General features: G+C 49.7%; 9 protein-coding genes, 1 long non-coding RNA gene and 3 pseudogenes across 22 annotated transcripts; 7 read left to right on the top strand and 6 right to left on the bottom strand.

The window, feature by feature from the left end:
• Positions 1 to 35070: 35070 nt before the first annotated feature.
• On the bottom strand, positions 35071 to 38777 carry LOC123454646 (annotated as a pseudogene).
• A 33043-nt stretch (positions 38778 to 71820) lies between these two features.
• Positions 71821 to 78668, top strand: Emp3 (epithelial membrane protein 3). Of its 5 annotated transcripts, none has more exons than XM_045133495.1 (6): positions 71821 to 71964; positions 73091 to 73148; positions 73522 to 73612; positions 73750 to 73852; positions 76009 to 76149; positions 78450 to 78668. In XM_045133495.1, exons 1-6 carry the CDS (start codon positions 71907 to 71909, stop codon positions 78620 to 78622), a joined length of 624 nt encoding a protein of 207 aa, XP_044989430.1. In that variant the 5' UTR covers positions 71821 to 71906; the 3' UTR covers positions 78623 to 78668. The 5 variants fall into 5 exon arrangements, with proteins under 5 accessions (XP_044989430.1, XP_044989429.1, XP_044989431.1 ...); XM_045133494.1 differs by having other exon boundaries at positions 73471 to 73612; XM_045133496.1 differs by lacking the exon at positions 71821 to 71964 and adding an exon at positions 72072 to 72161.
• A 555-nt stretch (positions 78669 to 79223) lies between these two features.
• Positions 79224 to 101959, bottom strand: Tmem143 (transmembrane protein 143). 2 transcript variants are annotated; one of them, XM_045133491.1, is made up of 8 exons: positions 101728 to 101959; positions 101181 to 101421; positions 99540 to 99644; positions 88043 to 88237; positions 86806 to 86936; positions 85970 to 86249; positions 80389 to 80578; positions 79224 to 80225 (listed from the first exon to the last, which is right to left on the bottom strand). In XM_045133491.1, the coding sequence occupies exons 1-8, from the start codon at positions 101748 to 101750 to the stop codon at positions 79957 to 79959; spliced, it is 1434 nt and encodes a 477-aa protein (XP_044989426.1). In that variant the 5' UTR covers positions 101751 to 101959; the 3' UTR covers positions 79224 to 79956. The 2 variants fall into 2 exon arrangements, with proteins under 2 accessions (XP_044989426.1, XP_044989427.1); XM_045133492.1 differs by having other exon boundaries at positions 79224 to 80177.
• Positions 101203 to 117052, top strand: Syngr4 (synaptogyrin 4). 3 transcript variants are annotated; one of them, XM_004672281.2, is made up of 5 exons: positions 101203 to 101939; positions 103059 to 103258; positions 114393 to 114630; positions 116412 to 116551; positions 116794 to 117052. In XM_004672281.2, exons 2-5 carry the CDS (start codon positions 103166 to 103168, stop codon positions 117022 to 117024), a joined length of 702 nt encoding a protein of 233 aa, XP_004672338.2. In that variant the 5' UTR covers positions 101203 to 101939; positions 103059 to 103165; the 3' UTR covers positions 117025 to 117052. The 3 variants fall into 3 exon arrangements, with proteins under 3 accessions (XP_004672338.2, XP_012807628.1, XP_044989428.1); XM_045133493.1 differs by lacking the exon at positions 101203 to 101939 and adding an exon at positions 102227 to 102320; XM_012952174.2 differs by lacking the exon at positions 116412 to 116551 and having other exon boundaries at positions 116794 to 116980.
• A 5767-nt stretch (positions 117053 to 122819) lies between these two features.
• On the bottom strand, positions 122820 to 135570 carry Kdelr1 (KDEL endoplasmic reticulum protein retention receptor 1). The gene is made up of 5 exons (XM_004672280.3): positions 135361 to 135570; positions 134675 to 134775; positions 134230 to 134388; positions 124454 to 124706; positions 122820 to 123549 (listed from the first exon to the last, which is right to left on the bottom strand). Exons 1-5 carry the CDS (start codon positions 135449 to 135451, stop codon positions 123515 to 123517), a joined length of 639 nt encoding a protein of 212 aa, XP_004672337.1. The 5' UTR covers positions 135452 to 135570; the 3' UTR covers positions 122820 to 123514.
• Positions 135571 to 138231: 2661 nt separating this feature from the next.
• Grin2d (glutamate ionotropic receptor NMDA type subunit 2D) lies at positions 138232 to 206277 on the top strand. Its single transcript, XM_045133245.1, has 14 exons — positions 138232 to 138553; positions 139321 to 139580; positions 142664 to 143145; positions 146930 to 147549; positions 160641 to 160755; positions 160902 to 161113; positions 161307 to 161475; positions 162668 to 162821; positions 165455 to 165580; positions 165721 to 165950; positions 167169 to 167329; positions 204083 to 204270; positions 204454 to 204686; positions 204839 to 206277. Exons 3-14 carry the CDS (start codon positions 142690 to 142692, stop codon positions 206144 to 206146), a joined length of 3972 nt encoding a protein of 1323 aa, XP_044989180.1. The 5' UTR covers positions 138232 to 138553; positions 139321 to 139580; positions 142664 to 142689; the 3' UTR covers positions 206147 to 206277.
• LOC101599929 lies at positions 181390 to 181917 on the bottom strand (annotated as a pseudogene).
• Positions 183297 to 183644, top strand: LOC123454572 (annotated as a pseudogene).
• On the bottom strand, positions 183909 to 205717 carry LOC123454573. Of its 3 annotated transcripts, XR_006633411.1 has the most exons (5): positions 205451 to 205717; positions 204071 to 204493; positions 202514 to 202750; positions 202245 to 202315; positions 183909 to 183962 (listed from the first exon to the last, which is right to left on the bottom strand). It is a non-coding gene; the product is annotated as an uncharacterized LOC123454573 (long non-coding RNA). The 3 variants fall into 3 exon arrangements; XR_006633409.1 differs by lacking the exon at positions 183909 to 183962 and having other exon boundaries at positions 201996 to 202315; XR_006633410.1 differs by lacking the exons at positions 183909 to 183962; positions 205451 to 205717 and adding an exon at positions 205181 to 205257 and having other exon boundaries at positions 201996 to 202315.
• A 1641-nt stretch (positions 206278 to 207918) lies between the features above and the next one.
• Positions 207919 to 216852, top strand: Grwd1 (glutamate rich WD repeat containing 1). The gene is made up of 7 exons (XM_004672279.2): positions 207919 to 208262; positions 208444 to 208561; positions 208656 to 208812; positions 214171 to 214384; positions 214504 to 214646; positions 214832 to 215029; positions 215901 to 216852. Exons 1-7 carry the CDS (start codon positions 208076 to 208078, stop codon positions 216216 to 216218), a joined length of 1335 nt encoding a protein of 444 aa, XP_004672336.1. The 5' UTR covers positions 207919 to 208075; the 3' UTR covers positions 216219 to 216852.
• A 6765-nt stretch (positions 216853 to 223617) lies between these two features.
• Positions 223618 to 226764, top strand: Kcnj14 (potassium inwardly rectifying channel subfamily J member 14). Its single transcript, XM_004672278.2, has 2 exons — positions 223618 to 224322; positions 225976 to 226764. The coding sequence occupies exons 1-2, from the start codon at positions 223618 to 223620 to the stop codon at positions 226570 to 226572; spliced, it is 1302 nt and encodes a 433-aa protein (XP_004672335.1). The 3' UTR covers positions 226573 to 226764.
• A 3371-nt stretch (positions 226765 to 230135) lies between these two features.
• On the top strand, positions 230136 to 242300 carry Cyth2 (cytohesin 2). The gene is made up of 12 exons (XM_004672276.3): positions 230136 to 230279; positions 231255 to 231402; positions 231497 to 231563; positions 234839 to 234957; positions 235607 to 235687; positions 238656 to 238768; positions 238871 to 239019; positions 239418 to 239529; positions 241481 to 241557; positions 241644 to 241715; positions 241797 to 241951; positions 242037 to 242300. Exons 1-12 carry the CDS (start codon positions 230261 to 230263, stop codon positions 242122 to 242124), a joined length of 1200 nt encoding a protein of 399 aa, XP_004672333.1. The 5' UTR covers positions 230136 to 230260; the 3' UTR covers positions 242125 to 242300.
• Positions 242301 to 248234: 5934 nt separating this feature from the next.
• Positions 248235 to 268264, bottom strand: Lmtk3 (lemur tyrosine kinase 3). 4 transcript variants are annotated; one of them, XM_045134309.1, is made up of 16 exons: positions 268028 to 268264; positions 266251 to 266363; positions 265392 to 265525; positions 265050 to 265200; positions 264496 to 264572; positions 263955 to 264073; positions 260550 to 260637; positions 260138 to 260286; positions 258731 to 258815; positions 258538 to 258659; positions 258314 to 258463; positions 255419 to 257913; positions 253382 to 253770; positions 250879 to 251017; positions 250625 to 250762; positions 248235 to 248746 (listed from the first exon to the last, which is right to left on the bottom strand). In XM_045134309.1, the coding sequence occupies exons 1-16, from the start codon at positions 268066 to 268068 to the stop codon at positions 248730 to 248732; spliced, it is 4407 nt and encodes a 1468-aa protein (XP_044990244.1). In that variant the 5' UTR covers positions 268069 to 268264; the 3' UTR covers positions 248235 to 248729. The 4 variants fall into 4 exon arrangements, with proteins under 4 accessions (XP_044990244.1, XP_044990247.1, XP_044990245.1 ...); XM_045134312.1 differs by lacking the exon at positions 268028 to 268264 and adding an exon at positions 266485 to 267947; XM_045134310.1 differs by lacking the exon at positions 268028 to 268264 and adding an exon at positions 266821 to 267947.
• Positions 268265 to 271625: the final 3361 nt, after the last annotated feature.

Genomic DNA, 271625 nt, shown 5'->3' with positions numbered 1-271625 from the left:
ACAATGAAAACTTTAAAACACTCAAGTAAGAAATTGCAGAAGACACTAGGAAATGGAAAGACATCCTTTGTTCTTGGATCAGAAGAATCAATATTTTGAAAATGGCAATCTTACTGAAAGCAATCTACACATTTAATGCAATCCCCATTAAAATTCCAATTGTATTCTTCATGGAAATAGAAAAAACAATCCAAAAGCTGATTCGCAAGCAAAAAATACCTCTAATATCTAAAACAATTTTCAGCAACAAAAATAAGGCTGGTAGTATCACCATACCTGATTTTAACCTATACCACAGAGCCATAGTAACAAAAACAGCATGGCACTGTCACAAAAACAAACATGTAGATCAATGGAACAGAATAGAGGACCCAGATGGGCATAGAGGCACATGCCTTTAATCCCAGCACTTGGGAGGCAGGGGTAGGTGGATTGCCGTGAGTTCAAGGCCACCCTGAGACTACATAGTGAATTCCAGGTCAGCCTGGACTAGAGCAAGACCCTACCTCGAAAAAACATAAAAAGAAAAGAATAGAGGACCCAGATGTAATCTAGGTTGCTATAGCCATCTGAAATTTGACAAAAATACCAAAAATACTCATTGGAAAAAAAACAGCCTCTTCAGCAAATGGTGCTGGAAACACTGAATATGTATCAGTAGAAGGATGAAAACAGATTCTTATCTCTCTTCATTCACAAGAATTAACTCCAATGGACCAAAGACCTAAACATCAGACCTGAAACTGAAACTGCTAGGGAGAAAAGTAGGGGAAACCCTTCAACATATTGGTGTCGACAAGGACTTTCTGAATATAAACCTAATTGCTCAGTAAATAAAATCACAGATCCACTGCTAGGATCTCAGGAAATCACAAAGCTTATAGACAAGTGTCCCAAATAAGGCCATGGCTGGGTGAGAAGAAGAATGATGGGCTCCTTACCTACCTGATGTTTGAGTGGTGTCTTATATTTGTTTGGTTGGTTGGTTGTGTTTTCTTTCTCTCTTTTTCTTTCTTTCTTTCTTTCTTTCTTTCTTTTTCTATGTTTGTTTGTTTCTTTTTTTATTATTATTCATTTATTTGAGAGCAACAGACAGAGAACGAGGCAGAGAGAGAGAGAGAGAGAGAGAGAGAGAGAGAGAGAGAGAAAGAGAAAGAGAGAGAGAGAGAATGGGCGCGCCAGGGCTACCAGCCACTGCAAATGAACTCCAGACGCGTGCGCCCCCTTGTGCATCTGGCTAACGTGGGACCTGGGGAACCGAGCCTCGAACCGGGGTCCTTAGGCTTCACAGACAAGCGCTTAACCGCTAAGCCATCTCTCCAGCCCTGTTTGTTTGTTTGTTTGTTTGTTTGTTTCTTGAGGTATCTTACTCTAGCCCTTGCCGACCTGGAATGCACTCTGTAGTGTCAGGCTGACCTAGAACTCACAGCAATCCTCCTACCTCTGCCATCCCAGTGCTGGGGTCAAAGGCCTGTGCCATCAAACCCAGCTGGAATGGATTTTGGAGACTTCTTCCTCAGCAAACTCTGGTTAATGACTTAATATCAGTACTGACCTCTCCAAAGCATGCAAAGGCAGACAGCACCATGTCTACTAATCACTGCAAATATCACATAGACATGAGGCACATGGGAACAATTATTTTTTACGAGGTCACAGTGCAGTGGGTGTAGACCACGTGTTCACAGTGGTGGGACCTGCAGGACCCATGTCAAAGCTGTACCTGTGTGGAGGGTTCTGCACCTGCCATCCTGGGATGGAGAGATGTGGATGAGAGGATTCAGTAAACACTTCATTTCCTGGGAGGCCCTATCTCACCAAGGCTGATGGAAAACGATGACAGCGAGCCTCCTGCTTGGGCTGGAGATGTGGCTCAGCAGTTAAGGCTTAAGGACCCTGGTTCAATTCCCCGGTACCCACGTAAAGCCAGATAGACAAAATGGTACATTGGTCTGGAGTTCATTTGCAGTGGCTGGAGGACCTGCCATGTCCATTCTCTCTCTCTTCTTTCTATCAATATGCTTGCAAATAAATAAAACATTAAAAGAATATACAAGGTGACATCACACTGCCTGGCATAGTGTTTATAAACACTCTGAGGGGTCAGTGCTCAGCGCTCAGGCTTTGGAAGTGATTTCTTTAATTCCAAGTCTACATGAATAAACCTTCAGGGTGTCCATTCTGGATCTGTGCTGGCCTTTGTGCCACAGTTTCCCATAACAGGAAGATGAAGCCCACATATTCATGGATCTTTCTTCTTCAGTTAATCCCCTCTCAAAACAACCAGGGCTATCCCCAGATTCCTGTCTTCTGGGAGATCCAAAGACACCTCAGACACTTTGGAGAGGTGTGACTCCAAGGAGATTCCAAAGATGCTCAAGTGACTGAGGATGGTAAAGTATAAAGACTTCAGCTCTTGTCAAGTTCGCACTCCATCCCATCACACTTAAAACATTTATTTATTTATTTACTTAGTTAGTTATTTATTTACAAGAAGAGAGAGAGAAGACAGAAAATGGTGCACAAAGGCCTCCAGCCACTGAAATGAACTCCAGATGCATGTGTGACCTGTGCATCTGGCTTTACATGGGTCCTGGGGAATAGAACCTGGTCATTGAATTTTGCAGCCAAATGCCTTAACTGCAGAGCCATCTCTCCAGCTCCAATGCCATCCAACTTAACTCTAATATAGGGGGCTACAGAGATGGCTCTGTGATGAAGGTACTTGCCTGCAAAGGCTAACAACCCGGGTTCGATTTCCCAGTATCCATGTAGAGCCAGATGCACAAAGTGGAACATGCGTCTGGAGTTCTTTTGCAGTGACTGGAGGCCCTGTTGTGCATTCCCCCCCCCTTTCTCTGTTTCTCTCTTGAAACCCACCTTCTTGAAAATAAATTTAAAAACTAATATATACATATATATTATTATATATATATTATAATTAACTCTAATTTAGGGTCAAGGCCATCTAGTACTTCAAAACTCACAGAAACATTAAACATTTCATGTCTCAAACTGGACATGGTAGCGCACACCTTTAATCCCAGGACTTGGGAGGCAGAGGTAGGAGGATTGCCATGAGTTCTAGGCCACCCTGAGACTACATACTCAATTCCAGGTCAGCCTTGGCTAGAGCGAGACCCTACCTTGAAAAAAAAAAAAAACCTTCAAATCTGTTCAAAAGTCCACAGTATCTTCTGAGGCTGTGTCTATGTTTTAACTGTGAAAAAAAAAAATTAAATGAATCAAAACCAATTTTCATATATCTAATACAAACAATGTGGAAAAAAAAAAACATCGGGAAAAGAAAGAATCCAGCATTTGCAGTGACCATCAGCCCTAATCAAGACTGAGGACCAGGTGGACTGTCAGCAAACCCACATGCTCTGTGCTGTACAGCTGAGTTGTGATGGAGTCATCTGGGCGCCCAAAGGCCACTCCCAGCACTGGGGAGGAAGAGGTAGAAGGATTGTCATGAGTTTGAGGCCAGCCTGACACTGCATAGTGAATCCCAGGTCAGCCTGGGGTACAGTGAGACACTAAATTGAAAAACAAAAACAAATATAAAATAAAATCTGCAAATTGTATATCAACAAAAACAGGTGATTTGATTTCCGTGTAAAAACGGTTGTCTGATGCATGTACTTACATCATTATGGGCAATACAAGGGGCTGGGGGAGAAACGCATACACACATTGGCCAGAAAGGACTCTCTTAGTTTCTGAAGTTGCATTTTGTGGTTTTTCTTTTCCTCACACCACTGTATCTACAGAGGGTTTCTTCACATTCTGTTATGATAGAAACAACACACTTTGGCAAATTCTCATACAGTCCAGGGTCAAGAGTATTTGCTTGTAAGGAGTGAGGGGACGCACACATGCTGGTTTTTCGTGCATCCTAGGGAATCGAACCCAAGCCAGCAGGCTTTGCAAGAAAGTGCCTTCAACCACTGCACAATCTCCCAAGCCTAACTATTTATTTATTTTGATTTTTCAAGGTACGGTTTTGCTGTAGCCCAGGCTGACCTGCAATTCATTCTGTCTTCTCAGGCTGGTCTCAAACTCAGGGTAATCCTCCTCCTCTGTTTCCTGAATGTGGAAAGGCTTGAGCCACCATGCCCTGCATGTTGCCCATTTGAATAAAAGAACACCTCTTATTTTAAAACCCTGTTACAAAATAAATAAATAAATTTTTAAAAATCAAAAAAAAAAAAAAACCCTGTTACAATCTCAGTGTCAAAAGCACAATGAGGAAGTTGCCAATTCAAGTGATCAATTGATATTTAATCTTGAGTAATTCTCGTGATTATCAAACAATACCATGAATAATGATTCAGTTGATAACACCATGGTTGAAAATTGATTCTTGATTTGAGAAATCCATGAGCAATACACACAGGGCCTGACAAAATGTATATGATGCAGGTGGGAGAGATGGCTCAGGGGTTAAGGCGCTTACCTATGAAGCCTAAGGACCCAGATTTGATTCCCCAGTACCCATGTAAGCCAGATGTACAAGGTTGCACATGGCCCTGGTGTACCCATTCTCTCTCTCTTTATCTTTCTCAAATAAATAAAAAAATAAAATCTTTAAATTAAAAATAATAAAAAAATGTGCATAACAGGTTTGAATGACAAACTTCCTGGGTTTTTTTTAGCCATGTGAACACATATTCAATTCAGTTTGAACTGTTTTGGTTTTTAACCCCTGAGTGAAGGCTGTTGTTTTGTTGTTGAGATGAGGAACCTGGGATTAGCTGGGCCCCATCCTCCCAGAGGACACTTCAAAACCCATTGATTTGTTTTAAAAATATTTCATTTGAAGGAAGCAAATGCTTATCATAGGTTTTATTTTAGTTTTTTTTTATTGACAGCTTCCGTTATTATATATAATATACCATAATTCCCTCTCCCCCTTTTCCTCCTTCACAAATCCACCCTCAATCACGGCCCTTCCCTCTCTCTTGTGAGGGTTCTTTATTCTCTGGGAGGGACAGTTTTTTTAAAGTATTAATTAATTAATTTGATACAGGGTGGAGGGAGAGAGAGAATTGGCACATTAGGGCCTCCAGCCACTGCCAATGAACTCCAGATGCATGCACCACCCTGTGCATCTGGCTTTATGTGGGTACTGGGGAATCATACCTGGGTCCTTTGGCTTTGCAGGCAAGGGCCTTAACTGCTGAACCATCTCCCCAAACCCAGGATGTACCTTTTATATGAGCACTGAGGAAACTCGAGTGTATCAAACATGAATTTAAGGCCAGCTAGGGTCTGCCTATTAAGGCCCTGTTTCAAAAAACTAAAAGAAAGTAGAACATGAACTTATTCTTTCATATATTGAACATCAGCTGATGCATTAAAGTGAGCACTCTGCCCGTGTCCTCCCTAAAAGATGTCTGGAGTTGCATTTCACTAGAGCCATTATAACACATGGTTTATGTCATATTTAAGATGTAATGATTGGGGGTAAAATTCTTTTTTTGTTTGTTTGTTTGCTTATTTTTATTTATTTATTTGAGAGTGACATACACAGAGAGAAAGAGGCAGAGAGAGAGAGAGAGAATGGGCGCACTAGGGCCTCCAGCCACTACAAGGAACTCCAGATGTGTGTGTCCCTTGTGCATCTGGCTAACGTGGGTCCTGGGGAATCGAGCCTCGAACCAGGGTTCTCAGGCTTCACAGGCAAGCACTTAACCACTAAGCCATCTTTCCAGCCCAGGGGCTAGAATGCTTGTCTCATATCATTCCAAATAGAGAAACATGCTCAAACTTGGGAATTAATCTTTGTATCATCCACATTTAGTTTATTTATTGTCTCCTTAGGCTTACTCATGATTAATGACATTAATAATAGTATTCTTGCATTTCTCTCACCTAAAAAATTATACTCATGGAAAGATTTCATGTCCATGTATGTGCATATATGTATATAGATATATATACATCTATGAGTTATACATACATATAATAATTTATGTTAGTAATAACAGAAGATGTATAGTATACATATATATAATTATAAATGCAGACATGCTAATATGAAATAGAAATTGCACATAATTATTCTTTTGTATTTTTAAATTTTGGCAGTGGTCTATAAATGACATTATTGTATCTCTTTTCTTTTTCTTTTTTTCCTGGTTTTTGGAGGTAGGGTTTCACTGCAGCTCAGGCTGACCTGGAATTCACTGTGTAACCCCAGAGTGACCTCGAACTCTCTGCGATTCTTGTACCTCAGCCTCCTAAATGCTGGGATTAATGTACACCACCATGCCCAGGTCTGTTTTCAGTTTTGGACAGTTGGGTTTGGAATAAATATCAGTCGTTGTATTTTTCTCATGTTAAATTGTTTATAAGGAATACTCAGATTCATATTATTTGATACTTTGGGGCAAAGCTCTGATATAAACATTGTACCAGCTGACTTCTTGTATGGAATGAGGTTTTCCAAATGACCTAGGTTTAAAATGTAATTCGTGTTGTTGAAATAATCCTCTCATATATGAGCTGTGAGTGGTAAATAATTTCCTTGCAATAAATCAGCCCTCTAATGCAAGGTTTCAAACGTATTTGTTTAAAGCTAGATAAATCAGTATCTCTTGTTCATGCAGTTTTCCATCCCAGGAATTTTCTTTTTTTTAATTTTTTTTTTGTTCATTTTTATTTATTTTTTATTTATTTACTTGAGAGCGACAGAGAGAGAAAGAGCCAGACAGAGAGAGAGAGAATGGGCATGCCAGGGCCTCCAGCCACTGCCAACGAACTCCAGACGCGTGCGCTGCCTTGTGCATCTGGCTAACGTGGGTCCTGGGGAATCGAGCCTCGAACACCGTGGGATCCTCAGGCTTCACAGGCAAACGTTTAACCGCTAAGCCATCTCTCCAGCCCTGTCCCAGGAATTTTCCTTCTACCTTTTCATTTTCTATTTGTGTAATTTCCTTGTATGGCTGGTAGGCGGCGCTCCTGCTCACACGGGAGGGAACTTCAGGGCTTTTGTGATCCAAGCTCGCCGTCTAGTGTTCAGGTCGAAAAGTTATTTTAGGAGATGTGGTTTGGTCTGTAAAGGAATCTCCAATCCTAATATATAACATATATTCTTAGAAAATGTGGTTTGGTCTTTAAAGAAATATCTAATCCTAATATATGGTACAATAAATATTCTTGGAAGATAGGCTGTGGTTTATATAGAAGTCTTCAATCCTAATACATATTCTAATATATATTCTTAGAAGATGTGGTTTGGTTTATAAAGAAATCTCCATTTCTAATATGTATATTATAACACATAGAGTATACATATATTATTTGAAACTTTTCCATTTCACTAGAGACCAAGAAAAATACATAGTATCTTGAAGTATTTATTTAATGTACTATATGTAACATATAATATATGGTAGATATAATATGTTGTATATATTATATTTTATACATTTATGTGTATATATTTGAAGGACTTATATATTTACTACTTATTCTGGGTGTGTTGATTACTTTCAATGGAAATCTCTTTAGCATATCTCTGTACCTCCTACCTGACAATTTCTTCCCCAAAATGAGGACATGTAATTTTATGTCTTGCATTTTCATGTGAACCAAAATCACTTTTTAAATTGCCATTTCATTAGAGAACAAGGAAAAACACATAGGATCTTTAATGACGAGTAAAAGTTCTCCATGTGTAAAAGTTTAGCATGTAATGAAGGGTGATTGCTCAACTGGTAATGAATACATTCAAGAACTAAAAGACTGGGGGCTGGAGAGATGCCTCAGTGGTTTAAGGCACTTGCCTGCAAAGCATAAGGACCCAGGTTTGATTCCTCACGATCCATGTAAAGCCAGATTCACAAGGTGGAACATTGATCTGGAATTTGTTTGCAGTGGCTAGAAGCCCTGGCATTGCCGTTCTCTCTCTCTCTCTCTCTCTCTCTCACACACACACACACACACACATATTAATCAAAAAAAAAAAAAAGAAAAGAAAAGAAAGAAAGAAAGAGTGAGCCAGGCATGGTGACACACTCCTTTAATCCCAGCACAAGGTGGAGACAGAGGTAGAAGGATCGCTGTGAGTTCCAGGCAACCCTGAGGCTACATAGTGAATTCCAGGTCAGCCTAGGGTACAGCCAGACCCTACTCTGAAAAAGCAAAAAAAAACAAAAAGGGAAGGAAGGGAGGGAGGGAGGGAAGGGAGGGAGGGAGGGAGGGAGGAAAGAAGGGAGGGAGGAAAGAAGGGAGGGAGGGAGGGAGGGAAGGAAGGGAGGGAGGGAGGGAGGAAAGAGAGGAGGGAGGGAGGAAAGAAAGAAGGAAGGAAGGAAGGAGAAAGGACAAATGCTGGGGATGTGTCATTTATGTTGGTCCATTTGAATGACTGGAACACTGGAGAAAATTCTGTTGTCTTTTGAATAGGCCATATGTGATCACTGCATTCTGTCCATTAAGGTCAATGACGTCTAGTGTCTCTCCACACACAACTAATCATAAAAAGTAATAATAATAACAGAACGGCCACCCGCGCCCCCCCTCCACCCCAGACAGCCCCATGGTCCATGTTGGGACCACCTGAGGTCACCCAGGGAAGGACAATAGGCGCATTCACACGTCCAGCCAAAAGGCCTAGGAAATAAAAATGTACCTCAGGCTGGGCATGGTGACACAAGCCTTTAATCCCAGCTCTCGGGAGGCAAGAGGTAAGAGGATTGGCCTTGAGTTGAAGGCCAGACTGAGACTACATAGTGAATTCCAGGTCATCCGGGGTACATTGAGACCCTACCCCAAGAAACAAAACAAACAAGCAAAAAAAAAAAAAAACCATACTACACCTCCGCTCATATTCTCTTGGATGCCATCCCAGAGGAGCAGAGGCACCACCAGGATGAAGGTTCTATGGTTGCTGCTGCCTCGGGCACTGGGCCTGGTTGTGGGAAATTTGACCAAACACAGTCCTTGATCCTGCAAAGGTTGATGATGTCACTCACCTGACAAGAACGGTGTACAGGTGTGGACTTGAGCCTCTGAGTGTGTGTGCGCATGTCTGTATAAGTGTGCAAATGTGTATGTTTGTACGTGTTTGTGCTCATGTGTGTGTGAGGATGCATCTGTGTATGTGTGCTCTGTGTGTGATTCTAATGTTATATTGCATGGGTGTGTCTGTCATGTTTTGCAACATGTTGGCCCACACGTGTCTACCTTCATGAAAAAATAAAGCTGCAGGTGGCACACACCTTTAATCCTGGAACTCAGGAGGCAGAAGTAGGAGGATCACCATCTCTCAAGACTAATTTTCCGTTTTTTGGGTTTTTTTTCAAGGTAGGGTCTCACTCTAGTTCAGGTTGACCTGGAATTCACTATGTAGTCTCAGGGTGGTCTCAAACTCAGGCGATCCTCCTACCTCTGCCTCCCGAGTGCTGGGGTTAAAGGCATGCACCACACACCTGGCCAAATTTACCCTTTTAAACAAGCACATGCTGAAATACAGAAAGGTTTACATATATTCAAGTATTTGGGGGTTTTATTTTGCATATGCAAATAAAATAGGATGCAATATTAATAACTAAACTTGCATACTTATGTGATATATGCACAGAAATAAATATTTGACATAAATATGTGATATACAACTAACCCAATATAACTTATCATCCATCTTAATAATGAATTGCACACATATCTGTACACACGCATGCATACAACACACACACATCACATCACATACCACGCACATGACATATGCAACAAAATGAGGTGGGGAGCTGCAGAGATGACTTAGCAGTTAAGACACTCGCCTACAAAGCTAAGGACCAAGGTTCAATTCCGCAGCACCCACGCCAGCAAGATGCACATGGTGCTGCATAGATCTTGTGTTCTTTGCTAGAGGACCTGGTATGCCCATTCATGTCCACTCTCTCTCTCTCTTACACACTCACACACACACACACACACACACACACACACACCTGCCTCTTTCACTATCTAAAATAAATAAAATATAAAATGAGATATGAGGTAGAGAGCAATTGAAGACACCCAACATTGACCTCTGGTCCCCCAGACACACATACACACATGCACATGCACACATGTTCCCACAGACATACAAATATGCATACCCACATGCATGCACACCATGAGATACAGGAGGTCACATGGGCTGAGAGGACAATAAAAATGACTCTCGTGTTCCCTGTGGGGTACACAGGCCAGTGGAATCCTTGTCATATGCAGCTGGCCCACACAGAGGGGATCCCAGAAGGAAGCCATGTGGGCTGGATATGTGTACAGATCATTCTAATGTTATTAAGACACAAAGGCTACTTTTTTTAAAAAAAAATATTTTTCAGTATTTTATTCATTTATTTGCAAGCAGAGAAAGAAAAACAAAGAATGTGCACTCCAGGTCCTAGAGCCACTCAAACAAACTCCACACAGATGTGTCACTCTGTGCATCTGGCTTTATGTGGGTGCTGGGGAAGCAAACCCAGCTCATTAGGCTTTGCAGATAGTGCCTTAACCACTGAACCATCTTTCAAGCCAGGTATTTCGGTTTCTGTAATGTTTATTTATTTATTTATTTGAGGGAGGGAGGAAGAGAGACAGAAAGGACGAGAATGGGTTAGCCAGAGTTTCAATCCAATGCAAAGGAAATCCAGACACATGTGCCAAACTGTACATCCCAATTATAAGGCTACGGGGGAATCTAACCTGGATCCTTGGGTTCACAGGCAAGTGCCTTGACCACTAAGCAATATCCCAACCCTTGTTTTGTTTTTATTTTTACTTTTGAGACAGGATCTTATGTAGCCCAGGTTAGTCCTGAACCTGTTATCTAGCAAAGGCTGGCCTTGAACACTTGACCCTCTATCCTTGGCCTCCTGAGTGCTGGGACCACAAGCATGTGGCACTATGCCAGGCTTATATCTTGAATACCACCTTCATCCTGCTGAGAAAGCTCTGAGGTCTAGATTGATCAGAGTTCTAGATGCTTCTATCTCTGACTAGGTTTGTGTGTATTGTATTAGGGATCTCCCTGGATCTCATTTTTCTCCCCTCTGTCTTGGGGCTACTACTTTTTAAAGTCACTGGTTGGCTTTGGACAGGTTCCATGGTCCAGACCTCAGTTCTAGAACATGGTCTTACAGTTGTTACTAGGCGAGGTCCTATCAACAGACCTTACTCTCAGGTCAGTGTGGAAACTTCTTGGTGAGATTGGCCGTGTGCTGCCTCTCAGTGGACACAGCTTCCACATCAACCCCCCGCCAGCCACACTGGATTTCACCTTCTGAGTAAGTGTGGGTTTGAGATACTATGTTTGCTGTCCTACTTGCTCTCTTATAAACATTTTCTTAAGTCTTACCTTCTGAGAGTCTAGATTCTCAAGGGCAGCACATCAAAAGCGAAGGACACAGGCCGCTGGTTGCCTCTTCCCTCAGGCCCCTAAGGGCCTCACCCCCTTTTTCCATTCATGGAAGACCACAGCTACTTCTTTGGTCATAGACCTCATATGGATGGGTTGGGAATTATCCATTCTGAAACCCTTCAGGCTGCTGTCTGTATGGGGAAAGGAAGAAAGAAACAAAACAAAAGTCCCCCTTGGGTTAGGCCTGGACAGCCAGAACTGCCCGACTTGAAGGACACCTGAAGTGGCTCTGATGGCCTCCTTCATGTCTGCCCAGCCCCTTGTAATGCCTTGGAGTTCCCTAAGCTCTGTACCCTCCACTTCCCCCACTCTTAGCTATCACCCCATGAGGGCGGGTCCCAGAAATCCAGGGTTCTCGTGAAGTTGGGGAGAGGAGGTGTGTGCAGGCTGGGATTGCTGGGTCCAGACTCCTGAGCCCTGAGATGGGTCAGCCCTGCTCCCCACACGCTTGTATCTATCTGTCATCTCTCTGTCTCTGTGTCATTTATCTATCTGCCTACTGATTTATGTATTTCTCAGTTTTTTAGAAGTAGATTCTCATGCTACCTCAGGCTGACCTGGGTCTCGCTGTGTGGCCCTAGGCTGGCCTTGAAATCACCTCCATTCTTCTACCTGCATCCAAAGTGCTGGGATTAAAGGCTTGTGACCCCACACCTAGCTGTTTAGGTTTTTGAGACAGTCTTTCATAGTCTAGGCTGGCCTCAAACTCATACACTGTGTAGCTGAGGATGATTTTGAACTCCTGATCTTTCTGTTTCCATCTCTCCAGTGCAGAGCAATCTTTCCAGCCCTATTTTTGTTCTCTTTTTAAAAATGGAGTTGTTTAAGAGAGGGAATGGCCGCGCTAGGGCTTCATGCCCCACAACCACCTGCAGAAGCTTATGCACGTGGCTTTAGGTGCTCACCAGGGAAGGGAGCCTGTAAACAAGGGCTTTGCAAGCAAACATCTTTAACCACTGAGCCAACTCTCCAGCCCTTCTTTGGGTCTCACTGTAGCCCAGGATGACCTTGAGTTCATTCTATATTCTCAGGGTGGCCTTGAACTCAGGCCATCCTCCTACCTGTGCCTCCTGAGTACTGAGATTTAAGGCATGCACCACACCCGGCCCTACTTTGATTTTTGAAGCAGGGTCTCACTCTAGTCCAGGTGGACTTGGTATTTACTCTGTGGCTCAGTCTGGATTCAGACTCACAGAGACGCTCCTACCTCCTACCCTACCTGAGTGCTGGGATCCAAGGTGTGCACCACAATGCCCGGTCTAGAGTTTCAGCCTGTCTGATTAACATGCATAGACCTCAGTTTCCCCTGGCAACATTTGGCAGCTGACACTTAGATTTCCAGGGAGACTGTCCCCCACTGCATGTTTGTGCCTCAATCTCCCCACCATGATCAGAGTGGCTGGCGTTGGTTGCCCCTCTTAAATGACTGGAATGCCTCACCTCGGATTGTCCCCCGCAGGCTGGGTGCCTCCACCACCATGTGCGAGGAGGTGCCCACCATCAGGGGAGATGGCCTGCGTGGCTCGGCGCTGGGCCCAGATGAGGCAGGCTGGGCGCTGGAGCTCCTCAAGATGATGTTCACCGTGATGAAGAGCATGCTGGAGACAATGTGCGAGGCGCAGGAGGGGCTGACCACTGCGCAAGTGCGGGTGTACGAGCTGACACAGCAGAATAAGACCCTGCAGCTGCAGCTCGGCATCCTGGTGCCCCAGGTCTGGAGGGCCCGAGGGGCGGAGCTCGGGGAGAGCGCGGGAAGGGAGGAGTCCGTTGGGTTCAGTTGCTGGGCGGGCCTGAGTGGCAGGATGGGCGGGGCTCAGGGAGGGCGGGGCTGAGCACAAGTCCATCCTGGGCGGAGTCTGAGGGAAAGGGGCGGGGCAGCTCAGGAGGCGGGGACTAACACTTAGGGGGGTGCTTGTCTAGGAGAAGTCTGGGGGAAGTTGCAAGGCTAGTTGCAAGGGCAGAGCCTAGGACTGAAGGTCAAGTCATTAGAGGACAGAGGGCTGACAACTGCCCACTGGGAGGGACCTGTTGGGCAGTCTGGGGGCTTGGTTTGAGCTGCAAGAAAGGTGGGCCATGACTTGGGTGGGTACGGCCTGATTCACAAGAGAGCTGGATTCCTGATACCAGGGACTGATGAGCAAGGTAGGCGTGGTCTATCAATGGGCCTGACTGACATTAGGGACAGAATTGATACTAGCGATGGGTCCTTCCTGGAAGTGGGGGTGGGACAAGAGAAGGCGGAGGATTAAGGTAGAGGGGCGGAGCCCACCGGGGAGGGTCTGGTGTCTGCAAGGCAGGAGGGGCAGAACTTGCTCAGGGGTGGGGCAGAGACGAAAGAGAGACATGAGTGGCAAGAGGGACAAGATTTGCACAGGTAAGGAGCCAGCTGGGCAAGGCAGTGGCCTAGTCATGGGAGGATGGTTGGAGCTGGAGGTTTGCGGGGAGTGGGGAGGGAGGGGTCAAGCCGGCATGATCCACATGATAGGGGTGGGGGGATGTGTCCTTCAATGAGAGGGACCTTATTTGCAAGGTCCAGATGGGAGGGTGGAGCCTGTGTAAGCAGAGGAGGGTGCATAGCAGAAGAAGTAGGTCTGACTGTTCAGAGGGGCGGGGCTTAGCCTTGGGGTGGAACCCCCAAATCTCTCATGAGGGAGATGGGGAAGGGATCGAGCTGAGGTCCTGACCCTGCCCATGTCTGGACAGGAGTTAGAGGCTCTGACCAAGGAGTTGATAACGTGTCAGAAGCATTTGCTGGAGCGGGAAGAAGAGATTGCAGAGCTGAAGGCAGAGCGGAACAATATGAGGGTGAGGGCTTTTGGGGGCGGGGCCTCAGTGCTAGGGCGGAGTCCTGGGGTGATGGGGCGGGGCCTCGTGGAATGGGTGGGGTCAATCGGTGTTACCTCCTCATCCACCTTTTTCCACATGTCATTTTCCTGTCTTCTCTTTCCTGAGCTCACTTCCTTACTGCTCCCTCTGTTCTCATCTCTTTCTCCCTGAGCTTCTTACACCACACCTTTCTTGGCAATCACTACTGCCCTGTTCTTTTTCTTTTACTCTTTTTTTTAAACAAAATTTAATTGTGTAAATGTCTGATTTTAAAAATTTCTTATTTTTATTTATATATGTGAGAAAAAGGCAGACAGAGAGTGAGAGACCAAAGGCCCTCCTGGCACTTTAAATGAGCTCTAGATGCAGCCACCACTTTGTCCGGCTTTACATGGGTACTGGGGAATTGAGCCCAGCCATCAGGCTTTGCAAGCAAGTGCCTATAACCTCTAACCATCTCTCCCTCCAGTCTTGGGGAGTCTTTTGACCTGGTTCCATATCTTCCTCTCTGCCTCTTCCACATTTTTCACCCCCTTCTTGACTCCACACGTTCTCCCTTACATCTTGACTTGGTTTCCCTATGTCTCTAGCTGTTGTTGGAACGCCTGGAGTATATGGTTTCCAGGCATGAAAGATCTCTACGCAGGACCTTTGTCAAACACCAACTCCAGTCCTCTGGCAGTGTCTCCTCCAACATGGAAGTGATTAAAACTCTGAAAGTCCTCTTCCATCATCACAAAGTCCTCCAGGAGAAGGTAGGAGAATTAGAAGAAAGAACAGAAACTTAGGGTGAACTAGAGTTGTACTAACTGTGGCTGTAATAGGCTAGATGTATCCCACTTGCGTTTAAAGTGTTACTATGATTGGTTGAAACAGGAAGGGCAACTCCTTAGGGCAGAACTGACTGGGCAATGAGAGTGGGGTGGTGCCATGTCTAGGCCTCTTGCCACTGCAAATGGACCTCCCAATTCATGCACACTTTGTACATCTAGCTCTACATGAGTACTGGGAAATTGAACCCAGGTCATCTGCCTTTGCAAGTAAGCACTTTTATCCACTGAGCCATCTCTTCAGCACTTCTGTTTACTTTTTTATTTTGAGCCAGGGTCTCATTCTGTAGTCCATGCTGACCTTGAATTCAAATGTCTGGATTTTAAACCTGTGCTATCACATCTACTAATTCACTCATTTTGTGATGGTCCCAATGTGTGTTGGTGTACTTACAGACTCCAGGATTTCTGAATGCCCAAGTCCCTTAGTGGTCACTCAGAAAACTAATTTCCATGGCCCTCAGTGACTCACCCCTACAGATTTGGATCTGAAAGACCCTTGCTGATCTTTGATTTCCCCCATCACCACCTCAGCTCATCAGCCCAGCTCCCCACTCTGGATTCTATGCCTCCTCTCCCTCCAGACCCTTGAAAATGCCCTGGGTCCTGTCAAGGACACCAATGGGCACATAGCCGAGCTGCAGGAGGCCCTGGAGCAGCACCAAGCAGAAGTATGCCAGCTGCGGGAGCAGCTGACATTGCTGCATGGGCAGATGGGCCAGCTGGAGCAGGAGCTGGCCACTGCTCACCACCAGCTGAGTGAGACCAAAGAAGCCAACCACAAGCTGCAGCAGGAGCTCAAGGAAGTGAAGGTGGAGCCCCTGCAGGGCTGCCCTCTGTCCCCTCCCAGCTTTCCCTCTCCTTTGGCCTAGAGGAGGTCAGCTCATGAGCTCCTGAATGATGTGGAACCTCGATGCAGTCCCCAAGCTGTGTGGATTCTCTTCTCTGAACTTCAGTTTCCTCATCTGTAAAATGGGATTGTTTACTTATGAGAGAGAGGGAGGTTGGCCTGCAGAGATGGTTTAGCAGTTAAGTGCTCGATTCCCCAGGACCCACGTTAGCCAGATACACAAGGTGGTGCATGCCTCTGGAGTTCATTTTCAGTGGCTGGAAGCCCTGGTGCACCCATTCTCTGTCTCTCTCTCTGTCTCTTTCTCTCTGTCTCGTTCTCTCTCTGTCACTCTCAAATAAGTACATAAATATAAACAAAAAACCTTAAGAAAAAGAGAGAGGGAGGGAGGAAGAAAGAATAAGAGGCAGGTAGAGCAAGAGATAGAATGGGAGTGGCAAGGCCTTTAGCCTCTGCAAAGGAACTTCAGATGCAAGTGCCACCTTTGACATCTGGCTTTATGTGTGTACTGGGGAATCAAACCTGGGTCCTTGGCACCTTAACTGCTAAGCCATCACTCCAGCACTTAGGTATTTTAAAAACAAACTGAGCCAGGATTGGTGGAGCATGCCTTTAATCCCAGCACTTGGGAGGCAGATGTAGGAAGACCACCACGAGTTTGAGACTACACAGTAAGTTCCAAGTCAGCCTGGGCTACAGTAAGACCCTCCCTCAAACAATAAATAAATTAATTAAATAAATAAAATTAATTGAACCAGGGCAATATAGCTTTGATTTATAACTGGCTACATGGCCTTCCATATCTGATTAATATGTAAACATAGGTACATTCTCCATTTTTTTTTACCCACAGGTATCTTCCCTATGTAAGTTGAACATGTGTAAGTGTGTGTAGGGGGAAGGGATGTAGTTGTTGGCATGAAACCCAGGCCTTTACACACGCTAGGCCCATGCTTTACAATAAACCACACTCCCAGCTCCTCACTGCCACCAATGATGCTCTCCTGCGGAGCCACTGCCCCAGTTCTTAACTGGAGGATGCTGGGCAGGTTGTCTAGCCATGCTCCAGTTCTCTTACCAGTTTGTTTTGTTCTATTTGTTCAGGTAGAGTCTAACTGTAGCCCAGGCTGACCTGGACCTCACTCTGTAGCCCCAGGCTGGTCTTGCACTCACAGCAATCCCCCAAATTCAGCCTTGAGAATGCTAGGACTAAAGGTGTGTGCCACCACACCCAGCCCCTCTTTACTTTTAATTTTAAGACAAGGCCTCACTAAATTGCCCAGTCTGGCCTTGAACTCACTCTGTAGCCAAAGCTAGTGTGTATCTTCAATCCTCCTGCCTCAGGATACTGAGTAGGTGGGATGTCAGGCCTCTACCACCTTGCCTGGCATGTCTGGATTTAACTTTATTTATTTTTTTAATACTTTATTTTTTTATTTGACAGAAAAAGAGGGAGAAAGAGAGAGAGAGAGAGAGAATTGGCACACCAGGGCTTCCAGTCATTGCAAACAAATTCCAGATACATGTGTCCCTTGTGCATTTGGCTAATGTGGGTCCTGAGGAGTCAAACCTGGGTCCTTTGGCTTTGCAGGCAAATGCCTTAGTCGTTAAGCCATCCCTTCAGGCTATTAACTTTATTTATTAATTTGCATGGAGAGAGAGAATGAGAATGGGCTGGCCAGGGCCTTTTGCATATGGCTTGAAGTGGGAATGGGAGAATCAAACCAGGGCCATCAGGATTTAGAAGCAAGCCCTTTGAAGTGCTAAGCCATCTCCCTGCTCATGCCTGAATCCTTGAAGGCAGTGAGTGGAAAAGTGGAATGATCTCTTAGTTTTCTTCTTCCTTGATGACTTTGGGCCTGTTGGCGAGAATCTGTGGCCCTGCTACAAGGCTTCTCACAGAGAGCCATCTCCCATCAGACTGTAGGATTTCCTTCTGGGTTCTAAACTGCTAAACTAGTGTCTTTTGGGGGTGCTGCTGTGCAGATGGGAGGGAGCTTTGTTTCCCAGAAGACACTGGGGCATGAGCTCTGTGATTCTAGACTTGTGTTGTGGCAGATGGGTGGCTGGACTCTTCATATCTTAGGGGTATTTGAACCTTTTTTTTTCTTGATTTATTGGGGCTAGGAACCTCTATGTCAGCAGGGAAAGGAATTTTACTTTCCAGAAAACCCAGAGGGTTCCTTGCCTGGGGTTGTCAGCCTAGGCTACCCTAGGGCCTTCTGGGAATAGTGGTCCACCTAGACCAAGGAGTCCTGGCACTGGCAGGTGAGGTCCTGCCAGGGGAAAAGGGCAGAGGTGAGACTTTGTGGCCCTTACGCCCAAGCCCCTCACTCCCCTGCCTCTGCCTATCCCAGAGTGAAGAGAAAAGGTGTGAGCTGGCAGAATGGCTGGAAGATTCTAAGCTGGAACTGCAGCAGACGCTGCACAAGCCAGCGCCCTTGCCTGAGGTTGAGGCTCAGCTGGCACAGGGAGCAGAGGCTCTGCACAAGGTGAGGGGCGGGGCCTGCGGGTCAGGGGCGGGGCCTCAGGGGAGGCAAGTCAGGAGCCTGAGCTGATCCTGGTGAGGTTAGTTAGAGGTCTATCTTGGGTCCAGTCCACACAGTGAGCAGTGTCAGGGGAACTTTGAGGAGCTGCTTGAGCAGCTGAAGGCACATTTGGAGAAGAACCAAGAGCTGCAGCCATTGAGAAGGTCTAAGGGTGTGGCTTAGCCAAGGAGTTTGGTTGTGAGGGAGTTTACATAAGGGAGGGGGGCATTGGATGAATTGGGAGGCAGGGAGTTTAGATGAAGGGGGTCAGGGAAGGGCTTCAATGAGGGGTGGCGCCTGTGAGGCTTAGATGGAGGGATGGGTGAAGAACAGGGAACTTAGATGAGGTGGGGGTCAGGGAATTGGCTGAAGTGTGAACTGACCAGTGGACTTCACATCGCTTGAGCTTTTGGCCCACCTCTGGGGCCTGGACTGGGAGGTGCATTGGTGGACAAGGTGGGGAATGTAGCCAGGTCCATTTGGCTGGGGAAGGAGGAGGCAGAGGAGTCTGGGAGTCCATATCTCCCAAGTAGCCTGTGTTCTCAACTGCACCTCCATCATCCTCCCCTGCCTGTTTATCTTCTGATTTCCTCCCGTGATTGTTGTGCTGCCTGGTGAGCACCCAAAAAGGGGGATCAAAAGGAGACAGACTCCCAGAGGGGGCAGGGCCAGGCAAAGAAGAGAATTGGGCTGGGTCCAGTGAAACGGGAATCAGGAGTGGACAGCTACATGGGAGCTGGCATGTTTTGAGAAGAGTCGGGGAAGGATTTAAGAGTCCCCATTATAAGCCTGCAAGTGAATTCTGCATCTGTGTGTCTCTCTCCAGAATCCTGTCCCCAAGGAGGAAGCTGGGGTTCCACCAGGACAGGGCCCAGCCGTAACAGGAGACACCCCACCACCCACTCCCTGCTCTGCTCATCTTCATGGAAAGACCCAGGCCTTGGCACTGCAGGAAGAGTCCCTGGAAGATGCGGGACCCTCCTGTGAAAGGTCAGCAGGGATGAAGGTTGAGAACATGGAGGGTGAGATGGGAGGGGATGAGGACATGTAAGGACAGGGGTATCCCAGAATTTGCCTTCTCTGACTTGATCCCTCAGCAAGGGCACCCCAGATGCCCTCCACAAAGGCCCCAAGAAGAAGGACATGAAAACTTACCTCAGCAACCTCTTTGGAAAGAAAAAGGGCAGGATGTGACCTCCAGGCCAGGATAGCTCTTCTTTGGGTGAGAAACCCCTCCTCTCTTCCCTCCCTTTTTTCCATATTAACTCTACATTCATCGCGTTCTTTATTTATTTTGAAATTATGACCTTTTGTCTCATCCTCTCCAATGCTTGGAAACTAGATGTGTGCTACCATGCCTCACTGTTAATCCTTTTTGATTTTCTAATATTTATTTATTTGTGTGCACCTGTGTGTATGTTTATACTTCAGGACACCAAGGCCTCTTGCCTCTGCAAATGAACACCACACACTTGTGCCACATTTTCCCTTTTGTAGTTGTTGTTTGTTTGAGGTAGGGTCTCACTCTGGCCCAGGCTGACCTGGAATAGCCTATGAAACTCTAGGCTGGCCTCAAGTTCATGGTGATCCCATAGAGAACCTAGTCTCCCCAGTGCTGGGATCAAAGACGTGCACAACCATGCTTGGTTTTTGCCTCTGGTTTGTGGAGGCAACTTGGGAATTGAACCTCGCTCAGCAGGCTTTGCAAGCAAGTGCCCAATGGTGAGCCACCTTCTCTGCCCCTCCTGTTCTTTTCTTTTTCCAGTACTGAGGGTTGGATTCAGCATTTTCCACATGTTAGGCAGGTGTTCTGTCTAGCCCCTCTCTGTGGATTTCAGGCCAGCACTGTACCCATGAGTGACATCTCTAGTCTTCTTTACACTTTTGGCTTGAGATAGGCTTTCTAAGTTACCCTGGCTGGACTTGAACTTGCCCTGGTGCCCAGGATGACCTTCAGCTTCGGAAGCTCTTGCCTCTACGTTGTGAGGAGCTGAGAGGGGAGACCTGTCCCTCCTGCTCCCTTATGTTTTGTGTTTGTTGTCAGAGAGGATTTCATTTCTTAGTTGTCTGGCTTTGAACTTCTGGAAATCCTCCTGCCTCACATTATTTATTTTAATTTATATTGTTGTTTATTTATTGGCAAGAAAAGAGAGAAAAAGAAAGAAAATGGGTACACCAGCGCATCTTGCCAGTACAAATAAACGTCAGATGCACTCACCACTTGGGGCATGTGGTTTTACATGGGTGCAGGGCAACTGAGCCCAGGCCATCCGGCTTTGCAGGCCATTGAGCCACATTTGCAGTCCACCCCATCCTGCCACACATTTATCTGTCTTTTTGTTTTGTTTTGTTTTTGAGTCCTATGTCCCAGAGAAAAGAGAGAGAGGTCTAGGTGAGTAGGTCCAGATGGTGATGTAGCAAGGGACTGAAGTCCAAGTCCAGGGAAGGGAGCCTGGGGTTGAGGCCAGGGTGACCAAAACCATGGAGACTCCGACCCTGCGGTGCTCCCTGTCACAGCTACCCACGAGGTGGAGGCTCGTGGAATGCCAGGTTCCATGTCTTCCTGTGCTAAAGAGTGAGTTTAGGGCTGGAGAGATGGATTAGTGGTCAAGCACTTCCCTGTAAAGCCTAAGGACCCCAGTTCAAGGCTAGATTCCCCGGGACCCACGTTCGCCAGATGCACAAGGGGATGCACACGTCTGGAGTTCGTTTGCAGTGGCTGGAGGCCCTGGCATGCCCATATTCTCCCTCTCTCTCTCTCTCTCTCTCTCCCCCGCTCTCTCTCTCTCTTTCTGTCTGTCTCTCTCAAATAAATAAATAAACAAAATTTTAAAGAGTGAGTTTAGGGGAGCCTGGGAAACTTTGTGAGACACTCAAGATAAAAACAAATCTGGGAAGATGGCTCACCTGATAAATTTCAGATCCATACACTAACGTAAAAGCAGGGGCTAGAGAGCCTGTCTAACTGGTAATCTCCAGGTGCAGTGAGATCCTGTCTCAAAAAATAAGGTGAGGTATAAAAGAGTCAGGCAGCATGGCACAGAACTCTAACCCTCTGACCCAAGCACTTGGGAGGCAGAAGTAAAAGATCACTGGGAGATCAAGTTTGCTTGGGAAAAAAAAAAAAAAAAAAAACTCTTTCCACTCTGCAGCAGGGTGATGTGACATGGGGGAGGGTGGACAGCGGGGAGCCTGCGCACCCTGATTCTCAGTTGGCCTCCAGGCCCCAGGCATTACCTAGCTAACACTGGTAAAGGACTGTTTCAAAAAGCTGTGTTGATTGGCTTTTGTGGTCAGGACCACAACCATCCCCCCACTTGTGCCTCAGGCCCACATGGTCAGGTCCAGTCCCCACCCTCATCTTCTGGGCCCTGAAGATGGACCCCACGCCTGACACTGAGGTTTCCTGGAGGGGGCGCGTTTATTCAGAGCAGTAAACATGGCTCGTGGTAAGGGGTCTAAGGGCCAGGGAGGGACATCAACCTGTAGGAGCCACTTGTCACTTCAGGGTTCTGATGTCTCCAGCATGTCGGCCAGGGGTCTGGAGAGAAGGACCCAGAGGTCAGCCAGCCCATGCAGTCGTGACCCTGCCCATTTCACAGGGGCAACTTGGGAGCCCCAGATAGTGGCCCAGCGTTTCTCTAAACCGGTCCCTTAAGCCAGACCCACACACACACTGACACAGGGAGAAGGTGAAATAGTCCACTGTAGCTTCCATGGGAGAGGAGAGAGTCCATGCTTGAAGATTGCTCAGTGAGTGACATTGGGGACATTCAGGAAATAGGGTGAGCTACTCTTTCTCCTAATTCCTGCCCCAAACAACTCTTCAGCCTCTTTGAAGGCCACACCCCCTGTTGCTCAGGTACTGCTTGTCCTTCAGTGGCTCCAACCCTTGATTTTTAAAATTGTTTTTTGATTTTTAAAAATTTTTTTATTTATGACTTCTATACTTACAGACAACAAGCCATGCTATTTCCCTCACCTCCCACATTTTCCCCTTCACAACTCCACTCTCCATCATATCCCCTGCCTCTCTCCGTTAGTCTCTTATTTTGATGTCATCATCTTTTTCTCCTATTATGAGTGTCTTGTGAGGGTATTGCTAGGCACTGCCAGGTCACGGATATTGAGGACAATTTCAATCTGGACAGTTGGCATTGTAAGGAATGGCTCCCTTCCTTTGGCTCTTACATTCTTTCTGCCACCTCTTCCGCAACGGACCCTGAGCCTTGGATAGAGATTTTCAGTGGTGAGCACTCCTCCGCCCCTTCTTTTCAGCACTATTTTGCCTTTTGGGTCATCCAAGTCATGTCTGGTGCTATTACTTAACTTTGCCTCTGGTCGTGATACCTGGTTCCAACCACTTGCTGTTTCACTTGACCACACCTCCCAACATAGCTCCAGCCCTTAGGCTTGGACCTGCCCTATGGGAGCTTCCCTGAGCAGGGGAGGGGCTTGACCCCCTTGGCTCACCCAGAGTGCAGTTTCACAGACCAGAGGGCAGTGGTACCAACACTGATACTGGCAGGAGACCTACAATGCAGAAGGAGCAATAGCCACGCAGGGACCCCGGGTGATAGCTCCCATACTCCTGGACATCATGTGGACCTGTATGTGCAGAACTGATATGACTCCCACTGACTCTGACTGCCCCCTCTCTCTCAGCCAGGCCACTCACCTGTGGCCTCTCTGCTCTCCTCCCTGGAACCTTCTACCAGCACCTCGCTCCCAGCCAGGGGGTTAGGGATGAGGGTGAAGGGAAGCAGATCTTCCTCCAGGCTCTCCTCCTCCTCTTCCTCCTCCTCCCTCTGACATTGGCTTACTGGACTCTGAGTCTCCCCCTCTCTTCACTCATCCTTCTGCTCCCTGCTCCGAGCTGTCATCTTCCTTCCCATCTTCCTCTCCAGAATCAGTCTCCCTCAAATGGTGTTTGTCTGCATCCCGAGTGGACTCTAGTGACCAAAGGCTATTTTCACTTTGGATGGATTCTCAGTGACCGTTGAAGTCAGATTCACATTGCTAGGATGAGCTTTGGAACCAGGCACAGTTTATGGGATGAAGGGATTTATTGAAGCTTACAGACCCAGAAGTTCCATAAAGGCGACAGGGGCGGCCTCCCTATCACAGATCCAAGCAGAGAGAAAAACCACCAGCAGCCTGTCAGCACCACAAAGAAGCACAAACCTCAGCAAAAAGCAGGGACTCAGGCAGTATTCAAGTGCTCTGCGTACATGTAATGGTCACTTTGCATGGATTCTCAGTGACGCTGGCCAGTCCCTGCCTCCTGACAGTCTTGTAGCTTGTGACTGGGAGGCCTGGGGACCAAACCCGGTGGAGTTATTTATTAAAGTACTGGGCAGAATTACATACCAGGAAGAAATATACAATAAAAATGGATGAATATTTAAAACATCAAGGTGATTTGCTATCCATTGGTCACACAATGAGGTTAAGGCATGCTGTAGCATGGGCTTTTTTTCCCCCCAGGCACAGCAGGATACCATCCTGCAGTAGAGAATGTCTCGGTCCACTAGGCATGGTCACCTAATTGAACAGAACATTACACGGATAGCCATGCCTGTGGTGATGGGAATAGGAGGAGAGGGAAGGGGCACAGGACCCTTTCTGGGATCCTAGTCACTTCTGCTTGCTGCCTCCTTAGTTGCAAATGATCTTGGGAGAAGCTGGACTGTATAGCAAATGAAGGCTTACATGGAAAGGGTCCTCAGGCTTCCTATGCCACTGCCCTTACAGCTAAGCAATCTCTCCATCTCTGGCATTGCTTCTCTTCCAGAACCTACACGGACCTATTTGTGTGTATGACATATGCATAAATATCTTTGTATTTAAAAACAAAGTAGTGCCTGTCAGTGACACAGACAGGATTATTCAGTGATGTGACATTTTACACAATTTTTAGAAATTTATTTGAGAGAGCGCACATGTGTGAAAGAGGCAGATATGGAGAGGGAATGGGTGGACCAGCGCCTCCGACCACTGCAAATGCCAGATGTATGTGCCGCCTTGTGCATCTGGCTTAGTTGGGTGCTGGGGAATCAAACCTGTATCCTTTGGCTCTGCAGGTAAGCATCCTAACTGCTAAGCCATCCCTCCAGCCCTGATGCAACATTTTAATTGCCTATCTTTGTCTATGTTTTCTTGTACTCTTGTAGGTCCTGTAAGCATTTGCTGTGTGTCTGTGGTGCACTGAGAAACCCTGTGTAGGGGTCTGAACCACTCCCACCATTGTTACAGTTTTGTGACCACTTGCTAACTGTTGAAATTGTCAGTAACTACTTGTGACAAACTGGAATTGTGGTGTAGACACCAAAGTTCACCAAGTATTTTATACTTTAATTTCCACTTCTACACGCAAAGACAAAATAACATAAAACATGAATGACAGCTGGAGAGATGGCTTAGCGGTTAAGCTGCTTGCCTGTGAAGCCTGAGGACTCATGTTCAGCTTTCCAGTTCCCAAGTATTTCAGATGCACAGTGGCACAAGTGCACAAGGGGGAACACACGTCTGGAGTTCAAATGCAGTGGCTGGAGGCCCTGGCACACCAAGCCTTTCTATTTATTTCTCTCTGTGTGTCACTCTTTCACATTAAAAAAGGTGAATCTGTTGGGCTTGCCTCAAAAAGAAAAGCATGAATTAGTTATATTTAGAATTATTCTTATTTAGCCCAGTGTTGTGAATTTATTAATAAATTTTCCATTCTATATTTTCTACAGATTAATAGTATAGAGGAAAGAAAATGAATTGTTTTACAATGTGCAGTGCTGGGGACTGAACCCTCAAGGACCCTGCACTTGCTGGGTAAGTGTTGTATCACCAAATTACACGCCTCACCCATAAAAATGACCTGGATGACTGATAGCTCCAGAATAAATTCTGACTTAATTAATACTGGTATTATTCATTTACTGAAATTTATTTCATTTCATTTCAGTATTTAAAATATTTTTATTTACTTGCTTGCAAGCAGAGAGAGATAGAAGAGAAAAACAGAATGTGCATGCCAGGGCCTCCAAAGGCTACAAATGAACTCTGGATGCATGCACCACTTTGTGCATCTGCCTGTATGTGGGTACTGGAGAATCAAACGAGATTATTAGGTTTTGCACGCAATCACCTTAACCACTGAACTACCCCTCCAGCCCCAACATATAAGTTTTCAGATAAGGTCTCACTACATAATGCAGAATAGCCTCAACCTCATGGACATCCTCCTGCTCAGCCTCCCAAATATATACCAAAATGGCCTGGCCTGCTGTATGAGTCTGGATTTGTCATTAACTCCCTCACTGAGCCATCTCTCCTGCCCAGCCCTGTTCTTTGGGTCCTCTCACTTCCACTCTGCCTTTACAAACCTCCTCTGCATCGCCTAGAGCTAATGTAGGAACACATGAGTCTCATGGAGAAAACAAAATTGATGAGATGCTGACCCATTATCTGCTGGTGAGCTCCAGAGCGTCTCTTGAAACTGACCTTCGGTAAATTCACTTAAAACATGAAATGTCTGATAACTCACACTGACAGCAGCCTCCCCGCCAGTACCTAGAATGCCTGACGCACAGTAGGTTCTCAGTGTGTCATTTATCAGTGACGATCAAACTTGGTGATATATTGGTCATGTTCATTGGTCCATTCTATCTTTGGGGGGAGGGGAAGGTTACATAATGGATGTAGGTTTGCAGGTTCCTGGTTTAAATAAACATGTGAGGGCCATTTTCCACTGATGACAGAATGTTGAAGGAAGAGATGGGTGTGAAGTGAGCAGAGGAACTAGAGAAACTAAAAGTTCAGCTTCAGACACATCCTGCGGTTTACGCATCTCGTGGTGCACATATAGCATGGGGTGTCTGCTGTGTGCACATGTGTGCAAGCTTGGAGAGAGGAGAGAAAGCTAAAGTTTTGGAGTGTTGAGCATGAAGTGGTCCTTCCATGATGGGGATGGCTAAAGCCACTCACGGGGCGTGTGCAGAGCTGCGAATGGAGTTGCCTGGTGGAACAGCACGGGGAGAGAACCCGGACCCCACAGGATGATCACAAAGAAGAGTCACGGGGCCTATTGAAGGAGCCCAAGGACAGGAGTCTGAGAAGGAATGTCAGAGAGGCCTCCCAGTCCTCGGGAGGAGAACTTTAGGGTACACTGTCAAATGCTACCCCGACACTGAGGGGACTGCAGGCTTCCATGTGCCCATTAACTGTATCAAATGATGGGACTTATATTTTTATTTGACACTTTTGAAGTTTATAAAATATTTAATTATTAGAAAGAGAGAAAAAAGCAGAGACAGAGAGAGGCAGATAGAGAGAGACTGGATGTACCAGGGCCTCCAGCCACACACACACACACACACACATACAAAAAAAAAAAAAGTTATAGGGCTGGAGAGATGGCTTAGCCGTTAAGCGCTTGCCTATGAAGCCTAAGGACCCCAGTTCGAGGCTCGGTTCCCCAGGTCCCACGTTAGCCAGATGCACAAGGGGGCGCACGCATCTGGAGTTCGTTTGCAGAGGCTGGAAGCCCTGGCGTGCCCATTCTGTATCTCTCCCTCTACCTGTCTTTCTCTCTGTGTCTGTCGCTCTCAAATAAATAAATAAATAAAATTTTAAAAATTACTTTTAAAAAAGTTATAGACAATTGCATCACCTTATGTTGCCCTAGGATGCCCATTCTCTCCTCACAACACCCCCCCCGCCTTCTATTTCTCTCTCTCTCAAATGAGCAGACATAGAATATTAAGAAAAGGAAATGAAAATACGGCAGATGAACATGAAGCATAATGACCAGTGCTCGTAGATATCACAAATACAGTGAAGTAGGTTAAGAGATGAAGACACAGGGGTTCCACCTGGATAGTGTGATATGGAAAACCTTCAGGGAATGCAATCACTGGAGCTAAGACCTGTATTAAATGACACCACAAATAATTCAATTATCATGTATGTGTATATACGTACATATATATTCATATATATTAATATATATCATATATTTATGGCTTTACACTTGATGTTCCCCCTTATTGAATTATCCGTGCTTTTCCATATCACAGTAACCAGTGCATCACTAGGTGTCAATCCCAAAGTTTCATTAAGTGCTAGGCAAACACTGACCTACATTCCCATTCTATTTTTAAAAATATTTTATTTATTTATTTACTTACTTAACTTAGAGCGAGAGGGGGAGGGAGGGAATGGGCACATCAGCCACTGCAAAGCAACTCCAGGCACAGGCACCACCTTGTGCATCTGGCTTTTGTGGGTTCTGGGAATCAAACCAGGGTCTTTAGGCTTCACAGGCAAGCACCTTAACTGCTTAGCTGTTTCTCCAGGCCCATCCTTTTTTTTTTTTTTTTTTTTCCATTTAGTTTGTTTCACGTAAGACAGGATCTTGCTAAATTACTCACACTAACATTAAACTCACTCCAGTGCCAGAGAAACAGCTTAGCAATTAAGGCAGTTGCCAGAAAAGCCAAAGGACCAAGGCTCAGTTCCCCATCACCCATGTAAAGCCAGATGCATGAAGTGGCACATGCATCTGGAGTTTGTTTTCAGTGGCTGGAGGCCCTGGTGTGCCCATTCTCACTGTCTCTTTTTCTGTCTGCCTCTTTCTCCCTCAGATAATTAGAAATATAATATGAAAAACCTTAAAACATAAAAATAAAATATAGAGAAATTTAAAATAACACAGGCAAGTGAGTAATAAGCAGCAGCCTGAAAATTAATTTTTTAAGTTTCTTTTAAAAATGTAGTCACTTATTTGTATAAGTGTGTGTCTATGTGTGAGCGCAACAGGGCCTCCAGCTGCTGGACATGAACTCCACATGCATGTGCCAACTTTGTGCATCTGGCTTTATGTGATTCCTGGGGAATCAAACATGGGCCCTTTGGCTTTGCAGGCAAGTGCCTTAACCACTGGGCAATCTTTTTTAAAGCACATAGTATATCAGAAATTACAAATGAAATGTGTAGATAGAGGGAAGCATACAAAAACACACTCAGTTTTGCAGACATCAGGAAAATGAAATAAGTATGAAAATTAAATTCCACTATACATCCATGAGCAATTCTTTTTTAAAAATTAAATGTTTCTGGAGCACCTTGGATGAAATAATAATTTTGTTGTTGTTGTTGTTTTTCCAGGTAGGGTCTCACTCTAGCCAAGACTGACCTGGAATTCACTATGTAGTCTCAGGGTGGCCTTGAACTCAAGGCGATCCTCCTATATCTGCTTCCCGAGAGTAAAGTGGAGAATCTTGGGTCTCTTAAGTACAGAATCGTATCATAGGCAAGTAAGGCTACTTTGACTTCTGTCTTTCTAAATTGTACCCTTTTATTATTCATTGATCCATGTGGTCATGGGTTGGTGGTCTGTCCACCTGAACTGGGTGCACTGGAAGCTGAATGGCCTATTCCAGGTGTGGTCAGTCTCCACAGGGCCTGGGCTGGGTGCCCTGAGGAGTGTGAGCCGGGCATGGGGGGTCTGGTCTGCCCATCATGACTCAGGGTGGGCGCTGGCAGGTGCTTGAGCAGCGAAGACAGCAGCAGACGTCACCCTGACAACCCGCAATCCCCGTGCGCACAGGCTGCGGTGGTGCCCGCGCGGCCCGAGGGCACAGAGGGAGTGCCCACAGGCACCCGGGCGGCTCCTTCAGCGTCTGGGCGCTCTCCCGAAGGCCCGGGCTGGGGACGGCCGGCGGCTCGGGAGGTCCTCTTCTCCCGGTCCCCGCTCCGGGTGCCCGCGGGCTGCGCGGAGGGAGGTCGGCGCGAAGCGGCCCCGTCTTCCTCCGCGCGCGGGCGGGCCTGCTCCGCGGCGGCTGAGGCGCGAGGAAAGCGCGCGGGGCTGCGCGGCCGGTCAGCGCGGCGGCTCCTCGGGCTCCGCGGGCAGCGCCGCCGGGCCGTCCCTGCTCGGGCGCCGCGGCCGCGGGCCGGCGCGACGCTGGGCTTGCGACCAGGGCGGACGGATGAGGACGACGGGACTTTTAAAGTGGGACCAAATGCATTTTGCCTCCTGAGATGGCTGTGGTTTGGAGGTAAATGACCCATAGCCCCGGGTACGTTCTTTCATTTAGAGGGAAGGAGGGAGAGAGAGAACGAGGCACCGGGGCGTCAGGAACGAGGGAGAGAGAACGAGGCACCGGGGCGTCAGGAACGAGGGAGAGAGAGAACGAGGCACCGGGGCGTCAGGAACGAGGGAGAGAGAGAGAACGAGGCACCGGGGCGTCAGCCGCGACCATCGAGCGCCGGAGGCGCGCCCCTGTGCGCATGTGCGACACTGCCTGGACTGCGCGTCTGATTAGGAGGGACCTGGCGATGAGGACGAGTTCTTAGGGTTCGTCTAAATGGCTAAGTTGTCTCTCCAGCCCTGATGACCCACACGTATCTATAAGTGAAACACATAATGCAGCTAACCTGGATATTACTTAAACGTGCCCAACACTTTATATTAAGTATTACAGAATATAATTTCTCAAGACAAGAGGAACACCAAGAAATCTGAGTAAGTTAAACTAGTTTAAATAAAATATGAAATTTACTATGCAAAACTGTCTTTCATAATAAATTTTAATAAAAAGGCTGATGACATTATATTACTCATGTATCTTTCTCTTCCTCCCTCCCTCCCTCTCTCTCCCCTCCCTCCCCCTCCCCCCTCTCTCTCTTTCTTTCTTTCTCCGAGGTAGGGTCATGCTCTAGCCCAGACTGACCATAGTCTCAGGGTGGCCTCAAAATCGGGGCAATCCTCCACCTCTGCCTCCAGAGCGCTGGAATTACAGACATGTGCCACACGCCTGGCACTTGTGTGTGTTTCACATGCAGATGGAAATTTATGCTTGGGGATGAGAGGAAAGAAAAACAACACATTTTCTCCTCTACAAACTGGGCATAATGTTTTTCTTCTTTCTCCCCTCACATCTAATGGCAATGTACAAACAACTTAATTACTTTTCATTGGAAAGGGAGTCTGGCCAGTGGGTTGTGTCCTGATCTCATTAGCTTGAATCTCCTGATCTTCCTTTCCTGGCCACACACAATCTAACATCCCCCCACCACCTGCAAAGTGGTTCGCATTTTACACCCTCCCCCACCTCTCACTCCCCTGTAGAGCTCAGCCCCCAAAGCCTTGAGAGGGAGCTGCTCTGGGGGGCTGCAGATGCCTCTGCCAGCAACCTGCTTGGGGATCAGATGCGAAGTCCCACATGCAATGGAAATTGTAGTCTTTTTCCTGGGTTCTGACAATCAGGACAAATTTGCTCAGGCAGGAAGTTCCCATGTCACCTAATTCGCTTTATTCTTACGCCCTACTTCATTTTCCTCCGAAATGGGGGTCCCGGTTAGTACTTGTAGCACATGTTCAGAGGCGCCACTGTCACCCCACTGTTCTTTTTCCTTTCTCATCCTGAACCTTGTATTCTGAGAGTGTGTTCTTGGGGCTCAGAAACATTCTGGGGGACTGCTCCCTTCCATTTTCACTACTGCAGGAATCTGGAGTTTATTTTCTTTGACTGTGCTGTTAAAAAATAATTTTAGGGGGCTGGAGAGATGGCTTAGCGGTTAAGCGTTTGCCTGTGAAGCCTAAGGACCCCGGTTCGAGGCTTGTTTCCCCAGGACCCACATTAGCCAGATGCACAAGGGGGCGCACGCGTCTGAAGTTCGTTTGCAGTGGCTGGAAGCCCTGGCGCGCCCATTCCCTCTCTATCTGTCTCTTTCTCTCCCTCTCTCTCTGTCACTTTCAAATAAATAAATAAAAATGAACAAAAAAATATAAAAAAATAATTTTAGGGGTGGAGAGATGGCTTAGCAGTTAAAGTGCTTGCCTGCAAAGGTAAATGACCCAGGTTCAATTCACCAGGACCCACGTAAGCCTGATGCACATGGCGGCACATACATCTGGAGTTCATTTGCAGTGGCTGGAAGCACTGGCATGCTCATTCTCTTTCTCTGTGCCCCTTTATCTCAAATAAATAAATTAAATAATTTTTAAAAGGTAGTTTTGCTATAGGGAGAGAGGAAAGTCAAAATGCTCTTGTAAGGAAACTGTAAGAGAAAAGTAAAAGAGAACTCCTGATGTGATCTCCACAGACTGTTTATTTAGAGAAAACAGCAAGGAGCAGCAGCTTTCCCACAGGATGGAGGCTGAAGCACTGAGCCAGGCTAGGGTGCAAGTTTATGAAGGGTTAGTAGCCTTCCCTGAAAACTAAAGGGAGCTAAAGAGTTAATAACTACCCCTAAAGCTTATGGGCAATAAATAAAGAAGTTTGGCACCCTTCCCTGCTTGATGTACTGCCCTTACCCTAGATGGCCTTGAAGGACCAGGGACATCTGAGTATCCTCCCAAAGACACTCCTGCCTGAAGAAGCCTATTCTGAACAAGGACACAAACACCTACAATTTTCTTATCAACTGCTTGCAAGGCCTGTGTGTATGGGTGCTATTCCCCAGAAGCCATGTAAAGCCAGATGCTCTGTGTAATGCATGCATCTGGAAGTTCATTGGAGCAGCAAGAGACTTTAATGCATCCATTCTCTCCCTCCCACTCATTCCTCTCTGTCTTTATCCTTGGAAATACATTTTAAAATCACATTTAAAAATTACTACTGTGGTATGTATCATACTAGGGACCCTACGAAAATAGGAATTGGAGAGATAGCTCAGCAATTAAAAGTGTGTACTTGCGAGCCGAGCGTGGTGGCACACGCCTTTAATCCCAGCACTCGGGAGACAGAGGTAGGAGGATTGCCATGAGTTCAAGGCTACCCTGAGATGACAGAGTTAATTCCAGGTCAGCCTGGACCAGAGTGAGACCCTACCTCGAAAAACCAAAAAAAAAAAAAAAAAAAAAAAAAGTGTGTACTTGCAAGCTGGAGAGATGGCTTAGCGGTTAAGCGCTTGCCTGTGAAGCCTAAGGACCCTGGTTCGAGGCTTGATTCTCCAGGAACCACGTTAGCCAGATGCACAAGGGGGCGCACGCGTCTGGAGTTCGTTTGTAGAGGCTGGAAGTCCTGGCGCGCCCATTCTCTCTCTGTCTGTATCTGTCTCTTTCTCTCTCTGTCACTCTCAAATAAATAAATAAAAATGAACAAAAAAAAAATTTAAGTGTGTGCTTGCAAAGCCTAGCAGTTCTGGTTTGATATCCCAGTACTTAAAGCCAGATGCACAAAGTGCCATAGGTGTGTGGAGTTGGTTGGCAGTGGCATGAGTCCCTCACTCGCACACACTATGAGTTCTGTTCTCATGGTGGTCATGCAACTTATTCACTGGGAGCTTCAGTGAAGGTCTAGGTACCACTAAATCACAATTTCCTACTTTTAAAGGATGACTGTGCTCAAGTCCAAATGCAAACTCAGGGTGAAGGAGCAGGATTGGAGTTGATGGGTGAGATGATAGGAAATGACTCAGGACACAGGAGGGCAGGGAGACTAGAACGGGGGTTGCTATCTGAGGCATCCATCTCATAGTTGGTTATGTGGGAGGTGTGAGGCCATTTAACACACTGCCTCCTTTCCTCCTAGGAGTACACAGCAAACCCAGCCTGTCTGCCCTGTCCTTCCGTGCCCTGCCCTGCCCTGCCCTGCCCAGCCCAGCCCTGAAAGGAGGGAACATAGCCCTCCAGTGTGTCTCCCTAATTGGCTTGGACAGATTTGCTCTGTCTAAGGAAGCACAAGAGAAACTCTCCTGAGCCCTGGACTCACAGTATGGGTAGTTTAAGGGGCACAACCAGCCCCTATTCCCTGTGTGTCCTGTGACTTCTAAGGAGAGGTGGACATTCAGGAGTTATGGCTTTCACATAAGCAACCCCAAGTGTGGTCAGCACCCAGTGACCCCCTGGAGCTCGTGGTCTCAGGTGAGGCAACCCCAGCCTTTGCATCCATCTGCAGTCCATGTGCAATGGCTGAAGGACCTGACATGTGCCCATTCACTCTCTCTATCTATTTCTCTGTCTCTTTCTGTCTCTCTCTCTCACCTTGCAAATAAATAACTAAATAAAATATTTTGCAAAAAATAAATTTTTATTTATTTATTTGGCAGAGAGCAAATGGGTGCTCTCTGCTTATGAAATCCAGACACATGCGCTGGGCCATCTCCCCGCCACAAACAATTTTAAGTCTGTCAACCAAGTGCTGCCTCCTAATGCTGAGATCACATTATACATCAGCTGTGAATAATTCTATATTAATAGCAAATCTTTTACATTTATAACAGACAACTGCTAATTGACACAAAATATTTTGAAAAAATAATATTCTGAATTTTTTTCACAAAGCTAATGTATATTCATGGAACATCCAAGAGACCCTGCTTTGTCATCTTAGCCATGAGCCTCACAACCATCCACACGTGCCCCTCCCCTCTGGCAGCATCTGCCCCCTGAATGCTGCAGTCTCATTACTCCCAGTCCTGTGACTATGGGCCATGTCCTCCTGTCTCCTTTCGTGTTCCTTGGGATGAGTCTTGCTGGGACCATGCTGCTGGGGGCTCGGAAGGACACATGAGTATGTGAGACCCCTGGTACCTGAGACCCCCTACCACATTCACCCAGCTAATCACGGGGAGATGCCTACTGAGCAGGCATCATGAAGGGCCTGGGGAAACAACAGGAGCAGAGCTCTCCCACCCCCTGAGATGGCCCCCAAGTGGGAGAGAGAGTGCCTGCACATGAACGCAGAGTCTGAGCTTGCAGTGTTCAAGGGAAACAAAGCTAAGAAAAATAGTAGAGTGTGTAGTGCAGAGAGGGACCATGCGAATAACCCAGGAGGATTCTGGGAAAGTGTTCTGTGGAAGACTGGATGAGGACGCACATAAAGGACACTCCATTGGAGTGGGGAGAGGGTTTATTGGTTAAGGTGCTTGCCTGCAAAGCCAAAGGACCCAGGTTCAATTCCTTATGTCCCATGTAAGCCAGATGCACAAGGTGGAGCACGTGCCTGAAGTTCGTTTGCAGTGGCTGGAGGCCTGGCACGTCCATTCTGTCTCTAGTCTCTGGATCTCTCTGTCTCTCTTTCTCTGTCTCTCATAAATAAATAACCAAAAAGGCTAGGACAGAACTCAGTAATAGAACATTTGTTTAGCATGGACAAGGCCCCAGAACCAGAGCAAAACAAATGCCTCTCAAAGCGTGAAAGGATACACGCGCCCTCCCAGCGAAGGCTGACTCTCCCACCCCACAGAGGCTCTCTCCCTGAGCAGGTGTGTGTGTAACAGGAAGTTCTCCTCGGTTCAGTGCACCAAGATGGCGTCCCTCCAGCTCAAGGCTCTTTCACTCTGACCTTCTCACCTGTTTGTGTATTGTGCATTGTGCTCAGTTCCATTGCTAATAACAGGAGACAAAATTCAATGTTCTTGGGCTCCAGTTTCCTCTGAGACAGTGTCCCAATGTAGTCCAGGCTAACCACGAACTTGCAATCCTCCTGTTTCAGTCTCCCAGGGCTAGGATTACAAATGTGCCCCACTACACCCAGTGCCCGCTCCCAGACAAGTCCCTCCAATATGTGGGGTCAGTGACCTGTGCTGCCTGCCTCCTCTGAGTCTCCAGAACCCCTACTGACAATGAAGGTGGCACATGTCCATTCACTCACAGTGTTTATTAGGTCACCAGACAGCTCAGGCCTGCATCACCGACTGTGATGTCTCCACCTGCAACTTAACTCCAGAGCCCGCAAAGCCTGTGCCGCCCTTCAGAGGGTGAGGAGAGAAAGTTGGGGGGCCCTGGCTGTAGGTGGAGCTCCCTCCAGCTGACAGTGGAGGGTCCTGAGCTGAGTAGGGAGAAGTGGAGGAAAGGAAACCATGGGGTGAAGGAGCCTGACTGAGAGGACAGGACAGGACGGAGGGGCATGGCTTGTGACCAGGTCGGAGCCCTGGGAGGAAGAAGTGTAGGTCAATGAGGGGGCAGGGCCTCAGCAAGCAGAGCAGAGGAATGGGACTGAAGAGATGGCTCGGTGGTTAAAAGCACTTCTTGACCAACATGAGTGCCCCCAGGAAGTCTGAGAAAAGGGAGGCCGCCAGGCTCCACATAAACAGCTGGCATGAGGCCAAGTGTGGTGGCACACACCTTTAATCCCATAACTTGGGAGGCTGAGGTAGGGGATCACCATGAGTTCCAGGCCAGCCTGAGCAAATTCCAGTGACACCCTACCTCAAACAACAAAACAAAGAAAACACAGCTGAGTGTGGCCACATGCATCTGTAACTCCAGTACCCAAAGCAGCCAAGACCTGACAATCACCTGAGTCATAAAAAGATGGCAAGTGGGTGGCGTGGAGCTTGGGTGGGTGCGGGTGGGGAGCAACAGAGCAGGATGCTCCATGTCCCACTCCAGCCGCTGCAGGCCTCAGGCAAGTGCAGGGCACCTCAAGGGCACCTCCATATACATACACCAAATACAGACACAAGCCAAAAAGACGGCAGGCTTGGAGCCTCACACCTTTAATCCCAGCACTGGGGAGACTGAGGTAGGAGGATGGCTGTGGCAAGCCTGGGTGTAGCAGACAGCTTCAGGTTCACTGAGATGAACTTTCAGACCAGATACAGTTATGGAGGAAGGGATATTTATTGAAGCTTACAGATCCAGGGCAAGTTCCATAATGGCAGAAGAAACTGTCCTGCTTTCACAGGACCAAGCAGAGACAGAGAAGTACAAGCCAAAAAGCCCAAAGCCAAAAGCCACACAGCACACTTCAGGAACTCCTGCTAGGCACACTTTGTATATCTTTATATTGAAATCTGAAACCCACCACCACAACTTAAGATCCACCCAGTGACACTGCCTCCATCCAGGTGCCTGCAGATGCAAACTACAAACAATAAAGAACTGAATATATTGGGGGCCATCTATTCAAACTACCACACTGGGCTAGAGTGAGACCCTGCCTCAAGAAAATGAGGTTGCTAGCAAGATGACTTAGCACTTAAGGTGCTTGCCCGCAAAGCCTAAGGACCCAGGTTCAACTCCCCAGAACCCACATAAGCTAGATACACAATGTGGCACATGCCTGTGCAGTTCCTTTGCAGTGGATAGAGGCCCTGATGCATCCATTCTCTTTCTCTCTAATAATTTATTTTTTATTAGGGGGATTTTTTAATATGTTATTTTATTTTATTTATTTATGTATTTGACAGAGAAAGTGGGAGAGAGAGAAAGACCATGCCAGGGCCTTCAGCCACTGCAAACTAACTCCAGACGCATGTGTCCCCTTATGCATCTGGCTATAGTGGGTCCTGGGGAATAGAACCTGGGTCCTTTGGTGTTGCAGGCAAATGCCTAACAGCTAAGCCATACCTCCAGCCTGAATTTTTTTTTAAATAGGGTCTCACTCTATCCCAGACTGACCTGGAATTCACTATGTAGTCTCAGACTGGTCTCAAACTCACAGTGATCCTCCTACCTAAACCTCCTGAATGTTGGGATTAAAGGGGTGTGCCACCACACCCAGCTTCTCTCTCTAACTATAAATGAATAAAATAAAATAAAGCAGGAATTTGGGGAGATTGCTCCACAGTTAAAGTGTCTGCCAGCCTGGGCTTGATTCCCTGTACCCACATAAAGCCAGATGCACAAAGTGGCACATGTGTCTGGAGATGGTAGCTGCCAGAAACCGTGATGTGCCCATTTTCCCTCCCTCAAATAAAATGAAATAAAAGCAAGCAGGAGTGGTGGGAATCTGTGGGCTCACGGCGTTGGGCGGGGTGGGGGTGCCTGTGGAGCACGGGGCTGTGGGCAGCGCGGGACGGGAGGCTGGGCACCATGCAGCTCACCCTCTGCAACACGATGATGTCGCGCTCCGTCAATTTTTCTCCATTCACCGGGTCCACCATGTCCTTCCGGATCAGCTTCTCCACGCACTCCAGGGTGACCGCGGACCCGCTGCAGAGGAGGCAGGGTCAGAGGTGAACGCCAAGCACGGGTCCTGCCCCACATCCATCCGCCCAGGACTCCCGAGGGCCTCAGCACAGCACACGGGTGGCCTTGCTCAGGCTGTCACGTGTCACGGTGCACACGTAGCGCTCAATGCACTTGATGAGCCCCACGCGGTCCACCAAGTTGTCCAGCGGCTTGACGCGCACGGGCGTCAGGTCGGACATGCGCAGTGACTCCGCAGGCGTGGGGCAGTCACAGTGACTGTGGATGGAGACAGAGGGGCAGTGGACAGCTGCTTCAGGTAAAGCCTGGGACAGCGCACAGGAGCTCACAGGCTTCTCTAGCTTGGTGGCCTTGGCCTCGGGCATCCATGATGGGATCCAGAAACTGGGCCTTGCTTGGGAGTGGGGGGCTTCTTTGCTGGGCCAGAGCTGCCCATCTTCTGTAGGAGAAGCTTGGATGTCTGCCTGAGGAAACTAAGGCACCCCTGACCACTGCAGGTCCACCCCTGACTACCACGGGCCCATGCCTGTCACCTGGGTCAGGCCCTGAGGTGGCCTTGGGTGTGAAGGGCTTTAGGGGTCAGCTCACGATGGCTGCTTCCTTCTCCAGAAGCCTCGCACTTGGTCCTGCGCTGCTGTTCACTTGCCTGGGGGAGGTAAGGCCTATCCTTGGATCACCGGGAGCCGCATGGAATAGGTGCACCCGCCTGTTCCAGCAGTGAGTGAATCGAGGCTGTCTGTGGTCCCGCATGACCGCCCAACAACCTCAGGATGGACCATAGCTCCCGGCCCCTCCCCAGCTACAGGACACTTACGTGGCCTCCTACTCAGCCAGTGTGGGTCTCTGTCCTCTCCTGGGAAGGGCTACCCAAGGTAAGCTTTTGGAGACAGGGTCTTATGTAGTCCAGGCTGGCCACGAACCTGCGATGTAAAGGGTGACCTTAAACTGATCCTCCAGGCTCCACCTCCTGAGTGCAGGGGTCACAGGATTGCACCACTGTGGCTAGCTTCAAGGTGAGGGTTTTGTCTTGTTTTGAGCTAAGGTCTCAATCCAGGCTGACCTGGAATTCACTATGTAGTCTCGGGCTGGCTGGCCTTGAACTCACATCAATCCTCCCACCTCTTTCTGCCAAGTGCTGGGATGAAAGGCATGTACCACCAAGCCCTGCACATAATGTATTCTTTACAGAAGCCAATAAAAGTACAATTGAGTGGCTGGTTTCCCAGTTCATGCATAAAGCCAGACACACTAGGGCTGGAGAGAGAGATCAATGGTTAAAGGTGGTTGCTTGCAAAGCCTGATTGCTTTGGTTAAATTCCTCAATACCCACATTTTTCAAGGTAGGGTCTTGCTGTAGCCAGCCTGACTTGGAATTCACTCTACTTTTGTGAAAATAATTAAGTTTAAGAAAAGAAAAGAAAAGCCAGGCATGGTGGTGCATACCTCGCATCCCAGCACTGGGGACCAAAGGTAGGAGAGTTGACCAAGATTCAAGGCCAGCCAGAGAATACACAGTAACTTCCACAACAGCCTGCGCTAGCGTGAGACCCTACTTCAAAAACCAAAATAAATAAATCAATAAATAAAATGAAAGGAAGGAAGAAGGAAAGAAAGAGTTGGAAGTGAGCTAGGAATTGGAGCTATGAGCCATGGTGGAAGTCCATGTTTTGAATAGACCTAGGTTTGCAGGCCTCCATCTCTCCACCACTTTCTCCCTTTAAATCTTCTTGAATAATTTAACTGTAATTCACCAGTGTGATATCTTAAGTAAAGATAGTCTCACAATCTGTAGAATTTGCAATACCTGTAGAAGAGGCAGATAAATAGTCCATCTGGACTGATGAAATCTCAGTGAAATGGTATATATTTAAGAAACAGAGAGGGTTGGGTGATGGCTTAATGATTAAGGTGCTTGCCTACGTTTTCAAACCTAAGGACCTAGGTTCAGCTTCTCAGAACCCACATAAGACAAAGGCACAAGGCAGTTTGTGTGTCTGGAGTTCATTTGCAGTGGCTTGAGGCCCTGGCACACCCATTCTGTCCCTCTATCTCTCTCTGTCTCTAAAAAATAAAATAAAATAAAATGAGCAGAGACTCTAGAATTTGAAGAAATAAAACAAAATGTCATACTTGGACTGGAGAGAAGGCTTAGCTGTTAAAGTGCTTGCCTGCAAAGCCAGAGGACCCAGCTTCAATTACCCAGGACCCACGTATGACAAGATGCACAAGGTGGCATATATGCCTGGAGTTCGTTTGCAGTGGCTGAAAGTGCTACAATGCCCAGTCTCTCTCTCTCTCCTCTCTGTTTCTTTAAAATAAATAAAATTTTTAATATTTTTAAAATAGGGCTTGATGTGGTAAGCCCTGTATAAATTTCTCCTCAAATTAAGAGATTGAATAAAAATAGGACTTTTGGAGATAATTCAGTGACTAAAGGTGATTGCTTGCAGGGCTGGAGAAATGGCTTAGTGGTTAAGGCACATGCCTGTGAAGCCTAAGGACCCAGGTTCGATTCTCCAGGTCCTACGTAACCCAGATGCACAGGTGGTATGTGTATCTGGAGTTTGCAGTGGCTAGAGGCCCTGGTGTACCCATTCTCCACCCCCCCCCATCTATCAGTCTCTAGTAAAAAATAAATAAATCTTTAAAAGGAGAAAAAACATAGGCCTGGAGAGATGGCTTAGTGGTTAAGCACTTGCCTGTGAAGCCTAAGGACCCCAGGTCCAGGCTCGCTTCCCCAGGACCCATGTTAGCCAGATGCACCATGGGTGCATGCATATGGAGATCCTTTGCAGTGGCTGGAGGCCCTGGCGTGCCCATTCTCCCCCCCGCCATATCGTTCTCAAATAAATAAACAAAAAAGATTAATATTTTTATTTATTTGCAAGCAGAAAGAGATAGAGGCAGAGAGATAGAATGGACACAGCAAGAACTGTAGAGACTGCAAACAAACTCCAAATGCCAAAACACAAAATTTAAATTGGATAGAATCAATGCATTCCAGTCACCATTGCTACATTGATATCAGCTATACATATTTGATTACATGTATTTGAATGATAAGAAAACCTAAATATATTGCATTGCAAAACAACTCACAGTCAGATTTTTCCCCTATGAAGGTAATATTGAATATTCAAATCTATCTGAATGTTTTCAATGTGCTCACGGATAGAATTGTTATGTTTCTCGAGCATTTTGGAGGGGACAGTATATGTATGATTCATAAACAGTAAAGCACTCAGTCAGGAATTGGTGGGAGCCAGAAATTGGGAACTTATTCGAAGGGCTGAAGTTTGGGGTATATACTGGGGACTGTGTCTAACTATAATTGAAGGTGTCATGAGCTGATTGTCAATTTTATACTTCCTCAGTAGTAACTGGGAAAAACTAATGTTGAGGGGCTAGAGAGATGGATCAGTGGTTAGGGGAATTTGCCTAAGGACCCAGGTTTGATTCCCCACTACCTACATAAGCCAGATGTGCAAAGTGGAACATGTGTCTGGAGTTCATTTGCAGTGGTTGGAGGCCATGGCATGCTCATCCCCCCTCCTTACCTGCATCTTCCTCGCTCTCCCAAATAAATAAATAAAAGTAAAATGTTTTAAAAAACTAATACTGGTGAAGGAAAGAGGCAAACTGACCAGAGCCAATAATCTGTACTGAGCTGACAATTTTCCTTATGGGACTGCCTGATCCCTGAACTTCGGGTTCCTAGAAAAATGGGTTCTCCCCCGTCATATCCCCCACTATCACAGATGGGCCCAATTTCTGTTGCAAATAGAGGTGACACAGGTGACATCTTAGGGATGAATGGATGACTTAATGGTTACATGTTAGTGAATTTGTCTTGTGTTTCTGATCTTGGGTATGAATGCGGTCACTGTTGCAGTCAGCTTTGCACTGATGTCAGAAAACTCAGGAGCCACAGATTGCTACTAGAAAATTTTCAGTGCCAGGGATGGGATACCTTCCAGTGAGTTGTTGGCCATGGAGGTCCCTGATGTTCCCAAAACATTACAGGCCATTGCTGAGGCCCTTGGTTTCTCACCAGGAATAGATGGTAAGACCCTATTGCTGAAGACTCCACATACTTGGGCTGCAAGGTCACTGAGAAACCCTGCTGTAGCTGAGCTGAAAACCTCCTCCATATAGACCAGCTGACAGAAAGCTGGAAGAAGCCATTCTGCATGCAGTTCAGTGGGAGAGAGTGAAATCATCAGTGAAGATACTCAACAGTGGGCACCACAAGCCGTATATTTTGTGAGGCAGGCCAAATGAGCCAAGGGCTGCACGCCTGTAATGGTGGAAAACAACTGCCCTCTAATTGGACTGGAGGCCCACTCCATGGGAGGGAATACATCTCCGATTCTGAAAACGTAAAACAGGGGTAGTCATGAGCCCTAGGGGTGTAACGTCTGCTGTTGTCTGGCTAAATGTATATACTATCCTCATCAAACTGCCCAGTAAGCACTATGTTCATACACATATATTAATGCTACTGCCACTTGTGGTAGAGAACCTTCTCTTTTTAGATGGCAGTGACCTTGAGATGACTCAGAAGGCATCATGGTGCTGGGACGAAGTGACAGAGGAGTGCTCAGTACTGCAATATCTCTATCACACCTTCCAAGGCTCAGGGTCTACTGCGGAAGAGGTGGCGGAAAGAATGTAAGAGCCAAAGGAAGGGTAGAACTCTTTACAATGTTCTTCTCCAGACACAAAATGGCCTGGATATCCATGACCTCACTGTTCCTGACACTACCTACACAAGACCATCATAGTAGGAGGAAAAGACCATGACATCAAAATAAAAGAGAGACTGATTGAGAGGGGGAGGGGATATGATGGACAATGGAGTTTCAAAGGGGAAAGAGGGAAAGGGAGGGCATTACCATGGGATATTGTTTATAATCATGGAAGTTGTTAATAAAAAATAAATTAATTTTAAAAAAAGAAATGACTGGACCAAGGGCTGGAGACATGGTTCAGTAGGTAAGGCACTTTCCTGTAAAGACAAAGGATCCAGGTTTGAATCCCCAGGACCCACATAAACCTGATACAGAGGCTCCAGTTTATATCCCACCTGTGCCCCAAGGACAGATGGGGCTGCCCTGGGCCAGCTCTTCAGAGATAAGTGGTATACTTAAGAAACACTGCAAGCTGGATGCTGCACACAGCCCGCATTACAGATTGAATTATGACAGATTTCAGACAAACCAGTAACATTCAAAACAAGTGAAACACAGGAAAAACACCTTGTTTCCCAGTTGTTCTCATACCTGCTCTGTGGCAAGCACTGGGAGGCGGGGAAACACTGCCCTGTGGCGGGTCTGCACTGCTCTCCAGCCCCCTCTCTCTCATGTCCTTGCTGGCTTGAAATTGGCCTGGTAAGAATTCACACCACAGACGTGGCCCATCTACCCGCCTCGTGGTTCTCCCCTGAACACCAGCTGTTGGCCTAGTCTCAGTCCACCACGCATCTTGTTCCATCCCCAACAACCCTAGAAGACAGACAGGACAAATTTTAGTACCTCCAGGGTCCGCATAGGACTTTGCTGCTCTTGTTAGCTCTGCATGTGAACCCAGAGGGAGCTCTGTTGCACTTCTGTCAACTTTGATCACAGCTTTTCAGAAGTCACCTGCAGAGAAGAGTTACTGTGCCCACCATACCCCCACTGCTTCCCCCGTCACCCATCAACAAAGAGGAATGCCAGGCTTGGCCTACGCGCAGGCTGCTGTTCCCATGGGCCTGGGCCCCCCGGTGCTGACCCGAGACCCCGCAGTGAACACGTGGAAGAAGCAGCGCGGGGCCCCACTGGTGTCCATCCCCACCTGCGTGGGCTCCGGCATTCACCAGCACAGGCACAGGGGAGCCTCCCCCACGGGCGCTGTGCTTCTGCTGCGTGAGTGTGGACTTCCCAGGGAGACGTGCAAGTTGCCTTTTCTACAGATGCGACGGCACCAGCTTGCTGAGCAAATGAGTCCTTCCTCCTCCTCTCCCTATAGGAGTAGAATCAGTTGAACTTGATGGATCCTTGAGCCCAAAGTTCAAGGTTACCCTCAGCTATATAGTGAGCTCATTGCCAGCCAGGGCTACCTACCCTCCTTGTTTCTGAAAAACAGCTGACTTGGGGATGTAGCTCAGTTATTAGAGTGCTTGCCTAACATGCTTTCCTCTCCACTACCACGTAAACTGGGCATGGTGACACATGCCTATAATCCTGGCACTCAAGAAGTGAAGTCAGAGGCTGGACAGATGGCTTAGCAGTTAAGCGCTTGCCTGTGAAGCCTAGGGACCCTGGTTTGAGGCCCAATTCCCCAGGACCCAGGTAAACCAGATGCACAAGGTGGCACATGCATCTGGAGTTTGTATGCAGTGGCTGGAGGCCCAGGTGTGCCCATTCTCTCTAGCTGCCTCCTTTCTCTGTCTGTCTGTTGCTCTCAAATAAATAAATAAAACTAAACAAAGCAATAAAATGAAGTCAGGAGTATAAAAAGTTCATGGTCAGGCTGGAAAGATTGCTCAGTGGATAAAGGCTATTGCTTACAATGCCTGACTGCCCAGGTTCGATTCCCCAGTACCCACATGAAGCCAACTGCACAAAGTAGTCCATGAATCTAGAGTTTGTTTGCAGTGGCAGGAGACCCTAGCATGTGCATACCCACTCTCTATCTCTCTCTGTCTGTCTGGTTGCCTCTTTCTGTGAAAATAAATAAATACGTTCACGGTCAAAAATAAGTTAATGAGAGTGGGTTGTGATAAAAATACATTATAAGTGTTGCAGTGATAACAGATTGGTTAAGGTGCTTACCTGCAAAGCCTAAGGACCCAGGTTTGATTCCCCAGTACCAAACTAAGCCAGATGTGCAAGGTGGTACATGCATATAGGGTTCCTTTGCAGTGGCTAAAGTCTCTGGCATACCTATTCTCTCTATATCTGCCTCTGCCTCTGCCTCTGCCTCCCTCCCTCCCTCCCTCCCCCCCCCTCTCTCATAACTAAAATATTCTTTAAAAGTTAAAATTTAATGCTGGGCATGGTGGCCTTTAATCCCAGCACTCAGGAGGCAGAGGTAGGAGGATTGCCATGAGTTCAAGGCCACCCTAAGACTCCATAGTGAATTCCAGGTCAGCCTGGGCTAGAGTGAGACCCTACCTCGAAAAACCAAAAAGAAAAAAAAAAAAAAAAGTTTAAAAATATATTATGTCTCTGAGGCTGTTTCCAGGGAGGTTTGAGTAAAGGAGAAATCCTTCCCCCAGGATGAATGGGTGGCCCCTCTGGGAGTGGGGGAGCTTTATCTAAGGAAGCTGGGGAAGGACAGTGTCCCCTCTTCCCACCTGGCTACTTGCTGCTCCCAGTTTGCTGCTTTCCAGGATGGACTGAAGGCCAGCATGGACTGAAGAGCAGTGGCTCTGCAGGAAGCCTCCAGGCCTTCAGTGCAGGACGGGGACTGCTGAGGCCTTCAGCTTTGTGGACTGAGCAGCTACTGGGTTCCTTGATTTTCAGGCCTGCAAAGTGCTGTTGTTGGAGTGCCGTAACTAATCCAAGAAATTCCCCTCATGTCAGTGCCAAGTATGGTGGCACAAGCCTGGAACCCCAGTGCTGGGGGGCAGAGACAGGAGGATCCCTGGGCTCATGGACCAGCCAGTCCAGCAGAATCTGTGAACACCACCTCCAGTGAGGCGGCGGGCTGGGAAGATCACGTCGCAGTAAAAGTGCTTGTTGGACAGCATGAGGGCCTGAGTGGGCATGGTTCACCCTGAGTCCAATCCCCAGCACCCATGTAAACAGCTGGGCATGGCCACACTCACCTGTAGATCCAGGGCCGTGGAGAGAAGAGGGAGGAGAGTTACTGGGGTTCACTGGTCAGCCAGCCAGGGACTCTAGATATTGAAAAGGGACTCCAGATACATTTACTACAATGTGAATCCTGATTATGTGGGTACTGTGGAATCGATCCTGGGTCCCTAGGCTTTGCAGGCAAGTACCTTAACCACTAAACCATCTATACAATCCTTGCTTTCATTTTATTTTTTACTTTTGAGACAGAGTTTCATGTAGCCCAGGTTAGTCCTGAACTTGTTATTGAGCCAAGGATGGCCTTCAACACTTGATCCTCTAGCCTTAGCCTCCTAGGTGCTGGGAGCACAAGCAGGTGGCACTATGCCAGGCTTATATCTTGTACTATCACCTTCATCCCACTGAGAAAGCTCTGAGGTCTAGATTGATCAGAGTTCTAGATGACTCTATCTCTGGCTAGGCTTGTTGTGGATTGTATTAGGGTTCTTCCTGGTTCTCTCTTTGTTCCCCTGTCTTTGGGGCCACTACCTCTTTAAGTGGTTGGCTTTGGACAGGTTCTATTGTCCAGACCTCAGTTCTAGAACCTGGTCCTACAGTTGTTGCCAGGCGAGGTCCTAGCAACAGACCTTACTCTCAGGTCAGTGTGGAAACTTCTTTCTGCACTTTTGAGTGTCTTGGTGAGATTGGCTGTGTGCTGTCTCTCAGTGGACACTGCGTTCACAGGAAACCCCCATCCCCCAGACACCCTGGATTTTACCTTCTGAGTAAGTTGTGGGTTTGAGATACTGAGTTTGCTGGTCTTCTTGCTCTCTTATAGATATTTTCTTAAGTCGTACCTTCTGAGAGTCTAGATTCTCAAGGGCAGCACATCAAACACAAGAACTAAGGCAGCAGGTTGCCTCCTCCCTCAGCTCCCAGAGGGCCTCACCCCCTTTTTCCATTCACAGAAGACCACAGCTAGTTCTTTGGTCATAGACCTCATATGAGCGGGTTGGGAATTATCCATTCTGAAACACTTCAGGCTGCTGCCTGTATGGGGAAAGGAAGGAAGAAACAAAGCAAAAGTTCCCCTTGGGTTAGGCCTGGCCAGCCGGAACTGCCTGACTTGAAGAACACCTGAAGTGGCTCTGATGGCCTCCTTCATGAGTGCTCAGCCCCATGGAATGCCTTGGAGTTCCCTAAGCTCTGTCCCTTCCACTTCCCCCATTCTTAGATAACACCCCATGAGGGCGGGTCCCAGAAATCCAGGGTTCTGGTAAAGTTGGGGAGAGGAGGTGTGTGCAGGCTGGGATTGCTGGGTCCAGACTCCTGAGCCCTGAAATGAGTCAGCCCTGCTCCCCACATGCTTGTATCTATCCGTCATCTCTCTGTCTCTATGTCATTTTTCTTTCCTCCTACTGATTTTTCTTCTTCTTAGTTTTTTACGGACAGTTTCTCATTCTAGCTCAGGCTGACCTGGATCTACCTCTGTAGCCCCAGTCTGGCCTTTAACTCACATCCACCCTCCTACCTGTCTCCAGAGTGCTGGGATTAAAGGCTTGTGACCTCACACCCAGCTATTTATGTTTGTGACACAGAGTCTTTCATAGCCTAGACTGGTCTCAAACTCACACTATGTACTTGAGGATGATTTTGAACTTCTGATCTTTGTTTCCATCTCTACAGTCCAGAGCAATCTTTCCAACCCTAGTTTTGTTCTATTTTTTGAAATATTTTATTTTATATTTATTTATATATTTATTTATTTATTTGACAGAGAAAAAGAGAGAGAGAATGGGCATGCCAGGGCCTCCAGCCACTGGAGACGAACTCCAGATGCGTGTGCTCCCTTGGGCATCTGGCTAACGTGGGTCCTAGGGAATCAAACCTGGGTCCTTTGGCTTTGCAGGCAACCACCTTAACCACTAAGCTATCCCTCCAGCCCTGCTTTTGTTCTACTTTTAAAAATAGTTTTATTCATGGGGCTGGAGGGATGGCTTAGCAGTTAAGGCATTTGCCTTCAGAGCCAAAGGACCTTGGTTTGATTCCCCAGGGCCCATGTAAGCCAGATGCACAAGGTGGCGCATGCATCTGGAGTTTGTTTGCAGTGGCTGGAGGCCCTTGCATGCCCATTCTCTCTCCCTCTCTCTGCCTCTTTCTCTCTCTCTCTCTCAAATAAATAAATAAAAATAAAATAAAATAAATTTTTAAAAAATAGTTTTATTCAGCCACACGTGGTAGCGCACGCCTTTAATCCCAGCACTTGGGAGGCAGAGGTAGAAGGATCACCGTGAGTTCAAGGCCACCCTGAGACTACAGAGTGAATGCCAAGTCAGCCTGGGCTACAGTGAGACTCTACCACGAAAAACAAAAAAATAAAAAATAAAAAGTTTTATTCGTTTAAGAGAGAGAGAATGTCCGCACTAGGGCTTCATGCTCCACAACAACCTGCAGAAGCTTATGCACGTGGCTTTAGGTGCTCACCAGGAAAAGGGATCTGTAAACGCGGGTTTTGCAAGCAAGCATTTTTAACTACTGAGCCATCTCCCCAGCCCTTCTTCGAGTCTCACTCAAGTCCAAGATGACCTGGAATTCATTCTGTAGTCTCAGGGTGGCCTGGAACTCAGGCCATTCTCCTACCTGTGCCTACCGAGTACTGGGATTGAAAGCGTGCACCACCACACCCGGCGCTTCTTTGATTTTTTTTTTCTAAGATAGGGTCTCACTCTGCCCCAGACTGACCTGGAATTCACTTTGGAGTCTCAGGGTAGCCTCGAACTCATGGCGATCCTCCTACCTCTGCCTCCCGAGTGCTGGGATTAAAGGCATGTGCCACCACACCAGGCCCTTCTTTGATTTTTGAAGCAGGGTCTCATTCTAACCCAGGCAGACTTGGTACTTACTCTGTGGCTCAGTCTGGATTCAGACTCACAGAGACGCTCCTACCTCCTACCCTAGCTGAGTGCTGGGATCCAAGGTGTGCGCCACAGTGCCCGGTCTAGAGTTTCAGCCTGTCTGATTAACATGCATAGACCTCAGTTTCCCCTGGCAACATTTGGCAGCTGACACTTAGATTTCCAGGGAGACTGTCCCCCACCGCATGTTTATGCCTCAATCTCCCCACCATGCAGAGTGGTTGGACTTCGGTTGCCCCTCTTAAGTGACTGGAACGCCTCACTTCGGATTGTCCCCCGGCAAGCTGGGCACCTCCACCACGATGTGTGAGGTGACGCCCACCTTCAGCGGAGAAGCCCAGCATGGCTCGCTGCTGGGCCCAGCTGAGGCAGGCAGGGACCCGGAGCTCCTCCTCAAGATGATGTTCGCAGAGATGAAGAGCATGCTGCAGACAATGCGCGAGGAGCATGACAGGCTGGCCACTGCACAACTATGGCAGCAGGAGCTGAGCCAGAATGACTCCCTGCAGCAGCAGTTCAGCATCCTGATATCCCAGGTCTGGGCGGGGCCGAGGGGCGGGGACTCGGGGAGCGCGGGAAGGGAGGAGTCAGTTGTTCTGTTGCTGGGCGGCCTGAGTGGCGGGATGGGCGGGGCTCAGGGAGGGCGGGGCTGAGCAACAAACAGCCTGGGCGGAGTCTGAGGGAAAGGGGCGGGGCAGCTCAGGAGGCGGGGCCTAACACTCAGGGAGGGGCTTGTCTAGGAGAAGTCTGGGGGCAGGGACTAGGCTTAACGCAGGGGGCGGAGTCTAGGACTAAGGGGCAAGGCCTGAAAGGACAGAGGGGTGACAATTGGGGAACAAGGGGAGGGAACCTGGTTGGCAAAACCTGGGGAGCATGGTTTGAGGTGTAAAAGAGATGGGGCATGACCTGGGTGGATAGCACCTTATTCACAAGAGAGCTAGATGTATAGATACCGGGGATTGAAGGGCAAGGTAGGAGTGGTCTATCAATGGGGCCTGATTGACATAAGGGACAGAATTTATCCTAGTGGTGTGGGGGAGAAGGGGGGGGGTTCTTGGAAGAGAGGTGGGACAAGAAGAGGCAGAAGATTAAGGTAGAGAGGCAGAGCCCAGCCAGGAGGTCCTGGTGCCTGGAGGGTAATTAAGGCAAAACTTGCTCAGGGGCGGGACAGAAAAGAAAGAGAGGCAGAGACTTGAGAGGCAAGATGGACAAAACTTGAGATGGGAGGATGGTCAGAGCTGGGGTTTTGCACAGGGGGCAAGCTAGCATGATCCACGTGGTAAGGGTGTGTTCCAGCAATGAGAGGAGGGGCTTTATTTACAAGGTCCAAATGGGAGGGTGAAGCCTAACTAAGAAGAGGAGGGGAGGGATGAAGAGATGGCTTAGCGGTTATGGCACTTGCCTGCAAAGCCAAAGGACCTCCGTTCGATTCCCCAGTACCCACGTAAGCCAGATGCACAAGGTGGAGCATGCATCTGGCGTTCCTTTGCAGTGGCTGGAAGCCCTGGAGAGCCCATTCTCTCTGTCTCTCTGTCTCTCTGTCTCTCTCTCTCTCTCTCTGTCTCTCTCTCTCTCTCTCTCTCTCTCCCTTCCTCCCTCTTTCACTCTCACAAATAAATTTAAAAAATATGTTTTTAAAAAATGTAAAAAAGGCGGGTGGATAGCAGAAGGAGCGGGTCTGACCATTAAGAGGGGCGGTTCTTAGACATGGGGGAGGAACCTGAAATCTCCTATGAGGGAGATGGGGAAAGGAATGAGCTGGTGTCCTGATCCTGCCCATGTCTGGACAGTTGTTCGAGCCTGTGACCAAGGAGTTGATAACGTGTCAGAAGCATTTGCTGAAAAGGGAAGAAGAGATTGCAGAGCTGAAGGCAGAGCGGGACAACATGAGGGTGAGGGTCTTGGGGGGCGGGGCCTCAGTGCCAGGGCGGAATCCTGGGGTGATGGGGCGGATTCTCTCGGTGTTACCTGTTTATCCAGCTTTTTAAAAATTTGTTTTTTATTTTATGTTTTGTTTTGTGTTTTTGAGGTAGGGTCTCACTCTGGTCCAGGCTGACCTGGAATTAACTATGTAGTGTCAGTGTAGCCTCCAACTCACAGCAATCCTCCTACCTCTGCCTCCCGAGTGCTGGGAGGAAAGGCATAAGCCACCATGCCTGGCTCTCACCCATCCTTTGCCACATCTCATTTCCTGTCTTCTCCTCCCTGTGCTCACTTCCTTACTGCTCCCCTCTCTTCTCGTCCTGGTCTGCCTGAACTGATTGCACCAAGCCTTTCTTGGCAACCACTGCTGCGCTGTTCTCATTTCCATTTACTCATTTTTTAGTGAAATTTGATTATGTAAATGTATCTGATTTTTAAATTTCTTACTTTCATTTGTATATGTGAGAAACAGGCAGACAGAGGGTGAGTATGGCAGCCCCAGGCCCTCCTGCCACTGCAAATGAACTGTGGATGCATGCACCACTTTGTGCATCTGGCTGTACATGGATACTGGGGAATTGAGCCCAGCCACCAGGCTTTGCAAGCAAGTGCCTATAACCTCTAACCACCTCTTCTTTCGGTCTTGGGGTGTCATTTGACCATGTTAAATCTCTCCCTGCCTGCGTCTTCCACACTGTCATCCCCCTTCATGACCCCACATGTTCTCCCTTTTAGCTTGACCTGATTTCCCTATTTCTCTAGCTGTTATTGGACCGCCTGGAATATATGGTGTCTAGGCAGGAAAGATCTCTACACAGGACCTTTGTCAAACGCCAGGCCCAGTCCTCTGGGGCTGTCACCTCTGAGATCGAGATGATTAAGAATCTAAAAGTCCTCTTCCGTCATCACAGAGTCCTAGAGGAGAAGGTAAGGGAATTAGGATAATTCCCATAATAGAATAATAATTCCCAATAATAGAACAGAAACCTAAGGTTGACTGGCATAGCCCAGACTAGACTTACTCTGGCTGTGATTGGCTGGATGTATCCCACATGGGTTTAAAGCATTACTTTGATGGTGGAATTGAAAAGGAAGAGCAACTCCTTAAGACAGAACTGACTGGGCAATGAGAGCGGGGTGGTGCCATGTCTAGGCCTCTTGTCACTTCAAATGTACCTCCTGATTCATGCACACTTTGTACATCTAGCTCTATATGATCACTGGGAAATTGAACCCAGCCATTCTGGCTTTGCAAGTAAGCACTTTTATCCACTGAGCCATCTCTTCAGCCTCTCTTTTTACTTTTTTATTTTGAGCCAGGGTCTCATTCTGTAGACCATGTTGACCTTGAACTCAAGTATCTCAGATTTTAAACCTGTGCTACCATGTCTACTAACTCAATTGTTTTGTGATGGTCCCAATGTATATTAGTGAACTTACGGACTCCAGGATTTCTGAATGCCCGAGTCTTAATGGTCACTCAGAAAACTAATTTCCATGGTCTTCAGTGACTCACCCCTGCAGACGTGGATCTGACTGACTGTTGCTGATGTTGGTTTTGCCCCATGGCCACCCCATCTCATCAACCCAACTCTCCACTCTAGGTGCTGTGCATCCACTCCCTCCAGACCCTTGCCAATGGCATGGGTTCTGTCAAAGACACCAATGGGCGCATAGCCGAGCTGCAGGAGGCCCTGGAGCAGCACCGAGCAGAAGTATGCCAGCTACGGGAGGGCCAGGCATTGCTGCGTGGGCAGGTGGGCCAGCTGGAGCAGGAGCTGGCCACTGCTCACCACCAGCTGAATGAGACCAAAGAAGCCAACCGCAAGCTGCAGCAGGAGCTCAAGGAGGTGAGGCTGGAGCCCCTGCAGGGCTGCCCTGTGTCCCCACCCAGCTTTCCCTGTCCTTTGGCCCAGAGGAGATCAGCTCATGAGCTCCCAAATAATGTGGAACCTCGATTCAGTCTGCAAGCTGTGTGGATTCTCTTCTCTGATCTTCAGTTTCCTCAGCTGTAAAACAAGATTTGTTTGTTTGTTTGTTTATGAAAGAGAGAGGGAGAAAGAACAAGAAGCAGGTAGAGAGAGAGTGCCAAGACCTCTAGCCTCTGCAAAGGAACTCCAGGTGCATGTGCCACCTTGTACATTTGGCTTTATGTGTGTACTAGGGACTCAAACCTGGGTCCTTTGGCCTTGCAGGAAAGCAACTTAACTGCTAAGTCATCTCTCCAACCCTTAATTATTTTAAAAATAAATTGAGCTGGCCTTGGTAGTGCATGCCTTGACTCCCAGCACTTGGGAGGCAGATGTATGAGGACTACCACCAGTTTGAGGCCACCATGAGACCACACAGTGAATTCCATGTCAGCCTGGGCTAGAGTGAGACCCTCCCTCAAAGAAACAAAACTAAACTAAATTAAATTATTTGAACCCAGGCCATATAGCTTTGAAACCAAAAGTGTTTAACTGCCAATCATCTCTGCAGCCAATAAAATTGGATTTATGACCAGCTATGTGGCCGTCAGTACCTGATTAATACTTAACCACAGGAACATTCTCTATCTGAATTGAACTTGTGTGTAAGTGTCAGGCATTGAACCCAGGCCTTCACACACTGTAGGCCCATGCTTTGAAATAAACCACAGCCCCAGCTCCTCACTACCACCAATGATGCTCTACTGCTGAGCCATTTCCCCAGTTCTCAACTGGAGAATGCTAGGCAGGTGTTCTAGCCATGCCCCAGTCCTCTTAACTTATTGTGTGTGTTGTTGTTGTTTTTGTTGTTGTTTTTCTAGATAGGGTTTCACTGTAGCTCAGGCTGACCTGGAATTCACTATGTAGTCTCAGGGTAGCCTCGAACTCTTGGTGATCTTCCTACCTCTGCCTCCTAAGTGCTGGGATTAAAGGTGTGTGCCACCATGCCCAGTAATATTTTGTTTTATTTCATTTGTTGAAGTAGGGTCTAACGCTAGCCCAGGCTGACCTGGAACTCACTCTGTAGCCACAGCAACCCTCCAAACTCAGCCTCCAGAATGCCAGAACTCATAGCAACCCTCCAAACCCAGCCTCTAGAATGCTAGAACTAAATAAAGATGTGTGCCACCACACCCAGATCCTCTTTATGTTTTATTTTGAGAAAAGGCCTCACTAAGTTGCCCAGTCTGGCCTTGAACTCAATGTATAGCCCAAGCTAGTGTGTATCTTCAATCCTCCTGCCTCAGACTCATACTGAGTAGGTGGTATTTCAGGCCTCTGCCACCCTGCCCGGCATGCCTGGATTCTTTTGAAGTCTATTTATTTTTTAATACTTTATTTTTTTAAATTTATTTATTTATTTATTTGAGAATGACAGACACAGAGAGAAAGACAGATAGAGGGAGGGAGAGAGAATGGGCGCACCAGGGCTTCCAGCCTCTGCAAACGAACTCCAGATGCGTGCGCCCCCTTATGCATCTGGCTAACGTGGGACCTGGGGAACCGAGCCTCGAACCGGGGTCTTTAGGCTTCACAGCCAAGCGCTTAACTGCTAAGCCATCTCTCCAGCCCTACTACTTTATTTTTATTTATTTATTTGACAGAGAAAGAGGGAGAACTAGAGAGTGAGAGAGAGAGAGAGAGAGAGAGAGAATGGGTGTGCCAGGCTCTCTAGCCACTGAAAACACACCCCAGATGTGTGTGCCTCCTTGTGCATCTGACTAACGTGGGTCCTGGCGAATTGAACCTGGGTCTTTTGGCTTTGCAGGCAAATGCCTTACCCACTAAGCCATCCCTTCAGCCCATTAAATTTATTTATTAACTTCTATGGAGAGAGAGAATGAGAATGGGCTGGCCAGGGCCTTTTGCATATGTGTGCATATGGCTTTATGTGGAACTGGGGAATCAAGCCAGGGCCATCTGGCTTTGCAAGCAAGCTCCTTTAAGCTGAACTGTCTCCCCAGCTCATGCCTGGATCCTTGAAGGCAGGGAGTGGGAAAGTAGAATGATCTGTTATTTTTCTTCCTTCTTTTTTAAACTTAATTTTTAAAATGTATTATTTATATATTGGAGAGAAAGAGGCAGATAGAGAGAAACAGAGAATTGGTATGCCAGGGCCTCCAGCCACTGCAAACGAACTCCACACACATGCACACCCTTGTGCATCTGGCTTACATGTGTCCTGGGGAATCAACCATGGTCCTGAGGCTTCACAGGCAAACACCTTAACCGCTAAGCCATTTCGCCAGCCCTCTCTTCCTTCCTGATGACTTTGGGCCCATGGGTGGGAATCTATGGCCCCACTACAAGGCTTCTCACAGAGGCACCATGATGTTCCATCTCATATACTGCCCTGGGATTCCCTTCTGGCTTCTAAAACTGTGCTAAATTAATGTCTGTTGGGGGTGCTCTGTGCAGATGGGAGGGAGCTTTGTTTCCCAGAAGACACTGGGGCATGTGCTAGGTGATTCTAGACTTGTGTTGTGGCAGAAGGGTGGCTGGATTCTTCACATAATAGGGGTGTCTGAATCTTTTTTGTTGTTGTTGTTTACTGGGGCTAGGTGCTTGTATGTAGGTTGCCCTTGAACTTGCTATACAGCCTAGGCTGGCCTGGAATAGGAATCCCTCTGCCTTCAGCCTCCTATGTGCTGGGATTACGGGCATGCACCACCACAATGCCTTGTACCTTCATCCAGATCCGTGTTAAAGCCGCAACACTCAGCAAGGCAAGGATTTCATTTTCCAGAAAACCCAGAGGGTTCCTTGCCTGGGGTAGTCAGCCTAGGCTACCCCAGGGCCTTCTGGGAATAGTGGTCCACCTAGACCAAGGAGTCCTGGTACTGGCAGGTGAGGTCCTGCCAGGGGGAAAGGGCAGAGTCTGGGACTTTGTGGCCCTTATGCCCAAGCCCCTCACTCCCATGCCTCTGCCTCTCCCAGAGTGAAGAGAAGAGGCCTAAGCTGGTGGAATGGCTGGAAAATTCTAAGCTGAAACTGCAGCAGATGCTGCAGAAGGCAGCGCCCTTGCCTGAGGCTGAGGCTCAGCTGGCACAGGGAGCAGAGGCTCTGCACAAGGTGAGGGGCGGGGCCTGCGGGTCAGGGGCGGGGCCTCGAGGGAGGCAGGTCGGGAGCCTGAGCTGATCCTGGTGATGTCAATTAGAGATCTTGGAGAGTGAGCAGTGTCAGGGGAACTTTGAGGAGCTGCTTGAGCAGCTGGAGGCACAGCTGGAGAAGAACCAAGAGCTGCAGCCATTGAGAGGGTCTAAGGGTGTGACTTAGCCAAGGAGTTTGGGTGGGTGGGAGTTTACATAATTCATTTTCCACCTGGTCTACTTGACAGGGTTTTTTTCTACTTTAAACAGTTTCTAAATAAAATTCTGTATTTAAAAAAACAAAAACAAAAAGTAAAGAAGAAACGAAGGAAAGGAGGGAGGAATGAAGGCAGATACCTGTCAGGAATGTGACTGGGGAAGTACCTCATTGATAGAGCACTTGCCTAGGACGTGTGTTTTGAGGTAACAAAAAAGAGGAAGGAATAAACAACTTTCAACTCAAAGGACAAAGGAAAGGCCAAAATAGTGGGTTCTAGCACCTGTGTAGACTTTCTCTTTAGCCATATCTGTCTGCTTTCACTTATTTTGTGGGGTTTTTTGTTTTGTTTTGTTTTTTTTGAGGATGGGTATCACTCTAAACCTGCCTAACTTGGGACTCACTCTGTAGTTCCAGCCTGGTCTCCTACCTCTGCCTCCCACATGCGGGGATTAAAGTTTGTATCACCACACACAGCTTCAATTTATTTTCTGTGTTTACTTCTTTAAAATTTTTTTTTGATGTAGGGTCTCACTCTAGCCCAGGCTTCACCATGTCGTCTCAGGGTGGCCTTGAACTCACAACAATCCTCCTGCCTCTGCCTCCCAAGTACAGGGACTAAAGCTGTGCACCACCATGCCTGGCTTGCATTTATTTATTTATTTATTTATTTATTTATTCATGGTTGTTCTATTTAAAATATTATTTTGCCAGGCATGGTGGTGCATGCCTTTAATCCCCGCACTTAGGAGGCAGAGGTAGGAGGATCGCTGTGAGTTCGAGGCCACCCTGAGACTCCATAGTGAATTCCAGGTCAGCCTGGGCTAGAGTGAGACCCTACCTCGAAAAACAAAAAACAAAAAAAATTATTTTAAAAGAGAGAGAGAGAGAATGGGAGCCCCAGGGCCTCAGCCACTGAAATCCAATTCCAGATGCTTGTACCACCTAGTGGGCATGTGCAACCTTGCACTTGCTTCACCTTTGTGCATCTGGCTTATGTGGGCTCTGGAGAATTGAACATGGGTCCTTAGGCTTAGTAGACAAGCACCTTAACCACTAAGCCATCTCTCAACGCCCCCCCCTTTTTTTTTGTTTTTGACATGGGGTCTTGCTGTGTTGCTCAAGATGATGTTGTATTCATGAGAGCAATGGTCCAAAGCCTCAACTTCCAAGCATCTGGTAGCGTGGGCATGCACCACACCCAACCATATAGAGTCACCTCCCTTCCTTCTCTCCCCTTCTCCCATTTCATTGTCTGTTTCAATATTACTGTGTTGAGAATTATAGCTAGAAAAAGAATTGATCCTTGAGGACCTGGATATAGTGGCTCAATGCCTGCAACCCAGAGTTTGTGAGGCAGACAGAAGAATTGATGTGAGTTTGGGGACCAGCCTGAGCTATGTGGAGAAATGATGATTAAAAAAAAAAAAAAAGAAAAAGTGGCAGCAGAGGTAGGACAATGGCTGGGAGTTCACGGCTAGCCTGGAGTGAGTTTCAGGCCAGTCCAGTGTAGACTGAGACCTTACCTCCACAAAAGGGGGATGGATGGAGAGATGTCTCAGAAGTTAAAGGCGCTTGCTTGCACAGCCTGAGGGCCTGGGCCTAATTCTCAATTACCCACATAAAGCCAGAAACAACCCAACCCTTCCTACTAGACACCATTAAGGGGAGTCCCCATTATAAGCCTGCAAGTGAATTCTGCATCTGTGTCTGTCTCCAGAATCCTGTCCCCAAGAAGGAAGCTGGGGTTCCACCAGGACAGGGCCCAACCGTAACAAGAGACACCCCACCACCCAATCCCTGCTCTGCTCATCTTCATGGGAAGACCCAGGCCTTGGCACTGCAGGAAGATGCGGGACCCTCCCGAGAAAGGTCAGCAGGGATGAAGGTTGAGAACATGGAGGGGAGATGGGAGGGGACGAGGACATGTAGGGACAGGGGTATCCCAGATTTTCTCTCTCTGACTTGCTCCCCCAGCAAGGGCACCCCAGATGCCCTCCACAAAGGCCCCAAGAAGAAGGGCATGAAAACTTACCTCAGCAACCTCTTTGGAAAGAAAACGAAGGGCAAGATGGAACCTCCAGGCCAGGACAGCTCTTCCTTGGGTGAGAAATTCCTCTTTCTCCCCAACCTCCTTCTTTCCTCCTTTTTTCCCTCCCCTCCTCCATTTATTTTCTATATTAACTCTACATTCTTCCCGTTCTTCATTCATTTTGAAATTGTTACCCTTTTGTCTCATCCTCTCCAGCGCTTGGAAACCAGATGTGTGCTACAATGCCTAGCTATTGATCCTATTGGTTTTTCCAATATTTATTTATTTGTGTGCACACATGTATGTTTCTGTGTCAGGAAACCAAGGCCTCTTGCCTCTACAAATGAACACCACACACTTGTGCCAATTTTTCCCTTTTGTAGTTGTTTGTTTGAGGTGGGGGTCTCACTCTGGCCCAGGCTGACCTGGAACTGCCTCTGTATCTCTAGGCTGGCCTCAAACTCATGGTGATCCTGTGGAGAACTCTGTCTCCCCAGTGCAGGGATCAAAGGCGTGCACAACCACACTTTAAGTTTTTGCCTTTTTGGCCCTGGTTCATGGAGGCAGCTTGGGAATTGAACCTGGCTCAGCAGGCTTTGCAGTCAAGTGTCTAATGGTGAGCCACCTTCTCTGCCCCTCCTGTTTGTTTGCTTTCTCAATACTGTGGATTGGATTCAGCATTTCCCACATGTTAGGCAGGTGCTCTACCCAGCCCTTCTCTGTGGATTTCCAGCCAGCACTCTACCCATGAGTGACATCTCTAGTCCTCTTTACACTTTTGGCTTGAGATAGGCTTTCTAAGTTACCCTGGCTGGACTTGAACTCGCCCTGGTGCCCATCATGACCTGGATGACCTTGAGCTTCGGAAGCTCCTGCCTCTGTGTCGTGAGGAGCTGAGAGGGCAGACCTGTCCCTCCTGCTCCCTTATGTTTGTGTTTGTGGTCAGAGAGGGTATCACTTCATAGCTGTCTAGCTTTGAACTTCTGGCAATCCTCCTGCCTCACATTTATTTTATTTTATGTTTTTAGTTATTTATTGGCAAGAAAAGAGAGAAAAAGAAAGAGAATGGGTACACCAGGGTATCTTGCCAGTACAAATAAACTTCAGATGTACACACCACTTGGTACATGTGGTTTTACATGGGTACTGGGCAATTGAACCCAGGCCATCTGGCTTGGCAGGTCATTGAGCCACATCTCCAGTCCACCCCATTCCACCACACGTTTATGTGTTTTATTGTTGTTGTTGTTTATTTCTGAATCCCAGGTCACAGAAAAAAGAGAGAGAGAAATCTAGGTGAGAAGGTCCAGGTGGTGATGTAGGGAGGGACTGAAGTCCAAGTCCAGGGCAGGGAACCTGGGGTTGAGGTCAGGGTGACCAAAACCATGGAGACTCCGACCCTGCGGTGCTCCCTGTCACAGCTACCCACGAGGTGGAGGCTCTTGGGTTGCTAGGTTCCAAGTCTTCCTGAGTTAAAGAGTGAATTTAGGGGAGCCTGGGACCTTTAATGAGACACTCCCTCAAGATAAAAAATCAAATTTGGGGCCGGGCATGGAGGCACATGCCTTTAATCCCAGGATTTGGGAGGCAGAGGTAAGAGGGTTGCCATGAATTCGAGGCCACCCTGAGACTACATAGTGAGTTCCAGGTCATCTGGGGTCAGAGCAAGACCCTACCATGGGAAAAAAAAAATCTGGGGAGATGGCTCACCTGGTAAGTTTCAGATCCATAGCACTAAAGTAAAAACAGGGACAAGAGAGCTAGTCTAACCGAATTGCTGAGCTCCAGGTGCAGTAAAATCCTGTCTCTAAAGAAAAGGTGGGGTATGATTGAGGAAGACACCCTACGTTGATCCCTGGTCTCCAGGTCCACACACCTGCACATACATCCCTGCACACACACCAGGGCTGGGCATGTTGATAAGTGGCAGAGCTCCTCCTAGAACCCAGTAAGGGCTGGGGGCATGGCTCAGCAGTAGAATGCTTGCTTGTCAGGATTGATAGTAAAAATAAAATAAAATACAATAATTAAACATCCCTAGCCAGGTGTGTTAATGCACGCCTTTAATCCGAGCACTTGGGAGGCAGCGGTAAAAGGATCGTTGTGAGTTTGAGGCCAGCCTGAGACTACCGAGTAAATTCCAGGTCAGCCTGGTCTAGAGCAAGAAACTACCTTGAAAAACGACAGGGGGTTAAAAAAAAAAAAAAAAAACCTGAACAGTCAGGCAGGGTGGCACAGGCCTCTAATCCTCTAATCCCAGCACTAGGGAGGCCGAGGTAAAAGACTGCTGTGAGGTCACGTCCAGCCTAGAACTAACTACAGGGTGAATTCCACATCAGCCTGAGTCACAGTGAGATAATATCAGCAAATATAAAACGAACTAAAACAAAACAAACCTTCCTAGGCAAGTCATAGGGTGGGTTCCAGGCTGAACATCTGCTGTTCTCCTTCCAGGCCATATTTCAGGTGGTTCCCCGGCTGATGGTGCGTCAGTCCAGACCAGCAGACCTAAGGGACATGGGCTGGTGCACTTGATCACCCCCACTCCATGAACTGCTCAGCCTTGGTGCAGGTGACCTCACAGGATGGAGACCATCCCGGGCTGGGCCAACTCTCCACCCTTCCCCAGCATCATCTGCAGGAACCAGAGTCCAGAGCTCCCATGAGGACTGAACCATCTGCCAAACAGCAGCGAGGGCGTGTCCCCGCCTCCCACACGGACTGGGCCTGGACCAGCCACCAGAGCTGGACTCCAGGGGATGCATTGAAAGAAAACACGAAGAAATCCCGTCCAAACTTCTACCTCCCCCCTTTTTTTCTCTTTTGTCCTTTTTTTTATTAATTAGTTTAGTAGTTAGTAAATATATATTCAAGTTGGTACCATTGTTAGCCTCCTCCATGCCCACCCCATCCCCTGGCCCCTCCTTGCTTGAGGCATACGGGTCATGCATTGTGGAGTTAGGCCTCAGTTATGGGTAGGAGGAAATGTCTCTGCGAATCATGACCCAACCTGTGGCTCTGACATTCTTTCCGTCCCCTCTTCCACAAAATTTCCCTGAGCCATGTTGAGTTCATTTCAGGTCTGCTTCAGTGATGAGGTTTTGGGAGCCTCTGTGTCTCTGGATATCTCATTGGTAGTAGGAGTTGATCTCTGTGTTGATCTCTTTCACCCTTGTGCTGGTACCAGGTTCACCAAAAAAACAGCATCCTTACTTGTTTCACCAATTATTCTGAGTTTCAGCTGGGGCCCTTTTGAGGTATGATGGGGTGGTCCTCTCCTTAGGATCCGCATCTACTGAAAAAGAGATGTAGATTCTCCAACAGAGAGTAATGTTAGCAGCAGATTAATGGAATAACTCTTAGTTTTTTGTTCCCTTAGTTTTTTTAGAGAGAATTTAATAGGTGTAGACCCTCTTGTAGCCTACGATTGGTGGCAGTTTGATAATGGAGAGCGGGCTCATGTTTGGATGTGGTTCTGACTTGTTTCCCAGCTCCAGCTATGTGTCCCGTTCCAGTGAGTGGATCAGTTAGGCAAATCAAGAGTAGTTAGTTTCCCACCATGGCTGTGCACCACTATTACACTTGTGTGAGAATCACAACAGGGTATTTCTGTTAAGTAGGTTAGACCATGAACTGCTTGGACAGATATTGGTCATTTTCCCCCAGTCGCCCATGTAGCACCTTCTGACACTAGACGTGCTGACTGTCTAAGCACTGACCCTCTTCCAGCTTCCAGCCATATCACTCCATGTTATGTGCTAACAGCATATGGTGTCTTCAGCAGTAGGGTCTTACCACTAACCTTTGTTGGGTCATCAAGTACTCTGACAGAAATCTGTCATTCTTTTAGGAAACCTTGTCTCTCTGATCAAAAGCTCATTGTGAATGATAGCCACCTACTGATACTGGGAGTTACAGGTCAGTGCCCACTAAGAAAAGGAAAAAAAAAAAAGTTATATAAAAGAGTTAGAAGAGGAAGGGAGGGAGAGAGAGAGAAGCTGGAGAACATTAAGGTCAGTCTTCATTGTACCCTGTCCAGGGCCTTGTGACTCAGGTGTTCCCTCTAAGGGCCTGGTGAAGGGTCAACCATTTGGTCTGCCTTTTAGGATGTATAATTTTACGGTACTAGATACATAGAGTGAGACCCTACCACGCATACATACATAAAGATGCCAGACACCAGACCCTGAGGAGACAGAAACAAAGGCCTGGGGGTACCAGCCCTGCTGCTGTCTTGACCACAGACCTGTGGCCTCCATTTCATGTGTGTAACTTGTCCAGCAGCTTCTACAGATTCACACATGCACTAAAGTGGCAACTTCAGGCATCCCTGAGAACTATGAAAAGTTTGGGGGAGGGGAAGTTGGAGAGATGGCTTAGCTGTTAAGAAACTTGCCTGTGAAGCCTAAGGACCCAGGTTTGAGTCCCCAGTACCCACATAAGCCAGATGCACAAGGTGGCGCATGCATCTGAAGGTTGTTTGCGGTGGCTTGAGGCCCTGGCACACCCATTCTCTCCTTCTCTGTCTGCCTCCCTGCCCTCTCTCTCAAATAATTTTTTATTTTAATTTTTTATTTCTTGGATTTTCAAGGTGGGGGTCTCACTCTAACCCACGCTGACCTGGAATTCACTATGTAGTCTCAGGGTGGCCCCAAACTCACAGTGATTCTCCTACCTCTGCCTCTGCCTCCCAAGTGCTGGGATTAAAGGCATGCCCCACCACACCACAGTAATTAAAAAAAAAAAGTTTGAGGGGGGCTGGAGAGATGGCTTAGTGGTTAAGGCACTTGCCTGTGAAGCCTAAGGACCCAGGTTCAATTCTCCAGGTCCCACGTAAACCAGATGCACTATAGTGGCACATGCAACTGGAGTTCCTTTGCAGTGGCTAGAGGCCCTGGCATGCCCATTCTCTCTCCCTCTCTAATAAATAAGTAAAAATAAAAATCTTTTTTAAAGGGGGACATGGACATGGATTAGACACCACATCAAGCACCAGGAGCTCCAGTGGAGTGGTGGTTTGATTCAAGTGTCCCCCATAAACTCATGTGTTTTGAATGCTTCGGTCCGCTGGTGGCAGTTTAGGAATTGGAACATCCTGGAGGTAACCTATTGTTGGGGGTGGGCTTATGGGTATTATAGCCAGCTTCTCTTGCCAGTGTTTGGCACAGTCTTCTGTTGATGTTGTCCACCACCAGGAGGTGATGTCTACCATCATGGAGCTTTCCCTAGCATCTGTAAGCCTTTCCTCCCACAAGCTGCTCTTGGGTGGGTGCTTTCTGCCAACAACGTGAAGAAGCTGAATGCAACAAGTGGCTTCTGAGTCTACCACTGGACACCATCTCTGAGTTGGTTTCAAGAGTGATTAAAATAAATAAATAATGGCTAGAGAGATTGGTTAATGGTTAAGGCATTTGCCTGTGAAGCCAAAGGACCCAGGTTTGATTCTCCAGGACTCATGTAAGCCAGATGCACAAGGTGCAGCATATGTCTGGAGTTCGTTTGCAGTGGCTGAAAGCCCTGGTGCGCCCATTCTCTCCCTCCCCGCCCTCTCTGTCTCTTTCTCTGTCTCAAATAAAAAATAAAAATGAAAAAGACTGAAATATGAGCCGGGCATGGTAGCATATGCCTTCAATCCCAGCATTTGGGAGGCAGAGGCAGGAGGATTTGTTTGAGGCCAGCCTGAGACAACATAGTGAATTCCAGGTCAGCCTGGGCTAGAGTGAGGCTCTACCTCAAAAAAAAAAAAAAAAAAAAAAGGTTTCCCATGAGGCCTCACCTCAGCCCATGGTCCTTGTGGGGGAGAGGCCCTTTGCACCTTCAAACCATAGTGGTATTGCATTACCAAACATTTCTCTCAGTGTCTGTGGGTTGGCCTGCGCTTGGGATTCTGCCTGGTGAGGTCTCCTACACTCATCAAGTGGTTGTTAGCAGAGTGTAGCCCTCAAAGCTGCAACATTGGGCTCTCTGCTTAGCTGCCCCTCAGCCTGCCCTCCTATGGCAGCTTGGTTTTCAATGCCAACAGGACAGTGTCTCTTCAGTCTACAGTCTACAAAGAGAGGCTCTTGACACAACTCAGAGGAATGATAGCTGTCACTCTGCTACATTCCGCAAGCTAGCAAGAAATCATGGTTCTACCCACGCCTGAGGTGTGACTCAGCGGGATCCAAGGCCGGGCTATTGACACTATGAAAATCAGCAGAGCGGAAAAATCAAAGTGCTTTCAAAAGTCAAGCCGGGCGTGGTGGCGCACGCCTTTAATCCCAGCACTCGGGAGGCAGAGGTAGGAGGATCGCCGTGAGTTCTAGGCCACCCTGAGACTACATAGTGAATTCCAGGTCAGCCTGAGCCAGAGACCCTGCCTCAAAAAAAAACCAAAAAAAAAAAAACCAAAAAAAAAAAAAAAAAGTCCTCAGAGCTGGGTTGGAGGGATAGCTTAGTGGTTAAGGCATTTGCCTGCAAAGCCAAAGGACCCAGGTTCGATTCCCCAGGACCCCTGTTAGCCAGATGCACAAGGGGCACACACATCTGGAGTTTGTTTGCAGTGGTTAGAGGCCCTGGTGTGCCAATTCTCTCTCTCTCCCTCTTTCTCTGACAATTAAGTAAATAAGAAAATTAAAAAGTCTCATGGAAAATGCTAATAAAAATTTAAAGAAGGAAAAAAAGAGTCCTCAGAGATGTTTCTCAGTACACATGTTACTTCTAGAAGTTTCTCTAGGGATTTTTAAAAAATTGCTGGGTGTGGTAGTGCACGCCTTTAATCCCAGCCTTGGGAGGCAGAGGTAGGAAGATCTCCACAAGTTTGAAGCCACTCTGAAACTAATGGCATAATGAATAAAGACATAATGAATTCCAGGTCAGCCTGGACTAGAGTGAAACCCTAACTTAAAAAAAAAAAATTACTCAGAAATTAAGGGTTCCAGGAACCAACACTAAATTCCCAAAGTTAGAAACACTCCCTTCCAGGGCTGGAAAGATGGATCAGTGGTTAAGGCATTTGCCTGCAAAGCCCAATGACCCAGTTTGATTTCCCAGTAACCACGTAAAACTAGATGCACGAAGTGGTACATGCATATGAAATTTGTTTGCAGTGGCTACAGGCCCTGGTACACCTATTCTCTTTTTCACTCTCACTTTACTTACAGATAAATAAATTAAAATATTTTTAGCCAGGCATGGTAGCACACACCTTTAATCCTAGCACTCAAGAGGCAGAAGTAGGAGGATCATCGTGAGTTTAAGGCCACCCTAAGACTACATAGTAAATTTCAGGTCAGCCTGGGCTAGAGCAATACCCTTCCTCAAAAAAAAAAAAGAAACAAACAAACACACTCTTCCAATGGTTAAAAGTATTCAAACTTGCTTTAAGCATTTAGTCCCTAATCCAACTAGAATTGAGTGTGTGTGTGTGTGTGCGTGTGTGTTTTAGTTTGCCACCATGTGGTAGTTTGAATAGATGGCCCCCAATAGACTCAGGAGTTTTAAAAAAATATATTTTATTTATTTGAGAGACAGAAAGAGAGAGAGAGAGAGAGAGAGGGTGCACCGTAGGCCTCCAACCACTGCAAAGGAACTCCAGACACATGCTCCCCTTGTGCATCTGGGTCCTGGAGAATCCAACTGGGATCCTTTGGCTTTGTAAGTACACGCCTTAAATGCTAAGCCATCTCTCCAGCCCAGTTTCAGGAGTTTATTAAAACGTCTTGGATTTCCTGCCACGTGGCTGGAGGAGGTGTCAACTGGGCACGTCTCAGGGTTCAGCCCTAAGGTGTAGTGGTAGATTCGGAATTCTAATCTAAAGATATACAAAGTGCCTGAGTTCAGCCTGGAGTTCCTAAGTGTGCTGTGTGGTGTGGGTTTTGGGTTTTTTGGATTGGGGTTTCTCTCTCTGTTTGGACCTGTGAAAACAGGCCAGCTCCTGCCCCTTCCCTCACCCACCTCTGCCCTGCCCTCCTCCTACCCAGGGCCCAGGAGTTCCTCCCCGCTCATAGCGGCTTGTTAGTACGCCGGTGAACCTCCTCCCTGGAGGCCCACAGTTTCCTCTCCATCACCTCGCATTGTCACTGCAGTCGGTTGAGTTCGCAGTCTACTGAGGGTGGGCCACACAAGGGACTTAACAACAATCCAGAATGGCAGTCCCTTCTTCCTCGGGACCTAGGAATTCTCTTTAGGGCTCCAAAGTGCAAGTGTATTGCAAACCTAACCCCAGCACCCTCTGGGACTGCATCTCAGTCCCTACGTTCCCCACCGCCGCCGCCCCGAGCTTCCTACTTGCTCCATAAACCTGGTAACTACGTTCACAGTTCAATCTTGCCCACCAGCTCCCCACCACCCAGCCCCTAAACAGATCAGACCAGCCCAGTGTCCACAGTTCTAATACTTAGAGACCCTACCCTCGCCACAGTGTTCTCCCTCCTTCCTTCTGTCCTGGACACAGACCTCCCTCTCCTCTGCCAGAGTTCTTCCTGGCACCCCAGTTCTTCCTGGCATCCCTCCATTCGCACGCGGGTCTGTGCCCAGGAGAGGGCGCTCTTGGGAAAGCTAAAGACAGGGAAGGACCTAAATGAGAGAAGAATGGTGAGTTACCCATTCTCTCCTGGAAGACATCGCTATCCTCGGGGAGAGCGCTCCGGCTGGACACGCCCCAAAACAACCGGGCGCGAAGTCGGTGCTGCCGCAGGATCCCGATGAGCCTCAAGGGCAGCACAGGGCCAGCGCTGGGCCCGCACAGTCAGAGACAACGCACCTCCGGGACCTGGCAGGCTGAGTTCTCCACCAGCTCGGATGCCCGCCTCTCCTGGCTGCCCCAAGCTCACTGCTCGGGTCCAGTTACAAGAGGGACAAGGGGCCAATGAGGCCTGAGGATCGCGGCGGGGAGCGGCCCGAGCCCGCAGGTGAACAGAGGAGGAGAGCCGGGTGAGCGAAGGCCACGGGACCCTCTGGGAAGGGGAGCTGCGCGAGGTGACACCGAGCACAGAAGAGCCAGAGAGGCCGGTAAGATGAGAAAGAGGAGGGGCTATGCACTCTGGGGCGGGGCCATGGGAGGGGCCTGTCGTGAGAGGGGTGGGCTCGGTGCTGCAAGGGGCGTGGATGGGGAGGATCGGCAGTCCCGGAGGGGAGGAGCCAGGGTCCTGGAGGGCGGGGCTCCGGGCTGGGGGCGGGACCCTGGCGTTTGAAGGGCGGGGCTGCGAGGGCAAGGTTTGAAGAGCTGATAAGCCGCCCGATGCCAGGCTGGCTCATAGGGGCAGCCTGGAATGATGCGGCTTAAGGACGTTGGGGGGATCTGCATAAAAGATCTCAGGAGTGTCACGTATCTGCAGAAACTGAAAAAGAGTCTGGAAGGAAACGTCTAGAAGAAGGGCCAGGTGGGCTGGAGAGATGGCTTAGTGGTTAAGGCGCTTGCCTACAAAACCAAAGAACCAAGGTTCCATTCCTCAGGATCCACGTAAGCCAGATGCACGAGGTGGTACATGCGTCTGGAGTTCGTTTGCAGTGGCTGGAGGCCCTGGCGCGGCCATTCTCTCTCCTTCTCTCTGCCTCTTTCTCTCAAACAAATAAATATTAAAAAATTAAAATAACAGAAACGAGCTGGAGAGATGGCTTAGCGGTTAAGCACTTGTCTGTGAAGCCTAAGGACCCTGGTTCGAGGCTCGATTCCCCAGGACCCACGTTAGCCAGATGCACAAGGGGGAGCACGCATCTGGAGTTCCTTTGCAGTGGCTGGAGGCCCTGGCGCGCCCATTCTCTCTCCCTCTCTCTCTCTGCCTCTTTCTCTCTGTCTCGCTCTCAAATAAATAAGTAAAAATAAAAAAAAATTATGTGCATGTATGTGTGTTTTTATGGGTCTACATATGTATTTGGCCCTCCATAGCTATGAGTTTTATATCTGTATATTCAATGAATGTATTGAAAATCTTAAATAATATCTATTTGGAACATAAAAAAATTTAAAAAAAATAACAGGCTGGGTGGTGGTCCTTTAGGACTGATCAGAGAATGCGTGCCTTGGGCAGATCGTTTTGGGGGGATCATTAGGAGACCGCGCAGAAGGAGGCTCAGCTCGCTGGCGCGCCCAACGGCTTCCAGAGGGGCTCTGCGGCCACGCCCCCGGCCCGCAGGACCCGCCCCTGCAGCCAGCTGCTGCCCACGTGGGCTGGGGCCGGGCGGAGGGCGCCGCTCCCTGAAGGCTGGGTGTGTCCCGCCTGCGGTTTCCTGTGGGAGGAAGCGCCCGGCGCAGCTCGTCACCCCGGGGGCCTGCGAGGGGGAGATCCCGCCACTTCCCTCACGCCGGGGACTCTCCCCTTACCGCGCGGCCCGGCTGCTGGGTACGCACTGAGACCCCCCCACACTCGGGGCGCCCTAGTCCGGAGCGGTTAGCTCAGAGACCTGCGCGGCCCGCGGCTCGCCGCCTCCCTGCTCGGGGGTGCAGGCCCCGCCCGCACCGGAGTCCGGGACTCCACCTGGAGCCTCCAGCTTACACTTAGACTTTCCAGCTTCAGCGAGGACTCCCTTCCCCAGAGAGCCTCATGTTGGGTTCCGAACTTCAGCCCAAAGGGCCCAAGATTCAAAAGATTTAAAAAAAAAAGAAGAAGAAGAAGAAGAGAGGGGTGGGGCTGGAGAGATGGCTTAGCGATTAAGGCGCTTGCCTGCAAAGCCAAAGGACCCAGAATCGATTCCGCAGGACCGACGTTAGCCAGATGCGCAAGGGAGCGCATGCGTCTAGAGTTTGTTTGCAGTGGCTGCAGGGCCTGGCCTACCCACTCATTCTCTTTCTCCTTCTCTGTCAAATTAAAAATATATATACTTTTATCTGAGGTAGGGTTTCACTGTAGCTCAGGCTGATCTGGAATTCACTATGTAGTCTCGGTGGCATCGAATTCACGGCGATCCTCCTACCTCTGCTTCCCGAGGGCTGGGATTAAAGGCGTGCACCACCACGCCCAGCTAAAATAAAATATTTTGAGAGAGAGAGAAAGAGAGAGATAAGGGGCTGGAGAGATGGCTTAGCAGTTAAGGCACTTACCTGCAAAGCCAAAGGACCCAGATTCAATTTTAGACCCACATAGTCAGATGCTTATGGTGGTGTGTGAGTCTGGAGTTCGTTTGCAGTGGCTAGAGGCCCTGGGGCGCCCATTTTCTCTATCTGCCCCCCAAAAAAATAAATAAAAATATGTTTTAAAAAGACATGAAATAGAAGAGAGATTCATTGGCAAGAGGTTCAATGAAAGGGGAGCAAGGGATGATGACCAAAATACATTATACACTTGTGATCAAAATGTGTTATGGGGCTGGGAAGATGGCTAAGTGGTTAAGGACCTTGCCTACAAAGCCTAATAACCTAGGTTCGATTCCCCAGTATCCACATAAAGTCAGATGCACAAAGTGGCACATGTATCTAGAGTTTGCTTTCAGTGGCTGGAGGCACTGGTGCACCTATTCTCATTCTCTCTCATCCCCCCCCCCACGCTCTGCTTGAAAATTAAAAAATAAATATATAAAATATATTTGTAAAAGAAACTAACAAAAAGAAAAAAAGGTTGGGCATGGTGGCATATGCCTTTAATCCCAGCACTCAGGAGGCAGAGGTAGGAGGATTGCCATGACTTCGAGGACAACCTGAGAGTACATAGTGAATTCCAGGTCAGTGCAGGCTAGACCAAGACCCTACCTCAAAAAAAAAAAAAAAAAGAAGTAGAAGAAGAAAGAAAGAAAGAAAAATATTTTAAAGAGAGAAATCTTTTTTAAAGGCATTTATTTATTTATTTATTTATTTACAAGAAGTGGAGAGAGAGAAAGAGGCAGATAGAGTATGGACACTCCAAGGCCTCCAGCTACTGCAACGCATGCACCACCTCATGCATTTGGCTTACGTAGGTACTAGGCTAGGGAGTCAAATCTGGGTTCTTAGGCTTCCCAGGCAAGCTCCTTAACCACTGAGCCATTTCTTCAACCCTCCCCCCCAAAAAAAAGCAATATTATTTTTTAAAATGTGTTATGTACATGTGTGAACATTGCCAACAAAAATGTAAAACAGGGCCCTGCATGGTGGCCCACATGGGAGGCAGAGGTAAGAGTTTGGTTGTGAGCTCAAAACCAGCCTGGAAGTACAGAGTGAGTTACAAGTAAGCCTCAGTGATAGTGAGAACCTTCCTAGAAAACTAAACAAAAAACAAAAACAGCCAGGCGTGGTGGTGCACACCTTTATCCCAGCACTTGGGAGGCAGAGGTAGGAGGCACCCTAAGACTCCATAGTGAATTCCAGGTCAGCCTGGGCCAGAATGAGACCCTACCTCGAAAAACTAATAAATAAATAAATAAAGAGGGCTTCGGGGTGTGGTGGCACATGCCTTTAGTCCCAACACTTGGTAGGCAGAGGTAAGAGGATCGCCGTGAGTTCGAGGCCACCCTGAGACTAGGTAGTTAATTCCAGGTCAGCCTGGGCCAGAGTGAGACCCGACCTTGGGAGAAAAAAAAAAAAAAAAAGCTAAAAAGGGGCCCAGGCTGGAGAGATGACTTAGCGGTTAAGCGCTTGCCTGTCAGGCCTAAGGACCCACGTTAGCCAGATGCACAAGGGGCTCTGTTCCTTTGCAGTGGCTAGAGGCCCTGGCGTGCCCATTCTCTATCTGCCTCTTTCTCTCTTTGTCTGTCGCTCTCAAATAAATAAATAAATAACAAAATTTTTAAAAAGGAGGGGTGCTGGACATAGCAGAGTGTGATGGCAAACGCTTTTAATCCCAGCACTTGGGAGGCTGAAATAGGAACATCACTGTGAGTTCAAGACCAGCCTGAGAATGCATAATGAACTCCAGGTCAGCCTGAGCTATAGCAAGACCCTACCTCAAAAAATAAATAAAAAAGAGGAGGAACCTGAAGAGATGGCTCAATGGTAAAAAGCACTTGCTTGCAAACACTAACAATTCCCACTAAACCCAGACAAAAGTGGCGCATACATCTCGAGTTCATTTACAGAAATAAAAGGCATGCACGGTCTGCATTTTACTCTCTATATATCAGATAAATAAATAGGCAAATAAATACGTAAGAATTTTTGCTGGGCGCGGTGGCGCACGCCCTTAATCCCAGCACTTGGGAGGCAGAGGTAGGAGGATCGCTGAGTTTGAGGCCACCCTGAGACTACATAGTGAATTCTAGGTCAGCCAGGACTAGAGTGAGACCCTACCTTGAAGCCCCCCACCAAAAGAAAAAAAAGAATTTTCCCTTGAACTGATTTCTAGGAACCTCAAAAGAGGATTCTCGTGAATCTGCTCAGGAAGCCAGGGGCTGATGTAAGTAGCAACAGCAGTGCCAGGGCTATGCGCTGTGATGCGCCTTCCCCTCTTGTGCAGATACCGACACAGAAGCAGCCAGCGAGAGACTCAACAGTCCTGCTATGCGTACCCAGCTCCTGCTCTCCCATGTACCCACCTCCCCCACCCCCAGGGCGTCCAGATCACCACATACCACCGTGGCCCCATCCAGACATAGCCCATCATCCAAGACTACAGCCCTCAGTTCTTCCCGACCAGGATCTGGTCCCCTTCCCAGGGATGCAGATGTAGTCAGGACACCCTACCTCCGTACTCTGAGCATACATGCATGGTAGGGACAGTTCAAAGCCCCTGGGACCACAGTGTTATGAAAACTCTAATAGCCTCCTGCTGCGATTTACAGTAAAATCCAAACTGCTCCCTGCCTCTTCCAGGGCACCCTCCAGTCCCTTGCCACCACACCCTCAGCTCCCAGGGCTCTAGCCACACTGGGCCTTTTGTCTGTTTCCCAGACAACAGGAGCCTGTTCTCAGAGCCAGTCCAATTTCTTTCTCTCCCCAATGTCCAAATGCCTTCTGTCCTCAGGTCTCAGCTAAAATACCACCTCCTCTAACAGGCCTTCCCTGATTTCTCTCTCTTTCTCTTTCTCTTCTTTCAAGGTAGGGTCTTGCTCTAGCCCAGGCTGACCTGGAATTCAATCTCAGGCTGGCCTCAAACTCACAGAGATCCTCCTACTTCTGTCTCCCCAGTGCTAGGATTAAAGCCACCATGCCCAGCCTTGTTTTTTGTTTTTTTTGTTTTTTTGTTTGTTTTCCTGAGGCAGGGTCTCACTCTAGCCCAGGCTGACCAGGAACTCATTCTGGTTTTTTTTTTGTCAGGCTGGCATTGAACCCACAGCAATCCTACCTCTGCCTCCCAACTACTGGGATTAAAGGTGTGACACTACACCTGGCACTGATTACTCAATGTTAAGTAGACTCCTGCCACCCACCACAGTTGTCTCCATCACTCTTTTACTGACAGTGCATTATACCCACTATACGGATTAGCAAACTGAGGGCCAGAGAGGTGACGATTGACCCAAAATCACAAAGCCAGCACATGATGGCACTGGTTTCCTTAACTTTCACCTCTTGTCCCTTCCAGAGACTCAGATTTTCCAGATCATAACACAGCCAAGTTCTCCAGCTGAGAGTCTTATCCACGTCACAGAGTCTGGCCTTCTCCAGACTCCTGAATCCCACCACAACCCTGCTCCAAGCCCCATCAAGGAGAGCAGATATCCCATCTCTGGAGGAGACCTGCCCCTCCTCAGGCCCGGGAAAACTCGTCTCAGATGAGAGACCCCAGAAGACGTCCGCAGGGGGACTGGGTGGGGGCCTAGAGAATGAGGAACAGTTCCTGGGCCCTCCCCCAGCTGCAGACCTCAGCTGGGTGCGGCAAGGGTGGGTATAAAAGGGTCGGTATATATTAGGAGGAACAGAGGAGGGAGGGAGGGAGGGAGAGAGTGTCTAGGACGGAGCGAGGGGGGGAGGAAGGCGGCGAGGGAGGCGGGGGCCGAAGGGTGGAAGGAGAGAGAAGGGCGGGGCGCGAGGCCCGAGCAGGGACTAGACTTCAACCCTAGACTTTTACGCGGCTCTCGGTAAGTTTCCAGTCCGTTATTCGGACAGGGGTTTCTTTATTTACTGGGCACTGGGCGCTTTGGGAGGTATCCCCCTGCCCAGGCAAGGGTCTCCCCGCTCGTAGCCCCGTTTTAAACTCTGTAATTAGAAAAGCGATCTCAGCCCTTGCGGTGGGATATGCAGGAAGAGGTGGGGCCAGCGAGGATTTGGGGGGTCACAGCATTGACCTCCAAGGAGAACGTCCCACAGCTTCTCCCCAGGGCTGTCCACTATCCGCGGTCCAAGATCAGGGGTGCATGAGTACACCCCGAGCTGGGAGCCTCCAGGCCCTGTCTGTGGACAGTGAAGGGTGATGGGAGGTGGTCACTCCGTTCAGACCTCAACACTCCCACTCATCAAATCCATCTCCCCAGATGACCAGAAGTCCCCATTTATATCAGGGAGGGATGGGGACCTCGTGGACATCGCCCTGGGCTGGGGTTTCCCTGTGCTGCGGGGCAGGGGGGGGGATGCAGAGGGTGAGTCACGGATGACTCACCCAGGAGGGGAGGGGTGTGAGTCAAGGATGCCTGCCCCAGGGGCAGCTCCCGCTCCGATAAATGAATGGGAAGGGAGTATGCAAATGTGAGGGTATTTTTGGGGGGTGGGTTCGAGGTAGAGTCTCACTCTAACATAGAGTGACCTGGAATTCACTAGGTAGTTTCTCGGTGGCCACGAACTCACAATGATCCTCCTACCTCTGCCTCCCAAGTACTGGGACTAAAATTTGAATTTTCATATGGTGGCCAGTTGGCTCAGGACCAGGCACTGAGGAGACAAGCACATTGCCAGCCCTGCTCATCCTCCCCCAAGAGTCCAGGGAGGCATTCTCCAGCCCCTAAGGAGCACAGGAGCCCTGGGTTCACAGTTCTCCTCCCCAAGGAGGCACTAACCTCTCCTCCTTTCTCAGACTCAAGAGTCCTCCTCAAACACAGGAGTCCAGGCCACAGCCCTCTTCCATCAGACCAGTGAGTCTTCCCCAGCACTCCTCCCTCAAACCAGAGACTTCCCCAACCCTCCTCTGTCAGACCTGAGAGTTCTCCCAAACTTTCCTCCCTCAGACAAGAGCTCTCCCCAGCCCGGCTCCATCAGAGACTTGGTGGTTCCACCACAGCCCTTTGTGCCTCAAACCTGAGTCTTCCCCAGCCCTCCCCCGTCAGACCTGAGTCCTCCCAAACCCTCCTCTGTCAGACCTGTGAGTCCTCCACAGCCTTCCTCTCTTAGACCTGTGAGTCCTCCCAAACCCTCCTCTGTCAGACCTGTGAGTCCTCCACAGCCCTCTTCCCTCAGGTTTGAGTGTCCCTGCTCCTTGAGCCGCCTGACTGCATCCTCCCACCCTAGGCTCACTGCAGCCATGTCGCTCCTCCTGCTGATGGTCTCTGCCCTTCACATCCTCATTCTCATCCTGCTGTTCGTGGCCACCTTGGACAAGGTAAGCCTTCTGGCCTGCAGCCTTTACCTCCAAGCTTGTGCTTTCCCCGGGTCCACACCTCTGGGCACCTCCTTCCCTCCCTAGGAGCCCTCCCCCGCTCCTTCCCTCCTCACACTCCCTGTCTCTGTCCCTCCCAGTCCTGGTGGACTCTGTCAGGGAAGGAGTCCCTTAACCTGTGGTACGACTGCACGTGGAACACCACCACCAAAACATGGGACTGCAGTAATGTCAGTGAGAATGGTGAGTGCGGGGAAGCCCCAAGTCACACCAGGGAGCCACGGGGTTAGAACCCCCGCCAGGGTGCTGAGTGTATGAGGCTGCTGCCAGCCAGGCCTATGCGGATGGAGCCCTTGTTCCTGTTCTAAAGTAGAAGGGTAAAAGCCCCCTACCTCTTATGACCAAGAAGGGTGGAGGCCACATGCTACAGGCTTAAAGAATAGGGACAAAGACCCCCCCCAAATTCGGAAAAGTCTTTCCAAAGTTGTAAGGAGTTGGAGCCTGGGTTCTGAAGGGGACCAAGTTGAGATGAGTAGGGTGGGGCCAGCGTTTTAAAGGTGGAGCAGAATCTTTACTGTGGAAGTGACAGAAGGAATGGCTGGGACAGAGCAGAGCACTTGCCCAGCATAAGATACCTTAACCTCAAAAAAGGTGAAGAGAAAACCGGGCATGGTGGCGCGCGCCTTTAATCCCAGCACTCGGGAAGCAGAAGTAGGAGGATCACTGAGAGTTCAAGGCCACCCTGAGACTACATAGTGAATTCCAGGTCAGCCTGAGCTAGAGTGAAACCCTAACTCAAAAAATAAATAAAATAAAAAAAGGGAAGAGAAGAAGTGTTCCTCCTCAAGACCACAGCACAAGGGCTTGTGGCTTGGTCTCATTTCTATTCACCTTGTGCTGGAGCAAGCCCAGGCAAGAAAGAAAAGGCAAAAAGGGGAATTAATAAACAAACAACAAAAAAGTTGTTTATATTCTTTTTAAACTTAAATTTATTTATTTGAGAGAGAGAGAATGCGTGCACCAGGGCCTCTAAGCACTGCAATAGAACTCCGAACTCCAGATGCATGCGCCGCCACCACCTTGTGCTTCTGGCTTACGTGGGTACTAGGGAATCGAACTGGGTTCCTCTGACTTTGCAAGCAAACATCTTAAGTGTAAGCCATCTCTCCAGCCCTATACTTTATTTTTGTGCATGTGTATATGTGTGCGGCATGTGTGTATGGGTGTTCATGGTGTGTGAAGGTGCTAGCGGAGAGCATAGGTTGTCTTCCTTGATCCACTTTTTTGTTTTTTGAGGTAGGGTTTCACTCTAGGCCACGCTGACCTAGAATTCACTATGTAGTCTCAGGCTGGCTTTGAATTCACAGTGATTCTCCTACCTCAGCCTCCCAAGTGCTGGGATTAAAGGCGTGCACCACCATGCCTGGCTCCTTGCTTTTTTTTTTTTTTTTTTTTTTAACTGAGACATGGTCTCTCATCTGAACACAGAGCTCACCCATTGGCTAGTCTAGCTTGCCTCTGGGATCCTGTCTCTGCAGGGGTTACAGGTGGCCCACCGACATTTATGTGGGTTCTGGCAATAACTCAGGTCTTGGGCTGGAGAGATGGCTCAGTGGTTAAGGAACTTGCTTGCAAAGTGTAATAGCCTTGGTTCGATTCTCCAGTATTTATGTGAAGCTAGATGAACAAAGTGACCCATGCATCTGGAGTTCATTTGAAGTGGCAAGAGGCCCTGGTGTGCCCATTCTCTCTCATTTTCTCTTTCACTCCCTCCTTGCAAATACATAGGTTTTTGTTTTTATTTTAATTTTACTTATTTATTTGAGAAAGGGAGAATGGGCGCGCCAGGGACTCTAGCTACTGCAAACGAACTACAGACGCCTGCGCCACCGTGTGCATCTGGCTTACATTGGTTCTGGGAGTCGAACTTGGGTCTTTAGGCTTCGCAGACAAGCACCTTAACCACTAAGTCATTTTTCCAGCCCAGCTTTTATTTTTTTATTTGGTTTTTCAAGGGAGGATCTCACTATAGCTCAGGCTGACCTCAGGCTGGTCTTGAACTCACAATGATCCCTTACCTTTTCTTCCCCAGTGCTGGTATTAAATCTACATAAATAATAATAATACAAAGGAACTCGGGTCTTCACTCTTGTACAGCAAGAGTGCTTTATCCACTGTGCCATCTCCCCAGTCCCAAGGATTCCTATTCTTAGCAGAAATATTTGTTTATGTAGAAAATACTCTACGTTCTGCAAAGCAACCACTAAATTAATACTGGAATTCAGAAAGGTCACAGGGTTCAAGGCCATCCAAGTACACAAGCGTCTCTATGTGGGAGGGGATACAGGCCAAGAATAAATGGAGGTGGCACGCGGTAACGCCATCTGTCTCCCCTGAAGGCTGGCTGAAGGCGGTGCAGGTGCTCATGGTGCTGTCCCTCATCCTCTGCTGCTTATCCTTCATCCTCTTCATGTTCCAACTCTACACCATGCGGCGAGGAGGACTCTTCTACGCCACTGGCCTCTGCCAGCTTTGCACCAGTAAGCACCGCCCCCAGCGGGGAGAGGGCGGGGTGGGGGGAGGGCGGGAGAAGTGATCGGCGGGCCGAGCTACTGGCGGAAAGGAAACATTTTTCAGCTTCCCAAGGGTCCCTAGACGACCTCCTGCTCCAGGGGCTCATGGAGGCTGTAGTTCTCAGGGACTCTGGTGGTCTCTCAGGCATGCAGTGAGCGGGCACTTGAGAAGTCTGCATACGTAAATTAGTTGGGACCAGTGATGGGGGTAGCCAAGCAATACTTCAGAAGGAATTTGTTATCACAGTAGCACTGGCTTGTCAGCCAATTGTTTCTTAAGCATGTACTCTGGGAGTTGTTTTTTTTTTAATTATTTATTTGAGAGCGACAGACACAGAGAGAAAGACAGATAGAGGAAGAAAGAGAGCATGGGCGCGCCAGGGCTTCCAGCCTCTGTAAAGGAACTCCAGACGCGTGCGCCCCCTTGTGCATCTGGCTAACGTGGGACCTGGAGAACCGAGCCTCGAACCGGGGTCCTTAGGCTTCACAGGCAAGCGCTTAACCTCTAAGCCATCTCTCCAGCCCTACTCTGGGAGTTTTGTTTACTTTTTCCTTTTTTCAGTACAAGGGATTGAAACCAGAGCCTAGAAAGCGTGCACGGCAAAGCGTTCTGCTGCGGGACCGTGCCACCTGTGCTCTCTTTTTATTTATTTATTTTTTTCAAGGTAGGGTCTCACGCTAGCCCAGGCTGACCTGGAATTCACTATGTTTTTTCAGAGTGGCCTTGAACTCACGGCGATCCTCCTACCTCTGCCTCCCAGGTGCTGGGATTAAAGGCGTGCGACACCACACCCAGCTCCTCTTTTTACTTTTGTTGTTTACTTTTTTGGTCCTTCCTTCCATCCTAGCTTCCTTTCTTCCTAACTTCCTTCCTCCACCTCTTCTTTCCTCCCTTTTCTTCCTTATTTTCCTTCCCTCCTTCCTGAAGTAGGGTCTCATTCTAGCCCAGGCTGACCTGGAACTTATTCTGTAGCCCCAGGCTGGCCTAGAACTCAGTGATCCTCCTACTGGGTTGCACACCATGCCTAACTACTTTTTACTTTTTTTTTTTTACAAAATTATTTATTACCACTTAGTGAATTCCAGGTCAGCCTGGGCTGGAGTGAGACCCTACCTCAAAAAAAACAAGCAAACAAAAGTATTTATTTATTACGGGTGTGTGTATGTGTGTGGTTGCCAGGGTCTCTTGCCACTGCAAACAAATGCCCATCCAGCTGTTTATGGGTGGTTGGAATATTGAGCCCAGACCACAGACTTTGCAAGGGAGTGCCTTTACCCACTGGACCATCTCCCCAGCACCTACTTTTTACTTTTTTTTGTTTGTTTGTTTTGTTTTTCGAGGTAGAGTCTCACTCTAGCCCAGGCTGACCTGAAATTCACTATGGAGTCTCAGGATGGCCTCGAACTCATGGCAATCCTTCTACCTCTGCCTCCCGAGTGCTGGGATTAAAGGCGTGCGCCACCATGCCCGGCTACTTTTTACTTTTTTAAGGAATAATTTAGGGGCTAGAGGATGGCTTAGCGGTTAAGGCACTTGCCTGCAAACCCATGTTGGACTCAGTAGATCCCACGCTGGCCAGAGGCACAAAGGTGAGGCAAGTGCAAGGTCACACATGCCCACTAGGTGGCGCAAGTGTCTGAAGTTTGATTTTAGTAGCTGAGGCCCTGGAGCACCAATTCTCTCTCAAAAAGAAAAAGGAATATTTTATTTATTTAAGAGAACATGAGAGAGAGAGAGGACAGGCACACCAGGGCCTCTAGCCACTGCAAGTACACTCTACACATATGCCCACATTGTACATCTGTCTTTATGTGGGTACTGGGGAACTGAACTCCGGTACTTGGGATTTACAGGCAAGTGCCTTAACCTCTGAACCATTGCTCCAACTCCTCCTACCTTTTACTTTTTTGTTGTTGTTGTTTTGTTTTTCAAGGTAGGGTCTCTCTCTAGCCCAGGCTGACCTGGAATTCACTGTGTAGTTTCAGGGTGGCCTGGGACTTACGGAGATCCTCCTACCTCTGTCTCCCAAGCACCGGGATTAATGGGCATTCACCACCTGGGTAGGATCTAAATTTTAAGCCAGCCCTGGTAATTTAGTGAGACCTTGTCTCAAAAAGTGAAAGGAAGCCTGTGTGGATCTGTGCGCTGTGGTCGCATCTCACAGAGGAGTGTTTGGGGAGCCGAGGTGCTCGGGTGCAGGCGGGTGGGGCCCGCAGAGGCCCCGGGCCTGGCGGCCTCCCCACGCCCCGCGGTGCGGTTTCCGCAGGTGCAGCCGTGTTCTCAGGGGCGCTCATCTACGCCATCCGCGCTGAGGAGATCCTGGCGGCCAAGCACCCGCCTGGCGGCAGCTTCGGCTACTGCTTCGCCCTGGCCTGGGTGGCCTTCCCCCTTGCCCTGGTCAGCGGCATCGTCTACATCCACCTCCGGAAGCGGGAGTGACCGCCGCATTTACCTACTTTTCTAATAAACCCGTTTAACCGCGAAACAGACTCGCCTCTTCCTTCCTCCTGGACCGGCGCTCAGCTCGGAGACCCTTCTCCCCGGGACAACCTGCCTGAGTGCAGAGCCTCCGACTTCCTGGGGAGAGCAGGCGTCACCCCCGCTGGGGCTGGGTCCATCTGACCACCCCCACCCCCTCGTCAGTGTCGCACGCGCTCTCGGGACCCAAGCCTGCTGGGAGTTCATCTCTTGCCTTCTCCCTGACTCCACCCCTGGGGAAGAGGTGTTCTTGTAAACCGCTCTCCACTTTCCTTCTAGAACCCACCTTCTCTATGTTGCCATCCCCAAAGGCCACCCATTTGGCATCTCAGTAAAAATGAGAAGACACACCCCTTCTACCAGCGGACCTTGTCAATCGCACACGAAGACACAGTGGAAACTGGCTGGATTTCGGGCTGCACAGCCGCACTTGGCCACCCAGTCTTCCCAGTTCATGACACCCTGACTCCTGGAACGAAGGCCCTTTCTCGGTCTGGGGCGCATCCACATGGGGTCTTGCCCTTCCAAGACCTCTCACCGGCAGCCACCCCACTCATCCAGCTGTATTTAAATATGATTTATTCCCTTAGGAGAAAGTGACAGACCGATAAATATTGTACTGGGCACTGGTGGGGAGAGCCAAGTGGAGGTAGTTTCTGCAGCCAGGGCTTGAGACCAGGACTCAGAGCACAGAAGCCCCGACTGTTCTTGGGGTGACAATGATCTGACAAGGTTCCCAGTATCCCCTCCTGAAACAGCTGAGCAAATGCTCCATCTCTCGACATCCCTGCAGATTCCTCTGCAAATGTCCACTAGATGCCCGACGAGGATGGTGCCCAGCAGCTGGCACTGGCTGGGTCAGGGCCAAGTGGCTCTGAGGCTGGTGTACTCCCGGGCTACTGCCAGTCCGACCAGGTGCATGAGGTGGGCAGTTCGCAGGCTAAACAGACGGTGATGGTGATGTGTATACAGCCTTCGGAACGCAGCTTGGCACCTGTGATGGTACAGCTGGGTACTGTTTCCCCAGGCTTCACCCCCTCTACAGGCCGAGGTTCACGCCGTGGGCGGGGCCTAGGGATAAAAAAAAAAACGAGCCGAACCAAACACCTTTGATTGGCTTCAGAAGGGTTACTTAGCAACTGCTAGCGGTCATGATTGGCTGCTTCGAAGTTAACGGCGTAGCAGAAAAGACGGCCTGTTGAGACCTGGAAGCGGGAGCTGCAGCCAGGACTGACAGCTTGCCGGGGCGCAGGCGGAGCTTGATGTGCGCAGCTCGTGGTAGGACGAGGAGGCAGTCAGGCTGCCGGGGGCCTACCGCCCGATGCTACCTGCGAGGCCTCGGCGGGGCCTGGAGCCAACGGGTCCAGTCGGGGCAACTTCGAGGGAGGGAATAGCCCAAGGCTGGGGGTCAGAGCTTGCAGGTGGGCCAAGGCCCGGGATCCGTTGAAGGTCACCTCACAACCTGACTGGGTCAGGAGCCAGCTCTCCACCTCCGATTGCAGCCAACTGGAGATCTCTGCGGGCAGAAACCGTGTCCAACCTGGGTCTGTGGAGAGGCGCAGGTCTGGGGACAACGGGGGCGGGGAGGGGGAGGGAGGCTGGGGCAGAGGAAGGAGTTCAGGAGTTAAAAGAGGTCTGGGGACAGCGGGAAGTCAGGGGAGGCTGGGGGAAAGCAGGCAGGCTCTCAGGACAGTAGGAGGGGACTGGTAACCACAGGGCAGGCCTACCTTCAGGCGGACCTTGCACGCCCCCAGGCCGCCGGGCCAGGAAGCTGCGAGCCAGCAGCACCTCCTTGGTGTGCTCGTTCTGCGCGCGCAGCGCCAGTGCACTGAGCAGCTCCGAATTGTTGGACGTGCTGCGGTAGTACAGCATGTGCGCCAGCTCTAGCGCCTGCGCACTGCGCCACTGACCGAACACCTGCGCAGATGAGGGGTCAGCGTCGAGTGCCGGGGTGCTCAGGAGTCCGGTGCAGGTCCCCGATGCAGGTCCCCGGCCACAGGCTGAAGGACCCTTCCTCTCCCAGTGGCCTACTGCTTTGCTCATCAGGCTACGTGCAAATATTTCAAACAACTTTGGGTTTAGGCCTGGAAGTTTCCCCCAAGTTTGTTTTGTTTTGTTTTCGAGGTAGGGTCTCACTGTAGCCCAGGCGGACCTCAAATTCACTATGTAGTCTCAGGGTGGCCTTGAACTCATGGCGATCCTCCTACCTCTGCCTTCCGAGTGCTGGGATTAAAGGCGTGCACCGCCACGCCCAGCAGTTTTGTCATTTACAGACCTGCTTCTGTGTTCACAGAAGCCACGTCTAGATTCTGCTTCAAATGCGCTGGTGCTGGGAAAGTGGGGTCTTTGGATGGGATCTATGGATGCTGGGTGCTGTCTACATAGGAGCTTATCGGGATATTTATTTATGCATCATAAAAGGTTTAAGATACTTGGATTGGAGAGATGGCTTAGCAGTTAAGGCACTTGCCTGCAAAGCAAAACAAACCCAGGTTTGATTCTCTAGGACCTATGCAAAGCCAGATACACTAAGTGACACGTGTCCGGAGTTCATTTGCAGCAGCTGGAGGCCTTGACGTGCCCACTCTCCTCTCTTTTCTCAATCTCTCTCTTTGTCTCTGCTTGCAAATAAATAAATAAAATAGGGCTGCAGAGATGGCTTAGAAGTTAAGGCACTTGCCTGTGAAGCCTAAGGATCCAGGTTCAATTACCCCCAGGACCCACGTAAGCCAGATACACAAGGTGGCACATGTGTCTGGAATTTGTTTGTAGTGGCTAGAGGCCCCTGTGTGCCCATTCTCTCTGTCTCTTCTTCCCTCTCTCTTAAATAAATAAAGTAAAAAAAAAAATTTTTTTTTTCATTTTTCGAGGTAGGGTCTCACTCTGGAATTCACTATGGAGTCTCAGGGTGGCCTCGAACTCATAGCAATCCTCCTACTTCTGCCTCCTGCATGCTGGGATTAAAGGTGTGTATCACCACGCCCGGCTAATTAAGTATTTTTTAAAAGGTTTAAGATACTAAATTGTAAAGAGAAGTCAGGGTCCAGACTGTCCCCCACCCTGTCCCATGCTAATGCTTGACACCAGCCCACATTCCTCCACTCATCATGAATGAGCTTGAGGTGCTGTGTGACCCTTGGTTATCCTCTACCAACTGTAAACCCTTGGCTGAGACTGGCCTGGAGTCTGTATAGTGAGGTCCCTGAAGAGCCCAGGATGTCAGTTCACACAAAGCAGAGTAGGGAGAGACCTGGACACCAGCTGCCAGGGGGCCACTGTCCCCACCCTGTGCTGCTGGAAGTGTGGTGTTCTCCAGTGAGGCCTGAGCTGAAATGGCCACCGGGAACCTATGACACGGAACTCAGCTGGACCTTCTTACAAACTCTCAACATCAGTTCCATCCCTGCCCTGGAGCCAGTGGCCATGAACACAAGACTGCACCAGGGCCTGTCCAGTATGGAACATGTCAAGGCTGGCGTGTGTGTGCCGAGACTGCAGAGCAGAGTTCTCAGGTTAAAGGAGCAGTCACACTGCTTCATGGTGTGCTGAGGCCCCTCCCCAGCTAGCCATCCCCCCTTCCCTGGAATCCCTACCCAGGCAGTCCCACCTTTACTCAGCCACACTTTGTCACTGTTCCCAGTGTATTCTGCTGCCCACCCTGGCCTCATCTCTCCCTTCAGTCTTCCCTGACTGTCCATGCTCAGTCTCCCCGACTCTGCAAAGCTCCCAGCCCCTTCCCTAGTGCAGCCTATAGAGCACCCCACTGTTCCCTCAGGCCCCGAAACAACTGAAGTCCTCCAATCTGTTCTTGGAAAACACTGTTCTCAAAGCTTCTCACAGGAGGAGGCACATCCTCAGGCTTCCAAAGGGGGCATTTGTCTCCCTCCATACTCCAGCTCCACAGTCCCCCCCACCCACCCATCCTGGCTGCCTGGGCCTGCTCTGCAAAGGGAGATAGGGGTACAGCCAAGCACACCCAGCCTGACTGATCCAGGAAGACCTCCCAAAGCCCGGAGCCTCTGGGCTGGGGGTGAGGTTTGCACAGGGCCAACCGGCCAGCCCAGTGAGGGAGAGGACATTCAGTCACACAGGGGGACAACAGGTACACAGCAGAGTTCCAGGGAGCAGGAGGAGCCTCGAGTGCAGAGGAGCTGCAGTTGGGGATAGGGTAAGTGGGGTAGGTCCAGCTCTGGGCAGAGCAGGGGATGGGCTCCAGAGGCTGGGAGTAGGGCGAGGACAAGGCATGGCATGGGAGCCATCCACCCAGATGCCAGGGGGCCAGGTGTGGAGATGCTACAGCAGCCGGTGACAGTCCAGGCTCTGCGACAGGCCCAGCAGGCATTGGCCAAAGCAGCCCCTCCAGTGCAGAAAGGCCCTGCATCCTGCGGCAGGTTTGCCCTGAGCTGGGGGCTATGACAATTGTTGAAAAGACAGCCCCAGGCTCAGTGCATGTACAGCCAGGCAGGGACCAGGAGAGGGCAGCACAGGCAGACTCAGGAGGGACTGACAACCTGGAGAAGCAAGCACATGGGGACACAGATGGCTGGAAGGGAGCCTGGGGGTGGGGGAGCATAAATCAGGGCTGGGTCGCAGCTGGAGTGTGGGAGAATGGGTCATCAGTGCACTAAGTTCACCAGAGCTTTAACCTTCTGAACCCACAGGGCCAGACATGAGAAATAAAGTCCAGTGGTCCACTGTGAAGATAAGAACATCTAAATCAGCACAAGCCTGGTTACAGATGAAAGACGCCAGGGTCCCTGGCTCACATCTAGCTTGCCAGAGCCAGAAACACAGAAATAATCATTAATTACCAGGCTTGCACAGACACGTGATAAGGCTCTTGCACCTGGGGGTCTTGAAGCAAATAAGACAGGGGATGTTGGCAAGGGGAATGAACTCATGGACAGTCTTTCTGTTGCCATATAAGGAAATAATAAGACCCAGGTGTCAGTCAAGAAAGAATGTGCCTCCTCCAGTACCCAGCCAATGAGAAAAGAGGGGAAGGTGTCTTTGCATTTAGGGTTATAAAAAATGACCAAGCTATGCCTAACAGGAGCACTGCCAAAATGGGCTGCAACCCATTTTGCAAGATCGAAAATAAACTGCCTCATGTTTTCATTTCTGGAAGTCTCTCAGCCTCTTTATTAAGAGAAGTTGGTATTTCTAGCACAGAGGAGTAGGATGGAGGCCCGCCTGGGCTGGACTTGCCACCCTCTCCCTAAAACACTAGATAGCCATCCCTTGATGGCCTCCCTGCCTTTGGTCTCATCCCACCACTCTGGCAGTGGTCACCACAGCCTCTCCCTGCTTACACCCTGCTGTGGCTCCTTGCTGCCCTGAGAAAGGCCAGCACCCGGTGTGTGAGCATATGTGATCTTCACCACTCTGAGCCTCACCTCCACCACTGGGCCCTGGATCCATAGAGAATGCCCTGCTCTCCCCAGCCCTCTCCTTGGCCTAGGAGTCCTGGCCCCCACATAGCCAGCACAAAACAGCTTAAGAACCAATGAACCAGCAAGCAAATGGTTGATCAGGTATGATAGACACCTCACACCAGGCTGTGAAACTGGGGCAGTGGCCCCAGGAGAGGGTAAGGCCATCCTTCCCAGCCACCTCAGGCAAAAGACAGGACACATAGCTCAGCAGGTAGAGCACAAGTTGGGTGTCAGCCCTCAGTCCTTAGCTGATAAGCAACTTGAACAACTGCATGAGGTGGTCCTGGACTCACATGTACAGAGTAGAAGGGGAGCCTGTTGAATATATGATTTCCTGGGCTCTGGTTCTTTCTTGCCTGGAGCTGGCTGCATTGAAAATATGATCATGGGGAGCTGGAGCAGTAGCTCAGCAGTTAAGGTGCTTGCCTGCGAAGTCTAACGACCTGGGTTCAACTCCCCAGTATTCATGTAAAGCCAGATGCAGAAAGTGATGCACACATCTGGAGTTCATTTGCAGCAGCTGGAGGGCCTTGGTGCATCCATTCTCTCTCTTTTTTTTTTTTTCTCTCTCTCTCTGCTTGCAAATAAAAATATTTCTTTAAAATGTGATCATGGGGCTGGAGAGATGGCTCAGTGGTTAAAGATACTTGCTCACACCCCACCCAGATGGAAACTTGGAGAACAAACAATCTCATGAATGGTAACCACATCACCTCATATACGGTAGCCCCTGTGCTGCAGCCAGCTGATAATCCACTAAGCTGCTCACCCCTGTGAGTCAGGTCCTGTCATCAACCCTACTTTTGTGATACAGGAGCTGGGGCACTGAGAGGTTATGCAACTTCCTTAAAGACCACACAGCTGGGGCTGAAGAGATGGCTCAGCAGTTAAGGCACTTGCTTGCAAGCCTGAGAGCTGGGTGCAGTTCCCCAGTACCCATGTAAAACCAGATGCACAAAGTGGAGCATGCATCTATAGTTTGTAGTGGTGGAGGCCCTGGTGCACCCATATTCAATCTCTTGGTGCCCCTCTCTCTCAAGTAAATACATAAATAAATAAAATGCCACCTTGAGTTTGAGGCCAGCCTGGACTACGTAGTGAGTTCCAGGTTAGCCTAAGTTAGAGTGAAACCTTGCTACAAAAAATTAAAACCCATGGGCTGGAGAGAGGGCTTAGCTGTTAAGGTGCTTGCCTGCAAAGCCTAAGGACTCAGGTTTGATTCCCCAATACTCACTTAAACCAGATGTACAAGGTGGTGGATGCATTTGTAGATCATTTGCTGTGGCTAGGGTCCTGGAACACCCATTCTCTCTCTCTCCAACTACCTCTTTCCCTCTCAAATAAATAAAATATTAAAAAAATAAAGCCCAGCTGGGCATGGTGGTATATGCCTTTAATCCCAGCACTTGGGAGGCAGAAGGTAGGAGGATTACCATGAATTCAGGGCCAACCTGAGACTGCATAGTAAATTCAAGGTCAGCCTGGGCTGGAGGGAAACCCCACCCTGCGGGGGGTGGGGGGGGGAACCATGCATCTAAAAAACAGGCAGTCAGATTCAATCCAGGCAGTGTGGCTCCAAAGCACACACTCTCTGCCATATACTTAAAGTGCCAATCAAGCTGGCACTCCAGAGTGGGCATGAATACTCATGCAGCACTGGGCCCTGGGCCTTTCACAGAGTCCCGTGTGTAGTCCTCAAAACCACCCACCCTACACAGCTACACAGCAAGGCTCAGTAGGATCCCATTCTCCAGATGAGGAAACGGACGCTGGTGAAAGAAGTAAGGAGGTGGGGGGAAGGAGCACCAAGTACCACGCATGCAAGATGCAAAAGTGGCCTGGCCAGGCTACAGGAACCCGGGGGTGTGCTCACCTTGGAGGCCCGGACGCCCATGAAGGCAGCAAAAAGCAGCAGCAGCAAGGAGGTGGCCATCTTGAGGTCAGACAGCACCACCATGCCCACGTTGACAAAGAACATGAGCCCGGAGACCAGCAGCATGAGGTTGAGCATGGCGCGCTGCATTGCGGGAGTGCGCACCTTCAGCTCGGGCAGGAGCTGCTCCAGGCCCTCCAGAGGCGTGTCCTTAAAGCTCTTCAGAACCAGACGCCCCTGCCGAGTCCTGGCCGCCAGCACTACCCGTTTGAAATACCTCCTGAGGGCCAGAGAGGAGGGCCAGGTTCAGGAAGGCAGAGCCCCTGTCGCTACTCAGGGAGGGTGTTGGGCTTAAGCCATGTGTGCAACAATAAGGGATGGATTCGTCACATGATCCCTAATTTTTAACATTATCCCAGGTTGACCTGGAACTCACTATGTAGTATCAGGGTGGCTTCGAACTCACAGCAATCCTCCTACCTCTGCCTTTTGAGTGCTGAAATTAAAGCGTGCACCATCACACCCAGCTGATTTCTATTTTTGGACATATCAGTTCTTCCTCAGAATCCTGGCTGGGCAACCTCCCCTCTCTGTACCTCAATTTTCCTAATTTGGAAAGTGGGGACAACAATCTCTACCTCTTCCCTTCCTCTGGACACAGCAGTACTCACTTTCCTTGGGAAGAAAAGGCAGCTTTTTGAACAGTTCATACGTCACACTTCTCAACTGCCCACCCAGAGCTCCAGACACCCAAAGCCAGTCACTGACCTGTCCATCCCCTCTCGACTCTAACCTTGCTCCCTCTTGCTGCAGCCGAGGAACAAGGGCCCCCTCACCTCTCTGCAGGAGGCGGCTTGGTGAAGAAGCCACGCTTAGAGCCTACACTGGACATATGAGGCATCTGTCCGACTCGCTGGCCAAGGGCCCAGAACTGCATGTAGATATACTGATCCAAATTTACTGTCACCTGTCAAGGGGGAGGAAAGAAACAGAGGCAACTGAACCTGGCTGGGTGCTCAGGGATGGTGCCACAGCTGCCTCCCTTTTCAACAGTGTCCCTCCTTTGTCACTTCTCAAGGAGTGTCCCAGCAGGAAGGCCATACACTGTATGCTGTAATCTGAGACACACAGCCCTCTATGCTACCATATTGTTTAGAATCTAACAGTCGGTGGGCACAGTGGTACATGCTTTTAATCCCAGCACTTGGGAGGCACAGGTAGGATGACTGCTGTGAGCTTGAGGCCAGCCTGAGACTAATTCCAGGTCAGCCTGGGCTGCAGCAAGACCCTCCTTGAAAACCAAAACCAAAAAATTCTGAGTCCCCCATGGCATTGCCACCCTAACTACGACTCATCCCAATTCTAGAGCTGACAAAATGCAAGCTGAAATAATACATTTTAAAATGTACTAAAAGAAAAAAATGTACGAAAAGGTGGGATTTTGGAAGACTTAGTACTTCTGTTGACTTTAAGGATGACTGTTGTATACTGTTTATTAGGTTTTTTTTTTCCCCAATATTTATTTATTTATTTATTTGAGAAAGGAAGGGCACGCCAGGGCCTCCAGCCACTAGAAATGAACTCCAGATGAATGCATCACCTTGTGCATCTGGCTTATATGGATAATAAGGAATTGAACCTGGGTCCTTAGGCTTTGCAGGCAAGTGCCTTAACCACTAAGCCATCTCTACAGCCCCCCTCCCTTTTAAAATATATTTTACTTATTTATTTGCAAGGAGAGAGAAAGAGACACTGAGAAAGTGGAAATGGGCATGCCAGGGCCTCTTGCCACCATTAATGAAATGCAGATGTGTGCACCTTACTTTGTGCATCTTGGCCTTACATGGGTATTGGGGAATTGAACCCAGAACTTCATGCTTTGCTAGCAAGTGCCTTTAACCACTGAGCTGTCTCTCCAGCCCTGTTGATTAGATGAATAAGTTATTAGAGCAGGTAGAGAAAATGTGTTTGTCCCTAAGACCCTAAACTGATAACATTTTTCCAACAGAGGGCACCTGAGAGGGAGGGGCATTTTTCTAGGCCACCAAGAGAGGCCCCTCTGGGGACAGGTACCTGGACCTCATCCTGAGGGTGGTGGACAACCAGTGCATAAGCCAGGGTATCCTCAGACAGTGCAGAGAAGTTGGCCTGGGCCAGCAGGGGCTCCAGAGCGCGGAGCACATCCTGTTCGTTGGACAGACGCTGGGGATCCGTGAGGGATGGCTGGTCTAGGGTCTCTCTGTCGGGGTTGATAGGGTCATACAAGGCCTGAGGAGAGACAGAGGCAGAAACAGCAGGGGTGTCACAGCAGGAGGGACTATGAAGCCCTGAAGGATGTTCCAGACTCCATTTTATAGGTGATGGAGAAGCCCAGGGCCCAAGTCACTCCTGTGCTCAGTGGAGACTACATTTCCCAGCATTCCAGTGCCAGAGCATTAAGAGACAAGGTCCAAGGCTGAACGATACTCAACCCCCTGAACGTCCACTCCTGCTCCTTCTGCCATCTTACAGCACTGCCTGCGCCACTGGATTAGGAGTGCTCATAAAACCTGTAAATTAGGGTAGTGAGCCTCCTGTCCATGGGCCAGGGTATCCTGGGAGAGCAGAGAGATGTTTTGAGACCAGGCGTGGAGTGCACACTCATCCCAGTCTACTGAAGCAGGACAGTGGGTTCAAGGCCAGCCTGGGATACACAGCAAGAACAGGTCTCAACAAAAATGCAACAAAGCCTTTCAGACTGTTGAGACCTAAAACATCCGCCCATCCAGGTTTTCTGTTTGTTTTTAAACACTTTATTTATTTATATGAGAGAGAGAGAGAGAAAGCAGGCATGCCATGGCCTTTAGCCACTGCAAATGAACTCCACACCCATGCACCACCTTGTGCATCTGGCCTATGTGAGTCCTGGAGAATAGAACCTGGGTACTTTGGCTTTTCAGGCAAGCATCATAACTGCTAAGCCATCTCTCTAGTCTCCAGCCAGGTATTTAAAAAAAACTTTTTCATTTTTTAAAAAGTTTTAAGGGCTGGAGAAATGGCTTAGCAATTAAGGCATTTGCCTGCAAAGCTTAAGGATCTAGGTTCGATTCTCCAGGACCCACGTAAGCCAGATGCACAAGGGGCGCACACATCTGGAGTTCATTTGCAGTGGCTGGAGGCGCTGGCGTGCCCATTCCCTCCCTCTTTCTCTCTGCCCCTTTCTCTTAAATAAATAAATAAAATATATTTTAAAAAAAATTTTAGGGCTGGAGAGATGGCTTAGCGGTTAAGCGCTTGCCTGTGAAGCCTAAGGACCCCGGTTCGAGGCTCGGTTCCCCAGGTCCCACGTTAGCCAGATGCACAAGGGGGCGCACGTGTCTGGAGTTCGTTTGCAGAGGCTGGAAGCCCTGGAGCGCCCATTCTCTCTCTCTCCCTCTATCTGTCTTTCTCTCTGTGTCTGTCGCTTTCAAATAAATAAAAAAAAGTTAAAAAAAAAAATTTTAGAACCTAGGTGTGGTGGTACACGCCTTTAATCCCAGCACCTGCGAGGCGGAGGTAGGAGGATTGCCAATGAGTTTGAGGCTACTCTGAGACTATAGAGGGAATTTCAGGTCAGCCTGGGATAGAGTAAGAATCTACCTCAAAAAAAAAAAAGAAGAAGAAGAAGAAGAAGAAAGAAGGCTGGAGAGATGGCTTAGCGGTTAAGCACTTGCCTGTGAAGCCTAAGGACCCTGGTTCGAGGCTCGGTTCCCCAGGTCCCACGTTAGCCAGATGCACAAGGGGGCGCACACGTCTGGAGTTCGTTTGCAGAGGCTGGAAACCCTGGCGCGCCCATTCTCTCTCTCTCCCTCTATCTGTCCTTCTCTCTGTCTGTCACTCTCAAATAAATAAATAAAAAATGAACAAAAATTATTAAAAAAAAAAGAAAGAAAAATTTATTTGCACGCAGAGAGAAAGAGAATAAAAAAGTACAGAGAGGGAATGGGTATGCCAGGGCCTCCAGTCACAAATGAATTCCAGATGCATGTGCCACTTTGTGCATCTGGCTTTATGAGGGTACTGGGGAACTGAACATGGATTGTTAGGCTTTGCAGGCAAGCATCTCTCCAGCCCCCAGCCAGCTTTTCTCAACAGTAAAGGCCCAGCCGGGAGCATGTTTTGGCTGTGTAGTGACTCCCCAACTCCTCCCTAATGCAGCCTCATGCCAGACCTAGGTGTTGGTCCACCAGGACCTTCCCATATACAGCACTCAGCCCCAAGCCCAAAGATCTCAAACCAGCCAATCATGAGCTTTCCTGCCTGTACTGCCTGTCCTACAGAGATGCCCAGAGGGTCTCCCCACCCTATGTGGCCTTGCACAACAACATGTGGTGCCTTCCTCTTGGAATATGAATGGCAAAGATTTTTTTTTCCCCCCAGGTTTCTCTTGTGTCTTCTCTTGTGGCCACACCTGACTGGCTGTCCCATATGGGAAGGTAAAACACTTTGGACTTGGTATCACAAACCTGTCATTGCAGTCACTGAGAAGACTGGGGCAGTGGTTTGATTCAGGTGTCCCCCATAAACTTATGTGTTTTGACTGCTAGGTTTTCAGCTGGTGGCAATTTGGGAATTGGATCCTCCTGGATGCGATATATTGTTGGAGGCGGGCTTGTGGGAGTTATAGCCAGCTTCCTCCTGTCAGTGTTTGGCACATTCTCCTGCTGCTGCTGTCCATCTGTCGCTGGCCAGGAGGTGATGTCCATCCTCTGCTCATGCCACATTTTCCCCTGCCATCATGGAGCTTCCCCTTGAGTCTGTAAGCCAAAATAACCCCCTCCCCCGCCCCCAAGCTGCTCTTGGTCTGGTGTTTTCTGACAGAAATGTAAGGCTGACTGCAACAGGCAGGATTGTTAATTCAAAGCCAGTCAGGGCAACTTAGCAATAACCTATTGGAAAAAAACAACAACAAAAAAAAAAAAAACACCTCATGATGCAGAGGTAGGAGGGTCACTGTGAGTTTGAGGCCAGCCTGGGACTAGAGAGTGAGTTCCAGATCAGTCTGGGTTAGAGAGTGAGACCCTACCTCGAAAAAACAAAAGTAAAAAGAGGACTGAGACGGAGGCTGAGTCGGGCATGGTGGCACATGCCTTTAATCCTAGCACTCAGGAGGCAGAGGTAAGAGGATCGCCATGAGTTCGAGGCCACCCTGAGACTACATAGTGAATTCCAGGTAAGCCTGGGCTAGAGGGAAACCCTACCTTGAAAAAACAAAACAAAACAAAGCAAAAAAAAAAAAAAAAAAAAAAAAAAAAAACAAAGAGGACTGAGGCTGTAGTTCAGAGGTAGAGCACCTGTCTAGATCCACAGTGAGGGGGCTGGAAGCATGGCTCGGCAATAGAATGCTTGTATGTGCAAGACCCTGGGTTCCAACCCAGGATGGAAAGAAAATGTTAAGAAGAGAGGATGAACTGGCCTGGCATGGTGGCACACGCCTTTAATTACCTGGGAGGCAGTAGGAGGAGGATCGCTGTTAGTTTAAGGTGAGCCTGGGACTATAAAGTGAATTCAAGGTCAGCCTGGGTTAGAGTAAGACCCTATCTCAAAAAAAAAAAAAAAATATTGACAGCTAAACATGGTGGCGCACACCTTTAATCCCAGCACCTGGGAGGCAGAGGTAGGAGGAGGACTGCTGTGACTTCGAGGCCAGCCTGGGGACACAGAGTGAGTGCCAGGTCAGTCTAAGCTAGAGTGAGACCCTTCCTAGAGGAAAAAAGAAAGAAAAAAAAATTCACTGACATCAGGTTTTTTTTTTTTTTTTAATTTTTTTGTTCATTATTTATTTATTTATTTGAGAGCGACAGACATAGAGAGAAAGACAGATGGAGGGGGGGAGAGAGAGAATGGGCGCGCCAGGGCTTCCAGCCTCCGCAAACGAACTCCAGACGCGTGCGCCCCCTTGTGCATCTGGCTAACGTGGGACCTGGGGAACCGAGCCTCGAACCGGGGTCCTTAGGCTTCACAGGCAAGCGCTTAACCGCTAAGCCATCTCTCCAGCCCCATCAGGTTTGTTTTGATCATCTGATTGTGTACAGTAGTGCTGAGACCAAAACCAAAGCAATACCCACTGACCTTTTTATACAGGACACGAGTTTGAAGCTGAAGAGTATATTTATGGAGTTTTTAAGGGCTGGAGAGATGGCTTAACAGTTAAGGTGCTTGCCTGTGTAAGCCTAAGGACCCAGGTTTAATTCACTAAGGCCCATGTAAGTCAGATGCACAAGGTGGCACATGTGTCTGAGTTTGTTTGCAATGGCTAGAGGCCCTGGGGCACCTATTCTCTCTCTCTACCTCTTACCCCAATCTCAAGTAAATAAATAAAATAAAATATAAAAAATTTTAAAGAACTGGGCATGGTAGCACACACCTTTAATCCCAGCACTTGGGAGGCAGAGGAGGAGGATCGCCATGAAGTTCCAGGCCAGCCTGGGCTAGAGTGAGACCCTTTCTCAAAACAAAAACAAAAAAAATTAAAGATAAACTATCATAGCTTATCTCAAGTCAAATTTAACTGTCTATAGTAGGTTGAAGAGAACCCCCTAAAAATATATGTTCCCTCACAAAGAAAGAAATTTTTTGAGACAGTGTCTCATTTGTAGATCAGGATGGCCTGAAACTTGTAACAATCCTCCTGATTCTACTTCCTAAAAGCTGAGATTAAGGAAGTACATCACCTTGCCCTGTTGGAAAACTTAATGTTTCAGGAATGGAGAGATGGCTCAGCAGTTAAAGGCACTTGCTTGCTGTCGTGGTTTGATTCAGGTGTCCCCGTAAACTTAGGTGTTCTAAATGCTAGGTTCCCAGCTGATGGAGATTTGGGAATTAACACCTCCATGAGGCAATGTATTTTGGGGGCCAGGCTTATAAGTGTTAAAGCCAGCTCCCCCTTGCTAGTGTTTGGCACACTCTCTTGTTCCTGTTGTTCACCTGATGTTGGCCAGGAGGTGATGTTCACCCTCTTGCTCATGCCATTTTCCCCTGCTATCATGGAGTTTCCCCCTCGAGCCTATAAACCAAAATAAAAACCTCTTTTTTTTTTTTTTTTTCCCCACAAGCTGCTCTTGGTTGGGTGATTTCTACCAGCAATGCAAACCTGACACATTTGCAAATCCCAACAGCCCAGGGTTGATTCCCCAATACCTATGTAAAGCCAGTTGCTCAAAGTAGCACATACATCTGGAGTTCATTTGCAGTGGCAGGAGGCCCTGGTGTGCCCATACATCATATTCTCTCTCTCTCTCTTTCTCTGTGTGTGTTTCTGTCTCTCAAACAAACAAACAAATATTAAACAAAAATTTAAAAAAGACCTGGTATGGTGGCACACGTCTTTAATCTAGCACTTGGGAGGCAGAGGTAGGAGGACTGCCGTGACTTCAAGGCCAGCCTGAGACTACATAGCAAATTTGAGGTCAGCCCTGGCTAGAGCTAAACCCTACCTCAAAAAAACAAAAAAAAAAAAAAAAAAAAAAAAAATAGGACTGGAAAGATGGCTTAGCATTGAAGGCACTTGCCTACAAAGTACCCAGGTTTGACTCCTTTGGACCCACATAAGCCAGATGCACAAGGGGGCACATGCATCTGGAGTTTGTTTGCAGTGGCTAGAGGCCCTGGCATGCCTATTCTTTCACTTTCAAATTTTATATATATATGCACACACAATAAAATTTTTAAAAAAGAAAACTTACTGCTTTAATTTCATACCCTTTCAGAATATGATCTCATTTGGACATAGGGTCTTGAGGTGAGATCACAGCAGCTTAGAGCAGATGCTAAATCCCACGAGAGTGCCCGCAGGACAAAGGGACTCACACACAGCTGGGAAGGGCCTGAGAAGAATGAATGGCTAAAAGGGGGCATCTGCAAACCAAGGATGTCAGCCACAAGCTAGGAGCAGCAGCAGGACCTGGGCCTGACCTCCCCACTCCAGCCTCCTGACCAAAAGAAAATGCCTAGTGTTTCAAGCTACTTCGTGTCCAGAAATTTGTTATGGCCACTCTTGAAAATGAGTTAACTGAGCCGGGCATGGTAGCGCACGCCTTTAATCCCAGCACTTGGGAGGCAGAGGTAGGAGGATCACCATGAATTTCAAGCTACCCTGAGACTACATAGTGAATTCCAGGTCAGCCTGAATTAGAGTGAGACCCTACCTCGAAAAAAAAAAAAAGAAAAAGAAAAAGAGTAAACTGGATGCCATGGTCTCTGCCTGGCAACTGGATCTTGAATTTTCATTACCTGTTAACATTGTTTTTCCTCTCCTGCAGAATGAGCCATGAGGTAGTACACATCTGCCCTGTGCACCTCGGGAGACACAGTGGGCAGTCAGGAAATACAAAGGGAAAGAGAGATGGGAAGGCTGCCTCCAAGGTCACCCACATAGCTAGTGAATTATGGGCTTTGAGCCAGGGCTACTCTGGGTGTCCCCGAGATAGGGCATCAGCAAGGACCACTCTCTGCTACCTCTCCCTGCCCTAGCACCAACTCCTGCATCACAGATATGGGCATAATCACTTATATTCATTCTCTAGCTCTACGTTTTTGTAAGGGTTTTTTTTTTTTTTTTTTTTTTTTTTTTTTTTTTTGAGAGAGAGACAGAGACAGAAAAAGAAGCAGATAGAGAATGGGCATGCTAGGACCTCTAGCTACTTCAAATAAACTCCAGATGCATATACCACCTTGTGCATCTGGCTTTACATGGTTACTGGGGAACTGAACCTGGGTCCTTTGGCTTTGCCGGCAAGTGCCTTAACTGCTAAGCCAAGCCATCTCTTCAGCCCCTCTATGGGCTTTTTTTTTTTTTAAAATGAGAGAAAGAGAGCGAGCAAGCGAGCGAGAGAATTGGTGAGCCAGGACCTCCAGCCACTGTAATAGAACTCCAGACATGTATACCACCTTGTGTGCATGTCCAACCTTGCATGCTTGAGTCTGGTTTATGTGGGACCTGGAGAGTCAAACATGGGTCCTTAGACTTTGCAGGTAAGTGCCTTAACCACTAGGTCATCTCTCCAGCATCTATGGGCTTTAAAAAATATTTTTTTAAATTTATTTGCAAGCAGAGCAAGATAGAGAGGAGAGAGACAAAGAAAGAGAATTGGCATGACAGGGCCTCCAGCCACTGAAAACCAACTCCAGATGCATGTGCCACTGTGCATCTGGCTTGAGGTAAGTACTGGGGAACTGAACTTGGGTCATTAGGCTTTACAGGCAAGTGCCTTAACCACTCCAGACCTGTGTTTTTTGTTTTTTTTTTTTTTTTTGAGAGAGAGGGAGAGAATGGGTGCACCAGGGCCTCCAGCCACTGCAAACAGACTCCAAATACATGGGGCCCCTTGTGCATCTGGCTTAGGTGGGTCCTGGAGAATCGAACCAGGATCCTTTGGCTTTGCAGGTAAAATGCCTTAACCACTAAGTCACCTCTCCAGCCCTAGGCCTGGGTTTCTTTAATTTACAGAATAAAATATTTCATGAAAAAACAAAAAAAAAAGGCCCTGTCTCTGCAAGCTACAGGTGCCCCACATTGAAGCAGAGGCAGATGAGGGGACTAGAATTGTGCCTTTACTTGTGACCCTTGTGAACTTGGGCACTTCACAGGCCCTCCAAAAGTCATGCCTTCTGTCTGGGCAAGTGCAGCTGAAGCATCAGACACAGTGCACCGAGGAGCCGTGGCAGCCGCAGGACAGATGCAGATGAGCTCAGCAGGCCTGCAGGGTCCCATCTTGTACAATTCTAGGACTGGCTAGTGACCAGCTGGTAGGAGGGAGTCCTTAGTACTAGGGACGTCAGCATGGCGACTGTCTGGTTTACCTGCAGCCTTGGCTGCTCTGGGTGGCCTTTGCCAACACTGTGATCTACAGTTGGGTTCAGGGTCATTCAGTTTCAGTCCAACCTCTGAAGGGATGGAGATGAAGGTTGGCCTCCATGCCCTTGACTGACCCAATATTAGTAAGAGGCACTTAGGTCATGAGGATGGAGCCTTCATAAAGGAGATCAACACACTTACAAAAGAGACTTCAGAGCTCTCACTCACCCCTCCCACATGTGAGGACATGGCCAAGGACTCCGGCAGCAGCCCTCATGAGACTTTTTTTTTTTTTTTTTTTTTTTGGTTTTTTGAGGTAGGATCTCACTCTACTCCAGGCTGACCTGGAATTCACTCTGTATTCTCAGAATGGCCTGAAACTCATGGCAATCCTCCTACCTCTGACTTCTGATGACTGTGACTTAAAGGCGTGTGCCACAACACCAGGCTTTCAAGGGCATTTTGATCCTATACTTGCAGCCTGACATCCAAGAAAATAAATATTGGTAGTGTAGGCAGCCCAGTCTAGTAGTTGTTTTTATTTATTTTTTTAATTTTTAAAACTATGTTTTTATTTTAATTTTTATTTATTCGATACAGAGAGAGGGAGAGAGAGAAAGAGAGTGAGAATGGGCGCACCAGGGCCTCTGGCCACTGCAAACAAACTCCAGACGCACGTGCCACCATTTGCATACGGCTTATGTGGGACCTGGAGAATCAAAACTGGGTCCTTAGGCTTCCTACGTAAGCACCTTAACTGTTAAGCCATCTCTCCAGCCCTAGCAGGCATTTTTTTTTTGTTTTGTTTTTTAATTTTATTTATTTGTGACAGAGACAGGAACACAGACAAAGTGAGTATGTATACGCCAGGGCCTCCTGCCACTGCAAACGAACTCCAGATGCATGCGCTACTTTGTATATCTGGCTTTACATGCATACTGAGGATCAAACTTTGGGCCCCTAGGCTTTGCAAACAAGTGCCTTTCACCGCTGAGCCATCTCTTCAGCCCCAGTCTTGTGTTTTAATTACAACATTTCACTCCAAGACAGCACTAATGTCCTGGTGGTCTCAGTACCATGGGGATCCTTCCAGAGCGTCCTCAGCCTAGAGCTCTCTCTGCACTGCAGACCCACACCTTCCAGTGTCCCTCTGCCTGGCTATCCAACAGGTACCTTAAATTAAGTCCTTTCATCTGGTAAATGATGCCACCACGCATGCACACAGGTGACAACAGGCTAGGCCAGAGCCAGCCCCAGGCAGCAAAGACTGTCCCTCCCTCCTGCACCCCTGCCCCACAGCAATGCTGATACCTTCTAACCACTGTTTGACTACTTTTCACATGCCCACTGCCATTATTCTTCCTTTATCTCTTACCGGGCAGACATAATTGACCATGTAACCATCTCCCGCCCTCCACCAATCCAATCTGGCACAGCAGCCAGAGAGATGCCAACTCCTGAAACACTTCACTCGCTCCCTCTTCTGCTCAAAGACCTCCTGCAGGTTCTGGCTCACTGAGTCACAGCAAAGCTCTCTGGTCTCATCTCCCTCTCAACCTCCCTTCCTCCAGCGGCCCTGGTGCCCTCCCTCCCCTCTCAGGGCTATTGCACCCACTCTTCCCCTCTGTCTGGACCAGTCTCCCTAGACAGCCACCTGGCCCCAGCTCTCTCCTTACTGTGGTCACTCCAGAACACCTCATGGTACCCCTCCCCAACTATCCTGTCTAAATGAGCGCCCACTACCTCCTTCTCTTTTTTAAATATTTATTGTTTTTTAATTTTTATTAACATTTTCCATGATTATAAAATATATCCCATGGTAATTCCCTCCCTCCCCACCCCCACACTTTCCCCTTTGAAATTCCATTCTCCATCATATTACCTCCCCATTACAATCATTGTACTTACATATATACAATATCAACCTATTAAGTATCCTCCTCCCTTCCTTTCTCTTCCCTTTATGTCTCCTTTTTAACTTACTGGCCTCTGCTACCAAGTATTTTCCTTCTCACGCAGAAGCCCAGTCATCTGTAGCTAGGATCCACATATGAGAGAGAACATGTGGCGCTTGGCTTTCTGGGCCTGGGTTACCTCACTTAATATAATCCTTTCCAGGTCCATCCATTTTTCTGCAAATTTTATAACATCATTTTCTTTACCGCTGAGTAGAACTCCATTGTATAAATGTGCCACATCTTCATTATCCACTCATCAGTTGAGGGACATCTAGGCTGGTTCCATTTCCCAGCTATTACAAATTGAGCAGCAATAAACATGGTTGAGCACGTACTTCTAAGGAAATGAGATGAGTCCTTTGGATATATGCCTAGGAGTGCTATAGCTGGGTCATATGACTACCTCCTTCTTTATCCTGCAACGCCGCACCACCATTCTTCACAATACTTACCCTACAGGGTATCACATTTTAGATTTATTTCCTTTCTCACCTCCCAGTCTGGAATGCCAGCTCCCAGAGGACATGGCCACATCTGCCTGGTCACAACAGAATGCCCAGTGCTTAAAAGAGAGTCAGGGGCTAGAGAGATGGCTCAGCAGTTAAGGTGCTTGTTTGCAAGCCTAATGAACTGAGCTTGATTCTCTAGTACCCACCTAAAGCCAGATGCACAAAGTGGTGCATACATCTGGAGTTTCTTTGCAGCTCCTAAACTCTGGCACACCGATTTTCTCTCTCCCTCCCTCCCCTTGCACATAAATGAATAAAAATAATTCTTTAAAAGACAGCCAGGGTAGAAGAGATGGTTCAGCAGTTAAGCTGCGCCTAACAACCTGGGTTCAATTCCCCAGTAACCATGTGTGGTGGTTTGAATAGAATAGATGGCCCCCAATATATTCAGTTGTTTATAGTTTGCATCTGCAGCCACCTGGCTGGAGGCAGTGTCACTGGGTGGATATTTAGGTGTGGTAGTGGGTTTCAGGCTTCAATCTAAGGATATGCACAGTGTGCCTAGCTAGAGTTCCTGAAGTGTGCTGTGGCTTTTGGCTTGTGCTTCTCTCTCTCTCTCTGCTTGGTCCTGTGATGGCAGGCCAGCTTCCTCTGCCATTTATGGAACTTCCCCTGGATCTGTAAGCTTCAATAAATATCCTTTCCTCCTTAATTGTGCCTGGTCTGGAAGTTCATCTCAGCGAACCTGAAGCTGTCTGCTACACCATGTAAAACCAGATGCACAAAGTGGCACATGCCTCTTGAGTTCCTCTGTGGCAGCTAGAGGCATGGGCACACCCTTTCTTCCTTTCCCTCTCCCTCTCTCTCTCTGCTTGCAAGTAAAAAGAAAAAAAAAAAAAAGGCTGGAGAGATGGCTTAGCAGTTAAGGCACTTGCCTACAAAGCCTAAGGACCCATGTTTGACTCCCCAGATGCCACGTAAGCCAGATGCACAAGGTGATACGTGTGCAATGTCGCACATGCACACAAGGTGGCACACACATTTGGAGTTCAATTGCAGTGGCTGGAGACCCTGGCATACCAATTCTCATTCTCTCTCATGAAAAAAAAGTCAAAAAAAGAAAAGAGAGACAGGTGTGGCAGCTCATGCCTTTAATCCCAGCACTTGGGAGGCTGAGGTAGGAGTATCACTGTGAGTTCAAGGCCAGCCTCAGAGTACATGGTGAGTTCCAGGTATTCCTGGTCTAGAGAGAGACCCTACCTTGAACCCCCTGCCCCTAAAAGACAGAGAAGCAGACTTTCAGGCAGGTGTGACTGAGAGGACTGACAGGGTCACAAGTACTTGCTCACCTGCAGCCGGGCCAGGAGGTGGTGGTAGTGGAGCACAGTGCAGAAGTCCGCATGAGCCGAGAACTGCTCCAAAGCTGTCTTCTCTGCCGGGCTGGAGTGGAACTCCTGTCACCTCAGGGAGAAAAGCTGGTCAGTCCTCCTCCCTATGCCCCCCAAAGGGGACTCTTTACCTAGCAACCCACACATAGGGTCAGAACTCTGGCTTTTTAAATTTTATTTGGTGCTGAGGAGGAAATGTGGCCAATTTTACTGCCCCAGCACAGTAAGGGAAAGCAGAAGGCCTTAAGAGTAGGAGGCTGTGTGGCCACCAATGCAGGCTCTGTGCCAGGTGCTCTCCGCATAACATCACCCCTCATGTGGTTTCAGTTGATGTACTTAGAGCACTGGTGTCTCAAGAGAAACTGACCCTCAGAAAAGCCCTTGAGGGTCATGATGGGAAGGGCCCACCTGACTCCACAGGAGCACACTGAGGCTGTTCATTAGCTCAGTGCAAGGGCAAATGGCTATGGGGAAACTTGAGAATGTGTGGTATGTGACGTGTGTATAAAATCTAGTACAGGACTTGGTACACACAATCGGTATTCAAAAAGCGTTGACTGGGACTGAAAAGATGGCTTAGCAGTTAAGGCACTTGCTTGCAAAACCTAAGGACCTAGGTTTGACTTCCCAGTACCCACATAAATTTGCAATGGCTGGAGGCCCTGATGCGCCCATTCTTTCTATCTGCCTCTCCCCCTACCAAATAATTTTTTTAAAATGTTCACCGTGCAGGGTGGTGCACGCCTTTAATCCCAGCACTCTCAGAAGGCAAAGGCAGGAGGACCGCTGTGAGTTTGAGACCAGGCTGAAACTACATAGAGACCCTACTTAAAAAAAAAAAAAAGTGCTGGGCATGGTGGCGCATGCCTTTAATCCCACCACTTGGGAGGGAAGCAGAAGTAGGAGGATCACCAAGAGTTTGAGGCCACCCTGAGACTACATAGCAAATCCAGGTCAGCCTTGACTAGAGTGAAACCCTACCTCGAAAAACCAAAAAGAAAAAAAAAAGTGTTTATCATCTTCCATGACAGTGAGGGCGTGCTGAAAGCTCAAGCTCCGAAATGAACCAGAATTGGGGTGAAGTAAAACGCTCAATGGAAGAGGGGCTGCAAGGGTTGGGCAGGCCTGGGCCATTACATAATGCCCTGAAGGTGTCTCTTTCCTTTTATCTCATCTGTAAGTGGGATGATGGTGGTGTCTCTCTGACTGAGTTGTTCTGATGTAATTACTTGGCACAGCGCCACAAAGAGAATAATGTGTGATACTTAAAACTACTGGCTTGTGACCTTGTAAGTGTAAGTTTCATTAGATAGTAGAAATAGTAATGAGGATGATAATTGTACCTGTTTTACAGAGTGGGGGAAAAATCCATGCCATAGAGAAAGTAAGCCCATCCAGGGTCCATAAGGCATCAAGTCTCAGCGCTCTTGGTGCTTGCATTCCAACACATCCGTCTCACACCCCCCTGGGTCCCCACAGGAACCTAAAACTACATGTCCCAGAAGGCACCAGGGCAGTCCACGTAGCAACGAGGGTCTTACTGCTGCAATGTCTGCCGGAAATTGTAGTCCCCAGGCTCTAGAACCATTAACAGGGAGGTACCTGTATCAGGAGGCGGAGCAGCTGCTCTTTGGAGAAGGGAATAAAGCGCTCGCGGTACTGCTGGGCCCAATCACGGGGCTCTGTGGGGTTCCACATCTTGCGGTACACCCCCATCTTCTCCGCCAGGGACGACAGGGCGCGGGGAGTTCCAAGAAGAGTAGGTACCAGAGACCATGCTCGTTCCCTTGACCCCAAGGCTCCACGGGTCATGTGCAACATGGCCAACCCCTTTCCCGGGAGCCTGAACAGAAGGACATGGGCGGGGCCAGAGGTCACCTGGAGGAAACACCTTCGCGCGTGCCACTCTTCTGGAGACGTTCCCACCCCGGCAGCTGCACCCTTATGGTTGGTCCTGTCCCACCTACTGTGGTCAGAGGTCGTAGGGTTTGGGTGTTCTGCAAACCCAGGGACACTGTAGTGATACAACTGGTCACTGCGGAGTTTGGACAGCGAGGTGGACCTCAGGAGTATAGGAAAAGCTCAGAAAGGCTACACAAGGGGAGCAGAACCGCCCTCCCCCGGCCATGCAAATGCCCTCTTCCCTCACCTTAGCCAACGCGCGACTGTCATTGAGCCCTCTGCGCATGTGCAGAAGACAACCGGGGCCTGTAGGATCGGCTTCAGCCAGCAATTAAATGCATGCTCAAAGCTAGGGCCAAACCTATTTTCTCAACTATTGCACGTGCAAGAATAAGTCCCGGGACCCAAAATCGGCTTCAGCAAGCAGCAAGACTCATGCGCAAGGCCTGGGTCAGTGAGGTGAGCATTGAGCTCCCATCCCAATTGCGCATGCTCCAATATTAGTCTCATTTGGATGACGCGCATGCGCCACAGGAGTGCCTCGTCGACTCGGGGCGAGAAGAGGCGGGGCGGGCTGGCGCGCGGCCGGCCAACGGCGACAAGTCCAACGTCTGCGAAGGCCCCGCCCCGCCCTGGAATCAGCGTGAGTAGGCGGGGAAGCGGGCGTGGCCTTGTCTCAGCCAATCATCTGTGGAGGATTGAAAAGGCGGGAAAAAGTGGAACCCAAGGAAAGCTGAGGTGACTCCCGGAGCTCAAAGGAAGGGCAGCGGGAGTAAGAGCCAGCACCCTTTCTGCCCTCCACCCCACACCCCTTGGAAGGGAGGCCTCGGTGCCGAGAAGGTAGCCATAGCGCTCGACCCCCAGTGCGCCCTCGTGAGGCCGCTGGGGCGGAAGTGCGGGCTCTTTTGGGAAACGACCCTGAACGCGCTGGGCTCGCCTCCGCGCCGCCATGCCCAGCCCTCCCTCTCCACCTCCCTACACCGATAGGGGCCCGGGTTCACTGTCACGTCACCCCCACCCTTCATTTCCAACTTCCAGCAGACTTTTCAACTGTGTCTCCATTCCTAAACCTTACACCCCTTATCTTCCAGGAGCCCTTCACCCCATATTCCTGACTACTGGGAACCGAAGCAGTCCTTTCATCCCGAGCCCACTGTTCCTAGGACTGCAAAGCAGCCCCTCAGTCCATGCAAACCTACCTAGAGTCCAGTTCATGGGCCCCTCAGCAGAGGTCTTACCCTGACCATTTCGACTCCCAGCCTAACCTTCACTGACTTTTTAAATTATTTATTTATTTGAGAGAGAGAGAAAGAGAGGCAGAGAGAATGGGCCCACCAGGGACTCCAACCACTGCAAACGAACTCCAAACACATGTGCCACCTTGTGCATCTGGCCTTACGTGTGTACTGGGGAATGGAACCTGGGTCCTTTGGCTTAGCAGGCTAGTGCTAAGCCATCTTTCCAGCCCTCAGAAACTGACTCCTAAGAGCTCTGGTAGTCCTGCACTCCACCCACACCTAGGACACTGACCCACTTCCCCTGCACCCTGACCTGATGTCTCCATCTGTTATCTTGCAGCAGCCGAACCCTCTGTGGAATTGGGAGCAGTCAGTCAGTGGCACCCACCAGGCAGCGCCCAACATCCTTGCCCCTACTTCTGGAGCTCACGAAGGAGAGCAGTCGCCATGCGCCTCCCTGATAGCCTCCAGGACCTGGCTGACAGTGAAGCAGTGCGCTTTTTGAGGAGACCAAAGAGCATTTTGCGGATCTTCGCAGGGGTGAGGTCCGGGGGACAGAACGCAGGTCAACTCTCAGACCCAGAATCCTAGGGAGGGGCAGACAGGGTCATATAGTGAAAACTGAAGCCACCTTTTGCTGAGCACCTGATTGTGCTGCTAGTGGCTCCCAGCACTGATTAATTCAGCAAAAGAAAAGAAGCCAGGCGTGGTGGCGCACACCTTTAATCCCAGCATTGGGGAGGCAGAAGTAGGAGGATTGCCATGAGTTCAAGCCCAGCCTGGGACTACAGAGAGAGTTCCAGGTCAGCCTGAACTAGAGTGAGTCTCTATCTCCAAAAAACAAACAAAATAAAAAGAAAGAAAAAAGAGAAAAAGCCGGATGTGGAGGTGCATGCCTTTAATCACAGCACTTGGGAGACAGAGGTAGGAGAATCACTCTGCGTTCAAGCCCCGCCTGGCCTACAGAGGGAGTTCTAGGTCAGCCTGCACTAGAGTGAGACTCTACCTCTAAGAGAAAAACAAAACAAAACTGTAAAGCTAGCCAGGCATGGTGGCACACCCCTTTAATCCCAGCACTCAGGAGGCAGAGGTAGGAGGAACATTGTGAGTTCAAGGCCATCCTGAGATTACATAGTGAATTTCAAGTCAGCCTGGGCTACAGTGAGACCCTACCTCGAAAAAAAAATGTAAAGCTGGCTGTAATGGTTCATGCCTGTGCTCCCAACCCTTAAGATGCTGAGACAGAAGGATTGTCACAAGTTCCAGGCCATCCCTGGCTACAGTGTAAGACCCTATCTCTTAAAAAAGAAAACAAAGAAAAAGAATCCATCAAAGGAGATGTCTCCAACGCCCCCCAAAAGGCCCCTAATTTTGATTAAAAAAAAAAAAACAACAACACAAGGGTTAGGGCTGGAGAGATGGCTTAGCGATTAAGGAACTTGCCTGCCACGACTAAGGACCCAGGTTTGATTCCCCAGTACCCATGTGAGTCAGATGCACAAACAAGGTAGCACATGCGTCTGGAGTTCAGTTGCAGTGGCTAGAGGTCCTGGCACACCCATTCTCTTTCTCCCCATCTGCCTCTTCCTCTCTCGCTTTCTCAAATAAATAAGCTTTGGAAGACCGCTTGTCCTGCCAAGTAGACACAAGCCCCGTTCCAACAAATTGGATTTAAATGAGCTGTTCCCCATCAAAGGTGCTGAAACAGCTCACAGGTGGCTGGTGGCTCTCAAATGGAACAGCATAGGTGTCATAGATCCTGCTGCAGGTGGGTGTAGACAAGGTATGGTACATTTTCATTGTGCCAAAAAGTGGATACTGAGAAATTGAACCTGTGTCTTTAGTCTTGGCAAGCAAGTGCCTTAATCTCTAAGCCATCTCACCAGCCCTAACCCTGGTTGTTAGGCTTTGCAGACAAGCATCTTAACATGCTGAGCTTTCTGTCCAGTTCCCCCACCCACCCACCCACCCTTTTTGAGACACAATCATAACTGTAGCTAATCTGACCTGAAGTTCACTGTGTAGCCTAGGCTGGCATTGAATTCATGTGTGCTAAGGTCACAGGCATGAGCCAGCATACTCAAGCAACCTGCACTGCCTTTCTTGGTTGCCTTTGACAGAATTGGACACTGAGGCCCAAGAAAATTAACTAAGGTTCCCTGGATCAAACCCAGGGTCTTCCCTGAGGTTCCCAATCCAGATATCTCTTCTCTGCTCTTCCAGAAAAGACCAAACGGGCATGACTTCAGTCCTTGGCCTGGTGATATGCTGCCCACTAGAGGGCCATACCCCCGTCTGCTCGCTGGCAGGGCATACCTGTTAGCAGCACTACCTTTGATTGGAAGCAGTGCCCCTTCTGGCTCAATACATGGTCAGCATCCCAATCCCCTGCTCATGGGCAGGGCTGCTGTGAAGATGAGACAAGCTAATGCCTATACATGCTGATTAGCAAGGGCCTGGCAATTGCTGCACTGTCCTTAAATAGCAAGTATTTCACTAAAACAAACCATGACTCGTGAGTGTGAGAGATGGGTTTGGAGCACCTGGGGTGATGAGAATTGGTGTCACATCGTCCTTTGCCAGGGAAAGAGTGCCACATCCCTCACTGGTGGAGCCTCCCAACTTCTCACCACAGCCCTATGACAAGGACATTATTGATGCTATATAATTCAAGGGGAAACTGAGGTTGCCAAAGGTTGAGTGACTTGCCAAGAATGTCACCCAGCTGGTGGGCTGTCTCCCGTGCCTGGGAATGAGGGAGACAGGGCCCAGCTGGTGCAGCTGTGCGTAGGCAGGAGGAGGGGCTGCTGCTATGGTCATGGACTTTGCCCACGCCTTACCCTCCCTCCCTGCCACCACCTCCTTTCGCCTGGCCTGCCTCCTAGGTGGGAGTCTCTAGGCAGCTGGTACTCTTGTCCTTCTCCATGCTGCCTGCCAGCTGGTGCTTTGACTGGTGAATCTTTGCTTCTGCCCTGGGGACAGGCCAAAAAGGACTAAGAAGGTGGTTGTATACAGGCTTCAGAGGAATAGAGTCCCTGGCCAGCTGAGCCCCCTCAGCACATCTCCATTCCCTGAGCCCCATTGTGGGAAAATCTCAAAAGCCTGGAAGTCACGGGGGTGGACTCAAACCGGCTGACCTTGAGGGGCTGCCTCCTGGGGTAAATCCTGAGCAACACCATTGAGCACCAAAGAGAGTGGGAATCAGGCTTCCAGGCCACACATCTTGGCAGTCAGACATGTCTGGCTTGTTCCTCCCCACTGTAATGGTCTCAATTTATCACCTGTGAAAACAGAAGTGAATTAATAACATCTCCCACATGGGCTGGTGCAACGTTCCAGGGAAGCAGCGGAAGCAAATTTAATATGGGCTCAAAAATGATGGATATGCCATCCTATCCTCTTTTGGGTTCCACCTGATAGTGTCAGTGTAAGGCACTCCTTCCATAGACTGATTCTGTGCATTGAGGTGAGGGTCAAATAAGAACTTGGCAAGAGATGGGACTACTGTGCTTATAGAGTAATTAAGGCAGAGGAGAGAGTGGGAAGACAAGACAAAGCTGGGTCAATGAAGTCAGACCTCTGCCTCCTTCCCCCACTCAAGGACTCACCAGAGTCACTTACTCTTCCACATTTGTCAAGGCACAGCCTGCACCTGTGTGGTGATACATGCCTCAAAAAGTGCAGATTCTATGAGTGTCCCCTTTCCCTTCTGTGCAAGCCATTAATCACTTTTTTTTTTTTACAGCGGGGGGGTTTCAAGGTAGGGTCTTACTCTAGCTTAGGCTAACCTGGAATTCACTATGTAATCCCAGGGTGGTCTCAAACTCATGGCGATCATCCTACCTCTGCCTACTGAGTGCTGGGATTAAAGGCGTGTGCCACCGTGCCTAGATAGTTCGTTTTACACTACATATATTCCTGGATTTCCCAAATGTTCTGGCCTCTAGCAACCTGCATTCAGATCTGTGAGACTCTGTCTTGCTCCTCTCATCCAGTGATCCTGTGTGACCCCAGAGGGTTTCTCTAACCCCAGGTCTAGCCCTGGTCATCCTCTGTGTAGAGCCCATCCATACCTGAAGAAATTCTGATGAAAAGAAACAAAAGTCAGGTGTGGTGGTGTATGCCTTTAATCTCATTTAATCCCCACCCTCTGAAGGCAGAGGTAGGAGGATTGCTGTAAATTAGAGGCCAGCCTGTGACTACAAAGTGAGTTTCAAGTCAGCCTGAATTAAAGTGAGACCCCTACCTTGAAAAAAAAAGAAGGGCTGGAGAGATGGCTTAGCAGTTAAGCACTTCCCTGTGAAGCCTAAGGACCCGGGTTCAAGGCTCAATTCCCCAGGACCCACGTTAGCCAGATGCACAAGGGGGCGCACACGTCTGGAGTTTGTTTGCAGTGGCTGGAGGCCCTGGCGCGCCCATCCTCTCTTTATCTGCCTCTTTCTCTGTCTGTCACTCTCAAATAAGTAAAAAGTAACAAAAAATTTAAAAAAAATAGAAATTCTGATCAGAATATTAACTTCCATGACTCTGCAGCCTGCTGTTCAGGGCTCTAAGGTTGACTCCTGCCCACTTCCTAGTCCCATCTCACTAGATCCTTTAACACGCTCATTCTTTTTTTTTTTTTCTTTAAAAATTTTTTGTTTATTTTTACTTATTTATTTGAGAGCGACAGAGAGAGAAAGAGGCAGATATATAGAGAGAGAATGTGCATGCCAGGGCCTCCAGCCACTGCAAACGAACTCCAGACACGTGCGCCCCCTTGTGCATCTGGCTAATGTGGGTCCTGGCGAACTGAGCCTCGAACTGGGGTCCTTAAGCTTCACAGGCAAGCGCTTAACCGCTAAGCCATCTCTCCAGCCCAACACTCTCATTCTTGAAGCCCAGATGTGGAGCATCTGGCTTTTGGATATGCTTTCTGGAATGCTCCTTCTCATCTGCCTGAAAAACACATTTTTTTTAAAAAAAAAACTGTTTATTAACAACTTCCATGATTATAAAAAATATCCCATGGTAATGCCCTCCCTTCCCCCACTTTCCCCTTTGAAACTCCATTCTCCATCATATACCCTCCTCCTCTAAATCAGTCTCTTTTATTTTGATGTCATCATTTTTTCCTCCTATTATGATGGTCTTGTGTAGGCACTGGGAGGTCATGGATATCCAGGCCATTTTGTATCTGGGGAGAGCACATTGTAAGGAGTCCTACCCTCCCTTTGGCTCTTACATTCTTTCTGCCACTTCTTCCGCATAAGACCCTGAGCCTTGGAAGTTGTGATAGAGATATTACAGTACTGAGTACTCTAGTCACTTCTTTCTAGCACCATGATACCTTCTGAGTCATCCCAAGGTCACTGCCATCTGAAAAAAGAAGATTCTCTATCAAAAGTGAGAGTAGAATTAATATAAGGGTGTGAACATTAAGAGAAGTGCTTACTGGGCAGTTTGATAAGCACAGTATATACATTTAGCCAGACAATAGCAGATGTTACAACCCTAGGGCTCATGACTACCCCTGTTTTAAGTTTTCAGTGTCAGGGATATATTCCCTCCCATGGAGTGGGTCTCCAGTCCAATTAGAGGGCAGTTGGTTTCCACCATGATAGATGTGCCACTATTGCACCCATTGGCTCATTTGGCCTGGCTGGCCAAATATAAGGCTTGCAGTGTCCACTGTTGAGTATCTTCACTGGTGATTTCAATTTCTCCCATTGAACTGCATGCAGAATGGCTTCTTCCAGCTTTCTGTCAGGGTCTATGCGGAGGAGGTTCTCAGCTTAGTTCCAGCAGGATTTCTCAGTGATCTTGCAGGCCAAGTATGTGGAGTCTTCAGCAATAGGGTCTTACCATCTCTTCCTGGTGGGAAACCAAGGGCCTTGGCAATGGCCTATAATGTTTTGGGGGCATCAGGGACCTCCCTGACCAACAACTCATTGGAAGGTATCCCATCCCTGGCACTGAAAATTTTCCAACAACAATCTATGGCTCCTGAGTGTTCCACTGTCCAAAAAAGTAGGATTCTATATGATTTATTTATATCCTCTTAGATTTTGATTAGCCCTCTCTCCACCTCTCCTTTACTCTCTCTCTTTCCCTGACCTCACTTTGGGCCTTTTCACCCCCATTAATCTATTCTTCTACTTACATATATACAATACCATCCTCTTAAGTACCCCCTCCCTTCCTTTCTCTTCCCTTTATATCTCTTTTTAGCTTACTGGCCTTTGCTACTGAGTTTTCTTCCTACTCACACAGAAGTCTAATCATCTGTAGCTAGGATCCACATATGAGAGAGAACATGTGACACTTGGCTTCTGGCCCTGGGTTATTTTAGAGAGGGAGAGAGAGAGGCAGATAGAGAATAGGTATGCCAGGGCCTTAAGCCTCTGCAAATGAATCCCAGATGCATTCACCACCTTGTGCATCTGATTTATGTAGGTCCTGGGTTGAACCTGTGTTCTTTGGCTTTGCAGGCAAGCACCTTAACTGCTGTGGCATCTCTCCTACTATACCCTGAATTCTTTTTTTTTTTTTTTTTTTTTTTTTTAGTTTTTCAAGGTAGGGTCTCATTCTGGCCCAGGCTGACCTGGAATTCACTATGGAGTCTTAAGGAGGCCTCAAACTCATGACGATCCTCCTACCTCTGCCTCCCAAGTGCTGGGATTAAAGGCATGTGCCACCACGGCCGGCTATATTTGATCTTTTTATAGTGTCCCAAATATCTTGAAATTCCCATTCATTATTTCCTATTAGTTTGTATTTCTCTTTGTTGGACTATATTAGATCTGCCACCTGGTCTTCTAGCTTAGATATTCTGTCCTCTCCTTCATCCATTCTACTGGTGAGATTTTCTATAGAGTTTTTATTTTGTTAACTGTGTTCTTCATTGCTAGTAATCCTGACTGGTTTTTCTTTATTATTTCTATTTCCTTATTTATGTCTAGTATTGACCTCTTTATTTCATTAAATTGTCTTCTTTGATTTCCTCTTTGACTTCTTTGAGCATATCATTCTTTTGAAATCTTTCTTAGGCATTTCCTCTAACTCATTCTCACTGGAGGTCATTTCTGATGCATTAATACTTTTTGGTGGATTTATATTGTCTTGATTTTTGGTGTTTCTTGTGTTGTAATGTATATATTTTTGCATCTTGGATTAATTTAATGCTTTGATTTTCTAACCAACTGCTGTATTATTAGATTTATCAATCAATCTGATGTTATATATCTTCAGGGTAGGAGCTTCAGGTGCTAGGTTTGGCTCTCAAGACTCCTAGAATATCTACAAAAGTGATGCTGGGTGTTGGGTTTGCTTGCTATGAGAGTATTCAAGCAGGCTAAGTGGAACAACACATAGGATAGGCAGATTCTAAAATTTAACTAAACAATGTATACTTTCAGTGAAAAACAGTACAGAGTATTTATGCAAGAGTAGGCATTATGACAACCAGATCCTCTAACAAAATCACTGTCCCTTAGGGTGTGTGGTGCCCCACACCCCTAATCCTGTCAACTAGGAGGTTAAGATTTCTGGTCTGTATTGCTGAAGACTCCACATACTTGGGCTGCAAGGCCACTGAGAAATCCTGCTGGAACTGAGCTGATAACTTCCTCCATGTAGACCAGCTGACAGAAAGCTGGAAGAAGCCATTCTACATGTAGTTCAATGGAAGAAAGAGATACCACCAGTGAAGATACTCAACAGTGGACACTGCAAGCCTTATATTTGGCCAGCCAGGCCAAATGAGCCAACGGGTGCAATAATGGCACATCTATCATGGTGGAAAACAACTGCCCTACAACTGGACTGGAGGCCTGCTCCATGGTGGGGGGGGGGAGGAAATACATCCCTGATACTGCAAACTTAAAACAGGGGTAGTCATGAGCCCTAGGTGTGTAACATCTCCTGATGTCTGGAAAAATGTATATACTATGCTTATCAAACTGTCCAGTAAGCACTTCTCTTAATTTTTATACACTTATATTAATTCTACTCTCACTTTTGGTAGAGAATCTTTTCTTTTCAGATGGCAGTGACCTTGGGATGACTCAGAAGGTATCACAGTGCTGGAAAGAAGTGACTGGAGTACTGAGTAACATCTCGATCACACCTTCCAAGGCTCAGGGTCTAATGCGGAAGAGGTGGCGGAAAGAATGTAAGAGCCAAAGAAAGGGTAGGACTCCTTACAACGTGCTCCCTCCAGACATAAAATGGCCTGGATATCCATCACCTCATAGTGCCTGACACTACCTACACAAGACCATCATAAGAGGAGGAAAAGATTATGACATCAAAATAAAAGAGAGATTGATTGAGATGAGGAGGGGATATGATGGAGAATGGAATTTCAAAGGGGAAAGTGGGGGGAGGGAGGGTATTACCATGGGATATTTTTTATAATCCTGGAAAATGTTAATAAAAATTAAGAAAAAGATTTCTTATCTGTTGAGGGGTACAAGTCAGCTTATGACCAAGTGAGACCCTTCCCTAATGTACAACAGAAGAGGAAACTAAGCCACTCTAAATCAAGAAGCAACAAATAACAAGCCCAAATATAGCTCATTTAAGAATGGCAAATCTGGGCTGGAGAGATGGCTTAGCGGTTAAGCGCTTGCCTGTGAAGCCTAAGGACCCCAGTTCAAGGCTCAGTTCCCCAGGATCCACATTAGCCAGACGCACAAGGGGGCACACACATCTGGAGTTCGTTTGCAGTGGCTGGAAGCCCTGGCATGTCCATTCTCTCTTTCTTTCTGCCTGTTTCTCTCTCTGTCTGTCGCTCTCAAATAAATAAGAATAAACAAAAATAAATAAATAAAATAAAAATAAAAAAAAAAGAATGGCAAATCTGACCATCCATCAGATTTAACATATAATTTATCCTGATATGGAAGGTGCAATTAGTGCTTCTGGTTTATGCCTATATACCAGGTTTATTTGGCGGGTTCTGACCTGGCATAATTCCAGTTACCTTTTGGGAATTTTGGTCTCAGTTATGCTGCACGCCTGCCTGGGTCCCTCTTTGGTGCACTGTGGGTTAAGTAGGCTGGCTGGGTCGCTGAATTGCTGCTCTGGTCACTGGTGCTGGGTGCTGTGATCTCCCTTCCCCTGGTCTCTGGAACTTGTTGGCACTTGCACTGGCAGTGGGGAAGGGGAGGCTGTGGATGGTGGTTCTAGGTCTTCCACTGGTCCATGTGATCCTCTACCTAGTAATCTGCTCCTCAGTTGTTTGCTGCCATTCTCCATTCATGTTTCTTGAGTTTGGGAAGAGCTCCAGTGTGAGTGAAAAATCTCCTCACCTGGCTTTTCCTGTGGCTCAAGCTGAGCCTTGCAGCTGTGGCCCCACGGACCTGGTGCTCCTGCTGCTAGAGCTGCTTCTGCCTGCCTCCGGTGTCTCTAAATGCTCTGGATCTCTCCTACTTCTCTGCTGCCATTGGTAATTTCTTATACACCTCACTTTTTAGAAGAAGAGTGTATTTTGCTGTTTTGTTTTTTTTTTCTTTTTCTTTCCTAGGCTGCTTTGGTGGGGTTCCTACGCCACCATCTTAACTGGAAGTCTGAAAAACTTTTAAGCTTTTTTTTTTTTTTTTTTTTTTTTGAGATAGGGTCTTTTGTAGCTCAGGCTGGTGTCATGTTCATTTTGTGGCTGAGACTGGCCTTGAACCCCTGACCTTCATGGCTTTACTTTCCAAATACTGGAATTCCAGGTATGTGCCACCACACATAGCAAAGCTCCTCTTTTAGGGTTTTTGTTTGTTTGTTGTTTTGTTTTGTTTTGTTTTGTTTTGTTTTGTTTTGTTTTGTGGTAGAGTTTCGCTGTAGCCCAGGCTAACCTGGAATCACCTGTAAACTCAGGGTAAACTCACGGCAATCCTCCTACCTGCTCCCAAGTGCTGGGATCAAAGGTGTGTACCACCACACCCAGCTTGAGTCAGGGTTTTGTGTAGGTCTTGAACTTGCTACTAACTAAAGATGACCTTGAACTTCTGATCTTCCTGTACCTCCTAAATGCTGGGATTACAGATGTGTGTCACCACCTTGGCTTCTCTTTAAGGTCAATCTTAGATCTCAACCACCTCCTAAATTTCGCCCCACAAATTTGGCTCCCAGTCAAACCTTGGTTCTCACCCACCCCACACTACCCTGACCTCCTAGTCTCAGACTTACCCTTTCCAGCTATCTCTACATAGGTGGTAAAACCTTGCCCTCTGTTCACTGCCCTGCCATGGTCCCTGTTGCCTTCCAAACCAGTCCCATTCCTCAATCTCACTTTGCAACACTCTACCTAGACAGCTGTCCTGAACCAACTCCACTCCCTACCCATTAGACAGGTTCCTCCTGTGACTGGAGTAATTTCTGCATACTGCAGTGTGACTCTGGGGCCTCAACTTTCACCAATGTGCACTGATAGGAACCTTTGCTTGCAAGGATGGATCCAGCAAGAGGCAGAACCGCGAGGGTGACTGAGGAGCTAGGATCCAAGCCCAAGTCCCACTGCTCACCAGCTGCTGTGAGCCTAGTGTTCCTCACCCCTCTATACCCTGTGGTTTATTGGAAAAGCAGCGTCATGGAAAGTGCCATGCCAATGTGGTTGTAAAAGTAATGTCACAGAAGGCAAGTTTAGACAGACTGATGTGGTGGGGAGCAGCCACATCAGCACTGTTTCTTTTTTGGGGGGCGGGGGGGGTTTCAAGGTACAGTCCCATTCTAGCCCAGGCTGACCTGGAATTCACTATGTAGTCTCAGGGTGGCCTCAAACCCACAGCAGTACTCCTATCTCTACCTCCCAAGTACTGGGATTAAAGACATGTGCAACCACACCCAACTCAGCACTGTTTATTTATTATCATTATTATTATTATTTAATTTATTTGTGTGTGAGAGAGAGAAAGAGGCCAATAGAGACAGAATGGGCATGCCAGGGCCTTCAGTCACTGTAAATGAACTCTAGACACATGTGCTACTTTGTGCATCTGGCTTATGTGGGTCCTAGGGAATCGAACCTGGGTCCTTTGGCTTCACAGGTAAACACCTTAACCACTAAGCCATCTTTCCAGCCCAAATGTATAGAAAAAAAAAATTTTTTTTTTGAGGTAGAGTCTCGCACTAGCCCAGGCTGACCTAGAATTTACTATGTAGTCTCATGATAGCCTCAAACTCATGACAATACTCCTACATCTGACTCCCAAGTACTAGGATTAAAGGCATTCGCCACCAAGCTTGGGTGTGTTTGTTTTTTCAAGTTCTGAAGCAAAATCGGGACATGGCTCTTGGGAGGCTGAGGCAGGAGGATTGCCTTGAGCCCAGTAAAAAGAACAAAAGTCCTGAAGCAAAAAATATCAGTATTTATTGGTTCTAGATAGTCAGTACTGGGTGTTAGCTACATCTCCACTTTTTTTTTTTCTGTGTATTGTGACAATATAACACATTTATTTTTAAAAATAAATTGAGGCCACACATGGGGCACTGGGGAGTCATGGGGGACTCTGAGGCAGGGAAGAGGATGAGGCCTGAACCTAGATGGAGAAGAGGAAATGAAGGGTAGAGGCTCAGGGCTCTGAGACTGTGACTGGGAGGGAGGGAGGGAGTAGGCAGGATGCACAGTGCCCAGTGTATCCACCCAAGGGGAAGAATAGCTTTGAGGGAGACACTGACCCCACCCTGTCTCTGAGGTTCACAGGTTTTCTCCCTGGTCATCTTCTCTTCCCTGCTGACTGATGGCTACCAGAACAAGCCGGAGTCTCCCCAGCTCCATTGCATCCTCAACAGCAACAACATGGCCTGTAGCTTGGCAGTGGGAGCGGGCTTCCTGGCCTTCCTCAGCTCCCTGGCCTTCCTCGCCTTGGACGCCCATGAGAGCCACATCACTAGGACCCGCTTCAAGACGGCCTTCCAGCTCTTAGACTTCATCGTGGCCAGTGAGTGAGTCCCGGGGGACCCCCACCTCGTCACCCTCCTTGGCTCCCCATGGCCTACAGGCCACAGCCCTGGGCCATGCTGTCAACCCTGTTCCTTGATCTGTCTTGATTTTGCTATCACTAGAAGCTGCTTGGCTTTTCTCATCTCTCTAGCCCACTAAGCACTTCCAGGTTCAAATCACTGAGCCAGGGGATGGACCTAGCACCTTTGCTCTGTGGGCGTCTTTGACCTTCAGTGAAAGCTGAGATGAAGACAGCACTTTGTGGGGTTTTCCAAGGGTTAAATGAGATAAATGGGGCTGTAGGTATGTGGACGCAGGCTGAGCACTTTCTGGCACGCCACCATGACCCATGCCTCCTCCCTTCCATTCCTGCTCGTATTCCCCTATAAAGGACAAAACTAAGTCTAAAGTGGTCATGTGACCTGGTGGCTACCAAGGGGCGATGGAAGGTTATGCACTGCAAACCAAAGCTTGGGGCAGGGGTGCTGGGGAAGATGGTACAGCGGTTAAAGGCACTAGCAGCTGTTACTCATTTGCTGTGACAAGAGGCCCTAGTATGCCCCACCACACACACTTACACACATGCAGTAAAAAGTAAGATTTAAAAAATAAAGCAAAGGGCTAGAGAGATGGCTCCATGGTTAAGGCACTTGCCTGCAAAGCCAAAGAGTTTGATTCCCCAGTACCCATTTAAAGCCAGATGCACAAGGTGGTGTAAGTATCTGGAGTTCGTTTGCAGTGGCTGGAGGCCCTTGTGTACCGTTTCTCTCCCTCCCTCCCTCTCTTTCTCTCTGCCTCTTTCTATCAAATAAACAAATAAGCTGGACATGGTGGCACATGCCTTTAATCCCAGCACTCAGAAGGCAGAGGTAGGTGGATCACTGTGAGTTTGAAGCCACCCAGAGACGACATAGTGAATTCCAGGTCAGCCTGCCTAGAGAGTGAGACCCTACCTCAATAAACCAAAATAATAATAATAATAAATGAATAAAATCTTGAAGAGAAGTAAATAAAGCAAAGCCACTCTCCATAGAACCGGACACACAGAAGGTGCTAAGTAAATGCCCATTCTTTACCCTCAGATCCCAGCTGCCTCCTCAAAGACCCCTCTTCCAGCCCTCCTAACACCCAAGGCCAAGAATCCTTGAGTCAAGAAACACTGCCATCTGAAATAACCTCTGTGGGTGGAGAGGTGCTGTCCTTGGGTCCCCAACATGGAAGTCCCAGCACATGTAGCTACCAAGCACATGACGTACAGCCAGTGTTAATTTTTTTTTTTTTCAAGGTAGGGTCTCACTCTAGCCCAGGCTGACCTGGAATTCACTATGTACTGTCAGGGTGGCCTTGAACTCACTGCAATCCACCTACCTCTGCCTCCCAAGTGCTGGGATTAAAGGTGTGTGCCACCATATCCAGCCAAGTTTTAATTTATTTATATTCACAAGCAGAGAGTGAATGGACATGTCAGGACCTCTAGCCGCTATAAACTTCAGATGCATCATTTGTCACTTTGTGCATCTGGCTTTACATGGGTACTGGGGAATGGAACCAGGGTTGTTAGGCTTTGCAGGCAAGTGCCTTAACCTCTGAGCCATCTCTCCAGCCCCCTCAAATTCTTTTCTAATGAACTAAAGTTGAAGCAATCTTGTGTAGCCAGCTCCACTTTGGGGAGTACTCAAGGGATTTGGGGTAGCACTAAGGGGATGTCACACAAGTCATAACTTGGCAGCCCCTTCCCTCTGAGCACACTACCCCAGCCTTCTCTTCTGTCCCCCACAGTCCTCTGGGCAGGCGTTTGGTTCGTAGCCTTTTGCTTCCTGGCCAGCCAGTGGCATCGTTCCCGAGCCAAGCACTTCCTCCTGGGGAGCAACAGTGCCAAGGCTTCCATCACCTTTGCTTTCTTCTCTGTCCCTGTCTGGGTGAGAACCAGCCCTAGCCCCCATGCAGGGCAGGGTGGGAGGGCTGTATTTCTGGCAGTCAGGGCTGGGGCTCTCCCTGGGGCTCTGCTGGCCTCTTCCAGGGCCAAAACCCAACATAGGCATTGCCCTCATGGACGCCTTCAGTTGTTGAGCATCCCCCCCAGGCCAGACCTTGCTCTTCCCTGTCCTTCACCCCCACACCCACCTCAGCCAGTCTCCAACCTGCCCTTTCCTGCCCACAGATATTCCAGGCTTACCTGGCCTTCCAGGACCTACGAGAGGAGTCTCCAGTCCCCTACAAGCGCTCCCTGGATGAGGGTGGTGTAGTCCTGAACACCCTTTCCCCTCCGACTGCTAGCTCTGTCAACATACCCACCACAGGCCCCAACAACCTGAGCTATACCAGCTCAGCTCTGTCTCCCTACCTTAGCACTCCGAAGGTCCCTCGCCTTGCTATGATGCTGGACAGCTGAACAGCCTTATCCATATCAGTAAAGATATCCTCCCTCCCAAAGGGTTTCTGAACAGTGCTATATTCCTGTCTGTTCCTTTCTCATTCCTTAAGTGGTCAGGGACAGGACCAGAAGAACCCCCTGGTCATCTCAAGGGTCTCTGTGCTATCCCTGGCACCACCTTGCCAGCCACAGGTTGGAAGTAGTGACAGGCAGGAAGCTCAGCCAAGTCAGCTTTGCCTGGAGCCCACACTAGCCCAGGGAGGGAGGCAAGAGCCCCAGGCTACAGCTGAGGATCAAAGAGAAAAGGCCACCACCTGCAGAGTACCAGTGAGAATGGGGGCAGTGACAAAACCTGACCCATCAGGATGCAGAGCCCACGCCTTTCCACTTCCCACAGAGACAAAGGCTTAACACAGAAGCATGTGTGTAAGAAGTTGGTGAAAGGATGGGGTGCCAAGTCCATGAGTGAGATTCAGTTAAGTCAAAGTCCACCCTGGGAAAGAGGGAAGGGTTTCTACTGTTGACCCATGGATCTCCTGTTGGGAGGGGCCAGGCAGGTCACCCAAGGATAAAGTGTCTAAGACAGTGTGGGGACAGGGCCTTGACCGGAGAGGCCTCTGCCTGCCTTGTAGCGATGCATGGGGTCTGGGATGTGGGCACGGCAGGAAGCCATATTGAGAAGAGAATGTCAGGAGGTTGATTTTATTTTTTATCTTTATTTTTAGTTTTTTTATCAATTTTTATTAACATTTTCCATGACAGGTTGATTTTAATACATTTTATTAACCCAATATATCCAAGAAGAAATTTTTTTGGTTTTGTTTGTGTTTATTTTTGTTTTGTTTGTTTTGTTCTGTTTTTCAAGGTAGGGTCTCACTGTAGCCCAGGATGACCTGGAATTCACTATGTAGTTTCAGGGCCGCCTTGAGCTCATGGTAATTCTCCTACCTCTGCCTCCTGAGTGCTGGGATTAAAGGCGTGCGCAATCACACCCCAACCCAAATATGTCCAAAATGTTACCATTTCAACATGTAATCAATTGAAAATTTTCATTTTACAATCTTTTAAAAAATATTTTTGTTTATTTTTATTTATTTATTTGAGAGCAACAGAAAAAGAAAGGCAGATAGAGAGAATGGGCACGCCAGGGTCTCCAGCCACTACAAACTCCAGACATGTGTGCCCCCTGTGCATCTGGCTAACATGGGTCCTGGGGAATTGAGCCTCAAACTGGGGTCCTTAGGCTTCACAGGCAAGTGCTTAACTGCTAAGCCATCTCTCCAGCCCTATAATCTTATTTTTTTTGGCAGGGGGAAGGGAAAACAGGATCTCCTGTAGCCCCAGGTTGGCCTGCAACTCCTACCAAGGATGATCTTTTTTGTTTGTTTATTTTTCCAAGTAGGATCTTTCTCTAGCCCAGGCTGACCTGGAATTCACTATGTAGTCTCAGGGTGGCCTTGAACTCACAGCGATTCTCCTACCTCTGCCTACCAAGTGAGTTCTGGGATTAAAGGTATGTGCCACCATGCCCTTTTTTTTTTTTTTTTTTTTTTGGTTTTTCGAGGTAGGGTCTCACTCTAGCTCAGGGTGACCTGGAATTCACTATGGAGTCTCAGGGTGGCCTCGAACTCATGGCAATCCTCCTACCTCTGCCTCCCGAGTGCTGGGATTAAAGGCATGCGCCACCACTCCCAGCTTCACCATACCTTTTTTAAAAAAAATTATTTGCATGTATGTCTGTGGGAAGGGGAGGTGCACCGGGATTTCTTGCTACTACTAATAGAAATCAGATGCATGCTTTGCTTTTTTGTGTCTGGCTTGACATAGGTACTGGGGAATTGAACCCAGGCTAGCAGATTTTGCAAGCAAGTGCCTTTAATCACTGGGCTTCTACCCAGCCACTGCATTCATTCTTACTGTTGAAGTCTGCTGTGTATCTCACCGAGACCACACCTCACTTTGGGATTGCCCTATGTCACATGCTCTGTTGGCAGGAATGGCATCCCTAGTGGCTGCCCCATGGGTAGTGCTGCTCTAGAGCCTCTTGGTTGCTCTAGAACAACTGGCAATACTTTTTTTTTTTTTTTTTTTTTTGGTATTTTCGAGGTAGGTAGGGTCTCACACTGGCTCAGGCTGTCCTGGAATTCACTATGTAGTCTCAGGGTGGCCTCGAACTCACAGCGATCCTCCTACCTCTGCCTCCCGAGTTCTGGGATTAAAGGCGTGTACCACCATGCCCAGGTTGAACTTTTTTTTTTTCTTTTGGTTGGTTGTTTTTTTTCAAGGTAGGGTTTCACTGTAGCCCAGGCTGACCTAGAATTCACCATGTAGTGTCAAGGTGGCCTTGAATTCATAGTGATCTTCTACCTCTGCTTCCCAAGTGCTGGGATTAAAGGCATGTGTCACCATGCCTGGCTGTTTTTGTTTTACTTTTTAATTTGAGAGAAAGGCAGATAGAGAGAGAATGGGTATGCCATGGCCTCCAGCCACTGCAAACAAATTCCAGATGCATGTACCACCTTGTTCATCTGGCTTACGTGGGTCCTGGGATCTCAAACCTGATTATTTTGGTTTTGCAGGCAAGTGCCTTAACTGCTAAGCCATCTTTCCAACGCTGTTTTTTGTCTTTTAAATATTGATTCATTTACACAGAGAGAGAATGAGCATGCCAAGGCCTCCAGCCGCTGCAAATAAACTCCAGATACATGTGCCTTTTTGTGCATCTGTCTTTATAATGGGTACAGGGGAATAGAACCCGGGTCCTTAGGCTTTGCAGGTAAGTGCCTTAACCACTGAGCAACCTCTCCAGCCCTGTTTGTTTGTTTGTTTGTTTGTTTTTCCCCCTGAGGTAGGGTCTCACTCTAGTCCAGGCTGACCTGGAATTTACTATGTAGTCTCAGAATGGCCTCGAACTCATGGCAATCCTCCCACCTCTGCCTCCTGCGTGCTGGGACTAAAGGCGTGCACCACCACGCCCAGCCTGGTTTTTTTTTTTTTTTTTTAATGTGAAATTCATAGAAACCAGATTTTTTTTTTTTTAAGTAAAGGAAGCCAGGCATGGTGGCACACACCTTTACTCCCAGCACTCAGTACTTCAGAGGCAGAGGTAGGAGGATCACCATGAGTTCAAGGCTACCCTGAAACTATATAATGAATTTCAGGTCAGCCTGGCCTAGAATAAGACCCTCCCTCGATAAACTAAAAAAAAAAATAAAATAAAATAATTAAAGGTTCAGGGATATTGCACAGTAGGTAGTGTTTGCTTAATATGCAGGAAGCCCTGGGTTCCAACTCCAGCACTGCATAAACAGGCATGGTGGTTCATGCCTATAACCCTAGCACTAGGGAAGTAGAAGCAAGAGGATCAGGAGTTCAAAATCATCCTCAGCCACATATAAAGTTCAAGGGTATCCTGGGCTACATGAGAGACCTTGTTGTCAAAAACAGAAAAACAAACATGTAAGCCAAAAGCATACCTATACAGGTGCCACCACAGCTTGCACAGTATTAATTTACAAACTGGACAGAGACATGAGTTGTGAGGTGAAATTTGGGGACCAATAGTCCCTTTTGGGAGCTTTCCATACCAGGCCCTGTGCTTAGTTCTAGAGGTACAAAAATAACATGAAATGTTCTCTGTGGAGAGCCAGAGATGGCAGAGGGATGGGACAATGGGATATGGAAGCCTCGGCCCTGCTTCTTACTGTCACTAATTGGATGGTCTTGGAATGTGTGGCCGCCCTAGGATGGTAATACACACCTTTAATCTCAGCACTTGGGAGGCAGAAGTAGGAGGATTGCTATGAGCTCAAGGCCAGGCTGAGCTACAGTGAGACCCTACCTCAAAAAGCCAAAAATAAGAAGCCGGGCATGGTGGCACACACCTTTAATCCCAGCACTCAGGAGGCAGAGGTAGGAGGATCGCCGTGAGTTCAAGGCCACCCTGAAACTACATGGTGAATTCCAGGTCAGCCTGGGCTAGAGTGAGACCCTACCTCGAAAAACCAAAATAATAATAATAAAAAAATAAAATAGAGTGGCCCAGATTTAGATGGAGTTTTCTCAAATCAGACTATTCAAGGAAGCACCTGAGGGCTAGAGGTGGCTCAGCAGTTAAAGACATTTGCTGGCAAAGCCTGATGGCCTGGGTTTGATTCCCTAGTACCCACATAAAGTCAGACGCACAAAGTGGTGCATGTGCCTGGAGTTCATTTACAGTGGCAGGAGGCTCTGATGTTCTCATTCTTTCTATCTGCCTCACTCACTCACTCTCTGTCATAATAAAATATTATTTTTTATAATTTTCATTTATTTATTTATTTGCAAGCAGAGATGGAGAGAGAGACAGACAGAGAATGGACACACCAGGGCCTCCAGCCACTACAAATGAATTCCAGACGTATGTGCCCCTTGTGCATCTGGTTTACGTGGGCCCTGGGAATTGAACCTGGGTCCTTTGGCTTCGCAGACAAACACCTTAACCATTAAGCCCCATAAAATATCTTTTAAAAGGTACCTGATAGCTAACCAGCCAGCAATCCTACCCAGAACCCTGCATCTGTATTCTCCCTGTCAAGGTTCTGGGTAAAATTCTGAACAGAGAATCCCACAAAAAGTGCCTGGAAAGCCACACAGAAGTGGTTAAACACACAGACTGTATGGTGAGGGAGTCTAGGAGCAAGCCCCATCTCTCCCACTTAACCCCTTCACCTCATCTGCAGTGTCCCCTCCTTGCAGGGCCTGGCACCAACAAGTGCTCCAGGAAAGCCAGCCCTTGCCTCCTGAAGCTTCCAGAGCCATCCTAGGAGAGAACTGGACACTGGAATTGGAAGTTCTCAGAGGATATAAAGGAAGTCTGACTAAACCAAGCATCAGAAGTCCAGATGCAGACTAGGGTGCAGATCAGTGACAGTGATAGCATGCTTGCCCAGCATGCACAAGGGGCCTTGGGTTCAATCCCCCCAGCACCAGAAAAAAAAAAATGTCCAGACAAAATGGGCCAAGTGTGAAGCCCATCTGGAGAGAGTCTAGGAAGAATTTTCATCTGACTTTTAACTCCACAGACCACATGGTGTCATCCAATAATGGATGATAGTAGCCCAGGAGCAACATCCTGGGGGTTGTGGAGAAACATGCACATCCCATCCATTCAGTAGCCATCTGCTGGCACCCAGGATGATGACCTGCATTGTCATGTTGACAGATTTCCTTTCAAGAAAGGCCAGAAACCCAAACTGTAATGTGAAAACCTGGTTTCAAAAGGCTGGCAATCTTCTTCCTCTTCTTTATAAAAGTGTCAAAATAGGGCTGGAGAGATGGCTTAGCAGTTAAATGCTTGCCTGTGAAGCCTAAGGACCCCGGTTCGAGGCTCATTTCCCCAAGTACCCACATAAGCCAGATGCACAAGGGGGCACATGCATCTGGAGTTTGTTTGCAGTGGCTGAAGGCCTTGGCGTGCCCACTCTCTATCTATCTGCCTCTTTCTCTGTCTTTTGCTCTCAAATAAATAAACAGAATGTCCTTTATAAAAGTGTCAAAATGTCACTTGAGGGAGGGCTGGAGGTTGCCCCTGGCCTATGATATGCATGTTCTTCAAGGTCCTCTGTGGCATCATCAATTGCTATACCAAGTGAAGAATCTTTGTGATTCTCCAAGCCTCTTCCCCAGCACAGCTGTGAGGCATCAAGGTGGAGCTTCGTCTGAGAAATCCCACTTCTTATCTTCCCGCTCCTTCAGGCCTCAGGTCATCACCATATGGTCCATGAGGCAGGAGCAGAAGCACAGACAGGGGGCGAGGACCCACAAAAGAGAAGGACATTTTCCTCTGTTTATTTCAAGAGAACAAAGAATCAACCATCAAATTCTGTACAAAAACTTGGTATCAGAGCATGGTGACCCTCAGACCAGCCCCCGTTCCACACCCTAGCCCAGAGCTCCCCCTATATTGTCAAAACCTAGGATAAGACAAAAAAAAAAAAAAAAACAAACAAATTTTGGAACTTTTTTGAAAAATCACAAAGCCTTTCTTAGCCTTCCTTTTCACCCCTAATTGGGAACTGTGGGTAGAGACCCATGATCACAGCCTTGGTGGGAGGTTGGCAGGCCCAGACAGTGTTTGGCAACCAGGGGGCTGCAATGGGATCTGGGAGGGAGCCAGGGAGGCTTGGGGAAGGGAGAAGACCAGCTGGCCCCAACCCAGAGCACACTCAAAAAGCAGTTTATAAAAATCAGAGCCAGAGTAGAAGAGAGGAGTCATCAGGAATCAAAAACTAAATAGTGGAAAGATTTTTGTGTTTTCTTTTTTCTCTAAAAGGCATAAAACTACAAACAGCTCAGGTCCTGAGCTCCCCAAGACACGAGTCCACCGCCCCCGAAACCCAGCAGGAGAGGGTGGGGAGCGGGGAGAGGTGGGCTCTTTAAAAAGTCATCCCTGGACTGGAAGGCTCTTGGTCTTCGGCAGCCTTCACCTGTTTCCTGCCCTGCCGCAGAGAGGGCTGTGAGGCCAGGACTATGCTGGCAAACTCAGCTTCTTCCCCTTCAGGACTGTGGAGGAAGAAAGACAAGGTGGGGTTTACCCTCAGACCCTGCACAAGGCCAGCTGCCCACCCCAGCAAAGCCTGTGTGTGATCTGGGCAGATAGGGGGGACTACTCCCAGGATTCAATGTCCTGAACTGGAGAGATGAACCTGGACCACCTTGGGGTGGGTCTGAGACCTTAGCCTCATAGGGCTGAGCCAGTGAAGACCAAAGTAGGCTCCTTTACTGAGTGTCAGCTACAGACCTTAGTATTTGCAGGGGTGAGAGCACTTAGCAGGGCTTGCTGGGAAAGACCACCCCCTTCCACCCTCCAAGCCTTAATTCTAGGGACTGGAAGTGACCTCCAACCTTTACCCTGACTGTCTCTTTGGTGTTTATTTTTGTCACAGGGTCTCACTATTAGCCCAGGCTGGTTTCAAACTTGCCACAATCCTCCTGTTTCAGCCTCTTGAGTGCTGGGATTACCAGCCTGAGCCACCAGACCCAACTTAATTACATCTCTGGTCTTCCAGGTAAAGCAGTCCCTATCATTCTACTTCAGTGCCTCAGGAATATCATGTCCTTGGCTTCATCCACTTGTAGCTTTCCCCATCTTACCACTGATTATTCTGTTTACTGGGTTATTAAACTATCTTCCCCACTTATGGAATAAGGAGTGAGAGCACCTCAACAACCTCTCCTATAGCTGAGCCCAGGACACAGCAGGAGCTCAGTAAATTTGTTCAGTGAATGAACAAATGAATCCTAGTGGATTTGTGTCCTTGCCTGGCCCAATACCTGCATGCAGCAGTAGGGCCCTGGTGAGGCAGGGTCTAGAGGTCTAACTCCTGGGACCCCAGAAGCTAGAAAAGGAAACCCTCCTCCCCTCTCATGACGCAGGGCCCAGAGAGGCAGGGCAGCAGGCTCCCACCTTTGGTAATGTAGAGGTAGAAGAAGTCGCAGTAGAGGACCGTCTGGACTAGGCCTGCTACGATGGCAATGAGGTCGAAGAAGCCCTCAAAGTGGTAGCGCCAGATCCAGTTGAAGAGATAGAGTGTGCGGTAGACTCCCAGCGCAAACAGGTAATGGCTGGTGATGGTCTCTGCCTCGCCTGTCTTGCTCACCATGAAGAGCTGTGGCAGGATGGCCACCGACTCCAGGTAGATGGAGAAGGTCCAGAGGATCTGCAGGGGGGGGGGGGGGGCAGGGGCAGGATGAGGCAACAGGCCAGTGTGTCTGCACATGCCCATGTCAGCAGTACACCCTTCACTCCTCAGCCCCATGGGCAAGCTGCAGCTCATAACATCCCCCTTCTCCACATGATACTAAGAGCCACAAGCATCAGAGCCAGGGATTCTGCTGGTGTGGAGCACACGAGCATGCTCAACTGCACCTCTCTAGAGCAAGTTAAGGTGGAACCCCTCTATGATAACTAGCCCAAGGAACCCAGCTTCTCCAGCCCCTTGTTCAGAGCAATCTTTAAAGACCTGGTCAGAATGGTTCCCTGGACTCAAGCCTGCAAAGGTTGCTCACTACAATCACAATCACATCCAGATTCTGGGGATGGAGAGATGCCTCAGCAGTTAAAGGCACTTGCTTGCAAAGCCTGACACCCGAGTTGGATTCCCCACTGCCCACATAAAGCCAGATGTTCAAAGTGGCGCATGCATCTGAAGTTCATCTGCAGTGCTCTGCCTCTTTCTCCTTCTTTCTCTCAAATAAATAATTAAAATCCAGATTCTGGACCTCAGCTTTCCAGGCCCTCTCACCCCACCTTCCCTCTTTTTCCTTCCCCTTCTTGTCTTTGGACAGCACAGAGATCTTCTAACAGATCGTGCTTCCTTTTTTTTTTTAAAGCTTTTTTTTTTTTTTTTTTTTTTTTTTTATTTGAGAGCGACAGACACAGAGAGAAAGACAGATAGAGGGAGAGAGAGAATGGGCGTGCCAGGGCTTCCAGCCTCTGCAAACGAACTCCAGATGCGTGCGCCCCCTTGTGCATCTGGCTAACATGGGACCTGGGGAACCAAGCCTCGAACCGGGGTCCTTAGGCTTCACAGGCAAGTGCTTAACGGCTAAACCATCTCTCCAGCCCTCGTGCTTCCTTTTGCCTCAGGGCTTTTGTATTTGCTCTTCCCCCATCCTCCCATACCTGCCTCCTTAATGGCCTGACCTTAGCAGTCTATTCCTGAAAAAGGTCTTCCCTGACCACTTTTCTTCTGCAGTTGTCAGAGCATCTTGCCTTTTGGTGGTATTTTTTTGTTTTTTTGTCCTTTGAGACAAAATTTTGTTATAAGCTTAGGCTTGCCTTGAACTCGTTTTTGTTTTTTTCAAGATAGGGTCTCACTGTAGTCCCAGGCTGGCCTCAACTCACAGTGATCCTCCGACCTCTGCCTCTTGAGTGCTGAGAGTAAAGGTGTGCACCACCATGCCCAGTGGCCTTGAATGCTTGATTCTCCTGCCTCGGCCTCCCAAGTGCTGAGATAGCAGGCTGCTGCCATCAAACCTGGTACATCACCCTGGTTTAGCTCCTTCCTGTGAACTCTGGAAGACCTGGGATGCAATGCCTTGCTCACCCAGGGCCTCAGCACTGGGGCCAGCTCCTGAAGAGGGAGCCAGTGAGTCAACAGGAGCAAGCCACTATAAAGGGGTGCCCAAGGGTGGCACAGGCTACCTTCAAGGGATTAGGGCAAAGTGTGACAGGATAGAAGGGACTACAGCTATCTGTTAACACTGGCTCTCTGAAAGCCCCACCTGGGGAGATTTGTGACCTGCAGGATACACCGAAACCTTCCCTCTGAGAGGAAAGCCAGGTGGCAGGTGCAGCTGCTTCTCTGTGGTTTTCATTTGCCAAAAGGAAGTGAGAAACAGCAAGACAGAGGCCACGGCACACATGCCCAGAGCATTAGCTGGCTTCAGCCTGACAGCTATGCTAGTATTCCCATTATACATATGAGTAAACTGAGGCCCAAGGAATAAGTATCCCACCCCCAGGCAAATGGATGCTAGGACTGTTCCCCTGACCATCCAAACTCTTCCAGGAGGACCTTGATAAGGTGGACTAAATAAGATGTGATCCATAATTCATGCATTTTGAATGTCTGGTCTCCAGCTAGTGGCAGTTTGGTGGTGGAGCCTTGCTAGAGGAGGTGTTTGGCTGGGGATGGGATTTGGGGTGTTACATCCCAGCTTCCCCCTTGCCAGAGCTCAGCTCGCTTCTTACTGCTTTATGCCATCTGCTATGGCAAGGAGTGATGCCCTACCTCTACTCGACATCCTTCCGCTGCCACCACGAAGCTTCCCCTTGAGAACGTAAGGCAACATAAATTCTTCCTTCTCATCAGCTGCTTGTGGTTGTCCCAGCAACATGAAGGTGACTTTGACACTTGGCACCCAGGTGAACTGAGAAATATACCCACTGAGTGGATGAAACCCAAATTCTGCCCCTGGGGTGACTCTGGGGAGTTATGATACAGGAGGCAAAGGTCTGTTGTACTTTTTATCTATGAGATCTGATTTTGGGGGCATGTAGTATGTGTGCAGTATATGGATGTGCATGTGCAGGTAAGCACACCCTCTGTGCCTCTGTGGGGAGACTAGAGGAAGATGCCTGGTGCCATCCTCTATCACTGCCACTTTATTTCCCTGAAAAACTCACTGAATGTGCAAGTGCCTGTTTCTCGGTTAGACTGGCTGCCCAATGAGCCCTAGCAATCGTCCTGTCTCTGCCCTTCTCAGCTCTTGACTAGCAGCACACACAGCCAGGCCCAGCTATTTATGTTGGTGCTGGGGACTCAATTCAGATCCTCATTCTTATGAGCCCTCCTACCTGCTGAGCCATCTTCCCACATCTGAGAGATGAGTGGGTTTTTTTGTTTGTTTTTTATTTTTCAAGGTAGGGTCTCACTCTGCTCCGGGCTGGCCTGGATTTAATTCTGTAGTCTCAGGGTGGCCTTGAACTCATGGCGAGCCTCCTACCTCTGCCTCCCAAGTGCTGGGATTAAAGGCACGTGTCACCATACCTGACAGACATGAGATATTTTTGTTGTTGTCTTTTTGAGGAAGGGTCTTACCCTACCCCAGGCTGACCTGGAATTCACTATGCAGTCTTAGGCTGGCCCTGGACTCACAGTGGTTCTCCTACCTCAGCATCCCAAGTGCTGAGATTAAAGGCATGCATCACCATGCCCAGCTTCAGAATTTTTTTTTCCTTTTCACCACTCCCAAAATTTTAAAAGAATATTTTGGTGGGCTGGAGAGATGGCTTAGCGGCTAAGCGCTTGCCTGTGAAGCCTAAGGACCCCGGTTTGAGGCTCGGTTCCCCAGGTCCCATGTTAGCCAGATACACAAGGGGGTGCACGCGTCTGGAATTCGTTTGCAGAGGCTGGAGGCCCTGGCGTGCCCATTCTCTCTCTCTCCCTCTATCTGTCTTTCTCTCTTTGTCTGTCGCTCTCAAATAAATAAAAAAATGAACAAAAAATATTTAAAAAAAAAAGAATATTTTGGGCCAGACATGCTGACACCCCCATGTATCCCCAACACTGGGAGGCTAAAACAGGAAGATTATTATAAGTTTGAGGCCAGCCTAGACTGCACAGTAAAATGTCTCAAAACAAAACAGGGCTAGAGAGATGGCTTAGCAGTTAAGGCATTTGCCTGCAAAGCATAAGAACTCATGTTTGGGGCTGGAGAGATGGCTTAGTGGTTAAGTGCTTGCCTGTGAAGCCTAAGGACCCTGGTTCGAGGCTCGGTTCCCCAGGTCCCACGTTAGCCAGATGCACAAGGGGGCGCACGTGTCTGGAGTTCGTTTGCAGTGGCTGGAAGCCCTGGTGCGCCCATTCTCTCTCTCTCCCTCTATCTGTCTTTCTCCTTGTGTCTGTCGCTCTCAAATAAATAAATAAATAATAGACCAAAAAAATTAAAAAAAAAAAAAAGAACTCATGTTTGAATCTCCAGGTCCCACATAGCCAGACACACAGTGACACAAGTGCGCAATGTCACACATATGCACAAGGAGGCACATGCATCTGGAGTTCATTCACAGCAGCTAAGGCCCTGGTATAACCATTCTCTCTCTCTCAAAACAAAAAACAGCTGAGCTGGGCATGGTGGCACATGCAGGCCTTTAATCCCAGCACTCAGGAGGCAGAGGTAGGAAGATCACTATGAGTTCAAGGCCATCCTGAGACTACGTGCTGAATTCCAGGTCAGCCTGGGCTAGGATGAGACCCTACCTCAAAACAAAACAATTATATATATGTAAGTGTGATATATGTATGTATGTATGTATATGTGTGTGTGTGTGTGTGTGTACATATATATATATGAGAGGGGGGAGGAGGGAGAACACGAGCACCTGGGGAGATAGCTCAGCACTTAGGAGCTTGCCTGCAAAACCGGCTAGCCCAAGTTCAATTCGCTAATACCCACATAAAGCCAGGAGCAAAAAGTAGCGCAAACATCTGGCATCTGTTGCAGTGGTTAGAGACTCTGATGAAGCCATATGCAAACACACACAAATATCTTTTAAAACTTAGAAGGACAACAAGGGTAGTCATGAGCCCTAGGGGTGTACCGTCTGATGTCTGGCTAAATGTATATACTATGCTCATCAAACTGCCCAGTAAGCACTTCTATTAATGTTCATACCCGTATATTAATGTTACTCTCACTTTTGGTAGAGAACCTTCTCATTTCAGATGGCAGTGACCTTGGGATGACTCAGAAGGCACCATAGTGCTGAGAAGAAATGATAGATGAGTGCTTAGCACTGCAATATCTCGATCACATCTTCCAAGGCTTAGGGTCCATTGTGGAAGAGGTGGCAAAAAGAGTGTAAGGGCCAAAGGAAGGGTAGGACTCCTTACAATGTGCTCCTCCAGACACAAAATGGCCTGGATATCCATCACCTCACAGTACCTGACACTACCTACACAAGACCATTATAATAGGAGGAAAAGATGACATCAAAATAAAAGAGAGATTGATTGAGATGGGGAGGGGATATGATGGAGAATGGCGTTTCAAAGGGGAACATGTGGGGGGGGGGAAACAGTACCATGGGATATTGTTTACAATCATGGAAGCTGCATATACACACACACACATATACACATAAATACATACTTAGAAGGGACAAAAAAGAAAAGAAAAAAATTTTGGGGCTAGAGATATGACTTAGTGGTTAGGAGTTTGCCTGCAAAGCCAAAGGACCCAGATTCAATCCCCCAGGACCCATGTAAAGCCAGATGCACAAGGTGGCACGTGCTTCTGGAATTTGTAGCAGCTAGAGACAATCATTCTCTCTCTTATTTTCCCTCTGTGATTAAAAAATAATTTTGGGAGTCGGGCGTGGTGGCGCACACCTTTAATCCCAGCACTCGGGAGGCAAGAGGTAGGAGGATCACCATGAGTTCGAGGCCACCCTGAGAATACAGAGTGAATTCCAGTGAAACCCTACCTTGAAAAAAATAATAATTGTAATAATAATTTTGGGGGTGGGGAAATGACTTAATGGTTAAGGCATTTGCCTTTGAAGCCTAAGAACCCTGGTTCAATTCCCCAGGACCCACATAAACCAGATGCACAGGGGGCACATGCATCTGGAGTTCGTTTGTGGTGGCTGGAGATCCTGATGCACCCATTCTCTCTGCCTCTTCCCCTCTCCCTCTCTCTCAAATAAATAAATATTTTTATTTTTATTTATTTTTTTTAATTTTTAAATTTTTATTAACATTTTCCATGATTATAATAAAATATCCCATGGTAATTCCCTCTAAATAATTTTTTTTTATTTTTTATTTTTTTAATTTTTATTAACATTTTCCATGATTATAAAATATATCCCATGGTAATTCCCTCTAAATAAATATTTTAAAAAGATAATAATTTGGGGGGCTGGAGAGATGGCTTAGTGGTTATGGCACTTGCCTGCAAAGCCTAAGGACCCAGGCTTGATTCCCCAGTATTCGTGTAAGCCATATGCACATGGTGGCGCATGCATCTGGAGCTCATTTGCAGTGGCTAGAGGCCCTGGCATGCCCATTCTTTCTCTCTTTCTCTCTGTGTCTATAACAAATAAATATACAATTAAAAATAAAGCCAGGCATGGTGGCGCACACCTTTAATCCCAGCACTTGGGAGGCAGAGGTAGGAGGATCACCATAAATTAGAGGCCATGCTGAGACTACATAGTGAAATCCATATCAGCCTTGGCTAGTTGAGGACCTACTCCAAAAAACCAAAATAATAATAATTTTTAAGCTGAGCATGGTGGTGCACACCTTTAATCCCAGCATACAGGAGGCAGAGGGATGCTATGAGTTTGAGGCCAACCTGGAAATATATAGTGAATTCCAGGTCAGCCTGGGCTAGAACAAGACCCTACTTCAAAAAAACCAAAAATAATCATTTTCTTTATTTTTTTATTGATGACTTCCATAACTGTAAACAGTGTCCCATGGTAATTCCCTCCCTCCCTCCACTTTCCCCTTTGAAACTCAGCTCTCTATCATATCCCCTCCCCGTCTCAATTGGTCTCTTTTACTTTGATGTTACGATCGTTTTCCTCCTTTTATGACAGTCTTGTGTAGGTAGTGTCAGGCACTATGAGGTCATGGATATCCAGGCCATTTTGTGTCTGGAGAAGCACACTGTAAGGAGTCCTACCCTTCCTTTGGCTCTTACATTCTTTCCGCCACTCTTCCACAATGGACCCTGAGCCTTGGAAGGTAAATAATAATATATTTCAAGTACATTATTTACTAGTATGGGCTCTGGGAACAGGCACATCTGCTCTAATCCTGAGCTGCTCCCTCTGAGTGCAGGAGTCCTCAGAGAACAAGATGAGGATGTCTCTGACAGGGTGGCAATATACTTCCACGGGGGCCAGGCACACACTTGAGGAGAATACTTTGTGTCAGTGGCCAGTCTTCATGAGGCTCTCCCTGCACAAGGGTACCACAAAGACTGAAGTCAAGTGACCTGGTCCAGGGCCAGTTTAAGGTCAGCAGGAGCTACACAGCAAGATCCTAGCTCAAAAAAAGAAAGAAACAAAGGAAGGAAGGAAGGAAGGAAGGAAGGAAGAAAGAAAGGAAGGGAGGGAGAGAGGGAGGGAGGAAGGAAGGAGAAAAGAAAAAAAAGAAAACTTTACTAGGCTGAAGAGATGGCTCAGCAGTTAAGGAGCTTACCTGCGAAGCCTAAGGACCTGGGTTCAATTCCTCAGTACCCATGTGCCAAATGCAAAAATTGTCACATGCATCTGGAATTTGTTTACAGTGGCAAGAGGTCCTGGGGTGCCCATTGTTTCTCTCTCTCTCAAATAAATAATTTAAAGAGACACAGAGAAAGAAGAAGGGAGGGAAGAAGAAAGAAAGGAAGGAAGGCAGACAGACAGCAGGGTGTGGTGGTACACACCTTTCATCCCAGTACTTGGGAGGCAGAGGTAGGAGGATCGCCATGAGTTCGAGGCCAGCCTGAGACTAGAAAGTGAATTTCAGGTCAGCTTAAGCTAGAATGAGACCCTGCCTCAAAAAAAAAAATAAATAAATAAAATAAATAAAAAGAAACGCCAGGCATGGTGGCACATGCCTTTAATCCCAGCACTAGGGAGGCAGAGGTAGGGGGATCACTGTGAGTTCGAGGCCACCCTGAGACTACATAGTGAATTCCAGCTTAGTCTGAGCTAGAGTGAGACCCTACCTCGAAAAACCAAAAAAAGAAAAGAAAAAAACATGCCAGGTGTGGTGGCATGCACCTTTAATCCCAGCACTTGGGAGGCAGAGGCCTCCTGTGAGTTCGAGGCTACCATGAGGCTACACAGTAAATTCTAGGTCAGCTTGGCCTAGAGTGAAACCCTACCTTGAATAAATAAATAAACAAACAAATAAATAAAAAGATAAGCACAGGGATAGGGATGTAGCTGTTGGTAGAGTGCTTGCCTAGTAAACATGGAACCTTGGTTCAATCTCTAGCACTACCTGAACCAGGTGTGGTGGTGCACATCTGTAATCCCTCACTCAGGAGATTTGAGGCAGGAAAATAAGTAGTTCAAGGTCATCCTCAGCTATATAGCAAGCTTCAGACCCAGAAAAGAACAGAAAGGCCAGGCTAGAGCAAGACATTACCTCAAAAAGAAAAACTAAACTAAACAAAATACTAATAACACAGAAGGGCCACAGTCTGGTCTAGCTCCCTCCAGATTAACCAACCCTCTGTCCCCCACCTCAGTCAGTCTTCACACCTGCAGAATGGGTCCAGTAACTCTGACACAGCTGTGAAGGTGAAGGAGTCAGAGGCTGGGGTAGGCTTGCTGTGCAAGGTGGGAATGATGGTGTATCTGCAAAGTCAGGATATACAGCCCAGCCCAGGGCTTTCCCATAAGCTCTTTTTTGTACTTCTTGGGTCCCACAGGCCAAAGCTATACCCCATGGGACTTGCCTAGCCAGCACACTGCTTTTAGAATTATATTCTGGAACTGTGGGCAAAATTTTAAAGTAAGATGTTGTCTGAAAACTGAGTTATAGCTTCTGTTAAAATTTTGGCACTTCTGGCCACCAAGGGCTAGCCTGCTACAGGGCGGGAGCCAGAAGACTAAGCACTGGGGCCCCAGAAATTCCTCCCGGAGTGCATACAGCACACCAGGGCCAAAATCACAACAGCCAACACCCCAAGGTGGAAGTATCTATTACACATGGCACAAAACACACTAGTCACTCAACAAACACTAACATGGCATTTCTCACCTCATGCCAGACAATGCATTATGGACATCGGCCCCACAAGGGCTGGGGTGCAGTTCTGAGTGCACAGCACCCTAGGTTCCCTCCCTAGTACCACAAAAAAGAAGCATAAGAGATAGAAACTGATTTTCCCATTTCACAGATGAGAAAACTTTCCAAAAGTCCCACTGCTGCTCACTAGAAGAGAAAGGCTTCCTCCAATCCCTGCACCCTGGCTCCAGAATGTCGGTGTGGAACCACTAAGCAACACCATAAATCTCTGTAGCCCAGGAGTGACCTGTTTCTCAAGATATGACTGAGGTATGGGAAGATCAAGACACAGACCTAAATTCACACTAGTAGAAAATGGAAGATCCCATGTACTGGTGCACACCTTTAATCCTAACATTTGGGAGGCAGAAGTAGGAGGATCACCATGAGTTCAAGGCCAGCCTGAGACTACACAGTGAATTCCAGGTCAGCCTGGGCTAGAGTGAAACCCTACCTCAAAAAAAACACCAAAAAAAAAAAAAAAACAAAAATCAAATATTCAAAACACGGGCTGGTGGTCTAACTAGGCATAGGATACTAGCTTAAAATGCATGAGGTCCTGGGCTCCATTTTTCAGCACCTCAGTAAATATCTATGATCTGGGATTCAAAGTCAAGTAGCCTAACTAAAGTGCTGCTCCCAACCTCCTGACCATCAGCCTGGTCTTACTGGGCTGGAGCCCATGGCTCAGTTTCCTCATCTGTGAGTGAGTTCCCTGTGAGAGCTCATCAATCACCCTTCCTGAACTTTACATAGGTGAAGAACTGCACAGAGCAGCGTGCACCTAAGAGCTGCCCACTCACATCCTCCCTCCCCAGACCTGGACAGACCTTGCAGCTCCCGAAAAAGGAAGCCTCGTCAAGTCCAGCAGAAGGAAGCATCTGGGAGTGTCTGCCATCAGCAGCCATCCCATCACCACACAGCCTCACCAGTGGCCTACCTCCAGAGGGGTGAAGTCATGGTTGACCAGGAACGCCAGGATGGCTGTGGGAACAACGAGGAATTCCACCCGGAACGTGTCATGGTTCCCATCGTAAGTGGCTTTGAACTTGCTGTAGATCATCCAGACCGTCGTGAAGGAACAAGCTATGTAGACCACCTGATGAGGGATGATGATACTTCAGCTCCCTCAGGCTTTGACCCAACAATTCAAGTTCCTATGCTCCTCCCTCAGATTCAGGGGTTCAGATCTCAGCCCTTCACCCTCAGATCCAAGGATACAGGATACAGCCAGATGTAAGGGTACAGGCTCTGACCTTCACCCTCAGAGCCAGGGGTTCCCACCCCGCCCTCCTCCCTCAGACACAGTGCCACGCCTCCTGGCCAGCTCCTCCCAGGCAGACCCCAGCCTGGCTCCCTGCGACAGGGGGCTGGCTGCAGTTTACCTTCATGCAGGTGTTGTACAGGGAGATGTAGTTGGTGAACAGGTCCAGGTAGCGGGCGGTGAACACCACAGCAAACAGGACCTGGCTCTTCCCCGAAATCCCTGTGGTCGAGTCGGGGAGGAAATGGGAGGGCTGCTGCGTGGGCAAAGACTAAGCGCAGCCTGGGCCAGCTCTCTGGAGCTCGGGAAAGGCAGCAGTCCCCAGGCCCCGAAGCCTATGCCTGAGCTGGGCTCTTCCCACCGCCCACAGCCAGGGGGCAGCCGGCCACAAAGCTACTCCAGCCCGAGGCTCCGTCTCAGGTTAGGCCTCGCCGGCATCCCTGTCCCTTTCAGGGTCCCTCCAGGGTCTGGACCCACGGTGGGATCCAGGGGAGACCCTGCCTGACCTCAGCCCCCGAGTCAATCGCTGTCCTCTCGCTCCTTTCCTGGCTTCCATGGTCCACGTCACCAACTCCCAGCCACCTCCCCGCCCGCCGGGGCTCACGGTTCACAGGCCGGAACCCCCAGGGCTGTCCCACAGGCGCTGCACGAAGATGGACTGCGGGCCCCCGAGTCACCCCCACCAAACTGTGTGCACCTCCACCCCCAGTCTGGGAAAGGACCTGGAGCAGGGATCCCCAGGCACAGGGGAGCACTCCGGATCCCGGGCGTCCCGCTCCCGCCCCTTATCCGCCGACGGCCTCTCACCCGCACACGATCTGGACTTCCAGATTTTGAGCAATAGCAAGATGATGGCTAGGAGGTGGGAGAGGTCTCCCAGGAATCGGAAGAGGTTCATGGCTGGGGGGGCTCGGGGAGGGCTGAGCTGGGGGAGGCAGGCCGGCCGGCGCGGCTGCGGTGTTGCTGGGCTGAGGGCGGGAGAGGGCCCGCGGGTACTCGGCTCCGGGGAGGGGGGCTCAGGGAGGGAGCCGAGGCCCGGGCTGGAGCGGAGCTGGCGCGGCGGGCAGGGAGGAGGGCGGGAAGGGTGGGCTGGAGCTCCACCTCCAGGCGGGTCTGCTTCTGGGCGCCCCCTGCCGCCCATGGCTTGCCTTGCAGAGCCGCGCCGAATGCACTGCAGACTTGCCTTCTACGAACCCTAGGGTCTGCAGAATCCCACGCTCCCCACCGAGGCTGTCTCTGCAACTTTTTTTTTTTTATTACAGACAGAGGGAGGGAGGGAGGGAGTCCAGACGCATGCGCCGCCTTGTGCACTGGCTTACATGGGATCTGGAGTATCGAACCTAGGTCCTTAAGCTTCTCAGGCAAGCACCTTAACCGCTAAGCCATCCCTCCAGTCCCCTCCCCCACCCCAGGTTATCTCTGAAAGAAGGTCCGAGAGAGGCCGCCCAGCCTCTGTCCTCAGCCCAGATTCTGAAGGCTGCTTCTGAACTCTAAGGATTATGGAGATTGCCAGCGCGGTGATGCAGCCTGTAATCTTGGCATTGGGAGGATGAGGCAGGAGAATCGCCAGTTCCAGGCCCAGGGCTGCACAGTGAGACGCTGTTCCTCACCCACCCCCTCACAAAAACATCCTGCACAGGTAGTAGATAGGCTTCTGGCCTCTACCATTCTCAGTGCTTGCTAGCTTCAATACACCAAAAAGCCCCAACTTTCCTCCCACTTAGGGGTTCAGACCCCAGCCCTCCTCCCTCAGACCCAGGAGTCATCCTCATCCCTCCTTCCTCAGACTCAGGAGTACACACCCTGGCCCTCCCCTGACCCACTGCCGGCCATCCTCTTTCAGACCCAGGAGTCCTGACTCCAGCCCACCTCTCTCAGACCCAAGGATACAGATATTAGTCCTTCACCATCAGACCCAGGAATCCAGACCTCCACCCTCTTTCCTCAGACAGGGTGAAGGCCCTGGCCCTCCTTCAGATCCAAGAAATCCTACCCAGTCCTCCCTCAGGTTCAGTCAAGAGTACAAACCCCCACTTTTCCCTCAGACCCAGGTGTCTAGTCCCCAAACCTCCTCCTCCAGACCCAGTTTTCCCTAGATGTCCCCTTTAGGACCAGGGGTCCAGACCCCCACCCTCCTTCCTCAAACCCAGGGATCAAGGCCCTTGCTCTTCTCTCTCCAACTCAGAGGTCCAGACCCCAGCCCTGCTACCACAGACTCAGGAGTTCTGACCCCAACCTTCCTCCCTCAGATCTAGAGGTCTGGACTCTGTCCCTTGTGCCTCAGACTTAGATATCCAGACCCCAGCCCTCTTCCCTCACATCCAGGGGCCCAGACCCCAACCTTTCTCCCTTAGACCCAAGAATCCAGACCTTGACTTTCCTCTATAAGATCCAGGACACACACTACACTCCAGCTTCTGAGCAAGTACGCTACTCATGGAATTGTGTCACCAAGGACCAGTCTCTCACAGCCATGGGTGCTCACTCTCTGTAAAGAAGTGTCTGCTCTGACGAAGACCCCACAGTCATGACCACCTACTCATCTTGTACTTGGTAGATGTACCAAGAATCTCTACAGACATAGAAGTGTGTTGCAGGACACATGGGACCATGAAGATGGAGGTTGAATGTGTGAGGTGTGAGGTGGGGGGACTTCTGGAGCAGGGGCTGAAGCCAGACCCTATAGCAGTCTAATCAGTTCTGCCCTGAAGTGCACTGACAGTCCTGCTGCCTCACTCCTAAGGCCTGGGAGGACAGGGGTGAAGCTACGCATTCCTGAAAATGAAGAAGGTGGGGGGCTTGGGGCCTTGGAAGGAGGAAAAAATTGTGGATCTTTATTGTGGGATTAGAATGTTTTAGTCATAAAATAGTTGGGGTAGAACCCTAACTTCCAAGGAAAAAGAGTCATGGAGGGAATAGAACCCAGGCAGGTCCCTTGGGTCTGAATGAGGAGGGCTAAGGAGAATTTCTGAATCTGAGGGAGCAGGGTTGGGGAAGAACTCCTGAGTCTGAAGAGGTAAGCCAGGACAAGACCCTTGGATCTGAGAGGACTAGGGAGGGCCCCTGGGTCTGAGGGAAATGTACTGGGGCCTAGATTCCACTTCTGAGGAAGGAGGGTCAGGGCCTGGACTCATGGGCCTGAGGGATGAGGGCTGGGATCTGAATGCCTGGGTCTGAAGGAGGCGTCGTAGGGCTTGTGTGCTAGCTCTGAGTTGGAGGGAGGAGAGTTGGCATCTGGACCCCTGGGTCTGAGGGAGGAGGGCCAGGGCCTGGGCCTCTGGGGCTGAAGGAGCAGCTTTCTGGATTTCTGGGCCTTAGGGATGAGGACCGCGTTCTGAACCACTGGGTCTGAGGAAGGAAGGCTGGGCTCTGGACCTTTAGGTCTCAGGGAAGAATGTTGGTCTCAGGGTTTGGACTCCTGCGTCTGAGGGAGGAGGGACTCAGGGTCTGGACTCCTGACTTCATGATAGACACCTAGTTTGATGTGGCCTTCTGGGGGCCACAGAAGCCACCACTGAAGTCAGGCAAAGGGACAGAGGGCAGATGACCAAGAACCCCCTTCCATCTAGGTCTGAAGGTAATGTCTCCAAACCGGTTCAATGTTTTGCCTTCCCACCCCCTTCCCTTAATTCTGCCTTTTCTTTTGCAGCCCCTCACTCCCTTGTCCCATGAAGAAGGCAGAGGCTGGGAGATGGGGTACGAAGTGCCCCCCTTCCCCAGCCCGGGCAGGAGGAGGGGGTCCCTAGGGAGGCCAGGAGGGGGGGCTGTGGGTCTCCTGGCAGGGACGGACGGGGACTGAATGTTAATCGCATCCTGAGTGAGTGTGTGCGAGAGCAGAGCGAGTGTGCGAGTCCCTCCCGCTCCAGCTCCTGCAAGCCGCGGCCGCCACGGCTACCACCCTCTGCCCGCAGCCTCTGGCCACCAGCACTCAGCTGGGGGTGTCAGCCTGGGTGGATACATCCAGCCCTCAGGGGTCTCTCCTGCTCCGGCCATCTGCCAGGTGAGGATGTGCGTCTGGGTGTCTCGCTGCCTGGTGGGGGGGGTGTGTCTGTAAGGGCTGCGGCGGCGATAGCGAAGGGAGGAGGGGTCTGTCTGTGTACCAACCCTGAGCCGCCTGCCTGAATGTCGCGGCCCCCAGCCCCTTCCCTGAGCCCCCAAACCTGGATGGATGGTGTGCATCTGGATTCTTTACCTCCTGCCTGTGTCCAGCCGTGCGTCTGGGTGTCCCCGGCTGCCTGTGTCCTCTTGTCTGTCCAAGCAGCCCCCGAGAGCAGTGGCAATGCGGCCCCCGTTGGGCCCCTGCACGCCTGTGCTTGTGTGTGTGTGTCTCCTCGAGCTCCGGGGGTGTTGAGGGGGAATCCCAGGGAAGTGAGGTTGTGCGTGTGTGAATGTGTGCATGTGTGTGTTTCTGCCTGTGCTTGAGAGTGGGGGCGCTAAGGGGGGGTATGGAGGTGGCCAAGCGAGGAAGGGGCAAGCAGTTCCCCTGTCAGGCAGCCTCCCTCCTCACACAAACACACACCAGCCACCGGCTTCAGAGGTGACCCAGACAGACCGACAGACAGACACAGACGCGGGGGGGGGGGTTGCTGAGGGCACAGAAAGGGTGCCAACAAGCCGGGGAGAGGCGATGAGACACTCGGGCTGGGGGAGGAGCCGGGGCTAAAACAGCAGAGGGGGCACCCCAGGTGGGTGGAGGGGGATCCCCACGGGGTCAGGCCGCAAGAGGACACCCCGACAGCCTCCGCAATGTCCGGGCCCAACTTCCAGCGCAACATGTGTAGCCTCGTCCTCGCCTAGTCGGGTGGCCGCAACCTTGGGGGACAGACAGGGCAGGTCAGGATCAAGGAAGAGGAGGGAGACGGCACCAGGAAGGCAAGAATCTCTGCTGCTGCCGCCACCACTACTGCTGCCCCAGGCCTGGTCCCCCACCGGCTCCTGAGTCCTCCGCGGAATCGTCGGGTCTCTGGACGCAGGGTTCCTGTCCTGGCCCCCCAGCAATTCCCCCCTCAGAACAGGGTCATGAAAAGGTAAGGCGGGGCAGGGGAGCAGAGGTGGGATGTAGCCCCCCTCCCGAAATCTAGGACAGGGAAAGTTGGCCAGGGGCTCCAAGGAAGAAAAGGGCTTGAATGCAGGCAGGGGTCTCTGCCCCACAGCTCCCTTGCCCCCCAGAGACTGTCTTTTACCGCTTTTCTGTCTCCCTCTCTGAGCCTCTTTCCTAGGTCTTTTCACCTCAGAACCACCCCAGATCCCCCATTTCCCTGGCACTTTTTCCCCTGTCCCCAGCTACACATAGCTGGCATCCCATCTCTATCCCTCCATCTCTCCACCCCTCCCCGCATTGGTCTCCCCATCACTGGCCATCCCTCTCCCTCTCTCCTCTGGCTCACCCCTCCCACCTCAGAGCTATGAGTCTGCTATTAATACCCCTGCCAAGGACCTTGAGGGCGTCCAGGGCCCGGAACCCCGTCCCCAAGCCACCACCCCTTCCTCAAGGTTCTGGAATGCCCTTCCAGGATTGGGGTGGGGAGACATGGGGTTGTGTGTGTACAGTGGGGGACAAGATGTTGTCTGCATCATGATGGGGGGTAGCTGTTGATCAAAGTGGCCTCTCCCCCCTCTTGTGATGAATAAGGGTCAATGGCAATGGGGACCTCCCTCGGTCTGGGGACAGGCTGTGTGGTGTGCACAGGATCTGAAGAGGGCGACTGGAGAGGTGGAAGCTGGGGGGGGGGGCGGGCGTCCAGGATGTTAGGTCCGTTGGGGTTTGAGACCAAAAAAAGGGGTCCTTCAGGGAGGACATAGCTGGAAACCAGGACTCCTAGGTGCTGAGGCGAGAATAGGCCAGACAGCTGGGTCCTGGAGACAGAACAAAGTGGACTCTTAAGTGTGGGAGAGGTGGGGGCGCCTGTCATACCAGAGTCTCCAGGGGAGACGTTGGAAGGCTACTGTGAGAGGAAGGAGGGTCAGCTCTGAGTACTGACAGGGCAAACTGGGGGCCAGGCCCCTTAGGCCCTGTGAAGATATAAGTGGGAGCCCAGACTCACAAGGTGGGGCGAATGGGGGGTGGCTGGACCCAACTACCACTTGAGGCATAAGCTCTGAGGACCAGGCCTCCAGAGGACTGACACCACTTCTCAGCCTTGGGGGGGGGGGGCTGCCCTCCAAACCCCTTGTAGGAAGGGACTGGGGTCCAGTCTCCTGGCAAGGGTGGGGCTGGAGCTTCTGTCCTAGGCCTCAACATGAACAAGGACTCTGAGGCCTCCAAAAGCCCGTGCCAGGAGCACAGAGCTAAACAGCCACCAGGAAGGGAGGGAGAACCAGTGTTAACCCCGCGGGGGCCAGGCCACAGCTGTGCGTTATTTTGGGGAGGAGGGGGGGCTATTCTGAGTGAGCACGGACTGGGACTGAGCCAGCTGCTAGGGAAAGGGGTGGCAATGGAGAGGAGGGGCTAGAAAAGGCTTGGCTTCTGGGGGACCCCACCCCCACATCCTTTCCTTGGGAAGACAGTGGCTCAGGACCTCCAGAAAGGTGAGGTTGGAGCCTCCAGGAAGGGCGGGTGGGGGGGCCTCTCCCCCACCCTGGCTGCCTGGGATGGACAGGACTGTGCTGCTATGGCAACCAGACAGAAGACTGACAGCCTAGAGAACCCTTGTGTGTGTGGACCCTGACCCCTCCAGGAAGCCCCCAGTGCAGGCCTCACTGCTTTCTGGAAGCACATGCTAGGTTCCCCAGGCCGCCTCCTCAAAGCCAAGACCTGGGAATGTGGGCTCCCAGCCCACCCACCCCAGACGGCTGGTATTCAACAGGGGGCACCGGAGGCAATACTGTTCTTCCTCTAATTTACTAAATTGTTCCGGGCGGGGAGCCAGGACCCCCTCCCAACTCTCCACAGCTGTGCCCCCAACGTGAGTCCAAGCCTGGCAGGTGACTCTCATTTTCATTGAGAATGAGGGATAGGGACAGGGGGGCAGAATGGCCTGGGGAGGGCGAATGAGGGAGGGAAAAGGTCACAGGGCATTTTCTCTCCTTGGGACACCCCACTAATTTCTCCTTTCTCTCTCCCTCCACATACCTGACCCCTTTTCCCTCTCATTTTTCCTCTTACTTTTTCTTCCTTTTATTTCTGCTCCCTCCTGCCACCTGGCTCCTGCCTTCCTTTCATGTCTATGCTGGGCACCTCCCGGGTGGGGGTCTGGGTCTGTGCCTTGCCTCGCTATTTCTGTCTTCTGTGTATTCGCGCTGTTCTGCTCTGTCTTCTTCCATTTCCCCACCGCTTGTGGGTGCCTGACTCTGGGGGGCTGTGGGGTCTCTGCCTCTGGCTCCTTGGCTTCTCTATTTTCCTCCCCCCACCAACTTTTTCCTTGCCCCTGCCTTCCTGCATCTATCTCTGCATCTCCCCCTGGGTCTGTCTCCCTCCCTATTTCTGTCCCTCTGAGCCTCTCCTTGTATCTCTCCTCTCTCCTGCCTCTCTCCCTGACCACCTCTCGCCCTGGATCTCTGTGCTCTGGTTCCATCTCTGGGTCTCTTTTCCATCTGTTTCACTGTCCCCTCCATCCCTGCCTTGTGCTTTCCTTACCTCTGTACCTTGACCCCATTAATCACCCCCACTCTCCCTGGCTGGGTCTCCCCTGTTCCCACACTCCTCCCCACCTGTCTCCTTGTTTCACCCATCCTCACCTCTCCCTCTGTATTTGGGTTCTCTTCTCCATCTCTCCCTTCAACTCCTTCTACTGCCTTTCCCGCCACCTTTGTGTCTCCTTTCCCGTCTGTCCCTCCATCTCTCCGTCTATCTCTTCCTTGCATCTTCTGTCTTCCGTCTGTGTCTCTCCTCTGGTCTCCGTGACTCCCTGTCTGTCCCTCCATTTATCTTGGTCTCTTTCCCCACTCCGTCTCTCTCTACCCCATTCTGCCCTTCTCCACCTGCCCCTCCCTTCCATCTCCTTATTTCTGTCTCTTTACCACATCTTTATCTCTCTATCTCTGTCTCCCTATCTCTTTCTCTCTCCTTGCCGCTCTCTCTCTGTCTTTCTCTTGTCTCTCTCCTATCTCTTTCTCCCGGTCTCTCTCCTGTCTCTGTCTCTCCCCTCCCTCCCCCCTCCCCGGTCTGCAGAGGCTGCCCGGCGGGGCCCGCAGGCAATGCGCGGCGTCGGTGGCCCCCGCGGCCCTCGGGGCCCCGCTAGGATGCTGCTGCTCCTGGCGCTCGCCTGCGCCAGCCCGTTCCCCGAGGAGGCGCCGGGGCCGGGCCCGGCCGGCGGGGGCGCGGGCGGGGCGCGGCCGCTCAACGTGGCGCTGGTCTTCTCGGGGCCGGCGTACGCGGCCGAGGCGGCGCGCCTGGGGCCCGCGGTGGCGGCCTCCGTGCGCAGCCCCGGGCTAGACGTGCGGCCCGTGGCGCTGGTGCTCAACGGCTCGGACCCGCGCAGCCTCGTGCTGCAGCTCTGCGACCTGCTGTCGGGGCTGCGCGTGCACGGCGTGGTCTTCGAGGACGACTCGCGCGCGCCCGCCGTCGCGCCCATCCTCGACTTCCTGTCGGCGCAGACCTCGCTGCCCATCGTGGCCGTGCACGGCGGCGCCGCGCTCGTGCTCACGCCCAAGGTGCGCGCGCCCGCGGGGCGGGGCGGGGCGGGGCGGGGCCCTTTGTGGGCGGGCCTAGTGGGTTGAAGCTAGGGCACTGAGGAGGCATTTTGGATGGGGTCGGGGTCTGCTCTGGGTGGAGATATTTGTGAAGGACGGAGTTGGGCGGCGTGGGGGGCGGGGCCTCGGGTGGCCATGCCTCTGGGGGCGGAGCCTGATCTTTTTGAGGCGGGGCTCTGGGTGACCGGAAGCACCCCGGAGGTCAGTCTTTGAGATGGTGTTAGGAGTCCGGCCGAGATAGAAGGCGAGGCTGACTTGGAGGAATGTGTAGGAGCGTGCGTAGGGCCTTCCTGGAGTCACCTAGATAAAGGGGTCAGATCAGTCAGGGGTGGTAACTCCCACCTTCAATCCCAGCACAGGGGATTAAAGGTAGGAGGCTCACCATGAGTTCAAGGCCATTGAGCTACAGACTGAGTTTCTGATCATCTTGGGCTACAGTAAGATCCTGTCTCAAATAAAGCAAAATAATAATAATTATTATCATTAGGGAGGACATAGACCAGCCAGCCAGTAGGATCTAGGATGAAAGGAGAGGAGTGGCTCAGGAACCAGCAAGAGGAGTGAGTCTGTTGGAAAGAAGTAGGGTTCTAGTGAGGAAGATGATTCCAGGAAGGCAGGGACCAAGAGGGAATATCAGGAACTTAAGGACATCATCTGCGGAGGGACTCAGCTGGAGGGCGGAGTGTAGTCTAAAGCAGAACCAAGCCTTCGCAGTTCTGAGAAGAGGAGGAAGTCATCAGCAAGAGGTAGACCAGGACTCTAGGACAGGGCCAGTAGTCAGGAAGGAGGAAGCCATCTAAGTAATGTAATGAAAGTGGGTGGTCTACAGAGGAATTAGGTCCTGGGGGTGAGTCTGGATCAGGAAATGGCCTTGTGAAGTTGCAGCTAGGTAGGCCAAGAGCTCCCAGGGGGTGGGGAAGCTGGCCCTGGCTGAGGCTTGGAGCGAGGCCTGTCTCCAGAAGCCTGGGTGGGGACAAGAAGTTATGGTGAGATTATGGTAGCAAAGAAGAGAAATGCACTAGCCTGACTGAAAAGAGGTAGGCCAAAAGTCGGTCCTGAAAGGAGCTCCCCTGTTGGAGGTGGAGCCAGTGGAAAAGAGAGATAGGATTGGCTGGAGGATGGAGCACCTGAGTAGGTGGGACCTGAATTGGCCAGTTGCCTGCTGGAAGGCTTGTGGTTTGTGACTGGATCACTGTTGTATGCTGAGACTCATCCAAAAGCATTCTGGGAAAGACCCCTGGCCAACTTTCTTGCTCTCCTTGACTTTTTTTTTTTTTTTTAATATAAGTTATGAAAGATTTAAAAGAGAGTAGAAGTAAAACGGACATGCTCCCAAGTGGAGCAGGTAGTCCTGTCCTGAGATTAGTAGCCAGATTTGTAGGCCTGGCTCCTACTTCTGCGGAGCACTAGAAGAAATGGTCTTTCGAGCCTCTGTGGATACTGTTATACACCGAACACTGTGTGCAGCCCAGCACCTTCAGGATCATGTAGTTCCCACATTGTCACTGGGTAGGAGAAAGTGTGGTTCTCACAGCTCCATCTGTACAGCAATAAATGAAGGAATATGATCCCCTTACCACACCTCTCCCTCTACCGAGAACAAGGTCCTCTGTGTTGCCCTTTGCATATTGGGAAATGTGGTCTCCTCACGACAGCTTCCCTGTCCTCAGACCTCAATCACATGCGGAGGTAGAAAGTCTGCCTGCTGTTTGCATGGTGTTGCAGGAAGCTTTCTCAAGGGTTGGTTCTGTGACGGGGCATTTTAGGTTCTGGAAAATAAAACAGAGGAGGGGTCCCTGCCTGACTGAGGCTGTGCTCTAATAAGGGCAACAAACAGCAAGCCACAGATCATGATATTTACCCTGGAGAGAACCTGTAATGATGGCGCCCCAGGCTCCAATAGCTGGCAGTCAGGAGGAGCCTTCTGAGGAAGGGCTGAGCCTGAGGCATGTCTGAGGGCCAGCCAAGCATGAAGGAGCTGGGGCGTGTGTCCTCAGGAGAGGCAAATGTTAAGGGCAAAAAATTGACTAGTGTGAGATGGGTGGTGGTGGGTGGGGCAGTGGCTGGAGCTGTTAGGGCTGGGAAATAGCAGGAGAGGACCTAGAGAGGCAGTGGGTAGTTCAGGCAAGGCCTCGTGCATGGACCGTGGTGAAGACTTTGGCTTCAATTCTAAAGTAGACTTGTTGGAAGGTTTTCATTGGAGGACAAAAAGAAAAAAAAAAGATACCCTTAATGTTCTGAGATGATGATTCTGGCACTGTTTGTCGAGTGGCCTGAAAGATGTGGGAATGGAAGCAAAGATGGGCTAGAGAGCTAGCGATGTCCAGGCAAGAGAGAACACCTCAGCAGAGAGGGTCATGACCATGTCAACTGTGAGAGGACGGCTGAGGTTTGGTCTGAACACAGCCAGGAAGGTTTAGATGTGAACAGGAGGAAGAGAAAGGAAGGACGGCTCAAGTTTGGGAGTGAAGAGGGAAGGAAGTGGGAAGCAGCTAAGAGAAGGGTGGGGTCACAAACTCTTCTTTTGACATACTGGTTCTGAGATATTCGTGGGAATCCAGGGGAGATGCTGGCTGGAAAGCGGGATTGGTTTGTGTGAAGCTTACAAGAGAAACTGTAACTGAAGATAAGCGCCTTGGGCAGATTCCACAGAACTAATGGCAGTGATGAAGCCGGAGTGTCTTTCAGCAGGCCCGCCATAAGCCACAGGTGGCCATGAAATACCTGACATGGTCTCACTGTAGCAGGAGAACCACATTTTCATTTAATTAAAAAAAAAAATTTTTTTTTTTTTTTGAGGTAGGGTCCCACTCTAGTCCAGGCTGACCTGGAATTCACTATGTAGTCTTAGACTGGCCTCAAAGTCACTGTGATCCTCCCACCTCTTCCTCCCAGGTGCTGGGATTGAAGGCGTGTGCCACCGCACCTGTCTTCTCATTTAATTTAAATCTTAATAGCTAGATGTGGCTAGTGGCTACCATATTGGATAGTGCAATTATTAATGTTTAAACCCTGGTCTGTATGACATAGCCAGGAAGAGAGGAGAGAGAAAATGTCATGAGGTCATTCCTACATTTATTTATGGTTCGAGGTGAGGACCAGGGTCCATTGACACATGAAGGATAAAAAAGGAGGAGACAAGAGTGCAAGAGGCAGGTCAACCTGCGCTACAGCGAGACCCTACGTCAAAAAACCAAACCAAACAAACAAAAGGAATGCAGGAGGAAAATCAAACGGAAAGTCCACTCCAAATGGGAGAGCGCCTTCAGTACCCTCGTTGCATGCTGGGAGTTGTAGTCTTCCTCTGTATACTGGGGCCACAGTCCCTCAGTGGATGCTGGGAGTTGTAGTTCCCCCAGCGGATGCTGGATGAGTTTATGGTGTTTTCACCTGCTGCAACAAATAACCCTCCAACCTGACCAGACCACCCAAATAAGCTGCTTCTCATTTGCACAAAATCCAAACAGAGGGTCCTTGTTGGAGATGGCTCTCCACATGTTAACTGGCTCGGCCTGCCTCTCTCCCTTCTGTGGCACTGTGATCCCCTGGGACTTAAGAGATCTCTACTGGGGCCTCCACCACTTCCCTCAGACAGGAGACTAAAGTTCTAGGGATGGGGGAGAATAGGTTTAGGGTGGCCCTGGAAGAGCTCAGTGAGAGCCACTGGAGGAAAAGGATCCCAGCCTGGTGACACCACTGGCGACCGGAACTGTAGTCCGCTCACGGGCCGTCCCTGTCCCCGCAGGAGAAGGGCTCCACCTTCCTGCAGCTCGGCTCCTCCACGGAGCAGCAGCTGCAGGTCATCTTTGAGGTGCTGGAGGAGTACGACTGGACGTCCTTCGTGGCGGTGACCACACGTGCCCCTGGACACCGGGCCTTCCTGTCCTACATCGAGGTGCTGACTGACGGTAGCCTGGTGGGCTGGGAGCACCGGGGGGCGCTCACGTTGGACCCCGGGGCAGGCGAGGCAGTCCTGGGCGCGCAGCTCCGCAGCGTCAGCGCGCAGATCCGCCTGCTCTTCTGCGCCCGCGAGGAGGCAGAGCCCGTGTTCCGAGCAGCCGAAGAGGCCGGCCTCACTGGGCCTGGCTACGTCTGGTTCATGGTGGGACCCCAGCTGGCTGGAGGAGGGGGCTCAGGCGTCCCTGGAGAGGCCCCTCTTCTACCAGGAGGTGCCCCACTGCCCGCGGGGCTGTTTGCAGTGCGCTCAGCTGGCTGGCGCGACGACTTGGCAAGGCGAGTGGCCGCTGGTGTAGCGGTGGTGGCCAGAGGTGCCCAGGCCCTGCTGCGCGACTACGGCTTCCTCCCAGAGCTGGGCCATGACTGCCGCGCCCAGAACCGCACTCACCGTGGGGAGAGTCTGCACAGGTGAGTCGGAGAGACTACCCGAGTCTTTGCCGCTGAGTGGGTCTCATCCCCTCCCGAGCCTTGGGTGTCCTTTTCTGCAAAAGTAACATAGCTGGGTCTCGTGTCTGGGGTTAAATCAGGTAGTTTAGAAAGCACCTGACACGCTGTGAATGCCACTATTTCATGACTTTAAGATGTATACATTTATTTATACAAACTCTCACTTCAGCCCAGGCAGACCTGGAACTCACACCGTAGTCCAAGCTGGCCTTGAACTGAAGCCATACCTCAGCCCCCAGAGTGCTGGGATTAAAGATCTGTGCCACCATGCCCAGTATCACGCCGTTCTGTTCCATCCAGCAAGGGTGGACATCCCCAGCCTTGGCAGCTAACCCAGGCCGTGTGCAAATATCTGACAGCACAGCCCATTATAATAGGATTCTAGCCAATAACACAAGACATCTACCGAAGTGTATGTGCCATAAATAGTGTGCCCGTCCAGACCATGTGACATTCTCACCAATAGGTTCACCAATAGGGTGTGAGATCACAAAAAGGAACAGCTGGGCTGGAGAGATGGCTTAGCGGTTAAGCGCTTGCCTGTGCAGCCTCAGGACCCCGGTTCGAGGCTCGATTTCCCCGGACCCACGCATGCCAGATGCACAAGGTGGTGCATGCATCTGGAGTTAGTTTGCAGTGGCTGGAGGCCCTGGCGCGCCCATTCTCTCTCTTCCTCTTTTTCTGTCTGTCACTCTCAAATAAATAAATTGGTGGCGTGGGGGGGGGGGGAGGAACAGCTTCCTCTTTCCTCTTTCTCTAGCTTAGACTGGTTCTGCCATGCCCACAACCTGGTGCCAAATGGCCAGTTTCCTGTGGCCTGGGTGGCTCAACTCTGGGATGTTATGTGATAGACTAATAAATCTGGGTCATTGTTTTTGTTTTGTTTTGTTTTAAAATCAATGACAGCTCCTCACTGACAGCTCCTATTAGGGTGCTTTATCCAATGTAAGGTGCTATCAATTGTCCCTATATTTACTTCAGACAAAATCCCAGCACTGGGGAGGCAGAGGTAGGAGGATCACCATGAGTTGGAGACCAGACTGAGACTGCATAGTAAAATCCAGGTTAGCCTGTGCTAGAACGAGAGACTCTACCTCAACCCCCCCCCAAAAAAAAAATTAAAATGTGTGGAAAATAATGGTTATTTTTGTTTGGAGATGAGTCTTACTATATAACTTCAGGCTGGCTTAGCGTTCCCAATTCTCCTACCTTAATCTTAGCCTCCTTCCTGAGTGCTAAGATTGGGGCATCACACCAGGTTAAAATTCCACATCTTTTTGTTGCTTGTGTTTGTTGGGACAGGTTCTGTATATGTAACCTTGCTGGCAGTGGGGACACCTATGTTTAGTGATAGAGCAGCAGAAGGAGAGGCCATTCATTCCAAACAGAGTTGGGCTGGGGAGGAGATGGTGGGTGGGAAAGAAGACCTAAGGGAGGAAAATTGTGAGCTGAGTTGGGAATTTGGACCCTGGAACAAGAGAATGAGAAAAGTGTCCTGTGGTCATACATACTGAGTGCCCTGCTGGGAACTAGGGCTCACACTGGGCATCAGAAATAAAACCAGTCTTGTTCAAAGAGTGCAGGAGTCTGATGAGGTGACAGACAGAGATTGGATAATAGACACACCACATGAGGCCCACAGTGTAGGAGATGACAGCAGCCTTGGGCAGAGCTGGGAAGGCACATGCCCAAGCCAGGACATTTTTGGTTGCAAGAAACAGTCTTGTTGAAGTTTTCCCAGGGGAAGGAGTTTATTGAAAAGGTAAACATGCACAAAACAGATGTCAGGAATTGAGGCCAAGCCTGGGAACTGGCTACTCTTTCATCTTCTGATTCTGTTTTTGCTACTCTGTTTGTCTCCCTTGGGCTGGCCTCTCCCAGAGGCTGTTCTGGTCTTTATTCAGAGTCTCTGCTCCCCTGACTTCATCCCTTCCTGGCCACCATGCAACCTCAGATCTCAGAGTAAAGCATCACCCGGCGCTGGTTGGTCCCTATCAGCTTTCTGAGCAAGGCTGCATAAGGTGGGCGTCAGCTCTGGAGTCAAGGAGGTTTCCCAGAAGAGATCCTAAGCTAAGATCTGAGGATGACCTGCTTGCTATCCATCCATTCATCCACCTAACTACCCACCCACCCATCCATCTATCCACTGAAAAGCTTTTTACTGAGAATCTATGTGTCAAGTACCACTTTAGGCACAAAGGAATAGTGTCAGATAAACTCTGTGCTTTGACTGAGCTTACAATCTAACAGGAAGGACAAAGCAAAGAGGTTGGGGACATGGCTCCGTGGGTAAAGTCCTGAAGGACCTGAGTTCTGACCCCAGGACCCATGTAAAGCTAGACATAGTGAAACATGTCTGTAATCCAAGCACACCTACCGTTGGTAAGATGGTATGCTGATAACAAACAGCCAGCTAGCCTGGCTTACACAGCATTGAACAAGAGATCCTGCCTTAAACAAGCTGGAAGGCAAAGACTGACACCTGAGGTTGTCCTCTGTATATGCACTCTGGCATGTGCATGCCTGACATAGACACACACAAAGTTTTTTTTTTTTTTTTTTTTTTTTTGAGGTAAGGTTTCACTCTAGTCTAGGCTGACATGGAATTCACTATGTAGTCTTAGGCTGGCCTTGAACTCATGGCGATCCTCCTACCTCTGCCTCCCTAGTGCTGGGATTAAAGGTGTGCACCACCACGCCCAGCAGACAAACATTTTATTTGTTTGTTGGTTTTTTGAGGTAGGATCTTGTTCTAATCTAGGCTGACCTGGAATTCACTATGTAGTCTCAGGCTGGCATCGAACTCACAGCAATCCTCCTACCTATACCATCCAAATGCTGGGATTAAAGGCATGAGTCACCAAGCCTGGGAGAAGAGAGAGAGAGAGAGAGAGAGAGAGAGAGAGAGAGAGAGGGAGAGAGGGAGAGAGAGGGAGAGAGAGAGAGAGGGAGAGGGAGAGAGGGAGAGAGGGAGGGAGAGAAAGAGGGAGAGAAGGAGAGAGAGAAGGTGCACCAGGGCTTCTAGCCCTGCAACAAACTCCAGATACATGTGCCACTTTGTGCATCTGGCTCTACATGGGTAACTGGGGAATTGAACTCAGTCACTAGACTTTGCAGGCAAGCACCTTAACCATGGAATCATCTCTACAATCCAAGATTTTTTCTTTAAAGAAAGGTCTACCAGTGGCAACTTCTTTCATTATTATTATTATTTTCATTATTATTATTAACAACATATTTTGTATGGATATGTCATGTGTTGGTACCCTCTTTTCCCTCATCCTTGCCCCCATTCCACTGGAGACCCTCCTCAGTTGGGTTGCACGTATTCCCTATGTTGTGGGTTATGCTTTGTGGGAGCAGTAGTCAATTATTTTTTGTGTGGGAGGCATGATGTCTCAACCTGTGGTTCTTACAGTCTTTCTGAAAGCTCTTCTGCCAAATTCCCTGAGCTGTGGTGAGTGAGTTTTAAGTCTACTGCAGTGATGAGCTCTTAGGAGCCTGTGGGTTTCTGCTTTGGTGGGTGTTGAGTATCCTCAGGGTCTGTCTCCTTCACCCTGACACGGGAACAGCGTGGAAGCAGCACTCTTGCTCATCTTCCCATTCCTCGGTGGTTTCAGCTGTGGCTCGGCCGAAGTGCGAGGGTAGTTTATCTCCTCTGGTCTCTCTACCTTCTGAAAAAGACAGATTCTCCAATGGAGAGTGAAGTTAGCGTAGTTTAAATGGGATAAGTATTATTAATTTAGGGAGTATTTGATGTATGTAACCCCTCTTGTGGCCAAAGACTAGTGAGAACTTGACACTGGAGAGCATAATCCTTGTCTCCATAGGATTCTGACCTGGTTCCCAATTCCAGATATGGGTTCCTTTACACTGAGCCAATCTCTTAGCCAATTAGAAAGCTATTGGTTACTCACCAAGGCTGTGTGCCACTACTGCACTGGTGTGTACGTCCTGTCAGGGCATTTGCTTCTGAGTAGCTTAGACCTCTGGTTGCTTAGACAATTGTTGGCCACTTTCCCCCAGTAGCTCAGGTAGCACTTTCCAGCACTAGATAGGCTGTCTGGGGACTGGCTATGTTCTGAATTCTAGCCAGGTCTCTCCATGCTCTTTGTCAGTAGCATATGGTGTCTTCAGCAATAGGGTCTTACCTTTTGCCTCAGGCAGTTAATCAAGTGCTTTGACAGAAACCGGTTTTGTTTTGGGGACCTCGTAGGTCTCGCCAATCAACAGCTCATTGTGGGTAGCAACCTATTTCTGGTACTGGGAGTTACAGGTTAGAGACAATTTTTTTTTTAAACTTTAGGCTTCATCCCACCCTCTCCAGGGCCCTTCTTTTCAGTGTTCCCCACTTATTCCTATTGAGGGTTGTATCCTTTATATCTATCTCCAAGGATAAAAGTTTCTATGGTATCAGCTCATTTTGGATTTAGTTTTGTCTTTGTTTTTCTACACCCTCCCCTTTCCCTTCTCCTAACCCTTCCGTCTCTATTGCCTGGGCCTTGAGTTGGTCTATCAGGTATGTCAGCAACTCCAGCAGGTCCAGATTAGGAACAGCACATAAGTGACACCATACAGCATTTGTCTTTCTGTGATTGTGTGAGTTCACCAAGTATGATCTGTTCCAAGTCTGTCCATTTGTCTACAAATTTCATTGTATCATTTTTTTTTCTTACTGCTGAGTAGAATTCCATTGTGTAAATGCACCACAACTTCATTAGTCATTCATCCAACAGTGGGCAACTGGGTTGATTTCAGTTTTTAGCTATAATGAATTGAGTAGCTATAAACATGGTTGAGCAAATATCTCTGTAGTGAAGCATGGAGCAGTTAGGATAAATGTCCAGTAATGGGATAGCTGGGTCTGTTGGTAGCTCTGCGTTCATTCATCCTTTTCAGGAATTTCCAAACTGATTTCCATACTGGTTGTTCAAGTCTACGTTACCACCAACAGTGGATGAGGCTTCCTCTTTCCCCACAGCCTCACCAACATTTGTCGTTGTTAAATTTTTTTAATGATGGCCATCCTTACTAGAGTAAGGTGGAATCTCATAGTTGTTTTAACTTGCATTTCCCTAATTGTTAGGGATGTTGAACACTTTCTTTTCTAAAATTATTTTTAAATTTACTTTTATTTGAGAGAGAGAGAGAGAGAGAGAGAATGAATGGGCGTGCAGGGCCTTCAGCCACTACAAATGAACTCCAGAAGCATGCACCACCTTGTGCATCTGGCTTGCATGGGTCCTAGGGAATTGATCCTGTATTCTTTGACTTTATAGGCAAGCACCTTAACCTTAACTGCTAAGCCATCCTTCCAGCCCTGAACATTTTCTTAAGTGTGTGTTAGCCATTTGTAGTTCTTCCTCTGAGAACTCCCTATTCAGTTCTCTGCTCTATTCTTGGAGTGGGTTGTTTGATTTTTTTTTTTTTTTTGAGGTAGGGTCTCTCTCTAGCTCAGGTAGTCTCAGGGTAGCCTTGAACTCATGGCAATCCTCCTACCTCTGCCTCCCAAGTGCTGGTATTAAAGGTGTGTGCTACCACACCAAGCTTTTTGATTTTTTATTGTTTTGTTTTTTGAGATCTTTGTAGATTCTAGATATTAGCTTCTCCCATTCAGTGGGTAATCTATTAGCTCTGCTTATGATATGTTTGTCTATGCAAAAGCTTTTTAGCTCCATGAGATCCCATCAGTTGAGTAATTGTTCAATTTCCTGGGCTACTGGGGTTTTGTTCAGGAAGTCTTTCCCACTCCTATATTGAGGTGAGTGCCTCCTATTTTTTCTAGTAGGAGAAGAGTTTCAGGTCTTATATTGAGGTCTTTAATCCATTTGGACTTGATTTTTGTATATGGTGAGATGAGCGGGTCTAGTTTCATTTTTTTTTTTACATATAGTTATCTAATTTGTCCAACACCATTTGTTAAGGATGCTGTCTTTTCTCTAATCTATTTTATTGGCACCTTTGTCAAAAATCAAGTATCTGTAGTTACTTGACCTAGGGTCTGGGTCTTCAATTCTATTCCGTTAGTCTATATTTATGTTTTTATGCCAGTACCATGCTGTTTTTGTTTCTATGGCTTTGTAATATAGCTTAAGATTGGGAATGGTGATACTTCCAGAGGTGTTTCTTTTACTGAGGATATGTTTGGATATCCGAGGCCTAATCCCATTCCATATGAATTTTTGAGATAATTTTTCCTATCTCTGTGATGAATGATCCTGGATTTTTTTATTGCTATTACATTAAATCTGTATATTGCTTTTGGTAGAATTGCCATTTTTCTGATATTAATTATATCAATACAGGAGCAGGTCTTTCCATCTTCTCAAGTCTTCCTCAATTTCATTCTTGAGGATTTTTTTTTTTTCATTATATAGGTCTTTCACATCCTTGGTTGGTGTTATTCCAAGGTATTTTTTAAAACATATTTTTATTTATTTATTTATTTATTTATTTATTTATTTATTTATTTATTTAAGAGAGGGAAAGAAAGAGGGGAGAAAGAGAGAATGGGTGTGTCAGGACTTCCATCCACTGCAAAAGAACTCCAGATGCATGAGCCATCTTGTGTATTTGGCTTATGTAGGTCCTGGGGAATTGAACTGAGGTCCTTTAGCTTTGCAGGCAAGTGCCTTAACAGCTAAGCCATCTCTCCAGCCTCCAAGGTATTTTTGTTGTTGTTGTTGCTATTGAAAATAAGACCACCTCACTGGTTTGTTTCTCTGTATATTTGTCCTTTGTATATAGAAAAGATACTGATTTTTTGGTTTTTCGAGGTAGGGTCTCACTCTAGCTCAGGCTGACCTGAATTCACTATGTTGTCTCAGGGTGGCCTTGAACTCATGGAGATCCTCCTACCTGTGCCTCCTGAGTGCTGGGATTAAAGGTGTGCACCACCATGCCTGGTTTGTGATTAAGTTTATTTATGTGGAGTATTATGTTGACTGATTTCTGTATGTTGAACCATCCCTGCATCCCTGGGATGAAGCCTACTTGATCAAGGTGTATAATGCTTTTGATATGTTGTTGAATTTGGTGTATGAAGATTTTGTTCAGGATCTTTGTATCCAAATTCATCAGGGATATAGGCCTATAGTTTTCTTTTCTTGTATCTCTGTCAGATTTTAGCTTTAGGGTGATGTTTGCTTCATGAAAGGAGTTGGGGAGGATTCTCTGCTCTCCGATTATGTGAAACAGTTTGAGAAAAATTAGTTTCAGTTCTTCCATAATGGTTTGATAGAATTCAGCTGCAAAGCCATCGGGTCTTGGACTTTTCTTTTTGGGGAGGTTTTTGAATTACCTTTTCAATCTTGATGGATGCGATATGTTTGTTTAGAAGAATATCTGGTCTGAGTTTAGCTTTGGTAGGTGCTATGTGTCTAGGAATGCATCCATTTCTCCCAGATTATCCAATTTTGTGAAGTAGTGGTTTTGGAAGTATGTCTGATTCTGTTAATTTGAGATCTCTCTCTCTCTCTCTCTCTCTCTCTCTCTTGATCAAATTGGCCAGGAGTTTATCAACCTTGTTTATTTTTTCAAAGAACCAGCTTTTCGTATCATCAATTTAAAAAAATTGTTTTCTTAGTTTCCAGTTCATTAATTTCTGCTTTGATCTTGATTATTTCTTTCCATCTGGAGCTCTTAGGGTTGGATTCTTCTTGTTTTTCCAGTGCCTTTAGGTGGAAAGTTAAGTTATTAATTTGGAATCTCTGTCTTTGTCATTAAGTCATTTAGTGCTATGAATTTTCCCCTTAGGACTGCCTTCCTTGTGTCCCATAAGTTTTGCTAAGTTGTGTTTTCATTATTGTTCAAGGATTTTTACAATTTTTTTAAATTTCTTCTACAACTCATTCACTGTTTAAAAGTATGAGCTGGGTGTGGTGGTGCACGCCTTTAATCCCAGCACTCGGGAGGCAGAGGTAGAAAGATCGTTGTGAGTTTGAGGCCACTCTGAGACTACTTAGTTAATTCCAGGTCAGCCTGAGTCAGAGTGAGACCCTACCTTGAAAAACCAAAAAACAACAACAGCAAAAAAAAAAAAAAAAAAAAAAAACCAAAAAACTGTATTGTTCAGTCTCCAGGAGCTGATGAAGTTCCTGATGTGTCTCTTGTTGTTAATTTCTAGCTTTAAAACATTGTGGTCTGATATGACACAGGAAGTTACATCAGTTTTCCTAAATTTATGGAGGAAATGCTTTATGGCCTAATATATGATCTATTTTGGAGAAGCATCCATGGGCTGCTAAGAACATGTGTATCCTGTAGAACTGGGGTGGAAAGTTCTGTAGATGTTCGTTAGGTCTGGTTGATCTATAATGTTGTTCAGCTCTATTATATCCCTGTTGAGTTTCTGCTTGGATGATCTATCTATTGATGATAGTGGAGTATTGAATTGCCCATCTGTGATGGTGTTGGTGTTTATTTCCATTTTGTTGTCAAGTAGGTTCTTTTGTTTTGTTTCTTAACCCTCATAACCCAGGCTGACCTGGAATTCACTATGCAGTCTCAAGGTGGCCTTGAACTCACAGTGATCCTACTACCTCTGCCTCCTGAGTGCTGGGATTAAAGGCGTGCACCATCACGCCCCGCTAGGTTTTGTTTTATGAACGATGGTGCACCTATGTTTGGCACATGTAGATTTATGATTGTAATGGCCTCATGTTGGATTATTCCCTTGAGTAAGAAGTGGCCTTATTTGTACTTTTTGATTACTTTTGGTTTGAAGTTTATTTTACCAGATATTAATATAGCAACACCTGCTTGTTTCTTATGTCCCTTTGCTTGGAATATAATTTTCCATCCTTTCACCTTGAGGAGGTATGCTGAGGTGGGTTTCTTGAAGACAGAAAATAAAAGGGTCCATTTTTTTTGATCCACCCTGTTATCTTCTGTCTTTTGATGGGTGAGTTAAGACCATTAATGTGTAAGGTTATAACTATGAGACTCGATTTAATCCCTGCCATGATGGGGTGCTTTTTATGGGGTTTGGTACTTTCTGGAGTTTTGTACGTTTTTGTTTATTTATTTGAGAAAGAAAGATGTAGGGAGGGAGAGAGGGGGATAAAGAGATAGAGAATGGAGCCAGGCGTGGTGGCGCATGCCTTTAATCCCAGCACTCGAGGGCAGAGGTAGGAGGATTGCCATGAGTTCAAGGCCACCCTGAGACTACAGAGTTAATTCCAGGTCAGCCTGGACCAGAGTGAGACCCTACCTCGAAAAACAACAACAACAACAACAACAAAAAAAAAGAGATAGAGAATGGGTATGCCAGGGCCTTTAGCCATTGCAAACAAACTCCAGATGCATGCACCACCTTGTGCATCTGGCTTATGTGGGTTCTGGGGAATTGAACCTGGGTCCTTTGGCTTTGTAGGCAAGCGCCTTGACCATTAAGCTATTCCTCCACCTCCTGTTTTGTACTTTTTTTGCCTGGTCTGGTTTTAGTTATTGTGATCTTCTTATAGGCTTCTGAGAATGGTTGATTAACTTTTCTGTGTGGAGTATTCCATGAAGTATTCTCTGTAGGTTTGGCTTTGTGTTCATATAATCATAACGTTTACTTTTTTGATGGAAAGTTTTCATTTCACCATCTATTATGAGGAATACTTTCGCTGGGTACAGTAGCTTGGATTAGAAGCCATAATTTTTCTTTGTTTGTTTGTATTTGTTTGCTTTAGTTTTTTGAGGCAGGGTCTCATTGTAGCCCAGGGTGATCTGGAATTCATTCTGTAGTCTCAGAGTGGCCTTAAATTCACAGCGATCTTCCTACTCCTGCCTCCAGAGTGCTGGGATTAAAGGCATGAGCCACCATGCCCAGCAGAAGGCATGGTTTTTTAGATTTTGAAGTGTCATTTTCACTGAGATATCTTAGGAAATTCTAATGGGATTGCCTTTGTATGTAGTGAATTGTTTCTCTCTTGCTGCTTTTAGCACTCTCTCTTTGTTTTCATTGTTTGCTTGTTTCTTTTTTTATTTGCCAGCAGAGAGAGAGAGAAATAGAAGAGATACAGACAGAGAGATAATGGGCATGCCAGGGCTTCCAGCCACTGTAAATGAACTCCAGATGCATGTGCCCCTTGTGCATCTGGCTTACATGGGTCTTGGGGAATTGAACCTGGGTTCTTTGGCTTCACAGGCAAACCTTAACCACTAAACCATTTCTCCAGCCTTTTGTTTTCATTGTTAAGGTTTTAACTATGATGTGCCTTGGAGAGTTTCTTCTTTGGTCCTGTCTGTTTGGTGTTCTGTGAGTTTCTTATATCTGGATGGCCCTCTCTTTTGAGAGATTGGGAACAATTTCTTCAATAATTTTGTTGAATATGTTCTCTATACTTTTGGCTTGGATTTCCTCTCCTTGTAGTATACCCATGATCCAGATGTTTGGCCATTTTAGGGTATCCCATAGTTCCTTCATATTCTGTTTGCATGATTTTTTTGAACTTAGCAAAGCTTTTGGCTTCCCATCAATTTCTTCTGTCTTGTGTTCCAGGTCAGAGGTTCTGTCTTCCACATGAGTAACTGTTAGTGAGGGGTTCTAGAGAGGTTTTTATTATTTTGTACTGTGTCCATCTTTTTTTTTTTTTTTTGAGGTACAATTTCAGTTCGAGGTCTGATTTTCTTGATGCTTCCTGAATTTATTCTTGTATTTGATCAAGTCTTCATTAAGCTTATCAACTGGTTATTGAGATCTTCCATTTGTTGACTCACCTTCAATTCATTTATATCTCTTTTGAGGCTTCTAAGCTTTTCTTCAATTAAGTTAAGCCTACTGTCAAAAGCTGAGAGCTTTAAGAGATGATTCTACTCAATTTCATTTATGTGATTGTTGGGTTTTTGATAGCTTGTTTCCAGTTCAGCAATTCTTCTGATTAGGGTCACATTGCTTGTTGTGTTTTCATTTTGGGATTCAATTTGTTGTTTTCTCTATGATTTCATTAGAGGCTTCCATTGTGGGACTAGGCATCCTTGGTGGAAATCTCTCAGTTTCCTGACTTTTTTTTTTTTTTTTTTTTTTTTTTGCATTGTGGTCTACTCATCTTGGGGAAATGTTTTATTCTATTGAGGGGAAGCAAATATTTGTATTTGTAGCATCGCTAGTTGGTGTTCTGTTTTAGATGTGAACTGGATTGTGTAAAATGGGGTTATAACCACAGATGTGCAGCTTGTGGAGATTGCAAGTACATCAAAGGTACCTGAGGAGCTGGGAGCTCAGGCCTACTCATTCCACTTGCATGTACTTTTCAGCACATGGGGATCAGGGGTTGGGGAACCAGGAGCCTGGAAGCTGGAGAGCCAGGGGCAAGAGGCCAGCTCCCACAGTGGTCTGTGGTCTCTGGCTCAGGGGAATAGGGATTTGGGTACCCAGAGGCCAGTCAATCAGGAAACCAAAGCAAAAGGCCTGCTTCTACAGCCCACACCCAAGGACCAAGCCACCCCAAAGCAGAAGCAGGGGTGCCCAGACCAGAGAACTGGGAGGTGGGGAAGGAACTGGGAGCTCTGGCCTACTCACTCTGCACCTTCTGGGGCAGAGGATCCAGGAGTCAGGGGCCATTTGATCAGAAAGGCAGAGCAAGCTAGCAGGGTCCAGGCAGCCCCAAGCCAGCGGCAGGGGAACTGGAACCAGGGAACTGGCGGGAGTTGGGGGGGGGCTACTCACTCTGTGTGCGCACCCTCCAGAGCAGGGCATCTGTGAGTTGGGGACCACAACTTCTGTAATAATAGTAAAATGTGGGAATTTTCAACAAAGGCCAGGGGACTTTCTATGTTGAGTAGGTAAAATTTATTTTTCTGTGTTTTTTGTTATTGTTGATGTTTGTTTTGAAGCAATATCCTACTCTAGTCCAGGCTAGGGGTAAGTAAAAGTTAAAGGTTCAACTAATAGGAGGAGAAGAGCAGTGGAAGATCTGAGTGAAGAGAGAGAATAGGTGTCCAGGTCCTGGGGTTGGAGCAGTCTGAATGGCTGGAGCATGGTGGCCAGAGGGAGAAAGGGGTGTGGGAGAGAGACACAGGCAGAGCATCCAAGCAAGGAGAGGAGCAGAGGCTTCAGTCTGAGAGTAGTCAGCAAATCCACAAGAAATCTAAGAATTAGTGCCAGGCAGGGGCACAGCATGAGCAAAGGCCCAGGAGCACATGCAGACCTAGTGATGGGGCCTGATAGTGCACAACAGATTAGGGGTTGAGGGGCTGGAGAGCAGGTGGGACCAAGTCCTTGCCTTACTTGACTGAGCTGTTTGGACCTGGGAGTGAAGGGCAAGGCAGGGGAGGTATGAAATCAACATTATGTATTGAAAACCCTCTGAAGTGGAGTACAGACAGGAGGCCAGGCAGCAGGAGGTGGGGGTGAGGGTTCATAAGGGTTATAGGAGATGGAAAGGGGATGGGGCAGGAAGGATGGGGCTTAGGGGCTGGTCGTTTGGATGGAGAGACAGAGTGAGCCCATTGAGATATATGGAATTTCAAGACCCCCTAGGGGCCTCTCACTAGCAGACAGGTCAACTGACCTGAGCCTGCAACATGTGAGAGCTGATCAGGATGAGAGGATGGTAAAAAAGTGGTTTTCACAGGCTGAGAACAACTCCTACATAGGCCTGGAGACAGGACATCCCATGTTCTGAGGTTCATGGCATTCAGTGCTTATAGAGTCAGAAGGTTTCTGCCGGGCGTGGTGGCACACACCTTTAATCCTAGCACTGGGGAGGCAGAAGTAGGAGGATCACCATGAGTTTGAGGCCATCCTGAGACTACATACTGAATTCCAGGCCAGCCTGAGCTAGAGTGACACCCTATCTCAAAAAGCCAAAAAAAAAAAACCAAAGATTATTTCCCATGAAATAATCTGAGACGAGACCTCACAGGCAGTTGTGACCACAGCACACTCTGGGGTCTCAATGCCAAGCCAAATGGTACAGACCTAGTCCTTGGACTCTAGTTCTGACAGCCAAGGGGAGATCTTCAAGGTGAAGGAGAAGAGATTCTATCTAACTATGACAGGGACAGGTCAGACCAAGGACCCATGCAAGGTCCTTATGTAGCATCCCCTTTCTCCTGGGCAGGTACTTCATGAATATCACCTGGGATAACCGGGACTACTCCTTCAACGAGGATGGCTTCCTGGTGAACCCCTCTCTGGTGGTCATCTCCCTCACCCGAGACAGGACATGGGAGGTGGTGAGCTGCCACCCCAATCCCAGGCACCTGTGGGAGAGTGATCTGAGTTTGAGGGAGGATGCTGGGGTTTTGGCCCCTGGGTCTGAGGGAGAAAGAGCACCTGGGAATGCCTCTCAGGAACCTTACTTTCTTTTCCTTTGACCAAGGTGGGCAGCTGGGAGCAGCAGACCCTTCGCCTCAAGTACCCACTATGGTCTCGTTACGGCCGCTTCCTGCAGCCAGTTGATGACACACAGCACCTCACAGTGGCCACACTGGAGGAGAGACCCTTTGTTATTGTGGAGCCTGCAGACCCCATCAGCGGCACTTGCATCAGAGACTCGGTTCCTTGCCGGAGCCAGCTCAACCGAACCCACAGGTGATGGCCTGACCCCAGCCCCCCAGAGCTCCAGCTTGGTGACCTTGGGAAATGCCAAGAAACCCTTAGGCCTCAGTGCCCCTATAAGTATTAACCATAGTTGTAGCTGCTGCCTGGCTCTTCCTGTACACTTTTACCCCCTGGGAAAGCCCAAGGGTATCCCAACCTCTCCAAGCCTGGTCGCTCCCCGCAGCCCTCCACCAGATGCCCCCCGCCCTGAGAAGCGGTGCTGCAAGGGCTTCTGCATCGACATTCTGAAGAGGCTGGCACACACCATTGGCTTCAGCTATGACCTCTACCTGGTCACCAATGGCAAGCATGGCAAGAAGATCGATGGTGTCTGGAATGGCATGATCGGCGAGGTAAGGTGGCCCTGACACATGGGGGAAAGAACCCTGGGGGAATGCACAGGAGGAGCCAAGAGAAGGGGATTCTAGAGCCACGGCTTAGCCTAAGGAGAGGAAGGCCAGGCTGTGGGAGTGAGGTCAGAAGGGATCTTTGGGGCTGACTGAAGGAGGGTGGAATCCCAGATAGGAGGTGGGGTGACATAGTAATTACCTTCTGGCTGCTGGGACAAAACACCTGACCAGAAGCAGCTTATGGGAGGCTTCATCATGGCAGGGAAAGCATGGCAGGAGCAGAGGCTGGGCATCAGACCTTGTCACAGCAGCTGAGAGGTTGGCAGCAAGAGTGGCTAGTTCTAGGCCCAGTGTGGTGGTGCACTTAGGAGACAGAAGTAGGAGAATCGCTGTGAGTTCAAGGTCAGTCTGAGACTACAAAGTGAATTCCAGGTCAGCCTGAGCTACAGTAAGACCCTACATCCAAAGGCTAAAACAAAAACAAAAACAAAAACAAAAAAAAAAAAAAAGAAAAAAGAGAGCCAGGCATGGTGGCACATGCCTTTAATCCCAGCACTTGGAAGACAGAAGTAGGAAGATTGCTGTGTGTTCGAGGCCACCCTGAGACTACATGGTGAATTCTAGGTCAGCCTGGACCATAGTGAGACCCTACCCCGAAAAACAAAAAACAAAAAAAAAGAAAAGAAAAAGAAAAAAGATTGGTCAACACCCAGTGGGCTGGACTAGTAACCCTCAAGATTCCCCCCCCCCCCCCGCCTCCTCCGCCAATGGCACACTTCCTTTAGCAAGGCCCTACCAGCTGGGGATTGAGTATAAGGCTTAATCAAAAGCTCATGAGGCTATGGGGGACATTTCACATTTAAACCACCACAGGCTGCAAGGATGGAATTATTGCTCAGGGAGGGGCTTAAGGTGGAACTCCTGAGGAGGAGCAGGGCTAGCAATGAGGGGTGGGCTATGTCAGACTGGGGGAGAAGCGGGTCTAGGAGGGTAGATTGAGAGACCAGGTTGCTCCTGCCACTGTCCTCCCTCTGATACTTTTCCTGCCATGCTGCTCCCCCTCTACAATCCCCCCCCCACCAGCCTCCTAAGCATCTCTCCCATCCTGTCACTGTTTCCTGGGGGCCCAGGTTCTGCCTACCACAATCTCTATCCCCTCAGGTGGTTCCCTTACCAACTCCTCCACCCATCCCAGGTATTCTACCAGCGTGCGGACATGGCCATTGGCTCTCTCACCATCAATGAGGAACGGTCTGAGATAGTGGACTTCTCTGTACCCTTCGTAGAGACGGGCATCAGCGTCATGGTGGCACGCAGCAACGGCACTGTGTCCCCCTCAGCCTTTCTAGGTGAGCCTGGCTTGGTATAGAGAGCCACACCTACTTAAGGCTGAGCAACTGTTACCACCTGAGTCGGCCCTGGGTCCCATCTTTGGGTCACCAGAAGTGTTTAACTCATGTGAACTGACATCACTTCTGAGCTTCAGGTTCCTAGTCCATAAAGTGGGAGACATGATTTTCCTAGCAGGAGGAATTTGAACAGGAAGCTAAGTCTGGACTCAGGAGTCTTCTCTTGCAGCAGCCTTCAAGGCCCTGCTCTTGGGTTTGTATTCAGTTATGGTGTGTTTTTTGGTCTTTTGTTTTTTGTTTTTGTGGTTTTTTGTTTGTTTGTTTGTTTTGTTTTGTTTTGTTTTTAGTTTTTCAAGGTAGGGTCTCCCTCTAGCCCAGACTGACCTGGAATTCACAATGTAGTCTCAGGCTGGCCTCCAATTCACAAGTGCTGGGATTAAAGGTGAGCACCATCACATCTGGCTGTTTTTTTTTTTTTGGTTTTGTTTTTTAAAGATTTATTTATTTATCTACTAGAGACAGACAGGGAGGGAGAGAGAGAAAGAGAATGGGCACACTCTCCAGCCTTCTTTTTTTTTAATTTTTTTTTTTTATTTATTTGAGATAGAGAGAGACAGAGGAAGAGAATGGGCATTCCAGGACCTCCAGCCACTGCAAACGAACTCCAGAAACATGCACCACCTTGTGCATCTGGCTTACGTGGGTTCTGGGGAATTGAATGGAGATCCTTTGGCTTTGTAGGCCTTAACCACTAGGCAATTTCCCCAGCATCCCTTTTTTAAATATAGATTTTTATTGCTTTTATTATTTTTATGCATTTGTTTGAGAGAGAGAGAGGAAATGGGTACACCAGGACCTCCTGCAACTGTAAATGAACTCCAGCTCTTTTTTAATTTTTGTTTTCTCAAGATAAGAGTCTCCTAGCCCAGGCTGTCCTGGAACTCACTCTGTAGTCCCAAACTGGCTTTAAACTCACCATAATCCTCCTACCTCTGCTTCCTAAGGTGTGTGTCACCATGCCCAGCTGATTTTATTTATTTATTTTGTTTTTTGAGGTAGAGTCTTGCTCAAGCCCAGGCTGATCTGGAATTCACTATATATTCTCAGGGAGGCCTCAAACTCAGCCTCCTAAGTGGTGGGATTAGAGGTGTGTGCCACCATTCTTGGCTAATTTTTTTTTCCAGTGCTGGGGATTGAACCTGGGGCCTAGAGCATACTAGGCAACTGCCTCACCTCTGATTTATACCCAAGCCCCATGCTGGTGGATTGTAGGAAGACATTCTACCTGGACTGTAGGCAGGCACTCTATGGCTGAACCATGCTCCCAGCCCTTCACTGTGGATTCTAAGCATGCGCTCCACGGCTGAGCCCCAGATTTGTTACTGAGCACCCACTATGTGGCCAGGCTCTGGGCTGCTTGCGGAGCACAATGGTGGTGAATGGGACAAATTCTGTCCTCTAAGAGCCCCTGGCCTCCTGGAGAGACAGAAAAATCTTAGAGGGACACAGAGGAGATCACTTCCAATGCTGGATACCAGGAGAAATTATGCTGGGAATCGATGGAGAGGATCAGGTGGGTGCTGGTGTGGACTGCAGAAGTCCCTTTGAGGAGGTGACAGCCCTGAATGGGAGCTGGCAGAACAGGAATGTGGGCAGGTCCTGAGATGGGAACTAGCCTGGAGTTTTTGTGAACCTACCAAGGCATGTGCATATGGTAGGGGAATGTTTAGAGATGGAGGCAGAGGGCTGAAAGGGAGGGGCATAACTAACCAGGCTCTGGAAGTTCCGGTTTGCCTCTCACTGCAGTGCAGACTTCACTCCAGAAGGTAATGTGGATATATGTTCATATGCAAGCAACTGTCTGTGCCAGAGAAAAGATGGGAGCACCCAGGAGACATGGGGTGCAGTCAGGAAGCTGCTGCCTAAATGGGTTGGTGGATTTGTGGTGTATTGAGAAAAAAAAAAAAAAAAAAAACTTAGCCAGGCATGGTGGGGCACACCTTAATCCCACCACTCAGGGAGGCCGAGGTTGGAGGATTGTTGTGAATTTGAGGCCAACCTGAGAATACATAGTGAATTTCAGGTCAGCCTAGACTACAGCGAGACCCTACCTCAAAACAAACAAACAAAAATAAAATAAAATAAAACAGCATCTTCTGAGCTAAGGACCACAAAAGCATGCAAAGGGCCTCTATGGATAGTTCACTTGAGTTCCTTGCTTTCTCTTCAGAGGGAGCAGCCAGGAGATATATCCTTCCTCCCCCCCCCACCATGCCAAGGACTGGGAGGGAGGCTGGGGAGATGGTCTCAGGCAGACTAGATCTGAGCCTCGCAGCATGGGGAGAACAGGCCCAAGCAGCCTGAGGGGCAGGAGCATGGAGCAGGGGATAAAGGCAGTGGTGGGTGAGGAGGGGATGGAAACACAAAGGGTGGTGGCCTAGTGCTGGATGGGTGAGGTTCCCAAGATGCAGAGCCTGGGTGCTGGTCTGGGCACTGAGTGGGATGAATGGAAGGCCCAGGGGGAATGTCAGCCACCTGAAGTAGATAGCTAAACTAGGTGGTGGAACCCACAGAACTAATGGAAGTGGTTCTCCGTGAGAAAGCCTGCCTGACCACTCCTTCCTTGTTGCCAGAGCCCTACAGCCCAGCTGTGTGGGTAATGATGTTCGTTATGTGCCTCACCGTGGTGGCTGTCACCGTCTTCATCTTCGAGTACCTCAGTCCCGTGGGCTACAACCGCAGCCTGGCCACGGGCAAGCGTGAGTCTGTCTGTCTTTCTCCTGCTGCACGTGACCCACATAGAACTCCATTTCCTAGCTGCCTCAAGCAGTAGAGCCAGGTCCTGGTGCCTGAGCACCCTGGCCCAGTGGGAATGGCAGTTCTTTCTGCCCCTCCACAGGCCCTGGTGGCTCTACCTTCACCATTGGGAAATCCATCTGGCTTCTGTGGGCCCTGGTGTTCAACAACTCAGTGCCAGTGGAGAACCCGCGGGGCACCACCAGCAAGATCATGGTGCTGGTCTGGGCCTTCTTTGCTGTCATCTTCCTTGCCAGCTACACGGCCAACCTGGCTGCCTTCATGATCCAGGAGGAGTATGTGGACACAGTGTCTGGCCTCAGCGACCGCAAGGTATGTGGAGGGGAGAGGAGGTAGGGCTGGAGGGCACAGAATTGGCATGTCACATGGCATAGGTCAGAAGAGCTCCTAGGAGATTTCCCAAGAGAAATTCTAAAACCACAGTAATTGAAGGTTCCGGAAGGAAATGAACAAGTTAAATGTTCGTAAGAGCATAAGGTATCCTCCAGTGTTCCAGGAGCAGCAGTGCCAAAGAATATTCCAAACCAGTGTGCCTCTGACACAGCATGACGAACAAGTTTGTATCACATCCAATCCATTGTAAATACATCAGCTAGAATTGTTGGAAATGCAGAAATAACACTTAAGCAATGATGAAACAGAAACTGCAGGCATGGTGGTGCATGCCTGTAATTCCAGCCCTCTAGAGGCTGACATAGGAGAATCCCAGGGTCAGAGCTAGCCTGCCTGCATAATGAGACCCTGTCTCAACAACAAGAAAGGCAGCACCAGATTGTTTATTACTACAGTCAACAGACATAAAACTATTGCACCAAAGCACTCCAAATGCCTACATTCTCAGTTCCCACACTTACCTCATTGCCACAGTCTGCAGTATATGTAGGAATGGCAGCCCCCATGTACTCTGAGACTATGCTGGCTAACCTCCTGTCGCCACCTGCTTAAGAGGGTTGAGCTCTGCGTGGTGGCGCTCGCCTTTAATCCCAGCACTTGGGAGGCAGAGGTAGGAGGATCACTGTGAGCTCAAGGCCTGCCTGAAACTACATAGTGAATTCCAGGTTAGCTAGAGTGAGATCTGCCTCAAAAAAAGGGGGTGGGTGGGTGTGGAAGGATGGCTTAGGCTTTTGCCTATGAAGCCAAAGGCCCTAGGTTCAATTCCCCGGGACCCATGTCAGCCAGATGCACTGGGTGGCACATGCATCTGGAGTTTGTTTACAGTGGCTGAAGGCTGTGGTGCGCCCATTCATATATTTTCTCCCCCCGGCTTCTCTATCTCTCTGTCAAATAAAAAAAAAAAAAAAAAAAGAGGGTTGAGCAGCGGCACTGAGGGAAGCTGTAAGGCAGTTAAGTCTGGTGGCAATAGAATGGGGTAGAATGGTGGGACAACAGAACACACGGCTTGTGGTCTGTGTTTAAGAGCTATTTCTGAATAGAGTGGTTAATATTCCCCAGAGTGCCCCACACATCCAGCAGGTTAAGGGTAGGGGTCCCCAGGATGGGGCACCATAATAACACCCCGTTCTGTCCCAGTTCCAGCGGCCCCAGGAGCAGTACCCGCCCCTGAAGTTCGGAACTGTGCCCAATGGGTCGACAGAGAAGAACATTCGCAGCAACTACCCGGACATGCACAGCTACATGGTGCGCTACAACCAGCCGCGAGTGGAGGAGGCCCTCACGCAGCTCAAGGCAGGGTCAGCGCAGATTCAGCAGCGGGCTCGCGCGCATGCTCAGAGGTGGGGGGGATCACTCCCTGATTCTGAGGTCAGCCTGGGGTGGGCAGCAATCACTGGGGGCTCTAGAAGTGGCAGTTTCCTTGTTTTCGGAGTTCTAGTAGTTACAGATTACAGTCCGGACCTGCCAGGTCTCAGATCCTGACTGGGTGCTTTGTGATCTTAGGCATGTGATTCAACCTCTCTGAACTTGTTTGCTGCTCTGTAAAAGGAGGCTAACAAGAACATCCCTGTTATAATGTTTATAAGGTCGTCACAAGAAGTAGGGGAGAAGGCTCAGCGGGAAAAGTGCTTGCTACACAAGCATGAGGACCTGAGTTTGGATCCTCAGCATTCATGTAAAATGCTGGGCATGGCTGGGCATGGTGGGGCACGCCTTTAATCCTAGCACTCGGGAGGCAGAGGTAGGAGGATCACCATGAGTTCAAGGCCACCCTAAGATTATGTAGTGAATTCCAGGTCAGTCTCAGCTAGAGTGAGACCCTACCTCGAAAAACAAAAAACAAACAAAAAAATTCTGGGCATGGTGGCAAGTAGCTATAATCCCAGCACTGGGGAGGTGGATACAGAGAATTTCTAGGGTTTGTGGGCTGAGCTCCAGATTTAGTGAGGGACCCAGACTCAAAAATAGGATGGAGGGCTAGAGAGATGATGCTTGTTTGCAGAGCCTAACAATCTAAGTTCAGTTCCTCATTACCCATGTGAAGCTGGATGCACAAAATGGCCCATGCATCTGAAGTTGTTTGCAGCAGCTAGAGCCCTGGCAGCCCACTCTCCCTTTAACCTGTGTGGCGGTGCACACTTTTAATCCCAGTACACAGGAGGCAGAGGTAGGGGAATCACTGAGCTTGAGGCTATCCTGAGACTACATAGTGAGTTCAAGATTAGCCTGGGCTAGAGTGAGACCTTACCTTGAAAAAAGCAAACCCAGGCTCCTTGTGCATGCATATGAATGTGCACACACATGCACAGGCACCCATATACGTGCACCCACACACATATAAATGCATGCAAGGCAACACAAGCACACACATGCAAAACCAAAACGAGTAAGTTAATGCACATAAAACAGTATTCAGCATGCTGTAGTGTTTGCTGGCATGATTATTTTGTTACCATTGGGTCAAACCTCATTGCAATGACTACGTGGATGTTTTTGTTTGTTTGTTTTTGTTTTGTTTTTTTCCAAATCAGTTCTCCAAGACATAGAAAGTTAAATTCAGTCTCCAAAGTACAGCCCATGATCACAGCGAAGATGGTCACAAGACTGGGACTGTGGGTAGGTGGTAGAGCACTTGGCATGCCAAAGCTCTGGGTTCCATCTTCAGCACGACACATAAACACACATGTGCAAACACACATCTCTTTCCCAAAATTAAGTGCAGTGATTCTGCATGTCCCTCACTGCCTTAGTCTTTCAGAATGTGTTTCTTCCTAAATCCCTACCCGTCACCCCCGCCAAAGCTGGACAATGAAGAGACAGACCATATTTCCTGCCTTCAGGAGCTGAGGGTCTCAGCTGGCGAGAAAGAGCACTAATGTGCAAACTGCGGCTGCCCAGGAACACCATCACCTTGGGGCTTGGGGCGCGATTCTCAGAGGAGGCAACATTCTAGTAGAGGCCTGGAGCGGGGGAGGCTCCCTGGTCAACTCTGAGCGCTGCAGGCAGTGAAGCTTGTGTAGGGAGTAGAACAAGGTAGGTGTGGAGGGACAGTGCAAAGGCCAGGTGGCTGGAGGGCGGACAGCTAGAAAGGGTAGGTGAGGGACACATGGTGACCCTGAGGATAAGCCAGGGCTAGATATTGTGCCAGTATTGTTGGACATCTCAGAGAAAGACTAAGTGGAGAAGCACAGTCTTGTTGCTAAGTGTCCCGCCTGCTGCAGTGTGAAGAATGGCAGCGGGACCGTAAGGGCGTGGGGCCAGCGTGGGGCCAGCCTGAGGACACAGGTGGGCTTCAGAACAGTCACAGAAGCAAAGCCAGGCTAAGTGAAAAAAAAGCATTAATTCTGTAAATGGGTTTATTATTTTTTATTAATTATGCACTTTACTGTATGAGCATATTATGTGTTGGTCATGTTTTCAGTGGGTTACACTCTTACTTATATCCAAGCTCCCCTGTCCCCATTCCACTGAGGGCCCTCCTGAATGGGATTATTGGTATTCACTGTGGGGTCATGAATGCATCAGTTAGTCTCTGTAGGTGGGACAATGCCTCAAAATACTGTTTTTAAAAAAAAATTGTATTATGAGCTGGGCGTGGTGGTGCACGCCTTTAATCCCAGCACTGGGGAGGCAGAGGTAGGAGGATCACCGTGAGTTTGAGGCCACCCTGAGACTACATAGAGAATTCCAGGTCAGCCTGGGCCAGAGTGAGGCCCTACCTTGAAAAACAAAAACAAAAACAAACAAACAAAAAAAGTATTATATTTATTTGAAAGTAAGAGTACATGGGTGTGCCGGGGCCTCTGGCTGCTGCAAAGGTACTCTAGATGTATGTGTGCCTGGCTTTACATGGGTGTTGGGGAACTGAACCCGAGCCAACAGGTTTGGCAAGCAAGCGCCTTTAACACTGAGCCACCTCCCCAGTCTCTGCAAACAGTTTTTTTTTCTAATTAATTTATTTACTTATGAGAGAAAGAGACAGAGAGAAAGAGAGAATGGGCACACCAGGGCCTCTAGACACTACATATGAACTCCAGACACATGTGTCCCCTTGTGCATCTGGCTTACATGGGTCCTGGGGGGTGGAGCCCAGGTCCTTAGGCTTCACAGGCCAAAGCCGAAACCGCCAAGTCATTTCCCCAATCTCTCTGTAAACGGTTTTAAAGAGTAGTTTTGTGCCAGGTATGTGCTTGTACTCGATAACGATGATCTTTAGCAAAGCAGGTACACTTCCAGGATTGTTTAGGAAGCTTCAAAACAAAATGAGAAGTCCAGAGATCTTGTCATCCAGGCATGTAGCACAGTGAGGTCAGCCTAAGCTATAGGGTCTCAAAAAAGGGGGTGGTGGTGAGGTGATGGCTCAGTTAGTAAAGTGCTTGCATTGTAAGTGTGAGGAACCTAAGTTTGAACCTCAGAACCCAGGCTTAAAAAAATGGTCACTGTAGTATATACTTACAATCCCAGAGGATTGTGGAGAGGTAGAGACAAGCCGATCCCTGGGGCTCACTGACCAGCCAGTCTAGCACACTTGGTAAGTTCCAGGCCAGTGAGAGACCCTTCTCAAAAAAGTAGACTGAGGGCTGGAGAGATGGCTTAGTGGTTAAAGCACTTCTCTGCAAAGCCTAAGGACCCAGGTTCAATTTTCCAGGTCCCATGTAAGCCAGATGCACATGGGTATGGAGTTTGTTTGAGGTGGCTAGAAGCCTTGGCACACCATTCTCTCTTTCCTCTCTCTCTCTAATAAATAAAGATAAAAATTAAAAAAAAAAAAGGTAGACTAGCTAGGAATGAAGAGTGGTGACACATACCTTTAATCCCAGCACTCTGTAGGCAGAGGTAGGATCATTGTGAGTTTGAGACCAGCTTGGGTCTACAGAGTGAGTTCGAGGTCAGTCTGGGTAATAATAATAATCAAACTAACAGGGCTGGAGAGGTGACTCAGCAGTTAAGGTGCTTGCCTGCAAAACCTAACAACACAGATTCGATTTCCCAGTATACATGTAAAGCCAGATGCAAAAAGTGGCACATGCATCTGGAATTCATTTGCAGTGGCTGGAGGCCCTAGCACACCCATTCTCTCCCTCTCTCTTACAAATAAATAAATAAATAAAATTTTGCTTTTAATTTTGCCATGGGCTGGTGAGATGGCTTAGTAGTTAAGGCACTTGCCTGCAAAGCCTAAGGACCCAGGTTCATTTCCCCAATACTAACATAAGCCCAATGCACAAGGTGGCACATGCATCTGAGGTTCTTTTTGCAGTGGCTAGCAGCTCTGGTGCATCCATTCTCTCTCTCTCTCTCTCTCCCTCGTAAAATACATAAATAATAATAAATAAAATATTTTAAAGTTTTTCATATAGACCTTCTCACTCCTTTTGTTTGCCTCATGGTCAAAGGAAGGTTACTACCCCTCCATGGAGCACACCATAGTTCCAAGCAATGGAGGAGAAAGTGGAGGATTTTCTCCTGGCAAGCCTCTGCTGTTTCACTGGGAAAGTTTGGCTTTCTCAGAGACCTCTGGCTGTCTGTCAGAACCTATCAGATAACCACTCAGAGCTGTACAAAAGCTGTGCAGGAGGAGGAAGTTCTGAAGGAAGATATTGTCACCATGGGTTTTGCTACCCTACCAGCTCTTGCTCTCTGCTTCTCTGTCTCCTCTCCCTTTCTGAGGGTCACATGGGCTCTTGTCTCCTAACAGCCTTCCCTTTCTGAGACCTCTGCCTTATCTCCTGCAGTGCTGTGTTCTGCCCTCTTCAGCCTAGACTCCTCCTTCGCCCTCCCCCACCCCGCAGCCCCGCAACTTACTCCACTGGTGTTGCTGAGGCACTAGGCAGGCACCCCAAAAAACTATTCAGGATTACCATGGGATATAGTTTATAATCATGGAAAATGTTAATAAAAATTTTTAATTAAAAAAAAAAACTATTCAGGGCTCCATGCCACAGCAAACTATGTGCTTCATAAATCAGGCAACTAGAATGCTGGGCCATACTTTCTTGACAAATATACCTAGATAACTAGAAAGAAACCAAAGTTGAAGTTAAGAGCTTAACTGTAAATGGGGCATGGTGGTACATACCTATAATCACAGGCTGAGGCTGCAGAGGGAGTTCCAGATTAGCCTGGGGATCCTGCTGAAAGAAAAAATAAGGCCAGGGATGGTGGCATACACCTTTAATCTCAGTATTTAGAAGGCAGAGGTAGGGTAGGAGCATCCCTGTGAGTTCAAGGCCAGTCTGAGACTACATAGTGAATTTCAGGTCAGCCTGGTCTACAGTGAGACCCTACCTTGAAATACAAACAAGAAAAAAAGAGGGTTGGCTGGGCGTGGTGGTGCACACCTTTAATCCCAGCACTCAGGAGGTGGAGGTAGGAGGATCTCTGTGAGTTCAAGGTCACCCTGAGACTACATAGTGAATTCCAGGTCGGCCTGGGCTACAGCAAGACCCTACCTTGAAAGAAAAAAAAAAAGGGCTGGAGAGATGGGTTAGCCGTTAAGGCACTTGCCTGCACAGCCAAAGGACCCAGGTTCAATTCCCCAGTACCCGTGTAAAGCCAGATGTATAAGGTGGTGCATGCGTCTGGAGTGCATTTGCAGTGGGTAGAGGCTCTGGGAGGCAGAGGTAGAAAGATCACCGTGAATTCAAGGCCAGGCTGAGACTACCCAGTGAATTCCAGATCAGCCTGGACTAGAGTGAAACCCTACCTCAAAAAAGGAGAGAGAGAGAGAGGGAGAGAATGGGCACACCAGGGCCTCTAGCCACTGCAAACTCCAGATGCATGCATCACCTTGTGGATCTGGTTTTATGTGTGTATTGGGGAACGGACTCTGAGTACTTAGGCTCTGCAGGCAAGTGCTTTAACTGCTAAGCCATCTCTCCATTCGCCCTTCTTTTTTAACTTAATTTTTATTTTATTTTATTCATATTCATAACAGGTTATATACTCATTTATCCCCTTGCCTCTGCACCGGTTACCTGGGAGGTCATCTTTAGTGGGGTTAAGGTATTCACTGTGAGGTTACTAAGGCCTCAGGCAGTCCCAGTGGGGTAGGAGGGTGGGGACCATGCCTCTGGGTATTCTTACCCACTCTGGTTCTTACAGTATTTCTGCCTCCTCTTCCGAAATGTTCCCTGGGCAATAGCAGGCCTGTTATGGCAGTCTGATTTAGTGTTAAGTTCTCTGTAGCCTCTGGATTTCTGCTTTGAAAGGCTTGTTTGTTTGTTTGTTTGAATTTTTTTGTTTTTTCGAGGTAGGGGCTTGCTCTAGCCCAGGCTGACCTGGAATTCACTGTGTAGTCTCAGGGTGGCCTGGAACTCAGGGTGATACCCTGCCTCCTGAGTGCTGGGATTAAAGGTGTGGGCCACCATGCCCAGCTAGGCAGGTTTTTATTGATCACTGTTGTCATCATCGCCCTGGAACTGGTTGTCAGGCTAGCAGCTAAGAGTAGTATCATTGTCACCACTTCTTGTGTAATTTCTCCTGGGTCCCAGACTCCCCCCCCCCACTTTTTTTAAGAAAGAGATAGGGAAAGGCAGAAAGAGAGAGAGAAAGAATGGGTGCACCAGGGCCACTAGCCACTGCAATTGAACCCCAGATGCATGCACCACTTCGTGCATCTTGCTTTATGTGAGTTCTGAGAAACTGAACCAGGGTTGTTAGGTTTTGCAGGCAGATGACTTAACCGCTAAGCCATCTCTCCAGGCTCCAGGTGTATTTTGTGCATGGATGTTAGCTCAGTTGGTAGAGTGCTTGCCTTGCATGCATGAAGGCATGGCTTCAATCCCCAGCATTAGAAAACATAAAAGGACCTCTGAGCTATATTTCAAAGACTTAATAGCCCCATCTGTGAAGTCCATCTGGAATGCCTTCTTTATCTCTCCCCTTATTTTCCTTCCACCTTATCTTCTGTCTTCTTTTCCTCCTCTCCCTCCTTTCTTCACCTCTTCTCCCTTCTCCCCTGCCTCTTCCTCTTCTTCTTCCCCTCTTCCTTCCCACCCCCACCTCCTCTCCTTTCTCTTAAACGGCTCTCCGTCATCTGCTCCTTTGCCTACCCACCTCCGCCCACACTGATGTCAGCCTGGCTCTCTCCCGTTGAGGTCTGCATGGTCTTGGCTCTGACTTGCTTCCTGGGAGTCAGGAACATGGGTTTCTCCCCTCAGCCTGGCTCGGAGCTCCTTTTGCTGATTCAGTTCTCTTTATGGACCATCTCACCAGCCCAAACGTGTCTGCCCAGCTCCAGAGCCTAGAACTAGAATTGGAACCCACACAAGCTCTGTGTTGGGGAACTGGAGGCTGTGCCAGCACTGTCCAGCAGGAATGCAGTCACATTCAGTAGCTATATTGAAAGACAAAAAGAAGCAGGGAATTAGAAGTAGATGCAGTCACTCTAAGAGGCCTGGCTGTCCAAGCTGGGGCAACCTTGCATTATAATTTCACTCTCTCATCTAGTATCTTCCTGCACCCCTGGCCAGGAGGAGAACAGTCCTCCCCCCTCCTCCTTTTTTATGTTTTTGTTTTTTGAGGTAGGGTCTCAGTTTAGCCCAGGCTAACCTGGAACTCACTATGTAGTCTCAGGGTGGCTTTGAACTCACAGAGATCCTCCTACCTCTGCTCCTGAGTGCTGGGATTAAAGACGTGCGCCACAATGTTCAGCTCAGTCCTTCCCTTTTATCCCCCTAGAGACCTTCTTTATCTCCCACTCTCTCCTACATTGTCTCCAGAACTTCTCTCACACATGAATGTCCATTTCCCCCAGAAATTCATAAAAAGGACCACCTTGCTTTGTTCTAGGGATTTCCATGGCCTGCCTGCCTTCCCCTCTCTGGGTTCAGGAACCCACCAAGCCATGTTGGCATAGTGCTACAACTCCCCTAATAAAGCTTTAACTCTAAAAAGGCATTTTGTCTCACTGCCTCTCATCAACCAACCTGTCTCTCTATTTAAATTGCCCATCACCTGGAAGTTCATTTTCCTATGTTTTACTCAACTCATTATGTCTACAATATTACTTGGACTTAGCCCAGGTTGGCCTAGAGCTCAGATGCTTCTGTTTTGGCATCCCAAGTTCAAGGATGATAGGCCTGGGCTACCACACCAGTGGTTGATACCTTTTTGTTTACATTTCTCCCACATTCCAGTGTGCCTTTCGGGCCCACAGCACACTTAGCTACAGGCTGCCCCTTCTGGGAGGCATGGAGCTCCCCACGGCAGCTAAATTTCTCACTGACCCTCATGCTCAGAAGCCGTCACAGGGTCCAGATCTCATACTCCAGGATTCTTTACTCCATACCCCCAGTCCTTTCCCTAGCCAGCTGACACTCATTCTGCTTTTCTCTCTCCATTCCCTTCCTCTAGGAAGGCTCTAGGGATTCCTAGATCCTTCCCAGGGGAGAGCAGCCCTACCCCCACCGTGACTTCACTGGCACCAAAGTCAAGAGTGTTCTCTAAGCCTGGCTCTTCTTTCTCCTCTCTGTTCAGCACTCAAGGTTAGAGAAGGAGCCCTCGGGCAGGAGAGGTGGCACTGGCCTATGATCCAGCACTCAGGAGACCATGGTAGTAGGATGGAAAGTTCAAGGCCAGCCCAGCTACATAGTAAGACCCTGTCAAAAAAGAAAGAGAAAAGCCAGGTATGGTGGTGTATACTTTTAATCCCAGCACAGGGGAGGGGTGGGGGGCAAGGTAAGTAGATTCAAGGCTACCCTGAGACTACATAGTAAATCAAGGTCAGTATGCGCTAGAACAAGACCCTACCTCAAAAAAAGAGAAAGATAGCTGGAGAGATGGCTTAGCGGTTAAGCACTTGCCTGTGAAGCCTAAGTACCTCAGTTCGAGGCTCAATTCCCCAGGTCCCACGTTAGTCAGATGCACAAGGGGGCGCACGTGTCTGGAGTTTGTTTGCAGTGGCTGGAGGCCCTGGCGCGCCCATTCTTGCTCTCTATCTCTATCTGCCTATTTCTCTCTCTGTTGCTCTCAAATAAATAAATAAATAAAATAAACAAAAAAAAATTTTTTTTAAAGAGAGTGCTGGAGAGATGGTTCAGCAGTTAAATGCACTTCCTTGCAAAGCCTGACAGCCTGGGTTCAATTCCCCAGTACCCAAGTGGTGCATGTGTCTGGAGTTCATTTGCAGTAACAGGAGGGCCTGGAATGCCCAGACTCTTTCTTTATCTGTCTCACTGTCTCTTTTTCCTCTCAAATAAATAAATAAAAATATTTTTAAGCTGGGTATAATCCCAGCCCTCGGGAGGCAGAGGTAGGAGGATCACTGTGAGTTTGAAGCCAGCCTAGGACAACAGAGTGAGTTCCAGGTTAGCCTAGGCTAGAGTAAGACCCTACCTCAAAAAAAGAAAAAGAAAATGAAAAAAGAAAGAGAGAGAAGAGGACAGGGAGGAGACAGGAAGGAGGAAAAATTGGGTGGCAAGAGTAGAATGTGATTAGTCAGAGAGAACTGTTCTGTCTCACACAATGAATCCAAATCCTGCCTCTTTTCTGACTTCAGAGAACCAAGAACACCTGTACTTTTTTCCATACAAAAATGTCAGCCACATACCCAGACTTTATTGAGTAAAAATAGCGTGAGGCTATATCTCATGTCTTTTTATAGATTTTTTTTTTCATTTAAAAAAATTGAGGTATATGTTGGTTCTGGTGGTGCCTGCTTATAATCACAGCTCTGAAGAGGCTATGGCAAAAGGATCACAGCAAGTCTGAAGCCAGCTGGGGCTACATGATGAGTGAGACCACATCTCAAAAAGCTAAATAATAGGGCTGAAGAGATGGCTCAACAGTTAAGGCACTTGCCTGTAAAGCCTAATGACCCAGGTTCAATTCCCCAGTACTCACATAAAGCCAGATGCACAAAGTGGTACATGTATCTGGAGTTCATCTGAGTGGCTAGAGGCCCTGGCACACTCATTCATATTCTCATTCTCTCTCTCCCTCCTGCTTGCAAATCAAGAAATTTAAAATAAAATGTTTTTTCGAGGTAGGGTCTTACTTTAGCTCAGGCTGACCTGGAATTCTCTATGTAGTCTCAGGGTGGCCTCGAACTCATGGTGATCCTCCTACCTCTGCCTCCCAAGTGCTGGGATTAAAGGTGTGTGCCACCATGCCCAGCAAATAAAATATTTTTAAAAAACTAAATAATAGGACTGGAGAAATGGTTTAGTGGCTAAGGTGCTTGCCTGCAAAGCCAAAGGACTCAGGTTCAATTCCCCAGGACCCATGTAAGCCAGATGCACAAAGGGGCTCATGCATCTGGAGTTTATTTGCAGCAACTGGAGGCCCTGGCACACCCATTCTCTCCCCCTCTCTCTGCCTGTTTCTCTCTCTTTCTAAAATAAATAAAGAAAAATAAAATATTTTTAAAAAACTAAATAATAGAGTCAGGCATGGTGGCTCACACCTATAAGCCCAACACTGGGGAGGCTGAAGTAGGAGGATTGCTGTGAGTTTGATGCCAGCCTGGGCGACAGAGTGAATTCCAGGTCAGCCTGGGCTAGAGTGAGACCCTGCCTCAAAAAAAAAAAAAAAAAAGTAATACTGACTTAACTAAAATTTTAATATAAAATTAGGTGTATGCACAGTGAGAGACAGTAAGGGACACATACAGTCCACTGCATCACACACATCTGGGTCATGGATCCACACACTCAGATTAAGGTTTGGAAAACTCCCAGCTCCCCAGATGGCTCAACCTGCCTTGGTCACCTCAGCATTAGCAGCAGGAGCTAGTGTGCCAGACTTGAACATCATCTCAACAGCAAGGGACAGGCACCTTAAGTTTGTGTCTGACTAGGTTTACTCAACCTCAGGGCCAGGACATTGGCTGGTTGCTGGACATGCCATTGAGTATACTGTCACACAACCATATCACACTACTTCCCTTCCAGAGCTGGTGACATTGACTGATCCCAGCTTGTCATCGTGAATGTGTGGCTGTGGACTGTCTCAGATAGGGCTTTGGGCATCTGACATGGATAGATCCCACTGGGCATAGTCAACAGTGCAGGTGCAAACCAGATGTGGTGGTGCATGCCTTTAAATCCCAGCACTTGGAAGGCAGAGACAGGAGGATCATGAGCTCTAAGACAGCCTGGGCTATACAGTGAGCCCATGCCTCAAATTTCCCCCAAAATCTAAAAAAAAAAAAAAAAAAAGCCAAGCATGGTGATGTATGTATGCCTTTATCCCCAGCACTCTGGAGGCAGAGGTAGGAGGATCACTTTGAGTTCCAGGCTAGCCTGAAACTACATAGTGAATGCCAGGTCATCCTGAGCTAGAGTGAGACCCAACCTCGAAAACAAACCAAAGGTGCAGGTGGAATGGGTTCTCAGCAATACGGCAGGAGAGTTCCACTTCTCCTGAGTCTTGATACAGCATGGTGTCATCCCCATTTTCCTCTTAGCTTATGGGGTGTTTGTTACACATCAAGTTATACTGGGTTTTTCTTGTTTTGTTTTTCAAGTTAGGATCTCATTTTAGCCCAGACTGACCTGGAATTCACTCTGTGGCCCCAGGCTGGCTTCAAACTCAGTGATCACCCTACCTCTGCCTCCTGAGTGCTGGGATTAAAGGTGTGTGATGCAGAGAGCTGGAGAAATGGCTTAGCGGTTAAGGTGTTTGCCTGCAAAGCCTAAGGACCCAGGTTCAACTCCCATAACTCATATAAGCCAGATGCACAAGGTAATGCATGAGCACAAGGTGGCATGCCCATCTGGAGTTTGATTGCAGTGGCTAGAGGCCCTGGTGTGCCAATTCTCTCTCTCTGTCTCATAAAATAAAATAGTGTTTTTTGGTTTTTTGTTTTTTTTCTTTTAAGATATGTGACACCATGCCTGGCTAGTTATATTGTTTTTTTTCTGGGGAGGGGGTGGTTTGTTGAGGTAGGGTCTCACTCTGGTCCAGGCTGACCTGGAATTAACTATGTAGTCTCAGGGTAGCCTCAAACTCTTGGCAGTCCTCCTACCTCTACCTCCCCAGTTCTGGGATAAATGCATGCACCACCACACTTGGCTTTTTGTCATTGTTTTGAGACAGAGTCTCACATAGCCTACCTAAACTGGTCTCAAATTCACTATGTAGCCAAAATGACCTTGAACTTCTGATCTTCCTGCCTCACTCTCCCAACTGCTGTGGATACAGGTCGGGCCCACACCTGGCTTCAAGTTCTGTTGTAACTCCTCTGTGTCACTAGTGAGTTTGCAGGGCTGGATCTAAGTTTCCCTGGAGGCTGGAAGGACACTGGCTCCTGGGAAGGTCCCAGCCTCTCAGCTCTGGTCACAGGTGGCTGTCTCCTCTCTTGTGTCCCGCCAGATCATCTTCCCTCCATGTCTCAGTCCTAAACTTCTTATATTTAAGGACATCAGTCATGTTGGAAGAACTCTGTGGCCTCTCCTCTCTTGGCTTTTCTTACAAACACATTCACATCCTCAGGTCCTGGAGGCTTGGCCTCCAACAATAAATTTGTAGAGGGGACTCAGTCCAACCCATGATGTTTCATGACCAGCTATAACAGTCAGCCTCTGGTCACTGGGATGAACCTCCAGACCAGAAACAGTTTATGGGAGGAAGAAGGGATTTAATTGAAGCTTACAGATTCAAGAGAAGTCCCATAATGGCAGAAGAAATTGGCCCCCCTTACCACAGATCCAAGCAGAGACAGAAAAAAGCCAAAAGCCACATAAGTGTATATCAGGAACTCCAGGCAAAGCTCAGGCACTCTGCATATACTTAGACTGGAATTCCAAATCCACCCCTACACCTTAGCACTGGATCCTAGGATTTGACCAGTGACACCTCCTCCAGCCAGTTGTCTAGAGCTCTAAAGGTGAATCTTTTGGGGAAGATCTACTCAAACTACCACACCAGCTTAGGTGACTGTTAGTTACTAGGCTCTGATGCACAGCAAGATTCTGCCACCCCAATGTTATCTTGGTGCAGGCTGGAGCCTGGCCTCTGCTTGCTGTGCCTCAGGGGACACAGGGAGAGACTGGGGCCTTCCCCATCACCGTCTTCCCAAGAAGCTTCAGAGGTTTGTAAAGGAGGTCTGTTTCTTACTGTCACCTCTTGTTTTCTGTTGATGTCCTTTCCCCCCACTATCCCTTAGATTTTTTCCAATTTTTAGGTTTTTGTTTTTTGTTTTTTTTTACTTTTTAAAGATTTGTTTAATGAATAATTTCCTTGTAGAGGACATAAGATTTCTACCAATTACATAAGAACACATATATTTGCATATACATTACCTTGTTGAACAAAGATCCTCTTCTGTATACTCAAACTCATAAACACGTCTAAAATTGGCAGTACCTATTATTTATTTTTATGGGTAGATTGCCCATTTTATCAACTTCTCATTCATGGAAAGAGGTTCTTGGTTTCAGAGTGCCTTCAGGATATATATATATAATATATATGTATGTATGTGGATGTATACACACACATACATACATACACACACACATATACATACATACATACATACATACATACATACATACATATATATATATACACACATATATATATATATATATATCCCGATTCCAGAAGGACAGAACTGCCCTGCTATCCATCACACGGCATCTACTTACAGCTGCCAGACATTTTACAGTACTCTTCTCCTGACGTCAACACACAGAACACACAATGCAAAAGGATGGTCCCAATCTTGTCAAACTATATTTTGTTCACTCTTCTTCAAATAAAAATTTCTACTTCTTGTCTTTTGCCATGCCCTTTCCCTTTCTTCAGTTGCTCTCATCTGGATTCCTGCATAACATTTCAAGGGTTGAAGGCCCATATTCCCACCAAAGGAAATCATCTTCCCAACAATTTTCCCCAGTCACCTGTGATCTGACATTCTTTTTTTTAATATTTTATTTATTTGAGAGAGAGAGGAAGAGGCAGATAGAGAGAAAGAGAATGGGCATGCAAGGTCCTCCAGCCACTGCAAACAAACTCCAGATGCACGTGCCTTCTTGTGCATCTGGCTTATGTAGGTCCTGGGGAATCGAACCAGGGTCCTTTGGCTTTGCAGGCAAGTGCCTTAACTGCTAAGCCATTTCCCCAGCCCTGATCTGACATTCTTTAGCCTTTATCAAGCATGTGGCACTGCTTAATACTGTTCATTTATCTTTTCACAAGTTTTTGAGTTATCTTTGATTAGATTGCAAGCATCTCACAGATTCCTATATTGTTTTCCCTATATTACTCATAGGCCTACATACTAGATGTAAAATATTGGTTTTATGACCCAACATATATAAATTTAGTAAACAATAATTTTTCTCCAACCAATCTATATTATTTGTGGAAACGTGGATATTCCGCTAGGCAATAATTTAAGTGTTAGGCATCAGAACTCATCAGATGATTCCGTGTCCCAGCCACAGGACTGAAGCTGTGCATCCTGTGGGACCTCAACCTCCACGTCACAAACAAAATTTGGATCATCTCTCTTCTGATTTTTCTCAAAAAGTTCATCCATGATGCTCTTCCTTTTGGCGAGCACTTTGTCATCTAGTGTGTTCAGGTCCTCCTCAGGATCAATGGTGGTTTCCCCACACATTTGTTCCATCGTTTCTGCCAAGCTCTGTCCTTGTAAGTAACCTCGTGAAACACTGCCAAGCTCTGTCCTCATAAGTAACCTTGTGAAACACTGAACAGCTTCTCGAGCTGCTTCAGGGACCCCTGCTCCAGTACCGCATGTATCGTGGTTACTCTAGTTGTTCAGTGGCTCTGGTCCAATCTGAAAATGTGGAAAAGCTCCGTGCTGGCGTGACCCACTGGCAACTCTTCCCCTTGGCTTTATTCTCATAAATCACGATGAAGCTGGAGGCTGGAATCTAACTCCACATTTCTTGGTAGTGTATGTCATTTTCATATATACTTCATGGTAAATCATAGGAAATACTGATTTTTCAGCAGACATACTCTTCCCACTTGGAGATATTTCACCTGGAGCCTTCTGTTGTACCCCAACGTCCACCAGTACCCACTCTGTACCCTCTAGACCTGCTCACGGATGCCAATCACCAGGACCAGGGGCGCGTCCATCCACTTGTTTCTGGACCAGTGACTGTAAAGACACTGACCTGTGTTCCCCACGGGCATCTAAGTGGGTACAGATTTCCTGACACAGACCCCATTCTTCCCCCCTAGTTTTCACCCCATGAGAGGATGAGAGAGAACTGGCACTCCAGGGCCTCCAGCCACTGCAAACAAACTCCAGACACTTGCATCATCTTGTGCATCTGGCTTACGTAGGTTGAGGGAGTCTAACCTGGATCCTTGGGCTTTGTAGGAAAGTGTCTTAACTCTGAGCCGTCTCTCCAGCCCTCAGCTTAGATGTTTTTTGTTTTTGCTTTTTTTTTTTTTTCCCCCGAGGCAGGGTTTCACACTAGCCCAGGCTGATCCAGAACTCACTATGTAGTCTCAGGATGGCCTGAAACTCATGGCGATCCTCCTACCTCTGTGCTGGGATTAAACTAGCTCAATTTTTTTAAAAAAATGTTTTATTCTTCTGAGAGGGAGTGGGAGGGAGGAAAGGAAGGAAGGGGTATACCAAGGCTTCCTGCCACTGCAGACAAACTCCAGATGCACATGCCACATTGTGCATCTTGCTTTACATGGGTCCTGGGGAATCAAATTACAAGCAACCACCTTTAATGGCTAAGCCGTCTTTCCAGCACCCCCATCTTTTTGTTTTGTTTTTAAAAAATATATTTATTAACTGGGCGTTGTGGTACATGCCTTTAATCCCAGCACTTGGGAGGCAGAGGTAGGTGAATCACCTGGAGTTTGAGGACACCCTGAGACTACATAGTGAATTCCAGGTCAGCCTAGGCTAGAGTGAGACCCTACCTTGAAAAACGATTTTAAAAAATTATATATATAATTGCTGAGCATAGTGGGACATGCCTTTTTCCCCAGCACTTGGGAGGCAGGGATAAGAGGATTGCCATGAGTCCAAGGCCATCCTGAGACTACATAGTGAATTCCAGGTCAGCCTGAGCTAGAGCCAGACTCTACCTCAAAAAAACAAAAATAGAAGCCGAGCGTGGTGGCACATAACTTTAATCCCAGTACTCGGGAAGCAGAGGTAGGTGGATGGCTGTGAGTTTGAGGCTACCCTGAGACTACATAGTGAAGTCCAGGTCAGCGTGGACCAGAGTGAGACCCTACCTCTAAAAAAAAAAAAAAAAAAAAAAAACCACACCCAAAAAATAGCTTTTCGGGGGTCAGTGTTTAGAGGCACTCAGAATGGTCCAGCGTTTGACATGCCATGGTAGGCTTTCCTACAACACAGTGTCTAACAAAACTAGACTGTTCCGAACCCCTGGTAATAGAATTGTTTACCTATATTACCAAGAAGGTCGGGAAAGCACCAAAGTCAGCATGTGCCCAGGCCGACTTCGAGGGGTTCATGCTGTGAGACTTAAAGTCCTTATGAGGTTGTCCAAAACCAAAAAACATGTCAGCCGGGCCTATGGTGGTTCCGTGTGTGCTAAATGTGTCTGTGACAGGATTGAGCGAGCTGTCCTTACTGAGGAGCAGAAAATCGTCGTGAAGGTGTTGAAGGCACAAGCACAGAGTCAGAAAGCTAAATAAATATGAAGCTTCTTTAAATAATAAAAACCAAGGCTTATTCTGTGGCTTTATGCTAAAATATTTTTAAAAAGAATAAATATATTTTTTTAAATTTTTTTAAAAATTTATTTATTTGAGAGCAACAGACACAGAGAGAAAGACAGATAGAGGGAGAGAGAGAGAATGGGCGCGCCAGGGCTTCCAGCCTCTGCAAACGAACTCCAGATGCGTGCGCCCCCTTGTGCATCTGGCTAATGTGGGTCCTGGGGAACCGAGCCTCGAACCGGGGTCCTTAGGCTTCACAGGCAAGCACTTAACCGCTAAGCCATCTCTCCAGTCCTAAAAAAGAATAAATATTTTATTTATTTGCAATAAGTAAATATTTTTACTTATTAATTTGCAAGCAGAGAAGAGAGAATGGGCATGCCAGGGCCTCCAGCCTCTTCAAACAAAACTCCAGACACAAGCGTGCTTCCTTGTGCATCTGGTTCTAATGTGGATACTGGAGAATCAAACCCAGGTTGTTAGGCTTTGCAGGCAAGCACCTTAACTGCTAAGTCATCTCTCCAGCTAGTTTTTGTTTTTGGTTTTTCGAGGTAGGGTCTTGCTGTAGTCCAGGCTGACTTGGAATTCACTATGTAGCCTCAGGCTGTCCTGGAACTCACAGTGATCCTTCAATTTCTGCCTCCTGAGTGCTAGGATTAAAGGTGTGTGCCAACACACCTGGCCTCCTTGTTTTTTCAAATATTCTATGTATTTGAGAGAAAGAGGCAGAGAGAAGCAGAGAGAATGGGTGGGCCAGGGCTTCCAGACACATGTGCCACCTATGCATCTGGCTTACATGGGTACTGGGGAATCACATCTGAGTTGTTAGGCTTCACAGGCAAGTGCCTTAACTGCTAAGCCATCTCTCCAGCCCTGGCCTCCTTGTTTTGTTTTGCTTGGTTTGGTTTGGTTTTTCAAGGTAGGGTCTCACTCTAGCCCAGGCTGACCTAGAATTCACTATGTAGTTTCAGGGTGGCCTCAAACTCATAGCAATCCTCCTACTTCTGCCTCCTGAGTGTTGGAATTTTTTGTTTGTTTGTTTGTTTGGTTTTGTTTTTTTGAGGAAGGGTCTCACTTTAGTCCAGGCTGACCTGGAATTTACTAAGTAGTCTCAGGATGGCCTTGAACGCATGGCAATCCTCCTACTTCTGCCTCCAAACTGCTGGGATTAAAGGCATGCGCCATCATGCCCAGCTTATTTTTGTTTTGTTTTGTTTTGTTTTAGAGAGAGAGAGAATGGGGCACCAGGGCCTTCAGCTGCTGCAAACGAACTCCAGGCACATGTGCCCCCTTATGGAACATGTGTAACATGGCATGCTGTGTCACTGCATCTGGGTTTGTGAGACCTGGAGATTCAAATTTGAGTTCTTAGGCTTTGCAGGCAAGTGCCTTAACTGCTAAGCCATCTCCAGCTCTTGTTTTATTTTTTGGTTTGTCAAGGTAGGGTGTCTCTCTCTTTCTCTAGCCCAGGTTGATCTGGAATTTACTATGTAGTTTCAGGGTGGCCTCAAACTCACAGCAATCCACCTACCTGTGCCTTCCCAGTGCTGGGATTAAAGTCATGCACCACCACACCCAGCCCTTGTTTTATTTTATCTATCTATTTATTTATTTTTGAGAGAGAAGGAGGCAGAGGGAGAGACAGAGAATTGCTGCACCCAGGCCTCACCACTGCTATCAAACTCGACACTTAGACCACCTAGTAGTTCTGTGCGACCTTGCACTTGACTTAACTTTGTGTGTCTGATTTATATGGGATCTGGAGAGTAGAACATGGGTCCTTCAGTTTTGCAGACAAGCGCCTTAACCACTATCTCTCCAGTCCCTTTAAAAAAAAACAAAAAAACATTTTATTTATTTGAGAGAGAGAAAGAGGCAGAGAGAGAATAGAATGGGAATTCCAGGGCCTCCAGCCACTGCAATTGAACTCCAGATGCATGTGCTCCCTTGTGCATCTGGCTTACGTGGGTCTGGGAGAGTTGAACCAGGATTCTTTGGCAGGCAAATGACTTAACTGCTAAGCCATCTTTCCAGCCCTTGTTTTGCTTTTTTTGTCTTTTTAAATGAGACAGGATCTCACTAAGTTTCCTAAGCAGTCCTTAAACTTACAGTCCTTTGCCTCAGCCTCCTCAACAGCTGGGATTTCAGATGTACACCACCACATCTGGCAGATTTTATTTTTCCTAATAAAAAACAATGTTCCCCATCTGCCAACCTCCCATTCCTGCCACCCCAGAAGAATTGGCTTCATTTTTATTTTCTGCTGTTTCCCTCATGATCTCTAAATGCCATGTATATATGGCTACCTCTTGATTGTTCAGTGTTAGGCATTTTACATGCCTGCCTCACAGCAGAAGGTGTACGCTCATTCTCGTCACGCACCGTGACTCTGGCTAGACAGTTCTCCAGAGTTTATGTATGGCTATGGAAACACAGTCCTTTGTTGTTCCTAATTGATAATTGTCTTTCTCTCCCTGTCCCCATTACTTAGAGGTTGAGTAGTTTTTATGCTTAGCCATGTCAAACATAAGTAATTCTCTGTTAATAATCTGAATTTCTTCTTAATGCTCAGAACCAAAGAACGACTTCATCTTATAGTAGTTCCTCTTGGCTTATGGCCTGCTCCCAGCTGGTGCACAGCTACCATCTTGAGAGCCCTGTTCACAAACTCTTACTCTTGAGGTTTTGTTCCGTTGTTCTTTTGGACTTCCAGAGAAAGGGAATAGAGGAAATATGTTGTTGTTGTTGTTTGTTTGTTTGTTTGTTTTTCGGTTTTTCGAGGTAGGGTCTCACTGTAGCTCAGGCTGACCTGGAAGTCACTGTAGTCTCAGGCTGGCCTCAAATTCATAGCGATCCTCCTGAGTGCATGAGCCACCAGCTGACTCCTAAGATTTTGTAGATAGTCTGTTCCTTCTTTGTGCTCAAAATACTGATAGGCGCCTCATAAGACATTAGGCTTGAGGTCATTGCAGAACAAACCTAACCTCCTGTGTCCGTGGTAACATTGGACAGAGAAACATCACAATTGGTGCTCCATAGGATTTAAAGTACTGTATGAGAGGAGGAGGATGGAAACATAGTGGCTTTTGTTGAGGGAAAGCTAATTTGAGGTTTACTTCTGGGCCTGGGTGGGGACGTGGCATTCTAAGACCCAAAACATAAGATTTTGGTCCCCTCCTTAAGAGCTAATGAAACTGAGCCTATCACCTGGTCAAGAGACCACCTACCACTATGCACATGCTAAGGAGGTGGCAGGAATATGCATCCCCTTAAAACTAGACACTTAAACCAGCAAAAGCCCCTCGCTTAGTGCAGTAGCTCACAGACCCTCATGGGGTCTGCCTTTTTGAGATCTAATTCAAAAAAGTATAACTGCCCAGTATGGTGGCACACACCTTTAATCCCAGCACTTGGGAGGCAGAGGTAGGAGGATCACCATGAGTTCAAGACCACCCTGAGACTACAAAGTGAATTCCAGGTCAGCCTGGACTAGTGAGAACCTACCTCGAAAAAACAAAACAAACAAAAAAGTATAACTTTAGCTGGGCATGATGGCATCCACCATTAATCCCAGCACTCAGAAGGCAGAGGTGGGAGGATCGTTGTGAGTTTGAGGCCAGCCTGAGACTACAGAGTGAATTCCAGGCCAGCCTGGGCTACAGCGAGACCCTAGCTCAAAAAAACAAAAATAAAGTACAACTTTATTTTTCCTTTCTTTCTCTTCTTTGGATGCCAGCCAAAACTCTAAGCATACATACCTGCAGTGGAACTCCAGATGCATGTGTGACCTGTGTGCTTCTATCACTTTGTGTATTTGGCTAATGTGGGACCTGGAAAGTCAAACATGGTCCTTAGGCTTTGCAGGCAAGGAAGGAAGGAAGGGAGAGAGGAAAGGAGGGAAGGAGGGAGGGAGGGAGGAGAAGAGGAAGGAAAGGAAGGAAGGGGGGAGGGAGGGAAGGGAGAGAGGGAAAAGAAGGAAGGAAGGAAGGGAAGAGAAGGAAAGGAAAGAAGGAAGGGAGGGAAGGAAGGGAGGGAGAGAGGAAGGAAGGAAGGGGAAGGGAAAGGGGGGGAAGAAAGGAAGGGAAGGAAAGGAAGAAAGGAAGGGAAGGGAAGGAGGGAGGAAAAGGAAGGGAAAGAAAGGAAAGAAGGGAGGGAAGGAAGGGGGAAAGGAAGGGAGGGAGGAAGGAAGGAAGAAAGAGAAAGGGAAGGGAAGGAAGGAAGAGGGAGGAAGAGAAGAAGGGAGAGAAGGGAGGGAGGGAGGGAAGGAAAGCCACCTATAACCTCCCTATTTTTGCTCAGCACTTAAAAGCAAGCCTAGCAGCCTGAGCAATTTTCCAGCACCCATGTAAAGGCAGACCCAAAGTGGCATATGTATCTGTTATCCCTACACAATACAACCATGGGAAGCAGAACTGGGAGACTCTGGAAGCTCTCAAGCAGCAGTGGCAAAAACAAAAATGGAAATCGTGTCTGTCAAAAGGAGAGAGGGTGTAGAGATGGCTCAGATATTAAGGCGCTTGCCTGCATAAGCCTAAAGACCCAGGTTTGATTTCCCAGTGCCCACATAAATCCAGATGCACAACATGGTGCATGCATCTGGAGTTGGTTTGCAGTGGCTACAGGCCCTGGTGTGCCCATTCTCTCTATTTCATAAAATAAATAAAAAATTTTTAAAAAGGAGAGAACCCTCCAAGATTATCTCGTGATGTAGAGGCACATCATATCCATACACACACACATAAATAATAAAATAGCGCTTAATAAAAAAGAGAGGGCTGGAGAGATGGCTTCGTGGTTAAGGCACTTGCCTGCAAAGCCAAAGGACCCAGGTTTGATTTCCCAGGACCCACGTAAGCCAGCTACACAAGGTAGTGCATACATCTGGAGTTTGCAGCGGCCGGAAGTCCTGGCATGCCCATTCTCTGTATCTGCCTCTTTCTCTCTCAAAATAAAAGCAAATGTTTAAAAAGAAAGAAAGAGGGCAGGCTGGAGAGATGGCTCAGCATTTAAAGGGCACTTGCTTGCAAAGACTGGAAACCTGCTCTGTGCTGCCTGATTTTGCCTGAGCTTCAGCTGCTGGTGAGCTTCTCCTAGGCCCGCCCAGCTGCGCTGAGCACTGGAGAGCTCCCTAGCCCTCACTTTCCATGTGGACCCCTCCTCTACATGACAGGAGCTCTTTGTACTTTCTTTTCTGTCCTCTTTATGGTTTTTCCAGGCCCATCACCATCACTCTCAAGCCATGTGGGTGTCTCTCCTTAGTTCTGTACTTCCCTAAATAAAAATAATAATTTAATAATTTTTAAAAACTCCTTAGGGCCGGACATGTGGCACATGCCTTTAATCCCAGGGAGGCAGAGGTAGGAGGGTCACTGTGAGTTCAAGGGCAGCCTGAGACTACATAGTAAATTCCAGGTTAGCCTGGGCTACAGTAAAATCCTCCCTCGAAAAAAAAAGCTTGAGGGGCCTGGAGAAATGGCTTAGCAGTTACTACATTTGCCTGTGAAGCGTAAGAACCTGGGTTTGATTTCCCATTACCCACGTAAGCCAGATGCACAAGGGGGCACATGTGTCTGGAATTCGTATGCCCTGGCGTGCTCATTTTCTCTTTCTCTCTGCCTCTTTCCATCTCATAAATAAATAAAATATATTTTTTAAAAGCCTGAAAGCCTGATAGCCCAGGTTTGATTCCCTAGTACCCATGCAAACCAGATAGATGCACAAAGTGACATATGCATCTATCATGTTCATAGTTACTCTCTCAAATAAATAAATGAATGAATGAATGAGTATATGTTTAAAAAGAAAGAGAACGGGGTGTGGTGGCACATGCCTTTAATCCTAGCAGAGGTAGGAGGATCACTCAGGCCAGCCTGAGACTACATAGTGAATTCCCAGTCAGCCTGGGCTAGCACAAGACCCTACCTTGAAAAACCAAAATAAATAAAAATAGAAAAGTAAACTAAAGTAAGAGAGCTGGTGTGGTGGTGCACGCCTTTAATCCCAGCACTTGGGAGGCAGAGATAGGAGGATCACTGTGAATTCGGGGCCACCCTGAATTCCAGGTCAACCGGGGCTAGAGTGAAACCCTACCTCGAAAAACAAAAAAATAAAATAAGAGAGAGAGAGACAGGGTCTTATGTAGCCTAGGCTGGCCTCAAAAACTCACTATGTAGCTAAGGGTGACTGAACTCTTGATCTTCCTACCTCCACCTCCCAAATGCTGGGATTATCAGCATGGTTTTACGGAGTGCTGGGGATGGAATTTCGGGCCTTGAGCATGTTAGGCAAGTGCTCTGCCATTGCTAATTTACCAATCCTATTTTGGCATTTATCAGCAATATTCCTTGTCTGTTTTCATTGTTGGGTTTTTTACTAATGTCCTTTATTCTGAGAAATTTTCTTCAATTCTTTCCCTCTCCTCTATTTCTCGGTTGTTTGTGTAATTTTTTTAATTATTATTTTTTTGAGGTATGGTCTCACTCTAAGCCCAGGCTGACCTGGAACTCATAGCAATCCTCCTACTTCTGCCTCCCAAGTACTGGGATTAAAGACATGTGTCATCATGCCCAGTTCTTTCTGGAATTTATATTAGCTTGATATTAAACTTCCTGGATGGTGTATTTCTCTCATCCTCCTATCTCCCTCACTAGTGCCCAGGGCTGAGGAATGAGCCCAGGGCCTTGCAAGTGCTTCACCACAGACTATGTCCCCAGCCAGCGATTGCTCTTGCTTTCTTATCTCTCTATCACGGTGCTCTCCTTCCCAATAGTCTCCTTCTCCTTCTGCCCCTTGTTAAGCTTATTTCTCCTGGTATATTCTACTACTTTATTTTATTTTTTAAAGAGAAAGAGAAAGAACACACCAGGGCCTTTGCCACCACAAACAAATTCCAGATGCATGTGCCACTTTGTGCATCTGGCTTTATGTGGGTATTAGGAAATTGAGCCCAAGCCACCAGCCTTTGCAAGCAAATGTCTTTACAACCGAGCCATCTTCCCAGCTCTGTCCTGTGTTTATTATTTCAGGGGTTGCAGATGGAACCCGGGCCTTTTTGTTGTTGTTGTTGAGACAGGGCCTCACTGTGTAGCTCTAGCTCACCTTGAACCCAAAGTAATTCTCCTACTTCAGCTACCTCAGTGTTGGGATTATAGATATGAACCAACATACCTGATTTATAGTATACTATTTTATAGAATCCTACTCATGGTTTAAAGTTGCAAAATCTTTTCTTATTTTTCCAATGATATTAGTGACAGTTCAGTTTATAGAAACCCTTCTGTCATAGTAGGTTTGCATTGCTGGCAGAAAACACCCAACCAAGAACAGCTTCTGGGGAAAACAAAAAGGGTTTATTTTAGCTTACAGACTCGAAGGAAAGCTCCATGATGGCAGAGGAAATAGCATAACATCAGATGAACAAGAGGAAGCTGGCTGTAACACCCATAAGCCTGCCCCCAACAATACACTGCCTCCAGGAGGCTTTAATTCCCAAATTGCCATCAGCTGGGGACCTAGCATTCAGAACACCTGTTTATGGAGGATACCTGCATCAAACCACCACACTTTCCCTCTCCCATTTGTTCTTTTGTAAAATTTGTTTTTATTTATTTATTTATTTGACAGGGAACGAAAGGGGTAGAGAGAGGGAGGAAGAGGGAGAGAATGGGCACACCAGAGCCTTCAGCTGCTGCACATGAACTCCAGACACTTGTGCCTTATGCATCTGGCTTTACTGGGTCTTTTGGCTTCACAGGCAAGCACCTTAACTAACTGCAAAACCATCTCCCCAACCCATTTGTCCTTTTTTGTTTTTGTTTTTATGAGGCAGGGTCTCATTCTACCCCACACTGACCTGGAACTCACTTTGTAGTCCCAGGCTGGCCTTGAGTTCACAAAAATCCTCCTACCTCTGCCTCCCAAAAGCTGAGATTAAAGGCATGCGTCATCATGCCCAGCTCCCATTTGTTTTTTTCTGTCTGTCTCTCCCACCAAAGGCTTTCTCTGATGTCCAGCTACCCTGGGAGTCACTCCAGTTATGGGGTGGAGAACTCCTTAACATGGGAGTGGGTACACAGAGCTCTGTGGGCACACAGTGCTTTTCAGGGAATTGCCAATAGCAGTATTTTGGGATGTCTATTCTTCGTGTATATGTATGTGACATTTATACCTTTATTTTTTAAATTTTTTACTGTTTTATTTATTAGATACAGAGGGGGGTAGAGAGAGAGAGAGAATGGGCATGCCAGGGCCTCTAGCCACTGCAAATGAACTCCAGATGCTTGTGCTACAATGTGCATCTGGCTAACGTGGAACCTGGAGAATTGAACCTGGGTCCTTAGGCTTCACAGGCATGTACCTTAACTGCTAAGCCATCTCTCCAGCCCAGCTTTATTATTAAAAAAAAAAAAAAACTAGCCCTTTTATTTATTTAGTCACTCATTCTTTTTCTATAACTTTTTGTTTATTTTTATTTATTTATTTGAGAGCAACAGAAAGAGGCAGGGAAAGAATGGGCACGCCAGGGCCTCCTACCATTGCAAACAAACTCCAGATGTGTGCGCCCCTTTGTGCATCTGGCTAACATGGGTCCTGAAGAATCAAGCCTTGAACCAGGGTCCTTAGGCTTCACAGGCAAGCGCTTAACTGCTAAGTCATCTCTCTAGCCCCAGCTTTATTTTTTAATATTAATTTATTTGTACATGTGTGAATGGATATGCCACTCTTTGCATCTGATTTATGTGGTTGGCTTGAGAATTAAACCTGGACTATAAGTAAGTGCCTTTAACACTTGAGCCATCTCAGCCCCCAGCTTTATTTCCCTTAAAAAAAAAAGTTAGCCGGGCGTGGTGGCGCACGCCTTTAATCCCAGCACTCGGGAGGCAGAGGTAGGAGGATTGCCATAAGTTCAAGGCCACCCTGAGATGACAGAGTTAATTCCAGGTCAGCCTGGACCAGAGTGAGACCCTACCTTGAAAAACCAAAAAAAAAAAAAAAAAAAAAAAAAATGTTTTAAGACACTTGGAAGGCAGCGGTAGGAGGATCGCTGTGAGTTTGAGGCCACCCTGAGATTACATAGTGAATTCCAGGTCAGCATGAGCTAGAGTAAGACCCTACCTCGAAAAACAAAACAAAACAAAATTTAGGGCTGGAGGGATGGCTTAACGGTTAAGATGCTTGCTTGCAAAGCCAAAGGACCCAGGTTCAATTCCCCAGGACCCACATAAGCCAGATGCACAAGGTGGCACATGCATCTGGAGTTAATGTGCAGTAGCTGGAGACCCTGGCACGCCCATTCTCTCTCTGTGTGTCTGCCTTTCTTCCTCTCTGTCTTAAATAAATAAAAATAAAAATAAGTTAAAAAATCTTTACATTTTAATAAATTTACTTATTTTCAAGGAAAGAGAGCAAGTGAGACAGAGGGAGAGGGAAATGAGTGTACCAGGACCTATAACACCTGCAAGTGAGCCCCAGATGCATGTGCCATTTTGTGCATCTAGCTTTACATGGGTACTGGGAAATAAAATTCAGGTCATTAGGCTTTGCAGCAAGTACCTTAACTGCTGAACCATCTCCCCAGCTCCCCCCCCCCCTTTTTTAATGCAGAAAAGAGCAAAGAAACAAACAATTGGTTAGGGCTTATCAGGAATGTCTGAGGTTGCCTAAGGCCCTAGGTTCTTCCCAGCACTAAGCAGCACACACATTGATGGAGCATGATTTCCCCTGATAAGATGACCCCTTTGAAAGTGAAATGGAGTTCCTTCATCCACACCATAAGTATGTCCTGAGTTCTTGCAGTAGGCTCTGGCCAAGCCCTATCCTTACCAGGTTGCAGAGCAGAGTCCCAGAGCCTTGCATCAGGCCCTGGCTGAGCCCTAGCCAGAGCATAGCACAGCAGAATAAGGTCCTGGGAGTTTCCAGGGCAATACTGTTAGAAGACAGAGCATCTGCAGTAGACAAGGGATTCCTGCAGTAAAGGGAAAGTTCTAGACTCACACTGATCCTTTAAAAGGTGGTTGGTGTAATTCAGAAGCCAAATATTTAATTTTCAATTAAAATGCAAATGTAGGGCTGGAGAGATGGCTTAGCAGTTCAAGCGCTTGCCTGTGTAGCCTAAGGACCCCGGTTCGAGGCTCAGTTCCCCAGGTCCCACGTTAGCCAGATGCACAAGGGGGTGCACGCATCTAGAGTTCGTTTGCAGAGGCTGGAAGCCCTGGCATGCCCATTCTCTCTCTCTCCCTCTATCTGTCTTTCTCTCTGTGTCTGTTGCTCTCAAATAAATAAATAAATAATTTTTAAAAATGCAAATGTAAGCCAGGCGTGCTGGTGCATGCCTTTAATCCCAGCACTGGGGAGGCAGAGGTAGGAGGATCGCAAGTTCGAGGCCACCTTGAGACTGACTACGTAGTGAATTCCAGGTCAGCCTGGACTAGAGTGAGACCCTGCCTTGAAAAACCAAAAATAAAATAAAATACAAATGTACATAGCCACCCATCACTAGTGGTTACCACAGTAACTGCACTAGAAAATTCCATCCTTACCTGGAAAGAACTATATTAAGTGAGGTAACCCAGGCCCAGAAAGCCAAGCACCACATGTTCTCTCTTATATGTGGATACTAGCTACAGATGATTGGGCTCCTGCGTGAGAATGAAAATACTTAGTAGCAGAGGCCAGTAAGTTGAAAAGGAGACATAAAAGGGAGGAGGATACTTAATAGGTTGATATTGTATATATGTAAGTACAATGATTGTGATGGGGAGGTAATATGATGGAGAATGGAATTTCAAAGGGGAAAGTGTGGAGGGTGGGGAGGGAATTACCATGGGATTTTTTTTTATAATCATGGAAAATGCTAATAAAAATTTAAAAAATTTAAAAAAAAAAAGAAAATTCCATCCTTAAAGAATGGCACAGGCAGGCTGGAGAAATGGCTTAGTGGTTAAGCACTTGCCTGTGAAGCCTAGGGACCTGGGTTTGAGGCTTGATTCCCCAGGACCCACGTAAGCTAGATGCACAAGGGGACACACACGTCTGGAGTTCATTTGCAGTGGCTGGAGGCCCTGGCGCACCCATTCTCTCTCTCTCTCTCTCTCCCTCTTTCTCTGTCTGTCACCCTCAAATAAATAAATGGAAGGAATGAAGGAAAGGAAAGGAAAGGAAAGGAAAGGAAAGGAAAGGAAAGGAAAGGAAAGGAAAGGGAGGAAAGGGAAGGGAGGAAAGGGAAGGGAGGAAAGGGAAGGGAGGAAAGGAAAGGGAGGAAAGGAAGAGGGAAATGGCAACCTCCCTGGCTTTGGCCTGCGGAAGGGTAAACAAACTCTCAGGACAAGGGAAATGCTAAAGAGTCATGGCTTCACCTTCCAGGTGGCCCACACTATGAGTGATATTCAATTTCAAATGCACACAAAGGGCTGGAGAGATGGCTTAGCAGTTAAGGCACATGCCTGTGAAGCCTAAAGACCTAGGTTCTTTTTTTTTTTATTATTATTTTTTGTTTTTTTGAGGTAGGGTTTCACTGTAGCTCAAGCTGGCTTGGAAATTCACTATGTAGTCTCAGGGTGGCCTCGAACTCACGGTGATCCTCCTACCTCTGCCTCCCGAGTGCTGGGATTAAAGACGTGTGCCACCATACTATAGGTTCAATTCCACTGGGCCCACATAAGCCAGATGCACAAGGTGGTGCATGTGTTTGTAGTTCATTTGCAGTGGCTAAAGGCCCTGGCATGCCCAGTCTCTTTATCTGCCTCTTCCTCTCTCTTTCTGTCTCTCTCAAATAAATAAATAGCCGAGCATGGTGGCTCATGTTTGTTTGTTTGTTTTTGTTTTTGAGGTAGGGTTTTACTCTAGCCCAGGCTGCCCTGGAATTCACTCTGTATTCTCAAGGTGGACTCGAACTAATCCCAGCACTTGGGTGGCAGAGGTAGGAGGATTGCCATGAGTTCGAGGCCACCCTGAGACTACGCAGCTAATTCCAGGTCATCCTGAGCAAGAGGGAGACCCCGCCCCGCAAAACCAGGAAAACCAAATGCATACAGAAGCAGCAGGAAAGCAGACCAGCCCCTCTCCCTGATGCATTAGGTTCTATTTCAGAACAATTGAAACACAATGTGTGAACACACAGACCTTTATAAATTCCCTCCTAGAAGTACCCAATGATTTCTTCTTGCTTTTCTCTTTTTTTAGTTTTATTTGCAAGCAGAGAGAGAAAGAAAATGGGTGTGCCAGGGCCTCCAGCCACTGCAAACAAACCCTAGATACATGCGCTCTTCAGCCCCGTCTTGCATTTTTCTATGGACAACACTTCTTGACATCTTCCCCATGGGAGGCAGCCCACCAAAGTACTGTCTTGACCAGCATCAGCTTATCCACTCAGCCACTCCAGACACTGTTTAGATCCTATGGATCTGATTTTGAACCAGACAGGCAAGGTCTCCACTCTGACAGGACTTAAAAGTCCAGTGGAGGGGGATTAGAGAGAGGGCTTAGTGGCTAAGGTGCTTGCCTACAAAACCTAAAGACCAGAGTTTGATTCCCCAGTACCCACTTAAAGCCAGATGTACAATTCAGAGCAATCCTCCTGCCTCAGCCTCCCAAATTCTGGGATTAAAGGCATGCACCACCACATCCGACACATATATTTTGCTTGTAAACCAGGTGAGGTGGCTCATGCCTTTAATCCCAGCACTCAGGAGGCAGAGGTAGGGGGAACGCCCTGAGTCCAAGGCCACCATGAGACTACATAGTGGAATCTAGGTCAGCCTGAGCTAGAGTGAGGCCCTACCTAAAAAAAAAAAAAAAAAAAAAAAAAGTATATTTTGCTGTGTGTGTGGTGGATGCACATGTATGTGCCCTTGCAGTGCCCCACATGCTCATCTGTGTGGGTGGGTGGGGGACAGGGCATCTGGAGACCCATTCCATTGCTTTTCTGCCTGGGAGCCAGAGCCTCCCACTAATACCAGAGCTTGCTGTCCTTCATAAGCTCAGGTGATTCCTTGGGTCTCTGCTCTGCTTTGTGGAACAGTTACAGACACATGTTGCCATGTCAGTTGTTTGCGTGGGTCTGGAGATTCAAACTCAGGCTATTTGAGGCCCACTTATTTATTGAGAAGGAGAATGGGCACATCAGGGCCTTTAGCCACTGCAAACGAACTCCAGACATGTGCACCACTTTGTGCATCTGGCTTACATGAGTACTGGAGAATCAAACCTAGGTCCATCGGCTTCTCAGGCAAGTGCCTTAGCCGCTAAGCCCATAAAGGGTTTTTTGTTGTTTTTCCGAGGTAGGGTCTCACTCTAGCCCAGGCCAACCTGGAATTCACTATGTAGTCTCAGGGTGGCCTCGAACTCACAGCTATTCTCCTACCTCTGCCTCCTGAGTACTGGGATTAAAGACATGTGCCACCATATTTGGCCCCAGCTCAATTTCTTTCTTTCTTTTTTTTAATGTTTTTTGTTTATTTTATTTATTTATTTGAGAGCGTCAGAGAAAGAGGCAGAGAGAGAGAGAAAGAATGGGCATACCAGGGTTTCCAGCCACTGCAAACAAACTCCAGATGCGTGCACCCTCTTGTGCATCTGGCTAACGTGGGTCTTGGGGAATTGAGCCTTGAACCGGGTTCCTTAGGCTTCACAGGCAAGCGCTTAACTGCTAAGCCATCTCTCCAGCCCTCAATTTCTTTTTTAATATTTATTTTTATTTCTTTATCAGAGACAGAGGTAAAGTGAGAGAGTGAGAATGGGCATACCCTCTAGCTACTGCAAAGAAATTCCAGACGCATGCACTATCATGTGCATCAGGCTTATGTGGGACCTGGAGAACTGAACCAGGGTCCTTAGGCTTCACAAACAAGCACCTTAACCGCTAAACCATCTCTCCGATATTTGGCTCAATTAAATTTTTTTAAAATATATTTTTAGACATTTTGTAAAATTTATTTATTTGAGAGAAACAGGGGGGGACAGAGGCAGAGAGAATGGGCACATCAGGGCCTCCAGCCACTGTAAACAGCTCCAGACACATGTGCCAACTTGTGCATCTGGCTTATGTGGGTACTGGGGAATCAAGCCTTGAACCTGGATCCTTATGCTTCACAGGCAAGTGCTTAATCACTAAGCCATCTCTCCAGCCCAATTTTTTTAAAATTTATTTGCAGGGAGAGAGAGAAAGAGAATGGGTGCCCCTTAGAAATGTACTCCAGACACATGCACCACTTTGTACATCTGGCTTTACATGGATACTGGAGAATCAATCAGGCTTTTCAAGCATCTTAACCAAAGTCATCTCTCAAATCCCTCAATTTAAAAAAATTTATTTATTTATTTGAAAGAGAAAGGAAGCGGCAGAGAGAGAATGGGCATGATGCAAACCAACTCCAGATGCATGTGCCACCTTGTACATCTGGCTTATGTGGGTCCTGGAGAATTGAACCTTGTTCCTTTGGCTTTGCAGGCAAGCACCTTAACTGCCTTAATACTATCTCTCCAGTCCCCCTCAATTTTCTTTCTTTCTTTCTTTCTTTCTTGTTTTTTTTTTTTTTTTAGGTTGGGTCTTACTAGATCAGACTGACCTGGAATTCACTATGTAGTCTCAGGGTGGCCTTGAACTCTTGGCGATCCTCCTAACTCTGCCTCCCAAGTCCTGGGATTAAAGGCATGTGCCACCACGCCCAGCAAATGTGTGTGTATGAATGTATGCATGTATGTGTGTGTGTATATATATTTATTTTACTTTTATTTATTTATTTATTTATTTTTGCTTTTTTGAGGTAGGGTCTCACTCTAGTTCAGGCTGACCTGGAATTCACTATGTACTTTCTGGGTGGCCTCAAACTCATGGCAATCCTCCTACCCTGCCTCCCGAGTGCTGGTATTAAAGGTGTGCACCATCATGCCCAGCTTTTTTTTTTTTTTTTTTTGACAGAGACAGAGAGCAAGAGAATGGGTGTGCTAGAGCCTCCAGCCACTGCAAATGAACTCCAGATGCACACACTACCTTGTCCATCTGGCTTATGTGGGTCCTGGGGAATCGAACCTGGGTCCTTTGGCTTTGCAAGCAGATAACCTAACAGCTAAGCTATCCCTCCAGCCTCCAAATATTTCTTTTTTTTTTTCAAATATTTATTTTTTGAGAGAGACAAAGCAAATAAAGAATGCAAATGGGAGTCCCAGGGCCCCTAGCCACTACGAATGAACTCAGATGTAGGCACCACTTTGTATATCTGGCTTTATGTGGGTACTGGGGAATTGAACCCAGGCCACCAGACTCTACAAGCAAATGCCTTTAGCTGCTAAGCTATCTCTCCAGCCCAATTTTTCTTTTGTTTTTTTTTCTTTAAATATATACATATATAATATATATATAAATAATATACATATATATATAATTTGAGAGAAAGAGGGAGAGCATAGGCCCACCAGTGCCTCCAGCCACTGCAAACAAACTCCAGATGCGTGCACCCCCTTGTGCATCTGACTTAAGTGGGTCTTGGGGAATCGAACCTGGGTCCTTTGGCTTTGCAGGAAAATGCCTTAACTGCTAAACAACCTCTCCAGCCCCTTCTTTTGTTTTTTCAAGGTAGGGTCTCAGGCTGATCTGGTATTCACTCTGTAGTACCAGGTTGGTTTCAAACTCACAGTGATCCTCTTACCTCTGTCTCCTGAGTACTGGGACTAAAGGCATGTGCCACCATGCCCAGCTCCATTTTTTAAGTTAATTTTTATTTTATTTATTTGAGAGAGAGAGAGAGAGAGACAGAGAGAGGGAGAGAGTGAGTGTGCCAGGGCATTAAGCCTCTGAAAACGAACTCCAGAAGCATGTGCCACCTTGTGCATCTGGCTTATGTGGATCCTGGAGAATTCAACCTAAGTCCCTTGGCTTTGCAGGCAAATGCCCTATCCACTAAGCCATCCCTCCAGCCCCTCCACTTTTGTTTATATTGGGTTTTGCAATGCTGTGAATTTAACCTAGAGCTTCTCATATTGCTACTCTATCTACTGCTGATTCACACCCCTAGGCACTCAGTGGTAGATTCTAGGTAAGCTCCACCACTCAGCTATAGCCTTAGCCCCGTGACTGCCAGGTTTAGAGAAGAGGGGTTATAAAGAAGGCTATAGGAAAGGAGGCAGGTATCTTATCCCAGAACTAAGCAAACCATTAAAGGTGGGTGCTGGGCTTGGGAGTGCAGCTCAGTGGTAGAGTCCAAATTAAATATATGAGCTGGGCATGGTGGTGCATGCCTTTAATCCCAGCACGCAGGAGGCAAAAGTAGAAGGATCACTGAGTTCGAGGCCACTCTGAGACTGCGTAGTGAATTCCAGGTCAGCTTGAGCTACAGTGAGACCCTACCTCAAAAACAAAACAAAACCAAAAAAAAAAAAAAAAAAAAAATTAAACATGTGCCAGGATCTGGGCTGTCAGCTCTAAAAAGTCAAAAAGTGAATGCTGTTACATTCCTTCTTCCCTTTTAGAAGCCTTGCCTTGTAGCTTTCTCTAAAATGTTCATTGGGGGCTGGAGAGATGGCTTAACGGTTAAGCGCTTGCCTGTGAAGCCGAAGGACCCCAGCTGGAGGCTCAACTCCCCAGGACCCAAGTTAGCCAGATGCACAAGGGGGCGCACACGACTGGAGTTTGTTTGCAGTGGCTGGAGGCCCTGGTGCACCCATTCTCTCTCCCTCTATCTGCCTCTTTCTCTCTCTCTCTGTTGCTCTCAAATAAATAAATAAAAATAATAAAAAAAAATGTTTAAAATGTTCATTGGTCCCTCCCACACATGTCCTCCAAGGATTCAGAAGGCCTTTTTTCCATCTGAAGCCTCCCAGCCCCTCCATGCTTCTCTCAGCCTGACAGTGGAAATTCCCAAGTTTTTGCCACTTAAAAGTGGACAGCAATTCACCTTTTGCTCCCAAGGGCATTTTCCTAAACAAAGAGAAACCTAGAGAAAAATTACAGTGTGCCTGTAAGGCAGCAATGCCTGCTGGCAGTGCTTGACTTGCTTGTCTATGTATATATACATTCCCAGGCGGCAGCTGGGACTTCCTGTCCCTGCCTGGTTAGGATCTACAGGAAACTAACTTAATTCTTCTCCAATGTGAGACCCTCAGCACCTTCCTCAAGATTTTGATCATTCTCAGAGGTTCCTGGGATCTAGCCCACCCTGAGCTCTTTGTTTTGGCCACATGTCCTCAGTTTCTGGAACCTGCTTCCTGAGGGCTCCCAAGCTGACCTGCTCCTTGTGGAGGAATTCAGTCCTTTCTTTCACTGCCATGCACAGAAGGTATCTGCCTGAGCACTCTCTGAAGGTTTGGAATACAGAAGGATTTGCACTAACTAACAGGTTAGGGGCTACAGTGTATAGCTCAGTGGCTGGATAGCCCCTCTCCCCCAACAACAGAGAAGTCATGTAAGAACAAAACAAACAACTCTTCAACGAGGGCTGGAGGGATGACACAGTGTTTAAGGCATTAAGCCAAAGGACCCACATTCAATTCCCCAGGACCCACGTTAGCCAGATAGATGTACAGGGAGGCGCATGTGTCTGGAGTTTGTATGCAGTGGCTGGAGGCCCTGGTGCACCCATTGTCTCTCTCTCTCTCCCTCCCTCTTTCTCTGTCAAATAAATAAAAAAATATTAAAACAAAAATCTTCAAGGTCAGGGTCCAGGTTCAGTGAGAAACCCCATCTTAAGCAAACATCATGCATGCGCGCGCACACACACACACACACACACACACACACACACACACACAGAGTCAAAGTTAAGCAATCTTAGCGGGGTGTGGTGGCACAAGCCTTTAATCCCAGCACTCAGGAGGCAGAAGGATCACTGTGAGTTTGAGGCCACCCGTAGTCAGACTGGAGTTGTCTTCTAGTCTCCCCAGGGCAGGTCCACATCTGTTATTTTATTGCAGGTTTTGAGAGTGAAGAGCCTTTCTCAGCTCTGGTTGGGCTTAAAGGTTAGAGTGCCAGACACTCAATGGTCACTAGAACTCTCTAGGCCAGTCAGTAGCTCTCTGGAGTCTTACAACCCACAAAGAATTAACACATATAGAGAAAGTAGAAGGGCAAGTTAAGCCAAGCTTTAATCTTAGAAGGTAAAGCAGAAAGCTCCCAAGCTGGAAAGGGGCCCTGAGCTGGTAACCCATTTGGTGTAAGTTAGTCATCTGGTCGGGGTGGATTCATTGGTTACTTTGAATGTACATGAGTGTTCCACCCTTCTGGATGAAAATTCTCAAGTCAGGATGGAATTGATTAGCTTTTTTTTTTTTTTAAGTGGGTGTTTCAAGTTTTTTTTTTATTTTTTTTTTAATTTTTATTAACATTTTTCATGATTATAAAATATATCCCATGGTAATGATTAGCTATTTTGAATGTATATGGAGGCTCTTGATAAAAAAGAAAACAAAGGCACAAGGTTCTGGTGGTCAGCCAACATCTTGGTAAGTCAGGGCTTTTTGGAATTCAGCTTCTGGACTTGTAATCGGTAATATTCTTTTTTGGCCTGTAACTCTGACTACCCGCCTACAAAACGGGGATTAATTCCTCATTTCTATCACTTGGAGCCTGTGTCCCTGTCTATTTACATAAGAAGGCTGTGCTCTTCATCTCTATCAGACTGATATCTGCCAAAAGATGACCAAAAAGCTCTCGAACCCTGGGGAAAGGTAAGAGTTTTAAGGATTATGAGAAGCCTAGTGTGATGTGACCGAGTGGGGCTGGGGGAAAGTGGCATGCCCGTCTCTCAGCCCAGGTGTGCCCAATCACCACAGTGGTAGGGAATCCCAGATCAGTCTAAGTTTGTCCAGGTGAGAGGAGGAGGAGTAGATAGTGCTCTAGAACTCTTATCACTTACCCCACAGAATGAGCCAGCTGGGAATGAGAACAGCTGGGTTTCTGCTCCCTGGGCTAGGGGACTTGGAGAGGTGGAGATTAGCCGAACGGTCCGTCACTGGGAATTGTGAAGGACAGTGATGCTCCCAGTCCATGGGAATGACTACATCCATCTTACTCTTCCCACCAAGTCTTAGCAGTTAGGCCCGGAGGGGCGACACAAGCAAGACATGGTGTGGTTCTGGGCCTGTTTCTCCATCTGAAAAAAAAAAACAACATATATATATATACACACACACACACACACACACACATATATACACATACACACACACACATATATATGTATGTATGTATATGTATATATGTTTATTTGCAAGGACAGGGAGAGAGAACGAGAGCAAGGAAATGGACATGGATGCACCAGGGCCTCATGACAATGCAAATGAACTCCAGATGCATGCACCACTTTGTGCATTTGGCTTTGCATGGGTACTAGGGAACTGAACCCAGGCTGTCAGGATTTGCAAGCATCTTTAATCACTAAACCATCTCCCCAGCCCCTAAGATTTTTTTTTTACTAGTTGAATAAAATGTTTATTACTAACAACCTATTTTGTATGGATCATAATGTGTTGGTACCTTCTTTTCCCTCGTCCCTGCCTCCATTCCACTGGGGATCCTCCTCATTGTGGTTGAAGGTATTCCCTATGGGGTTGTGGGTTATGTGCCACAGTTTGTTTGTTTTTTGAGAGAGAGAGGAGGAAGAGGAGAGAAAGAGAGGAGAAAATGGGTATGCCAGGGCTTCCTACTGCAGCAAATAAACTCCAGACTCATGTACCACTTGTGCATCTGATTTAACATGAGTACTGGGGAATCAAGCCTGGACTGTCAGGCTTTGCAAGCAAATGCCTTTAACCACTAAGCTACCTGTGCAGACCTATCTATAAGAATTTTAAATAAGTCACTGCACAGTACTTTGGAGAGCTCCGATGAGAATTAACTGATTTATCTTTTCCTTGACAACCTTGACAACCATGGCTATTGTTTCTCTAGTATCTCCCTTGCATCAGTCACTATCTATTATCTAACTTTTTTCTAGCCATTGCAAACACACTGAAGACCCATGTGCCACTTTGAGCATCTGGCTTTATGTGGGTACTGGGGAATTGAACCTGGATCCTTTGGCTTTGCAGGCAAGCACCCTAACTGCTAAGCCATCTCTCCAGCCCACTAGCTAACCTTCACTAAAACTTGGGAATGACGCCGGGCGGTGGTGGTGCACTCCTTTAATCCCAGCATTTGGGAGACAGAGGTAGGAGTTAGAGTGCCACCCTGAGACTACATTGTGAATTCCAGGTCAACCTGCACTAGAGCGGGACCTTACCTTGGGGCGGGGGGGGGGGGGGGACTTGGGCATGGCAATATTGCAATTATGCCTATTTTACAGATGTTGAAACAAGGCAAAAAGAGGTACAGTAACATGCCTAAGAAGTCCGAACAGTTACAGGTTACGGGTTGTAAGGGGTTCCCGTCAGCAGCGAGAGTATGGAAGTGGGACTGACTCTGCCCTTCGTACCCCTGTCCTCAGGAAACTGGATGCCTTCATCTATGATGCTGCAGTGCTCAACTACATGGCGCGCAAGGATGAGGGCTGCAAGCTGGTCACCATTGGCTCGGGCAAGGTCTTCGCCACCACAGGCTATGGCATCGCCCTGCACAAGGGCTCCCGCTGGAAGCGGCCCATCGACCTGGCGCTGCTGCAGTTCCTGGGGGATGGTGCGGCCGCGCTGGGCAGGAAACCTTACCCTGGAGAGGGGAGGGCAGAACCCCTGGGTCCTGGGGAGGAGGGGGTGAAGGCCTTAACAGCAGGGTCCACTTTGAGAGAGGAAGGGGGCTGGCCTGGAATCCATATCCGAGGGGAGAGTGCTCATAGCAGGTGACCTCTGACCCTGTCCCCAGATGAGATCGAGATGCTGGAGCGGCTGTGGCTCTCGGGGATCTGCCACAATGACAAAATCGAGGTCATGAGCAGCAAGCTGGACATCGACAACATGGCAGGTGTCTTCTATATGCTCCTGGTGGCCATGGGCCTCTCTCTGCTGGTCTTCGCTTGGGAACACCTGGTGTATTGGCGCCTGCGACACTGCTTGGGGCCCAGCCACCGCATGGACTTCCTGCTGGCCTTCTCCAGGGTAGGGAGAAGACACCGGGAAAGGGGCATAAGGGACAGAGTTGTGGAGTGGGAGGTGTGGCAGGGGCCAGTGGAAGGGGAAGGGACGGGGGCTGAGGCCAAGGGGAGGCACAGGGTGGACTGGCTAATGTGCCGCCACTCCCCATCCCGCAGGGCATGTACAGCTGCTGCAGCGCCGAGGCCGCCCCGCCGCCCGCCAAGCCCCCGCCGCCGCCGCAGCCGCTGCCCAGCCCCGCGTACCCCGCCGCGCGCCCGCCGCCTGGCCCCGCGCCCTTCGTGCCCCGCGAGCGCGCCGCCGCCGACCGCTGGCGCCGGGCCAAGGGCGCGGGGCCGCCGGGGGGCGCTGCGCTGGCGGACGGCTTCCACCGCTACTACGGCCCCATCGAGCCGCAGGGCCTGGGCCTGGGCGAGGCGCGCGCAGCGCCCCGGGGCGCTGGTGGGCGCCCACTCTCCCCGCCCGCCGCGCAGCCCCCGCAGAAGCCGCCACCCTCTTACTTCGCGATCGTGCGCGACCAGGAGCCGGCAGAGCCCCCCGCCGGCGCCTTCCCGGGCTTCCCGTCCCCGCCAGCGCCCCCTGCCGCCGCCGCCGCGACCGTCGGGCCGCCGCTGTGCCGCCTGGCCTTCGAGGACGAGAGCCCACCCGCGCCCACGCGCTGGCCGCGGTCAGACCCCGAGAGCCAGCCGCTGCTGGGCGCGGGGGGCGCGGGAGCCGGGGCCCCTTCCGCGCCGCCCCCGCGCCGCGCCGCGCCGCCCCCCTGCGCCTACCTGGACCTGGAGCCGTCGCCGTCGGACTCGGAGGACTCGGAGAGCCTGGGTGGCGCTTCGCTGGGCGGTCTGGAATCCTGGTGGTTCGCCGATTTCCCCTACCCGTATGCCGAGCGCCTCGGGCCTCCGCCCGGCCGCTACTGGTCGGTCGACAAGCTCGGGGGCTGGCGCGCCGGCAGCTGGGACTACCTGCCCCCGCGCGGAGGTCCGGCCGCCTGGCACTGCCGTCACTGTGCCAGCCTGGAGTTGCTACCGCCGCCGCGACATCTCAGCTGCTCGCACGACGGCCTGGACGGCGGCTGGTGGGCACCGCCGCCCCCGCCGTGGGCTGCCGGGCCGCCTCCCCGGCGCCGGGCGCGCTGTGGGTGTCCGCGGCCGCATCCGCACCGCCCACGGGCCTCGCACCGCGCGCCCGCCGCCGCCGCGCCGCACCACCACCGGCACCGGCGCGCCGCGGGCGGCTGGGACTTCCCGCCGCCCGCGCCCACCTCGCGCTCGCTCGAGGACCTGAGCTCGTGCCCGCGGGCCGCCCCCGCGCGTAGGCTCACGGGGCCCTCGCGCCACGCGCGCCGCTGCCCGCACGCCGCGCACTGGGGGCCGCCGCTGCCCGCCGCGCCGCACCGGAGACACCGGGGCGGGGACCTGGGCACCCGCAGGGGCTCTGCGCACTTCTCCAGCCTCGAGTCCGAGGTATGACGTGGCCCCAGAGGCCTCGACGCCCCCTCGGTCAGCGCAGGCCACAGCCCGAGGGGGCGCGCGCAGCGGACAACGACCTGCGTGGGTTGGGAAGGAGACAAACGGACTTGGCCGGACCCCGCCTGGAGCAGAGTCCTGCTCCCCTCATGTTGGGGAACCTGGAGCCAGAAGGGACTTGGTCGCCCAAATCTCACCCATACTGAGAGCAAGGGGCGAGGGTCTTGGAACCCACCGACTTTTTTTTAAAAAACCCGAAAAGGGCTTTTTAATGTCACCAGATGGGGCGGGAGGTGGGGGAGGTCACGCCGCGCCCCGCCCCCACGCGGCCCCCACATCACTGTGCAGCTCCCCGGCCCCAGCCACACCTCCTGGGGAGCCTGTTTTTAACCTTTCATCCATTGGGACTCAAAACTGTGAGACGCGTTCGCCAAACTGTGACCCCAGACCTTGGCCCCGCCACACAGAAACCCCTGACCCCAGACTGTGACTTCCAACACCTAAAATGGTCATCCGACTCCAGACTGTGACCCGAACCCCCAGACTGTGACCCTTCATGTCAACCCGTGACACCTCTCCCACTTTTTCACCCTCGTTGGCTCTTCCCTCTGACTTAGGACCTGGACCTCACGGAAGCCCCATCTTCTCCGCCCTCCCCAACTACCGACCACCCCCAGGTGCCACCAACATCTTCAAGACCAGCCCTTATTTGTGACCCCTAAGTGATGACCCAGAGGACTCCGCCAAGTCTCCCATCCCAGATCTCAGCAGGGTCTGGGGCTGGGTTGAGGAGGGGCGGGTCTGGGAGCCACTCCCCGTCCCACACTGCAGTGTTTGGAATAAACCATGTTTTTATGCCTCCTCAGTCCAAGCCTGAGCTCTGTGTCTGTCTCGTAGGCCCTTTCAAGTGGAGCAGATAAAAGCCCCAGGGGGAAGAGGAGGCAAAGTTAAGAGAACAGAGTGAGGGGGAAAAGCAAGACCAAAGTGGAAAATATTTAGGGTACCATTTCTTCCTCTTTTTTTGTTTTGTTTTTCGAGGTAGGCTCTCACTTTAGCTCAGGCTAACCCGGAATTCACTATGTAATCTCAGGGTGGCCTCGAATTCACGGCGATCCTTCTACCTCTGCCTCCAGAGTGCTGGAATTAAAAGCCTGTGCCACCACGCCCAGTTTAGGGTACCATTTCTGAGGTTATGGCAACCAGGCTGGTTTGAGTGGCGGTCCTGCTTATCAAACTAGGAGGCTAACCAACTCACAGAGCCAATTTCACGTCTTGAAAGTTCTTAAGCTCACCATTGAGGATCTATTTCTGACATCTCATTATGCCAATTAGCCAAACAGCCGGTGGGGCGATAAAGCTGATGCATTCAAGTAGCCACCTTTCTGATTAAGTGACCCCTGACTAGAACTGCCATGGGAATGCCTGGTTAGGCTATCGACTGCCCCTAGAGGATAGATTCGACGGCTAACTTACACATTAATATCCAGCTGTCTACACTAAAGCATTTTGAAGTAATTTAAAGCCATCATAACAGGGAGAGGAGAAGAAACCGGCCCTCAAGGAGCAGAAGCCCAGTCTCCCAGACTGTCAGTTAGTGCTCGTTTGCATATATGAATAATTAACTAAATTGTAAGTGGAAAGGCAACCCTGTGAATGAAAGGTGGAAGACAGGAGCTCCGAACGCTGGGCCTCCTGAAGAACTACAAATCCCAGAAGGCCAAGCGCTACCGCGCGGAAGAGCTCCCAAGGTCATGCGGGAGACACATCCCTGTAGCTTCAAGCTTTCCTGGCTGTACCCCGACACCGTTACCTTGGGTTTCTGGTGGGTGGGGGTTTCCAAGGTAACCGTAGAGCGGGGTGGGTCCCAGGTTGTAGAAAGCGAAGCCCGGAAGTGACGTATTTACCATGCGCCCACGGTAAGAGGCTTCGAAGATGGCGGCGCGCAAAGGCCGGAGGCGCACGTGTGAATCCAGGGAGCCCATGGAGACCGAGTCCTGTGACCCAGGTTCCGAGGGCCCGCCTCAGGTCTACCTTCCCGGCCGGGGCCCGCCGCTGCGTGAAGGAGAAGAACTGGTCATGGACGAGGAGGCCTACGTGCTGTACCACCGTGCGCAGACCGGTAGGACGAGGTCCTGAGGAAGGAAGGGCCGGGCTCTGAGCTTCACCTGCAGAGATGAGGCTGGGGTCTGAGGCAGGAACGTCACATGGCAGATGGCTAGCCTCTGAGGGAGATGAAGGCCAGGATGTCGCTTTCCCGTCCTAGCTTTGCAACCCCCTCTTCCCCACCCTCCCTTTTGCAGGCGCCCCGTGTCTCAGTTTTGACATAGTCCGAGATCACTTGGGCGACAACCGGACAGAGCTCCCTCTTACGCTCTACCTGTGTGCGGGAACACAGGCCGAGAGCGCCCAGAGCAACAGGTGAGACCCAAGTTCTTCCAAGGACTTCATCAGAGAGTCGCCCTTCCCCAAGCATCGTGGCATCCAGTGTCTTAACTCGCCCTGTGTTTCCCAGACTCATGATGCTTCGCATGCACAATCTGCATGGGACCAAGCCCCCACCCTCAGAGGGCAGTGATGAGGACGATGACGATGAAGAGGATGAAGAAGAGCAGAAGCCTCAGCTGGAGCTGGCCATGGTTCCCCACTATGGTGGCATCAATCGAGTTCGGGTACAGATCCTTTCAGGGTCATGCTCTGCAGTCTCTGCAACACCCTACCTTCCTTCCTCCCTCCCTCCTTCCTTCCTTCTGTTTGTGAAAGAGTTTCAGGCAGGCTGCTATCAAATTCGAGCATTTCTGACCTGCTTCAGCCTCCTGACAGTTGGAATAACAGGCTTGAACCACCACACTCAGCTCCCTTCTGCTTCTAGAAAAGTACTTAGTACATTAGTGCTGTATGTCTTAGGCATGATAATAATTGTGTTACATGCTATGTACCTTTTTTGTGTTTTGTTTTTCAAAGTAGGGTTTCACTTTAGCCCAGGCTGACCTGGAATTCACTATGTAGTCTCAGGGTGGCCTTAAACTCACGGTGATCCTCCCACCTCTGTCTCCTGAATGCTGGGATTAAAGGTGTGCACCACCAAGTCCAGCTCCGTTTTTGTTTTTGTTTTTAATTTATTTCGGTGCGACAGACAGAGAGAGAATGAGGCAGATAGAGAGAGAATGGGCACGCCAGGACCTCCAGCCACTGCAAATGAACTCCAGACGCCCCCTGTGCATCTGACTAACATGAATCCTGGGGAATTGAGCCTCCAATGGGGGTCCTTAGTCTCCCGCCCCCCCCCTTTTTTTTTTTTTTTTTTTTTTTTTTTCCTGAGGCATAGTTTCACCCTAACCCAGGCTGGCCTCAAGCACATGGACATCCTACCTCAACCTCCCAAGTGCTGTGGTGTGCCCCACCACACCAACTTTAAACATTTAGAAAAACATTTTATTTATTATTATTATTACTTTGTTTTTTTCAAGGTAGGGTCTCACTCTAGCTCAAGCTGACCTGAACTTTACTACGGAGTCTCAGGGTGGACTCGAACACATTGCGATCCTCCTACCTCTACCTCACAAGTGCTGGGATTAAAGGCATGCGCCACCACGCCCAGCTTTATTTATTTATTTATTTGAGAGAGAATGGGTGTATCAGGGTCTCTAGCTACTACAGATGAACTCCAGATGCAATCACCACCATGTGCATCTGGCTTACATTGGTAATGGGGAATGGAACCTAGTCCCAGGCAAGTGCCTTAACCACTAAGCCATTTCTCCAGCCCCTTTTTTTCTTTTTTCTTTTTAAATTTTATTTATTTATTTAAGAGTGACAGACACACAGAGAGAGAGAGAAAATGGGCACACCAGGGCCTCCGGCCACTGCAAATGAACTCCAGATGTGTGTGCCCCCTTGTGCATCTGGGTAACGTGGGTCCTGGGGAATCAAGCCTCGAACTGGGGTCCTTAGGTTTTACAGGCAAGCGCTTAACTGCTAAGCCATCTCTCCAGCTCTCTTTTTTTTTCTTTTAAACTTACCCAATGGGCCAGGCATGGTGGCGCACGCCTTTAATCCCAGCACTTGGGAGGAAGAGGTAGGAGGATCTCCATGGGTTTGAGGCCACCCTAAGACTACATAGTGAATTCCAGGTCAGGCTGAGCTGGAGCCAGGCCCTACCAGGGGGGCGAGGGGAAAAACTTACCCAGTGGGACTAACTGTATAGTGGCTGAACTAGTGTCAGTTTTTGTTTGTTTGTTTGTTTTTTTCAAAAAGTCTCACTCTAGCCCAGGCTGACCTGGAATTCAGTATGTAGTCTCAGGCTGGCTTTGAATTCATGGCCATCCTCCTACCTTGTCTTCCCCATTGCTGGAATTAAAGGCATGTGCCACCACTTCAGGCCTAGCATCTTCTTTTAGAAATAATTATTGATCCATTTGTGTGTGTGTGGTTGTGCCAGTGCCTTTTGCAACTGCAAGTGATTGTCAGGCACATGGGCCACTTTTTAACTTTTCATTGACAGCTTCCATAAGTATAAATAATAAAGCCTTAATTACTTCCCTCTACTCTCAAATCCACCCTATATTGAATCCCCTCCCTCTTCCAATTAGTCTCTCCTTTATTTTGATGTCATCATCTTTTGTTACTATTATGAAGGTCTTATGTAGGTAGTTTCAGACACAGGGAGGTCATGAATATTAAGGCAATTTTGAGTTTGGAAGATTGCATTATAAGCAATCCTACCCTTTGGTTCTTAGAATCTCTCTGCTACCTCTTCCACAATGGACCCTGAACCTTGGAGGGTGTGATAGTGATATCTCAGTGCTGAACTCTCCACTGTCACTTCTCAGCACTGTAGTGAGTTTGAGTCACCCAGTGGTCACTGACATGGGCTGCTTTTTTCATTCAGCTTACATGAGTGGCTTGGAAATTGAACCTGGGTCAGCATGCTTTGCAAGCAAGTACTCTTTCTTTCTTTCTTTTTTTGGTTTTTCGAGGTAGGGTTTCACTGTGGTCCAGGCTGACCTGGAATTAACTCTGTCATCTCAGGGTGGCCTTGAACTCATAACAATCCTCCTACCTCTGCCTCCCAAGTCCTGGGATTAAAGGCGTGCACCACCACGCCCAGCAAGCAAGTACTTCTCCACTGAGCCATCTTCTCAGTCTCTAGTGTCTTCTGATGGCACAAGTCTATATAATCCCAGCTACTGGGGCCCTGATGTATCTTAGTGGTAAAGTGCTTGCTTGCTTCTGCTGCTCTGAGACCCATTACTGCAAGAATAAAAAGTAGGGGGCTGGAGAGATGGCGTAGCAGTTAAGCGCTTGCCTGTGAAGCCTAAGGACCCCGGTTCGAGGCTCGGTTCCCCACGTCCCACGTTAGCCAGATGCACAAGGGGGCGCACGCATCTGGAGTTCGTTTGCAGAGGCTGGAAGCCCTGGCGCACCCATTCTCTCTCTCTCCCTCTACCTGTCTTTCTCTCTGTGTCTGTCGCTAAATTAAAAAAAAAAAAAAAAAAGAATAAAAAGTAAATCAATCATCTTCCTCTCAGGTAGTCATGGTGATAAACTGGGGATACAAACAGCATGAGGAGCAGTGTTTTAACTACAGCTGGTTTTGTATGTTTCCAGCAAATTATTACCATGCCCTAGGTACCAGTGTAAAGCCTGAGAATTTAGCAGCAGGTGGAAAGTCTCAGGATCTATGAACTTAACATGCTAGTACAGGGAAGAACAAGAAGAAACTTGCAGGGCTGGAGAGATGGCTTAGTGGTTAAGCGCTTGCCTGTGAAGCCCAAGGACCCTGGTTCGGGGCTCGATTCCCCAGGACCCACGTTAGCCAGATGCACAAGGGGGCGCACGCATCTGGAATTCATCTGCAGTGGCTGGAAGCCCTGGCATGCCCATTCTCTCTCTCTCTCTGCCTCTTTCTCTATTTCTGTCAAATAAATAAATAAAAATAAACCAAAAAAAAGAAGAAGAAGAAACTTGCAGGTGTGTGACATGTTACAGGTGCTCAGTGTGGAGAAAAACTAAAATGAAGCAGGGCCAGGGTGTTCATGGGTAAAGCTCCCCTGCCATTGGAAATGGTGTGTTAAAGGAGACTTCAGTGAGCAGATGCTCCTGAAACACAGGAGGAAGTGAGGCAAAGATACCTGTGAGAATAGAGGCAAGCAAGAGAAATACAGGGACAAAGGCCTGGGGGTTGGGCTTAGAACTTAACATGTTTGGGGAGTTTTGAGGGAAGTTGGGGAGACCAGTGTGTGGAGCAGAATGGGCGAGGGGAGCAGTGACAAGATTTGGGGGATAAGCAAAAAGGAGACTGGAGCTGGGTGTGGTGGGACATACCTTTAATTCCAGCACTGGGGAGGCTGAGGTAGGAGGATCACTGGGAGTTTGAGGCCATTGTGGATCTGCAGAGTGAATTCCAAGTCAGCTTGGGCTAGAGTTAGACCCTGTCTTTAAAAAAAAAAGAGAGAGAGAGAGAGAAGTGGTAGGGTCTCACTGTAGCCCAGGCTGACCTGGAATTCACTATGTAGTCTCAGTCTGGCCTCAAACTCACAGCGATGCTCCAACCTCTGCCTCTTGAGTGCTGGGATTAAAGACGTGCACCACCACGCCCAGCCAAAATAATTTTTTTTTTTTTTTTTTTTTTTAGGTAGGGTCTCACACTAGTCCAGGCTGACCTGGAACTCACTATATAGTCTCAGGGTGGCCTTGAACTCACTGTGATCCACCTACCTCTGCCTCCCAAGTGCTGGGATTACAGGTGTACACCACCACGTCCAGCTCAAAATAAAATTTAAAAAAATTTTTTTGTTTTCTTTATTCATTGAGAGTGACAGAGTGAAAGAGGCAAAAAGAGAGAGAGAGAGAGAATGGGTGTGCCAGGGCCTCCAGCCCCTGCAAACAAACTCCAGATATGTGCGCCCCCTTGCGCATCTGGCTAACATGGGTCCTGGGGAGTCTATCCTCGAACAGGGTCCTTAGGGTTCACAGGCAAGTGCTTAACCGCTAAGCCATCTCTCCAGCCCAAAATAAAAATTTTTTAAATGCTGGATGGCTCAGCTGTTGAGGTGCTTGCCTGCAAGACCTAACTACGCAGTACCCATGTGGAGCCAGGTGCACAGAGTGGCACATGTATCTGGAGTCCATTTGCAATGACTGGAGGCCCTGGAGTGCCCATTCTATGTGTATATATCTGTCTGCCCCTCTCTCTTTTTTTTCTTCTTTCTCTCCTTGCAAATGAATAGCTATTTTTTTAAAAAGTACTAAAAAAGAGAGAGATTGGTTTAGTCCTTGTGAGCCGTTGTAAAAATTTAAGAACGGAGGCTGGAAAGATGGTTTAGCCATTAATCGCTTGCCTGTGAAGTCTAAGGACCCCAGTTCGAGGCTCAATTCCACGTAAGCCAGATGCAGAAGGTGGCACATACATCTGGAATTCGTTTGCAGTGGCTGGAGGCCCTGGCATGCCCATTCTCTATGTATCTGCCTCTTTGTCGCTCTCAACTAAAAGTTAAATGAAAATATAAAATTTAAGAATGGGTGTGCATTTGTTTTAAAAACATCTCTCTGGCTGCCATGCAGCAAAAGGTTGTGAGCCTATGGAGAGGAGGACTGCATCAGTAGTAGCATGTGTTTTGTTTGCTTCGGCAGCATATATACTAATATAGTAGCATGTGTTTGGGGCCCAAGACAGTGAACATAGAGGAGTAGGCAAGTGCCAAAATGGAAAATCAAGCTAAAGAATGTAACAGCAAACACAGCAAAAGCATGAGAGGACTGTTACCTGGGGCCCTCCAGCATGCAGATGGTTCCAGAGACAGAGTCTGAATATGCTCCTAAGGGCTGGTGGGAGTCAGAGTTTTATTCCCAGGTATCTTGGAGTTTGGTCCTGAACCCACTACCTACCTCCACTCCAGCTTGAGAAGGTTGTGGTTTCTTTCCCACAAATGTTTCTGGGAACTGTAGACTGCCTCTGAGCATGCAGTTTTGGGACTGGGCCTGCCCTAAGCCTCTGCTCCGTGTTTTGTGTGCCCCTTTTCCTACAGGTGTCATGGCTAGGTGAGGAGCCTGTGGCTGGGGTGTGGTCAGAGAAGGGGCAGGTGGAGGTGTTCGCACTACGGCGTCTCCTGCAGGTGGTGGATGACCCCCACGCCCTGGCAGTCTTCCTTCGGGATGAGCAGGCCAGAGTGAAACCAATCTTCTCCTTTGCTGGCCACATGGGTGAGGGCTTTGCTCTGGACTGGTCCCCCCGTGTGCCTGGTGAGTCCTTGTATTTTGCTTATGGTTTAAGGAGACAGGGTGCATGGATTGATTGGAGTTCAGGGAAAGCGGGAGGGTGCCCAGGTGGAGTGAGATGGCTTTCTGACATTTTTTCCCAGGTCGTTTGCTAACTGGTGACTGTCAGAAGAATATTCATCTTTGGACACCAACAGATGGAGGCTCCTGGCATGTGGACCAGAGGCCTTTTGTGGGACACACACGTTCTGTGGAGGATCTGCAGTGGTCACCAACGGAGGACACGGTGAGGGAAGGCTGCGGCCCTGGGCACCTGGGTCTGAGGAGGCTGGCTAGGAACTTCAAATGCTGTGCATGAGGAAAGGGGTTCGGAGCCAAGGGCCTGATTCAGTCTGCAAGCTAAAATCTAGGCCTTGTGTCTATAGGGTGGGGGTCCACACCTGTGCACTCAGGCTCCCTCCACCTACCCAGGTGTTCGCCTCTTGCTCAGCTGATGCCTCTATTCGCATCTGGGACATCCGGGCAGCCCCAGGCAAGGCCTGCATGCTCACCACAGCCACTGCCCATGATGGGGATGTCAATGTCATCAGTTGGAGCCGCCGGGAACCCTTCTTGCTTAGTGGCGGGGATGATGGGGCCCTCAAGGTCTGGGACCTGCGGCAGTTCAAGGTATGTTACCAGCTGGGGCTATTGCAGACAGATCTTATCTAGTCAGAAGTAGGAAATCAAGTTCAGATGAAGAAGCAGGTTGAGCAGGGTGGGGTTACTCATTCCACTGCGAGACTAGTTGTCAAGCCATGGCATAGCTAGACAGCAGAGTCTACAGTTCCCACCTGCCCATGGGCTCAGGGTCCACCGGGGATTGTAGTGTGTTCTAGGGGATTTTTAAACCTTCAACTGACAAAAGAAGCCCAGCTTACTCCTTGCAAGAGCGGAAACACATGCAGAAAGGATAGGTGCACAGGTGACATCACAACTAAGCTGAGTTGTCTGTAGAGCAGAGCACTACCATCGGTGGGTGAGACGGCACTTCTGGTGTCCCTCTGGAGAAACCCAGAGCCTTTATCCCTCACTGCTGTGCTGTCATCCTCTATAGAATTAGCCCTGGGGAAGCTTCCAGAGGTGGGTACAGCCCTCCATGCCAGCTGGCCCTGGGAACCTTGACTAACAGTTCCCAGCACTGCCTGTGCCCAGATCGAGTGCTGTTGTCCTTTGGAGGCTATCTGGAGCTTCAGGGAGTCGTTTCTGCCCCTTTAAGGGCTTAATAGGGTGTGTGCTGGGAAGACCCCCCTCCTCTATAGGAAGAAAAAACAAAGTACACCAGAGACACACAGGGTTGGGGCTTCCTGTGACCTGGAGTTGGAAAGGGAAGGGCTTTATAGGTAAAACCACAGATCCCAGGAGCCTCCTTACCCATTGTCTTTTGCCTACTTTCTTTGATGGGATTGTGCCTTGTGGGGACTTCTGGGGAGGCCTAGTTGATACCTGAGGTTGGTCTCCAGTACTTGTGCTGAGGCCTGATTCCCATCTTCTTCCATAGTCTGGCTCCCCAGTGGCCACCTTCAAGCAGCATGTAGCCCCTGTGACCTCCGTGGAGTGGCACCCTCAGGACGGTGGGGTCTTTGCAGCCTCAGGTGCCGACAACCAAATCACACAGTGGGACCTGGCAGTCGAGCGAGACTCAGAAGCAGGTGAGGCAGAGGCCGACCCAGAGCTGGCAGCACTCCCCCAGCAGCTACTCTTTGTGCACCAGGGTGAGACGGACCTGAAGGAGCTGCACTGGCACCCACAGTGCCCCGGGGTCCTGATCAGCACTGCGCTGTCTGGCTTCACTGTCTTCCGCACCATCAGTGTCTGAGGTTCGGCCTCACCTTGGCTGTGCTGAACTGGAGTGTGTCCCCAGGTGGGATATGTCACACAAATGGATATGGACAGCCCCCAAGCAAGATCTTGTTTGGCTCACTGGAACCTTACAAGATGGAGTCTCCTGAGCTCATGGACCTTAGAAGACTCAGTTTGATCCTCTGTTTTGTATGCCACGAATACCAGAAACCTGGCTTGGGTAAAGACTCCACCTGTCACAAGGCTTGGGGGTCCAGCTGTGGTCTCCATGTGGGATTTTCTTCAGCTTTAACACCTTGCTTGACTTTGACTTCTGGCTCCGATCCAGTTCTGGCTGTTGGTTGCACCAGGGACTTCAAGGGCTTTGCTGTGGCTGGGCCAAGTTTGACATCTTAGTTCTTCCATTTTGCCCCTTGCCATCTGGTGGGCTTGGCTGAGACCTGTGGAGGGGCAGCGCAGGCTCCCCTCCTCTCTGTCCTGCTACCTAGCCCTGTGCCGGTGGAGGAATAAGACTAGTGAGGGAGCCAGGCACACGCCTGTAATCCCAGCATTTGGGAGGCAGAGGTAGGAGGATCACTGTGAGTTCAAAGCCACCCTGAGACTACACAGTGAATTCCAGGTCAGCCTGGCTAGACTGAGGCCCTACCTCGGGAGAAAAAAATAGACTAGTGACGGGCTGGAGAGCTGGTGCTTGCTTGCAAAGCCTCATGGCCTGGATTTGACTCCCCAGTGCTCACATAAAGTCAGATGCATAAAGTGGTACGTGTCTGTAGTTTATTTGCAGCGGCAAGAGACCCTGGTGTGCCCATATTCATTTTCTCCCTCCTTCTCTTGTCTCCTCTCGCAAATAAATAATAAAAATATTTACAAAAAAAAAAAGTGAGATCCCAAGTGCATAGACTCCAGTTCTTCCAGCTGCATGGAGACAGGATTTGCGTCAAGCTGTTCTCAGGCCACCAGACTAGGAACAGCCTCTGCCCATCCCCACTCAGTGCCCGGGCCTCTGCCCACAGGGCCTCTTTTTGTCTGGCTCTCCTGTCTAGGTCAGTCTCTTCTCAGTCTTAACTCCATTTGGAGCTTACTGTCAGAGATTGGGAATTTTCCCAGGCCCCTGACTCATTAAGGCTCCATTTCAGGGACCCTTGTTATTAATGATATCACCATGTCCAGAGTTCCTACACCCACCACCTTTCATGTGACTCCATCATCCATGTCTGCTGTCCTCACTGTCTCTCCCTGCCCCACACCCATTCTCTGTACAGTCCTCTCCAGCCTGCCTGGGCTGCAGCCCAGCGTCCTGCCTGGCCAGTCTCCCTGGCTCCCCCTCTGCGGCGCTGAGCTGGCCCCACCCCCGCCCCCCCTCTGTCCAGGCCTTGATCCGCTGTGGACTCAGGTCGGGTGCCCGGCTCAAGGCCCAAAGGGGCCAAGAACAGACCACAGCCCCGCAGCACCCACAGAGGCCTCCCTCCAGCCTGAACAGAAGAGCCCCCAGCACAGGGCATGGGGGTGGGCGGCCCCCCCAGGTATGTGCAGCCATGTGAGCCAACCCAACCTCCCCTTCCCTCCGGCCCCCAGCATCCTCCATGACACTCCTGCCTCAGCACCTTCGTTTTCCGGCTTCCAGCTCTGACCCAGCTTATATTTCTCACTGCTCCCATCCTCCCTTGCAGAGAACCCCTTCCTCCCCATCTGCCTCCACTACCTAAGTGGGCTCCATTTTTCTTTTTCCAATACTGCTACTTTGACTACTACCCTCTCTGGGTCTCTGCCCTCCGGCACTCTTTCTCTGGATCCTTCTCCGATTCTCTACGCACACACCCTATTCCCCTCTGCCTGGGTATGTCCATTGGTCTAAGTGATTTCCATGTGTCTAGGCTGTTGGTGCCATGGACACCAGGAGAGTGGGGCAAGTGTCTCGCTTCCCCTACTAGGTCGGTGTCTTCCCTCTTCTGTAGTTGAGCCATCCTGTGTCACCCCCCTCCTGTGGTCTGCTGTGCAGACCCCTCTGGTTGGTGGGGGGTGGAGGAGAAGCCTTGCATGAATTGGGGGCGGAGCTTCTCGGCCCAGATTACGCAGTGACTTTGACATGAAGTCGAAGCACCTTAAGCCCCATGTCTCCTTTATATGGAAACATTAAGCTGCTCTTGCAGGTCAGGTGGGGGGGATGGGATCAGCATCCTTTGCCCTCCCTGCTGCCTTTGTGAGGGGGTGGGGAGAGGGAGGAACCCAGCCAGCCTGGAACTGGGCCTTGTGGGACACCGACATCCCCCTGCTGGTTAGGGTCCTGCTACCCTGAAGTGGAACAGGCTGCCCAAGGCAAGTGACAGAGGTCGAAGAGGCTTGGAATTCAAGTCAGCCTTCTAGCTCAGGGCCTCCAGACTGAGATGGGGTGAAGCCTTTGGCCCCTGGCACCCTGAGCAGTCAAGGTGAGCCCTGGGGGCTGGTGGGTTCCGTGGGTGGCAGTAGGTCTGCTATGCCGGAAACTGGTCCGACTCAGAAGCAGGTGATCATGGGGCTGTGGAAAGCCTCAGTTGGGTTCAGGCTTGCTGCCCCTCCGCAGCTGAGGGGCCTGAGCCAGGGCACCTCCTTCCTCCACTCCGGGCTGGCTCTTAGGGACTAGTCCAAGTGAGAACGGGTCTGCAAGGGCAGCATGCAACTGTTGCTTTCTGGGTTCTTGACTATAAACCTGCTCTTGGGGTGCTGGCCTGCTTCTCCTTCCCAGAGAACCATCTCCAGCATCCAGGGCTTGTACTGATGCAGGCCAGTTCCATCCACTTGGATGGGCGCCTCTGGTTCACAATTGGGTGGGTCTAGTGACTGCCTCAGGACACAGCTGGGCTGTCTGTACTTGTGGAGACCATAGAAGAGGTATGAGAGCCTTTGGTGCTAAACATCATACTAAGAGTCCTGGGATGGAGTGACTAGGCCCTGCCATCAAGCTCTGAGTTTCCCCAGAGTCTGGCCACTTAGAGTCCAGCCCAGTGAGGTGCTTTCAGCCAAGCTGTAGCTAGAGGTGAGCTCAAAGATCCAGGCGGTCCTCACCTAGGTCAGGAAAGGTTGTTACTGGATATTGTCGCAGTTGGTGAGTGGCTAGGCCAGGATTCAGCCTCGAGCTGCCTAATGTCTTTCATCCGGATCCCTTCCTTTCAGATTAGGAGATTTGATCCTTATTCTTTTTTTAAAATAAATATTTTATTTTATGAGAGGGAGAATGGGCACACCAGGGCGTCCAGCCACTGCAAACGAACTCCAGATGCATGTGCTGCCTTGTGCATCTGGCTTATGTGGGTCCTGGAGAGTCAAACGGGGATCCTTTGGCTTTGCCAGCAAATGCCTTAACCGCTAAGCCACCTCTCCAGCCCTTGATCCTTACTCTTCACTTGAGTAAACTGAGGATGTGGGAGAGGGCAGGACCAGGCCTTGGGTCTTGCTGACCAGAGAGCACTACCTTTCTGTGACTCTGTTGTGGTTGAGGAAACTGAGACCCCAGTACAGAGGATCCTCTAGTGCAGAAGGTCAAGGCTGAACCCATGTTAACACCTTCATGCGAACATAATTCGTGTGTCATCGTCAAAGTGAACAATGTTTTGTTGAGATACTGGCAGTCAAATCAGAGCCCAAGGCCATCCCCTACTGAGCCACCATCCCCTCTGTTGTTTGTAACATGCTCTGTGGTTACACCAACTAAGGTTGGGACTTTCTCATCACCCAAGAAATAAAACCCAAGCCATCTTCCCATTTCCCCAGATGGACACGACTTCCCAGGTTTTATCTGTTCTGGACGTTTCAATTGTCCCTCAGGATCCACCAAAGACCTCCCCCCAAAAAGAAAAAAGTGCAATGTAGACCATGTTCTTCAGTATAATGACACTTTTGTTTGTTTGTTTTGGTTTTTTTGAAGTAGGGTCTCACTCTAGTCCAGGCTGACCTAGAATTCACTATATATTCTCAAGGTGGCTTCGAACTCACAGCAATCCTCCTACCTCTGCCTCCCAAGTTCTGGGATTAAAGGTGTGCACCATCACACCTGTCTTCAGAGGACACTTTTTAATGTATTCGTCCCAAATTTGGTGAATTCATGGATGTGGAAACTGTGAAGACAGGGCTGACTACAATGGCTTTTGGGTTTACTTGGCTTCTCTCACTTAGAGTCGTGTTCTCAAGTGCATGCGTGCCTAAGGTAGTTGCTCATGATCACAGCTATTTGGGGTCCAAGGTACAAGGATCATTTGGGCCCATAAACTACAAGCTCGCCTCAGCAACATAGGGACCCCTGTCCCAAGATGAAGAAAGTTCATAATGTTCAATATGTACTTCATTTCTTTTTCCTGCCAAGTAGTATTCTCCTTTTCATGATTTTTAAAAATATTTTAATTTACTTATTTGAGAGAGAGAGAAAGAGAAAGAAAGAAGCAGAAAGAGAGAGAGAGGCAGATAGAGAATGGGTGCAACAGGGCCTCTAGCAGCTGCAAACAAACTCCAGACACATGCATCACCTTGTGCATCTGGATTAACATGGGTCCTGGGGAATTGAACCTAGGATCTTTGGCTTTGCAAGCAAGCACCTTAACTGCTAAGCCATCTCTCAAGCCCTGGGTTGTTTTTTTTTTTTTAATATGTTTTATTTATTTGAGAGGAAAAGAGAAAGAGGTAGAGAGAGTGTGTGTGTGTGAGAGAGAGAATGAGCACACCAGAGCCTCCAGCCACTGCAAACAAACTCCAGATGCATGCACCTCCTTGTGCATCTGGCTTATGTGGGTCCTGGGGAATCAAACCTGGGTCCTTTGGCTTTGCAGGCCAGCACCTTAACTGCTAGGCCATCTTCTCCAGCCCTATTTTTTAAATATTTATTTGTCTATTTGCAAACATAGAGATAGAGAGGGAAATAAAGAGAATGGGTGCACCAGGGTCTCCAGCTACTGCAAACAAATGCCAGATGCATACATATGTCACTTTGTGCATCTGGCTTTATGTGGGTACTGGGGAATCGAACCCAGGCCTTCAGGTATTGCAAGCAAGCACCTTAACCACTGAGCCACCTCTCCAGCCCCAGCGTAGGGTCTCACTCCAACCCAGACTGACCTGGAATTCACTATGTAGTTCAGGCTGGCCTTGAACTCACATGATACTTGGCCTTCATAATGCTGGGATTAAAGGTGTTGGCCACCACACTTGTCAGAGGGAGAATGGCCACACCAAGGCCGCCACCTGCTGTAAATGAACTCCAGGTTCAGGTACCACTTTGTGCATCTGGCTTTACATGGGTACTGGAGAATCAAAACCGGGTACTTAGGCTTTGCAGGCAAGTGCTGAGCCATCTCTCTAGTCCATAGTATTCTGTTTGTTTGTTTGTTTGTTTGTTTCATTTTTCGAGGTAGGGTCTCACTCTGGTCCAGCTGACCTGGAATTCACTATGTAGGCTCAGGGTGGCCTCGAACTCACGGCGATCCTCCTACCTCTGCCTCCCAAGTGCTGGGATTAAAGGCGTGCGCCACCACACCTGTCAGTATTCTGGTTTTTATTTTGATTTTTCGAGGTAGGGTCTCACTTTAGCCCAGTCTGACCTGAAATTCACTATATATTCTCAGGGTGGCCTCAAACTCAGGGGGATCCTCCTACCTGTACCTCCCAAGTGCTGGGATAAAAGGTGTGCACCACCACACCCAACATATCTCTCTCTCTCTCTCTCTCTCTCTCTCTCTCTCTCTCGTAAATTTATTTGAGAGGGCAAAAGAATGATGGCATGCCAACATCTCTTGCTACTACAAACTCCAGATGCATGTATGTACCACTTTGTGCATCTGGCTTTACATGGGTACTAGGATCCAACCTAGGCTAGCAGTCTTTGCAAGCAAGCTCCTTTAACCCCTCAGCCATCTCCCTAGCCCTAAGTATAGTATTCTTTTTTTTTCTTCCAAAGTAGGGTCTCACTCTAGCCTAGGCTGATCTGGAACTCACTTTGTAGCCCCAGGGTAGCTTTGAACTCACAGGGATCCTCCTACCTCTACTCCAGAGTGCTGGGGTTAAAGGTGTGTGCCACCACACCTGGCCCAAGTAGTATTTATTTTTCTCTGTTTGGTTTTTCAAGGTAGGGTTTCACTCTATCCCAAGCTGACCTGGAATTCATTATATAGTCTCAGGGTGGCCTCCAACTCATGCTGATCATCCTACGCCTCCCAAGTGCTGGGATTGAAGATGTGTACCACCATGCCCTGCCCAGGTGTTTGAGACACAGTCTTGTGTAGCCCATGCTGGCTTCAAACTCTTTATCCTCAAGCCTGTTGAGTGCAAGGATTACAGATATGTGTCAACATGCCAGGCTCTGTGTTTCTCCCTCAACCAGGGCATTGAACTAGGGCCCTGTGCTAGGCAAGAACAGCTCTACCACCTAGCACATCCCCTTAGCCTGCTTTTTCTAGCCAAAGTCTTTCAGGATGGGAGGTTTCTAACTGATGTCAGAGACCAGCTCATCCTTCCTTTCAGAAGTGTTATTTCGTGGTTGCCAGAGAGCTGGATATCTTGAGCCAGTTACTTAAATTTCCAGTGCTTCAGTTTCTCTATCTGTAAGATGAGGATGTGTATCTCAAAAGCCTATTCATTAAAAAAAAAAAAAAAAAGAGGGGGAGGCTGGAGAGATGGCTTAGTGGTTAAGTTGCTTGCCTGTGAAGCCTAAGGCCCCAGGTTCAACTCTTCAGAACCAAAATAGGCCAGATATGCATGGTGGTGTATATGTGTCTGGAGTCCGCTTGCAGTGGCTAGAGGCCTGCGCACACCCATTCTCTCTCTCTCTCTCTCTCTCTCTCTCTCTCTCTCTCTCTCTCTCATAAAAATTAAACATAAAATAAAATAAAATTTAAAAGCCTGTTCTAGCCAGCACTCGGGATAGTGAATTCCAGGCCAGTCTAGGCTACAGCAAGACCCTACCTCGAAAAACCAGAAAAATAAAGCTTGTTCTTGGGGCTTGGTGTGGCTAAGCAGTTAAGGGCTTGCCTAACATGCATTAAGCAGAGGGCGTGGGTTTCTCCGTCATTCTTTCATTCTCTCTCTCACACACACACATACAGCTTATTCTTGAGCTCAAATATGTAAATTCACACACAGTGCATGGTCAAAGCGACATAATTTAGCATTATTCATGTGTTACCAGGCCTGGGAGTTTGGTATGTATTTAGCGCTCACCGTTAGTTACAAGTACCCAAGCACTTCCTGCACCACCATATTCTTAGACCTTGCTGGATAACGGCTGGAAAGTTCCACCCCTTTGCAAGATGGGTCCTCTGGGCCAAACAGAGCACAGTGTCCTGGCCAGTGTGCCCTCAGTTCCTGGCACCCCCCTGACGTCCCTGCTCTTTTTCTTCTGCAGGTCTGGGGCGCCCGCCCCCCGCTAGGCCAAGAGGAGGGGGTGCCCCCACCTAATGGGCCTGGCCAGGGCCCTGCGCCGCCTGAGCGGCGCGCTGGAGTCGGGGGACAGCCGAGCGGGCGATGAGGAGGCCGGGACGGGACTGTGCCGCAATGGCTGGGCACCTGGGCCGGTGGCCGGGACCCGTCGCCGGGGACGCTTCGTCAAGAAGGATGGCCACTGCAACGTGCGCTTCGTGAACCTGGGCGGCCAGGGCGCGCGCTACCTGAGCGACCTGTTCACCACGTGTGTGGACGTGCGCTGGCGCTGGATGTGCCTGCTCTTCTCCTGCTCCTTCCTCGCCTCCTGGCTGCTCTTCGGCCTGGCCTTCTGGCTCATCGCCTCGCTGCACGGCGACCTGGCCGCCCCGCCGCCGCCCGCGCCCTGCTTCTCGCAGGTGGCCAGCTTCCTGGCCGCCTTCCTCTTCGCGCTGGAGACGCAGACGTCCATCGGCTACGGGGTGCGCAGCGTCACCGAGGAGTGCCCGGCCGCCGTGGCCGCCGTGGTGCTGCAGTGCATCGCCGGCTGCGTGCTCGACGCCTTCGTGGTGGGCGCAGTCATGGCCAAGATGGCCAAGCCCAAGAAACGCAACGAGACCTTGGTCTTCAGCGAGAACGCCGTCGTGGCACTGCGTGACCGGCGCCTCTGCCTCATGTGGCGGGTGGGCAACCTGCGCCGCAGCCACCTGGTGGAGGCTCACGTGCGGGCCCAGCTGCTGCAGGTGCGGGGAGGGTGCAGGTGGGAGACTGGAAGTGAGGCCTGGGCCTAGTCTGTGGGGTCAGGAGAAGGCTGGGTACAGTACCTAGCATCTTGTGCAGGGGGACCCCCTCCCCGCGCACACACACACACACACACACAGTAGACCCAGGTGACCTAGGCTAAAGAGCTCTCTATGGCCTGAGAACTGCATGGTAGGGATCACAGGCAAGTTAGACCTCAGCGACCATATCTGGCCTCAAACCTACCCTCCCCTCAACACAGAGTTCCCGGAAGTCTTGGAGCAGAAGTTTCCAGCAAAGGACAGGATGGTTTAGGACTTGAGGAAGGCCACAGAACACAAGCACAGGGCTTCTGGGCAGGAGCCAGCAGCGTTCTGGGAGACCTGCTGCGTGATGAGGGCAAAGCATGTGCTGGGAAGCCGACCTCCCAGCTGAGCTACTCTCACCAGCCACTGGGGGCAGCAGTCTCCTCCCAGCCAGGCTGGAGGAGACCACACGTTCCTAGACTTGGGGGTTCACATTGCTTAAGCATCCCAGTTCTTAACAAACCTTGGAGCTGCCGCTGACCTTGCCAACGAGGAGGCTGACTGGCAGTGGCAAGTGTAGCTCCTAAAAACTTCTGGGGCTTAGCTATTTCAAGAGAACAGCCCCCACCCCCACCCCCTTCCCCCTGCTGCCAGAAGCACACCACCTTGCCTCTGTCTGGCCCTTGGAGACATCCAGATTCATGAAAGGGAGGAAAGCTTCTTCCACAAGTTTGTGGGGCAGGGACATGACCTAGGAGTCTGTAGGGAGTGCAAGCCAATATTGGCCAGTCCCTTGCATGGTCACTCCCACATCCACAGAGATGGAGGTCATAGCTGGGCTGATGTGAGGACAGCCCCAGGCCAGCCTGAGGCAGTAGGGAGTGGCTTGTGTTGAAGCTAGATCGTCCTCGCTCCTCCTCCTTCTCATCTTGGTTTCTGTTTCTTTGGCATACATTAAGTCCTTTTCCTACTCTAATTCCCAGTTGGACATCACACTTATCTCCTGTTGGCTCTGTCTTGCTGATTTCTATGACTTAGAGCAAATGTCACTGTATCATACCACCCTCTCCCTTTTACCTCTCTCCTTTCCTTAACCTCGACTTTCCTCATTTTGGGGTGTTTGGTGTTTGTCTCTTCTTTCATCCTGTATCTCTCTGGGTTTGTGATCCTTTATCTCTGAGTCTCTGTCTTTCTCTTTTCTGTCTTTCTTTCTTCCTTTCTTCTTCTTCTCCTCCTTCTTCTTCTTTTTTTTTGGTTTCACTCTAGCCCAGGCTGACCTGGAATTCACTATGCCTACATCCCAAGTGCTGGGATTAAAAAGGCGTGTGCTGTCCTGGCTGTTCCTGGCTGGCTGTCCCACAGTTTTTTTTTTGTTTGTTTTTGTTTTTTGAAGTAGGGTTTTACTCTAGCCCTGGCTGACTTGGAATCCATTAGTAGTTTCAGAAAGGCCTTGAACTCATAGCAATCCTCCTACCACATGCGCCACCATGCCTGCCTGGCTCAGTTCTTTCACTTGGAGCCCTGCATCCCTTCCTCCCCCACCCCACACTACTCTTTGGACTCTTGTCTTTCTTCCTTTCTCACAGTCATCTGTATTCACCTTTCTGACTTGTCCTTTCACCTCTGCAGCCTCGTGTGACCCCTGAGGGCGAGTACATCCCACTGGACCACCAGGATGTAGACGTGGGCTTCGACGGAGGCACTGACCGCATCTTCCTTGTGTCCCCCATCACAATTGTGCACGAGATCGACTCTTCCAGTCCCTTGTATGAGCTGGGGCGGGCTGAGCTGGCCCGGGCTGACTTTGAGCTGGTAGTCATTCTCGAGGGCATGGTTGAGGCCACAGCTATGACCACACAGTGCCGCTCATCCTACCTCCCAGGTGAGTTACTGTGGGGCCATCGTTTTGAGCCAGTCCTCTTCCAGCGTGGCTCCCAGTATGAGGTAGACTATCGCCACTTTCATCGCACATATGAGGTCCCCGGGACGCCCGTCTGCAGCGCCAAGGAGCTGGACGAACGGGCAGAGCAGGCCTCCCACAGCCCCAAATCGAGCTTCCCTGGCTCCCTGGCTGCATTTTGTTATGAGAATGAACTTGCTCTGAGCTGCTGTCAGGAGGACGAGGAGGAAGAAGACACCAAGGAGGGGACCTCAGCAGAGACCACAGAGGGAGCTGCTAGCCCCCGAGTTCTGACACCAACCCTGGAGCTGACCCTGCCCCCATGATGCAGCTGATGTCCCTTCCCCATGTGGGTCCCCTTCCCAGAGGTGATGGATGACTAGAGGGATCTGGCCTCTGCTGGGAGGGGTCAGGCATTTACCAGGACCAATGGCCTGCTGGGCAAACACTAGCTGGTGATGATGTCATGCCTACTGAACCTTCATTTCTCTGCTTCCTGCTCCCTCCTGAGACCCCTTTATGAGCCCAATGTGTGAGTCTTCCCAAAGCTGAGAGATCCAGAATTCTGGACCACCCAAGAGGAAGGCCTGGGAGTTCCATTCCTCCCCATGGCTGGGCCTGGGTTGTTGAGCAGGGTCAGAAATCAGTGGGTAGACAAAACAGCCTGTGAGGAGGAAGACATGTGTCTACACAGATTAAGAAATTTAAATCAACCAGGTATGGTACATGCCTTTAATCCCAGCTCTCGGGAGGCAAAAGTAGGAGGATCATAGCGAGTTTGAGGCCAGCCTGAGACTACAGAGTGAATTCTGGGTCAGCCTGGGCTAGAGGAAAACCCTACCTCGAAAACCAAAAAACAGAAAGAAGCTTAATTCAAGGGATTGTTGCTCCTGGACTCAGCCACTCTCAGAAGAGAAGGTTGTTGAATACTCTGAGGGCTGAGGTTCATCTCGATGGAGCAAAGACTGCATGGGAAAAGACCTACACAGTTGTGACTCTGAGTCTAAGCTGACCACAGAGGCCAATGCAGGTGATTCTAAGAACAGGCTGACCGAAGAGTTGAGCTGCTTCAGAAACTACAGCTATGTTCCTAGAATTCACAAGACAATGGTGGATCTGTGGGTTTGGAAGGGTTAATGTGACAAATGGGAGTTTTTGGTACCAGAAAACCAGAGTACCAGCTCTCAAGTATCCAGCTGAGGGACTGTCTCACTTCTCCACGATGCACACACAGGTGGGTTTTGTTGAAGTGCCATTCTAGAATGTCCAGAGGCGTCAGGATAATGTGGCTGGAGGTTGACCACAGAGTCCAGGCGGGATTCTAGACATCTGTGGTTTGCTGGCTGTCCAGTCTGTCCAGCCAGCTGACCATTTCATTGACCAGTGACTTCCTGTGGTTCTTTAATGCCAAAAGGAATCAGGCTCTAGGGATCAGAGTTGTTGCTTCCCGAAGCCTGGAAGGTTCCAGTCATCAACATGTAGGCTGCCTAACAGTTCTGGAATGTGAATGCCACTCTGGGATGCCCTCGTAGTGAAGATTCAGGCAAGACCCTGGGGGTCACAGGGTTAATTAATGGGCAAGAGAATGGGGAGGCCTGAGGCTGGTGAGCCTAGAATACTCTGAAATACTATACCTAGTGATGTGTAACTATTTCTTAAAGATATTATATACATGTGTATTATATATATATATACATAATATAAATACAGATGTCTATTTGCTCTGCTGATTCTTGTAGCCAGGTGAGAGGGATCAAGCTAGTTGGAGCCCTCTTTAGGGATCCAGGAAGTCTCACACTGAGTCCTAACTGCATCAACTGACCCTGTGACTGTGGGCAGATCCTTCCCCTCACATTGCCTCATCTGTGACAATAGCCATTGAAGCTTGAAGTTCTCAAGGAGGATGGTCTCTCAACATCATGGAGGCTTGGATGGGTTTCAGATCCTGGGATTTCCTGTCCCTTGTCCTGTCCTGGAACACCAGTCCTTCCAAGGACAGCTGGAGAGAATAAAGCCTTGCTGGCCAGCTCTGAACTTCCTGGGCCTTAGGGCCAGCAAGGGGGTAATGCGTTTGTGACCAAGGGCCAGTGTCCCTACATTTCTGCTCCAGCTCAGGGTCTGGGGATGGAAGTGATATATGTGATCTTCAAGTATCTTCCCACTGTGAGATTTTAGGAAAGCCCTGACCCCAGATTAAAGGCCTGCAAGCTCTGGTGGATGTGTTTGTGTTTCTGGGACACAGGTACTGGGGCTTGGACTTTGTCCATGCTGCAGCCACCTAAGTGCCCAGCAGGATGGCAGCCAGCCTCAGGGGAACTACCAGGAAGAGCCAATATTCCCACCTATGTCCCCAATTAATGGCCAGTGCTGCCACCGGCATCAGCTGCCCAAGTGTGCATCCATCAGGCCCTCTTCTAGTTCCAGTTTCTTTATCCTTCAGAATCCCCAGGTAATAACCGGATGGAATTAATTAGCTGGCCACACTCTGAGCTCTGGGTCTGGGGCAGGCTGTGGGGGGCAACAGGGTGGGGAAAGATGTTGAGGTGAAGGGGCCCAGGCCTAGTACAGTTGGGAATGATAAAGTGGGGGCTGAAGTGACACAGTTCAGTCTCCACTAGGGAAGGGCAAGACCCAGGCATCTCATAGAGGTCAGAGAGGGGATCAGGAGGCTCCATGTCTAATCCAAAGGCTTAACCAGGTCCTGGCCCTGAATCTGTCTCCACCTTTGAAGCCCAGGAATGGCAAATAAGGACAAGCTCCGGAAGCCACTTTAGCCCCATCATGAGGCTGTGCTTTTACAGGATGCTAGGGTCCCAGCCAGAAAGCAGAGGACTCTCGGTGGAGGAAGTTAAAGAGTGGCAAGAGTGACAGAGTACAGGGTTGGGTGGGGGAGGACCTGAAGTGCAGGGAGCGGGAGAGACACTGAGGGAGCGGGAGAGACACTGAGGGAGCGGGAGAGACACTGAGGGAGCGGTGAGCACAGGGGGGGAGGCTGAGGGGAGAGGGGTCTAAGGAGAGTGCTTGGGGAAGGTAGGAGTTTTAGGAGAAGCCCGTGCTTTCTACTGTTTCATTCTCCATGACAGTACCAAACACCACATTTGGAAGAATCCTCTATTGAACTCTGGGGGGATTGAAGAAGAGGGGAGGTCATAGAATGTAAAGAAAAGGGTCTCAGCCGGGAGTGGTGGTGCACGCTTTTAATCCTAGCACTCGGGAGGCAGAGGTAGGAGGATCGTCGTCAGTTCGAGGCCATCCTGAGACTACATAGTGAATTCCAGGTTCGCCTTGCCTACAGCAAGACCCTACCTCGAAAACCAAAAAAGAAAGAAAGAAAGAAATCAAAAAAAAAAAAAAAAGAAGAAGAAAGAAAAAGGGTCTGGAGATAGCACGCGGCTCCCGGTTGCTCGGCAACCACTGCGGTCAAAAGCCGGCATGTGGGGCTACGATCAGCCACAACCGAGGCGGAGAGCCCGCCCTTGGCAACAAGACTAACAAAGTGCTGTCCCCTAGCAACGCATTCCTAGAGGCGGGGCTCTTCTGACCTAGTCCAGAGAGCTGAGACCTTGCGCAGGCGCAGTGTTCTGTGGTCCGCTTAGCCCCACCTCCTGGTCACTGCCTCTCATTGGAGGGCAAGGATGCCAAGGGTTTTTCCTTTGTTTGGGAGGCGGGACCTGATACCCTTCTCTCATTTCTATTGGTGAGAAAAGCTGTCTATTTTCAGCTGCAGCAGCTTCTTGTGTGTCTATTGGTCTTGGAAACAAGGCGGTGACGCTAGAGGCGGGGCTAGCAAGGGTTCCCGCCGTGAATTGGACAGTGTCGCGGCGAGGGGCGGACCCTACGGCCGGGCGGTTGGGCCGTGCAGGGAGAGTCTTTTCGGCGCTGCGGACGGGCGCTGAGGAGGCGGCGGTGGCTCCCGGGGCGTTTGAGCGGGCTCACTCGAGCCCGCGGGCCGACGCGGACTCAGGCCCGGCCGGCGGGACCGCCCCGGACTCCCCGCGGGCTTTCTTAGCCGCCATGGAGGACGGTGTCTACGGTAGGCCGGGATGGACGGACAGACGGGCAACCGGATGGACGGACCGAGCACAGGTCCCTTGGGTGGGCGATAGCGCCTTTGTGCGCGTGGGACAGGCTTCTGGAGCGGCCGAGACCTGGCGTCCCGGGCCATTGTTTGGGCTGAGCCCGCTTCCGGCGGCGGCGGCGGGCGGGGCGGGAAGGGGAGGGCTCAGCGCGTCTGCACTGAACACCCCGATCCAGGCTCTGGGGCCTCCTTCCAGTACACCCGGATCCAGACACAAATGTCCCCTTCCAAGTGATGCACCTTGGTCCAGGCTCCCAGGTTGCTTTCCAAATGATGCACCCTGATCCAGGCTCAGGGGTCCCCTTCCAAATAATGCACCCTAGTCTAGGCCGTGATAGAGGCAGGAACCCAGGACTGGTCCTCTTCCAAGTTATGTACCCATGATCCAGACTCCCAGCTCCTCCCCACGGTGAAGACAGGAACCCAGGGCACTTGTCCCCTTCAATTAATGCACCCTTGATCTAGGCTCCCAGCTCCCCACCATGATGGAGAAAGGAGCCTAAGTGCATCCTGATCTAGGCTCCCAGGTACACCCACCGTGGTGGAGTCCGCAGCCCAGAGCTCATCTTCCTTTCCAAGTAATGGGCTCAGTTCATCCCGAGTCTGGGTCCAGCCCCATGCCCTCTGCCCCATGACATCTGGACACAGCTTTTCCCCCTCTAGACCCACAAAACTGATTTCTAAACCCTAACTCCAAAACTGGAGAGATGGCTTAGTGGTTAAGGGTACTTGCTTGCAAAGCCTAACAGGCCTGGGTTCAAATCTCCAGTACACACATAAAGCTGTATGTCCAAAGTGACAGGTGCATCTGGAGTTCATTTACAATGGCAGGAGGCCCTGACACACCCATTCTGTGTATCCCTCTCTCTCTCTCTCTGTGTGTATCCAAATAAGTAATACAATATTTTAAATCCTGATTCTGGCCCTCAGAGCCCCCGGACCTGACTCCGGAGGAGCGTATGGAGCTGGAGAATATCCGGCGGCGCAAGCAGGAGCTGCTGGTAGAGATTCAGCGCCTGCGGGAGGAGCTCAGTGAAGCCATGAGCGAGGTGGAGGGTCTGGAGGCAAATGAGGGCAGGTGAGGGCTATAGAAAGCATAGGGCAGGGGCAGGGCGGTGCATGTCTAGATATTGACCCTCAGCCCCCACCTACCCTGCTCTCTGCCCTTACAGTAAGACCTTACAGCGGAACCGGAAGATGGCCATGGGCAGGAAGAAATTCAATATGGACCCCAAGAAGGTGAGCAAGGCTGATGTCCAGGTGGGGCTCTGGACCACGTTTCTTCTAGGTGACAGGCTGCTGATCCCTGCCTATCTGTTCTGAGTACATCAGCCAAGTAGATGCCTTGAGCCCTTATGGATAGTCCAACCTGGTGTTGGACAGTGTCAGAGGTCAAGAAAAGTTAGACTCCACCTTGTCCTCAGGGAGCCCTACATACAGATGCCACAATCCAGAGCAAGATGAGGCAGTCACAGATGGGTCTTCATGGCAAAGCAAGACCCAATGAGGGAGCTCATATTCATAGCCCTTGACAGACAGCTGTTGGCTGTTTCTTATTTTCTTCTTACCTAAAGCAGAGGTGCTGTGTTCAGTCATTCATTAAACCTGTTCCTCGAGACTTGTCAACCCTTTTAGCAGTGTCTAGCTGTCATACACTACCTTAGCAGGTAAATGTTGCTTGGAGTTTATATATTACCCCTACCATATTCTGCTATAAACAGTGCTGCAGGGCCGGAGGGCTTGATGGTTAAGGCACTTGCCTGCAAAGCCAAGTTTGATTCCCCATGACCCATGTAAGCCAGATGCACAAGATGGCACATGCATCTAGAATTTGTTTGCAGTGGCTTGAGCCCCTGGCATGCCTATTCTGTCTGTCTCAAAATTAAAAAAAAAAAAAAAAGGTGGAGCAGAGTGGTGTGTGTGTGGGGGGGGGAATTTTCAAAAACATTTCCATGAACCAGTAGGATTCCCTTATTGGCCAAGTTAAAATTACAGCCCCTGGCCAGGTATTGTGGTGCCCTTAATCTCAGCACTCGAGAGACAGAGGTAGGAAGATCACTGTGAGTTTGAGGGCACCCTGAGACTACACAGTGAATTCCAGGTCAGCCTGGGGTAGAGTGAAACCCTATGTTGGGAGGGGGAAAAAATTACAGCCTCTTGGAAGGCTTTTAATTTTGATGCCTCTGATACGGATAATGCAAGACCCAGGATCTGATGGTGGCAGTAAGGACCAGTACATCTAATCAGCAGCACTTTGATTTCTGTATCATAACACATTGTCACTCTACTGCACTGTTGCACATTAGATTGTCACAAATAAAATACTAATTCAAGCAAGGGTTGTGATTTTTCAAGTGAACAAATAGATTCAAAGACACAGATTTGGGAGGAGATGTAGCTCTGACACACTGAGACTTCTTTTTTAAAATCGTTTAAAAATATATTTTTAAAATTTATTTTATTATTTATTTATTTGAAAGTGACAGAGAAAGAGGTAGAGAGAGAGAATGGGCATGCCAGGGCCTCCAGCCACTGCAAACGAACTCCAGATGCATGCACCCCCTTGTGCATCTGGCTAACATGGGTCCTGGGGAATTGAGTCTTGAACCTGGGTCCTTAGGCTTCATAGTCAAGTGTTTAACCACTAAGCCATCTCTCCTTAAAGTATATTTTTAAAACTATTTTTTAATGGAGACAGGGAGAAATAGGCACATAGAGAATGGGCATGCCAAGGCCTCCAGCCACTGGAGACTTAACTCCAAATGCATGTGCCTTGTACATCTGACTTACATGGGTACTGGGGAATCAGACCTGGGTCCTTAGGTTTTGCAGGCAAGTGTCTTAATTACTAAACCATCTCTACAGTCCCTAATTTTTTTTTTTTTTTTGGTTTTTTGAGGTAGGGTCTCACTCTGGCTCAGGCTGACCTGGAATTCACTATGTAGTCTCAGGGTGGCCTTGAACTCTCGGCGATCCTCCTACCTCTGCCTCCCGAGTGCTGGGATTAAAGGCATGCGCCACCACGCCCGGCCCTAATTTTTTTTTAAATTTTTTTATGAGAGAGAATTGGCACATCAGGGCCTCCAGCCACAGCAATCAAACTCCAGACACGTCCGCCACCTTGTGCACATGTGTGACCTTGTGTGCTTGTGTCATCTTGTGTGTCTGGCTTACTTGGGACCCAGAGAGTCGAACATGGGTACTTAGGTTTGCAGGCAAGCACCTTAACTGCTAAGCCAGCTCTCCAGCCCTTAATTTTTTAAAGTATTTTATTTATTTATTTATTTTTGTGCTTTCTGAGGTAGGGTCTCACTCTAGCCCAGACTAACCCAGAATTCGGTATATAGTCTCAGGGTGGCCTCGAACTCTCGGCGGTCCTCCTACCTCTGCCTCCCAAGTGCTGGGATTAAAGGTGTGCACCACCACACCCAGCTTAATATTTTATTTATTCATTTGACAGAAAGAGGGAGAGAGAGAATGGCACTCCAGGGCCTCCATCCACTGCAAACAAACTCCAGACACGTGCGCCTCCTTGTGCATCTGGCTAAAGTGGTCCTTGGGGAATCAAACCTGCAGCCCTTAATTTTTTAAAGAATTTTTTTTTAATGTATTTGAGAGAGAGAATGGGTGCACAAGAGCCTCTAGCCATTGCAAACGAACTCCTGATGTATGTGCTGCCTTATGCATCTGGCTTTACATGGATACTGGTAAATTGAGTCCTTAGGCTTTGCAGGCAAGGACCTTAACCACTGAACCATCTCACCAGCCCATGCTGAGGCTTCTTCATGAGAGAAAGCATAGCAAGTATCTCCAAAACTAGGCTTGACAATCCATGTGGTAATGGGAAATAAATTTGGTTTCTAGGCTTTGCCTTTTTCCAACCCGTATCTCACCTCATCCTGTAAAATTAGTCTGCTAGTCCTATCCATGTAGGCAGCCACCATGCTGATTTCTGCCCTGGTTTCCTTTGCTGTTATGGTATAACGTGCATTAAAAATAAAATAAAATAAAATAAAATAGGGTTGGAGAAATTGGCTTAGTGGTTAAAGCACTTGCCTGTGAGGCCTAAGGACTCGTGTTTGAATTTCTAGGTCCCACATAAGCCAGACTCACAGTGATGGAAGCACACAGTGTCGCCCATGTGCACAAGGGGGCTCATATGTCTGGAGTTCGTTTGCAGCAGCTGAAGGCCCTGACACGCCCATTCTCTCTGTTTTTCTCTCCCTCTCCCTCCCTCCCTCCCTCCTTCCCTCCCTCCCTCTCTCCCTCTCTCTCTCTCTCTCTCTCTCTTCCCCTCTCTCCCTCCCCCCCCCCCTTTTTCTCTCTCTCTCTCAAAAATAAACCTGTCCCTTGACAAACCCTGTTCTGGAGCTGAACAGGCCATATTACAGGGGCTATGAGGCAAGAGGATCCTGTTTAGTCAAGTGGGGTAGCTTGCATGCTCAGGTCTGTGGGGAGGCAGGTGAGCAGTGGCCTCTGCCCTGGGCACAGAGATCTGACCCCTTCCCCTCCAGGGAATCCAGTTCTTGGTGGAGCATGAACTTCTACAGAATACACCAGAGGAGATTGCCCGTTTCCTGTACAAGGGCGAGGGACTGAACAAGACAGCCATTGGGGACTACCTTGGGGAGAGGTGAGCTGCCCACCTGCCCAGGGCCTGCTGGGTCCAACCTCTGCTTCACACACCCAGGTGCCATCCTCACTAGCTGCTCCCAAGGTGGAGCCTTCTCGCCTTTCCCCTAGCCCAAGCTGGGCCATGAGCAGATGGACTGGCTTGCTCCTGGCGATCCTAAGAGCTTGTGGCTGGATGGGGACCTCAGGATAGGAGGTGAGGTCCTCATCCACTTTGTCCCCTATCGCTGGCCTTGTGTCCACAGCTGGTTATTGTGGGAAGTATGGGGACCGTGGGCTCCTGTGGCTGTTGGAGTTGTGGGACTACCGGGAGGTCTAGGGCCATAAGCCTGAGCTGCAGGTGTTTGGGGACTGAGGACGTGTGGGTGCATGGGAACCACTTGTCCTGTGGATTCTGGGTCACGTCTGAACATCTGAGCGTGGAGAACAGCTGAGAGAGGCGACAACAAGTGTCTGTGGAGTTGCTGTGCTGTGCCTCTTCATAGCATCCTTCTCCAGGGCCAGGCTAGTGACAGGCCAGGTGGAAGGCTCACCCACCTTGGGAGCAGCCCTGTGTGTGAGAGATGGTACAGCTGCCCTGCCTCCTGTCAGTCCTCCCTGTATTACTCCAGCCCATGTCACTACTCCCCTTGTGACTGTCCTTTCCCCAGGGAGGAGTTGAACCTGGCTGTGCTCCATGCTTTTGTGGATCTGCATGAGTTCACCGACCTTAATCTGGTACAGGCCCTCAGGTGAGCATGGGACTAAACATACCTGTCAAGTCTTAGCTGTGAGGAACCCAATCAGAAACATGCAAAAACCAAGCAGTGACCAGGCATGGTAGCACACACCTTTAATCCCAGCACTCGGGAGGCAGAGTAGGATTACTGAGTTCAAGGCCAGCCTGAGATGACAAAGTGAATTCCGGGGTCAGTCTAGGCTAGAACAAGCCCTTACCTTAAAAAAAAAGGGGGGGGGGCTGGAGAGATGGCTTAGCAGTTAAGCACTTGCCTGTCAAGCCTAAGGACCCCAGTTTGAGGCTTGATTCCCCAGGACCCACTTAAGCCAGATGCACAAGGTGGCACATGCATCTGGAGTTCGTTTGCTGTGGCTGGAGGATCTAATGTGCCCATTCTTTCTCGGCCTGGCCTCTTTCTCTCTGTCCCTCTCAAAAAACAAAACAAATAAACATGTATATATGTAATTACAATGATTGTAATGGGGAGGTAATATGATGGAGAATGGAATTTCAAATGGGAAAGTTTGGGGGTGGGGAGGGAGGGAATTACCATGGGATATATTTTATAATCATGGAAAATGTTAATAAAAATTTAAAGTAGGGCTGGAGAGATGGCTTAGCAGTTAAGCGCTTGCCTGTGAAGCCTAAGGACCCCGGTTCGAGGCTCGGTTCCCCAGGTCCCACGTTAGCCAGATGCACAAGGGGGCGCACGCGTCTGGAGTTCGTTTGCAGAGGCTGGAAGCCCTGGCGCGCCCATTCTCTCTCTCTCCCTCTATCTGTCTTTCTCTCTGTGTCTGTCTCTCTCAAATAAATAAATAAATAAAAATTTAAAAAAATTAAAATAAATAAATTAAATAAATAAAATATAAATAAATAAGTTACTCCCCCCCAAAAAAACAAATAAACAAGCGCCCCCCCCCCCCCCAAAATAAGCAGTGCTTAGGAGCTGACTGCCTCCTGTAAGGCAAGTCCAGGGTAGGGTCTTACTCAGGTATGACTGACTGGATCCAGGTGCACATGGAGTCAGAAACTTAAAACCAAAAAAAAAAAAAGAAAGAAAGAAAGAAAGGAAACCTAGCTGGACGTGGTGGTGCACGCCTTTAATCCCAGCACTCTGTAGGCAGGGGTAGGAGGATTGCCATGAGTTCAAGGCTACCCTGCGATTACATAGTGAATTCCAGGTCAGCCTGGGCCACCTTGAAAAACCAAAAAAAGAAAGAAACTCAACTTTTAGCTTTCTTGGTTTCTTAGGCCAGACGTGGTAGCAACATGCCTTCTTATCCCAACACTTGAGAGGCAGAGGTAGAAGGATTGCTATGAGTTTGAGGCCACCCTGAGACTACATAGTGAATGCCAGGTCAGCCTGGGCTAGAGTAAAACTCTACCTCAAAAAACAAACAAAAGGGCTGGAGAGATGGCTTAGTGGTTAAGCGCTTGCCTGTGAAGCCTAAGGACCCGGGGTTCAAGGCTCGATTCTCCAGGACCCACATTAGCCAGATGCCCAAGGGGGCGCACGCGTCTGGAGTTCCGTTTGCAGTGGCTGGAGGCCCTGGCACGCCCATTCTCTCTCACTCTCTCTCTCTCTCTCTCCTCCTCTTCTCTGTCACTCTCAAATAAATAAATATAAATAAACAAAAAAAAATTTTAAAAACAAACAAACAAATACAAAAAACAAAACCAGTTTCCTCAGTTTCTTCTTGCTGTCTGTAGACCATGCCCACAAAAGCCCTGGCAACCACTGGTCCTATTTAACAAACTTAGGAGAGCCTATTTCTAGGTAGACCCACCACAAGTCCATAACCAAAGCTCCTTGGTCATACCAGCTCACATGGCCACACTTGAACTAGTGTGTATTTTAAAGACAGACAGAATGGGTACACCAGGACCTCTAGCTGCTGCAAACTCCAGATGCATGTGCCACCTTGTGCATCTATCTTATGTGGGTACTGGGTTCTTTGGCTTTACAGGCAAGCACCTTAACTGCTAAGCCATCTCTCCAGCCTTCTGTTATTTAAAAAATATATATATTTATTTGCAAAAAGCCAGGCGTGGTGGTATATGCCTTTAATCTCAGCACTTGGGAGGCAAAGGTAGGAGGATCGCTGTGAGTTTGAGACCACCCTGGGAATATATAGTGGATTCCAGGTCAGCCTGAGCTAAAGTGAGACCCGGCCTTGGAAAAAAAATTTAAAAATCACTATATAGTCTCAGGGTGGCCTTGAATACATAGTGATCCTCCTACCTCTGCTTCCTGAGTGCTGGGATTAAAGCATGCACCACCATGCCCGGCTCCCCATGGCCAGGTTTTTTGTGGGTTTTTTTTTTTTTTTTTTTTTTTTTTTTTAAGATAGGTTCTCTAGCCCAGGCTGACCTGGAGTCCACTATGTATTCTCAGGGTGGCCTTGAACTCGTGGTGCTCCTCCTACCTCTGCTTCCCAAGTGCTGGGATTAAAGCCACATGCCACCATGCCCACTGCTCAGTTTTATTTACCTATTTATTTATTTTTATTTATTTGAGAGAGAGAAAGAGAATGCACCAGGGCCTCCAGCCATTGCAAATGAACTCCAGGCTCATGTACCCTCTTGTGCATCTTTGCAGGCAAATGCCTTAACTGCTAAACCCATCTCTCCAGCCCAGCCAGTTCTTTTATTTATTTTCAAGGTCGGGTCTCTCTGTAGCTTAGGCTGACCTGGAACTCACTATGTAGTCTCAGGCTGGCCTTGAACTCTTGGTGACGCTCTTACCTCTGCCTCCTAAGTGCTGGGATTAAAGGTGTGCGTCACCACGCCTGGCTCCAGCAAGTTCTTAAAAGACTGAAAAGCAGGGACTGGAGAGATGGCTTAGCAGTTAAAGGTGCTTACTTGCAAAGCCTGCTGGCTTGGGTTCAATTCCCAGTATCCACATAAAGATGGTGCATGCATCTGGCGTAAGATTGAAGAGGGGATTCTACCCTGACACCCACACCTGCTCCCCAAACCAGGCAGTTTCTATGGAGCTTTCGCCTGCCTGGAGAGGCCCAGAAAATTGACCGGATGATGGAGGCCTTTGCCCAGCGATACTGCCTGTGTAACCCTGGGGTCTTCCAGTCTACAGGTGGGCTGGGCTGGGGCCTAAGGGAGCAGGGGTGAGGAGCCTGGGGAGGTGGGCTTGGACCACATGCCTGTTGACCAGCGTCTGTGCTACTCTTCCCTGCAGACACCTGCTATGTCCTGTCCTTTGCTGTGATCATGCTGAATACCAGCCTTCACAACCCCAATGTCAGGGACAAACCAGGCCTGGAGCGCTTTGTGGCCATGAACCGGGGCATCAACGAAGGCGGGGACCTGCCTGAGGATTTGTTGAGGGTTGGCCACTGTTCCCAGCTCTACCCACCTTCCTCCCTCACCACCTTGTCCCCCCAGGTCTCCCAGTGCCTGAGCTGCCATGGCTAACTGTGGCAGTGTTGCTGTGGCACCTGGCTTGTGTCTTTTCCCAGCTCTGGCCCTCAGTTCTCAGCCTGCGCCGTTATTCAGGCTCAGCCATGTCTTGCCCCTCCTTCGTTTCTGAGAACTTAGCAGGCTTTCCCACCACCCTCCCTGCATCTCTTCCTATGACCCCTTCCACTTTGTCCTCTGCTGCTGTTCCCCCCGGCTTATGCCACCCCTCTTCCATGGTGGGTGACCTGTCTGTGGTCTCCTTGCCCTGAGAAACCCAGGGAGGGTCCTGGGGCCCTAGAGTTGCTGACCAGTCCTTCGTCCCTCAGAACCTCTACGACAGCATTCGAAATGAGCCCTTCAAGATTCCTGAGGACGATGGGAATGATCTCACCCATACCTTCTTCAACCCGGACCGCGAGGGCTGGCTTCTGAAGCTGGGTACGTCCCCTCCTGAGCCTACTGGCCGGCTACCTCTCTGTAGGTGCCATTAGTGGTCTGGGTTAGGACTCAGCTTGTTTACGGACCTGCTGCTGTATGACTGGCAAGGGACTGGCATTTCCCTGAACCTCAGTTTCCACATCTGAAAAAGGACTGAAAACAAAAGCAGAAATTGTGTGTGAGGGGCCCATAGAAAGCACTTCCTATCCCATCCCCCACGTGTGCCTGGAACCCTTTTCCCGGCTACAATGGACAAGAGAAGCAAACAGCTCAGCCTGCATGGCTGAGAAAGTTCCCTCAGATGCCTGCACATTAAATAGGAAACAGCAGGCGTGGTAGCGCCTTTAATCCCAGCACTCAGGAGGCAGAGGCAGGAGGATCTCAGTTTGAGGGCAGCTTGAGACTGCATAGCCCAGGTCAGTCTGGGCTGGAGTGAGACCCTACCTCAACCAACCAAAAAAAAAAGAAAAAACAGCCGAGGGGCCTTCAGCACTGCTTCTAGGGCCCAAGACAGACAGGGTCAGTGTTGAGCAGGCTTCCCCCCCCCCAGACTTGGCCTCATTAGTCAGCTGTGCTGGGGTGTCCCCATAGCCTCCTCTCCCCAGAGTACTAGGCCAAGTAGAGCCAACACAAATGTGGACATCTGTCCCAGAGGCCGGTGGAGAGCTTCAGGTCTGGCTGGAGAGGTGACAACCAGACAGTTTAGCTCCCACCTAATGGGGACAGTCCTTGTTGAAATATAACTGGCCAGCTCCAGACAGCAGGCCCAGAGAGAGGGTGCTCTTGTGACCAGCAGAATCCTCAGCCATGGCTGGGTGGGTCACTGGGCAGGCACTAACTATGCCATCAGTCAGTTACAGCTACCAGGGTCTTGTTTAAGTGAGGACGAGGTGGCTGCCTGCTTTGACCTGCGGGAATAGTGGAGAAGTGGCCTAGCTCTTGGGACAGGAATGAGAGAGGGCACAGGTCAGGGAGTTAGTGTCCTTGGCGTCCCTCCACATATGAGGCCCTGCCATCCATAGCCTCCTCAGAATGCAGTGCCCTGCTCATGTGAACATGCATCTCACACCCTGGTCCTGGCCTGCTGAAGTTCAGGTTCCCCAGCTAGTGAGCCTCAGAGAGGACCACAAAGGCCCAAAGCTGCTTGGGGGACATAACCAGGGAGGGTGTTCCCCTTTTGTGCACAGAGGTAGGGGAAGGGACTGCATATGTTCAGTATCACTAGCATGGCAGGTGGAAGCCATCACTACTGTCAGTGGCTCGTCCTGAGCCCTCAAAGCCGGAGCCAGTCATCTTGTTGGAGGACAGAATGCCCTGAGGTCACACCACCCCTCTGTGCGGGAGCTGACACGAGCCCACAGCCCCCCTGAGCAGGGTGGAGAGTCCCGGGGGAGGCTTGTTCACCAGGGAGGGCAGGAGCTGAGCCGAAGCCTGGGGGCTGCTGGCCGCACAGTGGGCTGGGAGAACTCCTCCCATGTGGATGTAACTGGTTTTCTTCCTCTCTCTCCCTCCCCTCCGCTTGTTCTCTTGCTGTGTTTGTGGCCCGCCCCTGCTCTTTCCTCCCCTGCCTCCCTAATTCTGTTGTTGCGGCTTTCTGGGGCACCCCATCCTTCCGCCTTCCCTTCTGCACCTGGTCCCGCCTGCTTTCTCGCTGTCTGCCCCAGGAGGTAGGTACCTGGTGTCCTTGCCCCCCACACCAGACAGGGGAGGGGCTGCCCTGGCCTTGGCCCATGGGGGTGGGACTCGGGCCATGGCTGGTAGAACAGTCCAGAACCTGGGGCCCGAGTTGGGGGGACACACTCCTGGGGCCCCAGCAGCCTATCCCTGCCTGCCTGTCTTCCCTCACTGCCTCTGTCCTAGGCCTGACAGCCCCGCCTTTCCTGCTCTGCTCCGCCCCCCCAGCGGCCCCACCCCCCGCTGAGCCCGGCCCCTCCCGCCCCTTCCCTTGCAGGGGGCCGGGTGAAGACCTGGAAGCGGCGCTGGTTCATCCTGACCGACAACTGCCTCTACTACTTTGAATATACCACGGTGAGGGCACAGGGAGCCTGGGGGGCTGGGCCCAGGCTCCAGGGGAGGTGTGGAGCGGAGCCTGAGCTCTGCCTACCCCCATCCAGGACAAGGAACCCCGAGGGATCATCCCCCTGGAAAACCTGAGCATCCGCGAGGTGGATGACCCCCGAAAGCCGGTGAGAGCGCTTGCGGAGCCCATCGGACTTCAGCTGCCTCTTGTGGCCCAACTTCCCTGACCATCCCTCTCTGTGTCCCAGAACTGCTTTGAGCTTTACATCCCCAACAACAAGGGACAGCTCATCAAAGCCTGCAAAACCGAGGCTGATGGTCGAGTAGTGGAGGGGAACCACATGGTGTACCGCATCTCAGCGCCCACACAGGAGGAGAAGGACGAGTGGATCAAGTCCATCCAGTGAGCCTCCGTGGGGCCGGGGCTTAGGGAGGAGGGCTGGGCCTAGGCTGGGGTTCCGTGGCCCTCACAGGACCCCCTTCCACAGGGCTGCCGTGAGTGTGGACCCTTTTTATGAGATGCTGGCTGCAAGGAAGAAGCGGATCTCTGTGAAGAAGAAGCAGGAACAACCCTGACCCCCATCCCCAATGCCATTATTTATTTTGGGAGCTGCCCCGCCTGGGTGGCCGGACCCCTGGGCCCTGGGGCTATGGATCCTGGTTCCCCATTTGGAAAGTCACCACCTCCAGCTCCTGTCTCCTTATTTGTAATTGACATGCTGTTGTAATCTTACTAATTATTTCACCCCTGGCGCCTGCACACCCTCATTTTTTGGGTAGGAGGGCTGAGATACTGGGTCCCATCCACTGGACATTGGGGCCCCTGAGCAGCACAGTGTGGGTCACCTCAGCCCCAGGGCAGTTAAGTGGAGGGTGAGGTTTGAGGTGTGAGTTAGTGTTGGGTTAGGCTTGGCTGGTCTCTGGACCCAGTTCAGGCGATCTTTCTGGGTGCGCTCCGACCTCATCAGCCTGGCCCAGCCTGGCTCTTGTGTAGACTAGAGCTGGAGAGCACCTCACTCAGGAAGGTGGGATATGGGGGAGGCCAACCATGTCCGGGGTGCTGCATCAGAAGCTTTAGAGAAGGCCTGAGCCTGCACAGGTGGCACTGTGGGTGGCTGAGTTGCATGGGATGAACTTGGAGGTGACCAGGTGGTGCTGTCATCTGGCGCCATGGAACCAGACTTCAACACCTGGTTCAGCCCCCTTCCTGTGTGTGTGACGCCTCTCCTGGGGATGAGACAACCCGAGAGCAAAGGCTTTGGGTGCTTTGTAGGAAGGTGCAGTGCAGCTCCCAAGCCCACCTTTGGAACTGAAGTTTTGGGGATTTTTGGGCCCCCCCCCCCCAGACCTTATCCCTAGCCCAGGCTGCTTTCAAATTTCCAATCCTAGCCGGGTGTGGGTTGCACACCTTTAATCCCGGCAGTTGGGAGGCAGAAGTAGGATCACCATGAGTTAAAGGCCAGCCTGAGACTACATAGTGAATTCCAGGTCAGCCTGGGCTAGAGTGAGACCCTACCTTGAAAAAACGAGAATAACAACAAAAAAATTCCAATCCTGCTTCAACCCCATCATGCTGGCATTATGTGTGTATCCAGGCCCCAGGGGGATGCGGGGGTTTGCTGGGGGCTGAAGGTTTTCCCAGCTGAGCTGTGCTGGAGGTGTGAATTGCTCAGGCATCCCAACTCTGCTCTTAGCCACGTGCACCCGGGAGGACAGAGCACCCTCTGCTGCTCTGGTGGAAGCAACACTCGTGCCTGCAAGTGGACAACTACAGTTCCTAGTAGGCTGTGGCACCTGTGGCAGTACCAGGCTAGTTGGTTCCTAGAATTGTAGCGGGTTTTTTGTTTGTTTTGTGTGTGTGTATGGTTTTTCGAGGTGGGGTCTCACTCTAGCTCAGGCTGACCTGGAATTCACTATGTAGTCTCAGGGTGGCCTCAGACTCATGGCGATCCTCCTACCTCTGCTGGGATTACAGGCATGTGCCTACCACACCCGGCTTATTTGTATTTTTTTCGAGGTAGGGCCTCACTGTATCCCAGGCTGCCATTGAATTTACTGTGATCCTCCCACCTCTGCGTCCCTAGTGCTGGGATTAAAGATGTGTGCTTCCATGCCTAATGACTTAAGAGTTTTTTGGTGTAAATTGGGGAAAAGGCCCAGCAATTTGTGTGAAATACCAAATAAGAACGGCATTTCCAACATCACCCAAACATCCACTGGTGACCAGACGCTCCTGGAAAATGACTCAGTACCAGAGACTGCCACCGCCATGCTGTTTGCCTGCCCAAACTGAACCTAGGGTTTGCCACGAGGGAACTGCGGCAGTAGGTGTGGTAGCACCCGTGTGGGAAGTGGCTGGCAGTACCAGTTGTTCTTGGACCTTGGCGACTTTGCGGTGTAGCCGGATGAGTGTGTGAAGTTGTCAGGACGATCTGAGCGGGAGAGGAGCGCACTCTGGCTGTAGGGTAGTTGCAACATGACTGGAGGAGCTACCAGGAGTGTCAGCTACAGGAAGCCTGTTCCCAAAATTCCTAAGTCCAAGTCCATCTCAGAATGGGACCTTACTTGGAAAAATGGTTATTGCAAATACTGCTTTAGACGAATTAGTGTGGGCCCCAATCCAACTCGACAGCTGTCCTTACAAAAAGGAATTATCCCCCTGAACTTCCCTCCTCTCCCCCAGGCAGGTCCTCACTGTAGCCCAGGCTGTCCTGGAATTCACTATGTAGTCTCAGGGTGGCCCTGAACTCAGTGATCCTCCTATCTCTGCCTCCTGAGTGCTGGGATTAAAGACATGCGTCATCATGCACTACGGAAATTTTGCCAGGTGTGGTAGCTCACACCTTGTAATAGCACTTGAAAGATTGACACAGGGGGACTTCTGTGAGCTCCATGCTAGCTACAGCTACAGAGTAGAACTCTGCAAAAGAAAAAGAAAAACAAAGGCTGGAGACATGGCTTAATGGCTAAGGCACTTACCTGAGAAGCCTAAGGACCCAGGTTTGATTTCCCAGTACCCACACCAGATGCACAGGGTGGCACATGCGCCTGCAGTTCATTTGTACTGGCTGGAGGCCCTGGTGTGCCCATTCTCTAATATAAAAATAAGTTATTTAAAAAAACAAGCTATCAGATGCACAAGGGCACACATGCATCTAGATTTCATTTGCGGTGGCTGGAGGCCCTGGCACACCCATTTCTCCCCTCCCTCTCTCCCCCTGCCTATTTCTGTATCTCTCAAATAAAAGTATTTTTTTAATTATTTATTTATTTATTTGAGAGTGACAGACACAGAGAGAAAGACATAGAGGGAGAGAGAGAGAATGGGCGCGCCAGGGCTTCCAGCCTCTGCAAACGAACTCCAGACACGTGCGCCCCCTTGTGCATCTGGCTAACGTGGGACCTGGGGAACCGAGCCTCGAACTGGGGTCCTTAGGCATCACAGGCAAGCGCTTAACCACTACGCCATCTCTCCAGCCCAATAAAAGTATTTTTTAAATGTGAAAAAAAAAAAAAAAACAAGCTGGGCGTGGGAGCACATGCCTTTAATCCCAGCACTCGGGAGGCAGAGGTAGGAGGATTGCTGTGAGTTTGAGGCCACCCTGAGACTCCATAGTGCGTTCCAGGTCAGTCTGAGCTAGAGTGAGACCCTACCTCGAAAAAAAAAAAAAAAAAAGCACGCTGGGCTGGGGGAGGGTTAGGGGAGATAGCTCAGCTGGGAAAGGCACCTAGCAGTCTGACTTTGACTCCCCAGGACCCACGTACAAGCTGTATGTGTAGTGCCTGAGTTGTCGTCCCAGTGCGCCTGAGGCGATGGGAGGCAGAGCCAAGTGAAGCTGGAGGCTCAAGGGCCTGCTAGACTGGGGCACACAAAGCAACGTGGCAAAGCCAAAATAATGACCAGGGAGACTCTCAAGCAAGACATAGGGAATGGATGAATACCCCAAGTTTGCCCAATAAATCATCATCCACTCATGGGGATAATCCCAGCACACAGGTGGCAGAGGTAGGCGGTTCGCTGTCAGTTTGAGGCCACCCTGAGACAGTGAATTCCAGGTCAACCTGGACTAGAGTGAGACTGTACCTCAGGAGGGGGGGGGGGGAAGAGAGGGCTGAGGAGATGGCACAGTGGTTAAAGTATTTACTTGCAAAACCTTATGTCCTGGGTTCAATTCTCTAGCACCCATGTAAAAAGCCAGATGCATAGATTAGCACATGCATCTGAAGTACATATGCAATAACAGACTCTGGTGTGTCCATTCATTGTCTCATGATATTGATATATATGTACTTTTTTTTTTTTTTTTTCGAGGTAGGGTTTCACTCTAGTCCAGGCTGACCTGGAATTCACTATGTAGTCTCAGGGTGGCTCTGAACTCACAGCAGTCCTACGTCTGCCTCCCAAGTGCTGGGATTAAAGTTGTGTGCCATCACATCCAGTTTAAAATGCTCTTAAGGACTGGAGAGATGGCCTAGCAGTTAAGGCATTTGCCTGCAAAGCCAAAGGATCCTGGTTAGACTCTCCAAGACCCACATTTAGCCAGATGCACAAGGGGGTGCATGTGTCTGGAGTTTGCAGTGGCTGAAGGTCCTGGTTCGCCCATTTTCCATCTCTGTTCCTCTTTCTCTCAAAATAAATAAGTAAAATATATTTTAAGAAAATAAAATGCTCTTAAAACAAAGGGCTTAGTTGTTAGGGCACTTGCTCATGAAGCCTAAGGACTCTCCAGGTCCCACATAAGCCACACTCACGTTGACACAGGTCGCACATGCGCACAAGGTGGTACGTGGTTTAAAGTTCCACTACAGTGGACGGAGGCCTTGGTATGCCAGTTCTCTCTGGCTCTGGCTGTCACTTGCTTTAAAAAAAAAAAAAAAAAAAAAGCCAGCCTGTTGGACTTGCCTCAAAACAACAAAAATAGAGAGAGGCTGGAAAGATGGCTCAGAAATTAAGTGTGCTTCCTATGAAAGCTTGAGACTGCCTTGAGTTCTTGAGTTAAAAATCTCCAGATCCCATATAAACAGCTGGAAGTGGCCATGCATGCCTGTGTGGCATAGACCTGTAATCCCAGCATTTGGGAGGCTTAAGGCAGGAGGAACAGAAGTTCAAGGCCAACCCTGGACCACATGAAATCCTGTCTCCCTACCCTCAAAAAATCCCAAGTGGGGTACGCGTAATAGTTTACACCTTTAATCCCAGCACTTGGGGGTGGCAGAGGTAGGCTAGGGTGTGGTGTGACCCTACCTTGAAAAACCCAAGTTAGGAAATTTGAATAAGAGGGTGCTATGTGGAGATGAAGGCAGAGCATGTACAAGCCAAGGAATACTATGGGTCACCAGAAGCCAGGCTGGCAAAGCCATGGGAGGAATTCTCCCTCAGCCCTCCCTGGCATTGTTCTTAAGACTTCTAGCCTCCAGACCTGTGATGTTGTAAGTTTCTGTGATTGAAGACACTGAATATAGGATGCTTTGTTATGGAAGCCCTGGTAGATAACAAACCGCTACGTCCTCAGACTCAGGGATCAGACCCCAACTCTCCTTCCTCAGACCTAGGGGTCCTGAGTGCAGCCCTCCTCCCTCAGGCAGGACATCAGGGTTCTGGCCTTCCCTTGGGTACACCCTCTTCCCCCCACCCCCAAGGCCCTGCCTGGGGCATGCCTGTTGTAGATCAAGAAGCATTTCCCAGACAATGATCACATGGTGGAGGCAAGACTATCACCCTAGGATTTTCCCATGATCCTTATGCCTTTATCACGTTAATTCATGAGTCAGAGTAGTCATCCCGCTGTAATCCACCCCTTCTGCCTTCCAAACTCCCTCCCTCCGTGTGCCAATGAGTCTGGTCCCGAGGTCAGAGGGCACAGGAGGACTAGAGACTCAGCCCACCCGCAGACAAGCTGCTGAGAAGGCGGGAACAGGAAAAGGGGAGTGAAGGTAGACACAAATCAGGCAGAAGGCATAATGGAGGCTCGCTGAGGGACAGGATGACACACAGGGAAGAAGGAAGTGGAGACAAGAGAGTCCAGACAAAGCACCCAGAGTCACACAGCCGGGCGTGGTGGCGCACGCCTTTAATCCCAGCACTCGGGAGGCTGAGGTAGGATCACCTTGAGTTCAAGGCCAGTCTGAGTTACAGAATAAGTTCCAGATCAGCCTGGGCGAGAGTAAGACCCTGCCTTGCTTCAAAAGAAAGAGAGGGCGTGTACGTCATTGAGATACAGAGGGATCACTGCCAGGAAGAAAGGAGGTAAAGACCAATGGAGGAGAGGGACAGGGTCAGAGTAGGGCATGTGCACAGAGATAGCATTTGCATGAATGTTGGGGAGGTGGTCAGCGACTTGGAGAAACAGGTAAACTGAGGTAGGCCACCATGGGCAGGAAGGCTAAGCCTGACCTTGAAGGCCAGTCTGTGGCAATTCAATGCCGTACTGGCCCAGCCAGGTTCAGCACATTAGTTCTAAGCCTCCCACCTAGCCTGGACCTATAACAGTTGCTTCTTGCCCCACTCCAGGCCATTTGAGGGACATCACCGGTTCCTTGAAGGCCACGGAAGGATAAGTTGAGGGCCACAAGGAGCAAGGAAGGGAGACACAGAGGGGCCAGTCTAAACCTTGTGTGGGTGCCTTGCGTTGGGCTGTGAGGTCAGGATGGTCCTCCCACCTCCCCAAACACACACAAGGCCCCACTTTCCTCCAAAAAGTTGTTTTTGTCTTTTTTAAATAATGTGAAAATGCCACGCGAAGGTTTGAACTAGAGGCCCCTCCAGGGGCTGGGCTGAGAAGGGACGGGGAGACGCGAGATGGGGGTCCAGGTCCCCAAAGCCAATAGCCCACATGGGGCCAGGAGTGGATGAGGAGGGGCCTCCGCTGTGCCAAGGGGCTCCAGGCCCCAAAGTTCAGTTCAGTTCCAAGAAGGGGGCTGTCCATGGAAGGCAAGGGCCATCCCATCTCATGAGGCTCCAAGGGGGTCGGGGGGGTCAGGGGACCCATCTGGTGGGGTGGGGGGTGGGGGTCCAGGGCCTCCCATTTGGCACATGGTGGGGGAAGGGGAGGGAGAAGGCCCAGGTTCAGGGGCCTCCCCGGAGGCGGCGTCGGCGTCGGTGGCAGTGGCTCCATCGTCCACACAGGATTCTGCTCGTAACCCCTCTTCTGGGGGCGCAGGGGGGACAGGTCTTTGGGGATTCAGTTCTCCACGGGGCCTGATGATAGAAACAGAGAAAGCATGGGAATCATGGCATCTAAGAGCAAAGCCTTACCTGTAGCCCATGAGGTCACCTGTCCCATGGGTCTCGTTGGTCCTTACCAACCCAATTCCTGCTCCACACAGGGGCCTACCCCCCAGGCCTTTGTACTTGCTTCTCCCAGTACCTGCAAAGCCCTTCCCCAGGTTGCGCAGGCCCCCTTCTCAGATGCCTTCCCCAACCACACTGAGTCACTCTGTCTCCCTGCTTGGGTACCTGAGGTTTCTCACTCTGGGGTAACCCAGCCATTGTGAAAGAGCTTTTTGTCTGCTGAAGGTGGAGACTGGGCTCTGTTGGGACTGGCACCCAGCCTGACATTCAGTACCTTTCTCCCCCCTGAACTGCCACCAAGGGTTCCTATGTCCCATCCTCCAGAAAGTCTCACCCATGCCCCATATCTAGAAAATGAAGGTCAGTGGGACAAAGGACCTGGCCCCTCTTTCATATTCTTGGGCTGCCAGGCAGGGACTGGGCCAAGTGGAGGACCCAAGTCCCATTTATGTCCTTGAATGGGAAGCATGTCTCTCAGTGCTTTTGTTTGTTGGTTTTTGTTTTTCTGAGGTAGGGTCTCACTCTAGCCCAGGCTAGACCTGAACTTCACTCTGTAGTCTCAAGTTGGCCACGAAGTCACAATGATCATACCACCTAAACCTCCCTACTGCTGGGATTAAAGGCCTGTGCCACTAGCCTGGCTCCCACTGCTTTTTAATGTATTGAGGTATAAGGGGTGCACACGTTACTAAGCACCCAGTGCACAATATGCTGCATGGATGGAGCATGGGCACAGAGGGGGCACTGTCAGGAGGCCCACTGTGGTCTGGGAAGATAGATGGGCTCAGCAGCTTCCTTATCCATGCACTAAGGCAGTATCTGTGATGGAGGGCCGGGATTTGGGCTCTGCACGACTGGGCCCACACCTGGTGACTATAGGTGACATCATCCAGCGAGCCTCAGACCTGACTCACCATCCAGCTGGTGTCCCCACACCCTGGACCTACCCTACCAGTGCTCATGGGGGTCCTGGAGATGAGAGTATCAGGAAATGACATTTGGATAGAGGCCTGGAAATGCAGCCAAGTGAAGACTCAGCCCCAGCCCTGTCCCCCTGCCCTTGACTCTGTCTTCCCTTCCTCTGTCCCCAAGACAGCTCACTAGCCTCTCCTCCATGGTTCTCAGCACTCTTGGGCAAAGCCTCCTAAGTCTCCATGGTCTACCCACCCTTCTGCCTTCTCCCACTCTGCTAAGGAGCCCCAGACCCAGCAGCCTCTCTTTGCCTTGAACCCGCCAAGTTATTGCGCCTGCCTCTGGCCTTTGTGCAAGCTGTTAAGCTGTTCTCTTCCCCTTCACCAGCCTTTCAAGTCTGCGACACTGAAACAGAGAGGGACACTGACTTGCCCGGATCACACGATCCCGATCTCTGGGAGGTTTGGGTAGTAACTCCTGACAGGGTCCCGGGGACTGCAGCGCCTAAGGTGGCCAGCCCTGCATCCTTGTGTTCACATAGTGGACACCAGGTGGCAGCAGAGAGCCGGCCAGCTCCACCAGGACAAGAACGATGCTGATTATCAAGCCTGCCAATTGCCTCTTTAGTAAATGAGGAAGAGACTAGTCCATCCCCCGGGACTGCAGTAAGGACCGAGCGGGTTGCAGTGTGGCTGGGCGCCCTGCCATGTCCTCTGCCGGCTCAGGGAGCATGGAGAGGGATCCTTACTGAGGCTCAGGGACGTACTGCCTGGTGTGAGCAAGGAAGAGTATCAGGGTGACTCGGAGGAGGAGGCAACTGTGTGATGGGCCAAGCGAGGGAGGCACGCTGGGGACCGATGTGCAGCTACATACCTGCGGACCGGGCGTCTGGGACCCGGGAGGGAGGCCCCGGGGTCTCCAGCGCAGGCGAGACGGAGAAGCGGGAGAAGCACAGGGGGGGCCCGGGCGGGGGGAGGAGGGGGAAATCCTCCGCCCACTCGAAACTGCCTCCTGCGGGGAGACCCACGCCAGACTTAGTCGATGACCAGAAGTGCAGACTGGCCTTCAGCTCCGCCCCAGGTCAAGCCTAAGCCCCGCCCTGCCCCGGTCCCGCCTCCGCTCCTCACCAAAGCCGCTGTCGTTGCTGGGAAACCCATCTCCGGGGGGGATGGCGGGGTGGGGAGGCGTCGGGGGCGCTGGGGGCGTTGACGGGTCCGTGTCCCCCTCGGAGGGGCCCTGGACGCTCAGCTCGTTGGTTGGCGTCTCCTATGCAGGAAAAGGAGTGTGGGGGGGGGGGTGCGAGTCGTCACGTGCCACACCTCCAGCCAGCTACAAAACCCATTGACATTTCTGGGGCCTCCAGGAGCCCACTGGCGCGCATTCTCCTTGGAGGTGGCCGGAGTCCTCTGCTTCCCGCTAACTCAACTTCGGCGGCGGGGTGGGCAGGGGAGGCTCTTCACCTACCCGTGGAGCCCCTCCAGCTTCCCCGCGCTGCCTGCATGGGAGCCCCGAAACTGGGATGACCTCTCTAAGCGTCACCCCGCCTCCGCCTCTTAGATGTGGGCTGCTGCAGGATCCAAACATGTCTCAGAACTGCCTGTTCTTGTGGGCCTCCAAACCTTTTACGCCGCCCAGGAGGCCATGCATGACCCACACCCCAGACCTAGTTTCAGCCCTGCAAGTGCCACTTTGGCAACCCTTGGTCATAGTGGCCCTGAACCCAGTTCCTGGTCCTATCCTCAGCATCTCACTATCTGGCCTGGGAATCCTCACTCCAGGTGCATTTAGAGAGTCCTCCAGCCCATAAGCACGACACATGGCTCCCATTTTCTCCTCAGCGCTGTGGAAACTTGTAGTTCTAGTTACTTTTTGTTTGTTTAAGGCAGGGTATCACTCTAGCCCAGGATGGCCCCAAACTCACCACTTCATCCCTCTGCTTTTGTGTCTTTTTAAAGTTAATTCATTTAATGAGAGGGAGAGAGAATTGGCGCACCAATTGCAATCAAACTCTAGATGCCTGCACCACCTTGTTTGCATGTGAGACCTTGTGCGCTTGCCTCACCTTGCGCTTCTGGCCTAAATGGGACCTGGAAAGACGAACAGGTATCTTTAGGCTTTGCAGGCAAGCGCCTTAACCACTAAGCCATCTCTTCAGTCCAGTTCTTTAAAAAAATATCTAACATTTATTTGCAAGCAGAGAGAAAGAGAGGAGAGAATGGGTGCACCAGGGCCACCAGTCACTGCAAACGGACTCGATACATGCATCACTTTGTGCATCTGGCTTTACGTGGGTACTGGAGAATCAAACTCAGGTCATTAGACTCTGCAGGCAAGTGCCTTAACCTCTAAGCCATTTCTCCAGCTCTACTTTTGTGTTTTTAGGATCTGATTTCGTGGGGGCTGGATCCCCCAGTACTCACATAAAACCAGATGAACAAAGTGGCAGATAAATCTGGAGTTCTGCAGTACAGGAGGCCCTAATGGCCCTAACTCACTCTCTGTCTCTCTCTCTCTCTAATTTTTTTTTTAAAGACCCAGTATTGCAGTGCTAGTTTGCCTAGAACTTGCTAAGTAGAACATGGTGGCCTCTGACATGTGGCACTCCTACCTCTTCCTCTTCTTCCAGAGCTGTAACTGCTGGCTTAGGCCCCTATATCACATAACTTAAGCTCCATGTGATAAGACACGTCCCATTCAGAGCCAACTTCACAGCCTCCACAGCCTCTAGAGCTCTTGTATGCAAGCCCCGCCCCAAAGTGCGTAGGCTCCTCCCCCAGAAAAGGCACCCCCTCTCCATTCTCGTCTCAGCATCTTTTCTTTCTCTCTCTCTTTTATGAGAAAGACAGGGGGAGAGAAAGAGGCGGAAAGAGAATAGGTGCGCCAGGGCCTTCAGCCACTGTGAACGAACTGCGGACGCGTGCGCCCCCTTCTTCTGGACACGTGAGACTTTACATGCTTGCGTCACTTTTGCGTCTGGCTATACCCGGGACCTGGAGATTCCAAAGCGCCTTAACCGCTAAAGCCTCTCTCCAGCTCTTTTTCCTTGTTTTGGTTTTTCGAGGTAGGGTTTCACTCTCGCCTCAGCATCTTCCACCTGGCTCCTCCAAGCTCTGCTACCCTATTTCCTTCCAGACTCTCCACACTCCTCAGATCTCTCCTCCCTCCAGAATCCTTCCCACCGTGGGCCCACCCTCTCACTAGTGTTCAAGGTTTCGCCTATACTTCTGGCCCTGCCCCATTCCTAGGTCTCATCCAGTCTTTCTAGTCCTGCTGCACACCCCGCCAGGCTCCACCCACCTTCCAGGCCAGCCGCAGGGCCTGCGCTGCCCAATGGTTACTCCACCTCTGCCCACCTCACGCCGGCCCCACCCACCCGAAGCTCCACCTCCTACTAAGCCACACCCACTGCTGCCCTGCCTCGCCCACTCGGGCCCCCACCCCGGATACCCACAGATTTGCCCCTGCGCACTGTACACCCCCCAACTCCCTCCAGCCCGCCTATTCACAAATTCTCCCCGCCCAGACTGCTCTTTCCACCTGGCCCCGCCCACCACCAGAGGCCCCACCTGCGCGCGGGCTCCACCCCCACCTGCGGACCTGCGTGCTGTCCGCCGGCTCCCTGGGACCTACCTGGTCGAAGAGGTAGACGGTCACGTCCCCGTGGAAGGAGACCATCTTGCGCTTCCTCTCCAGCTCGCTGTCCTCGGGCTCGTCGGCCACGCGTGGAGACTTGAGCAGCCCCCGCAGCGGGCGGGCCGCGTCCGCGTCTGCGCTCACCACCACGGGCACCGGGGCTGCCCGCGTCCTCCCGGGGCCCCGCGGGCCCGCCTCCTCGTCCTCCTCCTCGTCCTCCTCGTCCTCCCCGTCCTCCTCCGCCGGCCCCGGTGCCCCCGCCCCGCCGGCCTCCCCGCCAGCCGCCCCGGCGTCCGCGCCCTCCCACGGAGGCCGCCGCGGGCCCGGACCCGGGAACGGCGTGAGCGTGAGCGGCGGGAGTGCCAGCGAGAGCCGCGAGAGCTTGGCTGCGAGGGGAGAGACCGGTGAGCTCCTGCCCGGGGAAACCGAGGCAGGCCCAGACCCGGCTGGTCCCTCGAGTCCGCCCCCTCCGCATTCTGGCCTGATCTTCTTCCTCCGGCCACTAGGGCACCTTCCACTTCGCGCCCCCCCCCTGAGCCTTTGCGTACGAGGTAGTCTGGCCCTGCTCCAGCTCGGGCGCCCCCCAGACCTGGCTTGGCTTCTAAAGGGGGCCCTCTCTGCTGTGGCCCCGCACCGAGTGCTCTCCTTCCCAGCACAGTAGCTCAGCTTTAACTGGTGGCAGCCTGGTCAGCGCGTCTGGCCACAGCTAGCCTCCTCAGGCTGGGAGCTCCTAAGTACTCACTCACCACCTGTGGGATTTACCAATCTGCCCTGCTGTGAAGTTCTTTCCTGGTCTGATCCTCTGCTGCCACCTCCCATCCCCTTTTCTGCCCCAAGGATTCCCAGGCCCTTCCTCCACGAGTGCCAGGCCCTATGGGAGTGGGGTGGAGACTTCGGCAGGGACAGAGGGGGGACAGGGCAGGAAGGACCGATGTGAGTTTTGTGGCTCTCCTGCCCTTGTTCCCTCCACTCATTTCATTTCTCTTTCCGTAGACATCCACCTGGCAGACAGGCACCCTTCCTTCCTTCACTCTGCTCAAGAGGCACCTTCTCAGAGTAATTGGGTTAGCAGGTTGCTGCCATCAAGGACTGTCAGTGTCCAGAGAAAGGACAAGGTAAACAGCCTTTACCAGTCAGAAAAGAGGAAATTTGCATGGTTTTAAAAGATTAATAGGAGTTCACTGGGTGCAGAAGAAAAAAAAAAAAAAAGCCAACCTGCATTCTCATCCTCCGAGGCATGTTAGCTATTTGTCAGCCGACAGCGAAAAGACACATGTGGTCTAAGGGGTGGCCAGTACAACACAGGCCCAACACGTTTCCTGTGTTGTGGGTGGAGACAGTGCTCTACAGTGTGGCTCATCGTCACTTAGCCCCTGTGGCTACTGTGTCCTGTGCCCTTCCAACACTCACTGACCAGCTGGGCTGGGTGGACCAGGGCAGGACCTGAGTGAGGTCTAATAGGACAGAGCTGTGGCAGTCCCTTGCCTGGCATAATAGACCCCTTAGCTGATGTTTTCTTTTCTTTTTCTCTCATTCTTTCTTTTTAAGAATGTTTCACTATGTAGCTCTGGGTGGCCATTACGTAGCTAAGTCAAGGCTGGTCTCGAACAAATAGCATTCCTCCTGCCTCAGCACAGGCCTCCTTTAAACTAGTTACCACCATTGAAAACACTCAGAGCCCTGGTGTCACAGGGAAAAGTAGTAGCAGGTTTGGCAACAGCGTGGCTTTCTATCTGGCCCTTGGGGGTAGACTCTGTCTATTCAGGCTGCAATACAAAGGCAGGCCCAGGCTGAGAGCTTTGGGAGTCCTACTCCACCTGCCCCTCACAGCCCGCCTGCAAGGTAGGGACTGTCCCTGGCAGATGGGAAAATGGAAGCCCAGAGTACTAGGGACAGGTTGCGTGCCCAAGGCTTCAGAGTGAAGGTGGGACAGGGTTTGGGGTGGGACACAGGGGCTGTGGCTCTAGGGTCAGCACTTACTGCCAGACTGATCTATTGTCCCACCCAAGGGACAGTACCCCAGGGCCTCCTCACCTTTGATCTGCTCGCTGTTCCCCTGAGGGGGTCCCAAGTCCAAGAACAGCCGTGGCATCTCGGGGCCCTTCTTCTCGGGCTTGGGGGGGTCCCCGTCTCCGCTGGGGGCCATGTCTCCGCCGGGTCTGCTGTCTGGGACCCCGGGCTCTCCCTCGCGGGGTACCTCCGGCCTGGCTCTCAGGGGCGCTGGCTCCAGCCTGCTCGGCTGGGACTCCAGTGGTGGTGGTGGCGGTGGCAGTGGCGGCGGTGGCCTCGTGCTGTCTACCCATCCGACCTTTTCGTCCACGCCGCTTCCGGGGCCGCCGCCAGGGGCCGTCCCCACGACCCCCAGGACTCGGCCCCCATTCCCGAGGTCCAGCTTCCCAGCCCCGGGGGCTTTCAGTGCCCCCCCAGTCTCGTGGGCTCTCCTCTCCATCTCGGTTTCCGGAGTCCCGCTCCTGGGGACTGGGCCATGCTGGCCAGGGGCCATCTCCAAGCCGTTCTGGGGCAGGGCCACCTCGCCGAATTCGGGGGCTCTCTCCGGTGGGGTCTCGGGGGCTGGACCCCCAGTCTCGCGAATCTTCTCCCAGGGCCCTTGGGCTCTCCAAGGCCCAGTCTCTGGTGGCCTCTCCATGTTCCTGGGGAGTCTCAGGCCCCCATTCTCTACTGCTGTCACCGCACTGTTTGGGGCCATCAGTCCATTGGCCAGCTCCTTCTCCCCGGCCTCTGGGGACATCGGCACCCCATTCTCTAGGGCTTTCTCGATCCTCCTTGGGGGTGTCACCTCCCCATTCTCCAGAGCTCTCTCTCCTCTCTCGGGGGATTCCAGGCCCCCATTCTCCATTGCGGTCTCCTTCATGTCTGGGGCTGTCTGTCCCCCGTTCTCCAACACTGTCACCCCGTTCTCGGGGAGGTTCCGGCTGGGGGCTTTCTTCCCGCAGCCCAGTGCTGTCAGGTCCCTGTTCAGGCCTGGGGCCTTCTCTCGGCTCCCGGGGGCTCTCCCCACCTTCCTGGATCCTGTCTCCCGGGAGGCCACCCCCTTGTCCCCTAGGAGGTTCCTTGTCACATCCTCCCGTAGAGACATCAGCAGCTGCTCGGTGCTCACTTGAACTACGAAGGTCGGCTTCTCCCGGGTCCCTGAGTGTGTGAGGGGACCCGGGTCTGGGGGTGGCCGGGGCGCTCCTGGGTCGGGTGGCTCGGGGGGAGCCCGTGGCCGAGGGACCCCTTCCTCTTCGGCTGCCCCCCCACCTGGGAAGGCTCCCTCGGGGGAAAAAGGGGTCTCTGTCTCGTAACCGCTGTCCCCCGGCTTGGGGCCCGGAGACGACAGACCGGAACCTGGACTGGCCAGGGCCGACGGGGGGTCGGGGGACGCGGCCGGTTCCGCGGGGGCCCGGGGAGGCGGCGGTGGAGGGGGGGGAGCGGGAGGTGGTCCCCGCCCGGGGTACTGGGGCGCTGCGGCTCCCATAAGGGGGTCCAAAAACTCGGAGGGAGCTGAGGTGGGGGGGACCAGGGGCACGTCGGCCAGGGAACCCCGCTCTGCGCGTAAGGATGAGTCGTCTTCTGGGGGGTGGGGACATCCAAGGGCAGGGTGCCCCCCCCAGCCGGCCACTGCATCCCCCCGGTCCAGCGGCCGGCAGGAACAAGGTCCCTCGCGGCTGCACAGGGGACAGGGCAGGGGTCCCCTGCGGCCGGGCCCTCCACCAAGGCTGCTGCTGTCCTCGCCTGGGGAGCTCTCTTCCTCCTCCTCGTCCTCGGCCCAAGGCACGGTGCCCCGTTCCCCCAGCACCTCGGCAGGGTCCCCTGCCAGGGTCTCCCCGGCGCCCCGGCCCTCGGGGTCCCAGCCGCTCAGCAGGAAGCCACCTGAGGCTGAGGACTGACCTGGGAAGGACCGGGGCGCTGGGAAGAGGGGGGAGGCCCAGGTCTCGGATACCAGCTGGGGGACCTCGGAAGGGGCCTGCTGGGCCTGGGTGCCAGGCACGCCTGGGTCCAGGGGGTCCCAGTCGTTGGGGAAAAGGGGCTCCGGTGGGGAGCCATGCTCCTCTAGGCGGATGTAGTACTCGCTGCTCACAGAGGGACTGTGGGCACTGATGACAGGCAGCACGCTAGGTGTGGACAGTGCCTCATAGAAGGGGTTGGATGGGTTAGCATGGGGCGCTGGGGGTGCCGATGCTGGCTGCCAGGGAGCTGCACCCCCTCCCCTGCCAGCCCCTCTCCGCGCCTTCTCCCACAAGCACTCAAGGTTGAGGCCACCACTGCTCTCGGTGACTGTGAGCACATCATCGGGGTCAGCCCCTGGGAAGCCATCTAAGAGGGGGAACTGGGAGGACAGGGTCCCTGGGCGGGGTGCACTGTGGGAGGGAGGCCAGGGCCAGGGGAAGGGCCCATCTCGGGGTGGGGGTGGGGGTGGGGGAGGTCTGGGTGGCCGCTCAGAGAGCAGGTAGGTGAGTTGCATCTGGAGGTCAGAGGCTGAAGGTCGCTGGGCTGGTGGCCGCCAGCAGGACTGCAGGATGTCATACCTGAGGGATGAAAAAAGGAAGGTGACAGTCAGGACAGAGTCAGAGAGAGTTCGGATAGAGGGACTCACAGAGAGGGGGAGAGAGAGAAGAGAAATAGACCCAGAGGGAGAGAGGGATAGAAACAGTGGAGGGGGATGGGGAAGCCCTGGAGAGGGAAGGACAGCCAGGCGAGGTGAGGACACGGTGGTTAAGACAGTGTCCCCATTTGTGCTGAGTTGAGTTCTGGACTCAGCATGGTCTCGATTAATCAAATTTTGGTTCAAATCCCAGCTCTGACACTCCCTGCCTCAGTTTCCCTCCCTCTAGGTAGCTCGTGCTGGCAGTGGAGGTGAAGCTGTTCCCTGTCCACTCCTGGGGTAACTAGGATGGGAATGTCGCGATCATGGGTTGCGGCCCTCACCAGTAGTCGGCATAGGGCAGCTTGAGCCTGGGCCTGGCCAGCTTGACGTGCTGCTGGCGGACCACGAAGGCGAGGACCTCCTCGTCCGACAGATGGCGGTAGGGCTGTGCCCCGAACTCAAACAGCTCCCAGAGGGTGACCCCTAGCGACCTGCAGGCGGAAGGCAGGGGTCAGAGGGTGGAGGGCAGGGTCCCAATACCCCCGGGCGCCACCCATGGCCTCACCACACGTTGCTCTCACGGCTCTGGTCTACCAGCACGAAGCTACCATGGAGCTCGCCCAGGAGCTCGGGTGCTGCCCAGCGCAGCGGCACCCACAGGCGCTCAGGTGTCAGGTAGTAGTCCTCCTGGGGGGGTGTCAAAGGTCAGTGAGGTCAAATGTACACATGCACACCTCTACATCCTGGACGCAGCCCACCTTGTAGTTGCTGTGAGCCAGCCCGTAGTCCCCGATGCGCACGGTCAGATCAGAGGTCAGAAGGCAATTGCGCAGCGCCAGATCGCTGAGGGCAGAGAGGAGTGAGGAGGAGGCCCCGCCCACCACCTGCTGACCCCTCCTCTCCTGGCTCCTCCTCCAACGTTCCTGACTCCTCCTCCTCTTCTATTGACCATTTTTTCAACTCTCCAGCTCATCTGGCACATTCCTGACGCCCCCTTTCTCTCCTGGCTCCTCCCAGACAACCCCTCCTCTCTGTGATCTTCCCTTCCTCCTGGCCTCCCCCTCCATACCTGGCCCTGCCTTGATCTTCCTGACTCTTCTATCCAGATTCCTCCCCTTCTCTCTTGACTCCTCCTCTGATTTCCCTAATTCCCCCACCTGGCCCCTTCCTCTCCTATCTCCTGATCGTCTTCTGACTTCTCCCTTGTCTTTAGCTCCTCCCCTCCTGACTCCTCCCTATTTTCTGGCTCTTCCCCCTCTGGTTCCTCCCCCCATCCTGATTCCTCCTCCCCCCATCCTGACTGGTCCTCCTCCCCTCCTGGTCCTTTTCTCTTTCCAGACTCTATTCCCTTCTCTTCTGGGTCCTCACTGACTCCTCCTGTCCCAGCTTCTCCCCTTCCCCTGACTCTCCCTCTTTCCTGGCCCTTCCCACTTCTCTGACTCCTCCTCCTGTCCCAGCTTCTCCCCATCTCCTGACTCTCCCTCTTTCCTGACCCCTCCCACTTCTCTGACTCCTCCTCCTGTCCCAGCTTCTCCCCATCTCCTGACTCTTCCTCTTTCCTGGCCCCTCCCACTTCTCTGACTTCTCCTCCTGTCCCAGCTTCTCCCCATCTCCTGACTCTCCCTCTTTCCTGGCCCCTCCCACTTCTCTGACCCCTCCTTCTGTCCCGGCTTCTCCCCTTCCCCTGACTCTCCCTCTTTTCTGGCCCCTCCCATTTCTCTGACTCCTCCTCCTGTGCCAGCTTTTCCCCTTCCCCTGACTCTCCCTCTTTCCTGGCTCCTCCCACTTCTCTGACTCCTCCTCCTGTCCCAGCTTCTCCCTATCTCCTGACTCTCCCTCTTTCCTGGCCCTTCCCACTTCTCTGACTCCTCCTCCTGTCCCAGCTTCTCCCCTTCCCCTGACTCTCCCTCTTTCCTGGCCCTTCCCACTTCTCTGACTCCTCCTCCTGTCCCAGCTTCTCCCCTTCCCCTGACTCTCCTTCTTTCCTGACCCCTCCCACTGCTATGACCTTGCCATCTGTTCCAGCTCCTCACTCTCACCTACTCCTCTCTCTTTCCGACTTCTGCCCTTCTCTCCTTCCCAGTCTTCCTCCTAACCTTGGGGAACTTGCCCCTTGTGACTGGCCTCTGCTTCTCCCCACCAGCGCTGTGGCTCCCTCTGCTCACCTGTGCACATAGTTGTGGGAGTGCAGATGCGCCAGTCCCCGGGCAATCTCCAGGCCCATCCTCTGCAGTGTCCGCAGGTCTCGAGGGGGCAGTTCAGGGGACATGCCTTCAGGAGGGCGCTGGGCCCGGAGATACCGCTTTAGGTCACCCTGGAAAGGGGCAAGGGTAGGTCACCAACCAGCTCCTGAAGATAGGCAGCTGATCTCTAGCACCTACAGGGTGGACTGTGAGGGAGAAGCAGGCCTTCTGAACCTCTGTTTCCCCTGATGCTCTACTTGCTGGTTTACAGCTGCTGTCTGCCCAGTGAATCCTCAAGAATACTAGAGCAGTCACACCAGGTGATGACATCAGAGCCTAACCCTTACTGGCTTCCGACCCCCCAATTTCCCTCCTGTCCCCAGCTGCCCCTCACCAACTGACAGAACTCCATGACAAGCAGGAAGGGCAGTGTCTCCACACAGACACCCAGGCACTGGAGGACATTGGGATGCTGCAGGCTCCTGTGGGGGCAAAAAGAGAGCAGTCCAGTTGAGTTCAGAGTCCACCCCACAATACCCCTTACCAGGCCACATCACAGGCCCTCCCTCATGTTGGCCCTGACCTGCCACTCACTTGCCTACAGACCTATGATTCCCCAGCAGTCCCACCAGACTTTTGCTTACTGGTATCCCCACCTGTTCATTGGCCAGGCTCTTCTGTGTTTTTGCTGTTGTTTTGTTTTTCCCCACAGTGATCCTCCTACCCCTGCAAGCTAAAGGGTGGAATTTAAGGCAAGGGCCACCATGGGCCAGGTTCTTCTCCCCTGTATGTCACTGTAAACCTACAGGCCCAGGACCTCGGTTACAGCTCTCTGTGGAGGACACCTCCCCAGTCCAAATCTGCATAACCCCTCAGGCCTTGGGCTTTGGCACCATCACAGGGGAAGAGGCCCTGTGTGTGGCCAGGCCCTCCCTTACTGCTGGGTTTCCTTCCAAGGGAATCGCAGGTAACCTCAGAGCAGTTACACCACCTCTCCCTGGCTCTGCCTCGTCTGTCAAATGGGGGCAGGTGTAGCAGCTCCCTCATAAGGCTATAGAGCAGACACTGTGAAGGAGGCTTTGTGTCTTGAGGAGTCCCTGTTACTGCCATATACATATTGAAGACAGGGTCTCATTCTACAGCCCAGGTTGGCCTAAACTCATCCTCCTCCTGCCTCAGCCTCCCAAGTGCTGGGATGACAGGCATGAGCCTGCTCTTACTGTTATTGTTACCATTATTATTATTTTGGTTTTTTTGAGATAGGGTTTCACTCTAACCTAGTCTGACCTAGAATTCACTGTGTCAGATCAGGGTGGCCTCTAACTCATGGCAATCCTCCTACCTCTGCCTTCCGAGTTCTGAGATTAAAGGTGTGCGCCACCAGGCCCAGATTGTTATTTTTTTTTAATTAAAAAATATATTTTATTCAATTATTTACTTGAGAGAGAGAAGGGGAGCAGATAGGGAGAATGGACATGCCAAAGCCTCCAGCCACTGCAAACAAACTCCAGACACATGTGCCACATTGTGCATTTCACTTACATAGATACTGGGAGATAGAACATAGCTTCTTAGGCTTTACAGGCAAGTGCCTTAACAGCTAACTCATCTCTCCAACCCTGTTACTGTTATTTTCATTGTAACTGTTTTGGCCTTTTGTTTTTGGACATATGGTCTCATTCTAGCCCAGGCTGACCTGGAACTCACTCTGTAGTCCCAGGCTGGTTTTGATCTCCTACTTCTGCTTCCCAAGTGCTGGGATTAATGGTGTCTGTCACCACACTGGGGTTGTTACCCTTTTTTTTTTAATCAAGATAGGGTCTCGCTATAGCCTACCTCATCATCCTGAGTGCTGGAATTAAAGGTGTATGCCACCATGTCCAGCTCATTGTAACATTTTGTTGTTGTTTTTCAAGGTAGACTCTCAGTCTAGCCCAGGCTGACCTGGAATTTACTATGTAGTCAGTCTTAGGCTGGCCTTGAACTCACAGCAATCCTCCTACCTCTGCCTACCAAGTGCTGGGATTAAAGCTGTGCGCCACCATGACTGGCCTCATTGTAACATTTTGACACAAATTTGGCTTTTTTGGCTTCACTTTTGCCTTCCACGTAGCTGCCTCTGAGGGAGCTTAGCTTATTTTTCTGCCTTCCAACCCTTGCACAGATATGCCTTCCACCTGGAACATGTTTCCCATGATGCTTTGCAGAATGGAGGCCTCCTTAGTGTTTCAAAGTAGCCCCTATTCCTGCCACAGATTGCCTCAGTTTTCCATGGCCCTTCTCTGCACACAGCCCATGCAGGGTAAATTCTTTCTCTAGTGAGGTCTGATGGACACTGAGTGCCACTTGGCCACTGGGAACCAGACAAGTGTCCATGCTCTAACCACAGTTCTTATGGGTCTTGTGCCTGTGCCCACCTGGGGGACAATGCTATGGACCTGATTCATTGAAGAGCTAGTGGCATGACAGTTTTCATAAAGGGATCCCAGGAAATGGCAGGAGCTGGGTGGCTGAGGATGCTGGAGATGCCCAAGTCTCAACTTTAACCCTGCAGAGTAAGATGACAGCCCTGCATCATCTAGAAGGGAATGGAGGCTCAGGGAGGCGAGGCAACTTGCCTAGGGTCATACAGCTGGGATTTAATTCAGGATGTGTGGCTTGTTTTTGGCATTTGGGCTCAAGGACAGGAAGGATCCTGAGCTGCCAGCATAGCCCTATACTGTCCAATAGAGATTTCTGTGAAGGTGGAAAAAATTATCTGAATCTGTCCTTTTTCATACAGGGCCACTGGCCATGTGGTGTTCTGGGGTGTCGGAAATGTGGCAAGTGTTGCCTAGGGAAATGAATGTTTGAATTTGTTTTGGCTATTTTGGGGACAGGGTCTCACTTGGTAGCCCAGGTTGGTCTGCAACCCATAGTGAATTTCCTGCCTCAGCTTCCCCAATGTTAGGATTACAGGTGTGTAGTCACCATACCTGGAGTAAGGCTCTCCTTACCTAGGGGCTGGCAGTAAGAGCAGGACTGTTTAAGCTGAACCCTGAACCCTAACCCCAGTTCAACACTGAGTATGGATGTATATAGAGGGGAGAGAGGGAGAGGGAGAGGGAGGGAGTGAGGGAGAGAGAGAGAAGGGGGCGGGGGACTCTGAAGCTGGGAAGAGGCTGCTACATGGGGGAGTTGTGGGCCAGGGAGACAGTGGCAGGATGACAACAGGGTCAAACTGCAGGGTCTGTGGGCCACAGGGAAGAGTGGCCAATGGAAACCTGTGTATATGTTGTGGGGGGGGTGTGACACTGTCAAAACCTAATGTCTGTGTCTCTTTGGGTGAGCCCCTCTTTTGTAGCTGTTCTGATAAGATCTCTATGCATACCTTCCCATGCTGGGGAACTCACTACTGCTGGCAATCTGTTAGAATGGAAGGGAGACCAAGCAGATCAAACATAGGTCTTTCTCCCAGCCTAGAGGGGGAAGGGAAGTGGGGCAGAGCTCCTTAGGGATAGCGCAAGGTGGCCTGTAACTCAATCACTAACACCTAACACAGGATCACTCAGCAGTGGCCCAGCTGCCCTTCTTGTGATGCTGTGGCTTTGATTCAGAGTAGAGGGGGCAGGCCCTAGTGGTGATGCCATCCCTAGCTCTGTCCAGAGAAGATCCCGAGGCTCCAGAAGAGAAATGTTAGTACTAGAGCTTCAAAAGCAGGAAGCGATCCGGGGCTCAAAGCTACAGTCTCTTCACTCCTAAATGTCACCCCCATGGTATTGGGCATTTGGACTCCCAAAGCCCACATCCACTGAAATACCTATAGGGCTGAGCTTCTGAGATGAACTTGCGCTGTTCCAGGGGCCCGGCACTGGCTCTGAGCTCCTTCACCACCACCTGGGCAGGCGAGTAGTCGGAGAATACCTCCCCCAGGATCACCTGCTCAAGGGGGGTGTCACAATAAGCACTGGTCTGTCCCAGGTCCATCCCTGGGACCAGCTCCTCCTGCCCTGCTCCCAACCTCCCTGCCAGTCCCTTCAAGTCCCACCTCCCCTGTCCCCCACCAGACACGGGGTGAGAGACTCACGGGCCCAAAGTCCGATGCACGCAGGGACGGATGGAAGGATGGACAGACGGGCGGACGCGTGGAGAGCCAGGTGACGAGGCAGAGTGGTCAATGGAGTGAGGAGGGAGGCGCTGACCGACAGATGTGGGAATGGGGTGGGTGGGAGCAGGTGAGAGATGGGCTGTGGGGCGGGTATCTGGGAGGTGAGGGTCCAATGACAGATGGGGGTGGACACAGAACAGGAACACAGGCCAGGAGCGTATGACCCCCCATTTCCCACCCCAGCCCCACTCACCTTCCCAAACCAACCGCTCCCTATCTCTTGCAGGTAGCTGAGGTGCTGGCGGCTCAGGCCCAGAGGGGTGGTCATGTCTGAAGAGGGGCAGGAGGGGAGGCCCTGAGCCCTCTCCTCTCACCCCTCTGAGGTGCCCCCTCCCACCTCAGTGGGGCGGGGGGGGGGGTGTCAGAGCACATAGCAGTCTCTTTCCATTGGCTGCTTCCAAGGGTCCACTGCAGGGTTCCAGCTTCCTCATTGGCTGCCCATAAGATCCCAGCATCCAATCAGTCCTTCCCCTTGGTATGCCTAGTTCCTGTGACTTGACTTCAGCGGGCCATTGGCTGGCTCTGAGGTTGAATCTAGGCTGATGGGCCAACCCCCCTCCCCCTCCCCCAAAAAAACACCTTTCCATATATGGTTTTGGATGAAGCCTTCTTATAAGTTACTTCCAAGAATCTGGGGCTCCCAGCTTTGCCCGCCATAGCCTGAAAGGAAGTGTTCAGGGTCTTCTGCCCTGTCTCCAGGGATCCCCATGGGATCCTGATCTGGAGGTTGAGGGTGCGGTGCAGTACCTGAATGTGCAGGTTGTGGGGCAGGCATTGGCAGGGAGACCTCGGCCAGAGGGAGGATGTAGACATCCGGCAGTGATTGTGAGGAGGAAGTCTCCTCTGCTGGGGGAGTGTACTCCCCAGAGCAGTCCTCCCCTTCAGGGTTCTCAAACTCCTGGAGTGGGAAAGGTGAGGAGTGGGAGCACCCGGGCTGTGACTCTAGTTGCCTCCCCATGGTTCCCAGACCCACTTCCACCAGTGAGACCTCAGGTCTTGGATGTGCTCTGGGACTTCGTGCCCCTCCTTCACCAGTTCCCTCCCGGGCTGGGGTATTTCTCCCCAGGTTAGTCCCTTCAGGCACCTCACCTTGAAACCAACATCACCCCGCTTGCAACACAGACAGGTGAGGAGGAGGAAGATGAAGGCCAGCAGGCCAGAACAGGAAATGAGGACCACGGCATAGGGTGGAGCCAGAGGAGCCCGACCCAGAGCGAATCCATCTGTGGGCACAGGGCGCTGTTGGGGTCCAGGATTCAAGCCACTGGCCCCTGGATTCCACACCCCTCCCATCCGGGCGTGTACTCAACTACAAGTCCCACGACGCTCTGCAAACAGGGTCCCTTTGGCAAAGCAGCCTGGTGGCCCGTTGCATTGTGGGAATTGTAGTTTAAGGCCTTCCCAGGTGGTTGGGGGTGGGGTCCCTCCTCGTCCCAAGATGGGACCTGCACCCCACCGCATCCTCTCACCCTGGGCTTGGATGGGTTTCAAGGAGGACCAACAGTGAGGCCTGGAGCTCTGGGAATTAATACGACACCTCATGCCCCCCCCCCAATTGCAGGCTACGGAAAGATTCTTGCCCCATGCTAGAACCCCTCCCCAGCCCACCCCTGAAGAGGTGGCCAAGAGCTATTTCTTTTAAGGACACTGAGAGTAGAGTTGTCCTCCAGCCCCAACCCTGGAGAAGGGGACTCCGCAGAGCCTGAGCTGTGTCCCCCTTAATAATAGGGTCCCCCCACTCTGGGCCTGGCGCACCCCAAGGCCTCGGCCTTCCCGCTCCCCCAGCACCCGCGTGCACACGGGCTCCCATGCACGCTCCCATGCATGAGCGCTGCCCCCTCCTCACTCGCATTCGGAGCCCTGCGGACAGGCCTGTCCCCGCGGGCTGCGCACAGGTGCCGGCCTGGTGGGGGTGGGGCGCAAACCGCGAAAGGCCAGACACACTCACCGGGGTGCGCCGGGGACGCCAGGCAGCCGGAGGCGGAGGCAGCCGCCAGGAGGATGAGAGCTCCGGGTGCAGGCATCTTGTCCAGGATGGAAGGGAGATGGAGGTGGCGGCGGCTGGGGAGGAGGGGGGGGCGGGCCCTCAGCCCCCGGCCATGGGGACCCGCACGACCCTGGCCTCCCCCAGCCCAGGAGAGGGGCGGGAGACGCAGGACAGGGGGAGGGAGGGGCTGCTTACTGTCTCAGGTGCCCCCCTCCCCCTCCGTGAAGGGACAGACAGATGAAGGGATGGAGAGGCGGACGGAGGAGAGGAGCTGGGGAGCCCGGGTTGCTGGGGTGGGGGGGGAGGGTAGGATGGGGGGGTGAGAACGAGGGCCCCGCCCCCGAGGACAGCCGGGATTGGGGAGGCAGAGAGCCTGTCAGAGGAAAGGTGGGAGGAGGGAGGATGGAGGGTTGTCATGGTAACTAGCTCCCGGTGGCATTGGTTGCCAGAAGGGAGGGGAAAGGAATAGGGAGGGGGAGGAGGGACAGACAGGGACCAGTTGGGGTGGGGGGGAGGCAGGGTCCACAGTACCGGGCCCTGATCCTCTGTGACATGCCACCAGTGACCACACATGTACTACACTCTAAGATGCAGGTGTCAAGCTCACGCAGCCTACACACAGCTGACAAATGTCGCAAGGACCCTCACAGACAAGCGCATCACATACAAAGGTGGACAGCCACCAGCAGACGGGGACACGAACACGTCACACACAAAAGACTTGGAGATAGACCGCACTGGAAACACACAGGCAGGCCAGTCCCCGGCCCAGCACAGAGGCATCGGGCCACTCTGGAGCTTCCAAGCATCACAAAGACCCACACCCGTCACGCACAGCGCAGAGCCCCAGACACAGAGCCAGGTGCCACAAAGATCCACGCAGATCCCACAGGGACATGGTGAGGCACACTGCCGCAAGCAGGCATTCCACAAGCATGGGCAACAAAGAACCCCACAGACACGCACATCACCCCTTGCTCAGAAACACGCAGATACACTTGTCAAGGGACCACAGATGGCAGTCACATGCAAGAGGCTGGTCACATACATGAACACCCAGAAACAACACGTGCATGCTACGGGCACATGATATGCATGTTGCTCCCGCACACTTTATCACATACACAGATGCACATAGAAACATGGCTTATACATGCAAAGCTACACAGATCGTGCAACACCCCCCCCCACAATTATACGTGGTACGGATACAAACGTGCACACGTATAGCCACACACACAACACACAGGCACGCATATCAAATACAAAGGCACACTAAGCAGCACAAATGAACACACACCCTGTTACGAAGACGCCTTACGCCACACAGCCTCGCATCACACACATCAACACAAAGGGCACAAAAAAATGCATAAGCGTAGTTTATTTCGTTTATTTATTCTTAGCAGGATTTACTCTGCGCCAGGCGTTCTTGGCGTCTTACAGTTTTACCTTTCAATCCTCACATTCCCCCCTCCCCCGCAGACAGGTACTTTCATCATGCCCAATGTACGGGGCGGTGGGTGGAAACTGAGGCACAGAGAGGGGCAGTCACCTGCCCAGTGGCACACAGCAGGGAAGTGGCAGAACCGGGACTGGAAAGCAGTCGTCAGGGACACCGACATCAGACAAGGACACACACACACACACACACACACACACACACACACGCGTCACGTGCCAGGCCGCCGTCTCGGTGTCCCACCCCACCCGGCAGCACCGGGAGCTGCAGACACACCCGGAAGAGCGGACTCCCGCCCTCTGCGCGGTCGTCTCCATGGTCTGGGAGCACCGGCGACGCGTCGCCTCCGTGAGGCCTGGCGGGAGCTGCGCGCGCAGCCCTGCTCACCAGGGACACAGGGAGGGGGAGGGCGGCCTTGTTAGGGGTTCACTGGAGAAACTGAGGCAGGCTAACCATGAAAGGAGGGGCTTCAGTTTGCAAGGAACGGGATTGGGGGCGAGGGGCGAGCAAAGACGCAAAGCCTCTCCCTGGCTGTAGAACACAGAACCTGGAGGAAGAGAGGCTTACGGGAGATGTAGTCCAACGCGGAGCCTTCTGTGAAATGTAGTTTTGGTTCGTCCAGCTGGGAGGATCAAGTTGTATACTTGCCGGCGCGCGCGTGCGTGTGTGGGGGGTGAACATACCTGAATCCAGCGCTTGAACCCCGGGATGAAGTGGACAGAATTGCTGAGCCCCTGGGAGTTACAGTCCCAACGCTGTTCATAATCTCTATTTGTCCACAAATTCACTGGACAAACTAGTGGTAAGAAGCTGCTCAATCGTCATTAGCATTTTGTAGGGAGTTGTTTTATTTTGTTGTGGCAGTGTCTTTTGTGACAGGTCCCTTATAACAAACCCTGGGAGCGTAAAGGCACCTGCACTGCCCCTGCTTAGAGCCCAGTGCCTGGATATTACTGTGGCCACATTGTGGATTATCCAACAAAGGGACTAAATAATTTAGACTGTGCATCTGTTTGCGTCACATTTTGTCTCTAAATTTATGATAAAACGTACTTTGTGTTGAGGAGATGGCTCAGCCGTTAAAGGCCCTTGTCTGCAAAGCCTAAGGACCCAGATAAGATTTCCCAGAACCCACATAAGCCGGATGCACAAGGTGGCACATGTGTCTGGTATTCCTTTGCAATGGCTAGAGGTCCTGGCAGACCCATTCTCTCTCTCTCTCCCTCCCTCGCTCCACCCCCCCGTGTGTGTGTCTCTAATAAATAAATAAAAATAAGAGGCTGGGCATGGTGGCACATGCCTTTATTCCCTGTATTTGGGAGGCAGAGGTAGGTGGATCGTCGTGAGTTCGGGGCCACCCTGAGACTACATAGTGAGTTCCAGATCAGCCTAAGCTAGAGTGAAATCCTACCTCAAAAAAACCAATAAATAAATAAACAAAAAAGAGGGCTATTGGGTGTGGTGGCACATGTTTTTAGTCCCAGCACACGGCAGGCAGAAGCAGGAGGATTGCCGTGAGTTTGAAGCCACCCTGAGACTGTATAGTTAATTCCAGGTCAGCCTGGGCCAGAATGAGACCCTACCTCGGGGGGGGGGGGGGGATAAATAAATAAATAAGAGGGTCGGAGAGATGGCCTAGTGGTTAAGATGCTTGCCTGAAAAGCCTATGGACTCAGATTTGACTCACCAGCACCCACGTGAGCCAGATGCACCAGGTGATACATGAGTCTGAAGTTCGTTTGTAGTGGCTAGAGGCCCTGGTATGCTCATTCTCCCCCCGCCCCCAATCTCTCTCTCTGTCTCTAATAAAGGAATAAGTAAATAGGCTTGTATGTTCACTTGCAGTGGATTATTATTTTGAGATGTATTAGTAAATAGCAACTTTTCCTCCCCCTCTTCATCTTCTTCATATTTTTCCTCCTCTTCTTTAATTAATTTATGAAAGAGAGAGAATATGAACATACCAGGGCCCTCTGTCTGTACAAACAGACTCCAGATGCATATGCTACTTTGTGCATCTGGCTTTATGTGGAATGCAACCTGGGCTGCTAGGCTTTGAAAGCAAGCACCTTTAACCTCTGAGCCATCTCTCCAGCTCAAAGAGCCTATCATTTTTTAAAAAATTTTTTTTGGGGGGCTAGAAAGATGGCTTAGCGATTAAGGCGCTTGCCTGTGAAGCCTAAGGACCCATGTTTGACTCTCTAGGTCCCACATGAGCCAGATGCTCAAGGTGAGCAAGCGCACAAGGTCACACATTCATACAAGGTGGTGCACACACCTGGAGTTCAATTGCAACTGTTGGAGGCCCTGGCATGCCAGTTCTCTCTCTCTCTATCTGTCATAAAAAATATATATATATTTTGGGGGCTGGAGAAATGGCTTAGTGATTTAATAGTTAACGTGCTTGCCTGGAAAGCCTAAGGACCCATGTTTGATTCGCCAGTACCCACATAAACCATATGCACAAGGGTGGCGCATGTGTCTGGAATTCATATGCAGTTGTTAGAGGCCCTGGTGTGTCCAATCTCTCTCTCTCAAAATATTTTAAAAGATACTTATTTGGCCAGGCATGGTGGTGCACCCCTTTAATGCCAGCACTCAGAAAGCAGAGATCACCTTGAGTTCAGAGCCATCCTGAAACAATTCCAGGTCAGCCTGGGCCAGAGTGAGACCTTATAAAACAAAATTTTATATATTTTGGGGGGCCTGGAGAGATGGCTTAGTGGTTAAGGCATTTTCCTGAAAAGCCTAAGGATCCAGGTTCAATTCCTGAGTATCCACGTAAGTACAAGGTGGTGCATGCATCTGGAGTTTGTCTGCAATGGTTAGAGTCTCCGGTGCACCTATTTTCTCTCTCTCTCTCTCTCTCTCTCTCTCTCTCTCTCTCTCTCTCTCTCTCTGCCTCTGTCTCTCTAAAAATAATTAAATTAAAAAGTATTTTTAGAAAGCTGGGGGAGGGAGGGAGGGAATTTCCATGGGATATTTTTTATAATTATGGAAGCTGTCAATAAAAAAATTAAATTAAAAAATATTTTAGGGTGGAGAGATGGTGCACCCACTTTCTCTCTCTTTCCCCCTCTGTCTCTCTCAAATAAATAAATATATAAAACATTTAAAAAATTTTCTCAATTTTTATTAAAATTTTCCATGATTATAAAAAGTATCCCGGGCTGGAGAGATAGCTTAGCGGTTAAGCGCTTGCCTGTGAAGCCTAAGGACCCCAGTTCGAGGCTCGGCTCCCAAGGAACCACGTTAGCCAGATGCACAAGGGGACGCACGCGTCTGGAGTTCATTTGCAGTGGCTGGAGGCCCTGGCGCGCCCATTCTCTCTGTCTCTCTATTTGCCCCCCCCCCCCCGTGTGTGTGTCTGTCGCTTTCAAATAAATAAACAAAGATAAACAAAAAAATTTAAAATAAATAAATAAAAAGTGTACCATGGTAATACCCTACCCCCCACTTTCCCCTTTGAAATTCCATTCTCCATCATATCCCCTCCCCATCTCAATCAGTCTCTCTTTTATTTTGATGTCATGGTCTTTTCCTCCTCTTATGATGGTCTTGTGTAGGTAGTGTCAGGAACTGTGAGGTCATGGATATGCAGGCCATTTTGTGTTTGTGGAGAGCACGTTGTAAGGAGTCCTACCCTTCCTTTGGCTCTTACATTCTTTCCACCACCTCTTCTGCATTAGACCCTGAGCCTTGGAAGGTGTGTTGAGATGTTACTCAGTACTCCAGTCACTTCTTTCCAACACTACGATACCTTCTGAGTTATCCCAAAGTCACTGCCATCTGAAAAGAGAAGATTCTCTACTCAAAATGAGAGTAGCATTAATATAAGGGTATAAATATATACATTTTTATTTTTTTGTTTATT

This window comes from Jaculus jaculus, chromosome 14 (genome assembly GCF_020740685.1).
Source record: "Jaculus jaculus isolate mJacJac1 chromosome 14, mJacJac1.mat.Y.cur, whole genome shotgun sequence".
NCBI lineage: Eukaryota > Metazoa > Chordata > Mammalia > Rodentia > Dipodidae > Jaculus > Jaculus jaculus.
This window is presented reverse-complemented; position numbering and strand designations above follow the sequence as displayed.

Bases quoted from the DNA above. Each gene is read 5' to 3' on its own strand.
- Kdelr1 (XM_004672280.3), bottom strand. From the start codon at position 135,451: ATGAACCTCTTCCGATTCCTGGGAGACCTCTCCCACCTCCTAGCCATC. The intron at 134,776-135,360 runs GTGAGAGGCCGT...ACTCGACCACAG, and splicing joins GAAGTCCAGATCGTGTGCGG to GGATTTCGGGGAAGAGCCAG. The intron at 124,707-134,229 runs GTAGGCCACTGG...CCCCCCCTGCAG, and splicing joins ATGACTTCACCCCTCTGGAG to ATCCTCTGGACCTTCTCCAT.
- Emp3 (XM_045133494.1), top strand. From the start codon at position 71,907: ATGAGGAACAGTTCCTGGGCCCTCCCCCAGCTGCAGACCTCAGCTGGG. The intron at 73,149-73,470 runs GTGAGTCTTCCC...CTCTTCCCTCAG, and splicing joins AGCCCTCTTCCATCAGACCA to GTTTGAGTGTCCCTGCTCCT. The intron at 73,613-73,749 runs GTAAGCCTTCTG...TGTCCCTCCCAG, and splicing joins TCGTGGCCACCTTGGACAAG to TCCTGGTGGACTCTGTCAGG.
- Tmem143 (XM_045133491.1), bottom strand. From the start codon at position 101,750: ATGACAGTCGCGCGTTGGCTAAG. The intron at 101,422-101,727 runs GTGAGGGAAGAG...CCTTCTGTTCAG, and splicing joins ACAGTCGCGCGTTGGCTAAG to GCTCCCGGGAAAGGGGTTGG. The intron at 80,579-85,969 runs GTGAGCACACCC...TCATCTGCGCAG, and splicing joins TGGGCGTCCGGGCCTCCAAG to GTGTTCGGTCAGTGGCGCAG.
- Syngr4 (XM_004672281.2), top strand. From the start codon at position 103,166: ATGCGCCTCCCTGATAGCCTCCAGGACCTGGCTGACAGTGAAGCAGTG. The intron at 103,259-114,392 runs GTGAGGTCCGGG...TGAGGTTCACAG, and splicing joins TTTTGCGGATCTTCGCAGGG to GTTTTCTCCCTGGTCATCTT. The intron at 114,631-116,411 runs GTGAGTGAGTCC...TGTCCCCCACAG, and splicing joins CTTAGACTTCATCGTGGCCA to TCCTCTGGGCAGGCGTTTGG.
- Kcnj14 (XM_004672278.2), top strand. From the start codon at position 223,618: ATGGGCCTGGCCAGGGCCCTGCGCCGCCTGAGCGGCGCGCTGGAGTCG. The intron at 224,323-225,975 runs GTGCGGGGAGGG...TCACCTCTGCAG, and splicing joins TGCGGGCCCAGCTGCTGCAG to CCTCGTGTGACCCCTGAGGG.
- Grwd1 (XM_004672279.2), top strand. From the start codon at position 208,076: ATGGCGGCGCGCAAAGGCCGGAGGCGCACGTGTGAATCCAGGGAGCCC. The intron at 214,385-214,503 runs GTGAGTCCTTGT...ATTTTTTCCCAG, and splicing joins CTGGTCCCCCCGTGTGCCTG to GTCGTTTGCTAACTGGTGAC. The intron at 215,030-215,900 runs GTATGTTACCAG...CTTCTTCCATAG, and splicing joins GGGACCTGCGGCAGTTCAAG to TCTGGCTCCCCAGTGGCCAC.
- Grin2d (XM_045133245.1), top strand. From the start codon at position 142,690: ATGCGCGGCGTCGGTGGCCCCCGCGGCCCTCGGGGCCCCGCTAGGATG. The intron at 165,951-167,168 runs GTATGTGGAGGG...GTTCTGTCCCAG, and splicing joins CTGGCCTCAGCGACCGCAAG to TTCCAGCGGCCCCAGGAGCA. The intron at 204,271-204,453 runs GTGCGGCCGCGC...CCCTGTCCCCAG, and splicing joins GCTGCAGTTCCTGGGGGATG to ATGAGATCGAGATGCTGGAG.
- Cyth2 (XM_004672276.3), top strand. The intron at 231,564-234,838 runs GTGAGCAAGGCT...CTTCCCCTCCAG, and splicing joins TCAATATGGACCCCAAGAAG to GGAATCCAGTTCTTGGTGGA. The intron at 241,952-242,036 runs GTGAGCCTCCGT...CCCCTTCCACAG, and splicing joins GAGTGGATCAAGTCCATCCA to GGCTGCCGTGAGTGTGGACC.
- Lmtk3 (XM_045134309.1), bottom strand. From the start codon at position 268,068: ATGGAGACGACCGCGCAGAGGGCGGGAGTCCGCTCTTCCGG. The intron at 266,364-268,027 runs GTGTGTCTGCAG...CCTCCTCCCCAG, and splicing joins GCGGGAGTCCGCTCTTCCGG to CCGCCGCCACCTCCATCTCC. The intron at 258,660-258,730 runs GTGGGCTGCGTC...ACACCCCCCCAG, and splicing joins TGGCTCACAGCAACTACAAG to GAGGACTACTACCTGACACC.